At 39.2% G+C, this 260,276-nt stretch overlaps 2 protein-coding genes and 1 long non-coding RNA gene across 3 annotated transcripts; 2 read left to right on the top strand and 1 right to left on the bottom strand.

Annotated features, from left to right (window-relative positions):
• Window positions 1-102,091: 102,091 nt before the first annotated feature.
• On the top strand, window positions 102,092-133,806 carry SALL4 (spalt like transcription factor 4). Its single transcript, XM_087959277.1, has 4 exons — window positions 102,092-102,264; window positions 122,491-124,995; window positions 129,814-130,115; window positions 131,360-133,806. Exons 1-4 carry the CDS (start codon window positions 102,192-102,194, stop codon window positions 131,792-131,794), a joined length of 3,315 nt encoding a protein of 1,104 aa, XP_087815403.1. The 5' UTR covers window positions 102,092-102,191; the 3' UTR covers window positions 131,795-133,806.
• LOC148131095 (uncharacterized) lies at window positions 131,205-136,580 on the bottom strand. Its single transcript, XR_015748441.1, has 2 exons — window positions 136,499-136,580; window positions 131,205-131,760 (listed from the first exon to the last, which is right to left on the bottom strand). It is a non-coding gene; the product is annotated as an uncharacterized LOC148131095 (long non-coding RNA).
• A 4,176-nt stretch (window positions 136,581-140,756) lies between these two features.
• ATP9A (ATPase phospholipid transporting 9A) lies at window positions 140,757-243,132 on the top strand. The gene is made up of 28 exons (XM_026664965.2): window positions 140,757-141,222; window positions 174,825-174,969; window positions 176,096-176,209; window positions 181,681-181,789; window positions 183,477-183,535; window positions 185,420-185,471; window positions 186,670-186,764; window positions 187,159-187,239; window positions 188,847-188,922; window positions 190,865-190,941; window positions 191,083-191,243; window positions 192,842-192,984; window positions 193,447-193,559; window positions 197,293-197,505; window positions 201,357-201,518; window positions 206,170-206,262; window positions 207,665-207,748; window positions 209,887-210,057; window positions 214,038-214,136; window positions 219,160-219,249; window positions 219,852-219,996; window positions 222,563-222,627; window positions 224,592-224,747; window positions 226,661-226,725; window positions 228,985-229,093; window positions 229,202-229,259; window positions 236,138-236,341; window positions 238,324-243,132. Exons 1-28 carry the CDS (start codon window positions 141,155-141,157, stop codon window positions 238,458-238,460), a joined length of 3,144 nt encoding a protein of 1,047 aa, XP_026520750.1. The 5' UTR covers window positions 140,757-141,154; the 3' UTR covers window positions 238,461-243,132.
• The last annotated feature ends 17,144 nt before the right edge of the window (window positions 243,133-260,276 follow it).

A 260,276-nucleotide genomic window follows, 5' to 3' on the forward strand; every position in this document is an offset into this window, starting at 1 on the left:
TAATTTTTTGAGTTTCACCTGATTTACAACCATTGATTTAGTGACTGAAAAAAGTGATTTACAACCAGTCACTTATAATCAATGTAATATAATTACATTATAATTACAATCAATATAATATTATATTGTAATTATAATCAATATAATATAATTAGTAGAATCAAAATCATATGAAATATTAATACTGCTTTATAAATTCTTAGTACCTGGAATACTGCATCCAGTTTTGGTCACCACATTAGAAAAAAGATGTTGAGGCTTTGGAAAAATTGCAGAGAAGAGCAATGAAAACAGTTAAAGGCCTGGAGATTAAAATATATAAAGAACAGTTGCAGGAACTGGATATGGCTAGTCTAGAGAAAAGAAGGACTAGGGCCTGGTGATATTATATGACAGCAGTGTTCCAATATTTGAGGGGCTGCCACAAAAAAGAGGGGGGTCATTTTTCAAAGCACCAGAAGGCAAAACAAAAAACAATGGATAAAAACTAATCAAGGAGAGACCAACCTAGAATTGAGGAGAAACTGTTTTCCTAACAGTGAGGACAACTAAGCAATGAAACAGGTTGCCTTCAGATATTGTGGGTGCTCCATCAGTGGAGGTTTTTAAGAAGAAACTGAACAGCCACTTGTCTGAACAAACTACAGTTTAGTGTCTGAAATGGTACAAGTTTCTTACTTGAGTAGGAGGTAGAAGACCCTTCCAGGCCTATTCTGATCGATTGATCAGTATTCACACAACTGTTGCAACATACCCTATGGCCACATGTTCAAAATCCAGACACTTGGCAATGGTTGCAGCATCCTGGGGTCCAAATCACCATTTGTGACTTTCCCAGCCACCTTTTGAGAAGTGAAGTCAATGGGAGAAGTTGGATTTGTTTCATGACTGTTTGATTCACTTAACTGCAGTGATTTACTTAACAAACATGACAACAAATCTTGTAAAATCAGACACAACACACTTAACAATTACTTTGCTTAGCAGTGAAAATTCTGATCTATGAGGATAAGTTGAGGACTACCTTTATTTTCTAGGCATGGAACTATTTACTAATTGCATTTCCATGAGCTCCACTAAAAGGGGAATACAAAGATATTGAGAGAACAAAGAGAACAAAGATGGATATGGACATAGCCCTGAATGGAGCTGGTGCAACTGTTTTTAAGAAACAACAAGCTCTTATCATCTACGCTGGAGTTTGTTTTTGCAAATCACTGTCATAATGCACAACTCTAGAAATATAAAACTACTGACAAAATATACGTTCTGCTGGAAAAATAATCTTTAAAACAAATATGGCAATTGTCTTCTTTCACTTCCTTGTATGCAGAAGTCAGTTTGTTTAGGGTTATTTATTTTTTTTAAAAAAGATTGCCCTGGCTGAATGCAAATTGTGCTTCAAGTCAACTGATTTCAAAACAGAGTAGAGTAATTGGAATGAAGGGGAAAAGTTTAAAAGAAAAATAATGGTCCTCCTAAGTTATGACAGGGTAAAACAGCTGAAGATGCAAAAGACTAGGCTAAACATGTGATAAAAATAATATAGTGCTCCCAGGGCACATCTGTTATCTATGGCTTATTTAAAATATATAGCTATATGATTTAGCTTTCCACACAAAGCTAATCAGCAGCCACAGCTTGTTTCTTAAGGCTAAAAAAATGTTAGATCTCTTAAAGGCATTAAATAAAACGAGGATGGGGAGATAGAGAAAGAAAGACAGAAGCACAAGATCTTTTCTTGCCCTTTGTAACTCAAAGCCAAAACGGGATAAACTATAGAGTTTATTCAAATCCACAGCATTCAGCCATAAATCTCCCCAAATGATTTTGAGTCAGAGACTGTCTGTCAGCCTTCCCTATACAGATAGTCCTCAAATTACAATCATTTGTTTAGTGACTGTTACAACAGCACTGAAAAAAAAAGGATTTATGACCGTTTTTCACACACATGATCCTTGCAACATTCCCATGGTCATGTGATCAAAACTTGGACACTTGGCAACTGATTCATACTTATGATGGTTGCAGTGTCCGACAATCATGTGGTCACCTTTTGCGACCTGGCAAACACAGTCAGTGAGGGAGCCAGATTCACTTTACAATCGTGTTACTAACAATTGCAGTGATTAGCTTAACAATTGTGACAAAAAAAGTTGTAAAATGGGGCAAAACTCACTTAATCACTGTTCCGCTTAGCAACAGAAATTTTGGGTTCCATTGTGGTGATAAGTCGAGGATACCTGTACCACAAAGTGGCGAGGAAATAGCAATAGCACTTAGACCACTTTATAGTACTTTAGGAAAGGACATGGTGACTTAGTGGCTAAGATGCTGAGCTTGTAGATCAGAAAGGTCGGCAGTTCGATGGTTCAAATCCCTAGCACTATGTAACGGAGTGAGCTCCCATTACTTGTCCCAGCTTCTGCCAACCTAGAAGTTCAAAAGCATGTAAAAATGCAAGTAGAAAAATAGGGACCACTTTGGTGGGAAAGCAACAACATTCCATGTGCCTTCGGTGTTTAGGGTTAGGGTTATACCGGCCACATGACCACAGACATCTTTGGACAGCACTGGCTCTCCGGCTCTGTAATGGAGATGAGCACTGCCCCCTAGAGCTGGACATGACTAGTACACCATCTCTAAGCAGTTTACAGAGTCAGCATATTGCTCCCAACAATTTGGGTCCTCATTTTACCCACCTCGGAAGGATGGAAGGCTGAGTCAACCTTGAGCCTGGTGGGATTCTATCTGCCAAACTGGAGGCAGCTGACTGTCATCAAAAGTAGTTTGTAGTACTGCACTCTAAGCACTGCGCCACTAAGTCTCTTAAAATATTTGGATTTTTGTAGAGAAAAAGGACTTAAAAACCAAGTCATAATATTCCAGCACATATGATGTCAAAGTCAGGACCAGCCTAGTGGGATGGACAGGAGCAACTTAATCCAGACTCTAGAAGTTGGACCATTCTTTTTCAGTTCATCAACTCTCCTTCTTATGTTTATCTACATAAAATAATTCCTCACACAATTAAGGGGCACTATTTCGTCTGCTGTCTAGACTCCATCGCCCATCTTCGTAATTAATGAATGAAAGTCTGAAAAACAAGGAGGGACTTATTCTAAATATGAAGACCTCGTTAGCCATATCTTCCACAGCTAATGCTTTGTTATATAAATTTTGGGAGTTCCATTTCTGATTGGCATTTATGAGGTTAATTGTTCTGTAGCAGTTAGAACTTGTTTCTCTTTTTTCCTCTCTGAGTTCTATAAGAGGCCACTTCAGTAGACAAGTGTGATACTATGTTTAGTTCAAGTGTCAGTCCTGAGAGAGACTGTGCTAGAATACAGTGTACCAGGTGATTATCTTGCATGCATTAGTCTAAAATTAAATCCCAGGGGATTTAAAATCTAAAATGTTTCATCTAAAGAGATATCTCATAAATAGATATTAATCTCTTAGTGTCAGGCCTTTGTTGGAAGGATGAATTAGACTGGGCTTCTTTTCTGTTTGAGATCTGAGTATCTAAGTTTTAAAGTATCCAGAAAATAAATTTTGTTGTCCTTGGCAATTGCTTTGGTCCATTGAAGGAGAAATGAAGCAGGTTATAAACTCTTATAAACTCCAGTCACCAGCTGAAAGATTACATCTCTTGCTTGTAGAGATGTGTGGGGCAGATGACATTAAAGTCTGCTTTCTGCCATGTGAATATGCCCATAATTTATGGTTTTCTTCAAAGGATCTGTTTTATTTCCAACCCATTAGAAGAAGTTAGGTGGGTGGAAACAAGTGTCTTTTTAGTGCCAGACCCCCATGAAACTTTCTCCTCAAAAATATCAAATTGATTTTATTCTTCTTGAGAAAGCCAATGGATTTCATTGGCCTTTCATTCTGCTCTTTGTCATAATTTGTTCTTATCTTATGATTTCTTTGGAACCAATTCCCTTTTTAAAAAAAAGGTTGGCATATCAACTGATAATATTTAATGATGAGTCTGTGAACAGGCACCGTATTGTCCCCAAATATCAGTATTGTCACTTTAAGAAGTTTGATTGCCTTTATAAGAAAGGAGGAGAATAATGATGAATTAACTGAATTGCAACACTTCTTACACTGGAAGATGGTCAAATTTGGCCATAAAATGCCTAGACAAAAGATCAACAAGTAAAGCCAAAATTGCAATCTGAAGTTAAAAATTAACTCACTCCAAACAATAGAACTTAACATATAACCCTGGGCATTTTTTGAAAGTATGTCCCATTGTCAGCTTATGTGTCTAGAGGAATTAGCTATGGCCAGGATTTAAGTTTACATACCTAATACAGTGTAAAATCCTGAGGATGTGAAGTAGATTGTACAATACTTGAGACTGAATGCAGAGAGTATTATATTTGAATATTCCTTATTCTGTCTCCATAAATGGTTCTCACAAAACCAGTCTGCAGCCATCTATTCTATTCCAGATTTTTTTTTAAAAAAAAACACACACTTCTAACTGAATCTACTATAGCATTGGAGACACATTGTTTTTTCACTGTTTCCCCCCAGCTCTGCTGAACTACCAGGTCTAAATGTCAGGATGGTACAGGAGATGAAGAAGGAACAAAGCAGGCTGAGAAAGCTTGTAGTATTAGCTTTCTGTCAGAAGGGAATAAATCAGAATAACACTGGAAGGGACCTTGGAGGTCTTCTAGTCCACCCCCTGCTCAAGCAAGAGACCCTATACCATTTCAGACAAGTGGCTGTCCAGTCTCTTCTTAAAAGCCTCCAGTGATGAAGCACCCATAACTTCTGAAGGCAAACTGTTCAATTGGTCAATTGTCCTCACTGTTAGGAAGTTTCTCCTTAATTCCAGGTTGTATATATAATGCATACCAGAAAACCTTCAGAACTGTGAACCACCATTAGCTGTTGGAAATGGCATGGTTAATTTCATCGCCCTCATGTGTAAATTAGAATAAACTATACCTGTCTTGAGGTCACAGATTTTCAACACAAAAATGCTTCTAACAGAAGGATGGTGGTGATTGTTTCATCTAGCTTCTTAGTTTTGAATATAGACTGAAGCTTGCTTCTTATGTTGGTCTGCCAAGGTTTAATTGTCTTAATTGGCTGAATTGCAGCTGAATGGCAGAGAACACAGTGTTACATTTATGTATTCTCTTATTGACTCACGTTTTTAGATTGTATTGTTCTTCTTTTTAAGGGCAGTCATAAAGTCAGGTGAATAATCACTCTGTTATTCCAAGAGAAGGACACTCTTTTTTAAACACCCTTAAGCTGTTCTTAGTTTTTCATACAATCTGTGGTTAGATTAGCCATCACATGCAAAATTGGCCTACCAAGTATGCCTTCTGTCATGCTCAATTTAAGCATTTGATATGCTGCTAAGGTTGAATATTGGCTGTACTGATTCACCCACGCAATCAGTAATAAAACACCTTTCACGGAGGGACAGCCTCAGTTAAATTTTAAAATTTGAAATGCACCTCATTTAATAGAAATTAAAGAATTGTTTGCTCTTGTCTGTCCAGTGCTTTCAGTCCCAATTTAGAGTGTTTATAACATCTAAGAGGAATGCGGTTTAAGACAGAACAAACAATCATTTTGTTATAGAGCAGAGTTCATTTGATAGGAAAGCCTGGGAAATTTAAAGAGGACTCTGGATCTGTGATTTTTAAATAATCAGCCTCCACACACATTATGATGCCAAGGATCTCTTGGAGAAAGCCATAGTGGTGCAATCTCATTACAGGTAGTCCTCATTTAAAGACCATAATTAGGACCAGCAGCTCTGTCATTAAGTGTCATGTTCATTAAGGGACACATCATGTAATTGTGAAAGGCTTGCAACCTCACTTTGGGATGCACCATTAAGTGAGACTTCATATGACAGTGATTTGCGAGTTTACTGCCAGGTTCTCCATTGATTGCTTGTTGAACGCTGGCTGTGAATTGCACAAATGGTGATCGCATGACCCTGGGAGGCTGTGATGTGCCATCTTCACATCTGCCAGTTGTCAAGCACCCAAATCTCAATCACAGGGCCACCAGGATGCTGCAGTGATCATAACTGTGAAAATGAGTCATAAAGTTATTTTTTTCAATGCCATCATAGCTTGAGCTATCATAGCTTGAGCTAAATAGGGCAGTAATTAAATGAGGGCCACCTGTATAATTATGTAGGGCAGATTTGTCCATTGTCGAGAATCACACATTGAGCTTAGCTGAAACAGCCACTATAATTCATACCATAGCATGATATGTAAATGCAGATCACTCTAGCAATAGCGCTTATATATCACTTCACAGTGCTTTTTCAGCCCTCTCTTTAGCAGTTTACAGAGTCAGCATTAATGCCCCCAACAATCTGGATCCTCATTTTACTGACCTCAGAAAGATGGAAGGCTGAATCAACCTTGAGCTGGTGAAGATCCCTGGCAGTGGGCAGAATTAGCCTGCAATACTGCATTTTAACCACTGTACCACATATAGACTAACTATAGTTATTAAATAAAGTGAAACTAAACAAACCAGGGTATATGGCAGTCCATAAACTCAGCCACGATTTTATCTATTCTAGAAGAGCTGTGGTGGTGCAGTGGTTAGAATGCAGCACTGCAGGCTACTTCTGCTGCCTGTTTGCTGCCTAGAATTTGGCAGATCAAATTTCACCAGGCTCAAAGTTGACTCAGCCTTCCATCCTTCCGAGGTGGGTAAAATGAGGACCCAGATTGTTGGGACCAATATGCTGACTCTGTAAACTGCTCAGAGAGGGCTGTAAAGCACTATGAAGTGGTATAGAAGTCTAAGGGCTATTGCTATTCCTCCCTTCTATTTGGGATTCTATTTGTGGTCTTGCCAAAATAAAATTGTGAGGACAAAATGGCAAACCCTCCACAGATTCAATGAGTGACTTGTTCTTCCACCAATCTGTCACAGAGCTTGATGTTTGGGGTCTCAGAGAAAGCGATTGACTGAAGTCCCCCCAGCAAGCTTCTCTGCCCAGGGGAAGACTAGAACTCAGATCTCCCACTCCAAATCTATTACTTTAACCACTACACTATGCTGGACTTCTTAAAGAAGTAAACAAATGTAGTTAGAAGATAGCTTTATGTTGCAAATAGTTGCACAAACCTTGTTTTACAGAAAACAGATTTTGCAAATGGCTGCAAACACAGATGGACAAGCTATGCACACTGTAAGCATGTGATTAATCAAATAAGTACAATGCAGATGATTGCCCCATAAAGCTGAGGGAAAATGAAGCCACCCTCAATGCATGCAAAATATGTTATTTACCCTTGGGATCAAGCTGCTTCATTAGGTTCTAATCTTAAAGGCAATCTTCAAAGACAAAAGAGTCTTGGAAATCAAATGTGAAGGAGAGAAATAGATTAGGATGGTATTTACATGATGATTAGGGGAAAAGTACATGTACATCAATGTACACAAATATCTTATCTTAGCTATTACTAGTTTCAAGGTCAGTATTAATAAGAAAGAGGGGTGTGGGGAATCTTTCCAGTTGGATCAAAAGCAAATATTGCATGTTAGTCATAAGCGGGGGCGGGGGAAACGACCCATTAAATTATTTTGTATCAGTGCAAAGCATTTATTAACCCAAATGTCCACATTTCTCTCTAAGATCAGATGCCCCTGACAAGGGAGAAAAAGAGCACCCACTCTGGAATGGTGTCCATGAAAGGAAAAAAAATGTAAATGAAAGTGGGAAAGGGGAGGATTTGCCTCATATTGGAAGCCAACTACCAAAGTTCAGTTTGCCCAAGGAGCTGTTGATACAGTTCTGCAGAAAAATTATTGAGTCTGTCATTTGTACCTCAATAACTGTCTGGTTTGGCACAGCAACCAAACAGGACAGATACAGACTTCAATGGATAGTAGGACTCCAGAAAAAAATAATTGCAACCAACCTGCTTTCCATTGAGTATCTCTGTACTGCATGAACCATAAAGAGGACTGAGAAAATATTTACAGAGGCCTTACATCCTGGACATAATCTGTTTCAACTACTCCCCTCAGGATGCCGCTATAGAGCATTGCAAGCCAAAACAACTAGACTCAAAGATAATTGTTTCCCCCAAGCCATTACTCTGCTGAATACTAAATTCTTAAGTCTAAAGATATTTACCCATGCAGTAGGCTGTAACTGCTATTATCATCTTTCTTATCTTCTCATTTTTCCACCTATCTTCTCTGAGTGGTATCTTGTGATTTATCACTTGTATCTTATGATTAATGATTCTAACTATGATTTCTGATTTATGAATGATTGTAACTATGATTTATGATCTATGACCTATCATTTTGTTGTTGTGTGTGTGTACACTAAGAGCTTATGCACTGGAGACAAATTCCTTCTGTGTCCAATCACCCTTGGCCAGTAGAGAATTCTTTTCTTTTCTGTTGACCTCTCTATTCTATTCTGCTATAGACCTTTAATGGTCTAAGATTCAGCATCTTAACTACTGAGCCACCATGTCCTTTAAAGGGTTGAAAGGAAGACTAGAAATGATTGTATAATACATTATGGCCCTGACATCCAGTCATTTTCCCTGATTCTCAGCATATGCTATTTGAGGTAGCTATCTCACTCTGCCTAATAGTAATGCATTTATTGACTGGCAGCTGAACTATATTCAATTCACTGATGTAGTCACTTTTCCTTGCATTGGTGATTGTGAAGGAAGGAAGTTGCTGGTCGCATGTCATAAGTGACAATGCTATTATCAGCTCTATTTTTCCTGTTACATTTTTCTCCCCTGCACTGAGATGTGATGAAGTGATTAATTTGCAACCTGAAGATTTGTAGACTCTTAAAAACAAAATAAAAAAGGCTGACATAATCACTGAACCAGCGTGCTCAGCAATTTGAGTGACTGTAATGCAATCAAAAGTATGACTCTTTTATCTCCATCCAGTTCTAGAAACACAAAAAGAAATTTATGTAATTAAAAGTATGGCTCTGAAATATGCAAGAGAAGCAGATATGATCATCTCCTGCTATATTGTAATAAATTAATTGTTCAGGAGAGGCATAAAGCTGCTCATTTGTAATGCACAACAGCACTTGTAAAACTGTCATAACAAATGGGAGATTTCTCATTGTTAGCAAAAAGGAGGACAGAGAGACCAAGGACTTTCAACAAGTCACTCCTGAAATGGACTCTGAAATACAACATTTGAAACCTTTGTTAGAAATATGCTTAAATCATAAAAATCCCAACAAAGAAATAAGTAGCTTTTGTTCCCATAGAACACGCATTTTGGATGCAGTTCTTGCTCTCTCTAAATGCCCATCCCATGCTATGGAAATAAAAGGATAGAATGTTTGGCTCTTTTTCAGTTAGAAATTTAAAAAGCAGGAACTTTTTTATTTGTGTTATTTGATGGATATACAGATATAGCGCATTAATATTTTTCATAACGCTGGTTCTAATGCCAACATGGGGGAAAATTGGAGACAAATTCCTTGTGTATCTAATCACACTTGACCGAATAAACTATTCTATTCTATTCTATTCTATTCTACTCTATGCTATGCTACGCTGCGCTGCTCTGCTCTGCTCTATTATCATAACCATCCACTATTCAATTGTTTGTGTGGGCAATAGCATGCAAAATGCAGAAAACAAGTAAGAACAAGTAAATCCTAGTCACTAGTTAAAAACAATTAATGGCATGACATAATAAAAAGGCAAAGTAATGTCAGGGTTCTAAGTAATAGATCCATTTCAAGCAGACTCTGAGGCAGGTGACTTCCTCAAAGAATAGCTTTATTGGAAATATCAAATTGGCACATGTCTGATGAAAACCAACTCTGAGGGGCCCTTGGTTTTCACCTAATTAAAAATAAAAGTTTTCCCCTCAAACCTAAACAATCAGTCACATGGCCCAATCAGAGTAGCTTCTGTAGGTCTGGTGACATCACCCCTCCTTCCTCTGGCCAGGTATGAGAATGTCCTTGGTTCCCAGGGGGAAAGTATTTTATTCTGACTACACAACTCCAGCTATCTCTATTCCCCCCGCCCCCCACTATCCCTCGCTCAAGTGTGGCAGCACTGAAGCTCCAAGATGGCTTCGACCAGGCCAGCTTCAGGGTTGACAATTAGTTTACAGCAATACCATTCTTCATCATTCTTTTCTATACTCATAACCTTTCTTCCATATACAGTATGACCTTTCAAACCTACTCATTTCATTTTGATAAAGCAAAAAATATGCAATAAACATTTATTTTCATATTAGTATATTTCTCAGTTACCTGTGCTGCACTTCCCAGATTTTGCTTATATACTATACTGTCCTTTGCAAACACAATTCTGCCAAACACCTTCACAGACAGACTTAACAAACCAATCTCTCCATTGTACAGGGGCACAAGGATGGCATTCTTTCAACCATCAAAGATATAGTTTTCACATACACAGTAAACAAATCATACAGTTATTCCATAAGCTCAATAAATCCATATTTTAACATTTCTCCAATTACACGATCTACATCTGAAACCTTATCCTTTTCTAACATTCACACAACTTTTGTGACTATCTTTCTCTCATTTTTCCTTTTGGACACTGATATGTACAGAATACACTTCAATTCTATTTGTTGATATTTCACTGTAATTCCCACACCAGTCCCTAAAATGCTTCTTCAAGCTTCCTCTGGCTACTAGAAAATAAAAAAATTTAAAAGTATATATCAGAATATAACAAGAACATTTGAGGCTAAGCCAGAGATATAAAATATAGAATATCCTGCTTCACAAAATATGTTTGACCCATTCTGCAAAATTGCTTCAACTCTTTATTACATACTAAATTATGGGCTAGTAAGGCTGCTCAAGTCAGCCAATTCTGAACAGCATATAACTCTGCAAACACTTAATTTGAAGTCATGCATTATAAAACCAGCATATATACAAGCACAATTTGAAACCTACACACACACACATATTACTAGCTCTATACCTGTGCTTTGCTACGAAACTATGTGATTGGGCTTAGTTTTTGGGGAGGAAAATAAGGGGAAAATGTGTCTCTTCCTATCAGCATCCATTGGTATTCATCTGGCTAGCATCCTGTCAGTGTGTGAGAGAGTTGAGGGCTGTTTGGAAACTGAAGCAGTATTTGCTGTGTGAGCAAGAAGGAGACAGCAAGGAGCCTGAGCATGGCTTAGCTCAACTGTTCTGTACAAAAGCTGCTTGGTGCTCTGAAACTGAAACTAAAACTCCTCTGCATGTGTTTTGCATTTGGAACAGATTTCTTTTCAGATGGGGAGGGGAAGTATAACTCCTTAGCATCAGAGCATGTTAATAATAATATATGCAAACCTAATGCTCTGATGGTCATTTAGAAAAATCCTTTCTTAGTGAGCACCTAGAAGCCAAGAAGACCATACATATGTGCCAAATTTCAAGTTTATAGGCTTTACGGTTCTGGAGATTTTGTGATGATATGTGAGTGGTATTTCGCTTTTATATATATATATAGAGAGAGAGAGAGAGATTTATTTTAAATTAAATTAAAAAAATTAAAAATGGCCAAAGGCCACTTCCATTTAGAATTGGAGAAAGTTTCAGAGCTTTTAAAATCTGCACAAAAATCTGTACTATTCCAAGATTTTACATATCCACCTTTTAAAATATGGAATTATATAGGACGATTACAAGATCGGAGCTGTTGTGTAAATCGGCTGAGTACCAACTTCAGCAGAAAGAAAGCAAAGGCCAGAGGCAAGAAAGACTATTATGTACGGGTTGGAGATGAGGTGTCAAATGAGTTAGACAAAGTCAGGCAGAATGGATAGTGAAGCAACTGACAATGAAAATGTCACCTAAGCCTAAATTGAAGGGCTTTATAGAAACTGGTGTCCATCTCTCCCTTGTTTTCATGCTACAAATTCACGTGACCCTGTATTCATATCAGATCTTGGCATTTGTTGGAGTTGGACGGCTAATACACACAAATGAAGTTTGGTTGGGTTGACCCATTCCTTTGGGCTGTACATCCCTGGACTCTCAATTGATGGCTCATGCAAAAACATCACAGTTCCATAGGAATCCTGAGCATCATTTGATTTCTGATTTAATGGTGAATTGATTTTTTTTCCCCATATACTCCAATAAAATCGGGATCCCAAGAAAAAGAACCAGTGCCTTCTCAACCAAGTAATAGCAAGAATTAGAGAGTGATCTTTTCATCGTTTCAGATTACCCTGGAAATACTGAATAAAGTTGCTCCTTAGCAATTCCTCTGCTTTCCCACCGGGAGACAAATTTTCTTTTTTTTATTGTGAATTGTACTGACAGGGATGGATGCCAAGAGGAGTTTATGTGACTGGAGGATCTTCCAAGCCTATCATTTAATCTGAAAATGCACTTAAATTTATTTCTCTGCAGCATAAAGAACCAATGCAGGGTACTCTGCGCCTGCTGTTAGCGAGATTTGCCATAACAAATGATCTTCTCAGCAAAAAGAAAAATAAAGTCAGGACATACTTTACATTCTGGAGCCATTACTCCAAAACGTTGACATGTTGCTGAAAACTCATTGTATTGCACAACTGGCATTGCTCCGGTGGGCTGAAAGCAGGTCGTTAAGATACTGTATCCTTCACAAACCCCCATAAAGACAACATTGTGTAATTCTTGGGAAAATGTGCGTAAACCAGCGATGGGTGACTTTCTACAGTTTGCTTTTGATTCAGATAAGCTTGTTTTTATCCTTACTTCTGAGACTGCTGGGTTTGCAAAAAAAAAAGCAAGTGGAAAATTTCATAAGAACAACATCTTTTATAAATAAATAAATGGATACATATTTTTTTTCTGTCCAACATCCTGCCCTAGAGAAGCCCCAGGTATTTTGATTGCCCTGATCAAAGCATTGTTTCCATGGTAAACTGTTCAGTTAATATTCAGACTTCAAGACAGGACATGAATCTCCTTTAAAACAAAGGCTACATTACAAGACATTGCAAGTCCTTTTCAAATATCCATAGACAAGCAAAGCTTGGACACTTACCTAGAATAATACGTTGTAATAAATAAGAAGATAGCCCAATTTTTTTATGAGTTTTTTTCTGCTCTTTGTATCTATTATTGGCTATCATGTTAAGGAAAAATAGACCCCCAGGGTGTCTCTTAATGATAGTAAACAATATATAGATTTCCATTATTTTCAGAGTAGTATACAAGCTAGATTCAGAAGTAGCGGCAGCTTTTGGTAAGAAACCACTAACCAGGAGCTTAATTTTCTGTCTGCCTCATACACATATCACACCAGTCTGCATCACCATAATACAATTTTGTGTGTTAAACAGCAGATGTCAAACAGAAGAAAGGAGAGAGGCCCATGGCTTTTCATCCAAAGCACCCATTTTTTTTCAGTTGCCATGACAGTGTTAATAGGAGTTTATCATTTTCCCATGCCGACTGCATACTAATGAGGGATCAATTCACAAATGTTATCTGTAAGGGCTGAGAAAAGTCTTTGGCAGCTACAGTCTGATTGGAATCACAATACTGAATGCTTGTCATCCTCCCCCAACCTCCCCCAAGGCAGCCCTTCATAATTTTATGAGAGATGTAAGTTACTAAGGTTTTACATCTGCATTAATAAGGACACCAATATGTTCTTTGGATAATTGATGGCTGAGTTTTAATCACTGAACATCAGAATTGCCATGACCTCATTGCAAATGACAAAACAAAAAAACCAAAAACCACAATAGGACTATTTGTTATTATATATGGTTTTAATGATGCACATCAAAGAAGCTGCCAGAAGAAAGTTGAAGCTTCTGCTACTTCTTTCAAATCCCACCTTTTCTAGAAAGTTCTTCCCTTCATTCCAACTGAAGAATGTTCTCCATAGGAGAACTTTTAATGTGGAATTTCTCAGCTTTGTTCATTTTTACATGGCATTCACTTTATAATATTCACCACATCATCTAGACACTGTTATCCTATATTTATCCTATTTGATTTGCATTTTTGTCCTGAAACTATATAAAAGTTTTATATTATTTCAAAAGAATGGCATAATGCCCTAATATCTATATTTTTGGCTGACTGAAAACCCCTGATATATTTTTTGCATGAAATAGGAAAAATGTACTTATGACGTCTGGTTTTGATGATCCAAACAAATGGATAATATAAGACTATCTGAAGGCTAGATAACAAAATATCCATGGCACCAATGTGAAGGAAATACCTCTCAGTGCCTAGCAAAACTTCAAACTAAAATATCATTATTTAAGCATATGATCATTTAAGTAAAAATAATAATTAATTTAGAAGGTATCATCTAGTTATAGCATAAATGCATAAGGCCTGTAGACATCCTTAGAAGTGGCTATAGTCCAATGCTTTGTTTCAAGGTGTGCCCAGAAACCAGAAATAAGTAGAGATATAAAGAATCTTCTTAAGAAGCAAGAAGAAAACCACTCCAGTTTGTTTTGTCAATTAATGTTTTGTGACTTGCCATGCTCAGATTCAAAGTCTTCCTCCATTGCACCGACCATCTGAGATATCTATGGTAGGCCCTTAAATGCTCTTCTCAGTGCAGTTCTGTATTATGCAAGAGCTACATGGAGATCACTAATGTGCCTATATGACAGTTATTAGAAGCATATCATGTTATAAGGTCAGTTCCCTTATGACTGAAACAAGACACCAAAAGTGTCTCTGTCTACATCCAGTTCAACCCACATAAGTCAACTGGGACTTCCTTTCCCTGCTGATAGCACTATCATTCTCTGATGGACTTTGAAGTACCACTCAGTATACATACACACACACACACACACACACACACACACACACATATATATATAGTGTGTGAGTGTGTGCATGTATAGGTGTGTGAGTATACACATGAGCATATTATGTTTTCAAGGTCAGATCCAGACAGGCACTTCACCCAAAAGCAAAGAGACTTATCAAATATGTTTGCACGTAACTAATAAATACCTCATGTAAAATTTTTGTTTAATAGTTTCAGGACTAGATAAGATTGCAGAATATGATTGCTCTTGGTAGAAATAGATAACAATTGATATACAAAAGACATGTTGTGATTACACAAAACTCTGTTTAATTTGAAGATGTTCTATTTCCTGCTTCATACAGTGCCTGCCATGGTCCTCAAAACTTCTTCATATGATACCTTTGACACCACTCTGCAGAAAAAGGTTGTAAAATATCAAGATATTCATAGAAGAATGATTCCTAATAAACTACATAGCAATTCATGTGAAACTTCTGAACTGTTCTCTTCTCCAAAGACCATTGCTTATTTTCAGCACGGCTGAACAAATGTGTTTGCAGAAAGGGTTAGACATTTGTATGCATGCATGTGTGTGTGTACACACCATTTTATGGCAAAATCTCTTCATTTCTAACAGGTCTAGTAATCTTCTGATTTCATTTAAAGTTTCTATTATTCTCTTCTCAAAGGGAAGAATCTAGCTCTTGTTTGGACAGCTTTGGTTGATCCAAGAGAGGAGGGAAAATTGAGCATTATGAAGAATACAAAAGATTCACTTTCCATGCATTAGGCTTTTCAATTGCTTTCCTAATGCAAAGTTGGATGGGAGAGCAGAGGCAAGAGGCGGAGGGGAGAGTAAAATCTTGGTCAGATGTCAATATTGACAAAAATAAATGGATTTTAACAATGGATTATTGCCCAGATGATACTAGAATTAATGTATCTAACTAGATCTGGGATTGTGAATGACTTTCAGTGGCTGTCTGGAGTTCACAGAGAATTATTATTGATGTTGATATTGACATTATTTGGATGGTTTAAGGAACAAAGGGGGGAACGATAGATACTTCTAACCATAAAGCCATTTTAGACAAAGATAATATAGAAAGCAACCATTAAAATTGCTGCTGAGACACATACTGTACACATCTTTCCCAAAGCCTAACCCTCCTTCATTACAACCTCCTCAAACTTATCAATGAGTAAACCACAACAGAGATTTCACATGAGAATAGGCTACGAAGAACCCACAAAAAATGAGGCAAGATCATATTCACTTCCCCACCATCAAGAAATATAGGATCACAATTGAGCCCAAATTTTCTCTTGCTAAGCAAGACAGTTGTTCATTGAGCTTTTCCTGGTTTTACAATCTTTCTTGCCACAGTCGTTAAGTGAATCACTGCAATTGTTGAGATAGTAACCCTCTTGTTAAGTGAATGGCTTCCCCATTGACTTTTCTTGTTGGAAAGTCGCAACAGGCAATCACATGACCCTGGGATACAGCAACGGTCATAAATCTGAACCCGTTGCTAAGCATTTGAATTTTGATCACACGTTCATGGGAAATGCTGCAAAGGCTGTAACCGTGAAAAACAGTCATAAGTCACTTTTTTCAGTACTGTTGTAAATTTGAATGGTCATTAAATAGCCTGTTATAAGTACAGGATTACCTGTGCTTATCTTTATATTTGGTTGTGATGTCTGGTCACAGCAAATGAGGACTGGGACCACAGGAAGAATAGGAAGTTATTATTTTTTAGAACAAGAAAAGACACTTGTGGCATTTTAAAGATATATTACATAGATAACACATCTGCTTTGCTCGCTGTCAATACTCCCTAAGGGCAAGGTCACCTGCCAAGATTTTTGTTAAAATAATGAAATACGTGTTGTGATGTCCAGATGCAATTTGCACTCCTATGTGCTTAGATGCAATGTTGCCATCTTAAGCAATTTAGAAAACCAGAGTTTGCATTGCTATATCATGATGTATATTTTGTCATTTGCCATCTTGCTTACTCTCCTGCTGGTGCCCTATATAGTAATGGAAGTTTGCAAATAATAGTGGGTCTTTCAAATCTGGTAAGGGCTTCCAACAAGAATACTTTATGTCTGTCTGTCTGTCTGTCTCTGTCTCTGTCTCATGTCTGTCACTGTCTCTGTCTGTCTGTCTGTCTATCCACTTACTTACTTACTTACTTACTTACTTACTTACTTACTTACTTACTTACTTACTTACTTGTCTAGTGACTCTGGGTGGTGTACAATTAAAACATGAAACCCCCAGAACTGTATAAAATACACTGCTCAAAAAAATAAAGGGAACATTTAAACAACACAATGTAACTCCAAGTCAATCACACTTCTGTGAAATCAAACTGTCCACTTAGGTAGCAACACTGATTGACAATCAATTCCACATGCTGTTGTGCAAATGGAATAGACAACAGGTGGAAAGCATAGGCAGTTAGCAAGACATCCCCAATAAAGGAGTGGTTCTGCAGGTGGTGACCACAGACCACTTCTCAGTTCCTATGCTTTCTGGCTGATGGTTTGGTCACTTTTGAATGCTGGTGGTGCTTTCACTCTAGTGGGAGCATGAGACGGAGTCTACAACCCACACAAGTGGCTCAGGTAGTGCAGCTCATCCAGGATGGCACATCAATGCGAGCTGTGGCAAGAAGGTTTGCTGTGTCTGTCAGCATAGTGTCCAGAGCATGGAGGCGGTACCAAGAGACAGACCAGTACATCAGGAGACGTGGAGGAGGCCGTAGGAGGGCAACAACCCAGCATCAGGACCACTACCTCAGCCTTTGTGCAAGGAGGGACAGGAGGAGCACTGCCAGAGCCCTGCAAAATGACCTCCAGGGGGCCACAAATGTGCATGCGGCTGCTCAAACGGTCAGAAACAGACTCCATGAGGGTGGTATGAGGGCCCAACGTCCACAGGTGGGGGCTGTGCTTACAGCCCAACACCATGCAGGACGTTTGGCATTTGACAGAGAACACCAAGATTGGCAAATTCACCACTGGCGCCCTGTGCTCTTCACAGATGAAAGCAGGTTCACACTGAGCACATGTGACAGACGTGACAGGGTCTGGAGAACGTTCTGCTGCCTGCAACATCCTCCAGCATGACCGGTTTGGCAGTGGGTCAGTAATGGTGTGGGGTGGCATTTCTTTAGGGGGCCACACAGCCCTCCATGTGCTTGCCAGAGGTAGCCTGACTGCCATTAGGTACCGAGATGAGATCCTCAGACCCCTTGTGAGACCATATGCTGGTGCGGTTGGCCCTGGGTTCCTCCTAATGCAAGACAATGCTAGACCTCATGTGGCTGGAGTGTGTCAGCAGTTCCTTCAAGATGAAGGCATTGATGCTATGGACTGGCCCGCCCGTTCCCCAGACCTGAATCCAATTGAGCACATCTGGGACATAATGTCTCACTCCATCCACCAATGCCATGTTGCACCACAGACTGTCCAGGATTTGGGGGATGCTTTAGTCCAGGTGTGGGAGGAGATCCCTCAGGAGACCATCTGCCATCTCATCAGGAGCATGTCCAGGCATTGTAGGGAGGTCATACAGGCACATGGAGGCCACACACACTACTGAGCCTCATTTTGACTTGTTTTAAGGACATTACATCAAAGTTGGATCAGCTTGTAGTGTTTTTTTCCACTTTAATTTTGAGTGTAACTCCAAATCCAGACCTCCATGGGTTGCTAAATTTGACTTCCATTGATAATTTTTGTGTGATTTTGTTGTCAGTACATTCAACTGTGTAATGAACAAAGTACTTAATAAGAATATTTCATTCATTCAGATCTAGGATGTCTTATTTTTGTGTTCCCTTTATTTTTGTGAGCAGTGTACAATACCTCAAACGGAGTTAGATAAAACCAAGAATAAATAAGTTAAAACATGTGGGGAAGGCACCAGCCACCCCCAGGGCTGCATGCTGCTCAGTGATTAAATATTATTTGTTCTTTAAATGCTTCATTAAAAGTTCTACTGAAGGTTGCTGTATCTGTTACAGCATTTTGCCCAACCCAACATAATCCAGTCCATCAAGCAGGCCATAGTAACCCATGTTCTCCTCCTCCCAAGTTTTGGCTACTGCAAGGAATTTTACATGGGAGTTCCTTTGAAGAGCATTCAGAAGCTTCACTTGATGCAAAGTACAGTTTACACTGCTTGTAACAGCTTAAGAACTGCTACAAGCACAAAGCAAATGTGCTGCAGCCATTGTCTTGGCTTTCATTAGGTTTCCAGAAATAATTCAAAACTTGGTTTTAACTTACAAACATGAGTTGGCTCCCAGATATCTTCAGAATTGCCCATTTCAAGGGGATTTGACTCAACTAATATATTCCTCATGGAGCAGCTATTAAGTAAATTAATATTATGGAAATGTGTAGGTTAAGAGAAGCAGGGACATGGAATAAATATGTTTGAAATATTACAGTATTCCACACTGCTTATGGAATACTTTTCTATCTGAGGCCATGTTGATACCTACCATGAACTGAATAAGTTGGTTTCAGACAACTTTCAGGGAATGTGGAAAATGGGTATTCCTGGCTTGGAAGATTGGGTTATTGTGGTATTATAGATGACTGCAAATTTCATACAATATATTATTTAATACTGGTTTGGACTGTACATTGATATGTTAAATGTGGTTCACCACCATTATGTCTATTATGAGATTACAACAGTGCATGGGTCTGATAAATATAAAATCCCATAATTTTAGACTAATTATGCAGGCCAACAGAGTTGGAAGTTAGTTGGCATCTGGAAAGGCTAGTATTTAGGGAATTAGGGATCTTCATAATAATAGAATAACAGAGTTGGAAGGAACCTTGGAGGTCTTTTAGTCCAACCCCATGCACAGAAAGGAAACCTTATACCATTTCAGAAAAATGGTTGTCCAATCTCTTCTTAAAAATTTCCAGTGTTGGAGAAACCACAACTTCTGGAGGCAAGTTGTTCCACTATTAATTGTTCTGTCAGGAAATTTCTCCTTAATTCTGGTTTGCTTGTCTCCTTTATTAGTTTCCATCCATTGCTTCTTGCAAAATTCCAAATCTTTGATATTAAAGAAAACAGTCTGTACAAACTACAATATATATCACCCTTTATTCTGATTTCCTTGCCTATTCCGTGCCTATTCAAAACAAAAATATTTTTTAATTATTATACATTTAAATTATTCATTCTTGGTGCTGAACATGCCCTGCTTTTTCAGTGTTTAAGGGCTGCAACTGTGGTTTTCAGCTGACCTGGTCAGGGGTTCTAAGTTCCCTTATTCTGAAAATCAGTTTTTCCCATTTGATTTGTCCAAGCAGCCCCCATTCCTGTTTTCATATAATTACACTATATATTAAACTGGGAACCGCTGGAGAAATGACTTTAGAAATGCCTTCTTTGATGTCATGGGAACACTGCATTTTTTTGCTTTTCTTTTTTCTTTTTGGTAATTTGCAAGTGCAGAAGAATCTGTGTGTCCCCTTTCTCATTATTAACAGGTTTCTTTCTATTTTACAGTTTCTTCTGCAGAGATTTGCACACATATACATCTGCTTTTGGTGGAGTGAACAATGTTTTAAAACTGTTGACCAGGAAGAACAAGATAGTGATTCATTTAGCTAACTTCAACTGATTTCTTTGGGGGGGGCGAGCTACAAAATGTGCACAGAAAATTCATTGTTAAAGCTCAGAACACATAGCCCAACATGTGTATCGAAAGCGAAGTCAAAATACTCTCACTTCTCTTTAATCAACAATTATGTTTCATGGAAATGTACATCTTAAATATGGAACCACACTTAAAGCAAGGCAGGTAGATAGATGAGAGAGAGAGAGATATGGAGGGAGAGGGAGGGAGATGCCTTCAATAGAGATCAATTTGAGAGAGATTAATCTAATCTTAAGCATCTCACATTTGAGCCCAGAGTTCACATTGCTAAGTGAGAAATTTGTTAAGTGAGTTTTGTCCCATTTTTGCGATGACGGGGGGGGGGGGATACAAAATAAACACAGTCACAAAAACCCAGTGAAGCCCCTTTTATTCCTTCACTTTGCTTCCAAGCTCCAAATATCTTTGAGGGAAGACAAAAAAAACTCCCACACAAGCAGTTACAAGAAGCAGAGAAAAAACAACACAAACCAGGCAAGATAAGGGCTGGAGGATGTCCACAGATAACAGAACACACACTGGGAAGGACGCCAAACTCAGAGAGGAATCATAAACTAGAGATATTTCCATGCTTTGTTTCCAGCGTTCACCTGTACGCTTTTCTGTCCTTTTATTCAAGTTGTCACAGCTGCAGCCCATGAAGAGAATCAAGGCCCTCTCATCCCGAGTAGACCACATCTCTCCCTTATCCTCTCCTCTCTGCATGCCCTAGGATGGAGAGGGTATGGGCCTGGGTCCTCCTCTGACTGCCCAGCTGGCCTCTGCCCTCCTCCAGCCTCCTCCACAACCTCCGGAGCCACACTTCCACTCCCTGTCGGCTGTTCCTCCTCTCCTTCAGAGTCAGTCTCCACAGGGGCATGACAACTTTTCTTGCCACCTTTATTAAGTGAATCACTGCAGTTGTTAAATTAGTAACATGCTTGTTAAGTGAATTTGACTTTGCTTGTCAGAAGACCGCAAAATATGATCACATGACCCTGGGACACTGCAACCATCATAAATATGAACCAGTTGTCAAGCATCCAAGTGTAAACCACGTGACCATGGGGATGCAATCAGATTGGTTCCCAGCTCCTGCCTCACTTCACTGGTTACTACATTCAAAGTCTGCCTGCCGATGCACTATGAAACTCCATAAATGACTTGAGATCCAGTGATTCTTTGCTTAGTGACTGCTCAAAGTTACAATGGCACTGAAAAAAGTGACTTATGGACACTTTTTCACAGTTATGACCATTGCAGTTATGACCATGGTCATGTGATCAAAATTCAGCTATTTGGCAACTGGTTCATATTTATGATTGTTATAGTGTCCTGAGTCGTGTGATCCCCTTTTGCGACCTTCTGACAAAGCAAAGTCAATGGGAAAGCCAGATTAACTTAACAGCCGTGTTACTAACTTAACAATTGCAGTGATTCACTTAACAATTGTGGCAAGAAAGGTTGTAAAATGGGACAAAACTCACTTAGCATCTGTTTCACTTAGCAATAGAAATGTTGGGCTCAATTGTAACTTGAGGACTACCTGTAAAATTAAACTGCATTGAATGTGTTTGTGAGTGTGCCTGTGCCTGTGCTAGAAGCATAGCAGGGAGGGATAGATGCAATCTGGGCTCGGGGACTTGGGGTGAGAGGGAGGCTTAATTTTCTCCTGTGCTGATTTTTGTGACACCAAGTATCCCTTGCAGAATAAAGGCAGAATTACTCTCCATTGCGGAAGGCAGATAATGTTTACATCAACTCCTTCCTGAATTATTTGTTCGTTTGATGGAAATTCCATCTCTGAAAGCTTTGCTTCTAACTGTTATATCTCTGGAGATATTGTGTTAGTTTGGGAGGGAAGAGATCATGCTGCAACTATGGAGGGCATAGGATCCCCCAAAATTGAATATGGTCCCAACAATCTTTCCAAGGTTTGGAGTAGGAGTGAGGTTGAAATGGAAGAGGACCAGTTTCCTATTGCAATATTCTATTATTTTTTTAAAATGTTACAAGAGAGGAAAATTATTCATTCTCTTCAAAACCTCTTTGTGGTAGTATCGCCAGTATAGACATGGTCAGTTGTTTGACTAGCTTGTCTGTGAGGGGAAAAAATGCTTTCTTTGATAGTCAGCTTTTTCAGGCCTATCCCTGATGAAAACTGAAGGACCAAGTGGTTTGCTAAAGAAATCCACTTCTAATCAGCCATTCCTAAGGGCTGTTCACTTTCATCACCAAGCTCCCCTCCATGACTGCTGGCCACCCCTTTTTCTCAGCTCTCCAAAGCTCATATCAATGTTATTAAGGTAAGTTTCATATACACTCTCAGGGTTTTTTACTGGTTTAACATGAGGATGTTCTGCTGCCTATAAACATCTTCATTCTGTAAAAGGTGCCCATTGCTTAAACATGAACACTATTGATGGATCTGACACAACAATTTGAGTACTTTATTTACAAAGCAAGATCCAGAATGAAAGGAAACTTCAATTTGGTATGTGATGTGGCTGACACCATACATATTCACTTGTTACAACAACATTTAATTTGGCCAGAGTTATTGATAGCCTACATTTGCAACAGATATTTTTCCCATTCTCTTCCTTACAGTTATTTTTTGCATGAAGCAAAAGGGAATAATAGATTGATGAGGAACGTTTATAACCAGCATTCATAAAAAGCCATCTTGTTACTTTAGTAGCACACCCAGAGTGCAATTGCTAAGCTTTCTTTCCATACCCCCTTGTGTTTCTTTGTATTGACAGATGCCATTTGTTCATTTACGATGTGATAATAAAAACCTTCAGCTTTATTGAATGTTGTTCTTTTCCTTCCCTGACACAGGGGCACCAAATGGTTTGTACTAAACACAGCAGGGATTTTTCATTAAAGATCATAACCAGGGGAATGAATGTGAATTGAAGAAAGGAAAGACCTAAAATTAAATAATTAGTCTTGATGGGGAGAGTGAAAGTATAGTATCAAAAAGCATCATGTTTTCTTCCCTCTCTTTGTCAAGATGTCAAGGTTCTTCAAATCCCAAGTTTACTTCAAATTAATTTTAAAATAAAAATCTGCCTTAGAATTACCCAGCACTTTATGGATAAGAAAATGAGCATATAATAATTTCTACATCTGTGTTCAACTGTTTATTTCTTATCTTTGTAAAGTTGGTTAAACCAGAAAGCAGTTCATTCATCTGGGTTCATTCATTTAAATTGTATAGACTAACTTTAAAATTCTTTTCACAATTCCAGAAAATGAATTCACAAAAAAAGACATTGAGACTATACAAAGCTGGAGTCCCTAGACTCAGTATTACCGTAGGTTATTAGCTTCAAGAAAGCTATTCAAGATCTTCAAATAACTAGAGATAAAACAAATACTCAAGTAAAGCTTTTTGGGTTCAATTATTTTTGTAGGAAAAATGCAGTTCATTTCTATCCAACATAATTCCCCTTAGCCAGTATTCTCCATGATGGATGCACTGTAGGTAGAATGGAGAAAGGCTGAAGAGACGGGGTTGATTTTGTTTGTTTGTTTGTTTGTTAGGCCAATGCAATATACCCAGAACTCTCTCTTCTAGCATGTCCCCACAACAACCCCAAGTCTATGGAGATTCTCAATCATCCAGCTTATGGTTGTCCCAATGATGCTTTTCCAAAGGGCAACTGAACTTTCTTGGATTTTTTTCTTTGAAAACATTTTACTTCTCATGCAAGAACTGAACAACCTTCTTGGATGAGAAGCAAAACATTTTCTTTTCTTTTTTTATAACAAACTTTATTGATTATAGAACTAAAATATCAAACAAACACATACACAACACACAGAAAAAAGAAAAAGGAAAAGGAAAAAAAGAAAATGATTAAAAACTAACAATTCTACTATTGACAGTCTATGGTTCCTTGTTTGTTATCAATATTGATGATATATTTACAAATACATCTTATTGCGAATATATAATTACTACCTCTTTTACATTTTACGTTGTTTACCAATATATTTTCTATTTTTTTCTATCCAGTCATACCAGCATTCCCAGCTTCTATAATATTCTGATGTTTCTTTTTCCTTAAGTGCTAAGTTTAACTTATCCATCTCTGCACAGGCTGTCATCTTCTGAATAACCATCTCCTCTGTTGGAATATCTGCTTTTTTCCAACCCTGTGCAAAGGTTATTCTGGCTGCAGTAAGAATGTGCAGTATTATATATTTGTTTTTTTTTAGAAATTTGTCTATTAAATATCCCCAATAGGAAGAATTCTGGTTTTAATTCAATTTGCTCTGCCGTTATTTCTTCTAACCATTTTTTTATTCTATGCCAGTATCTTTGGGCTTCAGTGCAGGACCACCACATATGAAAGAATGTTCCCTGTTTCTTTTTACATTTCCAACAATTCGGATTCATGTTAGGAGACATTTTCGCTATTCTCGAGGGCAAGAGACGCCATCTGTAAAACATTTTATAGGCATTTTCTTTATATATTGCTGATTTTGTAATTTTATTATTCCTTGTCCAGACCTTTTCCCATTCTAATAATGTAATGCTACATCCTATGTTTCTGCTCCAAGCTATCATGTTGCCTTTGACTACTTCCTCTTCTAATTCCATCTCTAATAAGTAATTATAAAATTTAGTTATATTTTTTTTATCTGGACCTAATAGGATTTTATCTAATTGTTGTGCCTCAGTATAAATTCCAAAAATTTTCTTGTCCTGGCTATATCTATTTTGAATTTGCAAATAAGCCCACCGGTCTACTTGTAGCCCTTGTTCTTGGAGATCTTGCCATGATTTTAAAGTTCCTTGCGCATCAAGAAGGTCTTTGTATTTTATCATTTTATTAAGATCTAGATTATTTGGATGTATCATCGCCTCCATCGTTGAGATCCAGATTGGGATTTTTAAATAATGTTTTTTTTTTATTTTGTTCCAATTAGCCAATAAGGAATCTCTAATTATATCTCTGTGGAAATACTTCTGCTTAATTTTTCCAGTGTCCCATAAAAATGTGTGCAATCCCTTCTGTAAATCATGGCCTTCTAAAAATAAGATCCTTTTATTCAACAGATTTATCCACTCTTTCAACCAAAGTAAGGAGGCTGCACTATAGTATAATTCCCAATTTGGGAGTGCCATACCTCCCCTGCTCTTCATATCTTGCATTGCCTTTAGGTTTATCCTCGGGTTTTTCCCTTGCCAGATAAATTTGGTAATTATTTTGTTAAGTTTCACAAAGTAATTTTTATGTATTTTTATTGGTATTGTTTGGAATAAGTAAATAAATTTGGGCAGAATGTTCATTTTTTTTAGTGGCAATCCTCCCTAATAAGGAGATTTGCAATTTAGCCCATATCTCTAAATCTTTTTTGACTTGCTGTAATAATTTATTATAATTATTTTATTAGAGTTTTGCATTGAGCCATCAACCAAATTCCTAAGTATTTAACTTTTTTTACTATTTGTAATCCCATTACCATTTCCAATTTTAGTTTTTGTTTTTCTGTTAAATTTTTAGTTATTAATTTTGGTTTTTCCCTATTAATTTTAAGTCCTGCAACTTCCCCAAATTGATCTAACTCTTTCAGTAGTTCTTGACCTATTTCAAGTGGTTCCTCTATGAAAAATACCATATCACACGCAAATGACTGGAGTTTATATTCTTCTTTTTTAATTTTTAGTCCTTTTATTCCTGGGTTCTGTCTAATTCGTTTAAGCAATGTTTCCAAAGATAATATGAAGAGCAGGGGAGATAATGGACATCCCTGCCTGACTCCTTTCTCTATTTTTATTGAGCGTGTGTACTCTCCATTAATTATAATATTCACCTTTTGTGAATCATAAATTGTAGTCACGATGTTTTCAAATTTAGTGCCTAAATTCATATTATAAATTTGTTGGATTAGGAATTGCCAATTTAGATTGTCAAAGGCCTTCTGTGCATCCAAGAATACAAGGGCTATTTGTTTTTCTGGATGGGCTTTGTAGTATTCCAAAACATTTAATACTATTCTTAAATTGTTCCTAATTTGTCTATTGGATCTTTATGTATATATTCATTCAATATTTTTAGCAAAACATTTTCAAGGGGAAAAAATAAGAAAGTCCAGATGCCTTTTGGAAAAGCACCTTTGGGATCCCAAGAGTAATGGGGAGCTGGGAAATAGTGACCATCTCAAAGTTACTCAATAAATTTCCATGACGGATTTGGACCTGGATATTCCCAGTCCTAGTCCAATGTCTTAACCATTACTCTACACTGGCTCTCTTTTTGCTGAGAAACAAGCAGTAGGATTTCAGTACCAAATGCCTTTGCAAATGTATGCCCACCAAAGCATAGGAAGGATCAAATTTCTGATGCTCAGAGTAAACCCTCTCAAAGAAAACTTAGCGCACAACTGCTTTCCCACAGAGCAAAGGGTTGCCATTTATCATTCTTTTTTGGCTGAATCCAGTGAAGTCATGCTCATAGCTAAAATCAGTGAGACGATATTTGATTCCATTTATTATGTTTTTGTGCTTACCTAGCCACAGCAGTGGTGGGATTCAAATTTTTTTACTACTGGTTCTGTGGGCGTGGCTTGGTGGGCATGGCAGGGGAAGGATACTGTGAAATCTCTAGTCAGAGCCGGTATTTGCTGGTTCTCTGAACTACCCAAAATTTCTGCCACTGGTTCTCCAGAACTGGTCAGAACCTGCTGAATACCACCTCTGAGCCACGGGTAACCACAGCACAGAACCTCAAGGTGATTGATGGATACCAGAGCAACACGGTTCCCAATCAGGAGTAGCTAGGCATTATAGCTAGTGCTCAACTTGTGACCACAATTGTACCCAAGATTTCTATTGCTAAATAAGACAGTTATTAAGTGAAATTTCCCCCTTTTTATAACCTTTCTTGCCATAGTCGTTAAGTGAATTACTGGGATCTGATTTCCCCATTGACGTTGGTTGTCAGAAGGTCACCAAAGATGATTGCACAACCCTGCAACAATCATAAATGGGAGCCAGTTGCCAAGTGTCAAAATTTTGATCATGTGACTATGGGGATTCTGCAATAGACATAAGTGTGAAAAACGTCACTTTTTTCAGTGCCTTTGAAACTGAACGGTCAGTAAGTGAATGCTTGTAAGTTGAGGACTACCTGTACTACTTAGGATACCATCAAAATAAATGACAGCTATGAGTATCATCAAGAGCTTCTGTATTTATTGCTCTAGTGCTCTCTGGATACATTCCATTTCAGAATAGTTTATTTCTTAAACAGAAACAGTTAATCCACAGCTTTTGTATTATCCTGGAGAGATGAAGGACATGGTTTTGTTTGTTTTGGTTATTAGGACTTAAACAGCAGGGTTATGTTGCTGTTTTCCTGTGAAATGTATGACTTCCCCCCACCCTCTTTTCTGTCTTAGAAATTAGCCAGCATACTATAGAATTGTGTGTTTGTGTATGAGAGAGAGAGGGAAACATACACAGAAACACACACACACAAAGCACATACACTGAGTAGCAAATCAATTAATCTGTTTTTTTAGCTAGTTTATCTTTCTGAGATGTGCTAGATTTCAGCTACAATAACTCTCAATATGTATATTCTAAAAAGAAACTTTCAGATACTTAAATACTATAAAAGGATGCAAATCATTATCTTGTGTCTGCAAGCTAATTGGTCACCAACTAATTAAAAACAAAACAAATAATTACATTACTATTGTTATAAAAACATTCTAGTTTTGCTGCATGTAACTGATAAATAATAATATAGATAAAACACAGACACAGAGTAAATTGCAGCTTTATAGACTGACAGGAAACAAAGAGCTACATTTTAGTAATATGTTGTAGACTTCCTTACCACACTGATCTGATAACTCTTCAATTCAAACTGAGTTACAAATGGTTAAATTTGAACACATGTGAATTCTCATTTCAGTATATTGGCTTATTATGATGGAAATTAATTAATATTGGTAAAACAATTTGGAGGAACTATAATCATTAAACAAATCTTTCTACTGCAGAACACACATTAATTCACACAAGAATCAGTTTCATTTTGCTTGGTTTAGAAAAAGGAATGTAAAAAAGCTCTTAACTTCAAGTTTGATTAGTTCATTAAGTGAATAATTAATTGCGCTAATCACATTTCATCTCAAGAAGAAGTCAACTCAAGCACTTATTTTTAATCCATTGTTTTTAAAATTAATTATAAAATGAACTTGTGAATGAAAGAATAATCAATGACAAACGAATAATGTTACATGTTTTTTTTAAAGGGGAGCAGTCATCAAAATGTTCCTAAATTGCCTGTTTGTGTCTCCTCCAGAGTTTTATATAGGTCTCTGCAACTAGTAACAATAATACCGAATTAATGTACTATGGGCCAACATGCCACAACACAAGCTCCACCTTTTTTGTATTTGCATCCTACCTTCACACCCAAGTACCTACCAGGTGGATTTTGTATCATGATATCACAACAAACATTTTATCACTTGCCCTCCTTTGCCTCCCTGTGGACAACTGTGGTGAAGGAAAGGTGCAATTTCAGATGTCATTGAAGTCCAAGTTCCATCAGGCCTAGCCAGTTTGGCCATTAGTAAGGCATTACAAGAATAGGAGTTCAACAGCATCAGAAGGATTCCATGGTTCTCATCCTTGTTCTGCTTATAGCTTTATGTGCTGGATGCTTCTTTTGTCCACCATTCTCTTTAGAGTGTTGTTGTGTATGTTAAAAGAAATCATTATGCTTCTATGTATGCAAAGAGTATGCTCGGAGAAGAAGTGCTAATCAGAATGTTGTTGTTTATGCTAAGAGGAGTGGAGCCAGAATTGGAGATAATCTGAGAAACACAAAGTAGATGTTGCCAAGTTTAGAAGAAATCTGAGATCGCAGAAATTACAGATGTATGTTCCAACAGCAAAAACAACAATGAGAACAGGAATCTAGGAATTGGAAAGATCCAGCCAATGTATCAATGTAAGATTTGCAAGGCAGGAATAGGAGTTTCTGCCTTGACTTTTCTTGTAGTAATAGTATAATACCAAAACAACAACCACAAGAACCTGTGAGCATTTTTTTCTCTTAATTCTCATTCAATTTGATGGAAAATAATTTTATTTTCATTCTTTTAAAGGAGAAAAGGATTTCAGTGAAATCCTTTTGAACACAAGTTCTTGAGTGAGGTAACCAAAGGATAGATGAAATACTCTTCTATAATTTCACAGTTATCTTACTTGCCAGGACATTAAAAATCTTCAGCCTCTGCCTAGGTAAAAGTTCTGGAATATTTTTTCTCAAGATCATCTCCCTTGCTCTCTAAATTGTAAATGTAAATACATGAGTGTTTAATCATGTCATGCCATTTATTTATTTCTTAGATTTTTATGGCTGCCTATTTCACCAAAGGTGACTGTGAGTATCTTAAAACAATCCAATAAAATAATGCACGTATAATCATATTAATATATAAAATATCAGGATTTAAAAAAATAATATTATTAAAATTAAGAGTAAAAATATGCCAAAAAAATTGCCACGTTAATTTTAGGCTTGTGAAACATGGCATATACAAGATCTCAATTAGCTAAACATTAGACATTGCAAAATGTCTGTCATTATTTTTTAAAAAATGTTTTATAAAACTATATTTAACAAGTTTTTAAAAAGAGGGGAAATCTTTAACGATCAGGCCTTGATCCCTGCAACTTATTTTTAAGTAGCATTCAAAGAATTGCTAGTTGTAACAGATAATATTTATCCTAGTAGAGTTGTATAACAAGGAACGTGAGAAAAACTATTCAAAAGCTATTTTGCCAGTTAGGCAATGAACCAGCTAAAATGCATTTAATTAACCAGTTCAAATTATTGAATCAGTTAACAGTGTTGATTAATTTCCAGATACCACTCAAGATACCCCACCTTTAAAAAAAAAACCAAAAAACTTTAGACCACAGTCTCGACACTAACTTGAATTCTGCAAAGGAACAATTGATGCATTCCTGTTGTCTTATCTCTTCCTCTGCTGTAGAGCTAAGTAATATTGAAAACAAGATAACATCTTCCTCTTAAGCATGGTGCCCACAAGCTTGCTCTGATGATTTCACTGATGCATTTTCCACTTCTAGCTTGCTGTGTGCTGGTTGTTGGGTTGTTGCCTGTTACTGCGGTCATAAACTAACGAAAGTCCAACTACTTTCGAGGCTTTTACTTCAAACAAGGTATAGATAGCAGTGGCGTTTGAGAATCAAGATACAGATAGCCTAATACAAAGAAGATAGGGTTAAAAATAGAGAAATGACTATATTTAAAGGAGGAATAAAGCAGAGGTGATATCTTAGATCAGAAAGAATTTCTAAATATTATTTCTACCATCAAATGAGATTGAGGTAAGGACTTTCCACTCCCCCCCATATTATAATAATTAATTACACTGTATTACAGTGCAATCTTAATAGACTACACTCAGGACCCAGCATTTCATGTAAAACTGAGACAAAGAATCCATTAATGTCTGGCCTCACTAACAATTTTAGAACCACTTGTCATTGATGATGTATCTGATTTGTGGATCAGCAAAAATGCTTTTCTTAATCTTGGCCTCAACTGTTTTTGGAAACATCTGTCTCAAATAACAAAAACCTTTACCTTTTTGTTCGTTGCTTTCAGAAAATTTTTCATCTGTCCAAGCTTTATGTGCAATGGAGGCAAAAATATCTTTGGTCAACAAGTGCTTCATGTGCCATATTTTTCTGTTCTGGAACCACATTCTTTCAGAGTGGCCATTTCTTTTTAATGTAACACAAGTCTCTTGCATGGCTGTCTCATTTGCATATATAACAACAGTACTTGGTATATCTGACCCACATTCCAAGCAGCAGAACTAACTACTATTTGTAGTTCTCCAACTAAAACAACAACTATTACAGTTGTACGTGATGTGCTTCAACAAGAGTTCCATATTTTCATATGTTTCTTTCATATGTGGAATACTGAAGAGTGATCATTGCCACTGTGTAAAAACAGAAGATTTTCTATAAAAAGATACATGATAGATTAAATTACAGGCTATTTTCATCATTAGCAACCAAAAATTTATCAGACATACCCGAAAGTGTTTAGGAAGCAAAATGTTATCCAGTTCCCTGTAAGTTTGTATTTTTGTTTGAAGAGATTGGGAAAATTACTATGTAATCTTTCCCAATGAATCTTGCTGTTTGCTTACTATGCTATGTTCCCTAATGAGTACAAATAGATGCAACATATTTTTTTTTGAATAAGTACTTCCTGTTAGTTGCTAGGTTTGTTATGGCAAATGTACAAGAAAACACAAGTGCATCTTTCATTTCATCAGTATTCCAAACAAACAGTTTTGGCACTGCATTTATTCATTTGCATTGGAATAAAAATCATCAGAAAAAAGAAAATTGTTGAGAAAAATGTATCTCATTTATCCTTAAATGAAGGATAAATGTAATCAAATATTGGGGTATATTCTTAATAATGTGTCTTTTGCTAGACCAATGTCAGTTTAAATTGACAGCTATAAAAGATTCAAATGTTTGTATTTGGACTAATGGCCATGTCTATATCATTCCCAATTTGGTGTTTCATGTATTTAATTACATTAATGTTTCTTTCTTGTTATTGTTTTTACATTCTGTGTTGCATTCTATAGTTTAGTTTATTGTCATCACATCTCATACAATGAAATTAAATGCCATCTTCAGTGTACATTATAACTATAAAATAAAACACAAACACACATCCTTCACATTTTATACAATTGAACTGAAAACCCAATATTGCATTAATATTACACTATACAGTAGAATTCAATATAGTTACTGCCCTGGGATAGAAGCTGCTTTTCAGTCTACTTGTCCTTGCTTTTATTATCCTAATAATACCATCTGGTAGATGGTAATAGTTCAAAAAAAAGAGTCCCCAGGATGAGATGGATCTTTGAGAATGTTTTGAACTTTCTTAAGGCAGCCAGAGCTATAAAGCTCTTCCAAAGCGGGCAGAGGGCAACCAATGATCTTCTGGGCAATGACATTAACCCTCTGGAGTGCTTTCCTATCTGCCACTATGCAATTGGCAAACCATACAGAGGTGTTAAAATATTCTCTATGGTGCAACGGTAGAAGGTCACCAGAAGTTTTTCATTCAGTTGTTGTTTCCTGAGAAGTCTCAGATAGTATAATCTCTGCTGGACTCTTTTGACTGCAATGTGTAGTGCCCCAGGTTTTTTGAAAGGTAGCCACAGCAACAATAAATTGTGTAACACCCTAAAACCTCATCAAAAATTATCATCACAAGTTTCCATAAAAGAGCCTACCGCTTCAATTATGGTCAAAGTGGATCAACTGTACAAGATGGACTAGAAAGAGAAACTCACTCCACATGAAGGTTATTTCTACTGTATACTTTATTGGGTTAGAAATTGCACATGTATGTAGCCCAGTGAACACTAAAAGAGGTGTTCACGGTGCAGTAGGAACCAACATTTCCATACTGGGCATTCAATCCATCTAAAAGTTAAATATTTAGTGTGGTGATCCAAGGCGTGGCACAAAGACAACACAGTCAGATAATCAGTAGGAATCCCTTTATTTGCTCCAACTTTGCCGCCAATGTCCTGGTTACCTTCTGGCTGGAGAAAAACTCTCCCAAGAACAGCATTTGGCTGCAGAGAATCAAGTCCAAAACATGGTCAACAAAAACTTTAACTATAAGTCCAATCAAGGCAAGATGAGGTAATTAGTCCAGCAGGGCAGGAGAAGGAATTCCAGACATGAAAGAACAGTAGTAATTCAACACAGTTGAGAGGATGCCAGGAATACAGATAACCAAAGTCAGCACAAGATAAACTCATCTTTGTTCCCAGTAGATGCCACACTCAGCATGCATCTCTTTTAAACTCTCTTCCCAGGTGTGGCTAATGAAGGGAATCAGGACCCTTTCCTTCCCTGTAAGCCATGCAACCCACATTGCTCTTTTCTCCATTCCTCCCTGCGTGCCCTAGGATGAAGAGGGGGCAGGCCTGGGTCTTCCTCTGAATTACCTCTCCCTTGTTTTACCTGTCCCTGCTCTGCCCAGCTGGACTTTGCCCTTTCCCAGTTTCTTCTACAGCCAATAGAGCCACACTCCCACTCCCTGTCAGCTGTTCATCTTTCTCCTCGGATTCAGACTCTGACAGGGGCATGATGCTTAGTTTATATTTCTCCATTTTGATTAGTGTGGATAAAAGATGCTTATTGAATGGTTTGCTGAGTTCAATTATCATGGCATACCCAAAATCTTATAAATTCAAGGAAAATGGCATCCAGTATCAAAATATGTAGATTCAATTAGAGCAGCAATGGATGCCTCATTAGAAAATCAGAAGCACCAGTTTAGGGACAAACAATTGTGGAGAACATCTATGGGAAACTGAGACTTGACACTGATTTGATGATGACATAATCAATCAATCAATCAGGGTTACAAAAATGTATAAGACTTTGATCCAAATAACGTTTTATGATACAAAATGTCTCAAAATTCTTGCAATGTGTTGTCCAGATTCATTTAAATTGTAAGATTCCATGGTTCATCTCAGTCTAACATATTTTCAAGAAGATTTTTTTCAAAACATAGTCTAGGCATTATGTTACAATTAATCCTGATTATGTGATTGGAAGGTTACAATATAAAGTGATTGATTGCAGACGTAAAGGTTTAAAGAACTTGGCAATCTCAAGGGAACAGATCTATGATATAGATCAGGGGTGTCAAGTTCGCGACCTGTGGGCTGGATGTGTCCATGCTGGCCCCGGCCTCACCCAGTTTAGCGAAGGGGGAAAAAGTCCTGATACGTCACATGATGATGCTGTGACAACGTGAGTTTGACACCCCTGATATAGATAAAGATTATACCTGGAAGGGGCTTTTAGATTGCTTCCAATATTTTCAGAGTCTAAAAGCATCCTTAAGTCATCAATAGGTAGCTCGTGATTGTGAAGTCCAGTAAATCCTTCAAGATCCTACTATTGTGCATTAAGACCAATTATAACCAATTTCTCATGGGATTTGCTTGAGCGGGTGAAGGATAGAAAGTAAAATCACAGATTTGGAATGTGTCTTAGAGATCATTTAGTTATCCCTCTTTGCAGTGCAGGATCTATTAAACTATTTCAGACAGATGGCAGTCCAGCCTCTGTAAATTTCCAATGAGAGAGGAGAACATACTGTTTCATGAGGCAACCTATCCCACTTGTTGACTCAATAAATTGTTCCTAATCTCTAATCTGATTCTACTTCCCTGTCATTTCAACCCATTGGTTCTGCCCTGTTTTCCGAAAAACGGAGAGCAAGTTTATTTCTTGGCTGATATTGGCAATCTTTTAGATATCTGAAGACTTCCCTCAGGCTTTTCTTCTGCAAACTATTCAAAATATTCATGATATTTTGTTTCCAGCCCCTCACCATCTTGAATTTTGTCAATTCCATCTTGAATTTTGTGTCTTTTGCAGAGCTGACACAGAGTCCTTAACTCAGTAATATTCTCTAAGCTAATGTGAAGACATAAACACTCTACGGCAGGGGTCCCCAACTCCTGGTTGGTAGACTAGCATCACTCCATGGCATGCCAGAAACTGGGCTGTGCAAAAAGGCAAAGCCCCATCTAAAGGATGCAGGCAGCACACAAAACCATTCCCCGTCCGGTCCACAGAAAAACCTCTCTCCACAGAACTAGTCCCTGCTACCCAAAAGTTGGGAGTGGCTGTTCTACAGTCATTTGGCTGATTATGAATCCATCTAAAAGTTAAATCATTTCATTTATATTTTTCTACTGTATTAACAAGCATAGAAAACATTTGTTGAATGGTTTTCGTGGGTACTTACATGTATGGCATTCAGCTTTGTTCAGGTATTTTCCCACGTCATAGTAGTGGTGCTTTTAAAGTTGTAGCAACGTTTCAGCAGAATCTCATCTGCCATCATCATCCACCGGCGGCTGCTTCTCTTTTTGCGGACGCCAGGGGGAAAGAGGCTGGCTCCAGGTAACAGACGCACAGGAGAGTTACCTGGAGCCAGCCTCTTTCCCCCTGGCATCCGCAAAAAGAGAAGCAGCCGCCGGCGGAGGAAGATCCACTGGGAAGCGTCTCGAAGGTGGCCCGAGAGGTGGGTGCTTATTCTTCTATTGGTCTATGATAGCCGTCCATTTACCCGAAGCCAAGCTGCACTAAAGGCCTCCAATAAAGTAACACAATGTTGCCAGCCAATCAAGATACAAAAAGAGCCAAAAAAAACAAGAAGATATTAGAAGCAGAACACAGCAAACTCCAAGACCAATAAACACAGACCAAGACTCTCAACCAATCAGGATGAAGAAAAAACCATTCTGGCACAGCAATAGGCTGCCCCAAATTTAAATCTGAAACCACTGTAAAAGTCTAACTCACAGACGAACACTATACAAAAGCCTGATGATGGCAGATGAGATTCTGCTGAAACGTTGCTACAACTTTACTCATTCATCATCTTCAGGCTTCTGTCTTCAGCTCTGTGCTTCTCAGAGTGATGTGAGCTTGCAGCTGCTTCTTCCTTTTAACTGCTAGTGGGGGTGTGACTTGATTGGGTGGGGGCTTGGCTGTGTTCTGATTGGGGGGGGGTGTTCTCATTGGTTGGGGGTTTGGCTGTGTTCTGATTGGTTGGGGGGTTGGCCATGTTCTGATTGGCTGGAGCTGTGTTCTGTTCAGGTGGGGGCTTGGTTGTGCTCAGGTTGGTCTTAGTTACTGGGGGATTTGAGCTGGTGAGCTGTGATCTTGCTGTTTGGCTTCGAGTTCGTGGTCATGCTGCATCTTCATGGTGGGGGTCAGTTCGCTTCATGTATGGCTCAGAGGGGTTTGAAGTGGGTAGTGATGCAGCTGCAGTGCGGCTTCTGGTCTGTGGTCGTGTCTCATCTTCTGTGTGGGTGTGAGTCTGCTTTTTACGTGGAAGTGTGGTGGTGGCATCTCGTGTGGCCCTTGTGGGTGTGGGTCTGGTGTCATTCATCATGTTAGGTACTCGTCTGTTCATGAGGGCGGGTTTCCAAATGGCTGGTAAGCGGGAGGTGTCATCTCTTTTATTCATGCTGTGTGGGCGTTTTTCTATCTCTATGGCTTCTCTGATTATTCTGTTGTTGAAGTGTTCGGTTTTGGCGATAGTTCTGGTATTTTTAAAGTCAATCTCATGTCCTGTGGCTTTGAGGTGTTGGACCAGGGAAGAGGTCGGTTCTTCTTTTTTGATTGAGTTCTTGTGTTCTTCAATGCGTGCACTTATTCTTCTGTTAGTTTGTCCGATGTATGTGGTGGGGCAGGCGGTGCAAGAGATTTCGTATACTCCTTGGCTTTCTAACTCGATTTTGTCTTTAGGGTTTCTTAGGATGGTGGATATTTTTCTGTTTGTGCAGAATGCTGTTTTAATGTTGTGTTTTTGGAGGATCTTGCTGATTTTGTCTGTAGTGCCTTTTATATATGGGAGGAGGGCTTTGCCATTCTCTTGTTCTCTGTCTTGGATTTTGGTTGGGGTTTCTTTTTGGATTAGGTGGGTAATCTTCTTTCTTTGGAATCCATTGGCTGTTAGTACGTTGGTGAGAGTGTTTAGTTCGGTTTTTAGGTGTTGTTCATCAGCTAAGCATTTTGTTCTGGAGATGAGTGTCTCAGCTACGGAATTGATCTGTGCTGGGTGGTGGTGTGAGAGTGCATGTAGATAGCGGTTTGTATGTGTTTTCTTCTGGTAGATGGTGTGTCCTAGGGAGCCACTGGGTTTTTTGTATACCAAGACATCTAGGAAGGGAAGTTGATTGTTAGCTTCTGTTTCCATGGTGAATTGTATTTTGGGGTGTAGGCTGTTGAGGTATGTGAGGAAGTTGTTCAGTTTTTCTTTCCCATGTGGCCAGATTATGAAGGTGTCATCTACGTATCTGAGCCAGAGTTTGGGTTTGTGATCATATTTTTCTAGAGCTTGTGTTTCAAAGTGTTCCATGTAGAGGTTTGCGATGACAGGTGAGAGGGGTGATCCCATGGGTGCTCCTTCTATTTGTTTGTATTTTTGTCCGTTGTAGGTGAAGTATGTATTGGATAGACAGTGGTTGGTCAGATCTAGGATGTGCTGGGGGGCGGGTTGTATTTGTTTTGGATGGCTGTCAAGGCTTCTTTTATTGGCACTTGGGTGAAGAGGGATATGACATCGAAGCTCACTAGTAGGTTGCTGGGTTGTAAGTTTTGTTTCTTTATGATCTCGATGAACTGGAATGAGTTTCTTACATGTGAGTTGATGGATTCTGCATAGGGCTGTAGTTGTTTGGCGAGAAATTTGGCTAGGTTTTGTAGAGGTGAGCCTATGGAGCTGACTATTGGTCTAAGTGGAGTTCCTTCTTTGTGTATCTTGGGGAGACCATAAAGCTTAGGGCATCTGGATGATTTCTCTCTGGGTATGATTCTTTGCTGGATGTGTTTTTGGAGGATCTTGCTGATTTTGTCTGTAGTGCCTTTTATATATGGGAGAAGGGCTTTAGCGTTCTCTTGTTCTCTGTCTTGGATTTTGGTTGGGGTTTCTAGAGAAGCACAAAGCCAAAGACACAAGCCTGAAGATGACGAATGAGATTTTGTCGAAACGTTGCCAGGATACTTCCAATTTTATGCGGGAGAAAACCCGAATAACCAAAGATACACACACACACACACACACACACACACACACACACACACACACACATATATATATATATATATATATATATATATATATATATATATATAATAAACTCAAAGTTAACCGCACCAAACTTGATTGCAGGAAATACGACTTCAGCAATAGAGTGGTCAATGTCTGAAATACTCTACCCGACTCTGTAGTTTCTTCCCCAAACCCCAAAAACTTTAACCTTAGACTGTCTACTATTGACCTCACCCCTTTCCTAAGAGGTCTGTAGGGGGCGTGCATAAGCGCACCAACGTGCCTACCGTCCCTGTCCTATTGTTTCTCTTATTCTTCTTTTATTTTTCTTATATGTACCCATTTCATGTATTCACAACTATGTATACACTTATACTTATTATCTTGTAAACAATTGGCAAATCAAATAAATAAATAAATAAATAAATAAATATGAACGAATGTTCTTGCCAATTGTTACCACCTAACTGTGCAGAATGGAGGAAGGTCATTGCCCCCCCAAATGCTCCTTCCGCAACAGTCAAAGCTGGTCAAAGGAATGTTACAGTTATTCAAGGGCAGCTGAAAGACCAGGGAGAACCAGGAGGGTCACGCTCCCCATACCTGTATCCTTCCAGACAATGGTGGGATTCAAAAAAATTTACTACTGGTTCTGTGGGCGTGGCTTGGTGGACATGGCAGGGGAAGGATACTGCAAAATCTCCATTCCCTCCCCATCCCACTAACCTGCTTAACACCTCTGTTCTCCTGTGCAGGGCAACAAAAGAAGACCCAGCCAATCAGCTGGAACTCGGGAGGCAGCGAATAGATGGGGCCGAGGCCAGTCAGAGGTGGTATTTGCTGGTTCTCCAAACTACTCAAAATTTCCGCTACCGGTTCTCCAGAACTGGTCAGAACCTGCTGAATACCACTTCTGCTTCCAGAAGTCATCTATAAGAGTGGCTAATATGCTTTCATTTCCGTGCTCATGTCTGAAATCAAATCAAAACAAGTCCCCAAGGTTCTCCACCTTTTCTGCAGCTTTTTTCTTGGTCACAGTATGAAAGTGGTTTGTCACTGCCTTCTTTTGGTTTGTTGTTGTTAATTTTCAGCATAGACTTAAGCCCTGATATTTCCTGGTACATCACTTAAAAACTAACTTCTGTTAGACAAAAACTTCTGTTTCTATCATGCATTTTGAAGGTCATAGAATCATAAGTTAACCAAGTTGATAGTTTATACAAACAACTTTATTATGGTTTCTGTAGGCATATGATGGTTTATACAGGCATCTTTTTAAAAAAATCTACAGCATTCTTTCTAAAATTGTTGTTTCTACCTATACATATTAAAATTGTCAGCAGACTCTGCTTATATTTCTTCCACTTAACCCCCCAAAATAGCTTGCATATGTTTATGGGTATGTTGGGAAATTTAGGAGCTTTTATAGAGCTGGCATTAAGGTTTCATTATATTGTCTCAATCTTTTTACTAAAAAAATTAAAGTTTATTCATATGTGAGAAGCTTGTGAAATTGCTAGTTAGCAGCTGTTGCCAGTGCAAGTGACAGTTAAACATGCTAATGAAACTTTCAAATGAATTCTGAATGTGTTTGCTGTAGAAACAAACTTAGTTCATGTTTTTTTTCTTATTTACTTTGAAGAAAGAAACAGAAGGAAATGTTCCCAAACTAAAACCTTAATTATGCAAAACAACAAAACCAATTATGCAAAATTGCAAAATAAATGCATGCTTTCTTTCAGGATTAAGTTTGCCAACAGGCAGGTTTTTAATGTGATCTTAATATTCTAAGTATTGCAACATGCGAATTTGTCTGCGACAGGAAGTAGATTCCTAGTTATTTGAAATTTTGACTTTGTATGGTGGTATGCCTTTGGCATTTTTATTCAAGCTTGAAAATGAGTATGTATAGTAAACATATCTAAATAATTACTAAATATAGATTTAAAATGATGCATTAGAGTTCCTAATTATTTGTAGAAGTATGTACATTTTGGTATTATGGTAAAAGTGAAGGAAAATTATTATATATTTTTTTTCTAATTATAGATTGGATGCAAATAGCATAACTTTAATAGTACCTATGCTCCTGCTTACACGAGACCCGATAAAATTATGTTGTAGAAATCATAACTTTTAAATACATACATACATACATACATACATACATACATACATAATTTTAATGCAATTATAAACCCAACTACCAAAGAATTTTTCTCAGCTATGAGGGAAATCTCATAGGGTTGGGAAAGATAGGAATTCACCAAAGCTCTATTATTGTTCTTTATTATTTCTATTGTTGTTCTTTACTATTGTCAAGACAAGTCACAACTATAAAATTAATTTTTGAGAATTCACTATACAGAAATATAGACAAAAGAATACAATCATTCAAGTACATTGTATTATGCATTTTTTCCTGTCCTGGTAAATCATTAAACCATTCAATATTTGACCAATTGGCCTTAGGGCTGGTGGTGTGCACAGCTAAGAATGAAACTGCCTTGATCCCTCTCCTCTTCCAAAATATACAAAGCTTTAGATTATCAAACTCAATTTGTAAATGCGTGATATGGAACCTTCAAACTTACATGAGAATGGTTACATATTTCTTTTGTGTGGTCTATAATGGAGTTATTTATGGTTGATGGAGGTGAATTGTAGGGAAGATGAAAGGATCTGATAATAAAGGAAAGTAAGAGCTCAGGAATTGGGTGCCTCCTCACTACCACAACTCTCAAGACGGGATAAATCACCCAAGCAACCATTAAAACTTCAAGAAGATTGCTTGTAAACCTTCAAGCCATGCCAATAAAGCATATTCTTTGCCATACAGCAGTCCATATGGTGCAGCTCAGCAATTTCTCCCCCCGCCTCAACCCCCCAGGGCCATTCACAATGTAACCTCCTTATTTTTCCTTTTCTTTTTGAGAGGCAATTTGCCAACCAAGCACTATCAAATCAATCCTGACTTTAAATCTAGGGGATGGCAAACATTGGGTAAAGCAGAAGGGCAGGCAAATGTTAAATGTTTCAGCGGGCAATTCTCTCCAAGGTGCTTCAGGATTCACCATGGCAGAAATATCCTTTTATTTATTTATTTATTTATTTGATTTGCCAATTGTTTACAAGATAATAAGTATAAGTGTATACATAGTTGTGAATACATGAAATGGGTACATATAAGAAAAATAAAAGAAGAATAAGAGAAACAATAGGACAGGGACGGTAGGCACGTTGGCGCGCTTATGCACGCCCCCTACAGACCTCTTAGGAAAGGGGTGAGGTTTTTTTGTCCTTTCCGACTTTTGTCCTTTCCGACTTTTGTCCTTTGTCCTTTCCGACTGAAGCAAAGTTTCTCCTCTCAGAGGGACCTATTATTGGCTTTGTAGAAAGTTAGAAAAATGTTTTCAGAGTTATCAGTTCTGTCCTCACCCCCAGGAAACTTTCTGTGCTTGCATAATAAAATGTCAGACCCAGTTGCTTATACATTCATTTTCATTTAGAAGGAAAAGCCACAATCCTGATGTCAGCCTAAAATGGTGATATAACCTGTTATGAAGCAAAAGGAATTTTCTACTTTAATGCAGACAATATAATCACACACACACACGCGCACACACACACACAAACCACTTCTGAACCTTTCCTTCTTGTCATAGGCCACAATACAAAAAGAGTTCTGAGCAACGTCTCTTTTCTGCTGTGCCCCAATGATGTTGCTTGCATCATATCCCAGCCCACTTGGGCTTCAGTTGTTTGTAGCAGTATAGGCATCGCTGAAATACAGGTAGTCCTTGATTTATGAGTGATTACTTAGTGACTATTGGAAATTACACTCCAAAAGTTACCCACAACCCAGTCCTGAAGTTCTGACAGCTGCCACTTCTCCCAGCAGTCATATGACCACATTTTGGGGGCTCAGCTACCCACCCGTGTTTACAGCCAAATTTACTATTTGAAGCATACCGTGGTCATGTTACCATAGTTTATAGCATATTTATTTATTTATTATTTTACAAATGACTCAAAGCAGCAAACATATACAATATACCTTTCCTCCTCCACAACAACAACCCCATGAAGTGGGTTGGGGTATGGAACAGAATAGAATGACAGAGTTGGAAGGGACCCTTGGAGGTCTTCTAGTCCAACCCCCTACTTAGGCAGAAAACCCTACACCACTTCAGACAAATGGTTATCCAATTTCTTCTTTAAAACTTCCAGTGTTGGAGAATTTACAATTTCTGGAGGCAAGTTGTTCCACTGATTAATTGTTCTAACAATCAGGAATTTTCTCCTTAGTTCTAGGTTGCTTCTCTCCTTGATTAGTTTCCACCCATTGCTTCTTGTCCTGCCCTCAGGAGCTTTGGAAAATAGCTTGACTCCCTCTTCTTTGTGGCAGACCCTGAGATATTGGAACACTGCTATCATGTCATCCCTAGTCCTTCTTTTCATTATATTAGACATACCCAATTCCAGCAACTATTCTTTATATCTAAATGCTTAAATATGCATGCAAGAAGTCATGAGACTTAATACATGTTGATGTAAACATATTAAGTTCATCTGTTCAAGAAAGGATCTTAACTATGTGGGTGGTGGTGGATTAAATGGCATTTACTTTTGAATAGGTGCCTGAGAATTACAACTAGCCAGCAGCTGTAATTCGATATCTTCTCAGAAATATTTACTAATTCAAAAGTATCCACTCTTGGTGTGTAGGATTGACAGCTTTGTCTTAACTAATTTAGTGAACTAAGGTCATAAGCAAGAGGAGGAGAGAGACTTTAATGTCAAGACAGAGAAGGCTGGAGTAAAATGGGACTAGATAAAGGAAAGGTTTTATCTGGAGGCACTGGGAATAATTAATAAATGGGCCCAGCCTTCCTGGGAATGCAGTAGTTAGTTTTTTTTACATAAGAACAAATAAAAGAAAAAATTGGGGAGTTATTTCATTTTAAGCAAAAGATGCCAGTGCTATAATACGCCAAAACAGACAAATGTACCTCTATACCATTTATTTATTTTTAAAGAAAATAATTTACTCATTAAATTTATCTACTGACCATCCCTGAGCTATTTAATAGTCCATAGCAAACTCTAAAATGATTTCAACCTGTGTGTTCAATACAATCCTAATGGGACTCAAAAAGCTACTAACATACTAACTTAAATTTCCGAATCAGTGGTCTCTTTCTGGCACAATCTGTATTGCTTACAGTAAACAAGGACATGCAAGGACACGCTCCATGTAAAACAGGTTGAGCATTAAGATACCTGAATTTCATCTGGTCAAGTAAAAAATTTCAAAGGGAGATTTAATTCTAGTTAGAGAATCTCTGTCTCTTCCCTTGACTGAATGTTCCTGAGAATTAAAATTAACATTAAAAATTGCACAAGTTAATTGCATTCAGATTTCCTAACTAAATTTTCACTTTGTTATACTATCCTTATATTTTGCTGGGCTGCTTTTTTAAAAATTTCTTTTACATTCTTTTAAGAGTCTCTTTTTTATTCCATTTGGACCCAAAAAGGGGGGAAATGTCTTAATGAGCTATTAAGAGCCCCATTTCCCTCCCTCCCTCCCTCCTCCTATTGTGGGAGCTACAACAGAGCTTCTAAAGCCAAAAGACAATTTATGGTCTCTAATGCTATCCCTTCTTGGGACAATCATTAGAAAAGAAGATATTCAACAGGGGCTTAGAAGTTCCCTTCTTTAGATGTTTGTACATCATTTACTGAAGTTATTAGAGCATAAGGACAGCATGCTGGCTTAAACCAATGTTCTATCCAACTCAGCACATTTTGCTTTCTCCCAGACATCTAAAACAAGTCAATTCAGCACAAGGTACAGCTATCTTTGTCTAAATAATTAAAGAATCAGCCTACATATGTGAATTAAGTCCATTTTTAAAAAAAGATATCTATTTTGTAATGACACTGTAAACAGTGTCTCTCTTTCTCAGTCTCTAGATTGGCCTAGACTGCAGCAAGAGTGTCAACCTTGGCAATTTTAAGACTTGTGAACTTCAACTCCCAGAATTCCACTACCAGCATGGTAGCCATTAAACATGAGTCAGTTTAAAGCACCATTGCTCCTTTTCACTCCCCCAACACTTTATTGTTTTTACATTCAGTACTTTATGAAGATATATCCAGGATCCCTCTTAATTTGTTTCCAAGTTCCAGTCAGCACTATCTTTGAATCATCTCAGTTTCTGAGAGCAGCATCCACCAAATTGATAGCACTAAATATTAGCACTTAATATTTATATACTGCTTCACAGTGCTTTACAGCTCTCTCTAAGCAGTTTACAGAGTCAGCATATTGTTCCCAACAATCTGGGTCCTCATTTTACCGACCTCGGAAGGATGGAAAGCTAAGTCAACTTTGAGCTGGTCAGGATCGAACTGGCATTGGGCAGAGTTAGCCTGCAATGCTGCATTCTAACCAATGTGCCACCACTAGCATCCAATTTTATTGGATTACATTTCCCATTAGCTTTAGGCAATGGGAAAACTGATGGAAAGTGTGTCCGGAAAAGCTATGGCAATTTTCCCATCTATTATTTCTCAGATTTATGAAGAAACATCTCTTTAATGTTTCTTTGCACTTTGTTCTATTGAATGTCTGCAATTTGTCTGATATTGCTTTATTGTATTTTTGCACTTTATTAATTCTTCCTCAGCATACTGCATATTCTTAAAATATCCTTTTTATTTCATTGTGTTTCACTGTCTGGAAGAGATCTTTATATATATATTCCATTGTCAGCAGAATGTGGTCTTCTTGTCACATACATATGATTCCCTTGCGATGAAAAATAAGGACAAGCATTGCAAATTAAATGATAACAGAATCTTAATTCTGTAGTCCTTTAAAACCATTCCAATGATTAAGGGGGAAATTTCACCCTGTTGTACCTGAACGTCAACCTCATTGCAACCTAGAACTAAGGAGAAATTTCCTAACAGTGAGAACAATTGAACAGTGGAATGGCTTGTGTTCTGTACAGTCATTTACATACTCGCAAGCCCCGCATTGCGATTGGTTAAAGCGCGCGGCGACCGGATTGGTCGAGCGAGCCGCACTGATTGGCCCGTTACGAATCCCCCGCGATTGGTGGAAACTAATCGCGGGAGATTCAAAGCGGTGCCATTGGCCGCGGCCGCCGTGGCTTGGGAATAAAAAGCTGCAGTTTTTCCTTCCAAGCTTAAGCTGTACCCGGAGCACAATAAAGAGCTGAAACCAGTCACTGACTCCGGGCTTCCTTCCTGCGACGGACATGACACTGGCGATGAGGGTGGGATTCAGGGAATAACCACCGAGCACATGTCCCGAGGAAGACAAAGACCGACTAGATGGCCGGCATCACCCCGCCCGCGCCGTTCAACCCGGCTACTGAGGACTGGGAATCGTACACGGACCGATTCCTAATGTTCCTCGAGAGTAGCAACTTGAAGGATGCGAACGGACAGAAGAAACAAGCCGTCTTCCTGACGCACTGCGGGCCCGCAGTGTTCAAGATGGCCAAAGCCCTCGCAAAACCCGCGGATGTGAAGACGATGGACTGGGGCGACCTCGAACCATTACTTCAAAACCACTACGCCCCCGCCGTGCCCATCCTCATCCGGCGGGACGAATTCTACCGGCGGAACCAGCGGCAGGACGAGAGCATCAGCAATTTCATAGCTGACCTGCGTGACCTAGGGGGCATGTGTGAGTTCCGGGACTTGGACGATGCCCTCCGAGACCGCGTGGTCCTAGGCCTCCGGGACCAGGCACTGAAGAGCCGACTGATGGCAAAGGGCGACATCGACCTCGCCGACACCCTGGCAGAAGCCTCCGCGGCCGAAGCCACCCAAAAGTGAGCCGCCCGAATTCGGAAGGCAGAGAACGGGGACCGCACCGACGAGGCGAGCCGACGAGAGACCACCACCCACCACGGGGACCTGGACTCCGCCTCAGATACCTCAGAAGACGTCCATCGGCTCCAGGCAGGACGGGACCGACGAGATCAGCAAGGTCGTAAGTCGGGGCCCCAGTGTGCCAGGTGCGGGGGCAGCCACCCTCGATCAGAGTGCCGTTTCCTCAACGTGACCTGCTGACATTGCAACAAGAGGGGCCACATCGCCCGAGTCTGCCGACTCAGAAAAATATACAGTCCCCGCCGCCGAGACCAGAGCAACCGGAGGCGAGACGACACACCCCCCAGACCCAGAGACCGCCAAGCCGAAAATCGCTGGAACCGAGACACCCGGGGGCGACGAAACGGGAAAGGCCGCCAGAGGGAGGAAACCCACCAGACGGTCACAGTCGGCCACGCCGAAACCACCGATGCCTGAAAAGTCTACGTAGAAGTGGACATCGAGGGCGAGCCATGCCGGATGGAGGTGGACTCCGGGTCCTACCTCTCCATGGTCGCCTGGAAAGAAATCAAGCGGCTGGTGCCAACCATCCAGAAAGGAGGACTGGAGAACCAGAAGTTGGTGATCAAGGACTACCAGGGGAACCGCATCCCCGTCATCGGGACCGGACAGTTCGAAGTGACCTTCAAGGGCCGCACCGCAAAGCTTCCCTTGACAATCGTGGACTGAAACCGACCCAGCCTCTTAGGACTCCAATGGTTCGCACCACTCGGCATCGAGGTTACGGGCATAAACCATATCGCGGAAGCCGACTGGGAACAGCAACTGGCAAAGGACTTCCAAGAAGTATTCGACGGCACCTTAGGCAAGTACCGAGGGCCCCCTATCTCCTTCAGTCTAGACCCTAGCATCGCCCCCATACGCCTAAAACTGAGGCGGGTGCCTTTTGCACTATGGAAAAAATCAACGAGCAGCTTGACAAGCTCGTTAAACAGGGGGTCTTGCAACCAATCGACCACGCCCGATGGGAGACCCCAATAGTCACCCCAGTTAAGCCAGATGGGTCCGTAAGAATCTGCGGGGACTATAAGGCCACCCTCAATTGCGCCATGCAACAAAGCGCCTACCCCGTCCCAGTAGTGCAACACCTACTACACTCGCTGGGGGCAAGGTCTTTGCGGCTCGACCTGGCGCAAGCCTATCAGCAGCTGCCGGTCGATGAAGAAACCGCCGAAGCGCAAACAATAGTCACCCACCGGGGAGCGTTTCGTTGTAACCGACTCCAGTTTGGAGTCAGCGTGGCCCCGGGAATTTTCCAGAGCCTCATGGAGAGACTGCTGCGAGGGATAAAAGGGGCGGTCCCCTATTTCGACGACGTACTAGTGTCGGCAGCCAACCGGGAAGAACTAGAGGGTCGCCTAAGGGAGGTACTAGAAAAATTCAAGGGGGCCGGGCTAAAAGTGAAGAGAGAGAAATGCCAGCTATGCACAGAGCAAGTCGAGTTCCTAGGGTACCTCCTAGACCGACATGGCATCCACCCAACCGGAGACAAAATCAAAGCCATCAAGGAAGCCCCCACACCTAAGAACAAAACAGAGCTGCAGGCATTTCTGGGACTGCTCAATTTTTACAATGTGTTCTTGCCCCAAAAGGCGACCGCGGCGGAGCCATTGCATAGGCTCCTGGATAAGACGGCCAAATGGACCTGGGGGAAACGTGAGGACACCGCATTCCGGAAGACCAAGGACCTGCTCACCTCGGATGCCGTCCTCATACAATATAATGAGACCCTACCCCTCGCCATCACATGCGACGCCTCACCCTTTGGCATCGGCACCGTCCTCAGCCATACACTCCCGGACGGAAAAGAAGCACCCATCGCCTTCTTTTCAAGGACACTCAGCAAACCAGAAAGGAACTACAGCCAGTTGGACAAGGAGGCCCTGGCCATCGTGGCAGCAGTAAAGAAGTTCCACGAGTACCTCTACGGCCGCCGATTCACCATTATCACAGACCACAAGCCGCTGCTGGGAATCCTGGCTGGGAACAAGGCCACCCCGAACATCCTATCCCCCAGGATGACAAGGTGGTCCGAGTTCCTCGCCGCCTACGACTACCGGCTCACACACCGACCCGGTAAGACGATCACCCATGCAGACGCGCTGAGCCGTTCGCCACTACCAGACCTAGACGCCGACCCAGCCCCCACGACGACCACCCTCAGCATAGAGGCATTGCCCGACCTACCCATAACCGCGTCAGACATTGCCCGAGAGACTAATAAAGACAAACGTCTGGCGCGGGTATTACATTGGGTAGAAAAAGGGTGGCCGGAAAAAGACAACAATGAATCATTCAGGACATTCCGAAACCGGCAAACAGAACTGTCATTACAGAAAGGTTGTTTGTTATGGGGGAACAGGGTGGTCATACCAGAAAAATTGCAAGGGAAAGTATTAAAATTATTGCACCGAAGGGCACCCGGGCATCGTGAGGACAAAAGCCTTGGCCAGAAGTTACGCTTGGTGGCCAGGCATGGACAAGGAGATCGAGGCTTGGGTGGCCAAGTGCTCACGCTGCCAAGAAACCAGACCAAATCCCCCCGCCGCGCCAATCCTAGAATGGGAAACCCCCAGGGGGCCATGGTCCAGGATCCATATAGACTTTGCCGGGCCCACAAAAGGAAACACATTCCTCATCACGGTGGATGCTTACTCCAATTGGCTGGAGGTAAGCAACATGAAAACCACCACAACAGAAGCTGTCACCAAGGTACTCAACAAGCTCTTCGCAACCCACGGCCTCCCTGATGTCATCGTGTCAGACAACGGGCCCCAATTCACCTCGCTAGAATTTGAAAAATTCCTAGCGGAACGGGGCATACGACACGCACTGACAGCGACGGCACATCCGGCGGCCAATGGTATGGCGGAACGGATGGTTCAATTTACAAAGAAAACCCTCCAAAAAATCGAACACGGGGACATACAAGAAAAAATAAATAAAATGCTTCTAATACAACATATAACCCCAAACACAACGACAAACAAAAGCCCGGCAGAATTACTGATGGGGAGGAAACTAAGGTCCCCACTTGACAGACTACACCCCACATACAACCCGGAAAAACCCCCAGACTCATCAAGCAAGCACCGGGTTTTTGCACCAGGCGACGCAGTCTATGCAAAGAACCTTACCGGAGACCCACTATGGGTACCGGCAACCATAACCCAACTGACAGGCCCCCACTCCTACCGGCTGCAGACAACTGACGGACAAACATGGAAACGCCACATCGATCAATTAAGATCAAGGACAAGAAACACAACCGACACGCAATCAAACACAGACAACCCCATTAACACAAACCAAGAGGGGAGGGAATATACAGGGGATCAAGAAAGAATAGAAAATAACCAGCAATACTCACCGGTTAACAGCCAGCTCGAAGCCTCACCAGAAAGAAACAGCCAGGCCAGCTCAACCAGCCCGGAAAGACCAGGCGGGAGTGGCGAGAGTCGTAGCTCGACCAACCCGGGTAGACCGGGAGGGAGCTGCAACGACAGGCCCGGCGACACCTTCCAGGCGGTTCCATCGACGAGACCAAGAGACACAGAGGTCCCGACCGAACCGGCCAAGAGCCAAACAACAACTAACCTGCGCAGGTCCAGTAGGCAAGTACGAAGCCCCGCCTACCTATGGGACTACGTTACGTAGGACCGAACCAAGAGGGGAGGGGTGTTCTGTACAGTCATTTACATACTCGCAAGCCCCGCGTTGCGATTGGCTAAAGCGCGCGGCGACCGGATAGGTCGAGCGAGCCGCACTGATTGGCCCATTGCGAATCCCCCACGATTGGTGGAAACTAATCGCGGGACATTCAAAGCGGTGCCATTGGCCGCGGCCGCCGCGGCTTGGGAATAAAAAGCCGCAGTTTTTCCTTCCAAGCTTAAGCTGTACCCGGAGGACAATAAAGAGCTGAAACCAGTCACTGACTCCGGGCTTCCTTCCTGCGACGGACACGACAGCTTGCCTCCAGAAGTTGTGGGTGCTCCATCACTGGTGGCTTTTAAGAAAAGCCTGAAGAATCACTTGTCTGGAATGTTTGAGTCTCCCGCTTGAGCTAGGGGTTAGACTAGAATACCTCCAAGCTCCCTTCCAAATCTGTTATTGTATTATTCATTTCAAATGCCACTTGGCAAATTCTTCCCAATTTTGGTTTTCATTTCAAAAAGGTAGAATTGGAGATTGGCTGGGGAAGTCCACAGATCTTCAGGCTGCCCAGATTAGACACCTCTATTCTAATATGTCCAGTTTTAGTTCTGCTCCTACTGCTCGTATGTGGTATTTGACATGTTGTTTCTACTGGAGGATTCCCCCAAGTCTAAGTTATAATATTTGGTTGTCAAAAATTTGTCTTCCTTGCTGCTTCCTGATCAGTTTTATTATGCTTAATTTCCATTTTTATACTGGTTTTATAGTGCTATGGAATGCCTTCCCCATATCTCATTTATTGAATTTGATATTGGTATTTTTAAAGCAATATTAAACCTGATTTGTATGAATTTTGGATATGGCTATGTTTTTAGAAAACACAGGTTTTAACAAAGTTGTTTTAACAAGTTTTAACAAAGTTTTAACAATAATAGTTTAAATACAAAATAAACGTCTCTTATTATTTTGATGTGGGCCATCATTGAACATGAAATTAAAATTAAATATATGTACACCTCTTCAAAATATCTTTTGATTTGGGAAACAGTGTTTATGCAGATTGGATGACCGATGACATTATGATTACACTATTATAATGTTGATATTAAGGCTTGAGTATATTTTTTAATTATGATTTTAAGATAAAGTATAAAGTGTCTTGTTCAACCCAAGGATTGCCCCTGCTATTACAGTTCACAGTCAATGAAGCATCTTCTGCTGATATTTCTTAACTTTTTTCAAAGCCAACATCCTTTGCTAACAACTCACACAGATTGATAATGTGTCATGTGAAGAATGGCTTATTTTCTTTGTCTTAATCTCCGGTGGATAGAGTTATTAGATGACCTAGGTTTCTGACTTGCTTTTCTTTTTCTTTTCAGAAACCAAATGACCTTTCTGTCCACTAACTCTTATATACCCATTAATATGAACTTCACTCATAATTTTTCTCCTTCAATTCAATTTCATGGATGTCCAAACTTTGGGTTGCCTGTATCACACTGAGTGAAGAGGAATTATCTCAAACTACAGATAACATATATAATATAGCAGTGGTGGGATTCAATATTTTTTACTACTAGTTCTGTGGGTGTGGCTTGGTGGACATGGCAGGGGAAGGATACTGTAAAATCTCCAGTCAGAGGTGGTATTTGATGGTTCTCTGAACTATTCAAAATTTATGCTACTGGTTCTCCAGAACTGGTCAGAACCTGCTGAATACCACCACTGTAGTACAGTATTAAATGTATATAAATAAAAAGCTTCTTTTATTTTATACAGTCTTCTGGGACTGTATTACTATCTAGCCAGGGCCACATGCAGTCCATGGGTTGAGGGTTGGACACACCTGACCTAAATTTTCCTCCTTGACCCTTTCCTTAGTAAGAATGATGGAAGATCATTAAAGTGAGATCCAACCTAGAACTAAGGTGAAATTGCTGACAGTGACATCAATTAATCAGTTATTTGGCTTGCTTCCAGAAGTTTCAGTGTTCCATCACTGAAGGTTTCCAACAAGAGATTGGACAACCATTTATCTGGAATGATAGGATCTCCTCCTTGAGCAGAGGGTAGAACTAGAAGATCTCCGAAGTCCACTGTTATTCCATGTTATTCTATCTTCTATTCTATGTCATGTCAATTTTTGAGGTTCAGCAGTGTCTGCAAGATTAATTTAAGCAACATGATGCCATGGAATCAGTTTGGGGCAACAGAGAGAAAAGATCAGGGTTTTCACTGACATCATGATGCTGCTTATGTCAGTTTGATAACTGATGGATGCTACAGACAAGCTCAAATTTTGTGTCAATTTCATAGACAAATATGTATGTAATACGTGTGTGTGTGCCACATATGTATACATATACAGACAGACAGGCATAGACACATACAAACAATGATATAAAAGTGTTTTTTTTTCTTTTGGGACAGCTTTTTCATTTTCTAAACAACAGCCCTAAGATCATCTGTTTGTCTCCCAGGTCTTTCCCTGCTTATCTTTTTATAATACATCAAAGTTGGCTAAGTACCATCATCTGACAGACTTCAGTTCTAGTGCAGACAATTTCATGAGGATTTCATCTTGCCACATTTGCAAAACTCAGGCCTGGAGATTTTCTAACTTTACAAACTTGTCATGAGGAAATAGGGTCAATTCAAGATGCATTGTTGGCTTGAGGTGAAGGCAAGATGGATATCTGCATTACCCAAACAGAAGTCAATTAAACTGAGATCTGAATCTTAGCCTGAGATGATGCCTCAGGATGCTGAACAATAGGGCCAGCCCTGTTCCAGGGACAGATTCCACCAACTGAAAAAGGTTCTTCCCTTCACCCACAGTGATCAACATTAAATGTTTATCTCGTTTTTCAGATACTATTTTATACTTCTTAAGCTGCTGATGTAAATTGTGTTTCTATCTATCCTGCCTCAGTTATCTCTGTTCTCATTCCCTCCAAAGTGGCAAAGCAAACATTTTAGCAAAACTTGAAGATGATCTTCAACAATATCAGAAAGATTAGAACTAATTATAACTGATATTTTCCAGATTTCTATCTAAGTGCCTTTTGCCACTAAACCAGTCTTCAGATGTCAGCTTTGCCCCCACATTAGTGCACTGACCTTCTGGTAGCTGTTAAAAACCACATTGTTTTGGAGGGCATATGGTGAGCGAGATGATAATAGAACAATAGAGTTGGAAAAGACTTTGGAGGTCTTCTAATCCAACCCTCTGCTCAAGCCAGAAACTTTCTACCAGTTCAGACAAATGGTTGTCCAATCCCTTCTTAAAGACCCACCAACAATGGAACACTTCTGTCAGGAAATTTCTCCTTAGTTCTAGTTGGCTCTCTCCTTGATTCGTTTCCATCCATTGCTTCTTGTCTTGCCTTCAGGTGCTTTGGAAAATAGATTGAGCAGGGCAGCCCCTTAGATATTATGGCAGCCCCTTAGATATTGGAACACTGTTATCATGTCACCCTTGGTCCTTTTCTTTAAACTAGAATATATCCAATTCTTGCAACTATTTTTCATATGTTTTAGCCTCCAGTCCTCTAATCATTTGATCGATTTTTTTTTATTTCTCATTTTGATTTTATGACCTGCTTTATATATTTTCCATGGATGTTTCATTCTATGAACATTGTATTTATTTGTTGTGCATCACCAACAGTCTTACTGATTGGTCAACATAAGTGGAATACAAATGGAAAGAAAGAATGGCTATTTTAATACTTACGTCTGTATTATACATTAGTTTCTATAGTCCAGATCTTTTTCTCCTAATTGGGAATAACTTATTAGAGACATTTATTTCATCCCGGATACTTCTGAAATGGAGTTATGTATAATTAATTCTCTTTGTGTTAAACATTTATTACAGCCTTTTCCTCAACCAAACAGCTTTCATTTACTTAAAAGTAGTTTCCTGTAATGTTTGGCCATAATTCCACTAGTCTAACCATATCAATGTATAAAAACATCACCTCCCTCCACTACTGATTATTGAAAAAGAATGTTGGTCAATGAGCAAGAATTGTATATTTTGTGGGAGATAATTTTTGAGCTGGTTAAGAAAGTCTTCTTCGAGTTGAGCCCAATTTCTCATGGTTTCATAGACATTTCTTGGCAAAAAAAAAAAAAATGAAGTAGCTTGCCATTACCTTCTTCCAGGATGCTTTAACTTCCCAGTTTAACCAACAGTAACAGAGGCATCTCCTTCACTAATACTTAATTACTTCCTGTTCTTACTACTGTTTTTCATTTGATTGGCTGCTAGTAAAAATTGGGTGGTTCTCTGGAGTCTGTCTCCATGATTTAAATGATTGCCTGTAGCTCTATCAATGTTATCTATCAAGGTTCCTGGAGGAACATTGCCCATGGGATCACGATGGGTCAGACATGACTTCACAACTAACAACAAGAACAAGGTCTATCAACTCCTTGCTTCCCTGTTCTGGTCTCCAAGAAGTGTATTTGCTTTGGAGGAATTGATCCTGCTTTACTGAATATTGTATACCTGCCTGCATGCTTCAGACATGGTGGAGTACTACTTTTTCCTTTGTCTCCTAACACTGATGTAATGTGATGCCAACAAGAATAATTCTGCATTCAGTTCATTGCCTTTATCTAGGGATCGGCCTGAAATCAGAAACCCCATGGTTTTAAACATCCAGCCTTTTGTTTAAAAAAATGCACACACCTTTATTGTTCTGTTTTCTGTTTTTACTACACCAATGAAGATTCTGGAAAACTTGAAAACTAGCTCAATCTTTCATCAGCCATCTATGATCTTGAATCAACTTTGAAAGTGGGGGTGGGTTTTCCGCCTCAATACAGACCAGATTTTATTCATAATTTACCTATAACACATCTGAATAAAGGAGCACACAGAATTATTTAATGTGATATTTTCTTTTTCTCACTTATACAGACTTAAATATAGTTTGTTTAAAAATGTTGGGTGTACATTGTCCCAAATATGTTATTTCAAAAGGCAACATACTAGGCAAACAATTATACTAAAAATGTGCTGGTTTTTCTCTAGAGACAGGGTTTATCAATGCTATCCCCCCCACCCCCCCCAAAAAAAAACCCCCAAAAAACACCTGAAGCAGTGCATCTGGGCTATGGAATAAAAAAGGAGCAACTTCTTTTTTGTGTATTTATTTAAGTCAATAAATGAAGAATTCTTCATTTGTTAACCTAAATGGACATGGCCTCACAGTTAGATGTGCCAAGGCATATTTTGACTGCTTTACAGTGCAAATCACACTATGTCTGAATGCTTCTTTTTAATAGTACTCTTGTAGGCTTAACTTTTTGACTTCAGTTTGGTGAGAAGCAAATTTGCTTAGCTGTATACCTTTATTCATGTACTGAATGACTATAGAATTAGAATTAGAATTATTTATTGGTCAAGTGTGATTGGACACACAAGGAATTTGTCTTGGTGCAAATGCTCTCAGTATACATAAAAGAAAAGATACATTTGTCAAGAGTCAAGAATCATAAGGTACAACACTTAATAATAGTCATAGGCAGGGGTGGGATTCAAATTTTTTAACAACCGGTTCTGTGGGTGTGGCTTAGTTGGTGGGCATGGCCAACTTAATATCACTCACATCGAGGCACACATCTCCTCGTCTGGCCTCTCATGACTATGGGGATGCTGCAACAGTCGTAAGTGTGAAAAATGGTCATAAGTCACTTTTTTCAGTGTCATTGTAACTTTGAATGGTCACTCCACACAAGCAAAGTACCAGCAAAGGAGGGGGAAAAAACTCCAGAGACGTTTCTGAGACAGGAAGTCTAGTCCTTCCAAGAATGTAATAAGGGTTAACGGAGAGGCAGTTTCTGTAAGAAACACCAGAATGTTTCCTTCCTGCCTTCCTTACAGGATTAGGCCAGTAATTTCTTCTAACAACTGGTTCTCTGAACTGCTTAGAATGTTAACAACCGAATCTAGCGAAGAGGTGCGAACTGGTAGAATCCCACCCCTGGTCATAGGGTACAATAAGCAATCAAATCATACTAGGAAACAGTCAATATAAATTGTAAGGATACAAGCGATAAAGTTACAGTCATACAGTCACAAGTGGGAAGGGTTGGGTGATAAGGAGTGATGAGAAGATTAATAGTAATAGTAGTGCAGACTTTGTAAATAGTTGAACAGTGTTGAAGGAATTATTTGTTTAGCACAGTGATGGTGTTCAGGAAAAAACTGTTCTTGAGTCGTTGTTCTGGTGTGTAGTGCTCTACAGTGTCATTTTGAGGGAAGGAGTTGAAACAGTTTATGTCCAGGATGTGAGGAGTCTGTAAATATTTTCACAGCCATCTTTTTGACTCATGTAGTATACAGGTCCTTGATTGAAGGCAGGTTGGTAGTAATTGTTTTTTCTGCAGTCCTAATTATCCTCTGAAGTCCGTGTTTGTCCTGCTGGGTTGCAGAACCAAACCAGACAGTTATAGAGGTGCAGATGATAGACTCAATAATTCCTCTGTAGAACTGTATCAGCAGGTCCTTGGGCAATTTGAGCTTTCTGAGTTGGCGCAGAAAGAACATTCTTTGTTGTGCTTTTTTGATGACGTTTTTGATGTTAGGTGTCCATTTTAGGTCATGTGATATAATAGAACCTAGAAATTTGAAGGTCTCTACTTTTGATACTGTGTTGTCTAGTATTGTAAGAGGTGGTAGTATGGGAGGATTTCTTCTAAAGTCTACCACCATTTCTATGGTTTTAAGTGCATTCAGTTCCAGATTGTTCAGGTTATACCATGAGGCAAGTTGTACAACCTCCTGTCTGTATGCGGATTTGTCGTCTCGAACGAGACCAATCACTGTTGTGTCATCAGCAAACTTCAGTATTTTAACAGATGGATCATTTGAGATGCAGTCATTGGTATATAGGGAGAAGAGAAGTGGAGAAAGCACACAGCCTTGGGGGGGGGGCTGTGCTGATTATACAGGTATCGGATGTGATTCTGCCTAGCTTCACCTGCTGCTTCCTGTCTGTTAGGAAGCTTATGATCCACTTACAAGTATGTTCAGGTACCACTAGTTGGTTTAATTTAGTTAGAAGAAAGTCTGTAATGATGGTATTGAAAGCTGAACTGAAGTCTACAAAGAGGACCCTTGCGTAGGTATTTGGAGATTCAAAGTGTTGTAGGATGTAATGCAGAGCCATATTAATAGCATCATCTGTCAATCTATTTGCTCAGTATGCAAACTGCATGGGATCTAACAGCGGATCCATGATGGTTTTCAAAGATTTTCATAAGTACAGATGTTAGAACAACTGGTCTGTAGTCATTCAGTTCCTTGATGGAGGGCTTCTTTGGCACTAGGATGATAGTAGAGTGTCTGAAGCAAGAAGAAACATAGCGCAGCTCTAGTGATCTATTGAAGATTCGGGTGAAGATGGGACCAATTGGTCAGCACAGACTTTTAAACAAGAAGAAGTTATCTTGTCTGGCCCTGGCGCTTTTCCTGGCTTTTGTTTGTGAAATAGATCTTGCACTTCTTTTTCTGTGATCACCAGAGGTTATGAACCCAATGGGTTGGGGCCAGTTGTAGGAGGCTTGGCTGTTGTTGATGTGTTTGAGATGCGGGTTGTGAAGATAGGTGGCTGTAGTTTCCTTTCAAACCTACAGTAAAACACATTCAGGTCATCTGCTGGTTGTTGATTTCCTTCTGCCTGGGAAGGAGGTTTGCTGTAGCCATATACAAAGCTTAAATAATGTGCCATTATATGTCAGTTTACAAGTTCTTTGCAAGTTAGGAAAATAAACTAGACTTACAATGTTTTTTTTTTTTTTTTTTTTATTAAAACAAGTTTTATTAATTTTTAAAACACACAAATTGTCATTATTCATTACATGTTTAAACCTTTTTTCATTGTCAATTTAACAAGTCAGATAAATTATAATTCTGTTTTAAACCATTTCCATACAACATACCAAAACCTCTTATTCAATTTCTCTTTACTTCTCTTTACTCTTATTCAATATCATTATTATTATTTCATCTGTTTCTTTCTGACTTAGTTACCATTATTCTCAATCTATATTTCTACAATTTTTAACTAATTCTCCCCCAAAAAGACATATACACACAACACACAAAACATAAAAAAAATCTTTTTGGAAAGTAACTTGGACCCAGGTGTCTCTCTCTTCATGGACTTCAATTATATTCATGCTCATCTTACATATCATTACTTATTTTATTTACCATTCTAAGCCTTCTATATTAACTTCCCCACATGTTTCACACTTCTTACTTCTATCTTAATTAATCATCTTAATTTGAATCATTATATTTATATCTTTTGTCCATTTTTATCATCCCTTTGTCTCATTCCTTATAAAAAAAAAAGAAAATAAGTTTCTCCTGAAATCATTAATCAGGGTATGATGCCTTTCTATCTCCCCCCTAAGTTAATCAAATTAATCTTTAAAATAATATCTAATACCCAATCCGATTTTGCTTGGTACATTCTATCTAACTAATACATCCAACATAATTAAGTACATAATTAGACAATAAATCCAAATATTAAAAAAAGATACTATAATAAAAATTTTATAATAACATCAATACCATAGTCTTATTAAACTCTTTAATTAAAACAATATTCTAAACCTCCCCTATTATTAAGTTTTAAAGCCAATCATTTTTAAACATTTTAACATTTTAATCTCTTATCAACTCTTAAATCATTACAATACTACCATCTCATCTTATGTACCTTGCAAAATCTTTTTTTTTTTTTAAATTATACTTTATCCATTATCCAAAAAAAGTTTCTTTTTTTCATTTAATTTCAAGACATTGTAGCTTTTCTCCACCTTTTCCCTTTCTTTCTTCTCCCAACAAACCTTTCTACCCCCCCTTCTTCTAGCCTCTGCCTTGCCAGCTTCCCTTCTCTGTCGTATTCCTTTTCCCTTTTGTTTAAATGTTTTTTTAGATCTTAAGTCCTTAAGTCCTTTAATTTTCTTCTTTTCTCTTCTTTTCTTTTCTTTCTCTCTTCCTTCTTTCTGGATCAAGTTCTGAGATTCATTAAAGATGGCTCCTTTCTTTCTTTCTTGTTCCTCTGCTGTCTTCATCTGTTGTAAAGTTTGTTGATAATTAATAAGCGCCATTTCTAAGAAAAGGAAAGCTTCTTCCACACCATCTTTACCATTTTTTTTTGCTTGTTCATATTCTTTTCTTAGTTCCTCAACAGAAAGAGCCATTATAAATCTTTTCTTTTCTTTTCCCCTTCTTTCTTCTTACAACAACCAGAATATTCAAAAGAAAATAAAATAAAAAAAAAACAGTCCCAAAGTTCAGTCAGTCCAAACCAAGGCAGAGTTCTCACTTTCTCCTTCTGGGGCAATATCAATCCAAGAGAAAGAAAGTCCAAATCTGTTTAAAATCTTATTGCAATATATTCTAGTCTTCAAATCCTTAAGGCATCTGCTCCAACAAATCTTAGCATACAAATGTTTTCTTTTTAATCCTCTCTCTTCCCACTCATCGCTTAAAACCAATTTTCACCTAAAAGAAATAGGTTTCTTAATATCCAGTTATTTATTCCGTAGGAAAAGAGGGAAAGCTATCCTTTCAGCACCTTCACAGCCGCTTTTTTCCTCTTCTGGCAGGTATTATTCAGAAAGTCATACTTTTCAGGAATTTTATTAGATATGTCTTAGAGTCCTAGGAACCAAGAAAAACTTTCTCCTCTCAATCACTTTCTCCACTTCCTCCTGCGCATTCTTACCCGGCTGCCAGCTTCTTTGTGGCGGCCATTACAGACCGCCGCTGCACCGTCCTGGGAAAAGGGAGTTCTGCCGGCCAGGGAGGGAGTCTGCAGCACCCCCAAACCCTTCTCCGGATCCCCTACCTTCAGCTGCCCCTGCAGGGCAGCTAGCTCCGTACCCGGCTGGGTCGGAGCCCCAAAAACGGCTAGCGCGGCAGGGATCGCGCAGCTTCGCAAATCCCTGCCGCTCGCGAAGCCGACAAACCGGAAGTTCCTAGACTTACAATGTTGAGATAACAGTTAAAGAGTTTTGAAGTACAATCAGAAGGAGTCGTTTTGATATGAGATGGGTGGCAATTAAATTTAATAAATAAATAGAGACCCAACTTCATTTTTTTATTCAGTCACTCAATAGTGACTTAAAAACAATCATGTCATTGAGTCCAACCTACTCACATGTGAATTGTCAGAATAAATTGTGGTGTGTGCAACACTTGATAAATACATTAATTATTATTCATTTTTTCAGGATGACATAGTGATCTGGTTTGAATATGATTTTGTCATATTAAATAAATCATAATTGTCAAGGTTTATTTTTTTATAAAAGTTTTAAGTTTTCACAAAACATACAAATACAAATAAAATATCTTTTTTTGAGAACAGTGTGACTCCGGGTTATCACTTCTCCATACAGACATAAACTCAATACATATTTATCTTATACATTCTAATCCATATCTTATAACTATTTTAGCAATTTTTTCAATAGCTTTTCCCTTTCTTTACTTCCTATAGCCTTATTTTGAATTATCTCATTCCTTTTTTAATTCAATTACATATCTTTTTCTAATTTTTAAAATCTTTCTAATCAATGTTTTTATACTTTCATCTGTCCTGTTTACAATTTCATATTATCTTTTTTCATAAAACAAATTTTCCCCTGTAATTACTAGACTGAAGTGTAGCACCTTTGTATCTGATGACTCCCCCTTCTTCATCACTTCTATGAGGTGGCTTCAGCCCTGAATCTGGGCAGCTCGGGATCCTCCAGCGGTGAGCACGGATCAAAACCGCGCACGATCGCAGATTTCAGACTGTCACAGAAGAAGCCTGATGCGCCTCTGTTTTCAAGATGGCATAGTGATCTGGTTTGAATATTATTTTGTCATATTAAATAAATCATAATTGTCTAGGTTTATTTTAAAATATGGTATGTCAGTATGTCAAAAACCATCATGCACAGCACAAGTACACAGAGACTGAATGAAGTCAAATTAATCAGGCTGTGTGAAGCTAACTAGAGTAATGTTGTGGCTATGAATATTACCAATGAGTTAAGAAATGACCATTTCACAAAATCTCTTCCAACAGAAATTTGGGATTAGTATTAATGACCAACTTTGAGCAGGAAACATAAAATCTCTTATGATTACAAAAGCTAAATATAAATCTTTGATTTTAGCTGCTATTCTTAGATTTAAGCCACTGGGAGCTGGTTGGTATACAACTACTATTACTAATAATAACATTCCATTGCAGTTACAAAGACTGTCAGCAGTTCACAAACATAAATCTGTATAATAACAATATAAGAACACAATTAAAACAAAAGCAAAAAATACATAGCATCAGAAAAATTCTGTCTTCAACTTTTTTCTAGAAGACAGATAATGTTGGAGACCTCCAATTGGGATGCCCGGAATGAAAACAAGGAAAAAAATAGAAAGTTGCCCATTGCATTCTGCTTTCTGCAAACTTAAAAAATATCTTCTCCAGAAAATTAGATACTCATCTTGTTGATCAATATCGAATGAATATGAAGGGGAATTTTTGCTAGGTAAGAAAAAAATTCTACAAAATTGAGCAAGGTAGAGGGGAAGTGAAGAAAAGACACTATCTTCTATTATTTCTTCGAATGCTTTTTGTAAGATGCAAACCACCAACAGTGAAATGGTCAAGTCAAAGCTTCCTTTTTTTTTACTTCAAACAAAGCCATAATCATACGATGCACAGCATCTTGGTTTGATAGCTATAACAGTAATAAAAAGAATGACGCAAGTAATACTTCTAAGACGGCTTTCAGGAAGTGGCTGATAGGACCAGGTTATGCAATTGACATAGAAAGGAAGAATTATTAGCACATTTTTATCAATGCTATTCTTTACACCAGTTGAATAACAGGAAGTGGTATGTAACTCTCATCCCAATTTAATGAGTATGTTTAAACTATATATTCTCTTTATAAGGGTCAAAAGAGTATCCATGTTTCTATTCCTTAAATAATCTATATTATATTTAGACTTACATGAAACTTTAGCTGCCTCATAATAATGCATGTTATACTTAAATTTTCATTTTCTTTCTCAATTCAATATGCATTTTAAATTAGTAAATTTATCAATTTAGAATTTATCTGTTTTTAAAAATTGTCTCAAGTGTAATTTATATTAATTTTTCTCTTTAATTTATAAGCTATGTCATTTTAAAACTTTTCTTAGATAATTGAATTCAAGCCATGAAATTAACAGTAACAATGCCAAGGGACCAACAGCAGGTACAATATTTGGGTTATAAATGAAATGCTTATTGTGTATATGATATAAAAATATTACACAAAAAATTAAAAAGCATTTGAAGGGAAGGCAACTGAACAGACAGGAAGAGAAAATCAGAGTACATACAACACAAACTGACTCACTTTCTGAGTTTGCACACTATCTTGACTCATAAAATAACTAACTGTCTAGGTTCACAGAAAATGTATCATACATACTTTTTATTTTAAGAGCCAAAATATATCCTGAAAATTGACTTGGCTTATCCATGGATAGGCTTATCCATGAGTATATATGGTTATACTTTTAAAATGAGTATATATGGTTATACTTTTAAAAAAGTATTTATATATGCCATATATACTGACATATAAGTCATGAATGTTTTTTCAGCAAAATTCCATGAAAAACTATTTATTTACTTTATTTACTTATTTATTATCAAATTTAGATATCACCCACAGAAGATTTCATTTAGATTTCACTCACAGAATGACTCCATGTATTAACCATGAATAAACCAATTGTGAAAATTAAAACACGGTAAAATTTAGAGGGTTGGATAATCTGCAGATGGGTTTATACGTAAGTATATAAGATAAGTCACAAAAAAAGGAAAAAAACATGCTGATTTTAGCATGTTATATGAAGGTGTGAATGTTGCCTCTAATTGCTTAATTAAACCCTAGCAATATAATGGCTGATCAGTGGATAGGAGCAAAATCCTAAACAGAAAGATGGAAAGAGCAGGGAATATTTAGTCTTGAGAAAAATCAACTTAGGGAAGGATACCGTAGTATTTTTCAAATACCTGAAAAGATGTCACGTAGATTTTGGTTATGGGAAAGTAGGTTGTGATTGAATTTTAGAAAAACTTCCTAACAGTAAAATTAGGTCAGCAATGCAGAGGTGGTACTCAGAAGGTTCTGACTAGTTCTGGAGAACCGGTAGCAGAAATTTTGAGTAGTTCAGAGAATTGGCAAATACCACCATCTATTCTCTGCCTCCCATTGAGTCCCAGCTGATCGGCTGGGTCTTCTTTGGTTGCCTTGCACAAGAGAACGGAGCTGGAAATCAGCTTAGTGTGGTGGGGAGGGAATGGAGATTTTGCAGTAACCTTCCCCTGCCATGTCCACCAAGCCACGCCTACAGAACCGGTAGTAACCTTTTTTGAATCCCACCACAGGACCCAACCTAAAACTACAGATAAATTTCCTGAGAGTTAGAATAATTAATCAGTGGAACAATTTGCCCCCAGAAGTTATGGGTGTTTCAACATTGGAGATTTTTTAAGAAGAGATTGGACAACCATTTGTCTAAAATGGTATTGGGTTTCTTGTTTGAGCAGGGGGCTGGACTAGAAGACCTCCAAGATCCCTTCTAACGGGTATTCTGATATTCTGTTAAACATTAACTTACCCACCAATGGAACAGCTTGCCCTCGGAAGTTGTGGGAGCGTCATCACTTGAGACTTTCAAGAAGAGATTGGACTGCCATTTGTCAGGGTCTCCTGCTTGGGTGGGGGGTTGGACTAGATGACCTATAAGGTCCCTTCCAACTCTGATTATCTGTTAAGCCCATTTTTTTCAGGTAATAAGGAATGGGAAATTTTAATTTGATGTTATAGCTCTCATGTCTGTTTGATGTATCTGTAAATCTACATCTGAACATGTTCTTGAAATGCAAGTTGCTTACTGGTAGATACTAAGGTTCTAACCAGGGGTGCGATTCTACCAATTCAAACCTATTCGTTAGAACTGTTTGTTAACATTCTAAGCAGTTCGGAGAACTGGTTGTTAGAAGAAATTACTGGCCTAATCCTGTAAGGAAGGCTGGAAGAAAACATTCTGGTGTTGCTTACAGAAACTGCCTCTCCGTTAACCCTTATTACAGTCTTGGCAGGACTAGACTTCCTGTCTCAGGAACATCTCTGGAGTTTTTTTCCCCTCCTTTGCTGGTACTTTGTTTGTGTGGAGTGACCATTTAAAGTTATAATGGCACTGAAAAAAGTGACTTTGACCATTTTTCACACTTACAACTGTTGCAGCATTCCCACAGTCATGGGAGTCCAGGCGAGGAGATGCCTGCCTCGATGTGAGTGATATTGAGTTGGCCACATCCACCCAGTCACATGACCACCAACTAAGCCACACCCACAGAACCAGTTGTTAAAAAATTTGAATCTCACCCTTGCTTCTAACCAGTTCTGGAGAGCCAGTAGCAGAAATTTTGAGTTGTTCAGAGAACCGGCAGTAACCTTCCCCCAGGAGTGGGGAGGGAATAGAGATTTTACAGCATCCTTCCCCTGCCATCCATCAAGCCATGCCACGCCCACCAGCCACGCCACAGAACTGGTAGTAAAATTTTTTGAATCCCACTACTGTTCCCATCCATGAACAATAGGCATTCTTAACCTAATTATATAATTCATTGGTGCTGCTACTTTAAGTGAACTGATTCTTCTACATAAAAAATATTTATTTTTCTATAGATAGAGACAGGAAAGAAATATGAAAAGAAATAAAACAGGATTTTTCTGTAAAGGGAGACACTAAGGTTAGCCAAGTAAAATTTTAAACTTGCCAACAGCCTCCCCAAACCAGAATTTAGCAATAAATCTTAATCTCCACTGCTTAATTAGGCTGCTTGGCTTAGACTTGGCTGAAGTCTTTCAAATTCTCTCCCTGGGCCAGCTAAATATCTTTATTACGAACTAGAATTAAGTTGCATTAAATAGTTGATATCCCTTTCAGTTTGAGGGTGCAGGTGGCCTCCAGTTTAACTCATTGCTGCTGCTTCCTTTCCAATGATTCCATGGGCTTCTCTCTCACACCTTCTAAATTTTGGCCATCCATTTTATAGTGTGAGAAGATCTGAAATCAATATTTTAAATCTAAATTTTATTTTATTTTTTGAGATCATTGTAGCTTAAGTTTTCTATATACTTCTAGATGGGCCAGTTCTTATTGCTATCAATCAAAAGCACTGTGTACTAACTCTGATTCCCTTAACAGGTTTTTTTTTCTCCTAGTATTTAAAAAGAAAAATGAGCTGGTAGAAAAATACAAAAATCTCACAAAGAGCAGAGAATATTATCTCTTACCTCTTATAAAATTGTACAAAATCCAAGAGTGAAGGCCTAACAATACTGTCTGAAGCCGTTCTTAATTTAATTTAAACTTCTCTGTTGTGATGCTATCCATATCTTATACCTATACCAAGTCAGCGTTATTGGACACTATTATTGAGATGTGCAGCTAGGCAAGGTTGGCCTGGATCCAAACTTATACCTACAGCTTAACCCAGAGAAGAATTGTAGAACTGTCCAGCAATGGAAGAGTATTTAACATTTAATAATAATTTTTATTTTGAAATATATTGTGACATTACAGGCAGTCCTTGACTTATGACCACAATTGAGCCCAAAATTTCTCTTGCTAAATGAGACATTTGTTAAGTGAATTTTGCCCCATTTTACAACATTTATTGCCACAGTTGTTTAGTAAATCTGGCTTTTCCATTGATTTTCCTTGTCTGAAGTTTGCAAATGATCCTAGGACACAACCACTGTCACAAATATGAACCAGTTTGCAAACATCCAAATTTGAATCATGTAACCATGGGGATGCTGCAATGGTCATAAGTATGAAAAACAGTCATGTCATTTCAGTACTGTTGTAACTGAACAGTCACTATATGAACTGTTGTAAGTTGAGGACTAGCTGTATTCAATTAAGTTAGTCAGATTAATTGTTTTATGTTTTTAATTGTTTTAACAATGTGCTACAAAGGCTTTGTAGACCAGCCAGAATATGTTGGAATGGGGGGAGACCATTTCAAATTTAATGAAATAAATTAATAAATACCTATGACTAATTAACCACTAACACATAAAAACTACAAACGGCCTACAATATGCCTACCATTAATTGAATGATAAAGGCATTAAGTGGAAGGGTAATAATAATAAAAGAAGTTCTGCAGCATTATTTTAATGCCATTTCCTAAAAGGCATAAACTTAACCCTGTCAAATGCTTTGAAAAATTGAACAACTGCAGATGCAAGAAATACTACTGCTTTCTTTGTTTCCTTGTTTCCTTTCATGTCTATGGACTTGTCTAATTTAATTTCTCCTTTCCAACCAAACAGAGCTCCTCTCCATTCATGGTGATTCCAAGCGATAAGAGAAGTTCCCTAAAGTGGTTCGCTGTTCGAAATATTCAAAACTTGGTCATCAATAGGCATAGACAGGTAGTTTGGCCTGCAAATGTTGTGAGTTCCCCAACCTACAATAGCATCCAAAACATCTGAAGGAAACACAGATTGTTAATTGCTGTCTAGACAGTTTATTGCAGCAATAAGATCAAAACACAGAATTGTGAGGTTTGGGGGTATGAATCATTCAGACTAAACAATGGTTTTACTGCATTTACAGAGAAGCTGATTTATAATGCTCTTGGTTCAGCAATAAAATCTTTCTATAGGTTATACCAAATAAATTTCGCCTCTTTCACATCCTCTTGTTATAATTCTGTCACCCTGATTTTTAAAGTATGCTTTCACAAACATCTGTGTGGAGGTCTTATCTAAGATTACCTTTCATTCCATATTAAATATATAGTCTATCCATCTAATATTGTTCAAGAAAGCTACTTGTGTTCCTTTTTGTGACTGTAGCCGTCCTGTGCTTTAATTGGTTTTATTATTTCAGTACTGCTAACTTAGCACGCTCATGTGAGATTCAGTTCTGATTTTTTATCTAGGGTAACAACCTAGATTGTGAAACTGAATGTTCCAGGTTCAAATCTCTGCTATTTTTTTTTCTATAAACCACATTTGTGATTACAGTCCTAGAGGTGAAAGCATGACGATAGTGGTAGAAATTATGGGGAACATTATAAAATTTAGATACTGTTATCTCCAGATTTCTTATTATTATCGTTCTTTGCTACTTATTAATTGTATTTTATAGTTTTGCCTTTTTAGTGTTCTCTGAAACTTTTCTTTGTTCAGATTGATAATCAAGCTCAGAGAAGGAACAGATGTAGAAATATAATAAAAATGGTATTTACAACATTTTCTATAATAATGTACACGTTATTCTTAGGTTTGCAGTTTTCACAAACTACTTCATACCATAAAAACTACATTGGATCACAAACATATACATTACCAAGCAAATTATTGTAATGAATTGTAGCAGTACTCCATTAACTTATTAAAAAAACAGCCCAATTAAGATGAAAAGTTTGCAGAATGACAGAGAGAAATTAAAGGCAATAGCTGAATTCAAATACAAAACTGCTAGGATTTTCATGATTTAAAAGCTATGATGCCTGGTTGTCATGTCACTCTCATACCATATACCACAATTTTGCAGACCACAATGGCTGGATATCAAAATATATTAACTATATAATTTATTGGAAGGAAGTTGTGTTTCAAGGATATTAATGTGATCTTACATTATATTGCAACAATTGGGAACTTATGAAGAGCTCCTGTTTGGGCAATCGCAAAAAAAGATGATTTTGTATTCTCAGAAGATTTATGAGTAACAGAATTTTGGTTTAATGATATGTGTCAGCTCTCAACCTTCAGGACAGCCTTCTGTCTAAGGAGAGGCAACACTGAACAATACAATTCCTTTTTTATATATAATGTTTATTAAACATTTTCACAGAAATAAACAATAAGTATGGAATAAGGTAGAATTAAGAAAAAGAAAAAAGATGCATAAACGGATGACTTCGGTTCTTTACAGCAAATTTATTATGTCTCCTCCCCCTTTAAAGTTATATCATAATTCTCTTATTTCCATGTTGAACATTTTTTTAATCAGCAAATTGATAAATCACAGCTCCTTTTTTGCCATTTTCAGCAAAATGTCCATAAGAGGTTAACAAACAATGATTTCATAGGATCCGCACCAAATTCCCTACGTAAAAATGAATATATTATATTATTATTATTCTGAAGGTTTACTATCATTCTTTATTTATTTTTCTGCATCCCACTTTTATTATTTTTACAAATAACCTATGGCAGGTAAATATGTCCAACATGGCTTCCTCCTCCTATTTGTCATACAACAACAACTCTTTGAGGTGGGTTAGGCTGAGAGTATGTGACCGGCCCAAAGTCATCCAGCTGGCTTTCATGGCTAAGGTGAGACTTGAACTTATAGTCTCCTGTTTTCTAGCCCCTCTCCCCCCACCCTCTCTCTCTCTTTCCCCTCTCTTCCTCCCCCCCCCCTCCCTCTCTCTCTCCCTTTCCCCCCCTCTTCCTGTCCTTGTTCTCTTTTTTAATTTTCTTTAACTTCATCTTCTTAATTTTAATTGTTTTATTTAAAGTTCATAATCTAGTTGTTATATAAATATAATTAAAATAAAATGAAATTTATTGTTTTGCATAAATTATTATTTGTACTGTCTGTATTACTGTTTGTACCACTATTAGACTCTTGGGTAAAAAGAGAAAAACCTGCCCATGAAGTTAGGAAGTTATTATCTTTATTATTAAGGAAAGCAGATCAAAATGGGACAGAATCCTCAACTTTCACAGCAGAAACTATCCTATTGATTTTCATTCTACTGTACATATCTTACAGCCTTTCTTCTGTTATTACTGGCCATCCCAATAAATAATGTGACCTACAATAAAGCAAGGATTTCAGCTTAACATTCTTTCACATTCAAACTTGTGTTAACACATGAGTCAATTGCCTACTTTTCTCACTCAACAATGCAGTCAAATTAATTTCATCCATTTGGTCAGAAACCAACCTACATATCCAGAATACATGTTCTGATAAACTGTCCTTACAACCAAAAGACCTTTGCAATGTCCATTTGAATCATAGGAAAAGCTGCTCATAGCTCTCTTTCTCCTTAAGGAGAAAGCATTACCACTCACCCACCTCAAAAACATGTGGGAAAATCAGGTAGCTGATGAAAACAAGATTGAAGAATTCCTTTGAATCTTAAGCAGGAGTATTAGCCTTCCAGATCAGAAAAGTGAAGTGTTTCTCCTTTCTATTAAATCCAACCTAAGTGTTCTCACCTGAATTGGGAACAAAGAAATAGCTTTATTTATGGAAATTTGTACTTGCACTGGGTGTCCCAAAAGTATTTTTTCAAAAGACAACTGGACTTTCATTGTTTTTTCCTTGAAGACATTTCGCTTCTCCTCCAAGAAGTTTCTTTAGTTCTGATGAGAAGCGAAATGTCTTCAAGGAAAAAAACAAAGAAAATCTAGTTGCCTTTTTAAAAAGCACCTTTGGGCCAACCATGACCTGGATGACCAAGAATCTCCATAGATACTTTGCAATGGGTATTTTAATGATATGAATCAGATAAATTTCTTCCCCATATCCTTCCAGAAAACAATAGTGATTAAAATTGCATTCCCTAATCCCATTTCTGAAGAAATAGGCCAGATAGAAAATGTATAGGACTGCATACTGAATGTGAAAACTACAAAGCCACTTCCTCCTTTACATTGCTTTTGTGTTTATTGGTGTTACTTCCTGAGGTAAAAAATGCATGAAGACAAACTGTACAAATCATTTCTCTGCTTATTTGTTAAAGAAATATGTTGTCCTTTCTTATGTAACTCTTAGGATCTCATTACCAGATTTAAAAAACCTAAGTAAATAACAAGTAATGTATAATTTCATACCTGATTCTAAATAGAAAGCATGCATATCCTGAGGCAAAAAAGCCAATTAGGGATCTGCATATTTTTACATTAAGGGTGGCAGCCACTGAAATGTTTTTGATTACTTCAGAAGGTTTGGTGTAAAATCTAATACAGAACAAAGTTTTCAGAAGATCCCTGGGTAATAAATATAATCCATAAACATAGAGAATATTCTGGATAAAAAATCAATCTTGAGAAGACAAAAATAATCACAAGATTTTTAAAGGAAGAAAAAATAATAATGTTCTGGGGGGAAAATGAACTGGTTGTCAGATAGCCCACTCAGCGAAATATTTTGCTGTGCATTTATCAAATCTATTAGAGATCACAAAGTTCTTAGAAGATCTCTGAGTGACCCTTCAGATTGGAACAAATTTTGTAAAAAGATTCCAGGAATGTCTCTCGGTCTCCAGTCCCTTTGTTCTATATTTTTCTGTGGAACCAACCAATTCTTTTTAAATCTTGCTGACTGGAGTTTGTTATCAAGACAGAGAGAAGCATCAAAGCCACAAGTCTCTAGAGATTTTCTGCAAGTCTCTAAGGCCATAAATACACATGAAATCAAAATACAGTCTTGTGAAGTGCTGGAGAACTGTATTAAGAACTTCATCAGCTAAGGAAGCCCCAGATAATCAGGGAAAAATAATTCTGAGGAAGGAGCGGTGAAGGAGAGGAGAGGGGCTTAGTAGTAAGATGGGCACAAGCACTATTCCTGTTTACTTTTAATGGAAATTGACTCTGCTCCTTAGGTGGGAAAGGTCTTGCTTGCTTTAATTGGAGATGCCACAGGAGTGTTATTTAATCAAGAATGCTTTCCACAGCTGTTGTTTCTTTCTCTCTACTTCGGTCAACATTCTCACAGCAATAATTAATTTAGCACCTAGCCACAGACACAAAACACACAGTCCAGCATTGGAGATATCTATTGGGTGCAGAGTCTTGTTTCTTAAAAGCATTTCTCAATACTATTTCTAATGCTAATCCTGTATATGAAGACTATAGCTCCAAATCGATATCAGAATTTCCCAGTTCATCCAAATGCTTCCTAGTTAAGGAAGCTACAATAATCCCCAGATATAAATGCTACAACTGCCTTAATATACTTATACCTTGCAGAGTTTATTAATAAGTTTATATTCTGATTTTTCTTGGGACCCAGTTCGGGAGACAATATTTAAATGATACTGACTAATCTCAAAAGAAAACTAAGCCTAGGAATACTCAAAGTTGTTTGTTAGGCTGGATTGGAAATGTTCTCAGGCATTTCCAATCCAGGCAGCAGGGGAAAACTGTTTCCAGGATCAACTCAATAGAGACACGGTAGTCTTTCCTTATTTCAGTCCTGCACTAACTTTGGCCTAAGAAGTGGTGCCTTGTGTGAATCCAGCCTGAATAGGTTCATGTCCTTACTAGAATGATCTATTTTAAAGTGATGCATTTTACAGTTAGTCCTCAAGTTACGACCACAATTGAACTCAAAATTTATGTTGCTAAGTGAAACATTTATTAAGTTAGTTTGTCCTATTTTACGAGTTTTCTTGCCACGTTAAGCGAATCACTGCATTTGTTAAGTTAATAACATGGTTGTTAAGTGAATCTGGTTTCTCCATTGCCTTTGCTTGTCAAAACCTGATCACATGACCACAGGACAGTGCAACCATCATAAATATGAACCAGATTCCAAGCATCTGAATTTTGATCAGGTGACCATGGGGTTGCTGCAGTGGTCGTAAGTGTGTAAAATATTCATAAGTCACTTTTTTCAGTGCTGTTGTAACTTTAAACAATCACTAATTGAACTGTTGTAAGTTGAGGACTACCTGTACTCCAGGACATGTATAATCTAGTAATAATTAATATGAAGTTTTATAGTTTAATAATAATTAAAGGTTGAGGCATAGGCACCTGCATGATCCATCATTTATCAAAATAACAAAAGCAGCATTGCATCATCTTAATGCAAAATCTTCTCCTGTGAATGTGTAGAGTGTCACAATGCACTTACAAAAGGGGCAAAGTTTGTGCTGCGTTAGCATGGCATTGCTTTCATCATACATACACACACCAAATAGATGTATCTGGAGTGGGGGTAACGGTTGCTTCAAAAGTTTTCCAGATATAACTGACTCAATAAATTGCCTGCAATTCATACAACAAATGATAAACAGCAATGGTAAATGTAGAAAGTCTAGAAAAGGGCATCATGGACTATTAGTCCCTATAACCAACAAGCAGTAAGGAGCCACTGAATGAACAGATATAGATATAGATACATGAGATGGATCAGATGGACGGATGGATGCATGGATGGATAGGTAGATAGGTAGACAGTAGATAGGTAGATAGGACAGACAGACAGACAGACATATGGAAATGGGCAGGTAACATGTTTATTCTTTTGTCCTTCCCAGGTTAAAAAAAAGAGTTTTTATCTTCTCTCTGCTGAACTTTAAGTTTGGTTTCAACAACTGGTTACAGACACTAGATATCTTTCCAAGTTAGAACTGATTTTGTTTCTCTGATTAATTACTATAGTATACCTTAATCGGTATCCAAATGGTGGCAAGACTGGATATTTGTTATTTTTGCTAGCAACTAACACCTCACCATCTAAGAATGGAATGGAGCCAACTTTCAGCATAGTATCCCAAAAGTTCAGCTGCATCAAAAGAGAATCAGTTATAGTTTGCATGTTTAGATATAATGCAACAGTACTTAGGGTGCTATTTCTGAAAGCAAAATTCTGGATCCAGTGCTGAATGAACCTAACATGCTTTTGAACTGGGCAGGATTCCCAACAACTTCATAAATGCTGTGCCATTTTCTTAGCACTGTATATACCTGTGGTTTTCTTTTTTAAAGTTAATTTTTTATTAAACAAGTTTTTACAAAATAAAAACACAAAATTCTATTGTATACAAGGAAAAAGAAAGTAAAAGAAAAGTGATAAGCAAATAGGAAAGAAAAGAAAGAAAAAGATATAAAGAAATGACTTATTTAGAGCAGTTAAAATACATTTATATTTTATCCTCATAATGGCTCTTTTTTCTTCTTATATTTTACCCTTTCTAATAATCAAACCTATAAAAAGCAAGTTCGTTTTTTCCATTCTCATTTTATGGAATGGAATATGCTCATTTCATGTTTCCATTCTTTTTTATGTCCATAAAAAACTTCCAGTCACCAACAAATTTAGTTATTGCCTTTTCTCTAATCAAATAAGCCAGTTTTCCCATCTCATACAGCTGTGGTCTCTAAGCAACTTACAGGATGTATTTTTTGCACTTTCCACTCTAGTTTACAGCCCTGGGATTTCTAGTTTGCCCACCCAAGTGCTAAGCAGATCTAACTTCCCTTAGCTTTTTCAGGTCAGCTAGGTGCTACTGCGTTGTTGAACGTCTGTATATCTTGGAAACACTGAAGTAGAAGCAATAGCCAAAGATGCAGTGGCTATTACTCTAAGTCATTTCTGTGACCGATTTTTGGTCTTTGGGCAAACAACATCTGGACTGGACCAGTTTTTCTCCTCACCTTGCCTGACCACCTGCCTTCCTCCCCAGCAGTGAGAACAATTCTTCTTTTAAACAGAACTGTTCCTGCCGAAGGACCACACTGGCTCTCAATTGCCAGCAGGGCTATATTTATGCAAACAAAATAGTAATTTCTACAAGCAGAAAGGCCAGATCATTTAGTTTCCTATTACAAGCCATTCTTCTGTTTATACCATCCTGTTTAGCTTATGCCTAATGCACCTCCTTGGTCACGCGCCCCCTGTACATCCCCAAGAAATGTTTATGAAAATTCTGTATAAGCAAAATATTTTACTTTGCCTGGGGAAAAGTTCAGATACAGAACAGTTGCTTCCCAATAAAGAAGCGGAACCCACTCTGTGCATCTCTTAAAAGGAAAACATACATGCACAATTCAGCCCACCCACAGGTCCACAGCTTCCTTCTTCTTCTTTTTTCTTTTTTACAGCATGTCAATTCACAGACATTTCTCTTTGGCTTTGCTTTTATTTTATTTTATTATTTTTCAATTGATAAATATGCCTTAGGATATAATTTCATGTTATTTTTTTTTTTCAATCGATAAATATTCTCCCAAATATCCCAATCCTAATAAGACAAATAAAACCAGCTTGATATTGATATGGTGTTTCTTAGAACAATTCTTGGCCATGACTTAAATAGATCTAATCTGAAATACATGATTGTTCACAGGCGTGAAACATCTAAATGCTTAGTAACTACTGTCCCAGGGCATCTACAGAAGGGCTGGAAAAAAAGGCATGATGACAGTTGTCCCTGTGCAATTGAAGCTCTACACCTTTTTTGTAAAGCATTTCATACGTACATAACAAAACTGAGAGGGTACGAGTCCCAGCAATCAGGTTGTGACCAAATTCAGACAGTGTGCTAGCTGCATCTGTTTCTTGGAACAAAGATGGTCATCTAAACTTATGGCCTCATCATTTCATGGATATTGTATATAAGTGGTGGGATTCAAATTTTTTTACTAATGGTTCTGTGGGCGTGGCTTGGTGGGCGTGGCAGGGGAAGGATACAGTAAAATCTCCAGTCAGAGGTGGATTTGCCGGTTCTCTGAACTACTCAAAATGTTTGCTACTGGTTCAGAACTGGTCAGAACCTGCTGAATACCATGTTTGAAGCAGGGCAATAAAGGTTAGGCTAGAAACAACACCAGAATGTTTCCTCCATGCCTTCCTTACAGGATTAGCCCTGTAAAGTGGAAAAAAACAAGATTTATTCCAACAACTGGTTCTCTGAACTGCTTAGAAAGTTAACAACTGGTTCTCATGAATAGGTGCAAACTGTTTGAATCCCACCACTGCTTATACTCATAGACAAGTAGAAAACACTTGAAATGAAAAGTATGTAAACCATCCAAATACTAAACATACAGGCGGTCTGTTCGTTTAGTGACCCTTCAAAGTTACAATGGCACTGTAAAAAAAGTGACTGATGATTGTTTTTTAGACTTAATGATCGTTGCAACATGATCATGCGATCAACATTCAGACATTTGGCAACTGGCTCATATTTATGACGTTTGCAGTGTCCCAGGGTCATGTGATCACCTTCTGACAAGCAAAGTCAATGGGCAAGTCCGATTCATTGAACAGCTCTGCTACTAACTTAACAGCTGCAGTGATTCACTTAACAGTGCAACACAAGAGATTATAAAATGGGGCAAAACTCACTTAAAAACTGTCTCTTTAGACAACATAAATTTTGGGCTCAGATGTGGTCATTAAGTCAAGGTCTACCTCTATTACAAAATGCTATGGTTTGTGTACTAATAAAGACAAGCCATGATTGTCATGTAACACCAACACTGCAGGAGTTGAATTGGTTGATAGGTAAAAGTTATGTGGTTGGTTATTATGAAAGTCCTACATGGCTTGAGGCTTGTTTACTTGCAAGGCCACTTGACACCTTCCTTGCCTAAGAGATGCTCCCAGAGGGGACTTGCTGAGAGTTGCCAGTGTAGCAGGAGGAACTTACAACCAAGCTGTCTAAGCAATCCCCTATGGAATTCCCCAACATTAAAGATGTATGATTATCTTTCTTACTAGGGCTATTAGGACATTTGTAAAATCATTTGGGGACTGAGGCATAGGCAGTGGGAAAATCCTGTGATGGATGTCTACATTCTGAGGATTTACAGTATTTTATGGGCTGGGTGATTATGGTTCATTTTTATATCTAGAAGTTATGGATACAGTTGCTTCTTGTTTAATTTGATGATACTGCCTTTATATACTGCCTTGCTGTGAGCCACTTAGAATTACTGGTACCTGACTGAATTGGCATAGAACATTTGAAAGGAATGAATAAATAAATGATCTAATGTCTTCAGGATATCCTAGGAGCCGATTCTCTGATTTTGCACTTGGAGGCAGTGGGGTAGGAAAGGATAATTTAGCAATGTTTCATTGTCCTAGCTAGATGTTTTGTCCAACCTTAACAGGGCTGATCCTGCCTGAGCAGTTAGTTTTATTTCTCTATTCAGTTCTGATTATCTTTCAAATGGAGGTCATCAGGAAGAGCTAAAAATCAGAATTTTGATGAGACCAGCTTAATACACCATCTTGCTGAGATCACGGTATAAGCTATAGCCTTCCTGGACACAAGTTGAGAACTGCTGTTTTGCTGCCTCCTTTCAAGAAAACCATATTCTTTGACATCCTTTTAAAACTCATAACTGCAATAAATCAAAAGCAATTTGGCAAAGTATTGGGATGGCAAGAGGCCTGATTGGATCTGCCCACTTAGTTAAGCTCAGTCCTGCTGAGACATCTTTCTGTTTATAAAATAGCTGTCACTTTATTGGGATTAATATATCACACTGACATACCATTCTCTTTGGGTGTCACAATAAAAATACATTTTAATGACAGGCTCACCTGTTAACTTTCCTATTTGCATTCTTCCCATCTAAGATTTATGGGGTGGGTTTGTGTTTTTGCTTTTTTCAATTTTTTAAGACCCTTTCTTGCAAAGTAAACTTGCATATGCTCACTGCAGTCTAGTTAAAGTTAGCCATGACTGAATGTTCAGTTTTATACACATTCATTTGGAAGTGTATAAATTGAAACTGGCTTTTGAGTAGACATGCACCAAAGAATATTAGGAATCAATCACTGTTTTCTCTAGCCAATATTCAAGCAAAATATTCTTTGCTAAACTAAACTGCCAGAGGTCTTGCAATAACAACATTTCCTTTATATACATGTTTTTCAGTACATGTATTTTTTTCAGCTCCTTGCGAAAACAAACAAGAGACCTGAAGAGTCGCTACTAGGGAAAGCTACACAATACCAAAAGCACCATTCTGTTTCTATTCTAGTTAGAAGACATTGTGAGCTGTGAAGCTAAAAAGATAGTATGTTCAATCAGATCCTGCTTTTCACAATAGTTTTTGGCAATGTTGTTGTTGCTACAGAAATAAAAGTGGGGAAAAAAATGTGCAGTCAAAATTGATCCTGACTGTTTTGATGGCAAATCTCTGCAAGTTTTTTTGACTGCCTTGAAAGGGAAGTTTTCTGGACGCATGTTCTTAATCAGGGGTGTCAAACTCGATTTCATTGAGGGCCGCATCAATGTTGTGTTTGACCTGGGGGTATGTGGCAGGGAGGGCATGGCCAGCTCGACACACTTGTGTCAGGAGTGCCGGTGGTGGCCTGAGCGCTTTACCAGCAAAAACAGGCTCCTGAGCTCCATTTTTGGCTGCAATGGCCTCATGCAACCCTCTGCCAGTGAAAACAGGGCTCAGGAGGGCTGCACATGGCCCTCCAGAGCTCCATTTTCACTGGCAGAGACACCACAGACCAATCCTTTGCTGTTTCCAGGGCAGCTCCATGGGCCAGATCTAAGCACCCCACAAACGGGATTCGGGCCCCAGGCCTTGAGTTCTAAATAGACATTTGGGGTGTTAGGAAATAAGTTCATCTACCTACCGTAGAGATGGGAAGAGACTAGTTTCCTCATCAGTGTGGAAACTGGAATATTACACTATTTCGATTTCAAATACATCTCAACAGAACCAAAACTGAATTGGATAGGGCTTGTACATTATGAAAAGCTTAGGACCAAGCTGCAGATCCGATTAAAATGCTTTCATATGGATCAACCAGGGGTGGGATGCTACTGGTTCTGCCCAGGTCTCTAGAACCGGTAGCTCTGAAGAGCAGCAGACATCGAACCGGTTCTGTGTTTGCTGCTGTTTGGCCCAACCACCCACCCTTTATTTCCTGCTTTTTCAACCTCAGCTGCTTTGCCCAGCACAGCTGAGGTTGAAAAAGCAGGAAAAAAGTGGCTTTTCAAACACAGTGCTTTTCAGCTGTCCGGGCGGCACAGCTTAAGGTGTTTTTACAAGCGCGCACAAAACGTAGTCACTGAAACGGTAGTAACACCAGTTGAATCCCATCCCTGAGACCAACCATATCAAGGCCACAGATTTTTAAGAACAACAGAGGCCTAACCTAAAGCACTGTAAATATTACATTTTTCATGAGTGTGCAAAGCGGCAGAAGTAGGCTAACTGCATTGACCACACCAAGGTAGTAAGGAACAGCTAAATCTTGGATCACGTGTTTGCCATACAATCTACTGGTCTGCAGAATCAAACTTTTTCATTTGGGGTAATGCTCATTTTTCTCAATTTCTTGAAAATAAAAGAGATCAGCTAAGTTTTTTGCATGTTTCAACCCTTCCCATTGTTCCATGTGTACTTTTAATATACAGAAGGCACAACTTGAAGATTCATAAAATGCTTTGTTCAATAAGTCCTGCCAGAGAAACTATGAAATGTTAAATATTTTTTAAAAATGAAAATTGGGAAGACAGTAAAATGACTGCAAATGGAAATTCTGGTGATTGTAAATCAACCTGTATAAACAATTAATTCCATTTAGGGCTCAGTTCCTTAAATGAAGCACTTTATATTGTCTTTGCATAGTATTAAATGCCCAGAAATACTAATAAATGAAGAGTAACACACAGGATTTAGTCAACCCACTGACTATTATAAGTAGCTTAACTGGTATTAAGAGTCACTGATCACAAAAATTCCAATGCATCAAACTGAACTTTCAGCATTACTTCAAAAATAAAATACTCACCGGTGGAACCAGTCTTGCAAAATCATCATCCTGCCATTTGCATAGAGCCTTCAGTCAAAGGGGTCACTTATATATGGAATCCTGCACTTGGGAGGGCAACTAGCGGTGATTGTTGCCAATCAAATCACACATGACTTATTTATTTATTTTATTTATTTATTTGATTTGCCAATTGTTTACAAGATAATAAGTATAAGTGTATACATAGTTGTGAATACATGAAATGGGTACATATAAGAAAAATAAAAGAATAAGAGAAACAATAGGACAGGGACAGTAGGCACGTTGGTGCGCTTATGCACGCCCCCTACAGACCTCTTAGGAAAGGGGTGAGGTCAATAGTAGACAGTCTAAGGTTAAAGTTTTTGGGGTTTGGGGAAGAAACTACAGAGTCGGGTAGAGTATTCCAGACATTGACCACTCTATTGCTGAAGTCGTATTTCCTGCAATCAAGTTTGGTGCGGTTAACTTTGAGTTTGTATCTATTGTGTGCTCTTGTGTTGTTATGGTTGAAGCTGAAGTATTCATTGACAGGTAGGACATTGCAATGTATGATTTTATATACCATGCTTAAATCAGACCGAAGACGGCGTAATTCAAGGTTTTCTAGTTCTAGAATTTCAAGTCTGGTGGCATAAGGTATTCTTGGTCATCCTTCCTTTTTCCTAGCATGACTTCATAAGCAATTTACCAATAATATAGTTCCTATGCTACACAGTGATAGCTGTGCTTATCTCAAAGGAAAATAGCCTAGAAAAGTCTACACATGTAGACTCAGGGGTGGGACCCGCAGCATTCCTGCCTCCTCGCTCTAATGGGTCGGGTAGATGTCACTGGCAAGAGATGTTTCCTCAGATAACCCAGACCGAAGCCATGAAGGGCTTTTAAAGGTGACAACCAGCACCTTGAATTGCACCCAGAAACAAATTGGCAGCCAATGCAGCTCCTGCAGGAGAGGTGATACATGTGCACACCGGGGTCTGCATAAAACCATGCGGGCCGCTGCATTTTGCACCAACTGGAGCTTCCAGATGCTCTTCAAGGGCAGCCCCATGTAGAGCGTGCTGCAATAATCAAGATAGGAAGTGACCAGGGCATGAGTGACTTTATGCTACTTTATTCTACCGTTATTGTATTTTTATGCCAGTACTCTTGTATTCTTTACTTCATTTGTATTCCTTGTTATGTATCTTACATTTATACTTATTACTTGTAAATTGAATATATACATACTTATATTTTTAGGTTTTATATTGCTGCTTTCTGGCCTTATGGCTGTAATAAGGTGCTTTGAAGATTTGGGAAATGGATATTATTGTTGTTGTTGTTGTTGTTGTTCAATTTGATTCACAAACTGGAAGTGGGAAAAACCTTAACAGTTCAAGTCCTAACCAAGGACCTAAGAGCTTTTAAGCTAACATCTGAATATATAAGCAGTAAGATAGTTTTTTGCAAAGTCAGAAAATTCAGATATCATCATCACCTTCATTATCATTATTGTTATTATTATACCTGAATTTTCTGACTTTGCAAAATACCATCTTATTGTTTATATACTCAAACATTACCTTAACAGCTCTTAGGTCCTTGGTTAGGACTTGAACTGTAAAGTTTTTCCCACTTCCAGATTGTGAATCAAATTGAAAATTAATATTAATAAATAATAGTAATAATAATAATAGAATATTCTGACTTTGCAAAAAAGAATTCTTACTCAGAACTGTTTTCCTCTTTTTCTTGTTTCATGCATTTACATTTCTTCCATACACAAATTTTTTTGTTTCTGTTTCAAAATATGAATAAATCAGAGTTTTTTTCTGCAGCAAGTAATTTAGTTCTTCTTTTTGTGATTGCAGAAGAAAACCACCCCACAAAAATCAACATATAATTTCCAAGCACTAAAAAAGGAGGAATTAAGAGAGCTTGGTAAATATAAGAAATTGCAATTTATCCCCTTCTCTCATCAGTCTAAACAAGGGGTGTCAAATTCATGGTCTGTGGGCTGGATGTGTCATGCGCTGGCCTCACCCACTCCAAGTTTAGGGAAGGACAAAAAAAGTCACAATACTGTGACTTTTGTGATGCTGTGAGTTTGACACTCCTCGTGTTCTGACCCAAACTTTGTTCCAAGGAAACAAACACAAAATAGAGGTAACAGCAAAACCTTTTAATGATTCTTTATGAATTCCGTTCCTTCATGATTAAAAGGCTGCTTCAAACTAATTGTCTCTGATAAGAACAAGCCTTGCCAAGATTGTGCAAGGCTGCCAAGAACATTAGATAAAGTTACTAAGAAATATTTCAAACACAAAGAGTCTCCAAACAACAACCAGGATATTCCGAACGTCCACAAGGCTTGAGTGCAAAAACTTCTTTGCTTCCCACAAAGAACTCCGTTTTCTCAGCTGGCTTTTATCCCTTAAGGGAGGGGCCATTACCTTGCAGCCTTACTCCTGAGTCGCCCGTGCTGCTGCAGCTGCTCTTTCCTTTGAGCAGCCCTGCACGCACGCGCACTGGGCACAGGCTCCTCAGGGACCTCTTCATCACTGCTGCCAGCCTCCACAATCTCCGAAGGCAGCATTCCGTTCCCTGATGGTCCTGGCCCCATCCCTGCATCACACACAGGCCCCTCGTCTAAGTCTTTGCTCTCCTAGACCTCAGCCATCCACACCCTGCTGCTGGCAAACCACAACATCTGGTCTAAACTATATCTGTATATCAAGATGATTACTAGTATTGTCCAGTTTTCTGGAGATGTCGATCAATTTAAATATTGAACCTATGGGTTACCACACTAGCTAAGAAACTTACAGAGGAAAATACAGTGACCAAAGGTGTGATCAGCAGCTCAGTTATGGAATTCTAGACTAGGATGGAACATCTCTGCCGAGTAATTCTGGGAAATAGTGTTCAAACATTATAGGATACCAGTTGAAGAAACTGATTTAGATTACAGACTTAATGGCCTTTTGAGATCCCCTTCTGAAAACTGAACTATCAATTGCATTATTTTTCTTCTCTTTTAATCTATTTTTTATGAAGAGTTTTGCAAAGAAGTTTAAAAACCAGCAAGAACTAACATAAAGCAAAGAAAGGGGAAAAAAAGACAAAAAGGAAGCAGAATTACATTTGGAGATACTATAAGGATCCAGGTGAGCCCTTAGCCTAACCAGCACCTGCAGATTAAAAAAAAAAAAAAATAGGGAAAGCATGCAAAGTGTGACTTCTGGAATTCCTCTTGACCCTTTAATAATAGGCCTGCTCTAAATCACATGGCCAGAAAGAGGGAGGAGCTTAGAATGGCAGGGTCAGCAGGATTCTGAGCCGCCGCTGAACAGATTGTCAACACCTTTGTCGGAATGCTAAAAATGGCATGATTTTAGAAGCCCCACCCCTTTGGGGATAAGCACATAAAAATGGGGTGTGGCTGGCTTCATTATGCAGCGATTCTGCTTTCCTGGGTGAAACCCCTTGCTTCCTGCCTGCAGATGCTGTGGCTTGGATTATTTTTGCCAGGTATTTTTTCGCCACAGCTCCCAGCTGGATCCATTTTCAAACTCAGTATTTTTTGGGGAGCGGGGCTAGCTTCAACCTCCTTACACCAAACTCATTTCTGGTTTTGTGAAGTAATTCTTCAAATCAAACCCTTTTATAAAATGTATTTCCTTTGGGTCGAAAGAAGAGCCATGATCATTTTTTTATAAATATCTTTTAGTCTCAAGCTTTCCAAGATATAGAAAAGACGTGCTAAAATAATGCCACAGTGTTCCCCAACACTATTGATGAATTAGATTATATGTCTCATCAATCCCATCCAGGATGTTGATAAGCATATACTCGTGATGGGAAGAGGATGATAAATGAAGCTCTTTTAAAGTAAGATTTCCTTCAGGTCAGCTTGTTTTGCTCTATTATCTTCTAGGAAGTTGTTTTTTTAACTTTTCAATTCAGCCTTTTCAAGCAGCAATATTTTAAAAGGGGCATCTAAAGTGGAAATTGTTTTCTTTTCCCCTCTGCTTATTCCTGTGACACAAGAGGTGGGGGGAAGCATTCTTTGATTTTTCTCTACTGTCATCCCTGGACAGAGAGAATTAGCACAAATAAATAAATCAGGAAGTCGGTCCAAGTTTTGAGAGCTCAAGTTACCTTTAGATGCAGGTAACATTAAGCTCCAAATGATAAACAAAGGGATGAGGGTGAGGGGTTAAAGACATGCAGTTTCCCTGCTCATCTACAATTAATTAGAAGTCAAACAAGAGCTACATTCTGTGCATTGGTGAAAAGATATGCTGTAGAAGGGGATATGTCATCAAACCCCAGAACCAATGATCAATGCACTTCAAATACTTGCCTTAATACTGGATAAAATTCTCACTGAAAAAGGAGAATGTTAGGGAAATCTGTCCACTGCTCTCTTTTCTTATCTGTTAGCTGTTGTATCACATGCATATACCATCCTATTTTCTGCACCAAGATTGCTAGTGGTGCTTTGCTTTTTCAATGGACAGACTCCAAAACATTGGTTAATTTTGATATAAAACGTGGTTAATTACAAAAACTACATCCCTAATAATGAGGGTCTTCAAGTTGCATTTCCTTATTATTTTTTCTATGGAATTCTTAAATGTTCTCAGAGCTTGGTTATGTGCTTATAGATGTTTTATTACCAAGCTGAATAACATCATCAATGGAGTGATGATGTTATCTAGATTGGCAATGAAACGTCCGCAAGGAAATAACCAAGTTCAAAAAGCACCAAGGACCCCACAATTCAACACTGATCTACAAATATTATTTTCTATTGGTACAATATGTTTTCCTCTATTAAGCCTATTGTCTATATATGATTTATTTCCAGGGGTGGGATCCAAATTGGTTTATCACCAGTTCAGTGGGCATGGTTTGGTGGGCATGATTTGCGCATGCACGTGTGCTTTACACACATGCGTGGCAAACACACGGTTTACACGCACGCAGAGGTGTTCCTATTGACCTTCTCCTGCGCACTCTCCCTGTCTCTTCAACAGCTGATGGTGGCAATCTACTGTGCTGCGCGATGCAGCTGAGCATCAAAAGCAGGAAATAAAGGTCATTATGGAGCTGGGGTGGGCAGGCGGGCCCAGCAGCTGATCATCAGAGCAAACTGGTTCGCTTCCAGATGATCTTTGGAGCTACCGGTTTGGCCAAACCAGGCCAAACCGGTAGAATCCCACCTGTTTATTTCTGGTTAGCCATTCACAGGCTTCAGCAACAAGGGTTATAACTTCCTGTCATTGATGAATGAAGTGAAAAAGATATGTGTCTTTCAACATCACCTGAATAAATTCACTTATCAAAACATACTGTATGCAATTGTAATTTTAAAGAAAAACATAGCTATACATATCTTAATTGCACATAATATTTCCTCAATCTTTTTGTCCATCTAAAACATAAAAGAATATAATATAAAATTTTTGAAACTTGGGAAAGTTTCTATGAAAATCTCTCTTTCCCCCTCCCCAAAGCATTATGTTTTATTTTAATTAAAATTATTCTGACTAAAAATAGTTGCTTAATTAAACCCCTTATGGAATAAGCCATAAAACAAAACATCAAAGATGATGACTCACAAAATAATTGCTAGCTTGTTGATGAAAAGTATACAAAATTTATTTCTTATTCTGTGCATCACTTTTGACTAAAAAATCTCTGAACAAGTCTCCAAAAGATGCTTTGGTAGCTGTAATTAAATACATTTATGTAGGAGCAAAGCTAGGTCTTACAAACTCTAAAACACATTTAATCATTTGCAGTGAAGATCTAGCAAAGGCTTAGCTTGGTTAGCTGAACCTTCGTTTGTATTCTGGTGGTTTAGCATGCAAGTTCATTCTTTTTTGTTAGTTTATGGTTAAATACAGGGGTGAGATTCTACCAGTTTGCACCTATTCGCTAGAACCAGTTGTTAACATTCTAAGCAGTTGGGAGAACCAGTTGTTAGAAGAAATTACTGGCCTAATCCTGTAAGGAAAGCAGGAAGGAAACATTCTGATGTTGCTTACAGAAACTGCCTCTCTGTAACCCTTATTACAGTCTTGGCAGGACTAGACTTCCTGTCTCAGGAACTTCTCTGGAATTTTTTTTCTCTCCTTTGCTGGTACTTTGCTTGTGTGGAGTGACCATTCAACGTTACAATGGCACTGAAAAAAGTGACTTATAAACATTTTTCACACTTACAACTATTGCAGCATCCCCACAGTCACGAGAGGCCAGGCGAGGAGATGTATGCCTCGATGTGAATGATGTTGAGTTGGCCATGCCCAGCCAGTCACATTACCACCAAGCCACACCCACCAACTAAGCCACACCCACAGAACTGGTTGTTAAAAAAATTGTATCCCACCCCTGGTTAAATATACTCTGTATATCCGAAAAATGGGATAATTCAAAACCAGACTTTAAGTCTTAGGTGACATAGCTAGTTTTACATGGTTCTGAGTTGACATGTTGCATGGTTCTGAGTTGACATGTTACTATCCATCTAGATGTTACTTTAGAATATTCTATTCACTCATGATGAATATTTGATTGCATGAGTAATATTTCATAACTTGAACACTTAATTCCCAATGATCTCAAAGGTATAATTAAGAGATTTTGAATGGTAAGAAATTATAGGCTGGTTTATTCACATTAAGAGTGAAAGCCAGCTGGATGACCTTGGGAAAGTCACTCTTTCTCAGCCCAGCCCACCTCACAGATTTGGAAGGGACATTGGAGATCTTCTAGTCCAATTTCCTGTCCAAGTAGGAGACCCTACACCATTCCAGTCAAATCTCCAGTGATGGAGCACCCACAACTTCTGAAGGCAAGCCATTCCACTAATTGATTGTTCTCACTGTCTGGCAATTTCTCCTTAATTCTAGATTGGATCTCTCTTTGATAAGCTTTCATCCATAACTTCTTGTCCTGCCTTCAGGTGCTTTGAAGAATTAGGTTGTCCTACTCTTCTTTGTGACAGCCCCTCAGATATTGGAAGATTGATCTCATGTCACCCTTAGTCCTTCTCTTCGGTAGACTAGACATAGCCAGTTCCTGCAACCATTCATTATACGTTTTAGACTTCAGCCCTCTAATGATCTTTGTTGCTTTTTTGTTCACTCTTTCCAGACTAACAATTAGTTAATTATTGATTTAAATAATCACATTAAGTAATTATAGATTATAAATATTGTATTTTTGTAGCCAGGAGTGAAATCTTATGAGCTGTTGTACCTTCAGTGCTAAAATAATTTGACCTGCCTTCAGTGCTAAGTCTTTCCTATAGAGATGGGCTCATTCTTTTTTAGTTATTCATGTATTTATTTTCAAGATTTATAAGGCCACTCAACTGAGACAGTAAGACTCTGGGTGTCATATAAGGTAAACAACAATAAATCAAACAGAAGTAAAAACAAAGAAAATAATCTAACAACCAGCAACAATATATAAATCCAAAATATAAAATGAAAATTGGAGATCAAGCATACAACAGAACAACCAAGAAATGGGAGTGGGAGTATTTTACTAAATTGGACATTTGCATCTGAGGAATTGCTCGTTCATTCACATGCTTTTTCATTATTTTATATTTATTACAAATGCATCATAGATACAGGTAGTCCTTTATATTTTTTAAATTATTAAATGGGTCCCACATGCCTGATTTTACAACATTTTTTTTGCAGTGGTTGTTAATGAATCTCTTTTTTTCTAATGTGTCAGTTTTGACACAAACTGTCACAATAAATACTGGAAACTGGCAAAAAGTGACAAAAATTGCAGTTATGTGACTGTGGGACACTGCAAACAGCCATAAAGTTTTGCTGGTTGCCAAGCACCCAAAATGTAATAATGTGTCTGCGGAGGGTCTGTGGGTCTGTTGGAACTTCAAAATCTGGTCATATCTTTTGGGGATCCATTATAACTTTGAACAGTTGCTAGCAACCAATTGTAAGCTTAGCATTATATGTATGTATGTATGTATGTATGTATGTATGTATGTATGTATGTATGTATGTATGTATGGCTTTGTTCAGGTATTTTCCCACGTCTTTATAGTTGTGCTTTTAAAGTTGTAGTGACGTTTCGGCAGAATCTCATCTGCCATCATCAGGCTTGTGTATTAGGTTCATCTTCGTCGTGTGTGTCAGGCTTTCGCAGCCGTTTCTGTTTTAAATTTGGTGCTAGCCTTATGCTTTGTTAGAATGGTTCTTTCTTCATCCTGATTGGTTGGGAGTCTTGGTCTGTGTTTATTGGTCTTGGAGTTTGCTGTGTTCTGCTTGATTGGTGTTTCTAATATCTTCTGCCTGTTTTGTAGTGTTTTTTTGTCTTGATTAGCTGACAACATTGTGTTTTGTGTATTGGAGGCTTTCAGCACTGCTTGGCTTCAGGTGAATGGCTGGCTATCGTTTATTAGGAAGCTAGGTTTCATCTGGGTGGCTGGCTGGGGTGTGTTTGGGCTGGAGGTATCAGTGGGGGTCTGTTTGTGCCCAGGTGTTTGCTTGGCTTGTGGTGTGGAGATTCTTTTTCCTTGTGAGTGCAGGCTTCCAGATAATTGACAGTCTGGTGGAGTCATCTCTTCTATTCATGCTTTCAGGTCGTTTTTCAATCTCTATGGCTTCTCTGATAATTCCGTAGCTGGGGTTTTCTATAGTGGCTAGGGTTTTGGTGCCTTGAAGTCGATGTTATGACCTGTGGCTTTCATGTGTTGGACTAGTGAGGAAATGTGTTCCAGGTTTTTTACTGTATTTTTGTGTTCCAGCTTTTTTACTGCATTTTTGTGTTCATCAAGGCGGGTACTTATTCTTCTATTGGTCTGTCTGATGTATGTGGCAGGGCATGATGCGCAGGGGACTTCATACATACCTTGGTTTTCCAGGACAATTTTATCTTTGGGGTTTCTTAGAATGGCTGCTATTTTTCTGTCTGTTTTGAAGGCAGTCTTGATGTGATTCCTGTGTAGTATCTTACTGATTTTGTCTGTTGTACCTCTTATGTAAGACAGGACAGCTGTTCCATAGGTCTGTTCATCTTCTAGGTCTCTATTATGTCTAGTGTGTTTTTGTGGATCAGGCCTGTGATTTTGCTTTTGTGGAAGCCATTGGCTGTCAGTACTTTGGTCAGGGTGCATAGTTCAGTCTTTATGTGTGTCTTGTCTGCCAGGCGTTTGGTTCTGGCGATTAGTGTTTTGGCCACGGAGTTTATCTGTGCTGGGTGGTGGTGGGATTGGGCATTGAGGTAGAGGTTGGTGTGTGTTTTCTTCTGGTATATGGTGTGTCCTAGTGTGCCATCTGATTTTTTGTACCATTCCTAGATGTACTAATCTACAATATATATAAAATTATATAATATTGTAATGTGTGTGTGTGTGTGTGTATTTTAAATTGTTTCATTGAAGCCTGTATGTACATCAGTCTTCATTTGGGAAAGGCTACACATTATTTCATGTGCATGCTACAAGCATCTTGGAAGAAATCCTTGAAATATATCTGACTCAGAAGTGTTTCTTTCTTTGCCTAGGATTGTTCCAATACAATAAAAATAAGCTTTTCTCCAGGGAGCTAAAAGCAATGGATATGAGTGTCCCTCTTCTCTATTTTATCTACCCTTTTATCAAGGGTAAAGGTTTCCCTTATCCAGTTATTTCTGACTGTAGGAGGCAGTGCTCATCTCCATTTCTTAGCCAAGGGAGCCAACATTGTCTGAAGACATTTCTGTGGTCATGTGACCAGCATGACTATACACCGAAGCACAATGGAATGCTGTTACCTTCCCACCAAAGTGGTACATATTTATCTACTTGCATTTATATGCTTTTGAACTTCTCAGCGGGTAGGAGGGGGCCTAGTAGCGGGAGCTCACTCCATTGCAAAGTGCTAGAAGCTTGAACCCAGGCTGTCAGCTTCAGCTGACAAACTAGCCTCTTTAACTGAGACATTCCTTTAACTCTTTATCTACTGATACACTAAGCTATCAGATGGGGTTTTTTCTGTTTTTGCTTAATTTTCTCTTACAATATATTGTGAGAATGTAGCCAATTATGATTTATTCTATAAACCATGATTTAATAAAAATACATTTAATGATATGCTAACTTGGGCAGTGGAAACAGCCTAAGGGCACTCAACAAACTTCACTGTTCTACAGGGATTCGAACCTGTTCATGCCTATTCAGAACTGGAATAGACAAGTTAGTGCTTTCCAGTTGTTTGGACTCTTAATTCCCATAACCTGTGATAATTTGACAAAGTGCAATCCAGAACATAACCTCATGGGAAGGATATACCAATTGACATCTTCCAGATATCAATTCCAGATATCCCTAGAGGTGGAACTCTTGCCTCACAATCAGGAAGCTGTGAGTTCGATCCTAGCAGAGGTGGTATTCAGCAGGTTCTGACCAGTTCTGGAGAACTGGTAGCGGAAATTTTGAGTAGTTCGGAGAACCGGCAAATACCACCTCTGACTGGAGATTTTACAGTATCCTTCCCCTGCCACATCCACCAAGCCACACCCACAGAACTGGTATTAAAAAAAATTGAATCCTACCACTGGATCCTGGTAGAGGCTATTATTTGGAATAGATTCTCATGTTCAAGCAGGGAGTTGGACTAGATGACCTCCAAGGTACCTTCCAATTCTGTTATTCTATGATTATATTTTCCACTTCATTAGCTCTAGATAGGAGCCCTGGTAGTGCAGTGGTTAGAAGGCAGCATTGCAGGCTAATTTCTGCTGTCTGCCGATTGCCATCAGTTCAGCAGTTCGATTCTCAAGAATCACTGGCTCAAGATTGACTCAGCTTTCCATCCTTCCGCGGTTCGTAAAATGAGGTCCCAGATTATTGGGGACAATACGCTGATTCTGTAAACCACTCAGAGAGTTCTGTAAAGCACTGTGAAGTGGTATATAAGTCTAAGTGCTATTGCAATTGCAGGCAAACTCTGCTCACAGCCTGGAGTTCAAACCTGACGGGGCTCAAGGTTGACTCAGCCTTCCATTCTTCCAATGTCGGTGAAGATTGTTGGGGGCAATATGCTGACATTGTAAAACACTCAGAGGGTACTGTATAGCACTGTCAGGCAGTATATAAGCTTAAGTGCTATCGCTATCGCTAAAGGCAAGAGATTATGGGACTTGCAGTATAACACTCTCTGGAGGCACATGCATTTGGCCTGTTGTCCTATGACACAAGCAAGCTACATTTATCAAAAGAACTCCATAGTAGCTAAGTAACTATTTGATCATAGGCTTTGGTGCAAATCTAAGTTGGTGTCTCTTGAAAATGTGGGTCTGTTTGCTCAGAACTTGTCTACCAATATGCCACACTGATAATCAAATATTGCCTGCCTTCCTGAAATGCCTTTCTAAAAAAAATTGAACCACAAGTAGTCCTTGGCTTACAACAGTTCCTTTAGTGACCATTCAAAGATACAAAAGGGACTTATGACTGTTTTTCACACTTACAACTGTTGCAGCATGAACCATGTCACGTGATCAAAATTCAGACACTTGGCAACTGGTTCATACTTACGACAGTTGCTGTGTCCCAAGATCATGTATTCATCGTTTGTAACCTTCTGACAAGCAAAGTCAATGGGGAAGCCAGATTCATTTAACAACCAGGTTATTAATTTATCAACTGCAGTGATTCACTTAGTAACTGTGGCAAGAAAATTTGTAAAATGGATGGGGGCGTGAACTTAACCTTACTTAACAACAGACATTTTGGGGTCAATTAGTACAAATGTTGTGGTCAGTTGTGGTCGTAAGTCAAGAACTACCTGTAATTCCGTGCAATTATGCCACAGATCACTCTATTCCTATGCTTATATGTATCAGATTTCAGACCAGAAGTGGCCCTTTCCCCTCATCCACATTTAAAAGACAGTTCACTCTACGTTATCTTCCAGCCTTTGAGGGTCAGAGGAAACACAGTCCTGACTCAAATATGTCACTAGAGCAGGGAAAGTAACGTCAGAGGTGGTATTCAGCCGGTTCGGACTGGTTCTGGCGTACCAGTAGTGGAAATTTTGAGTAGTTCAGAGAACTGGCAAATATCACCTCTGGCTGGCTCCGCCCACTCACCCCCACTGTTCCGTCCTATATTCCCTTGTTTTTTACCTCAGCTGAGCTAAAAAACACTCCGCTCACCAGCTGAGTTTTTAAGTGGTCTTTGAGGCAGTCTTTGAGTGCTACTTGTACACAAAGTGCAAGTGCACGCGCAAAGCACGCTCTCATAGAACTAGTAGGAAAAGATTTGGAATCCCAACACTGATTAACATGTTCAGCTCTTTTTTGTTTGGGGAACAGGGAGGGATTCCACTCAAAATAAGTATTAAATTTACCCGAGTCTTCATGTATCTATTTTCAGAGTTATTTACTAGTCCACAACTTACCACAGTTCATTCCGCGAATGTTTGAAGTTACAACAGCACTGAAAAAAGTGACTGATAACTGTTTTTCACACTTATGACCATGGGTCATGTGATCAAAATTTGGATGCTTGGCAACTGATTCATATTTATGACGGTTGCAGTGTCCCAGGATCATGCAGTCCTCTTTTGCAAACTTCTGACAAACAAAATCAATGGGGAAAGTAGTAGTCACGCCGGTTGAATCCCATCCCTGGACTGCGGTGATTCTAACTTAACGACTGCAGTTACTGTTACTAACTTAATGACTGCTAACTTAATGACTGCAGTGATTCGCTTAACAACTGTGGCAAGAAAGGTTGTAGAACGGGGGAAAATTCACTTGTCAAATGTCTCACTTAGCAACAAACATTCTGGGGTCAATTTTCTTAAATCGATGACTGCCTCTATTTAAAAAAAATAAGGGGAGAGGCTAAAAGGCTACTCCAAAATAATAAATTGCTGATAATCTTTGGGATTTTGAAACTAGGAAGAATGGGCCAATTTCCCAATCCAGTTCTATATGGCCTGAATGAGAAGTATGAACTAAAATGCCACTCTTTTCACCCGGTGAATCATTCAATTCAAGCCTTATGTATACGTGAGTTTTACATAGCAGAAATTTGCAAATCGGTCTGGTTGGACGATCCATGCCTGGATTCATCACAGTCTAAACCTTAATGGTGGATGAAATTAATCCCTGCTTTCCCCCAATCCCTCCTTCCCCCTAGAGCAGGGGCTGTTGTTTCATACTGTGAAAAAATACATCTGATGCTGTTTACCTTGGATGAGATGAAAAGCTTAGGCGTTTTAACAAACATCCCGGCATTTGTTTGTTTCTCTGCCTAGCCCACATACTTGTCATTCTTCCAGGCAGTGGAGCCAGTTCATGTCTCTTTCAAAATATTACAGTTCCTATAAACCTTTTTCAGCTTTCTTTTACACTGACAGAAGTTTTGCTCAAAGTTGCCTGTTCCAGATATCTGTTCCTTTCTTATTATGACTGTGCCGATTCCTCCTTCCATAAGTTGAGCATAATTGTAATTTTAGTATACTTAGATCACGTATAATTGAGAGACTGGATTTTATCATAGATTTTAGTTGTTATTTATTATTTTATACTAGAATTTTTAATTATATATTTACTGAGTGTTTTTATTTGTTCTGGTCTCTGGTCTATAACTATTATAAACTGATTATTGTATTATATCGTAAGTTGAGCGACGTGCATTCCCAAATACAGAGAAATAGTTATTGGAGTCTTGTTAGCAGAAATTATGGTAGTGAAAACAAGGAAAGCAAACAAACACAAATGGGAATTTCCTGTGCCCCCCCTCCCTCCAATTTTTCTCCTCACAAAGGAGCTCTTCCATATTGTGCATTTTTGTGAATCAAATCTCATGAACCTAACTGGATAATCGTGCTCTTTCTCTCCCAGTTCATATTTTGCACTAAGCCAAAGCCTGCTTAACCATCCTTTAATCAACTACATTTTAGTTTAGCCATCATATTAAAACACTAGTCATGACCACAGTTGTTAAGTTCATACAACATGCTAAAATCACAAGTAAACAAAAACTATCTTAAAAGTTTAGAATCCAGACTTTGTAAATAATACACAGGCAGTCCTCAACTTACAAACACAATTGGGGCCCAAAATTTCTGTTGCTAAGCAAGACAACTATTAAATGAGTTTTCCCACCCATTTTACAACCTTTCTTATCACAGTTGTTAAGCAAATCACTGACGTTGTTAAATTGGTAACACGGCTGTTAAATGAATCTGGCTTCCTCACTGACTCTGCTTGTTAGGTCGCAAAAGGGGATCACATGACCCTCGGGACACCGCAAGGGTCATATGTACATGCCAATTGCCAAGCGGTTGAATTTTGATCACGTGCCTGTGGTGATTCTGCAACGGTTGGGAGTGTGGAAAAACAGTCGTAAGTGACTTCTTCGGTGCTGTTGTAACTTTGAATTCCCTCCGTGGAATTGCAGGGCTACAGGTTAAACTTGGAAGCTTGAAGACACATCCCTAGAAAACCACTTTTGTATTGCTGCTGAGAAAATGGTATAAATGCGTTTATGAAGCCATCAGGGCTTAAGGTAGAAAACCATTTTCCCCCCCGGGGCTCTATATCTGAAGACTGGAAAAACTGACGACTGAATAACCACACTCTAGACCTGTGTTGGCGAACCTATGGCATGTGTCACAGAAGTGGCACGCTGAGCTTCTTCTGCCGGCACGTGAGAGCTCGCCCGGAAGAGCCTTACTGCGCAAGCGCGCATGCTGCCACTGCCCAACAGCTAACTGTCGGGTATCTGGCGCACATGCATGGGGGGGCGCGGGAGACAAACGCGCATGCGCAGAGATGTGCGATGTCCACGGGGGGGCGCGTGCGCATGTGCAGAGGCGTGCAGCACACGGAGGGGTCACACGTGTATGCGCAGATGGATGGCACATGGGGGTCATTGCGCATGCATGCGCAGAGACACAGTGCGTGGGGGTGCGATCGCATGCACATGTGCAGAAGCACGTGGTGTGCGGTGGGGGAATTGCACACGCAGGTGCAGGTGCGTGGTGCGCAGTGGAGGGATCGCGTGCGCATGCACAGGTGCGCAGCACACTGTGGGGGGATCACGCGTGCAAGTGCAGGGGGTGTGGGATGGCAGCACGCATTGCATTCTGGGTGCTGGCACGTGAGCACGAGCGCATGTACAATTATTGGCATGGAAGCCGAAAAAGGTTTGCCACCACTGCTCTAGACCAAAATACTACAGGAAGTCCTCGGCTTACAACAGGTCATTTAGTGACTGTTCAAAGTTACAATGGCACTGAAAAAGATTGACTTAATGACCATTTTTCACAGTTACCACCTTTACAGCATCCCCATGCTCATGTGATCAAAATTGGCAACTGGTTGGCAACTGGTTCATACTTATGACTTTTACTGTCCCAGGATCATGTGATCACCTTTTGTGACCTTCTGATAAGCAAAGTCAATGGGGAAGCCAGATTCACTTAGCAGCTGCTTTATTAACTTCACAACTACAGTGATTCACTTAACAATTGTGGCAAGGAAGATTGTAAAATGGGTCAAAACTTAACAAGTGGCTCATTTATGAGCCACAGGGGTGCAGTGGTTAGTACGTAGTATTGCAGGCTACTTCTGCTAACTGCCGACTGACTGCAATTGGCAGATCGAATCTCACCAGGCTCAAGGTTGATTCAGCCTTCCATTCTTCAGGGGTGGGTAAAATGAGGACCCAAATTGTTGGGGGTAAGAGGCTGACTCTGTAAACCACTTAGAGAGGGCTGTAAAGCACTGTCTAAGTGCTATTGCTAGCAAAATTGCAATTGCTATTTAACAACAGAAATTTTGGGCTCAATTGCCGTCATAAGTGGAGGACATACCTGTACTCAAAGTATGCCAAGGCTTCGGGCAGAGGTAGACAACTTATAATCAGGGCCATTGGGGTAGGACCGTTGTCAAAATCTGCAAGATCTCAAGTGTGGCACCATGATGCAGGCTGCAATTCTTGTATTCATGTATGTGACATCAACACATCTACTGAAGGGGTGTGGCTTGTATCACAACAACCCACCATCTTTTAGAAATTAATACACATCTGTATGTGCCACTGTCTGTACCATACCAGATGTTGCTGAATTGCACCTTAATCTTGTTCCTGGAATTGTAGTTCAGCAACCTTTGACATGCTATAGCCATGTTGGCAAACCTATGGCACGCGTGTCACAGGTGGCACGCAGATCCATTTGTGCCAGCACGCGAGCCACAGGCAAACTTACCTCACTGCGCATGTGCGCCCCTCGCAGCTGGCACCAATTTTCGGCCTGTTTGAGGCCTTTTTCAGCCCCAGAGGTTCGAGGAAAGCCTCTGCAGCCCAAAAAATAGGCCCGTTTCATCACTTCCTGTAAATATGAAACGGGCCTATTTTGGGGGCTGCAGAAGCTTTCATCAAGCCTCTGGGAGGCTGAAAATCAGCTGGGAGGCGCGGTGCAGGTAAGGGGGTGGTGGTGGGGATTGCGTGTGCATGCACAGGGGGTAGCCTCTGGGTGCTGGCACCCAAGCGCATGCACAATTTTTGGCACAGCAGCCCAAAAAGGTTAGCCACCACTGTGCTATAGGCTACCTACCCCTATGTGTCAATCTAAAAACAGCATTTAATAATAATTCCTGAAGTTCAGATGTATGGGTATGAAACGGGTTCATCCTATTTGCTTATTTTAAAATTAAATAATTGTTTATTTATCAATTAAAAATAGACATCTATGGAGATTTTCAGTCATCCAGGTCATGGTTTTGCCAAAGATGCTTTTTCAAGAGGCAACTGGACTGTCTGGTTTTTTTCTTTGAAGACCTTCACTTCTCATCCAAGAAACTTCTTGAGCTCCAGTTGCCTCTTGAAAAAGCACCTTTGGGACAATTAAAAATAAAATTTAAAAAACACCTAACTTCAACTAACTTGACATATAAAATGCCACATTAAAAAAACAAATATGTTCTGGGAGAGGAGAAGCATGCAAATAGAAAAATATCGTACAAGACAAAATCTTACAGGGGTTCACCAATCAAAGTTGGAGAGAATAAGCTAAGTTTTCTATGTCTTTCAAAACATCATCAGGATGGGGGGCTTTAGAACTCAATCACTCTTTTAATTGCATAATCCCTCTCTATCATGTTAACTGTAATATTTAGAATAGAATAGAATAGAATAGAATAGAATAGAATAGAATAGAATAGAATAGAATAGAATAGAATAGCTTTATTGTCATTGCATTCCATAAATACAATGAAATTTGAAAGCGGCTCCAGCACAGTGTCCCAAACACCACATCACAATCACACTACAGAGGATTTAAAAACTAAAATAATTATAATAATAATAATAGAACTAAATCACAAATGTACTGTTTGATTCAGGACAATTACTGCCTTGGAAAAGAAACTGTTTCTCAACCTATTAGTCCTCATTTTAAGACACCTATAACGCCTTCCTGATGGTAACGGATCAAAATATGAATGTCCAGGATGATGGAGATTTTTTAGTGTTCTAGAGAGGAGTCTGGTCTTTGCAATCTCTTCCAGAGAAGAAAGAGAGCAACCGATGATTCTTTGTGCTGTGTTTATAACTCTCTGGAGCATCTTCTTATCCACTGCAAAGCATCCAGCATACTACACCATTACACAGTATGCCAAAATGCTCTCAATGGTAGAACGGTAAAAAGTAACCAGCAACTTCTCACCCAGATATGGTTACTTTAGCTGAGCGTAACCAGGCAGCAATTTACAAATCTTGTTTTATTGATTTATCTTGATGTGTGCATTCAATGGACAGTGGTTTTATTCAAAATCCTTTGCTTAAAATAAACTATGATTTAGCTTCAATGGTCTTTTAGACATCAAATTTCCAAATAAATAAATGATGGCATGATCACATGAGGTTCATCCGATCCAATGGGATGACGGCATTCCTGCCCCTAAAATTCTACAAGAGTTGGGGTAAGCTCCCTGAAAAACAATAAGCTTTCACAATCTGTGTGATTTTGGAATATTCATATACAGTATATGGAGTCCCACAAATGTCACTGGAGTAGTATGCATGTTGTTGCTTTGCGCACAACCATTTGTCTGAAGTAGTATAGTGTTTCCTGTTTGAGCAGTGGGTTGGACTAGATCTCCAAGGTCTTTTCCAACTCTTGTTATTCTGTAATTTCAGAATCCTATTTATTTGTTTAAGGACAGTCAACACTTTCATTTGTAATAAGGACACACGACACATTCCTGGAGATGTTTTAATTACTGTGCTTTTTCCCGCAAAATAGATTCCCCCGCCCCCCGTTAATAACCCAAGTCAGATTTCTCAAACCCATTATTAGGAGTTTCAGCTGTGAGATTATTAACAAACGTTTGGTGGTTAGAAGCCTAGTCAACAATAGAACAGCTCAGTTTTAACACACAATTATTAGCAACTGATGTTGCTAGCTCATTCAGTTCAGAGTGGCGGGCATAACATCTTACAAAAATGAATTCCATTAATTGATTTCTTGCTTACAATGTGTCTTTTCTGTTTTCCCCTTAAAATAGCCTGCTATTTGTTTGACAGGTTTTTTTTTTAGAGTGTGTACATGTTTCTCTAAAATCATACTGAGTTCCATGAAAATTCTTCCTAGCAATAATCATAGAATTGAATTACTCGAGTGGTCAGGTAGAAACATGATTCTAATAAATAAAGAACTAAACCAGTTGTTGTTGTTTTTTTTTAAAAAAAAACTAATTTGCAGTCTCCTACTCCAGGGATCCCCAACCTTTTCGACGCCGCGGCCCGGTTCCGGCGTCAGCTGGGCGCCGCGGCCCGGTTCCGGCGTCAGCTGGGCGCCGCCATCTTTTTGACGAAAATCACTTCCGGTGGCGTCACGGAAGTGATTTTTCGTCAAAAGCGGCGCCAGCGCTTCTGGTGAGCTTTTCGGGTAGAAATGGCTTTCTACCCGAAAAGCTCACCAACGCTAGCGCCGCCATCTTTTTGACGAAAAATTGCTTTTTTACCAAAAAAGATGGCGGCGCCCAGCAACCAGCGGCCCGGTAAGGCTTGTTCCGCGGCCCGGTACCGGTCCGCGGACCGGCGGTTGGGGACCCCTGTCCTACTCAATGTAAATATTATACAACCTGTTTAAGCATCTGCTTGAAAATAGAAAGACTAAACCCATCTTCTCAAAATAACTGGCTGCATTCTCTGTTGGTTCTCACCAAAAAGAGTGAGAATCATAATCACAATCTTCCTTTGAACTATATAGCCTTCTATAAATTTAACCCATTATTAGATCTAGGTTTCCCTCAGATAAGGAGCCAAGAAGAAGTCTTTGCCTTACTCTATGCAGTAGCCCTTCCTATTTTGAAGGATATTATCTGCCCCTATACAGGCTTGCTTTTCCTAAACTCCCTGTGATCACTTTCTTTCAGGGACTCCGAAACAGGGTTAAGAACCTCACCCTATATACAGTATTTTAAATTCTCCTATTGGGGCACCATCCAGGCTTCAGAATTACCAAAAACTTTCTTCAGATATGCTCCTCTTATAAACTCCCCTCAGAGGACGGAAATGTTTGACATTACTTCTTTTATTTACTACTTGTATTACAAATTTCTGTCTAAATTTGTAAGCCTCTTTACCACAAAGTATTACCTGAAGTTGCAAACTTAATTTGGCTTACTCAAAATAAAGTGATATAGCTGTTTTCTATGTTCATTATGAAGTGAACCTATTAAATATGTGAACATGTTTCTATATAAATATTTCTAAAATATTTTAACTGAATGTAAATTTTGACTGCATCTCTAAGGAAAATAAACTTTCTGGGAGGTATGGAATATAATTCTTTACATTGACACAACTATAGAGGTAGTCATAGACTTATGATTGTAATTGAGCCCAAAATTATGATAATAAATCATGCTAGTCATTAAGTGGGACCTCATATGAGCAATCCAATTTTATGTCTTTTTTTGCCATAGTTATTAAGTAAATACCGTGGTCATAAAGCAAATTGTTAAGCAAATCCATTTTAGCCAATGCATATTTTTTGCTGGAAAATGGAAGTCAATGCCGGTTTCTGGTTAAAAAAACCCAACAAATTGCAAATGGATGCAAACATGAATGCAATCAAATGACCATGGGAGGGGTGGACATCAGAACTTCAAATAAAGGCCATAAGTACCTTTGGAGGGGTCTGTTGTAACATCAAAAGGCCACTAAATGACAAGTCATTAAGTGAGGACTACCTGTATTACTCATTATCAAACTAGTAGTCTTGTAATTTATGTTGTGTTTTTGCCCATTCTAAGTTCAGCCATTTTATGGGCAATGTCTTGCACACAACCACAAAATGAGTTATTGGCACTGATTAAACCCATACCTAAAGTTGTTTTTTTTATTATTAACCATTGGACAAAATTTGCCCTACTTTCTAGCTGAAGCCCCACTTTTTCTGTCACTGTTTGCTGGATGAACTCTCCTTAGACCCATAAAATGGAGGGAGCTAGTTAAGCTATTGACTCCAATTCTTTGCTCAATGCAGACCCAAATTAAAGCATCCTCAACAAATGAATCTCCAGTCCCAGCCAGACAGATTCCTATTTCTGTACGTGCTGTAGTAAGAAATTCAACAAGGCTTTCTTTTTATCTGATTGGAAAATGGAAATTTTCAGGCATAGAATTGGTTGGGAGAGGTCATTTCATCCACTGAGTCCAATTTTCATTGCAGGGCAGACAGTTGCCTGGTTTCTCTTGAGCTCATTGACTGAGAAGGTTCATTATCTCCCTTGGAGATTGATTCCTTTGTTGGGTTGTGCTTATGATTGACTGGCTTTTTCTAACATTCGACCAGAATCTGTCTTACTGTAACTTAAAACCAACACTCCATCTTCTGCACTCTGGAATGATAGACATCAAATGTTAACCTTCTATGTTATAGAAGATCCTTTTAGGGTCTTTACAGTGTTCGCTCCCTCCAGTCATCTTTTTCTCAAGATTTAACATACTCAGTCCCTTGTATAAATCTTTTGTTTTCTTTGTACACGGTTCAATTATTCTGAGCTTTTCTTAGTATGTTAGGCAGAATCTGCACCATACTTGAGATACAGAAATACTTGAATTTGTAAGTCATTGACAATTAATTTCAATGTTTCAAACAGCATTGAAATTACAAATAAGTTACATAAATGAAACAGTGAATAAATGAACTCTGCATTAACAATTATTCACTCTTTTCTAATCTACCATAATTATCTTGAATTTTACTTATATTATGTATTAAACTATCAGTTCTCTCAGCTGTGTTTTATTTGCAACTTTTTAAACAAAATCTTTTAGCCCTTAATCAACTAGGAGAAAAATCTTGCTAGAGTGGGAATTTTAAAACATGAGAATTACTCTCCTTACTCTAGAAGAGGAGTAAAAACATGATTAAAAGTGCTATGTGGATTTGCTAGATGGTCTTATATAGGTTATCAAAACCAGCTTTAGTTCTCCTATGTCTGCCACTTTTCAGAATGATTAGGTTCTCACATTGCAGCAAACCAGTTTTTTTAAATTGTCACCTACTGAATATAAGAACCAGTTAAGATAGTAGTTGAGGCATCAGGCTAGAAACCAGGAGATGCTGCCCAAGTCTTGCCTTAGGCACAAAACCAGATGGGTGACTTCAGCCAGTCCCTCTCTCAGCCCTACCGAGCAAGCAATGTCAAATCACCTCCAAAATCTTGTTCAAAAATTGCAAGGACTCATCCAGGCAATTCTCAGAAGTTAGGTCTGACTTGAAAGTGCACACACACTGAATACACACCACAGGATCTTAAGCCAGACTCAAACCACTTTAAGGCTTAGTGGAAAGTATGAATTAGGTTAGAGAAGGACAGTAGCAACTAGTGAGCCAAAACCAGGGCATGGATTAAATCTTTGTCTAACCAAAACATTGTGCAGCTTGTTTGCTTGGGCTTAGATGTGTGAACTACTTAAACATAAATTAATGTTGCCCATTGTGAACACTGTGTCTGCAAAACAACTTGTCATTCAAGATGAGTGTATCTGTGCTTCCTATTTTATCCTTCATTGAAGCAAACTGAACCAGAAACTTGTCAAATATCTATTTGATATTTAGTGTGTTGTGTGAGCCCAACTAGGAGGCTGGTTTAGGATTTCATGTCTGAGTTTATACCCCACACTTAAGCCAATGAGTTATAAATTTAACATACCCACACCCAGTTAAGTTTTGGTTGTTAACTGTTTATGGTTTTTGTGATTTTCTGTGTTGGATGTCCTATTTGATTCCAGAAAGCAATTCAAGAATTAACTTTGGTGAACTCAATTCAGGCTGTCACACAAACTAAGAATAGTGGGTTAACTCAATAAAGCACAGTTCAGTTAACTTTGGGTGAGCCCATTGTGGAAATTCAGCCCATTTAAAGGCTGTATATTCTGTGTCATGAGGGAGAATTGTATTTGCAACCTTTTACAAGGTAATCCATTCACAGTTTGGAAATCTTAAGAAGCTTGTCCTTTATCCCCCAAGGACCATCTTATCTTGAACATTTGCTTGAAACCGGATTGTCAGATTCATGCAGGCTTCAGCTCCTCTATACATCCCCCCCCTTTCTTCCTCAAAGTGGAAATCCCACCCACCCTTTCAAGGCAAATAAGCTAAAGAACCTGCAAACCTAGAACCAACCCCATCTGGGCTGCGCACATCTGGACAAGCACCAGGTGGCAGCCAAGCCAGATTTCACCGTCTCTCTTCTGCCATCTCGTGGCCCTTCGGATTTTTGCCAGTCCAAATGTAAGTTTTCCCCATACACGCTTTGGAAATACATTTCAAGGAAGACATTTTGACTGAAATAAATAATAATAAATAATAAATAATAATAATAATAATAATAATAATAATAATAATAATAATAATAATAATAATAATAATAATAATAATAATAATAATAATAATAATAATAATAATAATAATAGTAAACATTCGCTCAATGGCCGATCGCGATTTGACCATTTCCCCTTTTCCTTCTTTTTCTCTCGAACTCGACGGCTCTGATTGCCAAATAAATCTTTGAAGCCAGCCTTTTCTCTCCCCCCCCCCCTTTTTTAAGAGTAAAGGATAAAGTTTGCACGAAAGCTTCCTCCGGAGGAGGACGACGGGGGCAGTGGTTTTCTTCAGTGTAACGGGGGCGGGTGGGGATGCTTTCCACGCGCGCACGGACAAGCCCTAACTTGGAGGCAGAAGACAATGCGAGGGGAAGATAAGGGAGGCAGGGGCGGCTTGTCCAGCCTGCTTACAAAAACCAGTTCTGCCCCGGCTCTTTATTTACTTTCAAAGATGGACTCGAGAGCTGCTGCTCGGCTCTTTCCCCTCTCTCTTCCCTTCAGGGAAATACCACCCAATCGGGCCGGCGGGCCTCTTGCGCGAAACCCCTCGCCTGCGCGGCGTCCGCGGCGGCGTCCGGCGTCCACCCTTCAATCATCCGGACGAGCCGGGCGGACAGGAGCGGGCGAGGGAGACTACAGTGCCCAGCGTCCCCTTCTGCTCCCTGATCAATGGACCTTATTTGAATAATCTGTGAGCTCTTGGACTCAGGCCAATCAGCTGTCAGGGACCCATGATAAATCGCAATGCATTATTGATAATCATAATTACTCTGACATGCGCATTCCGCTCTTCGGGAGTAATTTCCCAACTCCAGGAATTTGTTGTGAAGAAGAAGAAAATAATTGCTACTATTTTGCTCCCGATGCGTGTTGTGCACCATGTCGAGGCGCAAGCAAGCGAAGCCCCAGCACATCCATTCGGACGAGCGGCAGTTCCCGGATGTAGCAAATGGTAAGGGGGGGGGGCGCGTAAAAAAACGCGAAGGAGCGCCGGTCAATTATCAACTTTAATTGATGGGGAAAAGAAATCAGGCAGGGGGATCGGTTGGGGGCTGGGGTGTTTTTTTTTGCTTGCTTTTGTGCGCGTGTGAGTGGCTCCTTCTCCCACCTACCCCATGGCGCATCGGGGTTTCTTGACCGGGATCCTGAGCCAAACTCTCGATATCTGGACCACTTCTGTTTCATCCTGATTTCCCACGACTGCGGGGGCAGATCGGAAAGTGTGCATATAGATATATCTTTATTCATCATGTGTGCCACCCCATATTTTCCCCCTGTTCCTTCATCAATCCGTGATTGAATCTAAGTTCGGATAATTTTTTTTAATTTAAGGGGGGAATTGAACTCTGAACTCAAGACTATTTTTCCCTTTCTGGGAAAAAGAAAAATCCAGGTTTTTCCTAATGGGTGATTCTTTCCTCCCTGCCCCCCAAAGCCCCTCTCCGGTTGGGAAAAAAAAGTTTTTCTACCTCCTAAATGTAGGTTGTCTTTAGCATCTCCCACTCACCCCCCAGGATTGATTTGGAGCCATCGTAGCCGAAAGCCGCGGCCAGAAGGTAACTCCCTAAATATTTCTGGAAGGGGGGGGGGCGCCGAAAGGAACACTGCGAAATACCTTTTGTGATACCCCCCTCCGTTTGTGCCTCTATTGGGATGAACTGCTGCTTCTGCCATTTAGTAACTAAAAACTCGCCGAGAGAGAGATTACAATCGCTTGGGACCTTTTGTAGCCTGACCTCCAGCCATCTTTGATTTCCGACTTCCTAAAATAACTCCCGTGAGCTAATATGGTGGGGGGGAGAGAGAGAGAGAGGGAGGGAGGGAGGGCAAGAGAGCTTTTAAAATCTTCCCGAAGTAGCTGCATGGAACCACCACCTTCTCTCTCCCTCCTCTCTCTCTCGGATCTCCTATAAATGATAGCATGGCTTGATCATCTCGCAGATTTAATTGATTTTGATATGGGGAGGGGGGGGGGAGCCGGCGCTGGAAGAGAAGCGCTTTGGTGTTAAAAGCGGAGAACTGGACGAAGCGTAAAAGGGAAGGGGGTACAATTTCGGAATGGTGCGCTGAATTGGAGAACGAGGACTTTGAAATCTCCCAAGGTTTTGGAAAACGGGATTTCAAATCTATGATCCATCCTTTTCTTTTCTTTTTTCCGGGGAGGGGGGAGGGGTCGCATGGGAGATGAAGAGATTCCCCCAGGAAGGGGAAAGACACTATAGAAATAATCAGTTTAGTTCTGAGTCTTGTAGTTTCGGACGTGCGTGGATGGGTGGGAACCTGATACTTTAAAATATTGGAAACTATGCCTAATCGATACGTCTCCCTATCTTTTTTTAAAAAAAAATCTCTTTTCCCAGCTCCAGAGGCAGAAAATGCAAACTTTGGGTGAAATCTTTAGGTCCACTTTTAATGTTAAGCAAGCGAGGAGTGGGTGGAGAAGAAGATCTCCCTGAAGCCCAGATCCGCCATCCCAATTGATAGGCATGCATATTTTTGGGGAAAGGGTGGCTGAGAGCTGCAGAAGGTTTGAGTCTCTTGCCCCCCCCCCTCCTCCCCCTTTCTTTTGAGTCCAAAATGTGCAATTGTTGAGTCCGGTTAATGGTGATTTAAGAAAACGAGCGAGCCAGAAGGCTATAAATCCCATGTTTAATGCATGACTGTTTTTCCTTTGTGCATCTGGTTAGGATGGAGCTGGCGCGGGAGGGGGGCACTTTGGAGGTGATGTTTCCACATGTAAATCTCGCTGCCGGCAGCTGGAAACCCACCCCGGAGACTGTCTTGAAACAAAAGGGTTAATAATTTCTTTGGAGTTGAGTGATGGAGGGGGGGAGCGAGGGTAATCAGAAGATTAGGTAGATGTTCCTGCTTAAAAGCGTGTTTGTGCTCCCGCTGCAGGGCACCCGAGCTTCCAAGTAATACTTTTTGAATCAATTTTATCTTATAACACACACACACAATAATTTGCAGCCAAGGCTTCAGCGTTGTGGGGTTGTCACTTTAGTGTTGCGGAACCCTTTAACATGGGAAGCAATGGGGATTTGGGGGGAGGGAGAGAAAAGGCGACGTCTTGATAAATCTTTGAGTATGTTGTCAATCTGGGGAAAAGCATCCGCGCTTTTAAAATCGCGCTGAAATGTTTGTTTATCGTAGGGATCCGGGATGTTTCGCTTGCTCTGCTGTGCCACCTCGAGGATGCGGCTGGCATCGCATGGCCCATCAGATTAAAAATGGGGATTTAGTTTCCCTGCCTTGGGGTTTTTAATGCTTAGGGTCTGAAGGATCGGATGAAATGGACAGCGACACCCAGACGCCTATCTTCCCAGAATGCTGTTCTGAGGTTCACTGAATGGGATTTTTCCAAACAGGGTGTAAACCAATGATGCTACAGTCACATTAAAAACAATATTGCATTTGATGCCCTTCAACGAATTTGGGCCAATTCCCAGGTAACAATTGCAGAAGATCCAGTTCTGCTTATCCAACTTATTAAATCAGGTCACTGAGCAAGGTGCTTGATCTCTCAAGTTTCTTTAAACTCTCTTGCTGAATTTGCATGCAACAAAGCCAAAAACATGCTTTACTCGCCTTTTTATATAAACTCAGCTAGTGTGGCTTCATTTATTCAAGAAAATAAGCAAATTAAAGTTTAACACACTGTCTGAAACCCCACTGTGGTTCTCAGTTCATTCCAATTCTGAAAGGAATGTGTTCAAAAAGAAAAATCCAGATATTTTGGACATGAGCTTTAACGAATATGGCCAGTAGTCCGAGATTATGGAAAACCTCCTGCAAAAAATAAATAAAAAAATAGCTAATACTCCTATAAGTAATCAAGCATCTTGTGTTCTTAAAAGATTGCAGCACTTAAGGTGGCAGGGTTACAGTATCAGAAAATTCTTTGGCTGTGTTCCCACAGCATGTTGCTAAGCCTTAATGTGGTTAGTTTGCATGTTCCTTTGCAAACTGACACTCCTCACTATTCTGGCTAATAAATGGTTGAGGGTTCTGTGTGCTGTATGAATGCAGCCTTTGCTTCTCCTTCAGTCTGTAACCTTGGGATAAGCCTGAGAGATAGATGTAGCCAAATACCATAAGGAATTGAACTTGGGTGTTTCACATCAGCCTCAGGGGCTGGATAAGAGAGTCAATCTGGTGCAATGTTTAAGGTGCTGGCTAGACACCAAGAGACCATGCATTCTAGTCCTGCCTTAGGGATGAAAGCAGTCTGGGTCACTTTGGAGTAATCATTCTCTCTTGGTCCATCCTACCTCTCAGAGTTGTTGTTGTAGGAAAAATAGGAGGGAGGACCACTAGGGTATGGACGCTGCCTTGAGTTAACAAAAATAAATGCAGGATAAAATTTTAACAATAGAATGGAAATTGTGTTGCATTAACGTACTGTCAATCTCTTGCCCTCTATTTTTGTAGTGGGATGTATTTACATGGTAAGGAGAATATTTTTAAAGGTGGGAAATTGACAGGATATCTGTTAACAATTTGTGCGTGGAACGAGTCTCACAACTGAGCTCTATCCAGCTTAGGCATTTGAAGGTATGATGATAATTTAAAAAAAATTAATTTAAGAATTCCCAAAGATTTGTTGGGTCCATTTTCCTACATCTTGGTTGGGGTTTATAATGAAATCAAGTTCTTTTATCTTTTGCCTTGAAATCCAGATACTACAGAAATTTTCAAAAAAGAATTAAGTGGATTTTAGGGAGAGCCAGAGTGGGAAGGATGATTAATTTGATTGGTCAAAATAATAACAGGTAATTGTCTTAAAAGCAACCATTTCATACTGACAATTAGCACTTCCCACTGTCCAAAGGATTTAATTGCTCTTTGCAGCTGCTAATTGTCCTTGAGGCAAGTTTCTTTTTCTTAATATGTCAGGTATATCTGATAAGATTCTTCCATATGAATAACTGCAGGGTCTTCAGGTATTTCTAAACTATTACATTTGAAAGGTTAAAACAAATATGAAACGGCGTGTGGAGAGCTCTTCCTGATTGCATCAGTTGCTTTCTGACATACACTGGTGTGAAAAAGATCTCCAAAAATTCCACCTGAAACATGCACAAACACGGTCCTTTTATTTCAGAAAGAAAGAAAAAGATTAAGCAGTACAAACCGTCCTTAGGACAAGAAAGTTTCTTTTAGCAAGCAGTAATTTTAATGCTTATAAGAGAAGGTAAAGTGGGGGGAGGTGCCTTCGTGATGATTTTCTTTCTGTCCCCACCTTTTTAAAAAAAATGTAAGTGAAACACTATATTGGCTGCAGTGATTGGGCCTTTTCTCCGAAGCCTCACGCAGTTTATGATGCTTTTTTGACAAGCTGCTGCTCTAACCTTTGCCTCCTCCTGCCTTCTGTGGGTGGTAAGTTGATGTCAAGCTTACAATTAGGACTTTCCCGCAATTGACCTTGGCAGCAGGATTTGGGGCTGTTTTGGTTAAAACACTGCCCTAGTGTTAAGTGTGGTCTGGAGTTGCCTTGTTTATAATTGGAGGACTTGGTGGTACGTAGAAGCTTACATAGCTTACTAGTCGGTGCAGAGGGAGAAATGATTCTTGGATAAGATAGAACAACTTGTTCCCCTCTTCTCTTCCTTCCTTTCTTTCTGTCTCTTCCCTGGTGATGCAGTGCAAAATTGAATGAGGTACTCTCTATTATTACTTAAATACATGGGTTTCTGGCTCGTCATGTCTACATTTGAAGTCTATATTTCCCCCAGCTTTGATCTTTAAATTCAAACCCAGTCCAGATCACTAGTTAAGAATTCTTTTATAGTTCTTGCAGTATTTTACATAGATAGTGTTATGTTTTATCAATGCTTTTTTGATATGTTTATCATAATGCTTTTTAATGCTTATCGAATGCTCCTGGCAGGAATGCAGAATTACCCAATAAGGATGAAGTCATTACTCTTTCATGCATAGATAACCCATCAGTTGTGATCCTGTTTTTCTGAAATTCCATCAGGTCAAATTTTATTTTAAATCTCTTTTGTTTCCTGTATCTATTTGCTTGTTTGCCTTTCTTAGAAGGCCATTTGTTGTGATATAAACATGGGGATTATTTAATTTAATCCATCCAAATGTCTGAGAATTTGAACAGTTCCCTCTCTCTTTAAAATCATGTTTAGTGACGTTGGTAGACTTTTTTTTTGCTAAAGCTTAATTTTCTTAAGAAAATTTGTTACTTGGGTAGGGGTGGTAGTATTACATTCCTTCAAATGGTTAATGTTATGTGCTGTTCCAAGGCAGCATATTGAAGTCTGTTTCAAGTGGGTGAATTCCTTTCACTTCTGTGTGGCTTATTTGCAACTACAGTAAACACATTTAGCCTTCTCCAATCTCTTAACAAATGTGTTGAGTATTTTGCATTTTTCCTAATTTGGTGCAAGACTTTTAATTCCGTGAGAGTTTTATCATCTGCTTGACATGTGGTGTGATATTCACAAACTGCTGTGACAGTTTGATTTGTGTTTTAACTTTTAAATGGCTGAAAGCAAAATCAAAAACCTCATGCATTTTAATTTTTGTTACAGTGGCACACAAAAGCTTCTTAGTGACCCACATGTGTAACTAATTAATATTGATTTAACTCTTAGGCTATCTAATGGTGTTATCTGCATGCTTGGAATATTGGAAATGTTTAACCAAATAAAGCAATACCCTCCCACCCCCACCCCACCAGTCAAATATCTACCCAAGAAACAATTTGGAAATAGTTGTTCTTCGTATTAGCTCTGTGCTTAATGCGACTACTCTTTTGCAGAACAAGTAAAAATCTTGTTTTGTGAGAGACGCTGACTTTTAACATGATCTGTTCATAATATCCCCAATGCTATAATTTTAATAGGAGCAAAACCATCCATATTCTGCCAACAAAAAAAAAAGATCTCAAAGTGCTTTGTCTTGACTGAATTATGCCCTATTTGGGAATGACAATCTCTGCTTTGGTGGACAACTTTTGAAAACAAATTTTTAAAAACCAATCCTCATAATGGAAGTGGGATGAATATAATAATTCTCTGAAGCATGAGAATTCTTTTGGAACAAATTGGATCCTATCAGCAGTTGTAAGCACTTGAGTAAATTAAATCAGATTATGAAAGGGCACCAGGGAAAACTTCGTGGACTTGTGTTAAATACTGATGCCCAATATCGCATGATCTCATCTACACTTTAAGATCTGCTTCCTGTTTGTTCTCGGCTGAGTTTGGTGCATTTGCGTTATTCAATAAATTTACAAGAGCTTTAAGACATAAAATGCCTATGCATTTTTTGAAGAGGCACAGAACCTGATATTCACACACTGGATCTGGGGTTATAATACCTTAAACTACCCTTTCCCTATGTGATTTTTCTACATGCATTGGTATTCTAACTCCCATCATCCCCAGACAATATGCTCAGTTTAAATTTGAATTTTAGCCTACACCTGGACCCGATCCGTATTCTACAGTTTTTTCTCACATTTAAGAGAATGGAAGGTGGATATGCTATTCTTATCTAAGTAATACATAGATTTACACTGTGACAAATAATAAAACAGCTCTTCTCAACTCAATGTTCCTCAGGTATGTTGGACATCGACTTCTTTAATTCTCAACCAACATGGGATTATGGAATTTGAAATTCATTGTTACCTGCAAAGGAACCAGATTATATTTGTCCAAAAGGCTAGGTAGCGGTCCATTTGTTTTATTTATTTATGAGTGGAGATCGTAAGTTCTAGTCCCAGAGCCAGCTGAATCATTTTGGGCCAGCCCGCCCACTTCACAGGGTTGTTGTTGTGGGGAAAATAGGAGGAGGAAGGTGTGTTGCAGTGGTGGTATTCTACCAGTTCGGCCTCATTCTGGCGTACTGGTAGCGTCGAAGATTAGCTGCCAGAGAACCGGTTCGCTCTAAGTCTCTCCGACACGCTACAGTTGGGCCCACCCGCCCGCCCCTGCTCCTAGGTCCTTTTTAACTTCTCAGCTGTTTGGCATGGCAGAGCGGATTGCTGTGCTAAATAGCTGAGAGGCACAGTAACTTAGTTTTTACTGTTTTAACGCTTGCGCAAAGCATGTGTTTGGCGCACAAGTCTTGCGATGCCACCCCTGCAGCCCGCCCACCAAGCCATGCCCACAGAAACAGTGGTGGGAACTTTTGAATCTCACCACTGGTGTTTTGGATATGTTTGCCACCTTGAGTTGTTTATAAAAAATAAGGCAGGTTGTAAATAAATAAAAATGATGATACAGTTTGGGCAAAAGAAGAGGGGGAAATAGGTATGCTAAATTCTATTAAACTTCATTTTTAATGGTGATTGCTGCTCACATGCACTCCAGTGACTAAAAGAAAAAAAAAGCATGATTAGCTAGCATTACATTGTGCTAAGCTATTGGCCATGACTAGATTCGCACTGCGTTCTAAGGCAAAGCAAAGTAGGCTATGGCTGCCTTAGCCTAATGCATGAACTTGTCTGGGTATTTCAACCAAGAATCAGAATTATTGCCTTCAAAACCCCGCTTGAGGTTTCTGAGCACGCCTAGCTGACCATGGTGAGAAAAGAAGATGCTGGGATAAAAAGGCTTTTGTTGTGATTCAGAAGTGTTGTTTCTTTTTGGATCGTGAAAGACACTCTGAATGCATGAGGTGGTTTTGATTACTTCTGTTCAGGTCTGAGTCTTGGAAGTGAAATGTGCCCGAATTGGTACTAGGATCACAAAGGATTTGAGAAAAGTTGCATGTTGCCATCCAATCCCAAAGGTGCTTTTTCAAAAGGCAACTGGACTTCGTTTTTCCTAGAAGTTGCTCTCTTCTCACCCAAGAAGCTTTTTCAGAGGGAAAAAAAACACCTTTGGAGCAACCATGACTTGGATGACTGAGAATCTCCATAGTCTTTGCCATCCAATCTCTCCTCATACGGGCTTTCTCCAAAGCAGGAAGCAGTCTACTTCACAACTACAGGTAGCTCTTGACTTACGACCACAACTGAGCTCAACATAAGAGAGACATTTGTCGAGTGAGTTTTGTCCCATTTTGCAACCTTTCTTGCCACGGTTGTTAAGTGAATCCTTGCAGTTGATAAGCGGGTAACCCTTAAAACTTGATCGTTGAGTGAATCTGGCTTCCCCATTGACTTTGCTTGTCACAAAAAGGGATCACATGACTTTGGGACACCGCAACCGTCATAAATATGAACCAGTTTCCCAAGCATCCAAATTTTGATCACATGGTCATAGGGATGCTGCGAATGTCATAACTTTGAAAAACATTTTTCAGTGCCATTGTAACTTTAAACGGTCTCTAAATGAATTGTTGCAAAATATTTACAGACCCCTCACACCCCGGACATAAACTGTTTCAACTCCTTCCCTCAAAACGACGCTATAGAACACTGCACACCAGAACAACTAGACACAAGAACAGTTTTTTCCTGAAAGCCATCACTCTGCCAAACAAATGATTCCCTCAACACTGTTCAACTATTTACAAAGTCTGCACTACTATTACTGTTAATCTTCTCGTCACTCCTTATCACCCATCCCCTCCCACTTGTGACTGCATGACTGTAACTTTGTCGCTTATGTCTGCTTATACGATTTATATTGACTATTTCCTAGTATTTTGATTGTTGATTGTACCCTATGACTATCATTAAGTGTTGCACGTTATGATTCTTGATTCTTAACGAATGTATCTTTTCTTTATGTATACTGAGAGTATTTACACCAAGACAAATTCCTTGTGTGTCCAATCACACTTGGCCAATAAAGTATTCTATTCTATTCAAGTTAAGGACTAGCTGTACTGTTAAGATTTAAAACCAGGTCTGTATGATCTGTGGTTTATCAAGCTCAGCCCCACCTTCCCTCCCTCTGAACTATTCCTCTATATACCCATCTCCTGCTGCAAAATAGAAAGTGTCTCATCTCTTCTGCAGGGCTGCAAGTTAATGGGTGTAGGAACAATGTGACACAATTTGGTGAGTCACTGTTGTGCTGCTCTAATTTTACATTTGCTAGCTCATTTGTTTCCTTATTGCCTGAATTTTAGTCTTATCTGGTTGAATCATGGTTGACAGATAGCCATTACTCAATAACATAATCTAATATTAGGTACACTGGATGGAAAATTATAAAATGGTGGTTGAAGAGCTGAAGATCTATTCCTCTTGTTCCCTCCTCAAAGCTGCTGGGTCTTTCTCTCAGATAATCAAAGTCTGTCTGACTTTTTCTTTGCTGATTCTCTTTGCCCAAAATTCATACTTTACTGCCCTGGTATTAGGAGGCTCCTTGATTGCTTCTTTGGCAATCATTCTTTGTATGGAGCAGATAACAGGTGACTCCTATGTTAAAAAAGTACTGAGCATCTTGCTTCCCTAGACCTTAAGATCACTTACTAGATCTTGGTTCTTCATAGTTGGGGGATTGGTAATTGATTTCTTTCGTTAAGTTTGACCTTAGTCAGCATGAATCATCTAGAGTTAATACAAACTGAAAGTGTTCTTCTACGCTGTACCTAAAACTCAATGCCATCACCTTTCTGCATTATTTATTTTATTTCAGGTTTTTCACATTTCTGAACCATCCATTTCCCTCACAAATACATTATACATTGTGTTTGGTCTTCGAGCTTTTGCATCACAACTAACCCTGTGCAGGTGTTAGAAAGCTCAAACTAGTTTAAAAATTGGGCAGACAAAATGCCCTACTCCTTTCTTTCACTTTTCACCAAGTAATCACCATGCATGTCTACCGGAATACTGTATATATGTTTGCTTGAATACAAGAATAACTGTTTGCATGGTTTGGAAGCCTGCTCAACATTTTGGATCATGTAGAGAACTGCATGCATGTTCAAACCAACATGAAAAGACGTTCCTTTCAGACCCCTACTTACTGTTGGAAGTTGTGAAATGGAGAGGGAAGGGCTTTGTTTATTTATTATTTACTATTTTATTTAACTTCTATGCCACCCATCTCACTGAACTCCATTCTTCGTATTCATGTCTTTCAACCAAAGAGGGCTAATCTCTCCAGTATTTCTGAATTTTGTCAGCATCTACTTACCCAATAGTCCAAGAAAATAAGCTATGCTTCTCGTATCAGAGCTGGAAATTCATATTGGGACGGGGAGGTTAGTTCTTTCAAGCTTTTAATGAAAGTGGCTAATTCCTGGCTGTCGTGCAAAGCTCTCATGCCAGCATTTTCTTTCTTTCATCACTGAGGGCTGCTGATGCATCCATTCCAACTGCTAGTTTCTGATCATAGTTCCATCTCCACATGAAGGAACATATGAGTGTCATAAGAATGTATGAGAGAAATATGAGAGAAATTAAAACTTGAATTGCACTGTTCCAGCCATTGACCTAGTTTGACTTTTACTAGCAACTAATCTAATTGAACATTATGAATCTTCCGAAGAAACTTTAGACTAAGGGAGGTTAGATATACATGATGCAAATTGATGGCATCTACATAACGTCCATAGGTTAAATGTAGGATATTTCTTCCAAACGGATCCATTTGGAAGTTGAGTCATGGCCACTGGACTTCTTTTCTTTTTGGTTGCAACATCTCACTGCTTATCCATGTATGGTAGCTTTTCACATCTTTCTATTTTGAAGAATACCAAACATTTTGCTAGAATAGATAGATGTGCTGCTGTGGTACATGGATTTGTGGTACATTTGTTTCTCAAGTCAATCATTTAATTTAAAAGCGAAGGGAGTTTGGCTCTTCTTCAAAAGGATCACAACTCACTGGGAAAGAGTTGATGAGCTGAGGATCTGTCTGTCATACAGCTTTAAAGAGTCAAGTTGGTGGCCATGACAGCACAATCAAATGAAATATCTGTTGAATAGGAAACAAAGCTTGGGGCTGTCCTGTTGCCTTTTTTGGCAACCTCCCTATGATGGCATTTGGTAGTAGGTTATAGTTAGTCTTATTTCTAAACCCAGCCCGTTGTATATTCAACAAATCATAGTTAAAATAAACCTGGAAGGGAGAAATAATTGACTTTTCCGTGTTGAGATCTCTAACATTTGCCCAAGCAATATAATCAACATCCAGAAGCTTAAAAGACATGCCAGAGCTTATATCTTGTGCTTAACTAAATTTCAAGTTTTAACCATCACCAAGTCTGGCAATTATGGTCATAAGCCATGACAGTCGTATACAGAATTTATGACCTTTTATCAGAGCAGTCATTAAATAAATGCCATGGTCGTTAAGCAAACACTGTAGTTGCTAGGTGAACCCATTGTGTCCCAGGGGACGATTTTTGCCAGCACAACTATTGTACATTTCCAGCAGAAACTAAATCATGGTCATGTGACCATAGGACTTTGCAAATGGCTGTAAATGCTTGCCAATTGCTGTGTGCCCAAAAGCAGTCACTTGATTAGAGGGGAAATGATACCAGAACTTCAAAACCATGTTAGAAGTAGTTTTTGTGGAGGGGGGATATCTGTCATAATTTCATATTCCTCGTTTTCGGTGAAAACTCAGAACAGCTTTCCCGAGGTTCTTCCTTAATTTTATTCCCATCAAAACTAACTTATGAGTGAATTAGGCTCAGAGACTGGTCCCAGGGTCTACCATAAATTCATTAGTCAGTTGCCGCATTGGAATGGGGAAAACTCTCTAAAATTACAGTTCACTAATTTGCTAGTAATTAAGGAGACTATTGAAGGAGAATAGTTGCCTCCTTCAATCCTCCAAGCTGGTTAAATTTCTATGGATTATTAGGGGGAAAGGCAAAGTTACAGTTATGTAATTGCTAGCAGGTGATTGAAATGTATGAATTGGGATGATTTCTAAAAATGCCTTATCTTATTCTAGATTTTAAAAAGGGTGGCTCAGTGGCTAAGACGCTGAGTTTGTTGATCAGAAAGGTTGGCAGTTCAGCAGTTCGAATCCCTAGCGCCGCGTAACGTTACTTGTCCCAGCTTATGCCAACCTAGCAGTTCGAAAGCACGTAAAAATGAAAGTAGAAAAATAGGGGCCACTTTGGTGGGAAGGTAACAGCATTCTGTGCGCCTTTGGCATTTAGTCATGCTGGCCACATGACCACGGAGACGTCTTCGGACAGCGCTGCTCTTCGGCTTTGTAACGGAGATGAGCACTGCCACTGCCCCCTAGGTCCGGAAACGACTATCATATATGTGCGAGGTGAACCTTTACCTTTATTCTAGATTAAATCCACCTTCTAGTTTAACCACCTCATTTTGTTCAGGCTAAAACCTCTTTGTTTTCAATAAATTGTGTTGCCTGGGAAATATGCTTATTCTTTCAGGTTTGTTGATTTGCTAGTGATTACACATTCATTTTGCAAGCATCTATCTCCTTGTGCCAGAAAATACTGTCTGCCTTCTAGATGATGCATGAAATATTATCAAACATCAGGCTGATGATTGTTTAGATCAGGGGTGTCCAAACTTGGCAACTTTAAGACTTGTGGACTTCAACTCCCAGAATTCCTCAGCCGGAAGTCCACAAGTCTTAAAGTTGCCAAGGTTGGACACCCCTGGTTTAGATACTTTGTGTGCTGCACATCTTCAGGTTAATGAGGGGCTGTTAAATCTCCACATCTGCATTCTGGAACTGAAAGCAAATTACTCTCAGTTTTGATTTAATTTTGAAAAACAGGACTGTCAAAACAGAACTGGAAAAATATAGTACAGGTAGTCCTCGACTTACAACAGTTCATTTAGTGACCGTTCAAAGTTACAACAGCACTGACAAAAGGGACTTATGATTGTTTTTCACACTTACAACCGTTGCAACATCCCCATGGTCACATGATCAAATCTGAATACTTAGCAACTGGTTCATATTTATGACCGTTGCTGTATCCCAAGGTCATGTGGCTTTTGCAACAAGTAAAGTCAATGGGGAAGCCAGATTCACTTAACAACCACAATGATTTACTTAACAACTGTGGCAAGAAAAGTCGTAAAGTGGGGCACAGCTCACTTAACAAAATTTCTCACTTAGCAACAGAAATGTGGGGATCGTTTATGGTCGTAAGTCAAGGAGTACCTGTAGTTAGTAGAGCTGTTCATCTTTAACAGATATGAGGAAAAATACTTTTTCATTGTTTCTTCTTCAGCTTCTCCTTCCTTAGAACTGTTCCAGATATAGAAGGTACTCCCAGAACAGATTTCATATAATAAGGGAAGACCAGAAGCGTTAATAGTTTAGCATAAAGTAAGACCAAGGCAATTGGACCTGTGTTTGTTTGTTTTTTGCTTTCTTTGACAAAGACATTTATTATTTCACCCATTGCAACTAGCTGGGTGAAAATGGGTTGGCAAAATGTTTCTTTTCTATCTGAGTTTTAAAGGAGGCACCCTTTTGGTTAGGATTCTTCTGTCCAAGTTTCACAGATAAAACCAGCTGTTGATAGTCAGTCACTCTGGTTGGCAGTTTGGCATCGGTGTACCTGCAACTGTGGTAATTGACAGCCATGAGTTTGTGGCCCATCTGTCATTTCAAGTTTTTTCTCGGTAAAATAAAAGTGACCTTGGGATACTATAAAGCCCAGCATCACACCTTACGCTCAAGAGTTTAGCCGAGCCCAATAAATCCTGGAGACTAGGGGTGTCAAACTTGCCCAAACCCCCGGTTTAGCAAAGGGGAAAAAAGTTGCGATATGTCACATGACAATGTGACGATGCGAGTTTGAAACCCCGGCTGCAGACATACTTTGAAAATTAAAACAGTGGGTGGCTGCAGTTCTGGATTTTGTTGTCATATATACCCATGAAGTGGTTAAGCTGCTGCGGTGAAACTTACACTGGAGGAAGCTAGAGAATATCTCATGACTTGGCCTTCTAAGAAATAGATAGTTTGTCATTGGCTATGTGACTCCATTTTGCCATCCACACTATTGAAAGAGAAATTCTCTGTAGCTATTTGGTAAGGGCAACGATGGCACACTCTCAAAAACTGAAATATGAGTATTGGCCCCCAAAGCTTTGCATGCCTCTGGTCTTCTCCTTCCCTGGAGGTGCAAAAACCTACGATATTGCTAAGTTAAAAGATGACTCCATCTGCACTTTTTCTTTCTTTCTCCCCCCACCCTCCGCTTCTCATCTTTTGCTCTCCCCGCTGGCATTTCCAGTCAGCCCTGGGTCCAGGAGAAGGAGGGAGCTGGATTGGAAGTTAAACCCACAAGAAATGGACTCTGCAGTGAACACCGTAAGGCTTATTTAGGCAGCAGTCTGCTACTTGAATCTTAGCATTAAGTTTTGAACTCTAGTTAAGAAAGAAATTTAAGAGACTTTGCAAATCACACTAAAAACTGGGGTCATATTCCTCTGGAGTTTTTAGGTGGGTGAGTTCAAAGAAATGTTTCAAAACCACTTTTTCCACTGCTGAGTGTGATAAGCCATTTTTGTGTGTCTTGGCATTAAAACATGCAAACAGCTTTCTTTTGGGCTAGGGGGAAGATTCTGTCTGAACTCGGCAGTTTCTTCTGCATCTTCCATAAAACTTTTATTGGTATAAATGATTCAGTGTGTGTCTGCTCAACTGTGGGTGGAGGAACACGGTAGCTATCTGTACAACATGTTTGTAATTGTTAATAGTGAAGCTGACATTTACTCTTATAATAAGTGAATTATTAAAAAAAAAAATTAGGCCGCCTTGCTTTTCTCTGTAAAATTGCCATTTACTTTTATAAAGTTTTTGTTTAAAACCTGATGAGTGATCTTCAAAGCAATCATAATTAATAGATTAACTACTAGCTACAAATATCTCAAAATACTGCTTTTCAAAGACTGTTCCTTCGTATAGTTCACGTTTGGAAGTTTTGCTGAGGCAGTATTTCCTGCAGTCACGGGCCACTGAATAACTATTCAGAAAATAGGTGAATTACCCGATTAAGCACTTTATTCCCTCTGTTTTAACAGCACACTTTTTTTTTTTTTAGCAATCGAGACAATGATTGTGGTTATTTTCGTGTGTTTCTTTCCCACCAGCTTCGTCATTTGGCTTTTCAAATTAAACGATGAATCGAAATGTATTGCAAAATTAAGAATACTCCTGTGTACCATTTGGATCATTTTATGCACCCTGTGCAATAACAACAGAGTCTTTGCATAAACATGCTAGTCAGGAAGGTTTCTCCAGTAGAACTCTCTTGAATAATAACAGACTAGAGGCAAATTAGTCTTAAAGTCAAATCTGCTTTCAGTGATCCAGTGTTCAGCTGCTGATCCATTATCATGATTGAACTGACTGTCAGTGCATTTGGGGTGGGGGAGGGGAGCAGGACTGAGTGCTGTGGCCCAGTAACATCAGGAACCTATGGCAGACCATCTGATGGACTTCCACAAGCTATACTTTCAGCTGCATTGCATTAAGTTAAAAGTAAAGTCTCCTTTTATTGAATTCATTTCATGATCACTGCATGGATATGTCCATATAGTTTTCTTGACAGCATTTCAGAGGTGATTTGACATTGTCACCTTCTGGAACATTTTTTAAAAATTGTTCTTTGTTCTTTCTATGTACTTTCTTGGGATTTGTTGGTGGCCTCCTTTCCAAGAACTGATCGGGTCCAACTATTCCAACATCAGCCAAAATAAAAGCAAAAACGCTGATGATTCAAAAAAGATTAAAAGGTGGGAAAGTAGGTAGGACCATAGAAAGAACGTGGTGATCATTTACCTGAAGAAGCAAGGAAATATTTTTAAATGTTTTCTCTTTCAGGGTTACACAAGTCATGGTTATGTAGTGACATTAAAATTTCAATCCATTTAGGTAGAAGTATTGGGGTTTTGGAAAGGAATTGCTTGTTTTAAAATACTTTTTGTCCCTTGTTTTGCCATCAGGAATGCAAAAAAACAAGTAAAAAAACAAGTAAACCATACATTATGGAGTTATACATGCTATGGCATAGTGTTTTTCAACCTTGGCATGTTGGTTAAGCATAACTGGCTGGGGAATTCTGGGAGATGAAGTCCTGACAAGTTGCCATGGTTGAGAAACACTGTCTCTGGAGATTCCCAGTCATCCAGGTCATGGTTGTCCCAAAGGTGCTTTTTCAAAAGGCAACTGGACTTCCTGGTTTTTCTTTGAAGACATTTCACTTCTCATCAAAGAAGCTTCTTCAGCTCTGACTGGATGGTGGGGAATGGAAGGATTTATATTCCTTGCAGACAGCTGGTCATTTGTATCCTTTTGGAGACAGTGGAATCTCAGTTTGCTTGAATACAAGCAAGAGTATAAGCAATTCTTCCAAGGCTGAAGGCAACATTCTCATTTACCAAAATAATGGTGCTGCTCCACATTTTGCAAGATTAAAGAACAAATTCACACAGTCTACACCTCAACCAACTTACTTTGGTTTCTCAGTTTCATCTTACACACACACACACACACACACACACACACACACACACACACCTGAGAATGAGAAAAGGAACCTGTATCTAGATAAGATCTTCTGAGAAAGACCTGGATAAGGTTCTGGGGAGGTTCTGCTGTGGTTAGCATTGCATAGCGCATTGTCTTGCATTATTTACTACTAGTCATTACAGTTCTGGTATCAGGAAGAAAATAGTGCTGCACAAAGTGTTGCATTTAAGGTGTAAAACACTGTGTTTCATTTGCCTTCCCCACATCTTAAGGTGCCCTCCCTGAGTTTTCCCCCCACTAAAAATACTGCATTTTATTCCTCTAATAGCTTACAAAACAGGGAAAGATGCCTATCCAGTGATTCCTTGTAAATTCATTGATTGTGAATTTTGATGTAAAGAAGAGATTTTATTGCCACAGCATTTCTGCTAAGAATGACACATCTTTTTTTTAATTTTCTGTTTAATTTTCAATGTCAATCTGTCGATTTCTGCCAATCTAGTATCTTCTTAATTATTTCTTCATCTCATGGTGTTTCTTCATTTTTCCAGTGTTGTGCGAAGACAACACAAGAATGACACATCTTCATTATACAATAGGTAGTCCTCAACTTACGATGACAATTGGGAATATCCAGAATTCCCATTGTGCAACAAGACAGTTGTTGAGTGAGTTGCACCCAATTTTATGAGCTTTTTTTTTGTCACGGTCGTTAAGCAAATCACTGCATTTAAAAGAATCATTCAGCCATTAAGCAAACCATCTTCCCACATTCCCCTTGTTTGTCGGAAGCCAGCTGGGGAGGTCACAAACGGCATGTATTTATTATGGGATGCTGGAACCATAACAAATACATGTGTTGTGGTTAGCCGGCAGCAGGTGCGGACGGCTGAGGAGAGCAAGGACTCAGATAAGGAGCCAGGACCATTAGGGAGTGGACTGCTGCCTTCAGAGATTGTGGGGGCTGGCAGCAGCGATGAGGAGGTTCCCAAGGAGCCTGTGCCAAGTGTGGATTGCTTGTAGGAAAGAGCAGCTGCAACAGCACGGGCGACTCGGGAGTAAGGCTCCAAGGTAATGGCCCCTCCTTCAAGAAGATAAAAGCCAGCTGTGAATTGGACGTTCTTTGCAGGAAGCAAAGATGTTTTGAAAGTCGAGCCTTGTGGACATTACAGTATCTTCAGTTGGACTCTTGTGTTGTGAAATATTTCTTATCTGTGATTCTTGGCAGTCTCGCACAGTTTTGGTGAGGTTTGTGCTTATCAAAGTTAATTAGTTTGCAGCAGCCTTTTAACCCAGGATTCGTAAGACTCATTAAAAGGTTTCTGTTCCCTTTAGTTATTGTTTGTCTTATTGGAAAAGGGTTTTGGTCAGAACAACATGCCAGTTGACAAGCACCTGAGCACCTAACTGTGGGGATGCTGCAACAGTTCTAAGTGGGAGGACTGATTGTAAGTCACTTTTTCAGTGCAGTTTTAACTTCGAGCAATCACTAAACAAACAGCTGTAAGTTGAGCACCATCTGTGTCGTGCTTTTTCAGCCCTTCCAGTGTCAACCCAGCTCAAGATATTAGACTATTTACAGTTTCACACAGCCATCCTTTCTTATGATCATTTCCCCCTGCGGTAAACATTGATAGTTGTTTCTATCAGTTTGAGGACAGATTTTTCAGCCTTCTCCTGATAATGAAAATATTAATTTTGCCACACGGGGGAGCCTTCAAAGAAAAATTAACTCGGTGAAATTATTGCAGAGTCTTATTATGCTTTCTTAGCATATATAACACGACAAAGCCATATGGTTTCCAGGATCTGTGATGTGGATACATGTCCCTCTCTTCTTACAGAGGTAAAAAAATTCACCTACCTCTCTCCCTCTGGAAGCGCTTCCCACGATATTGTTTCATTTGTATACCACATAATTGAAATACATAATAGTGTCAACCCTGAAGTGAACCTGGCTGAGGCCATCTTGGAGGTTTCAGGGTTGCCACAAAGCAGAAGAAGGAACAGGGAGGTGGGGGGATATAGCTAGATGGGGTTTTGTAGCCAAAACAAAAACGTTTTCCTGTGGGAACCAAGGACATTCTCACAGGTGGCTGGCCAGAGGAGGAGTGAAGTAACCAAGCAACCGGCCAGCACCTGGATTGGACAGTGGGACCAATGACTTGGGGGAAAGGGGAAAGTTTAACTTTTTAATTGGGTGAAAGCCGTGGGAATGTTCAGAGTCGGCTTTCATGAGTTGTGCCACTATCCAATAAATTGTTCTTTGAGGAATTTGCCTGCCTCAGAGTTCTGCTTTCTATGGGTGCATTACTTGGAACTCTGACATAATAGATTCTCTCCGTTTCTTACTATCTTCCTAAGTTCCGTAGACAGGTAGTGATACCAACAAAAGAATTTGGGGAAGCTTGAGTGATTTGGGATTTTTTCCACTTAACATCTGGATTTAAATCCATTCAAGGTTAGAAAATGGTGATGACATCTATAGGGCTACTTGCAAGGATTTTCCAAATTATTTCTGCAGAGTCACAAGTTAGGTTTCCTAAAACTAATACTATTTTAGCAGTTGCTGCTGTTGCTCAAAAATCACCCTTCCTCCACCTGATCTTAACAGAAGCAATGGACGGCATGCTCCAGAATTCCTAGCTGGAGGAGCCTATCCAGGCTAATGGGAATTTCTACAATCCCAATAAATCTGGAAATGTTCAAATTGGTAAAGACCATCATAGTTGTTCTCCTGAGCACGTAGCTACCTGAAAAGCAGAACCGTAGTTAGTCCTCAGCTTACAACCACAATTGAGCCTAAAATTTTGGTTACTAAGCGAGATAGTTGTTAAGTGAGTTGCTCCTCATTTTATGACCTTTTTGCCACAATTGTTAAGCAGATCACTACAGTTGTTAAATGAAATGTGTTTGTTATATGAATCTAGTTTTCCCTATTGACTACTTGTTAGAAACCAACCAAGAAGAATGGTAATCACATGACTCTAGGACAAGGCAACTGTCATAAATATATGCCAGTTTCTGAGTATCCAAATTTTGATCATGTGACTATGAGAATGCAACAATGCTCTTAAGTGTGAAAACTGGTCATAGTCACTTTTTTAGTCACGGTCGTAAGTGTGAAAAACAGCCATAGTCCCTTTTTTCAGTGCTGTTGTAACTTCACTGAACAAATGGTTGCAAGTCAAGAACCACCTGTAGATCCAATCACTGGGAAATCAAAATGGTGGACAGCCAATTCTGCCAATGCCACTAAGACTACCTAGTCCTTATCAAGGAGGTTTGCCAGGAGAAATTGCGACCTGGAAAGCAAGGTCACAAAAATTGTAACCCAACTTTGATTCATCAACTTTGTCTTTGTCCTAGGACAGGGGTTTCCAAACTTGGCAATTTTAAAACTTGTGGACTTCAACTCCCAGAATTCCTCAGCCAGCCCTGAAGAATTGGAGTCCACAAGTCTTTAAAATGGCCAAATTTGGAGACCCCCGTCCTAGGATAACTCACAAATTTTTTAAACTATACCAGTAGCAGATATAGAGACTGCACAAAAACCGTCCCCATTCCTATGTATTTCAATCCTGCAAGCCAGGGGTTTCCAACCGTGGCAACTTTAAGACTTGTGGACTTCAACTCCCAGAATTCCTCAGCCAGTCATGGCTGGCTGAGGAATTCTGGGAGTTGAAGTCCACAAGTCTTAAAGTTACCAGGGTTGGAGACTCCTACTGCAAACTCATCCCATGAGGGCCTCTTCCTTTTCTGGTCCATGGTATCATTTCACTCAGATCTTTTCTCTCTTTCTGATGTCTTTCCAGGAAGTCCACAGGATACCCCAGGTGACAGAGGTGAAATGAATGCCAAAAGATGTCGGACTGAAGAAACCCATGTCTGTGAGAAATGCTGCGCTGAGTTCTTTGACTTCACTGAACTCCTCGAGCATAAGAAAAATTGCACTAAAACACAACCTGTCCTCATCATGAATGACAGTGAAGGGGCGGTGCCCTTAGAAGCCTTCCCTGACAGCTCTGTGAAGACTTTTCCAACCAGCCAAATGGATGGTAGGCTGGCTGAGGAGAGTCATGTAAAGAGCTGCCCAGCTTCGGCAGAAAAGAGAGAAGTGAAAGCTGGATTGGAACCTTCAGGAATGACATATCTAAAAACAGAGTCCTCCGTTGCCTCCGCAACTCAAGGGCTAAGCTTTCTCCCCAAACCCAAAGTACCAAACACTAACGTGACTTTGCAAACTATACATGGCACTAAAGTGGCTGTCAACCAGTGTACCTCAGAGTCTCTCCCTCCCTCCGTGGCTGGTCTCAGTGCCATCCCAATGATCCTGGAGCAGTTGATGTGCCTACAGCAGCAGCAACTCCAACAACTCCAGCTGACGGAGCAGATCCGCATCCAAATTGCCATGATGGCCCCCCATGTCCTTCATCCCTCCATTGCTGCTGCAGAACCCTTCAAAGCTTTGGGGGCTCATATGTCCCAGCAGCTGTCAGCTGCTGTTGCTTTAATTGGACAGAAAGCTGGGAATCAAAGCCTATCCCTCGAATCCTTGAAGCAAGGCAAACTACCTCATCCAAATCTCGCTATTCCGACAGCCGTCTCGGTGGCCGGTGGGCTTGTTCCTGCCCTGTCCTTGAAGCCTGAGGCAGGTCAAAGCTTGCCGGGTTCCATGTCTCGCTTCCTGAGCCCTTTGCTACCTCAATCCTCCAGCTCGGCTATCTTCCAGAATCCCCTTCCCACTGTCTCCCCAGCCGGCGACCCCTCAAAGAAGGTGAAAGGGAAAGTAGCAAACATGAGCATCCCTGAAAGTAAACCAAACCAAGAGGAGTCCTTTTTCAAACACAAGTGCAAGTTTTGCGGCAAAGTCTTTGGCAACGATAGCGCTCTGCAAATCCACCTCCGATCCCACACTGGGGAGAGGCCCTACAAGTGCAACATTTGTGGCAATCGTTTCACCACCAAAGGCAATCTGAAAGTGCATTTCCAGCGGCATAAAGACAAGTACCCTCACATCAAAATGAATCCTTATCCTGTGCCTGAACACCTAGATAATGTGCCCACCAGCACTGGCATACCGTATGGCATGTCTGTCCCACTAGATGAATCTAATCTCATTGTAGATTCCAAACCTATTTTGACCACCTTGCCTGGCTCCGTTGGCTCGGCCTTGCCACCACCAAACACTTCCAACCCTACAAGTAGCAAGGATCCTTTTACCAACATACCTCTAAGTGATGCCCAGCCTAGGCCTTCTCCAGAAAGTGAAGGAGATTCTTCATCGGGTCCAGCCAGTCATGAATCGGGAGCTGAGCAGAACCAGAGCTCTCCGCAGGCTGGCTGCAGTGGGAACACTTTCCACGGGTGCCAGGTTGGTGAGCAAGGCTCTGAAACAACAAAGCTCCAGCAGCTGGTAGAGAACATTGACAAAGCCACCACTGACCCCAATGAGTGCTTGATCTGCCATAGAGTTCTCAGTTGCCAGAGTTCCCTCAAAATGCATTACCGCACTCACACGGGGGAGAGGCCCTTCAAGTGCAAGATTTGCGGCCGTGCTTTTTCCACCAAAGGTAACCTCAAAACACACTACGGTGTGCACCGGGCAAATACTCCCTTGAAGATGCAGCACTCCTGTCCCATTTGCCAAAAGAAATTTACAAACGCAGTGGTGCTACAGCAGCACATTCGTATGCATATGGGAGGGCAGATCCCCAATATCCCAGTGGCGGAAAACACCCATGATAATAATGACATGGAGGCTACTTCTGCTGAGAACAATGGAGATCCCTGTTGCTTAGAGATCAATGAAAGCATGGAAATGGATGAAGACTTGGAATCACCCAACGGCCCAAACCATTCTTCTAAATCTTGCAATGCCCAAGCTGATCCATCAACATCTGTTTCTTCCAGTATTTCAGTGCTAGAAGACCATATGAAAATGGTGAATTCGGCTTTGACTTTGCAGCGACAAAGCAGTTTGAAGTCGAGTGATAATGGGTCTGTGGAGAGCGACGGCATGACCAATGATTCTTCCTCAGTGGCAGGTGATCTGGACTATCAAAACGGTAGCCGTAGCCCCATCACCTCTGAATCGACTTCCTTCCTGGCCATGTCTCCAACCAACAGTCAAGCAGAGAGCATCAGATCAAAGTCACCATGTTTTAGTATCCAAGAAGATGGAATAGTGGGAAGTAAGGCCGAAGGCCCTGAAGTCACACCTACAGAGAGAGAACGGGCTTTGGATCTAACGTATGGCAACATTGGTCGAAAAGTGATCAAGGAAGAACCTGGATTATACTTCCAAAATGGAGAATATGGTGAGTCACTTTAAAGGGAAGCAAAAACCCTAGCAGTTACTGTGAAATCGATTCTCTTTTTTAATACATGGGTGGAGTTAAATGTTTGTAGTCTATGCTAGCACAGCCAAGCTCCCAATTTTACTTCATAAATCTGAGTTCCATTCATGACCCCATCGGCCATATTTTTCTCTAGTACCTAATATTTGAGGAATATTTAATGTGAAAAATGACACCTGCCAATTGCTCTTGAAAGCTAGGAACAATTCCATAGCTCTCACCAAAGAGGTGAAATCATAATCGGTAGCTATCTTGTTTGCATGGCTATATTGTTCCCTTCTTTCCCTTGTGTTCTCTGCCATGATTATTAAATCTGAAGTCAGCATTGCTAGACAAAGTATAATACAGAATTAACTTTATGAATGACAGGTAAATGTGAATTTGTTTCCTAGGCAAGAACACTATTTATTTCTAGTTTTCTATTACTTAAAATCACTTAAAATAAAACTCATGGCTTTGGAACAAATGGGAAAGTACTGCTACTCAACTTGGCATCATATCGGCTGTTTTGAATGATTTAACTCTTTATTTTTTTCTTGATGTGATGGGAGCTGTGATCACATTACCCAAAAACATTCTGTTGAAGGATGGCTTCTCGCACTAAATGACACAGAATTATAAATCAAAGTAGGAATCTTGTCTTATTTCTGAAGGAGAGCCTTTTATGAATCACCCAAAAAAGGAAATGCACCCACCCCAAAAGAGCAAAAGCGGAACAGATTATGGGCTCTAATTTATACACCATGTTCTAATGTTTCATGCCAGGTTGAAGAAGTTGTTGATCTGTTCACCAGTTGCATCTGGCTGCTAAATGTTGATGGTGAATTGCAGGAGTCTTGCTCTTCACTCCAACTAGACTTAGCTGGCAGGCAGCCCTTCACATAAAGAATAACAGCCCTGCCAACAGAAATTATCCTCTGTAAAATAGGATATATAGCTATTCTTCTTTCCTCTAACTTGTACAGTTTTCTTGGTAGCTAATACTCATATCTGGAAAACATATGTTCTTAAGTGTAAACAGTGACTGGCTTCATATAACATGTTAAGCCATGATGAGGTTTGTTTGGTTTTGGTTTAGACCAAAGTGCGAACTTAACTATTATGGATTGTAAGATGTGGTTTATAACTTATTGTTAGTGAATCTAGTCAAAAGTATTTAACCAACTATAATCAAGCAAATTGTGACTTAGCATGATGTGTGAACTAGAGTTGTGTTAAGATTTGATTCAAAGTTAGAATTTCCATTAGAACTGATTTTTCTGAGAAAAAATCATTGATTCAGATCAAATGGTCTGATTCAATTTGGTGTTTCCAAGTAAGTTCAATTATTATTATTCAGATCTGTTCAGAAAATGAATTTGCAGTGAAGTTTTGAACCCATTTGATTTTTCAATTGAACTGAATCTTGGGGGCACTCCAGTGTTACCCAACCAGACCCTCTAGTGTGAACCCAGTAATTAATTGCCTGTTGAAACATGAGAGAGGAATGGGCATGAGAGTAGATCCACTAATTTAAAAATGAACACATTGATTCAGATTATTATCTCAGTTTACTTTCTCCTGCCAACCCCTTTCCCACTCCCATCTTTCACAAGCTTTTTTTGAACTGCTGAAATGGTTCAGAATTCCAGTCAGGGGGAAAAAGTATTTGGCCAAAATTATAGTTGTAAAAGGTAAAATAGGGATGCAGTGGCTCAGTGGCTAAGACGCTGAGCTTGTCAATCACAAAGGTCGGCAGTTCAATGGTACGAATCCCTACTGCCGCATAATGGAGTGAGCTCTCATTACTTGTCCCAGCTTCTGGCAACCTAGCAGTTCGAAAGCAGGTAAAAATGGAAGTAGAAAAATAGGGACCACTTTGGTGGGGAGGTAACAGCGTTCCGTGCACCTTCGGCGTTTAGTCATGCCAGTCACATGACCATGAAGACGTCTTCGGACAGCGGTGCCTCTTCGGCTTTGAAACGGAGGTGAGAACTGCCCCCTAGAGTCAGAAAGGACCAGCACGTATGTGTAGGGGGACCTTTACCTTTACTTTTTATAGTTGTAAAATTGAGCAGATTCAGTTTACCATGTATTATGCTGAGGTCATGGAACTTCATGGCTGGCTGGCTGGCTGGGGCCTCCCTAGTCTTTGCCCAAGTTCTGGCTAGCATTCAGATGACTGAGTTAAGTGTCCTGTACTGAACCCAGCCGTGTGAAACGTGAATTAATGGCTTTCTTGGTTTGGAGGAAAAATGGGTTTAGAAAAAAAAAAAAACAGGCTATTGTGGTATATTCAGAAACATTGTTCAACTTTTAAAAAACCTGCATGATTGATATTTGTGGGTATCATCAGTTATGACCTACATTTGGTGGGTCTCTGGGAAAGCTACCTTCTCTGCTGGGACACCCACCTTAAGGAAAATTAGATTAAATTAGATTACTCCCATTGCTTTTGATTTTTTTTTTTTAAAGCCTCAAGATCTGGTTGTGCTGCCAGGCCTGAAGCTCCAGGAAAACTAGAGATTTGCCTCAGTGGCTCTATTGCCAGGAAGGCATTTTTACCCTCCCCAGCTTTAAGACTTGTGGACTTCAACTCCCAGAATTCCTCCTCCAGTCATCCTAGCTCAGGAATTCTGGGGAGTTGAAGTCCACAAGTCTTAAACGTACCAAGTTGGAAGACTCTTGACCTATGGTTAAATGATATTTTTGCCTTTTTATGCTTATTACTGTGACTTTTTACATCTTCATCTGTTTTTATATTGGCTGTTTTATTGTTGCGTATTGCCCAGAGTCAGCTTTGGTGAGATGGAACAGCTGTATAAACTTGATAAATAAATAAATACTTAACTGGAATAAAATGGAAGGGCAAACCTGCCAGCATACTATGTCCTTTAGCACAGTGTATTTAATTCAGCTTGGACACTGGCCAACTCCTATTGACTCACAAAGTAAAATAAAAATGAATACGACACCCAAACAAGACGACACCAAGGCAAAATATGCAAATAGACACAGAAATAACAAACCTGGGACTCCATCTATCTTCACCCAAGGTCCGGGAGAAGAGCCCAGTCTTCGGGGCTTTATGGAGAAGGTGGGAGCCACATGGATTTCAGGAGCGGGGAGATCTCCTTCCGAAAAGGCTTCTTGAGTTCTGATAAGATGACATTATTTAATTGAAAGCCAACCCACAGTATGCCAACTCTGGTGGCATATGCCAACTGGCTAGAACCCATGGGAGAGAGGCAACCCCTCAAGTGCAAGTAGTCCACAGTTCATTTAGTGACCGTTCAAAGTTATGCCACTGAAAAAAGTGACTCATGACCATTTTTCGCAATTGCAACCTTTGTAGCCATCCCCCTGATCATGTGATCAAAATTCAGATGCTTGGCAATTGGTTCATACTTATGACCGTTGCTGGGTCCCAAGGTCACGTGATCCCCTTTGGCAACCTTTTGACAAGAAGCAAAGTCAACGGGGAAGCCAGATTCACTCAACAAGTGTGTTCCTGATTTATCAACTGCAGTGATTCACTTTAACAACTGTGGCAAGAACGTTCGTAAAATGGGGTAAAACTCACTTAAACAAATGTCTCACTTAACAACAGAAATTTGGGGCTCAGTTGTGGTCATAAGTCGAGGACTACCTGTAACCTGTTCCTATGCCACATAGACTGTCAACTCTGAAGCTGGCCTGACTTGAGGCCATATTTGGAGAGATCATATTGGCACAGACTGGTGAAAGCCAACTCTGAGAGTCCCCACGGTTTTCACCTAATTAAAAAGTGAAAAGGTTCCCTTTTCCCCAAACAATAAGTCACATTGTCCAATCTAGGTGCTAGCCAGTTGCTAGGTAACATCACTCCTCCTCTCTTCAGCCACCTGTGTTGGAATGTCCTTGGTTCCCAGGAAAAACTATGCCACACTGGAGCTGAGGGGTAAGGGAGAGATAGATGGGGTTTTGTAGCCAAAACAAAATAGTTCCTCCTTTTTTAGCAAAGATATCAGATGGGCATGTCCATCACCGCCTTGTGCTTCTCTATTATGAGCCAACTGAGGCTCTTGAGTGGTTTTCAAGGGAAGCCCCATCTAAAGTGCATTGAGGTGACTTAGGGATGAGAGTAGTGGAATGTCTGGATGTCCTTGGGGAAAGGAGAAGAGATGCCAGCCTTTCAGGGTCTGATATCTTATCAACAACCTGTTCCACCAAAGGGCTTTGCTAGGATAAGTGCATATCCTGAACTGTCAAATTATACAGGGAGTCCTCAACTTACAACCATTCATTTAACAACTGTTCAAAGTAACGATGACCCTGAAAAAAAGGGACTTATGATGAGCCTTTGCACTTTTGCATCTGATCAAACTCTTTGAGTATTTGGCAACTGGCATATATTTGCATCGTCCTGGGATCTCGCCTTGGCCATTTGCAACTTTCCCAGGGACTTTTGACAAGCAAAGTCAATGGAGGAAGCAAGATTCACTTTAATAACCATGTGATTTGTTTAACAACTGCAGCAAAACAGGTGGTAAACTGGGTGTGATTCATTGAACAACCACATGGCTTAGCGATGGAAGTTCTGGTTCCAGTTGTGGTCGTGCATCCAGGTTTATCTATATACACCTGAAGTCTTCACCCCACAAATTCATCTCCATCAGGTCTTTTCTATTCTCAGTATGACTTGTTCATATTCACTCAATTATTTGCTTTGAATAATAAAATTGGGCTTGGAGAACTTTTAGGAAACTTTGCCATATAAGCAATACATCAACATGCCTTTTTATCTTTTTTGTTCTTCAGGCCGTAGCAGTATCCACCCATCGTTTATCAGAGCACCACCAGCTCTCATAAAAATGGAGATGTCTAGCGATCGACCCATTAGCACCAGCCATTTTATTGCCCCTCCTGCATTATCCCCCAGTGTGCCTCCCCTTCTGGTGCCACCCCATCGCCGTACAGCTAAGCAGCATATCTGCACTACGTGTGGTAAGAACTTCTCTTCGGCAAGTGCTCTTCAGATCCATGAGCGGACACACACAGGGGAAAAGCCATTTGCGTGCACCATCTGTGGAAGAGCTTTCACCACAAAGGGGAATCTCAAGGTGAGCAATTTGAAGGCAAACAATATGTGTGTTCAGCTCCTCCTTCACTATTGGCCTTAGGATTTAGAGCAGGGGTGTCAAACTCAAGGCCTGTGGGCTGGATCCGGCCCAAGGGGTGCTTAAATCTGGCCAGTGGGGTCAGCCTGGAAATAGAAAAGGACCAGCCTATGGCGCCTCTAGCAGCAAAATGGGGCACTGGGGGGTTGCATGGCCTCTACACATCCCATTTTCTGCCTGAACGGCCTCTTGCAGTACTCTGCCGACCAAAATGGGGCATGGGGGCACATGAGGGCCCCCCGGTTTTGGCCAGTAGGGTGCTGCAGGAGACGTCCATCCCATCTTCCCCCGACAGCCAGCCCGTGGAGAAGAACTACAATGCTGATCCAACCCTCGAAGAAATCAAGTTTTACACCCCTGATTTAGACCAAGACGGTTTGGTTGTTGTAGATGTTACGGGACGATATCCCATATTCGTGAGATGTTCTCATCTCTTGTTTCTCTTCCTTGTGATCCCGAAGATGCTTTTTTCAAGAGGAATCTGGTTCTGGTTTTCTGGTTTTTCTTTGAAGACGTTTCGCTTCTCATCCAAGAAACCTCTTCAGCTCTTCTTGGATGAGAAGCAAAACTGTCTTCAAAGAAAAACCAGAAAGTCCAGTTGCCTCTTGAAAAAGCACCTTTGGGACAACCATGAGCTGTATGACTGAGAATCTCCATAGGCATCTTCCTTATGATGGACTCATGGCCAGCGCTCCTTTCTCTTTAATTACATACCTGCAATTAAAGGGAATATGGGACAAGTTACATGTCAGGAATGGGCAACTTTTTCCCCCATGGAGATTACATGTTACACATCCTTGGATAATGGATAAGAAGTATGTGATAATAGGGCTACAAGCTACCAAGGGATTGAGGCCAAACAGAGGCAGAAGTAGGTGGGTATACTCCTTTTCTCTCTGTGTCAATTATGTAAGAGGCAGTTAGCTATCACCAGAGGTCTGAACTGCAGAAGAACCTTCAAACCAACCTCAGGGCCATTAGTTGCTTAACAGAAACACTTTTCTCCAGAATAAAACTCTGGAATGGTAGAAATTGAGAGAGGGTTTTTTAGTCAAGATGTCGTGGTAGCTGTTGTCCCTGAACAGGGATTTGAATCTTGCATATCCATTCATTTTAGTTTTTAGTTCTTCCAGTTTTGCCCAGATTCCTACCCACAGAAGTCTAATGTTGGCATTCTTTTCCATAAGGTCCATGTTGGGACTCACATGTGGAACAATTCTGCCAGACGTGGAAGAAGACTGTCCATTGATAACCCAATGGCTTTGCTTGGCAATGATTCAAAGAAGGTATCAGAAATGTTCCCTAAAGATGCAGTGACCACTTCGGTGAGCCTTGATCCATCAGCATGGAACCAGTACGCTGCAGTGCTCAGTAATGGCTTAGCCATGAAAACCAATGAGATCTCTGTGATCCAAAGTGGGGGCATCCGTTCTCTTCCAAACACCGTGGGAGGAAGTCCAGCAATCAATGTAGCAATGAATTCTGCCACCGTTTCCAAGGCGAATAGTTCCCAGGCTGTGATTGGCTCAGAGATGGAGAAGCCAAACAGCACCGCTGAAGACAATGTGCCAAAACACCAATTCCCTCACTTCATAGAAGAGAACAAAATTGCCGTTAATTAAAAACCAGAAAGCTTGAAAGGTGGCAGGATGGATTTTTTTAAAAAAATCACTAACGGAATATATCTATATATATATATCTATATATTTTTAAGAGATGACACCTCAAGTATCCTTATTTTCTTATTGACGTGCAAATGATTCTAAGGCTGTCTATGGAAGAGTTGCCCAGAGTACAATCATGCCCATGTTTTGCGCAAAACAAAAGTGAAGCCAGTTTAGGATCCTCCTTTTTCTATGCGGGTCTTGCAAGATTCTTCTTACGTGGGAAACATAAACCTGTAAAAACCTTCGATGTTTTACAATGTGAAATTCCAAAGGTTATAACATTTACCTCTATTTTTTTTTTGCTTATTTGTTTTTTTTTGAGATGGCTTAAGTAGAAACCATTTAAGGGATCTGAGCAGAATAGTGCAAATCTCCCTTTGATATTTGGAGCGAAGAGGGGAAATGGCACTCATGGAATTCGTGACTGATAAGGTGGAAAGTAATTATGCGGGTAAATATCCTAGAATGCCATCCTTTGGAGGCGTTCCCTTTTTCGTTTGTTTTTTCATTTGATGCGGTTTTGAATGTAATAGTGTTACGATGCCTGTTGGACATGAGGATCTGATATACACACAGAACCCTGTTTAAAAAACCAAAACTGAATGTTTAAACAGGCATAATGTTGGCCATTGTACACCTTAAATGCTCTGTATCTGATTACTGCTGCTTATTTAAAGACTACAATTGTACGTGCACCACCTACAGTGCCAAAAAGCTGAGTCTTCGTGGCTGTGTCTTGCTTTCCTCCTACCCATCTCAAATACCCAGACGGAGGCATACGGCTGAAGGGAAATCAAATCCTAGCAAGACTGAGTTTTTGCTGTTTCTGCCGTTTGTGTTCAGATTCTCAGGTGATGACTTTGAAAGCAGATTACTTATTGAATGGAAATCTTCCTCCACAAGTTTGCTCTTTCTCTGCCACTGTCCCTCACCTCCACTTTATGGAAGGGAGTCTGCCTAAATCTATATTTAAAATGAAGTAGGTGTTTCCATCTGTGTGTGTGAGACATTTCCACTTTAGCAATTCAGGGCTGCAATCCAGCAAAGACCTATACCTGTGTGAGTTTCGACTTCTCATACAGGAAGACTGAATCATTTCTATTTTTCCAGACTTTGGGCAGCCCTACATTTTCTTTGGACTTTTATCTATTTGTAGTTCTTAGGGGAGAAAGCCTGGAATAAAATCCCAATGTGGCATTTGTACTGTATGAAGGTTACTGGAATGGTCTTCTGGATTCTAAGTTATCTACCTCATTATTATTTTTATTATTAATTTGTTTATGGTAGTGTTAAGTTCTATTTTTCTAGACAATAACCACTGTGTCAAACTTGAGATCCAAACAGAAACTACTGTGCACTATTTCAAACCAAAATAAGATATGCTTGTAGAGATAGTTGAAGATGTTTAGAAGTGTATTTCATGGAGTGGATGTGGGAGTTGTGTTTAGTCCTCCCACTTCCCTTCTCTTTTCATCAGCAGGATCTGCCTGTGTATTAGCTGCATTGGAAAACTGAACAAAGATTTGGTATTAAGAGGACTTGAATGCAAATGTGGCTTTTTCCAACTTCAAAGTCCAGCTTCGCTCATGCAGAAGGTTTATGAAACAAAGTGGATGTATAATAATATTTTTAAAAGAAAAACCAATGTGGTTGCACCTGAACTATTGTATGTGTGTATGTCTCCAGTTATATATTTTTTTAATTATTATAATTTGCTTAGGATCAGTTTTTGCCAAGTTGTGCCTTTCCATCTGGACTTTGTAAAGTAAGAACACACACTGTTTACACTGTAAAATGGATCTTGTTACGTGGAGCATGCCAAAGGTGCATCCCGAGAATAATCTCTCTTTCTGCATTGTGAATGTTTGGACGATTTAAGCAATTCTGTGTAGGATTATATTTTATTTGTTTATTTGGACTATCTACTGATGCATTTCTGTTGATATGAGAATAAATCTCTGATAATTTTTTCACATGATGCATCCAAACCTTCATTTTCACTACATGACTATCCAGTTCACTAAAGAAACTTCTATTGTATTTTTTAAAAAATCTTAAAATGTACATACGTTCTCTCTCTCTTTTTTTTTTGCTTTATGTAGTTTACAAATATTTATACCCAATATAAACAGGGGTGGGATACAACAGAGTTAACTGCCGGTTCGGGATTTACAAACTGTGGCACCTGTAAATCGTCATTAGCTGCGTGGGGAGAAGCAGCCTTTGAAGCAGCCCTCTTTTCCTGCTTTTTTAACTGCAGCTGTGCCTCGTTCGGCAGCTGCAGTTGAAAAATCAGGAAATAAAGATCAGGTAAGAGCCCGGGTGGGTGGGCAGGCAAAAACATCAGCAGACATAGAACCAGTTCTATGTCTGCTGCTCTTCAGAGATACCTGTTCAACAGAGGTGGACAGAACCGGCAGAACCCCACCCCTGAATACAAATACAATCAAAACTCCAAACATGTAAAGGCATTACAAATGTTCTGAGCTTCCTCTTAAAATGTAACAAGGAGAGGGAAGGCTCAAAACACAGTCTGGGTCCCACCATGAGAAGGCACAATTAGCTGTTGATGTTCAATGAATCCCTGGCAGGGAACTGCAAAGATAATTCACTAAGGTTTAGCAACATGGGAGGGACTTTCCAGGCATAGACAGTCTTGGAAAGAGTTTGGTCCCAAGCTAGTAAAGCTTTATCCATCATAATGAGGGTCTTGAATTTTGTTTGAAGGTTTCAGCAGAGGAATGGTAACAAAATGCACGACTACATTGTTATGCAAATACCACAATTTACATACTTGGGACACAAGTATGGCAGGGTGACATTTAGGCCAGGATGCGATTGTGCATGCATCTTCAAGCTTTGTGGTATGATGCTATTGCAAAGCATTACAAAGAATGGTGGTGTGAGATCCTACTTATCAATACAGCTTCTCCATTCTAGGTCAGGTTGTCAACAAGGCCACCCTATAAAGAAGGATTAAGAAAACCAGCTTGTATCACACTGATGCCGATCAGCCAACATTGATAAAAGCCACTATTAACACATTAATGCCATCAGATTGCCCAGCATCAGTGCTGGATTCAAGAGGGCTCCCAAACTGCAGAGCAGGCATTTCTACAAAATCATAAATCCAAGCCCTGAAACCAGCAATAGTTCTCTCTTAAAGAAATTCAACTTCAGATTGTCCTCTCACCTTCAGTCTTTCTAACCCAGACACATAAAAATATAAATGTCCATTTTAAATGAAAGAAGGAACTCCTTTCCCCCAGAATTATTCACCTCTGCCAAAAACAAGTTTTGCAAAGCCTCCTAGTCCCATTTGTAGGATGTTTTTGGAAAGAGTCAGTGAAAAAGGAAGATTGCCTTGGAGAAACTTGGTGTAGTCTTTAATAAAATGTAAATAAACTTCTGTGCCTTGATAAATAGAGAACAAACTACTACCAAATGACTGGATGTGGAACAATATGTGGAATTAATAGAATAAACTCTAGCATTGACCAGAAATGAATATCCTAAAACACTTCTTTGTGCTGTGACAGCTGGAAGCAGAAACTTCCAACCTTTCTTTTTAGAAGACATTTGACTTGAATGCTTACTATACCAAAACAAAACAAAACAAAATGTTACCCGAGTCTAGGGAAAAATGTTGTGCCCTCAATCTTCTCCCACAACTTCTATTGGGGTGAATGTGTCCTCCCAAATTCCTGCTAGTTTTGGGGTTATTTTCCCAAGTCCATACAACACAGTAATGTATCATTATCAAGATGCCTTATGGCCTTTTTTTACAAAAGCCAGTGACTAAGTTTTGTTATAGTTTGTTTGCAAATATTGACAGTTTTTTGAAGGGTTTTATTAAATGTTTAAAGGATGTCTGCTAACACCTTGTACTGGAAAGGGGAGTGATGAGGAAAAATAACAAAGCCATCCCAGCATATGACAGCACAGGTGCTTACAGTTTATTACAGTCTTCATGTGATTAATTAAACAATTATTTGCAGTACATTTGCCTGGGTTTGGGTACAGAGATGACATAAATGTGCCATGTATGGATTAAAAGCATGCACGACACTGTTGTACTGCTAATAATTCCAATCTGGATACCCAAAAATTCTACTTGCATTTCAATTTATTTAATGCACATGCTGTCCAACAATTTAATGTTTTTGTTTAAAGTGGGCAAACAACTGGCTCTTACATGTCTTCATAGCTGCTCTATTTTAGGAGGAGATGAGCAAAATAAGGCTGTGGATTAAGGACATGATTGAGATGTAGTTTGTTTCTCAGAAATGACAGAATTGCAAGCAGTTTGTGAATTAGCCTGCTCAGGACTGAGGGATTGAGAAAACTTAGTAGTAATGAAAATGAGGGCCAGTCAAATCCTTTGGAATGTGCATGTAAAGTATCTCTTAATGGATCATTGGAATACTCATGCCTTCTTTCAGGCTGCATCCAATTTTGGTCACCACAGTATAAAAAAGATGTTGAGACTCTAGAAAGAGAGCAGAGCAACAAAGATGGTTGGGTGGAAGAAGGTTTTTAAAGGATAAAACATACAAAGAACAGTTGCAGGAATTGGAATCTAGTGAAAAGAAGAACTAGGGGTGACATGATAGCAGGGGGCTTCCGGAGCCCCCCCCCCCCAAGCCCCTTTTGTCTCACCTTCCGTCTTTGCTGATTCTTCATACTGATCCATTCCTGGAATCAATCCTGGGGTTCATATTTGAGAGGCTGCCACAAAGAAACACAATCTGTTTTTCAAAGCACCAGAAAGCAAGACAAGAAGTGATCGGTGAACAAAGACAGAAGCAACCTAGAACTAAGAAATTTCTTGAGAATAAGAACAATCAATCAGTGGAACAGTTTGCCTTCAGAAATTGTGAGTGCTCCAACTTTGGAGGCTTTTAGGAAGAGACTAGACAGCCATTTGTCTAAAATAGTCCCCTGCTTGAGCTGGGGTTTGGATTGGAAAACCTCCAAGATCCCTTCCAACTCTGTTATTCTGTTAAGAGCAATTTGTAACTTCTTGCCAGTTTCCACATTGAGTTTCCTTGTGGGAATTTGGCAAGGAGAACCAGGAACCTTCCATTCCCTGTGTGCTCTCATCCACACATCAGAAGGTAAACGGCCATTGCTATGTGGGTTGAGAGCATGAGGGATTTTGAGACTGGATGTTGAAAATAAAGGTGATAAAATAAAGAAAATAAAATATGACCACAGTAGCAGTGGAGCAGCCAGTAGCACTGAAGCATCTACAATTTTGCCAAATTTCATTCCCTTGGGAGTCATGGGTTCCGGATTTTGGACACATTCTGTAAATTAGCCTATTGGACGTGCCTTGGTTTAAAAAGTGTTGCCCAACAATGGGCCATTTTGTCCAGTTAAAAGTTATGACAATGAGATGTTCATTTACAAGCAGTAAATGATGCATGTACATGATAAAATGGCCATCCAAAGCTTGAGTTTACCTTATATGTATTCACACTGTCTCAGATCAGGCTGGGCCTGCCTGCTTCCTTTATATGGGATCATTTCAAGAACTAAGCCAGCAATTTTCTGGCTCTATATTAATAAAACTACTGAATATCAGCTTTAAACTGGTTTCTGACAGGTTGCAGAATGGAAACAGATTCAAAACTTTGTTGTGTAAGAAACTCTGCCTTTCTGTAACAAAATGAAATGCAAAGTTCCAGAGAGGGCTTTTGTTTTGAATCACTGCTTCATTATTAGGCAAAAGTTACGGAGCATCAAGACACAATTGTCTCCCATCTGGAATCCTTCCATATTTTCCCACACCTTTTTTATTTACCAGAACAAAATGTATAATGGAGAAAAAGAGGGACTAGTCCCCGGGTGCCTTTGCATTGCTAATAATGAAATACTTCCATTTGAAATCATCTTCAGGGCTACAAATGAGAAGTTCCATTTTAATGGTTCTTTGCATAAAAGAATAAAATTTGTGTAAGACAGAAGTTAGATGTCAATCAGGCCAAACTTTTTCTCAAGGAGGTATTTTTCCCCCTTTGCATTTCTAACATGCAAGCACAGTTTTACATTAATTGTATTAACTTCCAGGAATTAAAAATGGGACTGTCGGTTCTGCTGTTGCAACATTCTATGTCTTAATTTCATGCATGCATCAACTGACTTTTTACCAACAGGTTATATCCTCACTGATATTGGGAAAGCAACTTCCCAAATTCCAAACTGGTATTGCTAAACACATCCTGCATTGCTATATTTTATGGTGATTCTTGGACCTAAGACTTCTCAACCCCATTTCCCTAAGATTATGCAACCAAGGCAGAGAAATTGGGAAGGGGGGAATAATAGGTATTGTCTAATTGTGCCTTCTGGATGTTTTAGACTTCATGTTAGTCCTATGTAGCACAGACAATGAGGAAATATGGCAGTTGCAGCCCAGAAGTCTCCGGAGGACACAAGGTTTCTGTAGAGGCAGACTTTCTGCCACATTTTTGAAATGTTACTATTGGCCATGAAGAAAAACATTGGATCATGTTTCTTGGAGGGCAGGAGTTGAATTTGTTTTCTATGTATTACAGTTTGATTCCCATAAACCCCAACCAGCATGATCAAAAGGGAGGGATGGCATAATTTGTTGTGTAGTACAGTATACTTTGTACTGCACATGTATGGAAGGAACATTCTTCTGAGATAAACCTACTCTTACGCTTGAGAAATATTGGGAATGGGAAGATCAGAAAGAAATGTAGTGTAGGAAGTAGGGAGAACACAAAGCCAAAAAGTATGCTAAATAATAGAGAAAACCAAAGAACACCTGAAATAAATCTATATGTTGATTATAGAAGGGCCTTTGAAGAACAAACCAAGCTTTAAAATGTCTCAGGAAGAATGGAAATCCTACAACATCTTATTGTCCTGATACAAAACATATATACAGGATAGGAAGTTACAACCCAGACCAAACCTAGCCAAAGAGACTGGCTCCAGACTTCTAGTGAGACGAGGCTCTATAATCTCACTTTATTTATTTAACAGAATATACAGTATATTGAAACAGGCTGGATTGGAATAAAATGGAAGAAAATTATAGGAAGAAAATTGCTGGAAAATTGCTGACAGTACCCTGAAATTGTAAATGATCTATATCCTCTAGTAATGAAAGTCAAAAGGTACCATGAAAAAAAAAAAATATAAAGAAAACCAAACTAATGACGACAGATTCAGCAGTCAATCTAGAATTGACAATGAAGATACTGAAGTGGTGGATATTGCCTGCCTTTTTGGTTTACTCAATTAGTGTTGATGGACTCACCTTTGGAAATCTTGAAGAAAACCAGTTAGATACAGATCATTTGACAGAAGGCCTATCTATATGAACTTAATGGCAAATAGTCAACAATCTTGCTGCATGACCACTTTTGTTTCAGCACATGGGCAAGATTGCCTTTATATTCTGCTTCTTCAAGGATGGTAAATTATCCAGGTCCCATGTAGGCAAGTGTTCTCAAATCATCATACCTCTATCTCCATGCTTGATATTTGGAATGAGGTTCTTATTGTGAATATTGGTTTTGGCAAACATAGCATCAATGTACTCTCACAAGTTCTACTTTTGATTGACCTCCCCATAGACCATTGTTCCAGATATCTGGAAGCTCATCCAAGTGCTTAATGGCAAGTCTGAGATGAGCATCAATATTTTTGGTGAACCATTGTTTCTATCTTGCTACTTTTCTATGAATTTTAACCCAGTACTTTTCTAATAGTGAAGCTATGGCAAGACAGGCTTAGACGTTCTGAGATTCTCCATCAGGATCCTCTTTACCTTCTTCCTGGATGCTTTTTTAAAAAATGATTTCCTAGTTTATCCCAAAATTTTTGGAGCCTTTCTGCAAAGCCTTTGATGACTGAACAATGCAGGGCATTAATTATGAAGTTCTTGTTCCTGATAAGTCAGGGGAGATGGCTGGATTACAAATGGTGGGTTATTGGATATTTATTGAAGTATTGATTTGGCAATTATATTGTTACATGTTGTTATGTTTACTGGATGAGAACTAAGCCCCTTAGAACCGTTATGACTGAAACAGTATCCAAATCTTGTTGTTAGTTGTGAAGTCGTGTCTGACCCATCGCGGCCCCATGGACAATGTTCCTCCAGGCCTTCCTGTCCTCTACCATCTTCTGGAGTCCATTTAAGCTCACATGTACTGCTTCAGTGACTCCATCCAGCCACCTCATTCTCTGTCATCCCCTTCTTCAATTGCCCTCAATCTTCCCCAGCATTAGGCTCTTCTCCAGTGAGTCCTTCCTTCTCATTAGGTGGCCAAAGTATTTGAGTTTCATCTTCAGAATCTGGCCTTCTAAGGAGCGAGCAGTCAGGATTGATCTCCTTTAGGAATGACCGATTTGATCACCTTGCAGTCTCGCAGGAGTCTTCTCCAGCACCATAGTTCAAAGGCCTCAATTCTTTGGCAAATCTTACAAATTACAAATCTTAGTAATAAATACAGGTACAGTGCTGGGATTTATTGGTGGTTTCCTATCTGAATATAATCAATCCCAACTCTGATTAGATTATTCACTCATTCAGCAAGGTTATCTCAATGCTATCCCTTATGATTTAGCTTCGAAACGAATGGTTTGGGATTTGCAAACTAAAAAATAAATAAATCAGTGCGTGGGAACGGAATTGTTCAAAGAAACATCTTGGGCTGTACATTAAGCTTTCTCCAGGGATGATTTGAATGTTTGATGGTAAGGAGAGCCGAGGAGAGCAGGTTAAAAGCTCTCTGAGAGGGTAGGTTGTTGAAGAGAAGCTACGTTTCCTTTGAAAGCCCCAGGAAGCTCACCGAAAGGAAGGCGGGAGAGGGATTTAGCAAGGAGGAATGAAGTCCACGGAGTCCGCAGTCTTGAAAGGCCACTCTAAATTCCTGGACCAGAGCCGCCGCAGCCGTAAGAGCAGAGTGGCGAAGAGGGAGGGAATAAAACCGGCAAGAAACGCAGCCGGGGAGGTGTCATCCTCGGCGGGGAACGAGGAAAAGCACCATTGCCTGAGGCGACCAGCCAACGGCCCTCGCCTACTTCGCACACCCTGCTCGGTGGGCTCCGAGATGAGGGGGAGATGAGGGGACGACGCGAGCCGGCGTGAGAGTCCACGTTACCTGCGCGACGCCGCCCAGCCCCCAGCCCGGGTTTCGGCAGGCAGAGGCGCGCTCTCCTTCCAGCGCGGAGAGGCTGGGTGTGGGCCGGGCGAGGCGAAAGCTGCGACGAGTCGAGCCTGCTTTGCGCTCCTCCCCCGCCGACACGGCTCCTCGCACGACTGCCGCGGTCATGACCGATAACATCCCCTTGCAGCCGGTCAGGCAGAAGAAGCGAATGGACAACAAGCACCGCGGCGGGTAAGTTCGGCGCCGGTCCTCCTTCTCCTCCTCTCTCCGAGGGTCTCGGTAAGGCGAGGGCTCGGCCTCCCCGTCCCCATTCAAGCCTCGCTTTTTCCGCGCCGAGACGGCGAGCTTCAGCCATAGCTGCGAGCGCGCCGCCCCGGCTTTGGTTCCCGGCCCCCAACAGAGGGGCAGCCTCGGCTCCTTCACTCCTACCCGTGGCTGCTACTTCTGCGGCTGCTTTAGTGGGAAATGCCGCTGGGTCTGTGCCGGCCCTGCCGTTTCGGCTGCAGAAACGGCGACTCCCGAGCTTCCGAACCGGCCAAAACCCTCAGATAGCGACTGAGGGTATTTCCGTGGCCGGATTCCCTAAATGCTGTACGGTGCAGCGCCTTCCCCTCGCCCGAGGCGGGTTCCGTGGATCGTTTTCCCCACCTTTCCTCCACCCCCACCCCCGCCAACCCGCTTGTTGTAAACACCCGTTTCGATACTGCCTCAGTAACCATCGCGTTTCCTTCGCGTTGGGAAAAGCCCGGTGGGCTTAGCAGGAGAAATCAACCGGGGAAAGGGTTGTGAGGGATCTGGGCCGGAACGGGCGGCGGGAGGAAGGGTGGGCAGCAGGAACTGACAGGTTGATTCTGACGCCATTTGTAGGTGGCACGCCCAGGCAGAGGCTGCCATTCCAGTCTCAAGAACCTGGATGAGGAAGGGAAGGGAGAGAAGGACACGGCTCTAGCCGGCAGTGGCCTTCTCTCGAGCCAAGTTGGAAAGGGGGGGGGGAAGCATTTCTTTGTAGATAGTGTCTCTACAACCAGGACAAAACAATAGGGACCTACACCAAATATGAATTTGGGAGGGGCTCCACCCCTTTTCTTTATTAGGCAGCTCAGCATGTGAACTTTGGGCTGGTTCTCTTTAATCACAGGTATAAGTCTAGTGCATCTTCTGGAATAATCCTGCCAGAGGTATCTGCATGAACGCTAAACTTGTTCCATCTTAGCAATTAAAATGCTTTCCAGCCCCTCCCAGAAATGACTTCCTTAATGGCTGACTCTGTTACTGTATAACATTATACCTGTCGGTCTAGAGTTGTTGTTTTTTAACCTGGGCTACTGGATATTTTGTGCCTTTAAAATTCCTTTTGAAGCTGTCAAATGAAATAGCATATTCCTTTCTTAGTGGGTTTCTCTGATTTCTTTGTGTAGCAGGCCTGAATTTCAAATCATCATAGCGTTGGGCTTCAAGAATAATTTATACTTCCTAGGAGACGCCTCTTTTGTTTCCAAGTCGAATGTGTACCATTTGTTGTCAGGCGCATTTTATAAGCCCATATTTGCATCACGAGGAAAAGAGAGACATAGAGAGTGAAATGTAAAACAGAAGAATGTTGAATGCTGCCTACAAATTCAATCTATAAATGTTAGAACACCAGGTTTCATATGCAGAAAAATGTCTGTTTCATTCATTAATTATTCTGCTTCTCGTGGGGGAAAAAGTACTTAAAGCCAAGTTACTACTTCTTGCATGGAATTAAAAGATACAAATCATTCACAGTAAACAGGTGTGTCATATATGTTCAAATATGGAGGACTGTGTTAAATAAGTGCACTATGTACTTTGATTTATAAGATGAATGTTTATGAGATGAAAGTTCTAAGCTGTTCAGTTTTTGCACATAAAAGTCATCAACAAGATTTAGTCCAAAAAAGCAAAGGGCAAATCTGTGCAAAAGGTGTAAGCTCCCCTTCAAGTCAAGCTCAACTGATAGTGGGTATTTTATCATCTGTCAGTGTTTTTCTTGGCTGGCTTACAAAAGTAGTTTGGCATTTCCTATTGCCAGTATGTATAAATGAGGTAGAAATGGAAAAAGATGTGGCTGCTTGGTTTGTGCTTCACTGTGCTCTAATACTTTTTTGAAATAAAGTTCAAAGCATTGTACAATTAGAAATTAAGGCATCCCTGTTTTATTAGTTTTTGGAGAGGCATGAATAAACTTTATATATATATTCTTAAAACCTTCCCTGCCTCACTTCAAATAATCACTATTGAAATGAGGGGTGAGAAATGAAGGGTGGCCTATACAAGAAATACAGAATGTAATTTAATTGAAAGAATCATTGTGGGAGAAATGATTACTCTCTCTATTCAGAAATGCAAGAGCCATTTCTTAAATATATACTGCACATACCAGTATATATACTATAAGTACTTTGATCTAAAAGAGGTAAGAAACACCACTGAATCTAGTAGTGTGGTTGGACTCCAATTCTTCTTGCTTCAGTTCTCATAGCCAATGATAAGGAGTGATTTGAGCAATGTCTGGAGGATCATCCATTCTTTATATAAAAATGGTTAGCAGATTAGATCACAGGTATCACTGATCATCAAGTTAAGTGAGGTAACATTTCAAATAGCAAGTACTATGGAGGGAACAATAGCTACATCCTTTTGGCTAATACTCCTAAATTGCCCTGAGCTTTCATGCTTTATTATAGTGTTTCTCACTCTTTGCAACTACCTTTCTGTGACTATGGAGATTCTCAGTCATCCAGGTCATGATTGTCCCAAAGGTGCTTTTTCAAGAGGCAACTGGACTTTCTGGTTTTTCTTTGAAGTAGTTTCTCTTCAGAGCTGAAGAAGCTTCTTGGATGAGAAGCAAAACTTCTTCAGAGAAAAACCAGAAAGTCCAGTTGCCTCTTGAAAAATTATGTTGAGAAAATACTGTTATTATATGATTACCACTAATGAACATTATGATGATGATGACTATTGCTCAAATTAACTGCAACCAGACAACACACTGTTTATATAGACATTGAAACTGTTGCTCTTTCTTTACATAGTAAAAATAAAATAAAAAATTTAAAAAAAGAAAAGAAAAGAAAAAGCACCTTTAGAACTGTCTTTGTGTGGTTTTTCAATTCCCAGAATTCTTAGCATTGGCCATATCTGTTGGGGAATTCTGGGAACTGAAGTTTATACAACTGAAAATTACAAGGGTAGGAAATACTGCTCTACTGGATATTGATTAATTATGTGCCATTAGATCAGTTTTGAATCTTTGCAACCACTAGATATACTTTCTCCATCATGATCTGTCCCTAACCTGGTCCTTCCAATAATGAACCCATCACCACTGCAACTGAATCCATCCCTTTTGTTTGCTGGTCATCCTCTTCTCTTTCGTTCCACCTTCCCAGCATCAGAGTCTTCTCCAGAGCGCTAGATTTTGCATAATTGTCTAGCATAATTTGAGCCTAGTCATTCATGACTTGACTAAACTCTGATTTGTTTGATGATACATTTGTTTGTTTTCTTGCCTGACCACAATATTCCAGTTCTACTGGAAAACTAAGTTCAACATACCATGCAACATCCCCTGTGTCCATGACCATCTCTACTTGTTGAAGCATTTCTTTCTCATAGATGCTGTGGAGTAGCCAGTATTGAAATGATCATCTATGGTAAAAGAACTCTACCTTAAGAGTTGAATGGGGTAAATGGGAGTTAGATTGAATGGGAGTCAATGACACCTTGTTGTCTTTTGATCCAAGATACAAAGTTTCTTGGTTTTTTCCTTCAAAGGCTGACTCATAAACCATCACAGCAGCACATACTGCAGCTTCCTGGGATACCTAAAAGACTAAAGAGCACATTGAAGCATAGCAAACATATTACAGATAATAGCTGATCATAAGGATGGATATTTTGTTAGGGATAATATCAAGCGTTAGAAAATAACATAGCTGAGTGAAGTGGATTCATCTGGTGATTCTGTTGACATGAATAGCAGACCTCAAGTAGGCCAATTAGCACTCCATTGTTGCAGTTCTTCTCTTTCTGAGGATTATACAACTTCCACTGAAGTTTTCACTAACTCAGTTGTGTATCTTGCCTTGTTAGTAATGCTTGCAGTACTTATATCGATGTAAGCTTAGCTCCAAAGCTAAGGTTAGTTATAGGCTGGAGAGTCTGGTTGTTCCAGCTGGGTTACAGAAGTGACCTTTCCTATAACCATCAAGAGCTGTTGAAAGCACAGAATTGTGATGCTACATTAATGTAGTGTTATTTTTTTTCTCAACTGTCTACCTTTCCAGCTTCTTGGTTTTTTTTTTTTTTTGTATTAGCTAGTTGGATTTCAGAAGACCAGCTTAATTTATTTCCAGTAAAGATGTAAGCATCATTAGTTTGATAACATTTTAGTGAACTGAAAAAGCGTCAAAGTCAACAAGCAAGCCAGATATTATTTCTAAGGAAAAGGAATTTTTAAAGGTTACTTAAATTACAAAGGACACATATTCCTTCAGAGAAGTTACTTCCACCTGTGTTTGAAGGATAGGAAAGGCTTCTTATAAGACAAAACCTGTAGTATCTATAACCCATAAATACATAATTCCAAATTCCCGGTTATGGCTTGATCGTTCTTCCTCCTTGTTCCATCAAGCAGTCTCAAAAGTATTGATCCAATCTAAAATGTTGGTCTGAGTCCGGATTTCCTAATGTGTTTTCTAATATATTTATTTATTATAAATTGCTAAATATTTCTCATTTGTAGAACTGAGAAAAACCAGGAAAATGTATCCTTTTCATTTTTTAAAAAATAGCAGTTACACTACCACTACTTACCAAGTTTTGATGCTATCAGTTCAGGTTGATATGCTAATTGCCCTATTTATGGTAACTTTTTTAAAAAATACGGTTTATCACACAGTCAGCCAGATTTCCAAACTGGATTTGGCATTTTTTATCTGCCTATGAGACCTAAACTAGGCAGATGTAGATGTTTAATGGTGTTGCAGATATTTAACATCATTTCTGTTGCAGGGTGTAAGGTAAAGCTGCCCTATATCACCTTATACATGTGATATTGGGCTGCTTTAGAAGATAGGACTGAACCCTAACTAGTCCCTGATTGGACAATGAGAGTAGTCTGACCCAGCTCAAAATGATGGTATTTAAAGTCTTAAAGGGTTGAGATCAGATTACTTGAAGGATTATTTCCTGCCTAGACTTCAAGATCATATTTGGAGATAGGTAGTTACTAAAAGCAAGAGCTTTTCAATGATGAAACATGTTTTGCTAATCATTAGGCATAATCCAATGCCTTTTAACTGTTTTCAATGTTGTGGTTTTAATATAATATGTACTATAATATATGTTTGGTGCTTTGGTGTTCTGATTTACTGTTCTGACCCAACTGGGTTCCCAAAGAACAAACACAGACAAAGGCACTAGCCCCCACCTTTTAAGGTTTAATAACAAATTCTGTTCTGAAGGCTGCTTTCCACTAATTAGCTCGGACAAGAAAGAGCCTTGCCAAGTTGTTTTATCCTCTTGAGGGAGGGGCCATTACCTTGCAGCCTTACTCTCGAGTTGCCTGTGCTGCCGTAATTGTTCTTTCCTCCAAGTAATCCTTCGTTCACGTGCACTTGGCACAGGCTCCTCGGGAACCTCCTCGTCACTACTGCAATCTGAAGGCAGCAGTCCACTCCCTGATGGTCCTGGCCCCTCATCAGAGTCATCGCTCTCCTCAGCCATCTGCACCTGCTGCCAGCTAACCACAACATTTACATCCTTGAAGATATATTGATTGTTTGTTTTACTTTAAATGATAAGTTCATTTTATATCTTTAAATACATTCTGTAGTTTTATTGATTCTTTTATAGATGCCATCATTGACTATCAATACTATAGTTGACCTTAGCCAAAAATGGAAAAACACTACCTATTGTTTACAAAATGTTGGAAGTAACTATATAAATTGGGTTAGGAAGGCATTTCCCCTCAAAAATTAAGATATTAATATTTAAATTAATAATTTTTTATATTTTATAAACACGATATGCAAATGATACATTGTGAATTCCAATCCTGAACCTGGCTGTCAAGGCACTATCACTGAAACCAGTCATTTACTTCTGCATATTTACTTCTGCATTTAAATTCTATGGGATTACACTCTTAACTGATTAATCAACATATTCATTGACTAACTGCCACATGTGATTGTTTAAAGATGCAATCTGTACCTACTCCTTGGATACACTGTAAATAATCAATCTCTGTGGGACTCAGTAGAATAGGCCAATGCTACAATTGTCCTCAATTTCAGATTAATTCCAGATTAAAATAAAGTTTTCCTTAAAACAAGTCCATTATCTTGGTGATATTATGGATGTGTCCATGTAGTACTGACAGCAATATTGAAATGGTTCGCTCTTGTTTTCTGGGATATTTTTTCAGTTTCCTAGTTTGATTTAAATCATAAGATAATTTTGCATTCTAACAAGCTTATATTTGAATGATTAGGAAATAATCCTAATCACTGGAACATCAAGAACTGGAAAACATAATAGAAAGATGGGCTACTGTTCCCAAAATACTCAGTGAAAAACATCTATTTCTTATTAAAACAAAACATAAAGCAAAGAGGGGACATTTTCAGTAATCTTTGGGGAATAAACAACTTTCTTCATCAAGATATTCCTATAATAATATTTGTTCAATGTAGAATTTTCAAGAACCTTTGGAAAACCTATGGAATAACAATTCCTTATCTCTCTCCAGTCTCTGGTTTATTTAATTAAATGAACAGGACACTTAAAGAGGACTTGCAGAGAACCTTAAAAAGTTCAATAGATTTTGGCTGAAGGCTTTATATTGTTTTGCTTCATCCAGAATAAATGAAACAGAAGTAGGCAGGCTCCTGTCTTTTGAATAGAAATTTTCATTTCTTAGAGATATAGATGTAAATGTTTCTAAGCCAAACAGGTATGCCTCAGTACTGGTTGAATAAAATTAGAATTATGTGAGAATAAGGCATTGTATTAACTTGTACATTTTAAGAGCAATTGTATATAATTTCCTTTCCTTTGTAGTCTGATGGAGACCTTTGCTGTGTGCTTTGCTTCCAGCTATGATACATGAGGTCTTGTGCAGAATTTGCATTAAAAATTAAAGATTTTTCATGAATCTGAGTGAAACGCTTGAGCATCTTGGATGAAATCCATTTAGCAGGTTTCATCTACAATTTTGAAGCTGATTATGGAGTAAATTTAATTTAATTTAGTGAGACTTCAAAGAAAACATGGTTTTGGAATGGTGATACCAAGCCCTATTTTTTTTCTGGCCCCTCAGAATTAGGCTCATGTTTCCTTATTGGAAATATACTTTAGCCAAAAGAAGTGTTACACATAGAGCGTCTCTGCCAGGAGCTCCCTTTTGGCTTCTATTAGCCAGGGAAGATATGTTGATGGAAATGGTAGTGTCTGCCCTTTGAGGTAGTCCAGATCAGGAAATGGACAAGGCATGGGTTCCAGAAATGGTACTTTATTATTGTAGGGTATGACAAAATCTTGAAAGCCTGCTAGAGGTTCTCCCTGCCCTCTTTTATATCAAAGAGACTCAGACAAGGTTGTTTTGCCTTCTCCTACCCCAGCATTGAGATGTCTTTTAATTTGTCTTAACTGTTCCGGCTTATATTTTCCATGTCTTTCATGTCATGTCTTCATTTCTATATATAAGGTAGGATTATTTATCATTCTCCACCAAGATAATTGAGAGTGGTGGCAGTTTAACTGGGTTATAGCTTTTATCATCTACCATGATGGAAGCTCTGCTGAGAGGGCATAGTAGGGGTAACACAACCTTGCTCATGTTTCTAGATCTTTCAACAGCTTTTGATGCTATCAACCATGGCACCTGTTGGTTATCTCTTGGTAGACTAGACTGGAACAAATTAAACAGACACAGAATCCGGCAGGAAAAGTAGATAAGGTCGTTTCATTATAGAAAGGTAAGAGGTCCTTATGAAAAGAATTCCAGTGAATGCTGCTTATTAAATTCAAGCTCTACTTATGAATCACAGTTCACATTTCTTATGACACTCTCCCATTTACATAAAAGTTTAAATGTGATTCGCTTTTGGGCAGATATACAGTCTTCACCTGTTCCTTATTTTTGTAAGGATGCTTACCTGGACAATATGAAAAGTATCTTTCACACTGTCCTCCTAGACCAAGGGTCTGCAACCTTAAATACGAAGAGCCATTTGGACCCGTTTCCCACAGAAAACAAAACACTGGGGGCCACAAAACCTGGGTGGGCATGGTCAACTCATTGTCACTCCCACCCAGTCACATGACACCCCTCCCCCACCATGCCTACCCAGGTTTTGTGGCTCCCAGTGTTTTCTCTGGGAAATGGGTCTCTCTCCCTCCCTCCCTCCCTCTCATTTCTGTTTTTTTGTGTTTTACCTTCATAAGCCAGGAGAGGAGTTACTGGGAGAGGAGGGTGAGGGGCGGGGCCAACCAGTGGTAGGATCACCCAGCAGGGAGCCACAGCAGAGGGCCCAAAGAGCCGCATGTGGCTCCAGAGCTGCAGGTTGCTGAAACCCATCCTAAATTAATTTAGGAGATTGGGGGCTGGGGGAATGATTCTGATCCTAAAACATATAAAGAATTGTTGCCTGAATTGGGTATGTCTAATCTAGTGAAAAGAAATAAGGGTGACATGATAGCCCTGTTCCAATATTTGAAGGGCTGCCACAAAGAAGGGTGGTGTCACCCTATATTCCAAAGCACCAGAAGACAAGAAGCAATGGGTGGAAACTGAACATAGAAGCAACCTAGAACTAAGGAGAAATTTCCTGACAGTAAGAACAATCAATCAGTGGAACAACTTGCTTCCAGAAGTTGTGAATGCTCCAACAACTGCAGGTTTTTAAGAAGAGACTGGACAGACACTTGTCTGGAATGGTAAAGGATCTGCTGCTTGAGCAGAGAGCTGGACTAGATAGAAGGCCTCCGAGGTCCCTTCCAACTCTCTTATTCTGTTATTCTGTTTCAAAGGGTAGCTGATGCGTTGCCGGTCCCACTGCGGGGATGAGGGGTCAGCTGGCGGCCTGCGCCCGGACCGACTGCCCGGGCGGGCTTCTCTCGCGGCGGCAATGATGACAACGACACAAAGGCTTGTTCTTGGGAGAGGAAGCCCAGAGCAAACTGTGCCCCCTTCTTTTATTGTGCCAGTTTAGGGTGGGATTTGTGATGTGTGTGGAAATAGTACATTTGACCATATAAGGCTATGTTTGGCATAGTTTGACCATATAAGGTTACATTTGGTATAGTTGACCATATAAGGTTACATTTGGTATAGTTGACCATATAAGGTTATATTTGGCATGGTTGACCATATAAGGTTACATTTGGCATCGTTGACCATACAAGGTTACATTATATTGACCAATCACATCTTTACACATGTTGTTGGCTGTTTTGTTACCTGGCAGGTATAGTGTCATTGGGTCATTGGGTGATATCGCAACATCTCCTCTGTTTTAATTTTATTTTAAGGGCTATTTACTCACTATCCTCACTATTATGTCCAGTCTAGGTCCTCCGACTCATCCTGACATAGGTTCATGAGAATTCGTGGTTCCCCTTTACCAGCACTTTTGGTGAACTCATTATCCGAGTTATCGGAATCCGAGGAGAATTGCAAGAGGGCCTTTTTCTCTATTAACGCATTAATTTGCTTTTGTTTTGAGGTTAGATCCGAATCGATTTGGCCAAGTTTTCTTTTAAGGAATCCTAAGAGTTGACCTAGCACATATGGTCCAATGGTACATGCCAACAAGAGAAGGATAAGTGGACCAGCTATAGCAGATAACAATGTTGTTAACCATGGGGAAAGGTTAAATAATCCTTGATACCAGGTATGTTGTGAAGCTCGTTCCCTCTCTATTTTAATCTGGTGTCTAGTTCTTTCATGGAATCTAGGACAACTCCTGAGCTATCAGCATAGAAACAACATTCTTCTTTAAGAGCAGCACATAGTCCCCCCTGTTTCAAAAACAAGAGATCTAGGCCTCTGCGGTTTTGCAAGACCACCTCAGATAAAGAAGTAAGAGAAGTTTGCAAGGCAAGAATGGATTTTTCGATTCCTCTAAGATCTTCATCTATGGTGGCACTTAACTGTCTTAAGCTGTTATCATTTACAACCAAAGCTGATATGCCTGTTGCTGCACCTGTAGCACCTAAACCCAGCAGCACAGATAAGGTAAGAGCTGTAACAACTTCTCGTTTGGCTTGTAGATGGTATTGTTGAGGTTCTAAAATGGAAATAAAATCTTCAGAATCATATACATCAATTTTTGGCAGTAGCTGAACCTGAATACAGAATGATTTTTTTGCCAATAATACATCTCCGTGGACACATGCAGTTAAACCTGTAGAGCAAGCCCAAACAGAGTTATTTCCAGGAATAAAAAATTGGCCTTGGAGGCGTTTTATGATATTGCCACCGGATGTGGTGAATACCTGGTTGTAACCTCCGACCAAAAGGCCGGTTCTTTCCTCAGGTAGATAAAGTTCACATTTGTGTTTGTGGGTGGCATTAAGGCAGTATTGTGAATAATTAGTAGGTATGTGGCCAAGACAGCAGCCTTGACCAGTGATGGCCATGATAGTGAGAGAGCTATTCCTCCATCGGCAGTTTTTATCAGAAGTGGAGTTGGAGATAGGTTGGGAAGAGCCGATGGCTTCATAAAAAGGGGGGGTTGAGGACAAGCAAAGCCAGCAGTGCTGGGAAATGGAGGAATCCTGGGAGCTATTCAATAATGCATAAGAGGAAGCAATAAGGGATACCAGTGGGTTCTGGGCATTTGTTAAGGGTTTCAAAAATTCGGATTGGATTTGGTTAGTATTGGGTCCCACAGGTGGGGATGGGGAAAGATGAACATGGCGTTGTATATAGAAAACGTTCCCATAATGATATCCAGGCCACTTGGCATAAATGCGACCGCCCCACTTTGCTCCAGTGTCCCAAATGTTACTTTGTTTCCCTTTGGCCGTAAAGGAGACAGTTACTGGATTACATCTGGACCATTTGTTTTTTCCTGCCATACATTGTATAGCCTGGGTGGTTCTGGTAAGTGTGATGAGATCGTTCTTCAAGGGAGGTGTCCAGGAAATGTGACCAGTTGAGACACAAGACCAGGATTTGCAATAGTAATCAGAAATTCCTCCGCAGGTGTGGATATGGTCTGCATCAGTAATATGTCCTGGGCAGACATACAGGTGATGTCTCTTAACAATACTATGGCTCGGGGAAGGGGCATCAGCGGGATGAGAGTAGGCAGTTTTACCTAAAATCATTTCAGCAAAGTCAAAATATAATTCAGGGAAATAGGAAGAAATCATGGTGTAATTAATTGTGGAGTTGAGTATTTGTCCATAAGCGTCCTTGATTGTCCATGTGATGTTGTAGGGGCGATGAGCGTTGTCATGAGATGATGAAAGTGTGGCTTCAGGAAGGAAGCAGCAGCAAAGAAGTAAAAGGATCTTCATCCTGGTCAGTGGAGGCGCCCGTTGGAGAGGGAGTGGAGGGCGAGGAGTCACGGTGGTACGGGTGAACACACCTGGCAGGGACCCAGAGTACTCGTTCAGGAAGTTGGATAGCGGCGTAGCCTCATCCCCAGGTGATCAGCTCAGCGGGTCCCTTCCACTCAGGATCAGGCAACTGTCTATAATAAACAAGTGGTCTCGAAGTGGGAACAGGTGGTTTAGTAAAATGTCGTGACGCAGCAGACAAGGGAGGGGTGCCATTTAGATTCAAAAAATTAAGCGTATACAGACAAACATTTAACACATTTTGCAGTGTCGGGAGGCTAGGGGGGCCACTGAGGCCTTTGGACCCCATGTATCGTTGCAAGGCCAATTTCAGGGTTTGGTGAGTCCGTTCAACTATAGCCTGCCCTTGGCTGTTGAAGGGGATCCCAAACTTATGGACAATGGACCATTGATGGCAAAATTGAGAAAAGTAAGAACTAATGTATGCAGGTCCATTGTCTGTTTTTAGAATTTTTGGGCATCCCAATACTGTGAAAGTCCGAATACAATGATTTATTACTTGTTTTGCCGTCTCCCCTCTTTGGGGAGTCGCCATAATAAATCCTGAGAAAGTATCGATGGAAACATGAAGATATTTCCAAGGTGCAAATGGCTGAAATTGAGTGACGTCCATTTGCCATGCCTCACATGCTTGTGTACCCCTGGGATTGATTCCTTGGGGGCTGTTTTTTGCTTGCAAACTGCATGTTGGGCATTGCTGTATAATGGCAGTTGCTTCAGCCAATGTGATGCCAAATTGCTTTACTAGGGCCTTTTTGTTTTGATGGAAGTAACTATGGCTTTCCCCTGCAGTCAAGGGGGCGGGTTGAGGTGTTTTAACAGTGATGGGAAGTAATTTGCAGGCGGCATCTGCTACCTGGTTTCCTTCAGAAAGAATTCCTGGAAGATGTTGGTGGCTACGTATGTGAGCTACAAACAAGGGGTGTGCCCTAGATTGAATGAGTGTTTGCAGCTGAAGTAGCAATGTCATTAACGATGGTTGTATGGAAGGTGACAGGTATGCCTCAAAGATATGTAAAACTAATTGAGAAACATACAAACTATCTGTGATGATATTAACTGGTTGTGCAGGGAATAATTCCAAGGCTAGGTTAAAGGCAGACAGTTCAGCTTGCTGGGCCGATGCCTGTGGTGTTGTGAGTTTTTTATGCCATGCGGATTGAGTAAACCACACGCAGGCACCATGTACCTTTGACCCATCAGTAAAAATAGTGAGGGATTCCTTAAGAGGAGCAGAAGTAATAGGAGAGGAAAAGGTGACCGGAATGGTCTTGATAAGTTGCAAACGATGGTCAGATGGAAGATGGCAAGAAATAGAGCCGAACCAATTTTCCAGAGCATCCTGCAATACATCGGATACCTGAAAAAGGGGTTCCCATTGAGATAATTTGAAGGGGACATGAATAGCGTGAAGGTCATGGCCAATCAAAGCCTTGGCTCGGTGTCTGCCCTTTTGGAGGAGTTGGGCAATTTGTAAAGGGCGAGGAGTAAGAGTTGCCCGGGGTGTGTGAGGGAGATGTAGCCATTCAATGATCATCAAGCGCTTTGGTGAATCGGGGGAAATTTGAAAAAGAATAGCAGTAAACAAGGACGGGGTGGGTAGAATTGCCAGAGAGAGGGGATTATTTGGAAGGAAGCGGTCGACCCATACAGTCTGCAGCGCGTTGTTAACTTCAGTTAGGGCTTGAAAATGAGCTTGAGAGAGGTGAACTACATCAGAAGGGTGCTTTAAGCCGGTGAGTGCGTGGAAAAGTGGAGATAGAGTTGCCGTGGTGACAGATAGATAAGGTCGCGCCCAGTTGAGTGTGCCTAGATATTGCTGGAGCTGTACGAGAGTGGGGGAGGGAGGAAGATTTAGAGAGGGTAAAGCTGGGGTAGCAGCAGATAACAAGAGTTTATGGCCGAGGTATTGGAAAGGGTAATGGGATTGTATTTTTTCAGGAGCTATGTGGAGACCTGCTGCAGTCAAAAGTTTAGTAAGAGTGGGAAGAGTTTTTGCGACTGTGCCTTTTGGGCCTTCAGCTGCAATGAGAATGTCATCCATGTAATGATACACGAGGAAGGAAGGATGTAGATTGCGGTATGGTTGGAGGGCTGCATCTACATAATATTGGCACATAGTGGGAGAATTTAACATACCCTGGGGAAGGACCTTCCATTGGTATCGTTTAGTAGGCTTCGAGTTGTTAAATTCAGGGACAGTGAAAGCAAAAAGGAGTCTATCTTGGGGTTGCAGAGGAATGGAGAAGAAGCAATCTTTCAGGTTTATAACTATCAGATCAAAATGTTGAGGAATGAGGTTAGGATTTGGAAGACCGCATTGTAAGGCGCCCATCGGTTGAATAATGGTGTTAATGGCTCGAAGGTCCTGTAGGAGACGCCATTTTCCGGATTTCTTTTTGATTACAAAGACAGGAGTATTGTAAGGACTAGTGGAAGGTTCGATATGTGCAGCAGCCAATTGTTCAGAAACCAGTTCTTTGAGAGCTGTCAATTTCTCTTGGGTAAGGGGCCATTGATCCACCCACACCGGAATGGTGGATTTGAGGGATAGAGGGAGGGAAAGAGTCATGATCAAGGAAAGTGGAGAGTGGCGTGAAATTGGGAAAGGAGATCACGGCCCCACAGATTGAAGGAAATGGGAAGGATATAAGGTTTAATAAAGGCAGAAGAGGAGACTCCAGCGGTGGAAGCAGATAACCATCGAGAGCTGACCTGGGCAGCTTGAGCACCGCCGACGCCGTGGACAGAAGGCGAAGGGTCAAGGGGCCAGGTAGTTGGCCACTCAGAAGAAGAGATGACAGAAGTGTCCGTGCCCGTGTCGACAAGTCCTATAACAGGATGACCATTCAGTGAGACAGTCAACAGGGGTTTGGAAGCTTCAACAGGGCAATCAAGTGCCATGAGTGAGGGAGAGGGAGAAGGAAGAATAATAAGAGTAGCCACAATGGTATGTTTTTGTAGGGTGAAAGGACGATCCCCAATTGCGGCTAGAGAGAGGTTGTTAAGAGCGGAGGAGTCGTATAAGAATGGAGAAGCAACGACTCCTTCGATAATCAGTGAGGAATTAGGCATTAATAAGATCGGAGTAGAGGGAGGAAGGGGTTTGAGCATTGTGACCGTAAGAGGAAGAGTAAATACAGAGCCAGGATCCTCATAGACAATAGTTTCAGATAGGGTAACAGGGTAGGAGGAGGGCGAGAAAGAGGTGGAATCAGAGGGCAGAGAATGCGCGGCCTTGGGGGTGGGGCTAGCTGCCGGCCCCGAAATTAGTTTTCCGAAGGTTTGGGTTGATTGGGGGGTGGATTAGAGCGGCATTGACTAGCCCAGTGGAATCCTTTGCGACAGCGAGGACAAATAGTTTTAGGTTTAACAGAAGGGGAAGAGGGGAGCGGCGCGTGGAGCGCCGCCCCACCTGGCGCTCGGCACTGGGATTTGAAATGACCGGGCTTACCGCAATTAAAGCAGTTGCCAGAGCGTGGGGCAGCCATAACAAAAGAAGAGGAAAGAGCAGAGGCAAGAGCTGAGGCAGTGGACTGAGCACGATGAGACTCTGTGCCCACATCCTGACAAGCACGGATATAGTCAGCAATAGTTTGATGGGGGACAGATTGAAGCGGTTTGAGTATTTTTTGACAATCAGCGTTAGCGTTAGTAATCGCAAGCTTTGAAAGAAGCTCCGCCTGGGCTTGAGGATTATCAATTTGGTGGTTAATTGCCTCAGAAAGGCGATCGATAAAGGTAGTGTAGGGTTCGGAAGGTCCCTGAAGAATTTTAGTGAAGGAAAGAGAAGGTTGCGAGGGATCAGGGACACGGCGAAAAGCATTGAGAGCAGCATTGCGCATGATATCATATCCAAGGGCGCCAATTGTGATTTCCTGGCGCGGTTGTTGGACCGTATTTTGACACAGGAGATGATCAAGGGTGACATTTTGAGGCAAACCATTGGCGGCAGCAGTAGTAACAGCCAAGCGATAGTCGTTATGCCATGCAGCAAGTTGGGAGGAAGTTAAAAGCATATTAGCCATCATCTGCCACTCAGAGAAAATGATATTATGATTACTGGAGATATTTTCCAAAAGCGTACGGATGTAGGGTGACTTGAGACCGTACTTAACAGTGGCAGATTTGAGTTCTTTCATGAGATCCCAGTCCATAGGAGTATAGTGCGGAATGGGCGCGGCGCCGGCAGCGGCACCTTGAGGAATTTGAAGAACCATGGGGAAGCAGGAGAAGTCTTCCCCGGTGAGTTGGCCAGTGGCGAGAGCATGTTGAAAGGTATTATGGACAGGGGAAGGAAGACGGGGGGAAGGCAGCGAAGGCAGGGTAGGCGGGGGATGGGGTGGGGGAGGAGTAGACGGCAGAGGAGTTGAGGGAGGATCATAAGGTGGTGGAGGCAAGGAAGGATATAGGGATTTGGTAGGTTCGTAAGGAAGGGGGGCGGAGGGAGGACAGGGATCGGAAGAGGTAGGATCAGGGGGAGGATTAGGTGTGATGGAACGGGTAGGGACAGGATCGGAAGGTGGGTAAAGGGTATTGAGTGCAGCCATAACGGCGCGCTAAGCACACATAATGTCAGGTGGAGCACGAGGAGGTTCATGAATCCATTTCCCGATGCGCTCCCAAGTAGAACGTAGGAGAGTACCCTCCTCAGGATAAGCAGGACAGTGTTTTTGGAGATAAAGGAGAAAGGAGGTAATATTTTTGCGAGAGAGAGGATAGATAGTAGTGCCGTTAATTTTCTGTACAGAATTAGCCTTCCTGACTAAAGAGTGAAGCTCATCCACATGCTTGGACAGAGCTTTGGAAAGTGAGGAGCCCATACTTACGATGCGCGTGCCGATACCCGGTGCGTAAGATGAGAGTCAGGGCAACGTATTCCTAGATAAGAATCACGTCGTGGAGGATCACGTCGGGGTCACCAGTTGATGCATTGCCGGTCCCACTGCGGGGATGAGGGGTCAGCTGGCGGCCTGCGCCCGGACCGACTGCCCGGGCGGGCTTCTCTCGCGGCGGCAATGATGACAACGACACAAAGGCTTGTTCTTGGGAGAGGAAGCCCAGAGCAAACTGTGCCCCCTTCTTTTATTGTGCCAGTTTAGGGTGGGATTTGTGATGTGTGTGGAAATAGTACATTTGACCATATAAGGCTATGTTTGGCATAGTTTGACCATATAAGGTTACATTTGGTATAGTTGACCATATAAGGTTACATTTGGTATAGTTGACCATATAAGGTTACATTTGGCATGGTTGACCATATAAGGTTACATTATGTTGACCAATCACATCTTTACACATGTTGTTGGCTGTTTTGTTACCTGGCAGGTATAGTGTCATTGGGTCATTGGGTGATATCGCAACAGGTAGCATTGGGGAATAATGCTCCATCCTATAGCCACTGTTCTGTGGGGTGATACCAGTCCTATTTTATCCTCCATGCTTGAGAGAATATTAGGAACTGCAGGGATGAATGTTATCATAATGTGGATGGTACTCTGGTTTTCTTTATCTTTTTGGGAGCCTCTGATCTAGTTATTGTTATATACAATTATTGATCTCCTGCTTAGATTATTGTAATGGTAGTATTATAGATTGCATGACACTGGAACCTTTCTATGCATTTTAATTGGCACTTTGGTAAGGCTTTTAGTGTGGTTAATAAAATAATATGAATTGTTCTATGCACTGTATGCGAGATGCTGCTGCTCAGGAAATGCTCGTCCTAATTGAGATGAAACTTACTTTGACTAATAATCAATTTCACTTCAGAGTTCATAATGCTTTACTTCTTTTTGTTTCTGTCCTGAATTCACCTTTAATTGCACAAATAATTTCAGCCTCCAGCAAAACTGCATTTTCTTTATTGAGAGATGGAATGTGTTTGGAAAGTATGGGGGGAAAAGCCTACAACTGTAAAGGAAACTGGTAACTTTACTAGAAGTAAAGCAAACAATCCAATCTGTATGAAACCGATTGAATGAAAACGTCAGTGTGTGTGTGTGTGTGTGTGTGTGTGTGTGTGTAGATTTTGTATGTAACCCAAGAAGGATCCATGATAAGATTCCTTATGCTAGAGCTGGATCTAGCTAGTCATATTTCATCAGTGCAATGATCAGCTCACTGAGGGACATACAGGTGAAACTCAAAAAATTAGAATATTGTGCAAAAGTTCATTTATTTCCGTAATGCAATTTAAAAGGTGAAACTAATATATGAGATAGACTCATTACATGCAAAGCAAGATAGTTCAAGCTGTGATTTGTCATAATTGAGATGATTATGGCTTACAGCACATGAAAATCCCAATTCTACAATCTCAGAAAATTAGAATATTGTGAAAAGGATCAATATTCTAGGCTCAAAGTGTCCCACTCTAATCAGCTAATAAAGCCATAACACCTGTAAAGGGTTCCTGAGCCTTTAAATGGTCTCTCAGTCCAGTTCAGTAGGAAGCACAATCATGGGAAAGACTGCTGACCTGACAGTTGTGCAGAAAACCATCATTGACACCCTCCATAAGGAGGGAAAGCCTCAAATGGTAATTGCAAAAGAAGTTGGATGTTCCCAAAGTGCTGTATCAAAGCACATTAATAAAAAGTTATGTGGAAGGGAAAAGTGTGGAAGAAAAAGGTGCACAAGCAGCAGGGATGACCACAGCCTGGAAAGGATTGTCAGGTAAAGGCCATTCAAAAGTGTTGGGGACTTTCACAAGGAGTGAACTGAGGCTGGAGTCAGTGCATCAAGAGCCACCACACACAGACGGATCCTGGACATGGGCTTCAAATGTTGTATTCCTCTTGTCAAGCCGCTCCTGAACAACAAACAACATCAGAAGAGTCTTATCTGGGCTAAAGAAAAACACACCTGGTCTGTTGCTCAGTGGTCCAAAGTCCTCTTTTCTGATGAGAGCAACTTTTGCATATCATTTGGAAACCAAGGACCCAGAGTCTGGAGGAAGAATGGAGAGGCACACACTGCAAGATGAAGTCCAGTGTGAAGTTTCCACAGTCTGTGTTGATTTGGGGAGCCATGTCATCTGCTGGTGTTGGTCCACTGTGCTTCATTAAGTTCAGGGTCAACGCCGCCGTCTACCAGGAGATTTTGGAGCACTTCATGCTTCCTTCTGCAGTCGAGCTTTATGGGGATGCTGACTTCATTTTCCAGCAGGACTTGGCACCTGCCCACACTGCCAAAAGCACCAAAACCTGGTTCAATGACCGTGGGATTACTGTGCTTGATTGGCCAGCAAACTCGCCTGACCTGAACCCCACAGAGAATCTATGGGGCATTGCCAAGAGAAAGATGAGAGACATGAGACCGAACAATGCAGAAGAGCTGAAGGCCGCTATTGAAGCATCCTGGTCTTCCATAAGACCTCAGCAGTGCCACAGGCTGATAGCTTCCATGCCACACCACATTGAGGCAGTAATTGGTGCAAAAGGGGCCCAAACCAAGTACTGAGTACATATGCATGGTTATACTTTTCAAAGGTCCAATATTGTTCTATGTACAATCCTTGTTTTATTGATTGCATGTAATATTCTAATTTTCTGAGGTTGTGGATTTGGGGTTTTCATGAGCTGTAAGCCATAATCATCTCAATTATGACACATCACAGCTTGAACTATCTTGCTTGGCATGTAATGGGTCTATCTCATATATTAGTTTCACCTTTTAAGTTGCATTACTGAAATAAATGAACTTTTGCACGATATTCTAATTTTTCGAGTTTCACCTGTATGATATGTACCCTACCCCGACCCCTGTGTTCCCTCAAAAAAGCCATTATATACCCTGATGAATGAGAGTTAAGAAAAGCTTCCTAACAGAAAAGTTCTTGCCTAGAAAATGATGAGCTTGCCTTTTTAAAACTGAGGATGGACAGAAAAAATGTGGTAGAAGCTTTATCTTGATTTCAGCTTTGACTGAGCAAAGGGTTGGATTTTCTCTAGTTCAGTAGCCTAAACATCTGCTTTCCCCTCTAGAATTCTGTTTTCAAAATTGAGTAATTTGGCAACCATTCTACTGAATACAATCCATTTCAAACTGTGCTGCCTTTGTAACTGAGCTACTGTAACCCATCACACTGTTCCATTTTGGAATATCCAAAGTTGTACTGAGTGTAAAAGAGGAATAACTATAATAACCCCCCCCAAAAAAACCTAGTGTGTGGAATATGGAAGGCATGGGATAAATAAAAGAGAAGAAATTATAACCAATACCGTTCATGGTAGCTCTCCATTTCTTGTAACCCATCCTTGTTTCACCCATGTCCATATACTAATTCTGTATATCCACTTTTTTCTTCAGATTTCTTACTTTTTGAGAATGTCATCATCTTCATATAGCCACAACTTTCTTCTCCTTCCTCTGCACCAATGCAGTGCTTTTTCATACATGTTTCTTTATTTTACCAATCCATTTCGCTAGACTTCTTTTATGATATTCAATCACTTATGTATTCATATTCCATTAACACCCATTTTTCTTGCTAAATCCCATCTCTTATTTAACAACGTGTTAATTCTCACTTTCATTCAACCCTTATGGTTTTTTTCTGACATACCCAACCTTACTTCCATATAACAAGGTAGGTTCAAGCATACTCTTATACACAGCCATTTTCACTTCTTTCAACAAATGTAATTACGCTGACATATCATCTCTCTTTCTGTCAGCATATGCACATCTTAAAATTTCATTATCCATGTTTCATCTTAGTAAACAGTCCATCGAGATATGGACTTGACTTGCTCCTTTTAGTTTTTTTTTTTTTTACCCATTTTGGTATAATTTACAATAATTCATTGTTATAGGCTTTTTATATGTTAGATTACACTGATTGAGGGTATTTGAATATTGTGTTTTCAAATACTAGTTATTAATATTTTAAAAGTGTTTAGGTGTTGATATTATTAAACTCAGAGGTTTTATAATTTTCTCTGCACTGAAAAGAGTCAGAAGTCACTTTTTGTATGTTTTAGTGTTTGGGTGTGTTACTTTTTAAGTTTTCGCTTTTATCCCTCCCCCTTTTCCCCTTTATGTTACTTTGTATTTTATTGTTTCTTTGAAACCTGTTATCGCTAATTTCTTTGTGTTAGAGATTTTATAGCAGACATAGCAGGCTAGTTAAAGATGACTTGTTGGCAGTAGGGGACAATAGCCAGTTAATTCTTCTAAGGATGTTGTTTACTAGCATTTCCTAAAATCTTCAAGGCAGATAACATTAATGGCAAATAGCCTTAGATGTATTGTTTGTATCAAGATGTGACATCTTTTTGACCTAAGGGGAAGTACTTTTTTTCAGTATTTTCAGCAGTTGCAAGCTGTATTATAAGTTTTGAAGCCTGGCATATGAATATTTAAAATACATTATTTGCTAAGCTCATTTGAAAGCTAAAAGAGTATCTCGTTTTTTGCAATGTTCAATTTGTCCAACAGCAAATGTTTCCTGGGAGAGTGAGAAGGAAGGGTAAAAAGTAAAAACACAAAATGTGACAGCCTTTTAAGTATTTGAAGAGAGCTTTCATGTTGCTTTTTATCCTCTTGAGGTTAAACATAATTCAATGCCTTCATTTTTTCCTTGTTTCTTCTTTTTTTTAAAAAAAAATTATTCTAGAAAAAAACATTTATTTGACATACATTTAAAACAGATATATATATATATATATTTGTTTTCTTAAGTTTTCGCGGGTACTTACATGTATGGCATTCAGCTTTGTTCGGGTATTTTCCCACGTCATTGTAGTTGTGCTTTTAAAGTTGTAGCAACATTTCGGCAGAATCTCATCTGAATCTCACTTCCCCCTCCTACAAACAGACATTAGAGGAGGAAAGTGTGTGTGTGTGTGATGATATCATCGTCATGCAATGACATGGCTTATGTATGGGCAACAGACATCATCTCGCCATTTTGTAATCTGTGCAATGACATCATGACTCACGTTGATGTCATTGTGACTTTTTACCAACACTATTGTATCTCGGCTAATGTTCTACATATGTTTCTGCTGTTAAAGCTGTAGGAACATAGTGTTATCAGTATCAATCTTTCCATGGTTTATATTCAGGCTAAATTTCACTTGTAAGGAAAGAAAGCATCTGCTTCAATTAGAGAAGATAAATCAACCCTCCATCAATGATTTTAAAAAAGAAAATATGAAATATATATCACAGCATATAGAAAGGCATACAAAATCTTTTCCCTGAGGAAAAGGGAATCAGACATATTTAAACAGACTTGTCTTTTTGTAAAACACTTATGAAAACTTGATTCATACCTGTTGGAAATATTTAAATATATGTTCATCATTTTTGGCTCTGATCTCCAGATCTTATCTCCAGTTCTGCTGCATTTCTCCATTTTCCTGGGAATTATATAAGGAATCTCTTCTCTGTCTGTGCATATGAAAGTGTCTGTGTTTGAATAATCAAATTCTGGTTCAGTAAACCAAAAGAGCATTAGCACTGTGACCTGTGCAAGGTCTTCTTCACATATTCAAGAGGTAAAATAAATCAGGAAGCTGCCTGGAAGCATGATCTTTATAATCTAAGATGCAGAAGTCAACTTTAAAACAAGGCAGTATGTCAAGTAGTCCCACCCTAGTTATTAACAGGAAGCTGTGGTAAACATCAACTTTTTTTCTTCCTGCTCAAAGAGGTTTCTTAGAGGTGCATGAAAGTAATGCATATTCTGACTTGCTAAATTAATACTTGATTATCTGAGCAACACCCTTGTCAAGGAGAGTTACTTTTAAATTTCCATATAATGATAAGTAAGCAAGCCTGGGAATAAGTGCTGAATGATTGGTAGAAACAAGTAGACAGTTTATGTCCATGATGGCGAACAGGTGGCACGCAGGGCATTTGTATGGGCATGTGAGAGCCAGGCAAACTTACCTCACTGTACATGTGCGTGCCTCCCAGCTGATTTTCAGGCCTTTTTCAGTCTCCCAGAGGCTCGAGGGAAGCCTCTGCAGCCTTTGGAGGCTGAAAAACAGGCCTGTTTTGTCACTTCCTGTATTTCCAGAAATACCAGAAGTGACCGGCCTCCAAAAGCTGCAGCGACTTCCCTCGAGCCTCTGGGAGGCCGAAAAAGGCCCAAAAATCAGTTGGGAGGTGCACGCAAGCGCAGTGGCAAGCGGGGTAGGAATCATATGTGCATGCACAGGGGGCGTGGAGGGGCCGTGTGCATTGCCTACTCGGTGCTGGCATGTGCAATTTTCATCACAGGAGCCCTAAAACATTAGCCACCATTGGTTTATGTCAATCTTAAACCTCATACACAAGAAATAATGTGGCTCAGGCTTCCCCTTCAACACACAAATCGGGGTAGCATAGGGGTCATTGATGTAGCTTAGGTTTAAGTGTAGATAATACACCTGTATATGAATTCACCAGAGGACATAGCTGTTCAATGGACAGCAGCAATTTGTTCTCCATATTAGTTTGTATTCCAGTCATCCATGTGGTAGCTCACTGGGCAACATTTATTATCTTCTATTGAAATGGGGAGGTCAAAATTGTTTAGTAAGCATGATTTTTAAAAGATTTGCTGTTGGAGCCACAAAAGATTTACTATTTGCTATTGGAGCCACTGTGAATGGTAGAAAGACTGAGCTTCTTCCTCTCCAGCAAGTACTTAAGATATCCTGGTACCCTGGTTATGCCATTGTAGTTATGTTGTATCCCATAATAACAATAGCACTTAGACTTATATACCGCTTTATAGTGCTTTACATCTCTCTCTAAGCTGTTTACAGAGTCAGCTTATTGTCCCCAACAGTTTGGGTCCTCAATTTACCCACCTTGGAAGGATGGAAGACTGAGTCAACCTTGAGCCTGGTGAGATTTGAACTGCCAAATTGCAGACAGCCAGTAGTTAGCAGAGGTGGCCTGCAGTACTGCATTCTAACCACTGTGCCACCAAATTCCCTAATCTAAGACCTGGGGGGGAAATCAGGTTTTTTTTTAGGGCATGCTTGAAGATGGGTAGTATTGTTAGAGCCATCTGAATCTCTGAGGAAATGCTACTCCAATAGACAGGTACTGCTCCATGTTGTTTGGGCACTAATATTCCAGAAACGTACAGATTCATTGTCCTTTAAACTTATGCTACCCATTATTGTTTTAATGCTTTTTCTTTGACACCCATAGTGTACCATTCCAGCAATAATGGAAATGTCATTAAATTTAAATCATATTGGCAGGAGTCTGAAGACAGATTATTCTTCACAGTTCAGCTTCTATTATTACATGCATGATGTTAAAGGAACACAGTTGAGCAAGAATTAATTGCTACTCTGTAATTGTGTATTTAGCCTTTCCTGTTCATGGTGAATACTGTGGCTTATTTGGGAGAAATTTCTCTGATTTTTTCCTTAACTGAAGAATTGGGCCTTATAGTGGCCTCCAAATATTTTTGGAGTCTAAATCCCACATGCCTTTGATAAGGGGCTAATGGGAATTGAAATCTGGATATATAATATTGGGGAATGGTAGCTAATATTTTAGAAGAAAAAAACTAAAAATCAGTCTTGATGGAATTAGAGAAGTGGGTTGAGGAAAAAAAGAATGACATTTAATAGATGCAAAGTTCTTCATTTAGGGAGAAACTAGATCAAATCAGCATGATAAAACGGTTTGTGCCTCCATAACAGTATGTGTGATAAGGAACCTCAAATTGATCAACAGGTGAATATGTTTCAGCCATGAGAACAGTAGCAGACACAAGCAGATAATGTTCAGTCACATCAATAGAAGAATAATTTCCAAATAATGAGAAGTAATATGTCTGCTCTGCAGCATTCTTCATTAAGCATTCATGGGTCTCTTCTTAAGTTCATGTCAAGTACAAGGAAGGGCAACCAAGATGACCACAAACTAGATAGATCAGTGGTGTAAAACTCGATTTCATTGAGGGCCAAATCAGGGTTGTGTTTGACTTTGGGGAAGGGGGCTGGGATGGGTGTGGTGGGGTGGGCGTGGGCATAACCAGCTCAACATCACTCATGTTGGGGACACCTGTGGTGGCTAAGTGCTAAGGCAAACCTCCCTGAGACCCTCCCTCCCTCTCATTATAATCTTCCTTCCTTCCTTCCTTCCTTCCTTCCTTCCTTCCTTCCTTCCTTCCTTCCTTCCTTCCTTCCTTCCTTCCTTCCCTTCCTTTCCCTTCTTTTTCCTTCCCTCTTCATTCTCCTTTCTTCTTCCATCCCCTCTTTCCTTCTTTTTCCTTCATTGCTTTCTTCCCATTTTTTTCCTTTTTTCTTCTTCTTTGTCTGTCCTCTTTCCCTTTCTCGATTCCTGTCCCTTCTTGGATTCTCAAATGCAAAAGGGGAAACATTTCTCTTTTTGTTTTGTTTTGCTTTTAGTTTATTCTGCCAGCAAAAACAGAGCGGGGCGGGGGTGTCATTTGCTGTTTCCAGGGCAGCCTCATGGGCCTTGAGTTTGACACCCCTAGGATAAATGAAAATAATTGTGTTTAGCCTCAAGAAAAGATGAATGAAGCAAGATAGGATATCTGTCTTTAAATGTCTGATTATTACATTGATTGAATAGAAAGTTGGACTCGGTGCCCTATATTGTTTTTTTTTTTTTTGTTTCAAAACACAGTAATGGAGCTAAACCCATCTTTAATTGGATCATAGTGTTTGGCTTTATATTAACTACTGTTGTTAGTGTATACAATTTTTATCTTTTATGATTATAAGCCACCTAGAGTTACCTTGTGGTAAGATGGATGGCAAAAGAAAGAAAAAAAGAAAGAAGGAAGGAAGGAAGGAAGGAAGGAAGGAAGGAAGGAAGGAAGGAAGAAAGAAAGAAAGAAAGAAAGAAAGAAAGAAAGAAAGAAAGAAAGAAAGAAGAAAGAAAGAAAGAAAGAAAGAAAGAAAGAAAGAAAGAAAGAAAGAAAGAAAGAAAAAATATTTTAGGATTGTAGCCGGTGAGATGGGAAAGGAGTTCTCAGACTAGAGAAAACCATATATAAACAGTTACTAGAGTCTCAAGATGAGGAAGACATTAGCCAAGAATTCATTGACATGAAAAAACAAGAGAAGGCCTAGAATTTAAACCTGAAAGTAGACAGTATATACCTACAGTATATATAGATCTTGCCTCCTATGTAGGAGGCAGATCTGCTTATTCATAGACATAATAAAGTGTGTCTTCTCATCTGCATAAAAAAGCCACTCTAACAGTGACCCATTTATAAGACTTCTGTCAAGAAGCAGGTTCCTGAATATGGGGTTAAGTGTTTGTAAAATTAAGATTTATTGTTATAACAGGTACTGTGAAATGTTCCTCTCCTTCAATGTATTGACCTTCTATCCAGGTATCTCTTTCAGTCTTGTCATTGTTTTCTTTTTTTTTTCTCCTTGTAAACACTTACTTGACAGTGCAAACTGTCAGTGGTATTTTGTACACCTCTTCCATATCATTGTCTGGTGGCAAGTTGTACTGTTGAAGAGGATGAGTAGATTCAGGGAGCTCTTAGAAGGAGCCCAGCCTCTTTGAACTGTGTTACTATCATATTTAAAAATCTAGAATTCTGATGAGCTGAATTAGTTCATCTGGGATCTTCTGGCAATTCTGACAAAGTTTAGTGCTCATTTAATAAATACAGTTTGTTGGTGTTTTAACAATAGAGTCATCTTTGCTAAGCATAGATAAAACAAAGAATGCAGGCAAACAGCACATTAAGTGTCAAAGCAGAAGTTATATTCTAACATTACTGCTGACGTTATTGATCTTCCATTAATTCCTAAAATGGAGAATGTAGATTAGTGGAAAGGAGAAGGACAATGTACCAGTATTTGCATCTTGTCATATAAACACTTGAAAAAAAAATGAGTTTTAAGTTTTTCCAAAAGGTAGTATTAAGTATTAGAGCCATCACACAAAAGTCATGTTCAAGGACAGAATATTCAGTTATGAAAATCGATACATTCTCTGTGTTAGTGGCTGAATAATAGCAACTTAGACTCATATACCACTTTATAGTGCTTTACAGCCCTCTCTATGCGGTTTTACAGAGTCAGCATGTTGCCCTCAAGAATCTGGGTCTTCATTTTACCCACCTCGGAAGGATGGAAGCAAGGGTGGGATTCATATTTTTAACAACTGGTTCTGTGGGCATGGCTTAGGTGGTGGGCGTGGCTTGGTAGTCATGTGACTGGGTGGACATGGCTTGGTGGTCATGTTATTGGCTGGGTGTGGCCAACTCAATATCACTCACATCGAGGCACGCATCTCCTCACCTGGCCTCTCATGACTGTGGGGATGCTGCAACAGTCGTAAGTGTGAAAAATGGTCATGTCACTTTCTTCAGTGCCACTGTAACTTTGAATGGTCTCTCCACACAAGCAAAGTATCACCAAAGGAGGGGGGAAAAACTCCAGAGACGTTCCTGAGACAGGAAGTCTAGTCCTGCCAAGAATGTAATAAGGGTTAACAGAGAGGCAGTTTCTGTAAGCAACACCAGAATGTTTCCTTCCAGCCTTCCTTACAGGATTAGGCCAGTAATTTCTTTTAACAACCGGTTCTCTGAACTGCTTAGAATGTTAACAACTGGTTCTAGAAAATAGGCGCGAACTGGTAGAATCCCACCCTTGGATGGAAGGCTGAGTTAACCTTGAGCCTGGTGAGATTTGAACTGCCAAATTGCAGTCAGTCAGCAGTCAGCAGAAGTAGTCTGCACTCTAACCACTGCACCACCGTGGCTCAATAACTTCCTTTCAGGGGTCTTGTAATTCTTTCCTGTATTGTAGATCCAGCTTTCAGGACTAGACAGCCAATTTGGCATAGTGGTTAAAGCATCAGGATAGAAACCAGGAGACGATGAGTTCTAGTCCCAATTTAAGCACAATGCCAGCTGGGTGACTTTGGGAGTATCTCTCTCTCTCTCTCTCTGTCTCTTTGTGGAAATCTGGGGTAGAAGAATGGCTCTTCATGAGACCTGTGGATCAGATGCACCAACACTAGAGATTCATTGTCCCTATTCTAAAAGCAGCCACCCCATTCTGTCTTATTTCCTCTTTTATTATTGCCTGAAGCAGCCTTAACTTTTTTAAAACTGAAAATTCAAATCCGCTGGTTTATCCCATATAAAAATATTACAAATGGGATCGTGGAAGAAGGAAACAGCGGTATTTAATCTCTTGCCTTTCATTGACAATTTCCTGTTAAAATATTTAGTTTAGAAAGTATTGACCTTACATGGAAATCAAGTTGGATTTGTTCTCAACAGGATGTCTGAAAATGTCTCTTGTGTCAGTTAATCTTTCTGCTACTGGATGAAATAGTTCTTATTTAAACTAAGCTAACATTTCCTAGCTTATTCCTTACAACCCGGTAGATTTTTACAGCTGCTGCTTCTCTGGGGGAAAGGGGGAACCCTTTAGATTTTTTTTTAATGAGATAAGATTTCTTTTATACTTATTTGCAAGCGGTGAAATAGAAATCAAGAAATGTGACGTTTAATTTAAAAGGGAAAACAAGAACAAAACTACCTTGCTGGTTGATTGACACTCCTCAACCAATTTCCTGTTCTGCAGCTTGCAATTTCATAGGGAAAACTTACAGTTGAAAGTGTTAAATAATTCCTTAAGGAGAAATAATTTTTCTTCTAAGTATTGAGGTATTTAAGTATTGACTTTAGTATTGAGTAAATGTTAAAGGTTTAGTGGAGAATATTTAATTGATGAGTGGGAGCCTCTACACGTGAGGGCTTTGTTCATTTTTTGCTTTCAGCAGAATTGCCTCAGATAGAGATAGAGATAGTGATAAATGGACAGATGGACGGACAGACAGACAGAGATGTGATATAAATATAGATCTTTAAGCTTTTGCTTCTTTCGAATGCTTCCTAATTAAAATTACCTATCCCACTATTTTCTTTTAAGGCAAGTTAATACTGACTGCAGAAACTGAGGAATACTAAAGAAATTCAAAAAGAAAATAAAACATAGCTAAGATGAGAACAGTCTGTCCTCATTTAGCAACCATAATTGGGACCAGCAACTCAGAAGCTAAATGAAATCAGGACTGTGCTTACAATCTTACTTCAGTTCTCCTTTGTTTTACAGACTTGTGAAGGTTATAAATGCAAGAATCAATCACAAAGTTTACTCTTCCATCAGCATTGTAACTGCAAATGGTCACTAAAAAAGGCAATCATTAAATGAGGAGAGAAATAAATTAAAAAATAATAAGTTGAAGGAACATGAAATGTCAGGTTAGACCTGATGTTTCAGCCCCCCAGTATTGCAGTTTGGCTTCATACGCTCTGCTGCATTTACATATTTAAACTGTCAGGGCTCCAACAAATCCCTAAGCAGCTAAAAAGACCAAAGGAGTATCTTTTTAGTTGACATAAACATTCTCTCTCTCTCTCTCTCTCTCTCTCTCTCTCTCTGTGTGTGTGTGTGTGTGTGTGTGTGTGTGTGTGTATGTTGAGTTAAACACATATTTATTTAACACAATATACATACAAATACATAATTGTTATCGCCGCTGATTTTGGAAGAGATCTGTGGATCAACTAAGAATTTGGGAATTGGTGTGTGCCTAAGATTTGTATTATTTGTTTCATTCTACTGTAAAGTATGAACAGGAAAAAATCATGGTAAGTTATGATACAATATTTGATTAACGGAACCCGTTAATTTAGAATTATAAAACCCTTAGAACCTTTAAGTTTACTATTAAGGAAAGTCCTTGTGTGAATTCTAAATATTGCCAGATTAATTTTAAAAAATTCCATTAATAAGTGGACCACTCATAGATTAAATCCACCCATCCCAAATGAGATTTGTATTGAACCTGTATTGAAGAATATTCACTCTTAAATTTCTTAAAGCAGAGGTGGGAATGATGGCCCCTTTTATGACTTGTGGACTTCAACTCCCAGAATTCCTGAGCCAGTCATGCAGCTGGTAGCATGGCTGGCACAGGAATTCTGGGAGTTGAAGTCCTCAGATCATAAAAGGGCTACTATCGTTCCCTACCCATATCTTAAAGTGTGGTTTGAAGGCACTGCTCCAACTGGTTTCTACAGTTTTATCAGTACAAGCAGAGCAACAAAGTACACTCACTTTTGTATTCCTTTGAAATTATATCCATCTATAAACATTTTAGTCAAATAAACAAATAAAATGAGAGCCATGGTTACTCCGTAGCAACTCTATTATTCATTATAAAACTCTTTGAATCATTGCCCTCAGTTTGAGCAAATACCAGAGTGATTCAGGCATGTTAGTTTATGGGAAGAAAATTCAGAAGAAATTTAATAGAAAAAAAAAATATCAATAGAATTGCCTTGACATAGTAGCAAATGGAATTTACTCCAGCTCATCTTAATCTAATTTATGTTATTGAGTATCATGCAGAATTTTGAATTACACAGAATTTTTCTTCAGAAAAATAAAGAGGGAGGAGGGATGCTTCAAGGACAACATGGGATTCTGTGCAGGATAGTATGCTGGTCCTTATAATTTAGAATAAACTGTTTATGTAAGATATTCTTGCTTTGAAATTCCTATGTGGTTTTTAACTGCTGACTCACTCAGATGTATAAGAGACACTTAAAACTGTACTTATGAAGCAGCATACTTCGTTCTTCTGTTGCAATATCGCTTGTATACTATTTCAGAAAAAAATATTAAAAATAAAAGTGGAAGCAAGTTAGGTTTTTTGCTGAAAAAAAAACGTATGAGGTTGTGAAACCCTTAGATTTGAAAAGGAGCAGTTGTCAACACTGCAGAAGTCACAGCATGCAATAAGAGAACAAATATCCAATTTCACAATTTTCCCTGCAATCATCAAGAGAAAAGATAGCTTTAGGCACTAGGAAAAATCACTGGCCAGGAAAGTAACAGGCAAGTGTGAAAGTCACTGAATGCAGCACAGAGGCATTAACAAATCAACAGCTTGAAATTGGCTTGAAAAAAAATGTTTCCAGTATGGATATTAATTTGAATTCCTTTTGTTTGCAGATAGCTTTGTTAAATGCATAGCTGCAAAGGCAAAGTGAAAAGTTGGGTATTCTAATAAGACTGTGAATAATATCAATAGCACTTAGACTTATATACCACTTTATAGTGCTTTACAGCCCTCTCTAAGCGGTTTACAGAGTCAGCATATTGTCCCCAACAATCTGGGTCCTCATTTTACCCACCTTGGAAGGATGGAAGGATGAGTCAACCTTGAGCCTGGCGGGATTTGAACTGCCAAATTGTAGGCAGCTGGCTGCAGAAGTAGCTTGCAGTACTGCACTCTAACCACAGCGCCATAATGTGAGGGTTTTATGAGTCCATTTTAATTTATGTTAGTTTTTATTTATTTACTTCTGATTGTACTAGTAACTTACATGATTATTCTGTTGAGTAAAAACTAAGGAAATGGAAATAAATGAATACAGCATAAATTTGTGCATTCCTAACTTTATTAGGTTTACTTTCATCTAATCTGCCTATCCAAAGCAGAACAGAATACCAGAGATGGAAGGGAACTTGGAGATCTTCTAATCTAGTTCAAGCCCTGCTCAAGCAGGAGACCTATACCAAGTGGTTGTCCAGTTTTTTCTTAAAAGTCTCCAGTAATGGAGCACCCACACCTTCTAAAAGCAAGCTGTTCCACTGGTTTAATTGCTCTCACAACCAGGAAATTACTCCTTCTAGGTTGCTTCTCTTCTTGATTAGTTTCCACCCGTTGTTTCTTTCTTTCATTGTTTCTGGGGCTTTGGAAAGTCGGTTGCCCCCTTTATTTGTGGCAACCCCTTTAATATTGGAATACTGCAATCATGTTACCCCCTTAGGGCATGGGGCTTCTTGCCTGAGCAGGGGATTGGACTAGAAGACCACCACGGTCCTTCCCAACTCTTGTTATTCTGTCATTATGTTTTGTAATTCTTTGGTTGAAACAGATGGTTTCTGTCAGTGGGATGTTCATCCAAAATTGTACCAGGATTCTTTTTTAAAAAATCTCTTATTAGTGGGGGAGAGCACATTTCTTTATCTTTCTTAAAAAATAAAGTTAAGCCTATTTTAAGTACTTGCTTAAGTTTTTAATACATTCCCTGCCTTACATTTTTAAAGTGTCCTTCAATTCATTGAATAGACTTCTGCCACCTTCTCCAAATATGTTTTTCAAATTCCAGTCTTAGCAAGCTGCCCTGGGATTTCCCATCCAAGTACTAAACCAGTGTGACTGTTCAGCTTGAATTGAAATTCAGTGGCATAATTAAGAGGGAATTCCAAGGGCTGGAGAAATAGGTCTTGGAGATTGTAGAGTATTTGTGCCTCTTTAACACATTTGTCTGACATCTCAAGTACATCTGCAACTTTTTTGCTAAGAACAGCAGCTACATATTTAAACATGGAATGAGGAGGGCCGGCTCCAAATTAAACAAAAGAAAGGTTGAAAGATTAAAAAGGTAATGGATCTTACTTCCTGGTGGCCTCATGGAGTCAGTAAGATTGATTGATTGACAATAGAATGGAATAAGTTTGGTATGCTTTCTTTCAGAGTATTTTTTTTTTTACGTTTCTAATAAAGAATCATTAAGCAGTCATAACAAAGTGAAAAGTCATCCCAGGAGTTTCAAGGCATGCATATATTCCATTCTCACAAATGCAACCAAATCCAAATAAGCCCTACGATGGCTAAGTGTGTTGTTTTACTTCAGATTTTATGGTTTGTAAATTGTGGTCTTTTGCTTACTTTGAATCTAGTGTCTAATGATTAATTACTTACTGGATTACAATAGCCTTAGATGACATGGTGTTAAAGCTGCTCCCATGATTGTTTCCATGAACTAGACAGCCTGTGTATGATTGCTTACTCATGGTTAATGTAAACCTTATTTACTCAGTAAACACAACTGGCTGGTTCACATGACATTAAACCAGAAGCAACCAAGATTGGTTTTGCACAGTAAAAAGGGCTAAAAAATGTATTTGGCTAGTTGGTGTTTCAGAATGTTGTATAAACATTACAGTACATTTCATTGAAGAAATCCATAATTTATTGCATTTTTCTTTCAAAAGTTCAGTCAAGAACTGAACATCCTGGATTCAATTGTTTTGCTCAATTTTTAATGAAGAGGCATTTCAAAATCTCTCTTCAGGGTGTTTTAAACAATGAAAAGCAGATTAACATTTTATAAATAAAAATAAAACAAAAGGTTTCAGAAATCTGATGCACTAGAAGTGAAGTGATCAGTATGGCGAGGAATGGACTTGGGCTCCATCCTGATAAAATTCCACTGCTATGGTTATTTGAGCCCCTGAGGTCTGAGACATTTTCACCTTTGATCCTGATGGGATTGCTGTTTGAGACCAGCGCACACTTCTGGGGAACATCCTGGACTCACAGAGGCTGCTTAAAACGCAGGTGACTGTTGCGTCCAGGAGGGCTTTTGCATAATTTGATTTTGTGCAACAATTGCATCCCTTTCTGGATTTGGAAGCACTATTCACAGTCACTCATGCATTGATTCAGTATATTAATGGTATCATGTGATACTCACTTTCTTCATTTCTGACTCACTCAAGATTTTCCAATCGATTTATGAAAAAGCGGCAGTGTGTCAGCCCTTGGGTTGATGAGCTGGTACTCATGCATCTCTTGTGCCAATTGGAGTTAGAGTTCTCTGCTTTAAAAGATGCATCTAAAAAATTACACAAATAGATTCAGTTTGTTCTAACTCAGTGCTAAAGAGCTGAAAAAAACTGCCGTGGCTGAACTTTATTCTGCTGATCAGCTAAATATAAGATACAACATGGATCTTATATTAGTTGATATAATGTAGAGCAGGGGTGTCAAACTCATGTTGTCACGGTGGCATCACGTGATGTATCGGGACTTTTTTCCCCCTTCGCTAAACCAGGCGAGGGCATGGCCAGCGTGCGATGCATCTGGCCTGTGGGCCAGGAGTTTGACAGCCCTGATATAGAGAAACAATTTGTTCTGAGAACTAAAAGAGAAAAATATGATTAGGGAAGGGAATCCCAAATTACAATTTGAAACCATTGTTTGTTGTTGGCTTAGAAAGCCTAGCTTAATTGTCATTTGTTCTTAATGCTTGCATCTAGAATCCTGGCTTATTGTTTTGTCAGGAACAATGGAGGAAAAGTGCAACCTTTGGTTGAACAAGCTGGCATTGTTTTGCTTTTCTTGAAGGAGTAAGGTTTTAAATTTTGTTTTTTCTACAGATGCTGTGAATGCCTAAGATGTTGTGGAAGAAGAGACCCCAGGCCTCGAACCGTCTGGCTTGGCCATCCCGAAAAGAGGGATCAGAGATATCCACGCAATGTCATCAACAACCAGAAGTACAACTTCTTTACTTTTCTACCAGGAGTAAGTATGATTATAAGGCATTGCTTAGAATCTACAACAAAAACCAGAACAGCACATGTGGCATGTTGTATTGTGCAAATGACACCATTATGTAATTGGCACCAGTCACATGACACCTCTGATGCAAATCAATAATCATGCTATTTGCATGATGACATCATGACTTATGTGATATCATTTCCCCCCGCAGATATCTCTGTGTATGATATCCAACAAACCAAAATAGAAGTGGTTTTCTTTAAAAAAAAATCTTCATTTTTTTTTAGGAGAGGAATTATTTAGTCATTTCTTATGAACAGGAATTCTCCTGCCCCAGTTGTTATAATAGCACCATCATTGCAAAGGTTTTATGAAAAAAGTTCCCTCATGGGATTTCCCTCAGGATTTAATGGGGAAAAGGGAGGCCATATTATAGCCACCCAGGTTTCCATTAAATCTTGCTAAATGAAGGCAAGAATGCCTCACCCAATGAACAATTATCTTAAATCATCTACTTTGGAATACATTTCTAAAGTAAATTAACTCTCATCTAATGTGTCTTCCCAATACTACTGCAAAAGTATGTTGGATTGAGGATTAAAGATTACTGAACTGATTCAAACTGCTACAAGCAGTCCTTGGTTTATATAAACATTCACTTAGTGACTGTTCAAAGTTATAAAAGCACTGAATAAAGAAAGTATAACCAGTCCTCATAGTTCTGACCATTGCACTATGGTCATGTGATCGAAATGCATATGCCTGGCAGCTGGCATATATTCATGACAGTTGCAGCCCCTCAGGGTCACATGATCGCCATTTGCGTTCTTTCCAGCTGATTTCCAACAAGTGAAAGTCTGATTCACTTAATAACTGCATGGTTCACTTAACAACTGCAGTACAAAAGAAATTTTGGTTCCAATTATGGTTGTAAATTGATTGCTACCTATATTCTGCCAGATGAAAATATTTGGTATATTTGCATGTGTGTTTTTATAAATCAGTAAATTTTTACCGTCTAACCTTTTCCTTTTTAGAATCCTCTCAGATTAACCATGTTTTTGTGGATTGCTGCTCTTTATGTTGGATGAGTTCCTTCCAATATTTCCTTGTCACTTACTTAGTCTTCTCCCCGCTCTGCTTCTAGGTCCTGTTCAACCAATTCAAATATTTCTTCAATCTCTACTTTTTATTTCTTGCCTGTTCTCAATTTGTTCCTGAAATGAGGCTTGGTGCACTTTACACGTATTGGGTTCCACTGGTAGGTAATATCAGATTTATTTACCCAAGAAAAGTTTCAGTGTTTGAATACAAAATGTCCTTTGTTAACCTTATCTCTGAGATCCAAGTAATGCTGAAACTTAAAATGGTTTTTGTTAGCTTATTTTATGAAGCCTGCCCTTTATGTCTTTGGGAATTGTAGATGCTTGGTCTAACTTTTTAAATTGATTTAATAAAGGTTCACCATTCAGAAATAAAACCTTGAGTGGTACAGGAAAATAAAATACACAGGGAGACATTTGATCAGGGGAGTAATTTATCCCATAACTTAATCATTCCAAGAGTTCAGTTAAAGAGATTATCCTGGGTTAACTCCCTTTAAAAGTAGGTTGTCATAGAAGCATTTTTGTAATTGTCTTTGGAACAATGGACTAAACGTTGAACAAATACTCACAAAATAGATAGTCCTTGGGTTTGTTTTTATTTTTCCAGATCCTTCCAAAGGTTAAACCATATAAACTATATATTGACCAATTTAAAAAATTAAGGAGGAACATGCTGACTTTCACAGTTCTAACTGGTTTTACTTGTTCTTCTCACTAGCAGTCTGTGTCTAAGAAACCACAGATAGTTTAATAGTTTATTTAGTACAATGAAATGCTATTTTTTTCATCAACAGTCACACTTGGGTTTTGAACAGTGTGTTAATGACTGGTTTCAAAAGACAAAATTGGTAGGGCCAGGAGTAAAGCTAAATTTCATTTCATTAGATTTAAATATATGTCACAGTAAATTAAATCTGGTTCAGATGTGTTTTCTTAATGGCTTAACTAATTGTCAGAAGGGAACTATAGTTAGAGCTGGATGAAGAGAAGGACAAAACCAAAAATGTAATAACATTCATAAAATGATAAATAATAATCCAGTTATGTGTTTAACTGGTTGCGTCACATTAAAAATAATAATAGCTAATGCTTTTTAGACAGCTCTGGAAGCCACACAAGATTATCAATTGGGTAGCTGTGATTTCGTATGTCTTTAGGGATTTTAACTTCTTTCAATTATAGCTCTCTCAACAAACAACAATTTAGCAAATCAGGGCTTAGGATGTAATTGGATAATTCAAAGCTGTTATTTTTTACTTTAAGATAGTGAATGGAACACCAAATTTTCCTTCCCCCCACCAAAGCAAATCTATATTTCTTTCCATGGGGCAAAAACCACTTTCAGGGTTGCTGGGGGGACTTGAGATGTAGAAAGAAAGAAAAAAGGAATAGGTTAAATTTCCCCTTCTCTTCTCCCCCATTCCCAGTTGTACTTATTCTGATTAAGCCTTTGTTTGCTTTTGAAAAAAAAAAGTATTGAGAGATAGCAATCTCCAATGACTAGGCTTAAATTTAGAATTTAACAAAGCAAGCCATTTTGTAATGTAGCATAAGAGCTAGAAACTTTTCCCTTTTTAATGGTAGCTTGCATTCTTAGTATGCCTTTATTTTATATAGTATGGAATACACATCTGGTTGCACTACTGTATGGTGTTTGCTGTAGAAATTAGTTTGTATTTTTAACAAGGCTTGCTTCAAACCTGTAGCTCATTGTAATTTGTTCAGATCACACAAATCATTAGAATTCAGCATGTGAGCTGCCAGAGTTATAAATAATAGACTTTTTGTTCATTGTAGATTGCTGAAACAGCCATTTGGGAGTCAAATAACAACTTGAGAGGAATCAGTGAGGCAGAATAAATGGGATAGTTTTCATGATTGTTTGGAACCCCAATCTTTAAATGCACCAGTTTCTTTTTCCTATATAATATATATAAACCTTATAAACTGGGTTTTGAGATAGCATTTTAGAGTAATGATTGATCTATATTTTAAGCACCAAATTAAAATGCTGTCATAATGAGAGTAATGTAGTACGATAATTGAATGCTACTTATCTACTTAGAAGAAAGCCTCATTAGCTATTGGGACTTGCTGTCAGTAAGTATTTACTCAGGCTTATTTTTAATTGAAGGAACAACAATATAGCAAATCAGGGCTTGTGATACGATTGGATAATTCAAGGCTGTTATTTTTTTTTTACTTTAAAACAGCGAATGGAACACCAAATTTTTCCCGTCCTCCCAAAGTAGATCTATGTTTCTTCCCATGGGGCTAAAACCAGCTTTGGGGAAGAGAAACTTTGAGAGAATTAAAAGTACAATAAATAAAATACAGGATTTGAGGTTAGGTAAATGTAAAAAGGTTTGTTTTATTTCTCCAAAGGATATTGCCATTCTTTCAAATAAGACTTAATAATACTGAATTCCTTTGGACAAACAATATACTAATGTTTTCCAAATTTGGGAGAGCTGGAATCAGTCCCCTGTATCATTTGCATCTCTTTGTAATGACAAGCCTTGAAGGCATATAGTAATGTAATTCTGACTTAATGTTCATGGAAGCTATGCAAAGGAGTGGAAGATTCCTAGAAATTAGTATAGCAGATTGATTTCCTTTGGGCAGCTTAATTACATTTACAAACAAATTATTTCGTTTCCATGATTCAGGAAAGAAGAATCTACATTGAGAATGTTCTTACACAGATATATAATCCCAGGATGGAATCATATTTTTTAAATATTTAAAATATGTCTTCAAAAGAAAGAAAAAAACTATGAAAGAAAATGCTTTCAGACTGAGAACCTGAATTTTAGTCAAGGATATTTCTGCCCTCCTCCCCTTCAAAAGGATGAAACCTGTTGTTGTTATTGCAAAGTCATGTGCAACCCATCGCAACTCCATGGACTACATTCTTCTAGGCCTTCCTGTCCTCTACCACAGGGATCTCCACCTTAGCCACTTTAAGACTTGTGGCCAGCTTTGCTTTGCTGGTTGAGGAATTCTGGGAGTTGAAGTCCACAAGTCTTAAAGTGGCCAAGGTTGGATACCCTTGCTCTACCATCTTCTACATTTAAGCTCACACCTACTGCTTCAGTGACTCCATCCAGCCACCTCATTTCTCTGTCATCCCCTTCTTCTATTGCCCTCAATCTTCCCCAGCATTAGGCTCTTCTCCAGTGAGTCCTTCCTTCTCATTAGGGAGCCAAAGTATTTGAGTTTCATATTCAGGATCTGGCCTTCTAAGGAGCAGTCAGGGTTGAAACCTGTAATCTTACTCATTTAGAAGAAAGTTCTGTGTGTTCAGTGGGGAATATTTATAAAATCAGTGCTATAGAATAGTTGGTTGCATGGAATGGAGGCTCATTAGCTTTCAGCTTTTTGCTCAGGAATGCACATGTATAAATTGCTATGAATGTGTCTTGGCTCTTTAAAAAAATCAAAACAAAAGCATCACCAATAACAAGAATCTAAAACACTGTTTTGATTAGCAGGATTGTGATAGTTTGCAAGCACTAAGCAAGGTGATGATGATATAGGTTATCAGAATTAGATACGGCTGATTATGTAGACACCTAAAGCAGCTTTGGGTAGTGAGATGGATACCATAAAAATTTAATAAATAAATGTATTTCTTCCTATAAATATCAGTTGTTAGGATCACAAATGAAAAGGTATTTCCTTCTTATTGAATGAGTTTTATTTGTCTTGTTTTGTTTAAATTGTTCATTATTGAATATTTTTAAAATAAATATGATAAAAATATTTAAAATACAGTAAATACAATATCAGTGCGGCATTGCACAGGCATTGGTTTGACCATTGGCAGGAACAGAATGGAGAAATGGATACAAGCTTGGTTTGATCCAGGGGTGGGATGCTACCAGTTCGGTCCGGTTCTGTGGAACCAGTAGCTGCGAAGAGCAGCTGACACTGAACCGGTTCAGTGTTTGGCCCACCCACCTGCCCGGGCTCTAGGCTATCCTTTATTCCCTGCCTTTCCCTCCCTTGCACAGCACAGCTGATGTTGAAAAAGCAGAAAACAAGAGGATTTTCAAATGTGCACCCACGCGCAGCGCTTATCAGCTGTCCAGGCAGCACAGCTGATGATTTCTTATAAATGCTGCACACATGTGTTATGATTGTCCACAGTTTGGAGAACCGGCAAATTGCTCCACTGGCTGGACCCACCCCTCCCCGCCCACTCACTCCTTGCTTGGCATGTGAGCCATCCAACTTGCCTGGTTTGGTAAGTTGCTATTTTTCCTCCCCCCCTCCAACCATCAGATGGTCTGCTCTGCCGGGAGATTTAGATTAGCTAGAAAGCAGGAAATCCTTGGATTTCTTGCTTTCTAGCTAATCTAAAAGCAGAGCCAAACCTTCCTTAGGACTGAAACTTCTACTTTTCAGTGCAGACTCAGGTAGCCAATTGCAGATAGATAGATCTCTAAGTGAATCTGTGATTCTGTGAGCAACTCAATCTGCCTGCCTGCTTTGCCTGCTTTTGAGTAAAAGTTGCTCTTTTTTAATAAAAAAATCAATATTTACATACATGGTGTATTGTGAATTAATTTTGTGAGTTTGCTTGCTAGCAAATTTTATGTGACAGACTCAGGTAGCCGATTGCAAATAGATAAGTGAATCTGTAATTCTGTGAGCAACTCAATCTCCTGCCTGCTTTACCTGCTTTTGGGTAAAAGGTGCTCTTTTTTATTAAAAAAAATAAATATTTACATAAATATTTATAATATTTACATACAATCCATGCCTACCCAGTCACATGACCATGAAGCCATGCCCACAAATTAGGCCACATCCACAAACCAGTTGTTAAGAAACTTGAATCCCACCCCTGGTTTGATCCAAAAGTATTTGTGTTATCTAGAAAGAAAAAGAAAAGAAAAAGGCCATATCAGAAATATTGTAGCAACATAGAAGTTGAATATTTGCAGCTTGAACATTGTAGCAATGTGGCTTTTGTAGTGTTTTGTACTACCAGTGCTTATTTCTTCTACTTGTTATATCTAGTCATGTAATATAGAATACAAAATAACAGAATGGGAAGGGATCTTGGGGGCCTTCTAGTCCAACCCCCTGCTCAAGCAGGACACCGTTTCAGACAAAGGGTTGACCAACCTCTTCTTGAAAACCTCCAATGATTGAACACATTTGTGTCTTTTGGAGGCAAGTCATTCCACTGATTAATTGTTCTTGCTGACAGGAAATTTTCTACTTAATTCTAAGTTGGATCTCTCTTTGAGAAGCTTCCATCCATTACTTCTTGTCCTGCCCTCAGGTGTTTTGGAGAATAGGTGACCCCTTCTTCTCTGTGACAGCCCCTCAAATATTGGAAGATTGCTATCATGTCACTCCTAGTCCCCCTACCAAATACCTAATCCCCTCAATCATCCATCATAATGGTTCTATATTATATTATATAACATCATAAAATGTTAGCCTCTTCCAACTAAGTGGTTTCATCTGAAATGGAAAATTTAAGTAAATATTTCACCTTGACTCCATGTTTTGATCATCCACTAACTTCCCAGGTCTTCAGACAAGTTCTTTGGATTTAATCTATTTTCTTTTGACTAATCCTCCACCATTTCTCTTTCTGCCTCTTTAGGGCTTTGTGCTTACTGTTACCATCATCCGTGAGGCTGTAGAAGAGATCCGATGTTACATGCGTGACAAGGAAGTCAACTCTCAGATTTACAGCAAGCTCACAGCAAGAGGTCAGGAAATTGGCTCCAGCTTTCTGTCTGTTTGCAACTCTATCAAAAGATGATGATAATCAGAACAGCAATTTTGAGAAGGAGGGGTTGGAGGGGAAGATGTCAAATATTTGGACGGAGCTTTTAATTGTCCTTTTGGTGACTTGGGCCAAATCAGAACTTTGCAGTATCCTATCGAAAGAGTGCATTCTCTAGCAAAACCTTCCTACTAATGATTATTTTTTTACAAGGCAAATTTATAACATATATAAAGGTTGTAATTATTTTAAGATCTGTTAAGAAAAAAAAAAAACATGCTGCCATTTGTACATAATGGTAGACCATGGTTTAATAGCCTGAAATTTAAGCTGCTAAATTTTGGGAAGCAGAAACTCCCTAAACAAAAGTTATGGTTTAATTCAGTTTGTGAATCATAAATCATGGTTCTTGGCTTTCTTTCTTGTACAAATTCATACAACTGGAGTTGAGCAATTAAACATAATTATAAACTACAAACATAACTATGGCATAGGGTTCCACTTGTTAACTGGTATTCAGAAACTAAGTAAATTTTCTAAACAGTAAACAATATTACGGCTCAAACTACATGTAGTGTAAGCCCTAATATTGTGGTTCACTAGCCAGCATGAATGTCATAGTGTATAATAATTAGCCAACAAATCATGGATGAATATGTTTATTATGAAGCTATCAACTATCTCTTTATTTTTATTTGTTTGGAGGATAAAGTGGAGAGGCAGGCATCCATATGTAAAATAATGTAGACAAAGGTAATAAATGGAAAAGGGATAAGAAAATATGCATATGAAAAGGCACTCTTAATTAACACAGGATTTCCTTCTCTTTGATAAGAACCAGGAAGAGACAATAACAAGGCAGAAATAATCTTTGCTGTGAAAACTTTTGCTCTACATTTAAATTTCATAGTGGACATTCAAATTTGCTATTTTTTAAATTGCATCTGCTTTCTGGGATACTGAAAAATATTTTAGGGGACAAAGAGATAAATCTATATTTATCAGATGCAAGTTTGTTGAACATGTATCCTTCGCCCGTTTGGCCTTAAATTTGCAAATGCTGGATTTGATACCTTTTCTAAACATTTTGTTTAAGAGTTTTGTTTTGTTTTTGCTTTCCTCTCTACAATTCATGAATACAAAGCATAGTAAACCAGACCAGCATTAAAAAAAAAAGTCCTATGAAATGCAGAGGGACCCCCTACCAAGGGAACACTGCTTTGATATAGATCATTGGCATTTACCAGCTGTATCAAAAAACAATATTTTCTCAAACCTTTTGTGCTTTGTTTCGCAAGTCATGATGCATAAGGTCTCCTAAAAGCCAAATGTTTCTTGGAAGAGTGGGGAGGCTGTTTTTAATTCCCATCTACATTTTGTTGATCTTTTGCTTTGTCTCCCTGCTTCAAATTTAAATGCATGCTGGTCATTTGTACTCTTCACAGCTGCATAAAGCTATTCTAGAGTGTTTGCAAAAGGAGTCATCGCTCTTTGCTAATACTTGTTGAGTTTTTAGCATCAAGCAGCATATCAACCGTGGACCATATTTGACAATAAAAAGGTGTCAAATAATTCCCTCTGAATAGAAGTGTGTGTGGGAGGGTTGTCATTGAGAATGCTCTGTGCATACTTTTGGAGAATTTTAAAGCGGTATTTTGTTTTATCTTCAGGCACAGTGAAGGTGAAAAGTTCTAATATTCAAGTGGGGGACCTTATCATTGTGGAAAAGGTATGACTGGATTTTTAAAAATGGTAATATTTTCCTCAATACAAATATCAGAGGAATTAGGATTTAGCAATTAATGATGTTGTCATTGTTATCCATTTAGTTGTGTTTGACTCTTGCTGATTCTATGGGCCAAATCTCTTCCAATCATGTACTACTTCTTTGAATTATTCTGTATTCTGGCTGGTGTCAGTTTTGATGGTGTAGCAATTAATAGTTAAAGCATATTGAACAGCAGGTTTCTTCCATTTCATGCCTCTCGATATGTTGGATTTCAGTAATCAGAATTCCAAACCATCAAATCTGATGGGCACCAAATTGGGAAGACCGCTTCATAATTGTACCCAAAGTCAAATACCGTATATTGCTAGAACTTCCAGACTGGGACTGCAAACATCCAGATGACCAGTACAGCACAGTGTTATATGTACTTCTATTCCTTTACCGGCCTCTAGCAGTTAACTGGATTTTGCCACCCAAATCTTGTGGTCTTAATTCTTGTTTAGAAGTTCATTAGAATTTCAGGTAGGAAGCTCCATTATTTGATTAGATTTGGACAGAAAGTTGAAAGCCTGCTTTGGTTTTCCGAACTCTTTAGATGCTTTTCCTATTCAGAAATGCTAGCGCTGACATTAATGCAAAAGGAAACTTTCTGAGGATATTACTGGAGCCACTTTCAAAGTAGAGAAGTATGAAGAGAAGAGAGCCTCGCAGCACAAAGATGAATTTGGTGGGAAGGCCTTCTCCACAAGGAGCATTCTATTATCATTAAACTTCTTGGCAAGTTGAAGGGAACATATTTGGTGGCAATCTCCTTTTTTTTCCTCTGTGCAAATTAATAGAGACACAGCAGATTATATGGGGAAAAAGAAGGGCAGCTGCTCTGAAACCAGATATAAAAGGAAAAGGAAAACCACATCCCTGATAAGGACATTTGGGGGCAGCAGAATCATTGCAATGGAAGGAAACTTCCCCAGATTAGCTATTTTCAAAAGACACGGATTTTTCTTTCTTTATTTGATAACTGCTCAAACAGATGTTTTCAAAGCAGTAGTTCCTGCTTATATTATTAACTTAAGTGGGAACCTTTGGAAGTGCATACATCAGGACAGCTGTCAAAGCCCCATAGCCTACGAAGTCTCCAAATGAGCATCACTTCAGCATAGGCCTGAAACCTTGCTAGTGTTCTGCTCCAGCTAGGATTTGGGTTTTGTCTTTAGGAAATCCATCCACCTCTACTTCACAAGTCTTAAGAGCTTGCTCTTTCCTGGTCTTTGGCAGTCATTCAGGGTTTAATGATTTGAATTTTATACTTTTGCTTTCATTGAATGGTGGCTGTATACAAATATATAATAACCATTTTGATTAAGAGAATAAATGGATATGTTATGATGGCAAAAATGTTCTGTTTATTCCCATATCACTTAAATATCAAATAACAGAATAACAGAGTTGGAAGGAACCTTAGAGGTCATCTAGTTCAAACTCCTGCTCCAGCAGGAGACCCTATACCATTTTGACTTCATTTTTGTAAATTGCCTCTTTCTATTGTGGGTGACCTAGAAGAGATTGGAATTTGAAGTTATGAAGCTGCTTGTGTAATATAGCTCTATGAATTTAGTTTGGATGGAATTGGACAATAATCTCTATATAATACACAATAATCAGCCTATCTCAATGAGCTCCTTCACTTAATAATTATATTGTTCCTGTTAAATGTTTTAATTGTAGTATATTGTAAAACCCCCACCACAACGCACAGAGTCATTGATTGAGATGGGCAGCTATAGAAATTGAATGAATGAAAAATAAACCTTCCTAGTCATATATTTCCAGTCAAAATTATGGACTGAATATTCATTGACTGCCTTTCTTTTCCCAATGAAGAACCAACGAGTCCCTGCTGACATGATTTTCTTGAGGACATCAGAAAAGAACGGTAAACATCTGGAACCCATTGTGAAAATAACCATTAACCTTTTGCCAGTTATAGGAGACATCATAATCATTTTGAACATGTAACCTAAGTAGGTACAATTTTAAACTTGGTGAGTCTGACCAACTCAAACACTCATTTTCAATAGCTCAAGTTTCCTTCTTATTTTATAATTGGTGATTTTTTTAAAAAAAACATAGAGCTTGTTTATCTTGCAGGACGTCCTGTTGTGTAAGGTCAAGCAGTGTGAAGGAAAGGGAGATTGATGTGGCATGCTGGCGGTAGCTTGGGATTCATTGAGCTTCAGATTAACTTCTGTTCTGAGATGTCCCACCATTTGTTCAGGCAGCTTGCAAACTCTAGGCTACTGAGGCTTTATGTTTATGTAATCACCAATTCTGAGGCTTCTTCATAATATTTATTTACTTCTACCTAAATTGAACTGTGGGGAAAGAAAAGCATGATTTTAAAACTACTTCATAAAGTAAAGACAGTGGGATCCTGCCTGGATGTGATAATATTTATCAAGGGAATAGCTGCCAGTAGCACTGTTGACTCAAGTGCAATCATATTATAGTCATGGTGGCCACAGTCAAATTGTTTGTAGGTCACACAGAGACTGTGACCCACATCAAAAGATGGTTTGGGGGCACACATGGAGCTGCTCTCAACACTGAGGTTTTAGGGTTATTATTTGGCATAATGTTAGTGCCCCCCCCAAAAGAATGATGTATAAAAGTAAATGGTAAAACCTCTATATTTTCAGCTTATAGAAATTTGTGATAATTCTGATTTGTGCAAAGTACCAATATTTTGTGTCTGGTACAAACTAAAGCTGAGTGTTTAGAGACTGCTGCATGGATGATAATCTTTCTGACATGAAAGTGATTAGATCTTCACCACCATCTTACATGGAGTCCAACATGCAAGGAAGGGACTGCATTGAGGAAGGCAGGTCTACTCTACATTTTCCTCAGCATGCTGTTTGCTGTGTTGTTTTTTTAATAAGGGAAGTCCCTCAGATCAACCCCACAATTAATTATAGGTAAAACACATCTCTCTTCACTGAGTTAAGATTCTTCCCCTGCTGTACCATGTAGGTTACACTTTTCTATAAAGAATTAGTTTTAAATAATGAGGTATCATATTTCCTATGTATAGCATGTGGGGAGGGAATTAATTCAAATGAATATTTCCATAGGGTCCTGCTTTCTCCGAACGGATCAGCTGGATGGTGAAACAGATTGGAAACTGCGACTGCCTGTCAGCTGTACTCAGAGGTTACCAACTGCTTCTGTACGTAACACAAACGTTATTTTAATTACACAACTTAACATGTGTCATTAAAAAAAAATCTCCCACTGATGTATTTTTCAAACCAATTTGTAGCCTACGTGCTGAATTAAATCTTAGTGGTTTATTTGGGCATATCTTGGCCTATGGTTCCTATAGGGGAGCTGGATAATTATGCCAGGGGTTCAGTCCTGACCAGCTCAAGGCTGACTTAGCCTTCCATCCTTCCGAGTTGGGTAAAATGAGGACCCAGATTGTTGGAGGCAATATGCTGACTTTGTAAACCACTTAGAGAGGACTGTAAAGCACTGTGAAGTGGTATATAAGTCTAAGTGCTATTGCTATTATAATGAATTGTGCCCCTTTTCTGTCTTCATACTCTCGTCTTCTTTTGTAGGACCTTCTTCAGATCAGGTCATATGTGTATGCAGAGGAGCCAAATATTGACATCCATAACTTTGTTGGGACATTCACAAGAGTAAGTACTGACTTTGTTGTTTAATAAAAGAGAAAAGTAAAACTGTTTCTTAAAAAATTCAGGAGAGCATTGGGCTTAAAGGCCTTTAAAACAATATTTTGAGATGTTCTACATGTTCCATATAGATTTTAGACCAAGGTAACACTTTCTGTAATGAGCTCTGTTGGGACATGTGCTGGATGAATGATCTTTTCATTTGGAGAGATTTTGTTTTCTGAAAGTGATGTATAACAGAGAGATTTACCATGTAACCTCCCAGCTTTGTCCCAATCAACAATTGCATTTTACAGCTTGGAGCTTTGGGGAAAATGTTCAGATTGGTAGATAACAATTCCTTTCACAAAGCTTCAAGTTTCCTTGGAAATCACAATTTTTATACTTGGGGAGTACACAGCTTTCAAGATAAAAATTATACCGTTCCATGGGTAATTGTAATTAATCTAAACAAATATGTTTGGAGATGAACAACATAAAATGTAGTTTGTTCTTGTACTACAATCTTGTAAGAGGAAATAATAGAATTGGCACTGACTTTTTTCTTTTTTAACAACACATCATCAAATATAATTGCCTAATTTTCTAATCAACATAAAGCATGGGAAATGATTTAGACACCACATCGTTGTTTGTCTTAACTGTTCATTAACAAGTGATAATGGTTAGTACATCTGTAGCATTAAACAGTTATGGTAAACTGTATCATCCTGGTAAATCAAAAGCTTGGTTTGTTATTTTATTGTCTGGGAAACCAGCCATTGTAACTTAATCACCATTTAAAACAATCCAGAAGGATATTTAAAAAGGAGACATACATTTGCTCCATATAAGAAGGTTGTTCAATTAAGAAATGATTTAGTATTTAAAGTGCCCAGGTAGATCACTAGTTTTCATTCAAGGCAGTAAGATTATGTTCCATAATGATAATTATTTTAATATTTTGAGTTTCCCCAAGCACATGTTTATTCATTTCAATTGGCAAAAGACATATAATTTTGGATGGAGGGATGAAGAGAAAAGCTAGAAGGAAGAGGACAGATGTCAGTAAATAGTTTCCCCTGTATGTTAAAAGGGTACTTACTTAATATAATGTGTGAACTTAACCCTGGAGTTAAAAATGTTGGTTTACATAGTGCAAACCTACCTTTTGTAACTGGAAAAGGCTACCTGCAGGTTCAAGCTAACATCACTGTTTTCCTTTGTTGCATAATTTATTTAAAATGAGATGCTCAGAAACAGCTACAGACAACCACACAGCATTTCCTGAACCTTTCAGATTTGAATGATAATATATGATGTAACCAGCAGGCTGTTGAACGTACATTACCATAATCTGTCAGGGTTTTGTGTTATCGGGAGCTGCAGTTCAACCGTTGGTTCTTGTAGCCTGCATCACTGAATGTCTTGACACATATCACACTCCAGCATTGGCTTCACACCTGGGGTGACAGGCAAAGAACCCTGTGGTCTTTCAGCATCTGAGGATTGGAGCAACAGTGCTGAAAAATTTAAACATCTCTGATCATTTATGAGATTCTAGAAATGGTGTGTGAACCTTTAAAAAAAATATGCACAAGGCATTTTTGTTTTTTTTTCCTTGACTCTTTCAGGAGGACAGTGACCCTCCTGTGAATGAGAGCTTGAGTATTGAAAATACCCTCTGGGCTAGCACAGTAATTGCTTCAGGTAAGGCCTGATGTGTGAATTTCCCAGGGAATATGTTAGCAATTTTTTAAGTCTCTTTGTAATTGAAAATAATCATCTCTTGTCAATGGAAATTAGGGGTTGGAATGAAGTTTTCCACTTGTGCTAACACTACCAAGGGTTTGATTTGACATCTAATTACCCCTTTGGACATTTATAGATGATAAGACCTTTGGAATTCCAATAAATAACCTTTGGAGAAAGCATCCACTGCTAGAATAGCACTTAATTGCTCCCTATATTGACATTTTAAATCAGTTACAGAAAGGGTGTCAGGGAGACTTTTAAAGGGAAGCTGGGATAAAAGATCTGCAAATAAATGGGGTTCCCCATTTGTGACTCCAAAGGAGAACATCTGATAAAAGCAAGAGCAGATGTATCAGGCTATAGTTGGGAGAAATCAAAGGCTTTTCTCTGAAGCGTATTTCAAGAAACAATTCGACTGTCACTCCCCTGAGATGGCTAAATATACTCACCTCTTTCTCTATAAGCTTTCCATCTTGTTGAGCATTTAAGGCATGGATGTGCTGCTTTCAGGGAGGGAAGTTCATGGTAGTTAGCTGACTGAGAGGCATGTCAAAGGCAGAACCTTCAAAAGAGATGAGACCAGAACCATGAATTAGGTAGTGCCAGGATCGTTTCTGTGATTTGTTTGCTCTGTGATTTAATCAGACAACTTTTGTGCCATGTGTTGCCTGCATTCTTTGCTGAAGCTTCCCTGAAACCTGGCATTCTCTGATGTGTTGTCCTTGCAGCTAGCAAAATTGTCAGCCAGCCGAACAATTGGCTATGATTCCTGAGAGCTGCTATTTCAACAGATCTGAAGGCAACAGTTTGAGGGATGCTAATTTCTATATATGATTTTTGGGTTTGATTGTTATAGTATATGCATGGAGTTTTAAAAAAAACAACATAATTTACTGGAGTAAAAACTCTTAAATTCTCCCAAAAGGATTTTATAGCATAAGATGCCACTGGATGTTTAATGTCAAAGAAAGGAACCATAATTTATAGTATTGGGGTTAATCATGATACCTGTTCTTAGACATATTTTAAATTAAAATTCTATCTTTAGTTTTGGTCTCATCTGTGCATATTTTCTCTTGACACTTTTCATGTCCTGTCCTCTAAGCATCAAAAAAAGATTGCTGTGCTGTTTTAATAACAGAATGTATGTTTATTGTTTCATTTTTAAGTTCTATCAGTATTTTCAAATTATTGTGCCTATGCATGTAAATTGTATTGGTTAAGACCTGTTTATAAATTAATTAAAACTCATGAATAAATTGATTACCAGTGTAAATTATCATCCTAGGTTCCTTGGTGGCACTTTTGTGTCTTTTTTGTGGAGCCCAAATATATCTAGACCATCTTTCTCCAATTTAGCATACTTAGGTTATTTTAAATTGCACTTTCCATCAGCCTCAGGCATCTTCATCAACATTGACTTGGAGAGATTGGCATTGTAACCCAGCATAATTGGAAGGTTTCAAATTGAAGGATATAAGCCTGAAGACCAAAGCATACATCTACTATACATCACAGTCTAGAATATTGTTTTATTCTTTGGCATGGTTGTATTCTTGCCAAAAAGATTAGTCAACATTATTGGATTCTGTGAATCAGATATCTTGCAAAAGGAAAAACAAAGCTTAAGTATTAATGATATACAGTATACCTCACTGATGTTTTCATAGAATTTATGAACTGGTTAAATGGTTCAACTACTTGTTCAAGGTACACAATTGCACTGAATCATCACTGATAAGTGACCATCAATGTCATTTGAAACCTCTACTGAGAAAAAGTCCAGCTCTTTCCCTAGAAGGCTGTTCTAGTGCACTATATATAGGAGAACAATAATAATGTAGTAATAATTTATATGAATAGAATGTATGAATGGTGTTCTTGCTTCAATTCTCAGGGACAGTTGTGGGAGTTGTTCTCTATACAGGCCAGGAGCTACGCAGTGTCATGAATACCTCAAATCCACGCAGTAAGGTAAAAGAAATAATTTCCTCATTTATTAATTATTTATTTATTAAACAAATTGATATGGCCACCCTATTTGCATACAGGTGACTCTGAGCTGCTTATAATTGCAATAATTGTTAATGCAAACAATCTTTTTCTCTTTTTAAGATCGGTCTCTTTGACTTGGAAGTTAACTGTCTAACCAAGATACTTTTTACGGCCTTGGTTGTGGTCTCCCTTGTCATGGTCTCCCTCCAACACTTTGCTGGCCGCTGGTACCTTCAGATCATCAGATTTCTTCTTCTGTTCTCAAATATCATTCCTATCAGGTATAAATGTATTTATTGTACTCCTTAAAAATACTGCCGTATTTTTGATATTCTTCTTCATTTGAGCCATAAATGATTTGCTCCATGTCCTTAGCATAAGCCATAAGGCTACTCTTCTTATTTTCTAATGAAAAGTGCTTCCTTGAAGGCTAAAGCAAGCATGCTAGAAGTTCTTGCATTGATAGGTTTTACAGTTTCAGGCCATGGTGAATTCTACATGAATGGGCTAGCTGAGCTTTAGGATTATGCAACCTCTTTGGGATATGTGGGTAGGAAGTATCAGTCTTTCATTCCTCATTAGGAGCAAACCAAATCCTGTGCTTTAAATAAATCAATATTGCCCAAATCTGTGTGTAACAAGTAAATAATAACCTCCCTATGCTTACAGAGTGGAGGGAGCAGCATTGCAAGAACTGATTACTTTATGTGTATAATTCATCTATACAAATTATAGTTTGCAGCCTGGAAAAGGCCTGTAGAGCTGCAAATATTTAGAGCAGTGCTGAGGAACTTGGAACCCTCTGTTACTCAGCTAACATTCCCACTAGTCTCATCATTGCCTGGGCTGACTGGCTTGGTTGAATGATAGAATTCATTAGCATTTGGCCTACTATGATTTCCCAGCTCCAGTTTGGGGAATCATCACAAGTATCCCTTATTTTTAAGAAATTCATTTAGAATTTTTGGCTTGATGTAGGTCATATTGATAAGGAGCATTTTAAATATAGGAAGTAGAAATATTAAACATAGAAAACAAGTGACAATTCTCCATGTGAGAAACTCTAAAATTTCTCCCTATACTAAACTGTTGCACTTTAAAAAAGGCTGAATCCATTTCTTCACACTAAGCCATAATATGCAAAGTCATCCATTCTTCATCATTTTGACACCAGATTATAAAAAAATGTCATGATGCAAACTTTGTTTTTTTGTACTTGTGTCACAGCGTTCAGAAGAGTCTGAATAGTGATATCACTAGATGTCACTCGCCTTCCCTTGTTCCTTACAGTGAATGCCAATGATAATGTGATTTATTTTGAGCTTAGTGCAATGGTGAACCAATTACTATGCCTTATCCAACATACCTTATTTAAAACCCACTAAGTGTTATGTTTGAAAACAGCTAGAGATCCAGGTCACGAATTTCCCATATATTACGTAGCTTAACTATGAGTTTTGAACTGGATTACAACATACTCCCTATTACATAGTTTGCTAATAATGGCCAGATTTTAAATGATTGCTTCACACCACATCTTACCTTCAAGTGATTTTTATTTGATATGATCCTAAGTACTGGGTTACAAATGTCATCTGGGGCAACACTGCTCTCTGGCTTTAGAAACGAGACAATGTGTTTCTATAAATCCTGTGTAAGAAAGCAGCATCTGATTCAGATTCTTATCTAATTTTTATCCTGGTGTTATCCATGGATAGTTGCAATCCCACATATATAGATGGAGCCAAATTGGGGTAAATTGCAAGGGACCAAACCTCTTCAAATATTCTTCATACCAGTTTTTAAGGCATGTTTTTGAGTAAAATCCTAATTACAACCTATTGTTGCTTCTTCCTTATCCCCTCTTCCTTTTATGTAGTTTACGGGTGAATCTTGACATGGGAAAAATTGTCTACAGCTGGATGATCCGGAGGGATTCTAAAATTCCTGGCACAGTAGTTCGATCTAGCACAATCCCAGAGCAGCTAGGCAGAATATCCTATTTGCTTACTGATAAGACAGGTATTTTCATATATATAGATACATTTTTTGCAGGACATAGAATCAAGGTTCTGTTGCAATTGTTTTGTTGTGTTGTGAAAGATCTTAGTGCATTTTTCTGAATGTACAAAGTGAATATGAGATACATGACAACCTGACAATACTTTCAGTTTTGAATGGTATGCTGGGCACTGTGCTTTAAAAAGCAGTGGCTGGATGAAGCAGAAAAAGCAAATTTAATTCTAGTTATACTTAATTAATATTTTAAAAATGGCTAATACTTTAACATATTTAATAATTTTCTGATTTATTTTAACTTTAAAGATTACAATCCTGTAACAATATTTTGATACCTTTTGGGATGTTTTTCTTTGCAATGCATGGTCTTTAGTTTAAGGCAGCACTGGTGCTAGAGACTTAGAAATGTTTCTTGGTGTTTAATTTCCTCTTTCTGTGCCATAATATGTAATTTTCCTATTCTAGGGACTCTAACACAGAATGAGATGGTTTTCAAACGTGTCCATCTTGGAACAATGGCTTATGGGTTTGACTCCATAGATGAAGTTCAGAGCCATATTTTTAGCATATATACACTGGTAAGCAAAATTATGAGACTATGTCAGAGTTAAGGAATGATGGGATTAAAAGATGTTGCTGAACCATAATTCTGGAATCAGGAAATTACGTTTTCTTACTGTTTCTGTATGAAAGATGAAAAATCAGCTAAGCCAGAAGTTCCAGCAACCTCTGGAGGGTCATGAATCTGCCACTCATGACATATGCTATGATAAATCCTGAAAAATCAAACTTTTTGTTAAACACAGCATTCAGTATTACATGGCACACTTTTTTGAAACTGACTAGCATTTCCTTCATTTGTAAAACCCATTCCTAGTTTTCTCTCCATATTAGTTTTTCCAGTTTTCATTTCCATAGAAAATTTGTTGAGAAGGAAAAAAATTGGAATGATTGCACAATGTCTTATAACAGGGCTTTCTTTCTTTCTTTCTTTCTTTCTTTCTTTCTTTCTTTCTTTCTTTCTTTCTTTCTTTCTTTCTTTCTTTCTTTCTTTCTTTCTTTCTTTCTTTCTTTGCCTTCAAATCATTTTTGACTCCTGCCAACTGCCTGGACAAATTCCTTTAGTTTTCTTGTCAGAGTTTTTTGGAAGTGATTTTCCATTATATAAGTTAAACAAACAAACAAACACCTTCCAAGGACTGAGAGAAAAGAACTGGCCCAAGATGGGACTAGAACACAGTCTCCTGGTTTCTTAAGCACTAGACAAACTGACTTTTTAATTGACATATTTTCTCCATGATGCATATAGTCTTGTAATAACAAAAATTTAATACTAGAGAAATAATGAAATTAACCCAGACCTTTAGCTGACCTTTATTCATTCCTTTCTCCAATAAAGACAGAAATAGGAGATTTATCTTTTCTGGCTAGAGACATTTTAGCTCCTGTTTTTAAATAGGTGTAGAAGAAGGGAAGCAAACAACACTTAATGCTAGCTTTGTTTTTATACATCTTCTTTCCACAAATCAGAGTAATAGGAGAGATACAACTGGGGCAGGAAAAACTTGTGTGTTTTTTTTTTTAAATTGAGATTTTAAAGCTCTTCACATTCTATAAGAAATTTGCTTCAAGGGTGGAACGGGAACATAAGTTCTGGTCTTGCCCTCCTTCTCCCTCCACCCCAGAACCTGCCTTCAGCACAACCCAGAGGTTGGCACACCTGCAGCAATACCACAAAACAACTTTGGAAACCCCAAACTTAAACTAACAAAAATAGATGTCCAAGAGTTTACAAAATTTGTTGGTCTTGTGAGGTTTCAGCCCATGAAAAAGTTCCTCAGCATAATCTGACAATGACCTTGTATGTGTAAATTATATTACTCCAGGTTCTGTATACACAATCAAGGACCCTTAAATAGGCTGCCTCCTAGATAATTTGTCCTCATCTCAAGTTAACTGGAAGCAGGAATAGTGGATCTGCAGATCACTGTTCTATTTCCTGGCTCCAACCTGTAGCCAAGATCAACTTTAATAAACATAGTTTCATGTAATAAGATGAAAGAAGCAGCTGACAGTGGTAAGGGTTTTCTCAATGAGTGCAAGCTTAAATGTAATTGAAAGGTTAGAATCTCTGGTAATTGAAAGCATTTGCAGGCCATGATTCATTTAAACTGTAGTTCTGATTCATTGCTCTAATTATTGGTACCATGCTATGCCCTTTGACCTGGAAGTGAAACTTTTGTCCTCTTGACACGAAAGGTTAACAGAACAGGAAACTCAATGGTTATATATTCCCCCGTGACCAGCATAATTTAGTAATTGTGAAATTAACTGGAAGGTTTGGTGCAGACTCTGAAAACAGTAATAAAGATTAAAATTTTCTACCTCATATCTGTCCATTTTTTTTTCTTTTCTATGTTTATAATATTATATCCTATACATTTCATTAAACATCTTTTGCTATTTTTTCCCTGTAAATTTATATTTTTATGGAGCTTAATGCTACCAATGAAAAGTAATCTGTCCTCTCTTGATCAATGAAGAACATAGAATAGAATAGGATAGAATAGGATAGAATAGGATAGGATAGAATAGAATAGAATAGAATAGAATAGAATAGAATAGAATAGAATAGAGAATGCTATATTGGCCAAGTGTGATTGGACACACAGGGAATTTGTTGTGGTGCAAATGCTCTCGGTGTACATAAAAAGAAAAAAAAATACATTCGTCAAGAATCATAGGTATAACACTTAGTAGTCAAAGAAAACATTCCTGTACAGTTGTCCTTTTGTTGTTGTTGTTTGTCTAAATTGAACCATGCAATGGATAGACCAGGAACTACACATAGATGATGATGTTGTTGGTTTGTTCTCTGAACTTGTTGTTTTGATTATGAACATTTTGTCACCAGGTAACATCATTAGGGAAACCGCAGTTGAAGTGTCTTGTTTCAGTTCTCTTCTGCTTTTATAGGTCTTATCTGATCAGTTGGTCATGTGATTGACTAGCCATGCTAACTAAGGGTCAGGTGTCTGGTGTGGCCAAGACACTTAGATGTCTTGGCAACGTACATTGATTAGCATCTGACACCCACTTCTGTAAAATTAGCAACAAGGAAAAGCTTTTCCCCTCCCCTCTAAATTTTGATTGCTTAAATTCATAGGACATGATAATGATCTTAGTCGTGTTATTGATAACAAATTCCCAGCTGAAGCATGTCCTTAGGGGTAGAGAATTATAGGAACTACTCCTTAAAATAATCTTGAGATAGGAGAACAATTGATGCAAGCTCCTATGTAACAGTAATTAACAGCAACAAGTAATTCTACAAGGAGTTATTTGGGAGAAATGTTATTTTTATTTTCTACCTCTTCCTCAGATTTCTTTACTGTACTGCTATAACATTGCCAACTCCTTTGCTTCCTTCATTATAATGTTATCCAACAGGGTGGATCTTTGGTGTTTGAGAGAACAATTTATCTCACCAGACATTCCCCATATAATAAATCCTATTATTAACAGTAAGATTAGGCATGGATCCCTAACTGTTCTGTCTCAGGCACCCATTTTTATAAGATTATTTCGGTCCAGTCACCAAATGCACAGGCCCCTTCTCCCAATTCCAAATATTCAGTATTCAAATATTCATATTGATTACTATGGTCAAAATATTTTAGGGTTATGAAGACAGCAATGCTGAGAGAGAGATTATACTTGCTAAAAGTATCTTCCAGATGCACAATATTTCAAGGGCCATTTGTCTCTTGAACACAATTTTAAAAGTGAATGCATTTCATTTGGAGGAGTATAGGGCTGTTTCCAGCACTGAGCATACGCCAGTCTGGCCACAGTCAGTATATGTAATATTATATATTTTACATTTTTAGCATATTTTTCCCTAAATAATCCTAATAAGAACAATTCTGGTTTTAATTCAATTTGTTCCTTTGTAATTTCTTCCAACCATTTTTTTTATTCTCAACCAATATTTTTGAGATTCTGAGCAGGACCACCACATGTGGTAGAATGTACCTTCCTTTTTTTTACACTTCCAACATGTTGGACTCATATTGGGGTACATCTTCGGCAATCTCGAAAGGGGTAAGAAACAGGACATTTTGAGGAAATGCTACACTAGATAAATTATTTCTAGTTGCCTTTGTGGGCTAGGCTAATAAATTATTTACTTTTTCTGTTCTACAAGGTACTTTTATCATAACTTTTGATTTTCAGAATGATCAGACTCACAAGAAGGGTATTAGTTGCAGGATATTAATTTCAATCAACCTATTTTTCCCTCTCCTTTAGCAGTCGCAGGAACCACCTGCTTTAAAAGCACCCAACCTGGCCACCAAAGTACGAAAAACCCTGAGCAGCCGTGTCCATGAGGCAGTGAAAGCAATTGCTCTCTGCCACAATGTGACTCCTGTCTATGAATCAAATGGTGTGACAGATCAGGCTGAAGCTGAGAAGCATTATGAAGATTCTTGCAGGGTGTACCAAGCTGCTAGTCCTGATGAGGTAAAATGATCCTCAAAAGAATGTTATTGTATTTTTATTTCTTCTTAAGATGCCTGTTTTTTTCCTTTTGTTTTCCAAATATGGTTAATGGTATTCTGATGGATAATATAAGTACAGCTATTAAATTTCATATGACATTAATGTTTGGAATTTATCCATGGCAATGTAATTGGTTTATATAAATAAGATTTCTCAAATCCTACAATTTTCTTTTATTTCCATTCAATCATGTCTAGTTTTCATAGACTGCTAGGATAAGTCCCTGCAGGTTTCTTGGCAAGATTTTACAAAAGTACCTTCCTAGAGCTGAGAAGAAACTAGTGTCCCCAGGTCACCCAGCCAGCTTTATGTCCAGGAGGGACTAGAACTCACAGTCGCCCAGTTTTTAACCTGATGCCTTAATCAGTGTTCCAACTGACTCTCATAAGCAAATATACCAGAATTTTATTTTGTTTTAAAAGTTACATATTTCATGATAAAATCCTGCCCTGGAATATAATTTCTTGGCAATATAAGTCTTCCCATTGTCTTCACCCCTTAAAAAGCTGGCTTCTTTTTTTAAAAAAAAAGAAGGGTAGGGTTCTTTTCTGAATTTTGATATTGCTGAGCCATTCCCTGTAGGAAATCAGTGAAATATTGCTTTAACAGACTTCTAAAAAATCTACCTTTGAAACTCTATAGTAATAAAATATTGCTAAGTCAGGAAGATCAGTTAATGTTGAAATTCGAACAAAACCTTGAAGGTCCATCTCCCTACCCCCCTTTTTCTGAACAGAAAGGATAATTTCTACCAGTTGGCACAGCATTCATTTCCTGAAACACAAAGCAGAGCTTCCTACATTTGTTTCCGGTGTGCATTCCTGGGCCAAGGCTCCTGAAAGCATCTTTATGGAGAGATCAATTACAGCCTCTGGGGCTCCGTCATTCTGTCTGATTGAGGCCTTACAGTAAGCAAGGGGGAAATGTAAGAGGTAGAATCTGATCAGATAACTTGCCCAGGAGAAGACTTGACCAAATGGCCTTTAACCCCCAAAACACCTCACCACTTTCCAGAATGTGAAAAAAATGTGTCCATCAACTACATTACAAGCAGCTGTTCACAGAGATCCTGCCATGGAAATGAGACTTTGAAGTATGGGGGGAAAAGTAAGAAGGGGTCTCTTTATATCTCTGCAGGTCTGAAGCGGCATTAATCAATAGCCTTGTTGGCCAATAAATTCAGATGAGTTCGTGAGCATGGAGTGTTCAATTGCTAGAAAGTTACATGAACACTAGCCAATAATTAGAGGGCTATAGCAAGACTATTATCTTACGTATTGATATAGAATTTCATGATTGGCATCAAAGTAGTGATGAGCTTTTGGGATGAACAGCCATGATCTAGTTTGCTTTTGTTCTGATGTTTCACCAAAAGCTGTGGTTGACATCTTCAGAGGTGGAGTGTGTTGCTTTGTGGTATGTGCTTCTGAAGATGCCAGCCACAACATCGGCTGAAACGTCAGAACAAAATCAAACTAAACCATGGCCATTCAGCCCAAAAACATATCACTGCTCCATTGCCATCTTATGCTGTGGTAATAGGCAGAATTAGCCTGCGGTAATCCTAGGAATTGCCCTTATGAAGGAGATCTTTTGTGTTTTTAAGAGAAGTGCTTATAGGTGCATAGATTAAATAAGAAGTAAGCAAGCAAGCAAGCACTTTCAGAGAGGCAGTTTTTGGTTTAATACAGGCTGTGGTTTACACAAACAAATGCCAGATTGTTAATTCCTAAAAGCCATGTGCCTTTCCCTTTTGTTAGATCTAGATTCACTAATCCATCATCTAAGAACAGCATTTTAACAACACTTATTGCATGGAATAACATATGTAAATTTAACATAATCACATTAAACTGCATACCAGCTGTGCAACGTAAGATAGCCCTCTTTTTTTCAGTTTGAGGACAAAGGAGGAGAGAGATTGGTCAACCCAAACCATTTGACCTCAAGGACTGGATTTTTGACTTACCACTTTTTCTTGCATGTGGTAGAAATCCCTGCATAAAAGTCCTTTATTTGAAAAGGTTAATCTCATCTTCCTCAAATAATGATTTTATGAAGTTCCTCCTCACTCAGCAGCACACTATGTGATGATTGTCACGTACTCAGAGAAAACTCATATTTTGAATATAGATATTTTGAATATAGATAGGCAGCCAAAGCAATACTACTGACAGAAAAGAACCTAGATACCATCAGGGGAAATTCTTAAATGCGCCCAATTTCTTAAAAGGTGAGACATTCCCCCACCCCCAGTTCAATGAGAACTATGCTCCCACTAGTGGAAAAATGCTGATTAAAAAGTATGAGAGGAGGAGAAAAAAGAGTAGAAATTAATGAGAAATTATTGAGCATCTTGAAAACTGGCATCCCTGAGGAAGAAGCAATCCATGCTGCATTTTTTAGTTGCAGCTCCTTTGTGCAAGTTACATAGAGGAAGTCCTCCACTTACGACCAAAATTGAGCCCAAAATTTCCATTGCTAAGCCAGACAGTTGTTTACATAAGTTTTTTGTCATAAATGCATGCCAGTTGCCAAGTGTCCAAATTTTGATCACACGACCGTGGAATGTTGCGACAGTCTTAAGTGTGAAAAACAATCATAAGTCACTTTTTTCAATGTTCATTTAACTTCAAATGGTCAGTAAATGAATGGTTGTAAGTTAAGGACTACCTGTATGTCAAATATGATTGCTAAAGCACAAGAAGCAAAAAAAAGTTTGCTATATGGCAGAGGTGTCAAACTGGCGGCTCGCGGACCGGATGTGTCATGTGTAGGCCACGCCCACCCCAGTTCCACACATGGGAAAACGTCATGAAATATCACATGACAGTAACGTGACGTGGCGAATTTGACACCCGTGCTACATGGGAAGTTAATAATGGCTGCAGCCTAGGAACCTTCATTGATGGGAGTATATCCTGAAATTAATCTTCTATTCCATATCTTATTACATAATATTTGGGCAAAGAGATGCAGAGGAAATATTTGGGTGTGTTAGTTTCAGAGTAATTCATTGGAACTCACAGTGAAAGATAAATTGATCCTCACACTCAATAATCATGGTATTTATAAATTGTTATTTTCTGAATATTTTCTACATTTTCTCCTGACCTAGCAACATGGTTGACATTAAGTCAGCATGTTTTCCTTTTCCTTTCTTCATCACAGGGGAAAAAGATTTAAAAAAAAAAAAAAAGTTTAGCAACAAAAAAACAATGTTGGTAGTGAAAAAACATGCATTAAGAACTTTTTAAAATTTATCCAGAGAAAAATTATTAATGGGACAAAAGTTACGTTATTCACTGTTATTTTATTCTTATTTTAGTATACCTTTCAGGGTGCTGAAATTGCTCAGTCATTTACCTTTGAGATTCTTGAGTAGTGTTTCTCAACCTTGACCACTTCAAGATACGTGGACTTCAACTCCCAGAATTCCCCAGCCAGCATGCCTGGCTTTTACACGTCTTGAGGTGGCCAAGATTGAAAAACACTGTTCTAGAGGGATGGGATGAAAGGAGGGCAAGATTGGGAACCTCAGCCTCAGGGACAGGTCATTCTCTCAATTGCTGTCCCATCCCAACCCCAACCATACAAACCACGCCTGCTAGTCCCAGGTGTTATCAAACTAAAAAGTCACTTCTAGCCAAGGCAAAGGCTGAGGAATCCAGGAGAAGAAATGGTACAGTTAACAATCAAATCACTTTCTTATTCGCTTTGCCTGTTTCCCTCCTCCCTCCTGTTGCATTCGGTTGACCTCTGAACCCACTAGCTCAGCAGTCTATCTGACCTATGACTTCTCTTGTACTTAGGTGGCCCTGGTGCAATGGACAGAAAGTGTTGGCTTGACACTGGTTGGAAGAGACCAGGCTTCTGTGCAGCTGAGGACTCCTGGTGGCCACATTCTAAACTATACCATCCTCCAGATTTTCCCCTTCACATACGAAAGTAAACGAATGGGGATTATTGTTCGGGTAAGATGGATAAGCACATGGGGAGAAGCATTCTCTGTAAATTGGGGTGAGATTTCAGGGTTTTAGGAATCCATTTATTATTGTGGGTTGGTTGATTATACAGTCAGCCAAATATTTAGACTGGGTTTGGCATTTTTAACCACCTAAAAGTCCTTCCTAAGGATCTGGGATAGGCAGATGTTGTTGTTTAATTATGTTAATTATATTGTCACCGGATATAAACTGTTCCTAGTAAAGATGCCTTTTGCAATTGACACATGGAGATTTTGTCAATGCCAGTGGTATTCAAGTGCTGCTCCAGATGTATTGTTATTATTTCTTTATTAAGATATTTTATAAAGCAGAGCCTGGTGCAGAATATATAATTACCTGTAAATGATTCATATCTCTCTTTTTTTGTTTTAAATTTAGGATTAACATATGGATGTGTGTGTTATACATTGCCATAATATGTAGAGACATCCTTTTCCTAATCCCTGGTTTATATATTGCTCTTCAGAAACTGTTGATGGAATTGTGGTCTGCATAATGGGAATAGTTAGGAATGATTGCTAAAACACTCCTCTAGAATCTTAATACTAAAATGTTTTGAACAGAATGGAGCTCATAGTCATTCTATACAAAGAATAGTAATATCTGCCTGTTTTTCCAAGCTGCTTTCATTTCCTCAGATTAAAACTCTGTTCTTAATAATCAATTAGGGGTCAAAAAATTATCTCCAAAAGTACTGCAAATTATCTAGAGACCCATTGGAAGAATCTGATCTACCTTCTAACTCCATCCTCTTGAATTGATTACCAAGTTAATCAATTCTTATTGGGTCTTCCAGCAGTGGAGAAAATGCCCAATGAAATTTTTTTTCTGTCATAAGAAAACTCCCAGCTTATAGAGAAGGTTCAGAGAGGCTGATATTTCTGAATCTTCATTTTCCTACATTTCTATTCCTAATTTCCAAATCACAACTACGATGTATTTCCTACATATGCATGCATAAATTGGGACAGGTTTTTTTTGTTTAAGTGGATGAAAATATTGAGAGATAACGTGTTGATGTATGTGATATGGAAAAATAGAAAGGGGAAAGGATAGGCAAGTCTCACATACAAGAACACTGTTAGGAATAAGATGTTGGATCGTGTTTGTTTTGCTTATAACTTTGTGGCTGAGTTTTAAAAAGGCCAAATGCCTTTTCTAGATTCTCTAGCTGCCTTGCAAATAGTAAAACAATTAGCAATCTCCCTCTCCCTGAGTTTTGTAGCATCTTCTTCTTAAGAGGGGTCTGTTAAAGATTTATCCACTTTCATAGTATCTGATTCCAGAGATCCTCTTATAGCCAACAGGCAAATAAGACAGTTGCTGCCTCTTATTGGTAGGGTGGTAGCTGTTTGTTCAACCACAAAAACTTTCCAGTCTCTCTTCTTCTGAGCTGTTGGAATGGAGAATGGTGTTTTTTTTTTTTTTTTTGGTTGCAACTCAGAAACTGCTATTGTCATGTATCAAGTGGGAGTTGGGGGAGGGAGGGAAAGGCCTTTGAACCTTGGCCCAAAATCAGACTATGGTGGAAAAAGATGTGGTTGAGAAACAATACAACTGGCAAATCTTTCTGCAGATTTATACTTGTAATCGTGCCATATCATGGGAATGTGCTAACCTCCTACTGAACTTGTTGAGAGGAAATGACTAATGCAAGGAGATAGTTGATATGATATTTATATTGGACAAAAGATCTAAATGCTCATAAAAGTAGTTCTGCGCTGCAGGAAGTGGACTTTCTTGTTAGTTTCCTATCAAAAAGTTATTAAAACATATCTCAACGGTTTCAACATGTAATGCACAAACATTGATCTTAATTTGTGTTGGAAATATTTTAAGGTGTTTTTTTTCCCCCTGGCACCCTTGGATTTGAAATTGGAAGTTTGCATTGACACATGACTTCATTGTCATGTATCCTTTTGTCAAAGATGACAATAATATGCCACTGCCATATGTAAAAGCCACTGGCATAAATAAGGCTATGGTGTTTATCTTTGTGTTGGTTTCCAGCCTCAAGATATTACAGTACTAAAGAAGATCGTTGGTCAAGTTCATATAAATGTTTTAAAAAATAAAAAGCCAGGCAGGATAAGGGAGGGAAGTCCCCTTAATTCTTTCTTCATCTGAAGAAGGAAATCATCCTCGTTCTTTAATAGGTCTACTCTACAGTAGAGGAGTGGAGGAGAGAGATGTTATGTTTGGTGTCAGTGTTAAATCACATACTATTGAGATGTCAGCCATGCTCATCTCTACAGAAGACATGTCTACAAGCGCAAGTCTCAACACCAAATTTAGTTTCTTTTCTTTCCAACAGACAAAGAGAACCTAGAGTCTGCATCTACCATTTGGAAGGAATAATGGGCAGGGCAATAATGCAAAGTAGATGGGTCCTATCAGACATTTGATCACGACCAGGATTTTCTCTCCCCCCCCCCCTTGGTTCTGGCTTTTGATTAAGCCTAAAATCTTACACTGTGTGCCTCCTGCATTTTGTCAAAGTTATGGAACTGTGATCACAATATTAGTTAATTGTGAGCAGAGGTTTTTGAGGTTGTAAAAAAATGAGATTTGTGGCACTTTGTCCCATTCCAGCTTCTATAAACTTTTAGGGATTTCCAGAACTTTTTTGGCTGGCTATCCTCTTTTCACTCTGTTTATGTTATTGAGATACTATAATCTTCCTGGATTTGCATCAAGTCTTTTCTATTAACTTCACTGGGTTTGTTTTTTCATCTGGCTGACTGACAATCAGCTTCCATGGATAAGGATGGATTTGAACTGGGTTCTTCAGTTCTTATCTAACATCTTAATCACTGCTCCACAATGGCTCTGGGGGAATCCCGAAGATTTTAGAAGGAAAATGTGTTCAGATTTTAGAAGGAAAATGTGTTCGTGGCTGAAAATCATTTGTGGGGAGGGAGAAGGAAAACAAGATCAGTCCAGCTGTAGAACTTGTGCTCAAAAGCTGAGCCTACAGATCTGAACAGTATACATATTCTTTATTTATAGACCAACTAATAAATCTCTCTCTCTCTCAATATTCCATTTGGATTCAGTTAATTCCAGATAGGTGAGTATAGGATTACAGCCTTAATCCTGCGATTTAATACTCACCAATTTCAAATGGATTATTTTTTGAAAAAAAGATAATGTACATGTATGTATCTTAAACCTAAATGTGAATTAGTGTAATATTTTATCCTTTGCAAGAGAATGGCTGGAATGAGGAAAAAGCAGTGGCCTTTCTCCCTGCAGAACAGTGGGAACCTGACCTCAGCCTGGGACTTCAGCCAGTAACACCTATCGTTAAATAGAACAGAAACAGAAGATGAGAAAATCAACCCATTCTCTTTTCTTGGTGGAACTTACATCATCAAATTCTGTTTATTTTGTCAGACACATAGAAAATTAACAGGTCAAGCAAAAAGCTAGGGTAGAACTGTTTTCCTTGATATGCTAATTTTATATGTGGAGAATTTGGAGTTTGTTTTATAGTGGAACATTCAGTCATTGGAGCACTTGCTTCAAGTATAAATTATTAGTGGACATACACAGATTTATTACTTCATTTGATTTGTTAGTATTAGTGGTTAGACACACTGAATTAGAAAGGAGTTCAGAGGCTATTTAGTCCATCCCCCCAATGATATTAGAAGTTCATAGCTATTCCGTTCTTCATAAGTGACCACACAGCTGCTAATCTTCAATGATCTTCAATAAAAGCTTTTCTACTTCCAAAATTATCTTTTCTATTGCCAGACACCTTATATAAACAGAAAATTCCAGCCCTTAGAACAAGGCTTATGTCCTGTAATCTTAACCTGTTACTGTAGAATATATTCTTTGGAGAAACAGAAAATTTATTTCATTTTCTATATGACAGCCTTGCAAATAATGGAAGAAAGTTGCAATTTAATTAATTGTTTTTCAGGATAAATGTATCTTAGAAACTGATAATACCTAGACCAAATAGATGTAGATATTAAGGAACAAACAAAATAGTACATAAATGACATATGCACAGCTATTTAAAAAAAAATAGTTGCATGAGGATGATCTGATCAAAAGAAGGACCATTATATACTTTGTGGGCAGGGAAGAATAAGAACCTTTCCTGAATGTCCCCTCTTTTTAAAAATAGAATGATAGTACAGTAGTCTTTTTATAAAAGAGACTCCCTGTATCAAACTGACTCCTTCGCATTGTGCAAATTGGGGAGGGAAGAAGATAGCAATTCATAGTAGAAAGCTGTTGTACATTCTTTTAACTTTTGCTTGCTAAGATTCCATGTTGTTCTTCTTGCAATGACACAGAATGTTTCACTGGTGCTCTGACCCTTTTAAAGCCATGTTTTGAACATTACCATTTTTTCCATGTTTTGAACATTACCGTTTTTTGAATTGTGCTACCTTATATTATTTGGAGACAGCAATTTTCTCTTTGTTGATTTATGGTTCTTCAAGTTAGGCATTTTTAGTATAACACAAAATGACATTAAATTGATGCATTATATATTTTATGAATAGATATCTGTATCTGTACTAAAACAGGGCGCCTGAGATTTTTTCCCCTTTGTCAAATAATTTCTTTCCTCTTCCCTGTTTTCTCTCTCTTTCAGGATGAATCTACAGGAGAAATAACATTCTACATGAAAGGGGCGGATGTGGTTATGGCAGGCATTGTTCAGTACAATGACTGGCTAGAGGAAGAGGTACAGAACAGCATTCTCAATGCTGTGACTTATTTTACATTTGCAAGTATGAAATTCTCATTAGAAGTATGAAATTGAATTCAGAGAATGCTTTGAATGCTCCTGGTGATATAACTCTGCCTTTCCTAACCTGGCAACCTTCCTATCTGTTGTACTGAAACTTCCATCATTTGCCTGGCTGGCCACTGTGGGGTAGTGGGAATAGTAACCAAATCATTTGAAGGCAAGAAAAGACCATCTGCAAACAGGAGAGGAGAGATAGGATGTATGTTCTACTTATAGATAGAAAGGCAAAAGTAGGGCAATGTGTGTGCATAATGGTGAGATGCATATACACATCTTGAATCTGCAAATATATTTCATGCAACTTGCTTATGTAGACTGTCTGTCAGGGTTCCAGTTAACATACCCAATGGAATCAAAACTCCAAGGCAGGCATATTCCTCAAAGTACAGATTTATTTGGCATGTCATATTGGCACATCTGGAGAAAACTAGACTCTGAAGGACTCAAGGTTTTCCCCACCCAAATCAAAAGCCCAAAGTTCTTTTCCCCAGGTCACACATCCATCACATGGTCCAATCAGGTTGCAGCCCCAATCCTGGCTGGCTTCGGTCCATGCCTCTCCAACAGCTGGTAGAACGTCCTTGGCTCCCACAGGAAAGAATGTTATTTTGGCTACACATCCCCAGCTATCTCTACCTCCCCTATCACATTCCCACAGCTCCAACCGGCCTTGCTGTGGCAGCCCTGAAGATGCTCCCAAAATGGCTTCAGGACGAACGCTGTCCTTATTAGAATGGTCTTTGCAACTTACCCCATCATTTAGCTGTCCCAGCAAAAAATGAAGAAAAATATTTTACGTGGTCCTACATGGGAGAAACCTAAGATTGAAACACTATGCAAAACATGTGGGCATCCATGGGCGTCAGTACATCTGTTAATAGTGTGATTATTCTCCAAAATTAAGCTGGAATTTAATTATATTTTTGGTAAAATTTAGAAGGTTGTTAGATCACATGAGATTCTAGCAAGCTCAGCCAAGTTTTTACATTTAAAAAAAAAAATCCAGATCTCATGTGAGATTTCACCTTAGTTTAGCATTCTCACCAAAAATCAAATAACTTTTTAAGGTAAAATAGTCAAAGTCTTGAGAGATTTTGGGGTTGAAATGATTGTTAGCCTTTGATATAAAACTGTAACCATTATTTTGAAGCTGACTTTTAAACTACAGTAGAATTTTATTACTTGGTCAACAAAACTATAATAATATTATGGTGCTATTCCATAATTTTGGAATTTTTAAATTCTGCTCTCTGAAAAGAACAGGGACAATTATTATGCTAATGTTTATTTCCAATGGCAGATTAGCTTATAAGAATGTATCTGTATTCCTTTATAGTGTGGTAACATGGCAAGAGAAGGATTAAGAGTTCTTGTAGTTGCAAAGAAATCCCTGTCTGAGGAGCAATATCAAGATTTTGAGGTAAGTAAATTAAATATGAAATAAAGCTCAAAACGAATGTCCCATTTACATCTGGAATAAGCAGAGAAGTGCTTAAATACTGTAAACTACTATGCTTGCTGTTTCCTTTTCTTGGCAAAGATGGAATTGGCCATAGTCCATCATGCATTGGCAACTTCCATTCTTTGAACATTTTGGAAAATGAATGAGTGAGTTGGCTGGATAAAAAATATACCACTTGTATCTTATCATTTTCATTGGATAACCTCATGAACTATTTCTTACCTTTAAAAATTGTAAGTCTTTTCTATATTTAATGCCCAAGCCTTTATCTTCTATAATTCCCCTATCAATATAGCCATTGCCAAGAATTCTGTGAGGAAGTCCATCCACATGGAAGGCATCCAGTATAGAATAGCTAAGATGGCTTACATTGACACAATGTGCTTAATTTGGTTGCAATGCTAACCTATATTCTAGGCACACCTAATATGGATAAACTAATCCAGTGGGCTGTAATTGCAACACACACTCGCTAAACCACCAAAACAGAGGTGGTATTCAGTAGGTTCTGACCAGTTCTGGAGAACCGGTAGCAGAAATTTTGAGTAGTTTGGAGAATCCGTAAATACCTCCTCTGACTGGAGATTTTACAGTATCCTTCCCCTGTCACGCCCACCAAGCCACACCCACAGAACCAGTAGTAAAAACATTTGAATCCCACCACTGCACCAAAACACCTAATCAAAGTTAATAGTCTATCTAGGCATGCTGTGCAAGTGCAGTCCCTAGATCTTTAACTAGCCTGGTTAAGTGAGTAGTGCAAAATACTTTATAACACATATATCAAAGAAGGATATAGGCCAAACAGGAGGCATAAATATTTCATAAGAATATTTAAGGATATTTGCTCATGTTGTTTGGCTGTATTACTATTATCTTTCTCATCTTTTCTACTATCTTTTCCTCTAGGTATGTTATGATTACATTACTGTGTTGTTTGAACACTGAGAGCTTAAGCACCAGAGAAAAATTCCTTGTGTGTCCAATCACACTTGGCTAATAAACCTATTCTGCTTTGCTTTGTTTTGCTCTGCTCTGCTCTGCTGTACTCTACTCAAGCTTGCATGACAAGGGGAAAGGAATCCATATAATTCCAACCAATTCTAGCTAGCACAGCTAGGGTATGAGTTGTTTCCCAGCATGGAGGACACCTGTTGAGGAAGAACATCTTGCATTGTCTTCTGCTCCACTACCCTTGATGATACTATATAATTTATTCCAGGATGTTGAAGGACAAAGGTTAAAATAAAAATGACTTATGACATGAGGGCTGCTCTGGATGTGCTTCTAGTGTATCTGTGGTAGCCAGCTGGCAGCTCAAGGGCCACATCAAACTTGTGGATGGCAGCCAGTTGACTCACTATTCTCCCATGTTCTTCTCACAGATAAAGATTCTTGAAATGTGGGCCAGTCTCTTCCCATCTGGCTTTAGGAGGGAGGGGAATACACACACACACACACACACACACACACACACACACACATGCTACCCAACCCATATGTTTCCTGCTCTTTTCCTCCTCTTCCCTACCCTATAAACGTGCTGGCAACTGCAAGTGAAGGAATCTATTTGATTCCACACCTAGTTGGTTTTTTTAAGTAGTAATTGCCCAGTTTTTTAAATGAGGGGGATACTTTTTTTTCCTGCTGGAGCTGCATTTTATTTAATTCTTCTCTGTCTTCTCTGAGCCACCAGGGGGCACAGTTGTGATATAGTAACCTCATGGGAAGGAATGGGGCCAAATTGATTGATCCAAAATTTTCATGTGTCTGTATGCATGCTTTTATTTCATTTAGTTTTGTTGGACACATGAAGAAAGAAAAGATAACTCCTAAAACCCTGAAAAGGCTTAATGCACCTGATTTTTATATTTTGGGGGTTTAAAAAGGAGATCAAAAATTATGCTGCTGAATTTTAGCTTTTTGCTGCCAAAACTGAGTAGTACAATCTGGCTTCTTTAAAAATAGAGGTTGGGGCATTGCTGCTGGGAAATTTTGCCTGCTTTTCCTTATCCAGGTACTTTGTTCTGATGTGAGCTAAGCACTTAATGAATGAACAAATAATAAAGGGATGTATCTCTCGTGATCTTCCTTAGGCCCGCTACGTCCAAGCAAAATTAAGTGTCCACGATCGCTCCCTGAAGGTAGCCACAGTGATTGAGAGTCTGGAGATGGAGATGGAGCTTCTCTGCCTGACTGGAGTAGAAGATCAACTACAGGTGGATGTCAGGCCAACTTTGGAAACTCTGAAAAATGCTGGCATTAAGGTATGATTGAATCAAAACCCAAAAGTGTAAGATTCACTGTTTTTTCCTCCAGTCTACTAGTCTATGGCTGAATAAACACGAGATAATTATAATAAGTAAAAACAGATGATTTCCACATCAATAGGAGCACCTTAATAATACTGTCAGTATATAAAGCACTACAGGTAGTCCTTGACTTACGACCAGTCACTTAGCAATCATTCAATGTTACAACAGAACCCCAAAAAGACACAAACCATATTCAGCGTTTGGACAGCTGACACTACTTTCACAGTCACATGGATTGCATTTTGGGCATTCAGCAATTGGCCCCCATTTATGGCTGTTTACCGCATCCCATAGTCATATGACCACAATTTACTCCCCCGAAACAGAGGTGGTATTCAGCAGGTTCTGACCAGTTCTGAAGAACCGGTAACAGAAATTTTGAGTAGTTCGGAGAACTGGTAGCAGAAATTATTATTATTTTTGGGTGGGAACGGAGATTTTGTAGTATCCTTCCCCTGCCATACCCACCAAGCCACACCCACACCCACCTGTAGTAAAAAAATTTGAATCCCACCACTGCCCAGAAAGCAGCGTTTACATTTAGTTTCCAACAAAAAATGGCCATTGCAGACAATGCCTTTGTTTAACATCCATATAAAGACTCACAACCATAATTTTGGACTGAGTTGTGGTTGTAAGTCGAGGACTACCTGTATCAATTAAGTACCTACATTTTTTTACAGAGCCACATCTCAGAATTCTGGTTTGATGTTGCTATGATCTTTGGTAGCATTTCCCCTTCAATTAATGAAATAATTTATCTGAGCAGAACATTCCACTGAAATAGGAACTGTATTCTATTTTGCTTGTAAGCAGCACAATTCAGGGATTGGACAAAGGTGGAATTACAAAGACTTCCCACCACTCTGGATGCTGTTGCTTATCTGACTTTCCTGTTGCACACTTTTCCAGGGTAGTCAGACAAGAGTCAGGATTGCTGTCAGGCAAATACAAATAAAAACAATATAAAGAAATAAACCTGTTTAAAATAACCAAACAGCAGCTGAAATTGTTATCAGTCCCATTAAGAATGTGATTTCTAAAGGCAGAGAGATTGACAGCCCAATACAACTTCCAAGGGAATGGATTTTATTTTATTTATCCCATTGATTAAAAAAAAATCCTTTATATCACCAGCAGTATCTAGCTGGTAGCATCTAGCTGACCTTGCTGATTTTTAAAAACTGGCCTTGGTCAGATCTGATTAGTATCTGAATGGGAGACTTCCAGGAAAGATTGGCTGAAAAGTAGATTGGGAGGTAGAAGAAGAAGAATACCTCAGAAGAAAGCAATAACAAGCCAAGAAAAATACAAGGATGTTTCATGAAGTTTAAAAAGAATCAAGCTCAAACTGAAAGATGTTTACCTTCTGTATAATTTTATAGTGAGCATTATTAATATACGAGTACCCTCCTGTTGTGTAGATTCCCAGAATGACTGAGAGTTGGGAGTCTGTCTATTCAGAAAGCACTTGTATTGGAGAGAAAAAATTGTGCCTTAGGAACCACACCATAGCTAGCATTTCCCCATGTCAGGAAAGCAAGCTTTTTAAATTAGTTTATAACTAAGATACCTGTCTCATCCCAAGTAACATGTAGTTCGGCTGCATGCCATGATTTCATGTTTGTCAGCATTACCAAGCAAACTGGACTATCTTGTACAAATTTCAATGTGCATATAGTATAAAGAAAGTCCTGAATTATGTTTCCTGTTGGCTAACATGAAGCCATGTATGATATATAGAGTGCTTGTCTGAAACCATGAGACTTTGAATTCCTTCTGAAGGAACAACTTTGGAAAGAATGGCAGCATGAAATTTATTCTTATTTTACAATTTTCCATGAAGGCCAAGATCTGAACTTTTGTAAAAAAAAAAAAAAAAAGGGAGAATGGATATGATATCCAAGATGTAGAGAAATACCCAAGGCCATGCTTGTGCTACTTAGAAATGCTCCCCAAACTCTTGGCTTTGTCTGTTGAAAGTGTTCACTTCCTTCCCATATCAATTATAACTCTTCCCTGTGTGAATTCTCATATCCCATAATAGACTAGACATCTCAGGAAAAGGCATGGCTGCTTTAAAGACTCGGCATCAGGTGGTGCATGAGTGCTCCTTCAAGTTGGCTGGTGAATTCTGGAAGTTGAAGTCCACACTTCAAGCAGCCAAGGTTGAAAAACATTGCCCTATACTACAGAATCATCATAAATTTGCAATTTACAACTGGCAATACAAAACAAAATGTCTAGTAGAATTTATGGCAGGTTACATGATCATATACCATATCACTAGTGCCCATTCCATAAGATGCATTTTCCAACAACAGCAACAATGTCACATTGTGCAATATGCAAAGCAGCCCAATTTTGTTTGATTCCACTGACTATTAAAAAGTTTAATTAGAGACTTATTTTGGTTGCTATGTGAAAATCTCTCTGAAGTTGTCCATGTGGTTATTGTCTTCTCATGATGTACAATGACTCATTGTGTGGATGTGGCAATTTTCTCCATGTCACCACAGACCATTCTGGTTGCATCTTCTTCACACAAACAATTTGTTGCACTAAGACAACTGCCACATGGAGCAGTTTAAAGCTGCCTTTATAGAACATCCATTACTGCATTATTGGCGCCATTTGTCTTAGCTGAAGCTTCCATCTCCAAAAATGGTCAATACTGACTCATGTTTTTGCGAAATATATCTCTTAGATCCCAGCATGATATAAAAAGGTTTTTTAACAGTTACTTCAAAATTCCATGTAATGTATTTGAAATATGCAATTGTTCAAATTGCTTTTGTCAATTGCATTTAAATAAAACTTCAAAGAATTATAGGATTTGAAAAGACTATTGAGGCCACCATGCCCAAATATCTGCTCAGTGCAGGATTTCAATTATATTTTAATTAAAATCCTGTCCATACTCAGCTTGACCATACCTAATGAATGCTGGGAGATCCTTATGGATAGTATTTCACCACTTAATCCCTCCACCCTACTGGTTCCTAACCCAATGCTCTTACCTTGCAAAGTGTGGTGAAGCCATTGAGGTAGTAGAAGCTGCATACTTTTATTATGGGACTTACTTTCAGATTTGTACTTGTCCTTAGTTTGTCCAACTCTCATATCCGGAAGATAGAGGCTCAAGTTGTAATCTACTTGGTATAAAGGTGCAAGTTCCTTCCATTTATTTTTACAGTGCCTAGATGTCAGATAGTTGGAAAAAACAAGGATACGTCAGGGAGGATGGGTCTTCTCCAATTTTTCTAATGGTCTCCTACCCTACTGCCAAGAAAAACACATGGGCATGTCTGTGAAATCAGAGGAAGTCATCAATCTTTTGACACAAGGGAGATTTTTGTATTTTTACCTGGTCATCTTTATTAATTTGATCGTTTGATGTGTTAGATTTATATAGCTTTTCTCCAGGACCCCAAGGCAGCATAATTAGTATTTCCTCTTCTATATTTTCCCCACAACAATAATGCTGTGGGGTAGGTTGATCTGAGAGAGAATGATTTCACCCCATGATTTTCCATAGCTGAAAATACAAACCTGAGTCTCAAGGATCCTGCCTTAACCACTATTGGCTTCTAAATATCTAAAATATAGTACATATATTAATTTTCCTACAAGCTAAACATTTATTAAGTGCCTTTTTATTATTTACCATTATTAATTTACTACATTTGATGCAACCTGCTTTCCTTTCAGAGTTGAATGCGATTTAAATATGAGCTTCTTCTAATATTATCCCCAGAATATCAGTCTTGTAAGCTGACTTGAGAAAAAGTGATCCACATAGTGAGCTCTGTGGTTGAGTGGGATCTTGAATCTGAGTCTCCAGGGAGTCTGGTCCAAAGCAAACCATTGCATTATACTGGCTCTTTGTTTCTATTCATGTGAGGTTTTGAATTTTTTTTTTTTAATTCTAGGTATGGATGCTCACAGGGGATAAACTGGAAACAGCCACGTGTACAGCTAAGAATGCACATCTGGTAACCAGGTCTCAGGACATTCATATATTTAGACTGGTGAGTAATACAAATAAAACTTAATTTACTTAGCACTTGTCCACAGAGCTTTATTTTGAATCGGGGGAAATAACATCCAGCTTCACTGTGCATGTAGACTACAGCTGAGCATATGATATAAGCCTAACCTTACTGCAAACATCATTGCATATGATGGGTCCTAGTAGCTGGAACTTCAACATGGAAAAAGAGCTCTTGTTTCCTCCAATTTCTTGCAGGCTCAATTTTATCCGGGTGCTTGGATTTCTGCTGAAATAAGTTCTTTAACAAGGCAAAATGCTGGGCAGCAATGCATTTTATGAACTAATCAAGAATGTTAAAACGGTTAATTCCTGTTCTGACGGGTTCACCCCCCCTCCCCCCAAGATGTTACATTTTGGCTTATTTTCCAAATCCGCCCTTCAATGGAGATTTGAAACCAGTGTGAATGTTGTTTTCTTCTGCCTTGTCTTGCAGAACTAATTTATTGCTCATCCTTATTATTCTGTAAAGGGAACTCTGCATCTCTTTGAAAATGCTTTTCTGAGACCTCTTTGCAAAATTTCAGGCTCCAAGATTTCTTTGGGTGAAGCAAGAAAGGCCACTTGCATTTCTGTACCATGACTGTGCAATAAATGTGAGGTGGAGTATGACAAACTCTTCGTTCATTTAAGCTAAATTGTCTCAGCCAAAAGGACTGTCCTGAATCATTAAAATAGAGATACAGATCTTTATGCATGCAAAGCCTGTCCTTTAGCCCTGTGTTTAACAGTCACTTTCATTTATGAACCGTATTTTTCCTTATGCTATTGACTTTAACTCTTTTAATACAGCAGCATTACATTTCTTAAAGAGCACTTGAAATTACTGATCTTTGTCTTATAGAGTTCTTTCAATGAACCCTCTCTTAAAATTGCCACAAGTTCATAGTGTTGACCGGGATGGAGCAATCTCTTGACAAAGTGTGACCATGGGTTTAAGAATAAAAAGAGTAGGCTATGCAGAAGTATCCCTAGATATGGGTTCCATTCAAAAACCAGATTTGGTGATATATATATATATATATTGCTGTAGAGATATGTGGCATACAGCCCACTCCCAAACAAGCAAGAAGTGAGGTTGTTTTGGATCTGCTGTGCACAAACACACCCTCTGCTTGATGCAGATATACCACATATTCCTCTGCCAAATCTGAAATATTCTTATCTTCTTTGCATTTGAATACTTTATTACTTCCTTTACCAAGTAAGAATGCACTGAATTATGTCAGAAAACTGTTTAGGTGAGAGTAGTGTCATATTCATAACTCAAATCTCTTCCTAGCATTATATATACTTTCCCCCCCAAATTGATCAGTGCTTTTTTTTCTTTCTTTTTTTTTTTGTAAATTTTATTTGAGTTTTCACATTAAAAAATACAAATAAAACATCTTTTTTGAAAGTAGCGTAATCCCGGGTTACATTTCTTCTTACAGACACAAATTCAATTTCATGCTCATTTTTATGTTCTATTCCATATCTTATTACTGTTTTACATTTTCTACATAGCTTCTCCCCTCTTTTAATTTTCTCAATTTTATTTTAATTATCTCATCTCAATTCAAATCATTATATTTATACTTTTTGTCTGTCCTGTTTCAATTTCATATTATCTTTTCTCATTAAACAAAGTTTCTCCTGTAGTTGCTGATTGGAGTATAACACCTTTATATCTTTTAATTTTATCCATTTAACTCTTATTTAAGCTTCAATATATACCTTAAAGTTATAACATTCAATATAATACATAACTTCCATTCGGATTCTGCTTGGTACATTCTTAAAATACACACTATATTCTTTTTAAAAAAAAGATTATAAATATATGTAATTAAAACAACACATTCCATTCCAATTCAATTCTATCATTAATATTAATATTCATTAAAATCTTAACTTCTTTAATATTACTTTTTAATTAAATATCATACTTCTATGGGAACAGTTATAAGCTTTCCATAATCCCCCCCCCACTTATATTTTATAAAACAATAACTAATTAAAATGTTCCCATCCCTTCCTAATTCAATTTTCTCATTTATTTTATTTCATTTATTTTATTAACAAACATTTCACTAGATTACAGTAACTATTTTATCCCTCATTTTAATCATACATTGTTTCCAATTTTCTAAAATTATTTCTATTACTAATATAACAATACAATCTTATGTACTTTTACAGAATCCCTTTTTCAGTTAAATTTTCACCCATTATCTCTAAATAGGCCCTGTTTTTCTATATCTTGTTTCTGTCCTTTGTAACTTCTTTTCCTTTCCTTCTTCCCTCTCTTCTTCTCTCTCCCCTTTTTATCCCCTTGTCTCTCTACCTCTATTTCTCTCTTCTGTATTCCCCTCTTCTGTTGCTTTCCAATATTATACTCATTTTTCGAACTATTTTTCTTTTCTTTGGTTGTTTTTTAAGTCTTAAATTCTCCATTCTCTTTCCCCCCTTTCCTTTTTCTTCCCCACATAGAATTACTTGTTCATTAAAGATGGCTTCTTCTTTGTCTTCTTGTTTTGCAGACGTTTCTTGTTGTTTCTCATAGTTCCAAATCTCCATTTCTAAGAATTGAAAAACAAAGCCAAAAGAACCCCTCCCTTCTTGTGCATCTTCTTTATACTTTTTAAGTTCCATTTTCAATTCATCCAGAAGTAGTGCCATTGTATAAATTTTTAAACAACCACCCGATTAATTTTAGTCATTCAAATGCAATAACCAAGAATCCAAAGATCACCAAGTAATCCAAATACACGCAAGCTGTTTCTTTTTGCTTTTTTTTCACTTTCTCTTCCTGGGGTTCTACTATTTAGTTGCCAAGTTTCAGTTGAAATGTATCTTTTAGAAGTCTTGTTGAAGTTTTACTGTAGATTCCTTTTAATTCCAGGCAGTCTCCTCCCTTTTTTCTGGATCCTGCCCTTTTATTCTTTTTCTCTCCTTTCCTGCTTATAAATTTTTTTTTTAGTGTCCAGAAATCTTTATTATCCCTTTGACATTTTGTTTTATTTTCAGATTAATTGCCTATTGATGTCAAAGTGGATTTTCCCCCCCGATTTCTTATTTAAGTCTCTTAGTTGTCAGTATAGGGAAAGGGACAGAAGAAAAAAAACCCAAACCTTTCCCTTTTCACTTTCCTTGGCTGCTTCAGAATCTTCTTTGGGAACGATGCTATTTTTTTTTTTAGTTTAAATTCCAGGGTACCTTAGTTGTTGCTTTTGCAATTTAACCCAGTCAGCCAAAACTTTCACTTCTTATCTTCCTCCTACACATTCTTTTCCGGTCGAGTTCTTCTTTGAGGTGGCCATTTGTGACCACCGCTGCAACCGCCTTCGGGAAAGGGAGTAATGGCCAGCTGAGGAGGAGAGATGCGGCCCTCCTCCACCCTGCTGGCAGTCTCCCCCCTCTTCACCACCTCTACAGGGTGGCTTAGCCCCAAAACCAGGCGGCTCGGGGTGCTCCAGCGGCGAGCCCAGACCGAAACCGTGCACGATCGCAGATTTCTGTCTGTCGTCGAAGAAGCTCAAACCGGAACTCCTCAGTGCTTTTTTTTTTTTCTTCTTCAAGCCATTAATCATTCTTCCACGTTCTGGATAAGATCCACACTAATGTAAGTTGTAGGCATTCAAAATCTGGAACACTTGAGTCACTTGTTGCTGCCTACTATCCTTGGATCAAAATGCTGCTTGTGGCCTTTCCCTGTGCAACGATCCTAATGAGTTCCTTGATTTTCTGAGGAACTCCAGGAGACAAAGTGCCAGAAAAAGGCCTAGAGTGCTGTTGGAAGAAGACAAAGGGTGAATCTAATTGAGAATGAATAAGAGCCTAGGGATTACATGGTGGCCATAAGAACGGTGAAATGAAATTATTTCTCCAGCTCAACATCCTCAACTACCTGCCCAGTGGGTGGTTGTTGTTGTTGTTGTTTGCTGTGACTCATTCCTTGCTGGGGAAGAGCAAAATGCAAGATTTGTCATTTTTTGGGACAGCAGCTGTTGTCAGGAAGACTTTCACCCAAATTAATTTAGTGTGTCAGTTGTGCTTGAAATTGAAGGTCCTTAAGACAGTCATTCATGCTTTGGTTACCTTATGCCTGGACAATTGCAGTGTACTCTTGAAAATCACTTGAAATGAGAAGTTATGAGCATGCTGTGATAAATTCAGGTAATATTTCTGCATCATAACTGCAATAATTACCATAAGGTCCTAGATCAAGGGTCTTCAAACTTGGCAAGTTTAAAGCTTGTGGACTTCAACTCCCAGAATTCCTGAGCTAACATGATGGGAGGAGGAATTCTGGAAGTTGAGGTCCACAGGTCTTAAAGCTGTCAAGTGGGTGAGGTGGTGGGTCCTAGATGCAATTCAAGGTCCTGGATATTACTTATAAAGCCCTTCATGGGATAGGACTTTGCTATCTGAGTGTCAACTTATTTCCAGCAGTTTCTGCTGATCTCATGCATTCTGATGTAAGTTGACATCCTCTAGGTCCAACAGGCTATGTGATGGGAACCAGAAAGCAGGCTTTTTTTTGTCATGGTGCCTGCTTTCTGAAACACAATCCCTCATCCCCCAAGATTCATATATTCTTGGCCTCACTTAAATGAACTTTTAAAACCTGGGCCAAGGCAATGAATTAGAATGGACAGTGGTCCCTTGCATTGCCCTGTTAAGTTTCTCCTAATCTTAACTTTTTTTTCCTTTTGGGATTGTGTATATTCTTGTTTCTATTGTTTTATTTTCTCACCTACACAGAATTATGACAGACTGGGGCAGCCTACATATGAAATAAATGAATGAATGAATGAATGAATGAATAAATGAATAAATAAATAAATAAACAAATAAACAAATTAATTAATTAATTAATTAATTAATTAAAAAAAACTGCAAGTACAGAAGTGGCAGGGCTTGGATCAGGACACCATACCCACCATCTGGCAGATTTGACACCCATCTGACATATAATGAATTCTCTGCTGACACTAAGCTACCCATTCTCTCCTGTCCAGGTGACCAACCGTGGAGAAGCACATTTGGAACTAAATGCTTTCCGCCGCAAACATGACTGTGCCCTGGTGATTTCTGGGGATTCCTTGGAGGTGAGAGGTGGGCTGGGTATTGAGAGTTTTGCCGCATAAATTCAGTGCCAGAAAAATAAACACAGATGGCTGATGCTTCATTTAATGTCTTTGTAAACTTATTAAGAAAATTTTACAATACCAGTTGTAGATTTCTCCAACATGGAGCAAACTCAAACAGAGGCAGACATGTTACAAGCAACTCAACTTCAGCACACAAGCAAGCAACTTAGTTTCTCTTTCACTTTAGAGCTGAGCACAGAACAGAGATAAACCACGCCCAGATTCTCTCTTTAAGTTTCAGCCCTCAACTCAGCTCTCATTGGCTGACCTTGTTACTAAGCTCTATTCCAATTCATGAATATATTCTGATACTGGGCTCCCAGCTTTTGCATCAGCAGCTTTGGCCAGAAACACACAAATTCCTCCAGTGAACTGTTTCTCACATTGACAACTTTGAGAAGTTGTCCTAGAATTCTTAGCTTTTACCTTAAAGTTGCCAAGACTGAAAAAAACACTGATCTAGAAGGTCAGGCTCTTACAAGGAACAGGGGTCAGCAAAAGAAAAAATCTCTGCATCCCATTAACTTTGTTTCTTTCTTTGTTTTTTTCTCATGGAATAGGTATGCTTGAAATACTATGAGTATGAGTTCATGGAACTGGCTTGCCAGTGTCCGGCAGTCATCTGCTGTAGATGTGCCCCAACACAAAAGGCTCAAATTGTACGCTTACTCAAGGAGAGAACTGGGAAGTTGACCTGCGCAGTAGGTAGGTGTTAAACCTCACATAGATGACAACAAGGAACCAAAGATTACACATACTTCATGTAGTATCTTTTAGGCTATTCTTGGGGTATCTATAGATCGGGGTCCCCAACCCTCAGGCCATGGCCCACCACTGGGCCATGGGCTATTCAGAATTGGGCCACGTGAGGGGCTGACCAGAACACACTGGTGCAGCTCTGGTGCAGCTTTTCTGAGCATCTGGCCAGCAGGCGCTCACACATGCCAACCCACCACTTGTGCAAGTTGAGCTGCACACATGTGCATCAGCCCACCGCCTGCGCAACCCATTCCTCCCCCCCACCCGTCAGGCCACCAAGTCACAAAGGTTGGGGACCGCTGCTATAGTTTATTGTTAATTACACTTTTCAAGACTTCAAGAAGAATGTCTAGTTCTCATTTACAATGACCTCATTAAAGAGTCATTTTCTTTCTAGTTTCTGGCCACCAGGGCTGAAGTATCCAATTCATAGGATAAGCTATCAATGGATTGTCCTTCAGTCTTTCAGTTATTTCTTCTTACTTTTACTTTCCCAGCCTCCCTGCAATCTTTCATAGTAGGGATTCTCCAGCTGGATTCTCTAGTTTAGCGTCTTTTTTGTATATTGGTTCATCATCACAGAGAAAAAGCTGTGATTTAAACATTGCACACCTATGGGTTTTCCATTTCTCTGAGGTTTTTTAATAAAGGTTAGAGTTTCTGAAGGAAAGCAAATCCATGGATGTAGCTATGAGGCAGCCCTTTCCATGCAAGTGTAATAAGCTGGCACAAAATAGAGAATTGGAAGGGATCATTGAGTCTAAGCTCCTGATCACTTGCAGAAGAGTAATTAAACCATTCCATCATAACTACAGACATTTTGGTGTTATTGAAAGAGATCATCATGGAGAAAATCTGTGAGATTGCTAAGAGTTGATAGTAATTTGATGGCTCTTAATCAATTGAGTTTACAGGTAGTCCTCAACTTACAATCACAGTTGGGATCAGAATTTCTGTTGGTAAGCAAGGCAGCTGTTAAGTGGGTAATGCCTTATTTTATGAAGTTTTTCCCCCCACAGTTGTTAAGCAAATCACTGCAATTGTTAAGTGAATCACACATTTATTAAGATAATCCAGTTTCCCCCATTGACTTTGCTTCTTGGAAGCAGGCTAGGAAGATCACAAATGATGATCACATGACCCTGGGATTCTGTAACCATTGTAAATTGAGAAGGGCTTGAATTTTGATCACGTAACCACAGTCAAAACAGTTGTAAGTACAAGGACCAGTTGTAAAGCACTGTTTTCAGTGCCATTGTAACTTTGAACAGTTATTAAACCAATGCTGCTGTTCTTGCAGCAAGGCATTATTATTGTCCTAAATCTCCTTAGTTTTTTTTTTTTTGTTTTTTTTTTGCATTTTCTACAACTGCAGCTCCAGCTCCTTCCCCCAGAATTTGTGGGTTTGAATTTTAGCCACCATGTTTTATTACCTCTGCTTTTCTTGAAAACAGGCACCGTGAAACATGTTCTGCTCTTTCATTTAGTTATTCCGCTTGCTTACTTTACACCTCATGATACTGAGAGGAAAAAAAACATAGCATAGTTAAAACGTGAAAAGAGACAGTAAAACTTATATTGAATGACCTGGAATAATTGTCCAAAGAAATGCTAAACTGCTAGTGATATTAGAATATCCCTCTTGCTGTTGTTGTTTTTTTTTTTCATTTTATGTTGCATGTATAATGAAGCTCTGGAATCCATTATTGTAACCATTCAAAAGGATGTCACTGCCAGCTAGGAACTCTACAGCTAAAATGATTTGTCTCTTTATGGTTAGCTATAGCAGACCAAGTAAAACCTAAGCAGATCCAGCCTTGGCTAAGCAAGGAGAACTGGAACTGGCTTTCAACCATAAAGAAAATGGCAAAAATGGGATGTTTTTATGATTCAGTGCTTCCACCATTTGCCCTGTGTGGTTTCCAGATAACTTGTGAACTTAAGCCAGATGTGTTTCAGATGTCTCCATCTCATCCCATGGGGAAAATTTTGTGTTTCTTTGTCTCTCTGAGGGTGTGTGTATGCTTTGTTTCGTTTTGAAGTTCACCTGCTAGTTGAAATTCATTGGCTTGTGGTAATGAGCTGTTTCATTCACTAGATGCATCCAGATAAACTTGAATGTTCATACACCCAACTTGACTCTATGCCCATCACTTGGGCTTGCCCTTGAGGTTATACAAAAGTACTACAACAGTCCTGGAAGCATTCCCATGTTGGAACTGTCCCTTTGCAGCAACACAGTGTACTTTATGCCCAATTAGACTGAAAGTGTTGGTTTTAATACCAGGAGCGGTTCCAAACAGAGCTCATTTTACAGCTGTCTCACATAAATTTACAATGTTGACTCGGGAACAGTTTTCCATTTATAATTCCCCAAGTTTCTCATCATGGCTTCTTTTTACCTTGATAAGTCCTGTAAAATGGAAACATACTGCAGAATAGCTAGGAATCGTATTTCATTGCTAGCATTCTAAGCCACTCAACTGAACTTCCTTGATTTTGTGTGTTACAGGTGACGGGGGAAATGATGTCAGTATGATTCAGGAGGCAGACTGTGGTGTTGGTGTTGAAGGAAAGGTAAGCCAAAGCATGATGTTTAGTTTGAATGAAACAGTCATAATGATAATGATTTCAGGAGAGAGAGCTTTAGTTCAGTGGATAGACATAAACTCACAATCAGAGTATCACTAGAGCTGTGGTGGCACAGTGGTTAGAATACAGCACTGCAAGCTACTTCTGCTAGCGGCTGGCTGCAGTTTGGCTGGCTCACCAGGCTCAAGGTTGACTCAGCTTTCCATCCTTTCCAAGGTGGGTAAAATGAGGACCCAGATTGTTGGGGGCAATATGCTGACTCTATAAACCACTTACAGTGTAAAGCACTGTGAAGTGGTATATAAGACTAAGTGCTATTGCTGTCATCTGATTTATGAAACACAACCTTGGAAGCTCTCTGGACCAATTGTTTCTTTATTCATCAAAGACCCCTCTCCTTCTTTGACCATAGTTGCTTATTCCAATTTTGAGATGAGAAAACCATAAAAATGTAAGTATAATCCTTAAAATAGACATGATGCAGTGGAAAAGTAAATATATATATATATATATATATATATATATATATATATATATATATATATATATATATATATATATATATATATATATATATATATAATTTCCCTGAGCCTACAGATGTGATGTGGTCCCACTCACAGATTTGGTGGCTGTCAAGCTTTTATGCTTTTAGCTCCAATTTAAGACATATGCTTTTGATTAAATTGTCATCCTGTACCTTTCTGGTCTGATTTTATTCCTAACTGGGGCATTATTTTCCCTCTTATCCAAAAGTATTATGAATGATTTTGAGATAGTCACGGCATCCTTAACATACAGTGAGAGCTGTGATGACATCACATGGGTCATTATATCAAACTGGACTGACTTTAATGCCCACTTGATTCACTAACAACTGCAATGATTCCCTTAAGGATCATGACCAAATAAGATCGTGAAAATCAGGCACAACTTCACTTAACTGCCATCTTGCTTAACAACAGAAATTCTGGTCCCAATTGTGATCATAAGTCAAAGACTACCTGCAAAGAAAAAGATGTTATGTTATAAATAAATAACGATAAATAGAAGTACTGTGTTTCCCCGAAAATATGACCTACCCCAGAAGTAAGTCCTAGCTTAATTTTTACAAGTGTGCCCAAGATAAGCTCTACCCCCAAAATAATCCCTAATTAAGACCCCACCCACTCCATGGGGTCTTAATTAAGCTAGGGTGGGGATGGGGGGTGCTGCCCTACTACTTACCTTCGGACAGTTGCATCCAGGCCTCACACACCCCAACGCCTGCCTTGCTGGCCCATTTCTTCTGCAGCTGACGAGGCTGGCAAGGCTTTCCTGAAGGCCTCTGCAGCCAATAACAGAGCTCCGGATCTATCTGTAGCTCTGTTATCAGTTGCAGGAGCCTTTAGGAAAGCCTTGCAGCCACAAAAGGAATTCCTGAAGGTCTCTGACAGCAAAAAAGAGGCCAGGGGCAACGCACGCAAGTGAGGTGAGTCAGTTGACACACACAAACACACACAGCCCGAAAATAAGACCTAGTGCCTTTTTGAGTGGCAAAAAATATAAGACAGGGTGTTGTTTTGGGAGAAACATGGGTAGAAAACTGAAAATTATTTTGTAGATGCCTCAGATTTCCTAAGGCTACATTCTGCATGTGGATTACCTGGCAGTAAACTCTACTAAACACAGACTCTGAATAAGCTGCATAGAACAGTACAATAAGTCAATCAGACACTGGTTTAAAAAAAACCTTGCTCTTTTGACCTCCTCACTTCTCAATTTTAAAGGTGAGGGAGCCACATACCATGTTCCCAGCAGTAAATGCCTGATTTAAGGGACCTTATGTGCTGATCAAAGGAGAACAGGCTACTGTATACAACTAGAATGATGCTTACTTTTGTGGCAGGAGAATTCTGGGTTTTGTAATGATGGAGGGCCTTGATATTTTTGTTTCATGGTATTCCTAGGAAGGAAAACAAGCTTCTCTTGCAGCAGATTTCTCCATCACTCAGTTTAAGCACCTGGGCCGATTACTGATGGTGCATGGAAGAAACAGCTACAAAAGATCTGCTGCTCTCAGCCAGTTTGTGATCCATAGAAGTTTGTGCATTAGTACCATGCAGGTCAGTGATGTTCCTGTACCTTGTTTAGTGCCCTTTGGTCATTTGACTCCAGACAGGATCAGGGTGTGAAAGCAGGGGTGGAAGCAGGGATTCAAATTTTTTAACAACCGGTTCTGTGGGCATGGCTTAGGTGGTGGGTGTGGCTTGCTGATCATGTGACTGGGTGGACATGGCTTGGTGGTCATGTTATTGGCTGGGTGTGGCCAACTCAATATCACTCACATCAAGGCACGCATCTCCTTACCTGGCCTCTCATGACTGTGGGGATGCTGCAACAGTCGTAAGTGTGAAAAATTGTCATAAGTCACTTTTTTCAGTGCCATTGAATGGTCACTCCACACAAGCAAAGTACTAGCAAAGGAGGGGGAAAAATCCAGAGATGTTCCTGAGACAGGAAGTCTAGTCCTGCCAAGAATGTAATAAGGGTTAACAGAGAGGCAGTTTCTGTAAGCAACACCAGAATGTTTCCTTCCTGCCTTCCTTACAGGATTAGGCCAGTAATTTCTTCTAACAACCGGTTCTCAGAACTGCTTAGAATGTTAACAACCGGTTCTAGTGAACAGGTGCGAACTGGTAGAATCCCACCCCTGTGTGAAAGTTTATTTTATTTTTTTAAAAGCCCACATAGGATTTTTACTTTGTTCTGTCCAAATGGCAGAGAAAATAGGAGAAATCAATTAAACAAGAATTGAGCATTGTTTCTGCTTGATCAGTAAGTTCCTACTTTCTCACCTTCAACTGATAGGGTTTCTCTTCTATGTGTGGAAGCAGATAGTAGTTTGTCAGTGAGTTACATTGATTTGGGATCATTTACCTTTTCATTTTATATCTTGCACATGTATGATCTCTACATCACTTATAATCCTTTTTTAATACAATAATTTTATTAAATTTTAAAGTAGAAAGATAAAACTAATAAGAACTAATAAGAAAAGATGAAAAAGAAGAAAAAGTAAAAATATAGGAAGAAGCAGAAATGCAAAAAAAAGAAAGAATAATTTTACAGCAGATATAAATAAAAAATAATTCAACTTTTGCTCTATGGTTAGAACCATAGAGCTCATTCATTTTTCAATAATCTATGAACATTAATAGTCCCCAAACCAATATATTATAATTTCATTTTTTTTTCTGTTTGTACAAAAAGTCCAAAAGGGGCTTCCAGTTAGCATAAAAGTTAGTCAATGTCTCTCCTCTAATGAGACCCTCAGTTTCAATATCTCAACCAACACCATCAGCTTTACCAACCATTCTTGCATTGTAAATGATATCAACTCTTCCCACTATTGGCCATATAAAAGTCTTACTGTCATTATCATATATAGTTTGGGTCCCCAACCTTTTTGGCACCAGGGGAATTGTCATGGAAGACAATTATTTCACAGACCGATTGTGTGTGTGTGTGTGTGTGTGTGTGTGTGTGCGTGCGTATTGTAAGAGGAGCATGCAACCTAGATCCTGTGCATGCCCAGTTTTGCTCACCCACCACTCACCTCCAGCTGTGCAACCGGGGATTGAGGACCTCTGAAATATAGGAACAAAATATCATGCAGTTTTTCCTAATTTTTATCCATCCGCCCTAGCAGAAATATCTCTGGTCTTGACTGTATATTGACCTTCAAAAATATTGAGTTATTGAGTAGCATCGTATATTTTGGAACCTATATTTAAAAAAAAACCTCTTTCATTAGGATTTAATTTGCCATGAACAGCCTTTTCTAAATTGCCAAATCTTTCTGGGTAGAGAAGCCACCTGTGGTTTCTCCTAAGTATTAATCTTCACTACTTGCCTTAGTTGACCAATGCGGGACCACCAACTCTTTCCATTAAGAGACAGCTGAAGAGATAGTTGTCATTGACTCTATTTTCTTTTTGCTTTGAAGCCTAATAATTCCTTGTATTTTATTCCATAGGCAGTTTTCTCTTCAGTGTTTTACTTTGCTTCTGTTCCGCTCTATCAAGGCTTTCTCATCATTGGGTAAGAGCCAATCCATTCCCTGTGGTATCTTTAAAATGTATAATGAGATTTGTTTGAAGCCTTCCTGAGTTTGGAAACGGTCACGGCAATGAGTGGCACAGGCTAAAATGTCGCACTCTTTCCTTCCTGCCTCTACTGCTCTTATCGGAATGAAGCAGGACACTTTGAAGATGCCCAGTTTCAAAGCAACTTTAATCCAGCAACCATTAAAAACACATGGATCCCATTTAGGACCAATTTTAGCTGTTAAAGCAACTTTTGTATCCCAGAAGCAATGTTATAACATGTTGGAGAGGAGGCGGGGAGGGAGGTGTCTTTTCTGAAAACAAAAAGCAGGGCGTTTTTTTTAAAGTAAACAAAATCCTGCAGCCATGTTTTTATAATATGACTCTTTTGCAGAAAGGAAATAAAATGAATGCCAGTGCCACATATCACCATTTTTTTGGGTGAAAGCCCAGCAGCTTAGGGAAGGTTGGAGGCTGAGTCCTGTTGCGTTTGGGATAAAATTAAGTTCTGGATCTTTGGACCATTTCACACATCATATAGCAGCATACTTTGAGGTTTGGTTCAAAATATAATCTGGCCAAGAAAATGCAAGCAGTTCCAACTCTTGATGTGTACATGTGCACTTTTTTGCATATCTGGTTACCACATTTATGCAGCACATAAAACTTATTACGTCTTTCTTTACAAATGTATATTTTAGAAGTCAAGCAGCTCTTAGACACTAACAATGAGGAAAAGTTAGTAGCTGAGTAGTAGAGTATCTAATTTGTACTCAGACAGTTCCAGGAATTGATCTTTTCCAATTCAAAGTATCCGGTAACACAAGCTGAGAAAGATAACCAGTCTGCAGAGTATCCTGACCTCGTTGAATTAAGACACTGATTGTATTCAATAGCTTCTTAGGACCTGCAGTCTTTCACCTCTTCAATTTTTTATATTCAGGGTTGTCCCAAAGGTGTTTTTTCAAGAGGCAACTGGACTTTCTTGTTTTTTCTTTGAAGATGTTTCGCTTCTCATCCAAGAAGCTTCTTCAGCTCTGATTGAATGGTGGGGAATGGAAAGATTTATATTCCTTGAAGGCAATTGGTCATTTGTATTCTTTTTTGGAAAGTCGTTGAGGCCACTTAATGCAAATAGGTGTGGAGCCCTTTCGGCAGATCCAAGAAGCTCCACAACCATTTGCACTACTCAGGTGATCCTGAGGACGCAGATAAACCCCCAAGGGGCCTCAATGACTCTGTAAAAGAATGCAAATGACCAGCTGTCTGCAAGGAATATAAATCCTTCCATTCCCCACCATCCAGTCAGAGCTGAAGAAGCTTCTTGATGAGAAGCAAAATATCTTCAAAGAAAAACCAGAAAGTCCAGTTGCCTCTTGAAAAAACACCTTTGGGACAACCATGACCTGGAGGACTGAGAATCTCCGTAGACAATATTCAGGGTTATTTTGCAGAATTAGTAGTGAAACACTCATGTACTTTTAACGTAGACACCCTAGAGTTAACCTGGGTTTCTGGTTGCCATAGAAATTCATCCGTATAGTTTTTGTAGTGACACCACATAAATGATTTCCCACTGACTTCTAAGATTTTCTTTACCTCCCTTCTAGCCTGCAGTCCTCAATTCCCTGGGAATCTCCCATTCACAAGCTAGTCAGGCCCAACCCTGCTAAGTTTCTGAACCCAGCAGCCACCTACTGAGACAACACAGCTTTAGCCATGCACTTTATATATAAACTATGAGCATCAACAATCCTAGTGCATTACTGTTGCCCAGTATTTTGAAATAGGAAACAGTAGTTTTAATACAAATCCAGAGGGAGGGAGAGAAGGAGTGAGTCAGTGAGTGAGAGAGCGGGGGAGGGAGGGAGGGAGGGAAGGGAAAGAAAGAAAGAAAGAAAGAAAGAAAGAAAGAAAGAAAGAAAGAGAGAGAGAAAGAGAGAAAGAAAGGAAGGAAGGAAAGAAATCTTCTAAAATAAACCCAAGTGGGAGAAAAAAATGGGTTCTACCTTTGTATATACCCCATTCTATCTTCCTCCTTTGCACCATTACTCCTTAGTCCTCTGCAAAAGTGTTGAATTCGGCCCCTTGCCAATGACAACCTCTGGCACAGATAAATTTTTAAGTTGAAATCATTGTCCTTGCTTTTTGTCTACATGTCCTACCTTTTTGTAAATGAAGAGAGCATTTGCCAAGAAAACTGAAATGGTAGATTGTAACCTTCAGCTGGTATTTCTTGTGTTCCTGCTTTTAGGTATTCTACCCTCTACACCATGTTTCCAGTTTTCTCTCTAGTGCTGGACAAAGATGTCAAAGCGGTAGTGGCCATGTTGTATCCAGAGCTCTACAAAGATCTCCTGAAGGTTCAAAGTTTCATTCATTCATATTCCTTTCAAATTTCTGCATGTGACTTTGAGGTTAACATATATGAGACGGATTTCATTTTCATCTTTCTGCCCTTTCATTTTTAGGGAAGGCCGTTATCTTATAAGACGTTTTTGATCTGGGTTTTAATAAGTATCTATCAAGGTAAGAGGTTTCCTTTATTCATCAGGGTCTTTCTGAAAATTTGAAATAAATTGTTCTCCAGATTTGGCTTGGTATAATTCTCTGTCAAAAAAGAAATTCAGCCATTTTTCTTTAGTTTCACTAGTTATAAAGAGAGCTGGCAAATTGTGGAGAGCTCTGAATTTGTTCTCATTGACCACTGTTTAGCTTCTGCCGAGTGATCATATTTCTTTAGACTTTGGCTGCAGTCTTGTTTTCCTTCTCAGCAGAAAGCCTGTAGAGTGGCTGATAAACTAGTGGCCTGGAAGTAAGCCAGAGGTATGCAGATCAAGAGCAGATTTATTTCTAGCATCAGTGTGAACACAGAGCAAGGATCAACAATTTCATAGGAAATTGGTCTATGTCATCTGAGGTCTACCATTGGCAGAACTATGATTCCCTTTTCTGCAGTGATGGAATTAGATGCAGCAGAGACGAACCCATCAAGCTGTCATCGATAGTAGGGTTCTTGATTCTGTTGCTACATTTCCATTTTGAAAGTGCTGGTATGTTAAAGTGGTTCTGGTGAAGACCATTGCAGTCTCTTCTCCCACATGCTCCACAGGCAAATCATTGTTACTTGTCGTAGGCTCTTCCAATCCGTAAGTCAAGTGCTGCATACCAAAACCGTTTTGTCCAGTTTACATGCTCCAGTCATATCAGTCTTCCTCCATTTTTCTACTAAGTACTGCAGCTTCACAGTGCTATAGTCCCTAGAGCTTTGCTACATGCTTACTATTTATATTAAGTCACATCTTGCAGCTGTACCTTCTGGGGATTTTCCTTTTATCAGTGGCATTTCCACTGATCACCAGAAGAAAAAGGAATGACATGGCCCAGAACCCAAGAAATAACTGAATTCAGTGAAGGAATTGAAATATTTTTGTCTTGAAATAAGTTTTCTGGCTACAAGATACTGTACTAATGACTTAGACTCAGGAAGTAAAGTACTTGTACTTTGAATGCAAAGCAAAAGAAGATTGTGACCCATTATCCACTCATTTTCAAATATATCTTCTCATTCACTAGGGCAACTACTTGTCTCATCTTTCATACTTTAGAGCAGTGGTCCCCAACCTTTTTTGTACCAGGGACCGGTTTCAAGCAGAAAATTTTTGCAAGGACCGGGGGGGGGGAGAGAGAAGGAGGGGGGCTTTTCCTGTCGCCGCAGCTATTCCGAAACGCTCGTTTCACCCCCACCCCCACCCCGCCCGCCCGCTTCAATCCACAGTGTCCCGTTCTGCCTGCCTGCCTGCCTGCCTTAGTTTCTGGTTGTTTGGGAGCAGCTTCGGCTGAGAATAATAACTATTCGCCTCTTTTACTCAGCCGAAGCTGTTCCGATTCAACCATTAACGAAGGCAGGCAGGCAGGCAGAACGGAGCACTGGTTGAACCCCGCAAGCGCAGAGGCGGGCGGGCGAGCGAGCGGGCGGGCGGACGGGGTGGGGGTGGGGGAGAAACGGGCGCTTCGGCGACAGGAAAAGCCCCCCCCCGCTTCTTTGAAGCAGTTTCTTCCTGTGCTGGTGGAGGAGCGAGAGAGCGACTGAGAGAGCTGACCCAGAGAGAAGGACAGGCTTCGGTTGCTTCCTCCCTCCCCTTCTTTCATTTGTGTCCTTGATCCCCGATCCCAGCAGCATTCACCGAAGGTGAAGAAAGCCGCCATTTTTTAAAAAAAAAAATTCTTTGCGGCCCGGTAGAGAGTGCTCCACGGCCCGGTACCGGTCCGCGGCCCGGTGGTTGGGGACCCCTGCTTTAGAGAAGCAAAATCAGGAAGATAAACATGTTGGGATGGTAATAGAGATGTTTGAGAGAATGTTCCAGCTGAAATTATTTTCAAGGGCTATATCAATGCTGGAAACAATATCAAAGCCTTCATCTAGAACACACAGCTTCTGGTCAGTCAGAAAAAATGAGACATCGTGGGAAAGATTTCTAAGCCAAGACTCTTCTCCTATTACGTTCTGTGGGTCGAATGACTTCACCCCCTTGATGGATCACACCATGCAATTTGGCTAGTAGCTTTTGCCCAAGAATGCCCCCAAACCAAGCTCTTCCCAGATGGTGGAAAGGTTATTCTCTGAATCTGTATTTTATGGCTTAATCTTGAGTCACTGGTCAAATTGCTTTTCAAATTAGGCTGTGGATTACTCATCAGCGTAGATTACTCATGCTGGGGTTCATGACTTTATGTTTGTGGCTGAATCTCTAGGATGTGAAGCCATTCTCTGATCAGCCAGAAGCAGAATGCAAAGTCACTCTTATCTTCCCATCCTATCTCCTTACATGCTCAGCTGCCTTCTCTCTCTCTCTCTCTCTCTCCCCCCTCCCTCTCCCTCTCCCTCCCTCCTTCTCTCCCTCTCTCCTTCTCTCTGTGTGTGTCAGTAAATATAAGTTCCTGCTGAATTTAATGGATCTAGTTGCTTATATATGCTTTGGATTATAGCTAAGAATCAATTCCAAGTCCCTCTGAGACTTAAGCTAGAAAGTTTCATCTATACTACAGATGTGCATAAAATTATGAATGATAACATATGAAGTTGGATAGGAAGGAATGTTTCCATTTCTTTCATGAGAAAAGGTGTAGAGCATAGGAAAGATGAACTGGATTGAGATATGCAGAAACCAACCTAGGCAAAAGGAACGGTAACATTTTTTTCTAAATCTAGAACAAGAGATTCAGAATTCAGAAGTGGCTCAGGCAGATGCCTCCCTCATTCAGTGAACTATAAGAAGAAGAAAGAGGCACAGCACAATTAGACTTGCAAGATTCTGTGATTTTAAAGCCAGTATCAATAAAAATGATATTAGCCATTTGAGGAAGTTGATTTTCTGGTCTTTTCTACATAATGCAGCTGACAGAATCATAGACTTGGAAAGAGGTTTTTAGGCCATAGAGCCTAATGCCCTTGCTTTGAAGCAGCACTCATTGAAGTAGGAGGGATTAGTGTTGGAAGAAAACAACAATCATACATACAAAAGCACTGATTCCTGAAACCATATTTTCCTTGGATTCAAATCCAGTAGTCTTTTTTCCATCCTTTCCTGTGATAAACTGGTTTCTTGTTTCTTACTCTTCCTTATGCTTGTTACCTGTTTCCATTTTTTTTCTTTAATAAAAGTTTTATTTAAGTTTTCACAAAACATACAAATACAAATACAATATCTTTTTTTGAGAACAGTGTGGCCCCGGGTTATCACTTCTCCATACAGACATAAACTCAATACATATTTATCTTATACATTCTAATCCATATCTTATAACTATTTTAGCAATTTTTTCAATAGCTTTCCCCTTTCTTTACTTCCTATAGCCTTATTTTAAATTATCTCATTCCTTTCTTAATTCAACTGCATATCTTTTTCTAATTTTTAAAATCTTTCTAATCAATGTTTTTATACTTTTGTCTGTCCTGTTTACAATTTCATATTATCTATTCTCATAAAACAAATTTTCCCCTGTAATTACTAGACTGTAGTGTAACACCTTTGTATCTTTTTTCAGATCTTGTTTAAAAAATTAAGTTATACCTTTACAGTTATAACATTCATTCTCTAACCTCTATTTTATAACACATACCTTTTTTCAATTTAATTCTGCTTGGTACATTCCCTTAAAAATACACACTAAATTCTTAAAAGAAAAAACTATATATGTAGATATATATATATATATATCTGTGTATATATGTATAACAATAATAAATGGAGTAATTATTCATTAATATTAATAACAATCTTTTACATTTCTATTTCTTTTAACAACTTTACCTAGTAATATCAGTTGTCTTCCACTTTAATCATATTTCTTATTTTACTTATTACTGTCTTTAAATAAAAAACCAAACAATAGTTATTAACAGTAGTCAATAAAGTTATTATTCTTATTCAAGTTCATCTTGTCAACTGATAAAAATATTCCATGTTTCTTTTCAGTTTTTTTAAACTTTCTTTTTAAATCATTGAGAGCCTTATTCTCTTTACAAACAAATATTCCACTACACATCAATAAAAAAAATTTCTATCACTTTAGTCATCTAACCTATTTTCTAACCCTTTTCTATTTCTAATATAACAATGCTATCCCATGCACCCTTGTAGAATCCTCTCAAGTTAAATTTTAACCATAATCTCTGTGTCTTTTAAATAGGTTTATACCTTTAATTCTTCTACGCTTTTCCTGTACCTCTATAACTTGTTTCTGTCCTTTGTAGCTTCTTTTCCTTTCCCTCTTCCCTCTCTTCTTATCCCTCCCCTTTTTATTCCCTTTTCTATCTGATTCTCCCTTCTGTGATCCTCCCTTCTGCTTCTTCCTGATATTATGATTACTTTTCAAATTACTCTTTTTTTTGGTTGTTGCTTCAGTGCTTAAGTTTTTAAATCCCTTTCCCCACTTTCCCTTTTTTACCCCGCTTAAAATTGCTTGGTCATTAAAGATGGCTTCTTCGTTGTCCCATCCTTCTTGTTCTGCCAGTGTTTCTTGTTGTTTTTCATAGTTCAAAATCTCAATTTCTAAAAATTGAAATACGAAGCCAAAAGATCCTCTTCCGTCTTGTGCTTCTTCTTTTTGTTCTTTAAGTCTCATTTTTAACTCTTCAAGGAGTGATGCCATTTTAAAAAATTTTAAACAACCCCCAATTGATTTTATTTTGTTTCATTAGGATCCTCCACCCAAAGTTCCAGGAATCATCCAATAAGCCAAAACTGTTTCTTGCTTCTTTTCTCACTTTCTCTTTCCAGGGGTTTTGTTATCTTGTAACAAAGTTTCAGCTTCAATGTATCTTTTGCAAGCCTTGTTAAAATTCCACTATCTTTTTTTTTTTTTAAGTTCCAGGTGGTCTCCTCCATTTCCCAGATTCCACCCTCTTTTTTCCTTTTTCCCTCCTCTGCTTTCTTTCTTTTTTTAAAGAAAATTTTTAAATTATCCAAGAATCTTTATCCCTTTGACACTTTATTTTCAGCTAGAAATAGCCTATTAATGTCAAAGTGAATTAGTATCAATTTCTTATTCAAATCTCTTCTTCTTAACGTTCCAAGTCAATTAAAACTGTCAATGTGAGAGGAAAAAAAGCCAATTCCGTTTCCTTTCCCTTTCTCTTTCGTCACTTAAAATCTTTTTTAGGAATAGTATTAGTCTTTAAAATTCAGGTTCCAGGTACCTTAAATAGATGTTCTCCATTCAACCCGATCAGTCAAACTTTCTCCTTTAAACTTCCTCCTGCACAATCTTGTCCAGTCGGGTTCTTCTTTGAGGTGGCCATTTCTGACCACCGCTGCAATCACCTTTGGGAAAGGGAGTAATGGCCAGCCGAGGAGGAGAGATGCGGCTCTCCTCAACACCACTGACGGCTTCCCCTTCTTCACCACCTCTATGGGGTGGCTTCAGCCCTGAATCCGGGTGGCTCGGGATGCTCCATCAGCGAGCATGGATCAAAACTACGCACGATTGCGATTTTGGTCCATCGCCGAAGAAGCCCAAATCGGAAGTCACATGTTTCCATTTTTATGTTCCTATACCAGCTACTAATAAAACCAGGCCCCCACCAATTCCAGCTCCCAATTCTATTTGGGATTTCAAATTAGAACATCCTTGATAAATGAATGTTTTGCCTCAGTTTTAGCACATCTAACGATGGAGAACCCACCAATTCTCTTGTGCAACTTGTTCCAATAAAACTTTTACAAGAGAATCAGAGTTTTCTAGCATTTCTTTGCCAAACAGGCCAGTAAACATGTTTTCAAGATAGGCTTCATTGTTTTGCTGGCTTATTTGCAAACGTAGAATGAATCATGAATAAACAGATTCACTAGATAAAAATAATATCTCTCCATACACACTAATCATTTCTCTTTAGGAAACTACTTTAGTAGTTAGGCATCCAGAATAGGCCAGGCTGGGAAAAAGCAAGGATTATTGGAACCCTATTTTATGGGGGTTGTGTATAATAACAGAACTGTGGAAGCCAGCTTCTCCTGAATTGATCAGTACTAAAGACATTTCCAGCAGCGAGATGCAGTTCTCCAAGTTTTAGATTAAAATTATCATTTGACCCTCCCCATCATGTGGGGGATCAGCTGGCTGGCAATTACAGATTTATTCCATCAGTAGGTGGGTTCACAGGAGGGAGGGCGTACATTCTAGAGGAGTAGCAGGCAACTCAGTCCAAAGATTGGTAAGAGAAAGAAGATAGCCCCTCCCTTATAGTTCACAGAGTAAATTGTAGATACAGATAGTAGACTGTTCAGTTTAGCAAGATGTTGTCTGTAGGTGTGAAATAATAAAGAACTCATTTGGAAGAATCACATGTCATTCTTGGTGTTGGGTCCAACAGGAAGGGTAACAAGTGTCATTGTACACACATTGAATGAGATGTATATAATTTTATACTCCATAACTATTCACTAGACACTTCTGCCAATGATGAACAAATTCTGAAAGCTTTTACAAATGAACTCCACTCTGTCTCTTGAGTCAGGGGTTGGTAGTCCTTCCCACCTCTTCAACAAATGCCTAGTCCAACAAATGCCCACAAAGATATTCCATTAATTTGGCAAAAATGTGGAGGTTGCCTGATGTCAGCTCTGGGTTATAGGATGGATAAGGTAAAATGATGTGATCCAATTTCACAACTGCTTCATTGGCAGCTCATGAAGTACAAGTCCTAGCATTACATTGTCACCAAAAAAATCCATGTTATGTGTCTGAACTGTGCAATTTTCAAAGCTTTGGATTATTTCAAAATAGTTCAGCTCAAGGATCATTTGGAAACATTACTTTCCATTCAACCATGCACATTATAGAAAGTCAACAACAAATGTCATTTTGGTTGATGCTATAACTCCTTTCATTTCCTCTCATTTCAGGCAGCATAATTATGTATGGTGCACTTCTGCTTTTTGAGTCTGAATTTGTCCACATTGTGGCAATTTCCTTCACATCCTTGATCCTCACTGAACTGCTGATGGTGGCACTGACCATCCAAACGTGGCATTGGCTCATGATAGTGGCAGAATTACTCAGTCTGTCATGCTACATTGCCTCACTGGTCTTCTTACATGAATTTATTGGTAACTATCTTTTGTCTTGTCTTCCTTCAAACTTCCTCAATTATTTGCAAAATGGAAGGATACCAACCTTGTGCTAAATAATGAAACTGTAAATTGATGATCATTTTATCTGTTACATTTTTATTGAAATTGTAAAGTGTAGGCAGTTAGGTATGAATTATTTTGCAAGGCACCCAAAGAACTGAAATGGTTTTTGATCAAGCTTTATATCAACACCAGGAATGATTATATCTCATGAGTGGAATGTCAAGATTAACAGAGGCAGATCTTGGTTTCAAACCAGTGTGTGTCTAGGCTACTTGCTTAGAAATTGGGGAGGGGGAGCATAAAAGCTGGATTGAGAAGCCTTCTGGAAAATAAAAGCTTCACAGCTGTGCTGAAATTACAGAGATGGGAAATCACTCAACTATCCCCCCCCCCCCAGTTTCCTTAATTGATGCTCTTTCTATCAAGTAATATGTGTTTACTAGGGGCTTATTTTCCATCTGTTGTTAGTCGGGTCATGTAGTGAAAATGGAATAAATCAGGTAATTGAAGGGTTTGATAGGAGAGAAAGAATATTTAGAACACTACAGCTCCTTTGCAAAGCAGTCTTGAATTTACAGTGAGACAATATGACATCCTTGATTGACGGTTGGAATGGCCCCAAACCTGAAACTGTCAATGCTGAATTTTAAGTTAAAATTCCCAAATTTCTATTTGTACCCTCCACTTCTGTGCAAAACTTGACAAGCAGGTTTATTAAAAATATATTCCTTAGCCCAAAACATCCCACTGGATGCCAAGTTTCATGTGCAAGTTTGTACTTCAAAATATAACTCTCTTTTATTTTAAAAACTCGAGAGATTTATTTTACAGTTATAATTTAAAATCAGTTTCACCTATTCTACCTTTTAAAATGTCCAGAAATTATTTGCCAAGAGAATATTTTATGGAATAATGCTGTGCAAAAAAAGCTATGAGAAATGGTTAAGATTTTTGCAATCATCACATCTTCCCCTAGAATTGCCCCTTGGGGAGGGGGGAAGGAAAAGGGGGAAGGGCAGTGACTCAGCTGTTAAAGATGCTGAGCTTGTCAACAGGAAATCTGACAGCCCAGGTTCGAAACCCAAGTGCCATGTGACAGGATGAGCTCCCGTTACTTGCCCCATCTCCTGCCCTCCTAGCAGTTTGAAAGGAGGCAAATGTTAGTAGATACATAGGTACCACTTCAGTGGGAAGGTAACAGCATTCCATGTACCTCGGCGTATAGACATATTGGCCACATGACCACAGAAAAGTCTTCAGACAGTGCCGATTCCCTCAGCTAAGAAACAGAGATGAGCACCGGCCCTTACAGTTGGGCTGGACAGGGGAAACCTTTTACCTTTTAATGTAAAACAAAAAACAAAAAACCACCCACTGCCCCTAAAAGTTTGCTGGCAGAATTCTACTAACATTTACACAGGGCTATCAGAGCTGTGCTACAAAAATCCAGGAAGCCACTAAAATGCAACAAAAAGACCATGCTTTGTTTTGTTTATTTTACTTTAACTAACATTACTTTACTTTTTCTTTTCTGTTCTTTTTACCATCTAATCATAATCTGGATTTTTGTAGCTCAGAGCTGGTAGCCTTCACTGAGGATTAATACGAGGCCTGTTGGATCCATGTGAATTGCTATGCTTAATATTTTTTCCCTTTGTACTCAGCAGGCTGGAAATAGGAAAACAAATAGGCCCCAAAGGTAAAACTAAAACTCATTGCTATGGGATTGCCACGAACCAGCAGGAGTTTTGCTAAGCAACAAACTGGTATCATTAACAGTTTCCTGTTAACATTTCTGATTCAGAGTTCATGATTCTATTATAGTTGCTACTGAAATAGATGTACTGCAATTGGATTCTTAATCTGTGTTTTTATTAAATGCAAACAAAATTAGCCATGAAAACATGTCCTTTTTAGTTACAGGGACTGACAGAAAAATATCTTCTTTCTTGCAGATGTTTACTTCATAACAACTTTATCGTTCTTATGGAAGGTGACTGTGATCACCTTAGTCAGCTGTCTTCCTCTCTATGTCCTAAAATACCTGAGACGAAGGTTTTCTCCCCCAAGTTATTCAAAACTCACCTCATAGGAGCAAGGACTCGCTTATCTTCTTTGCACAGTGCTTACAGACTCAATAAATGTGTATTCACCATTGAATGATGTCCGACGGTTGGATAAGCAATCTGCACTGGTTGGAGAACACTGCTGGAAGACTGAATAATTCAGTTAAAACAAAATGCTCACAGTCAAACGAAGCAGAGAAAAGTTATATAAGCGATCCAGTTTTGTCACTTTATATTTATCAAAACTGAAAACAAATGCATGTAACTGGGAAGGAAAAAACTGTGCCTGGGAAGGGTCTGTTTACCTGGAAAGTGCTGAGTCAGCTGTTGAGATGACGAATTTTTTTCAAACGTATTTTCCTTTTTTTCTGGGGGTCGACTTATTTCATTTCCTCATTTTTATTGCTACTTATCTTTTGAGTTCAGGTCTTCATGGTGAACATTTTCATGGTGCCTTGGGAAATGCTTTCAACTGAGCAACGCAACAGTATAGTTAACAGGCCACTGTACATACCTCAAGCCGGGCTGACCTCTTTGATGTGGTCCAACGCAAATCAGAATTACTGATTTCTATTGGCTCTATTTTCTTGAATTTTCTGCAAAAAAAGGAATTCACAGATGAGTCTTTCCAGTTAAAACATGTTGCGATGGTTTTTTAAAGGGAATGTGTCTTTTTCCTAAAGAGAAAATTATTCAAAAGGGTTTTTTTGGAGTGTGGGTGGGAGAGAAGAAAATTGTAATCCCATATTCTGGTTCTGCAAGGACAAACTGCCCATTTATTAACACGGATTTCCAGGACAAGAAGAACAGTCAAAAGCTTAGGTTTCACCCTACAATTTACCACCCTTCCCCTCTGCAATCTCCAGCTCTCTTTTCTAAGATTTTCTGCAAAACAGCTAAAACAAGCTTGGCTGCCAGAACCAAAGAGAACAAAGGGAATGAGATAATTGACAGGTAAGAAAAAGGATCAGAAGTTAGGGATGGGCAAGACTTTGGGAGTTATTGAAGAACGTTTGTGCAAAGCGCAGCTCTGAACAACAGACCTTTAATCACATTGTCATTTTGGAAGAAGTTTTGTACAATGCCTGGATGCAGCAGCATTTTCTGGCCAATGGAACTTCCACATTTGGACTGATGCACAATACTTGAGGGAGGTGTTATCTGTATGGCTTGATCTGTTCTGTCCAGGTGTAAGTCCCCTTACCACTGCCTTTTTGGATATCCCCATTAAGAATAAATTCTTAATGCTAATTGTCCCATGCACATTCCCCAATTCACATGATGTTATTTTCTGCCAGAATGCAAGTTTCATTAGACTTTTCCCCAGGTATTTGGTGGTGGTTACAAATGTGCAGTTGTGTCCTCACTCTGAACAAGAAAAAGTGGTAAAAACACTCCCACCAACATTGACCAGGCAAGCCACTAGAATAAAAATGAGAGCAAACCCTACTCCTTACTAGCACTGATGATGTTTACGTAGTTTGGTAATGAAACGTCTGCAAAAAAAACAATCCAGCTCAGAAAGCACCAAGGACTCCTCATCTTCCTTTCCATTTTCTTCACTGTCCTGTAACAAGGGAAAAATTCTTGAACATTGTGGCACTCAAGAGTTTAGATTTAAGGTGGAAATGTGGTCTAGAATATTATACTCAGCTAAAATGTACTCAGTTGAGTTGAGCAAAACTCTGGTGCTTCAAATTGGACAGAGTATTTCAAGTGGAATACCAGGTAAAGTAGAATGGAAAAATTACTGTCATGACCTGGACTCTGAATACATGTTAATGCACCCCAAGATAAGATTTGCCTTTGTAGCAGCTGCATCACACAGTTGTCTCATGTTTAATTTCTGGTCAATAAGGACATACAGATCTTATCACATTCACTGCTGTCCAGCCAAGTCTTCCCCATCCAATACATGCACCTTTCACTTTATTTTTCCAAATGCAGAATTTAAATCTGTGTTAAATCGATCCTCTTCCGATCAACTCATTGCTTAAACCTGGTCAGCTATTTTGAAGCTTATTTTGTTCCTAAAGAGTATTAGCTGATAAAAATACTGAACAGCACAGGGCGTTGTGATAGCACACCATTTGAAACTTTCCTTCAAGCTGAAATGAGCCCATATTGAGCATGGTCATTGACCCAATTTTGAGTCCAATAGTAATATCATCTAACCCAGATGGCAGGCACAAAATAGGAATTAAGAATTTCTGCTTTCTCATCATTAACAATTTCTCACTTTCCTGCTATACTGTGTTCTTTTGCACTTCTGAATCTTCCCAGATAAATTAGAGTGTATTCCCAGATAAATTAGAGTTGAAATTCTGGGTACACTTGGGAGTAACTCTTTTTAAACTTGTGTGTAAACACACTGTATGCATTAGACTGGGCTGTAAAGGACACTTTCCTTTATACGACTGAAGGATCCAAGAGTAGAATGCTGTTATCCTAATGCTGTATAATGAAAAAGACTACAAATGGGTGGCTGATTGATACAAATGAGATAGCTTCTCTTTTATTTTTTCACCTGCTGGAGATGGGGATAGACATGGATATATGTAAGGAAAGGGTACAAAACTTGCATTTCTTTGACCTAGGGTAACCACTTCCTTACAGTAACTTTTACTTTTTATATAAAACTTTGGTGCTTGTCCAGAACAATTTCCCCCAATTAGCTACCTTTCATTTCTGTAGGAAATCTAATCAGCTTGGAATAGCGTGAGTTGAAGTTTGGCATCTCTAGAGACCACGGAATAGGGGAAAGTAATGAATTATGAGGTCAATTCTGAGTGGTATCAGCCATTATCCATTGGATGATTAGATAGCCCCACTGCACAAAGGGCCTCCAAGAATAGAAATAAAGTTAACAAAGAAGCAAGACTTCTACTATAACTGTTTAAACACTTGGACATTTTGATTAACAGCACACATTCTGTAACGGTTTTGATTTCACATTGGGAATAAAACTATGTGGCTGTTATGTTGATCCAGAATAATTGGTGATAAACCCATGGTGGAATGCATCAGGTTGAGTAAACTGTTCTCCCTTCAGACATGGTTGAACTATAGTTTTCAGTATCCCAGATGGCATGTATAGGTTGCCCTGGTGGTGCAGTGGTTAGAATGCAGTATTGCCCACAGTCTTGAATTCAATTCTGACGGGGCTCAAGGTTGACTCAGCCTTCCATCCTCTGAGGTCAGTAAAATGAGGATCCAGAATTTTGAGGGTGTCTCGAGTTGCCAGGAAGCAATACGTTCATTCTATAAACCACTTGAGACTGCTATAAAGGATCATGGAGTGGCATTTAAGTCTAAAAGCTACTTCTATTGCCAGGCATGATAATTTGTTCATGACTTGAGGATGTCCCACTCTCAACTTGCTGATGCTAACGCAATGCTTTCAGATCATGTTTTTTCAGGCTGGGCCTGGTTAGAAAACTTATGGATGACATGAAGACAGAAATGTTCTCTGGGCCCTTAAGGTGTGGAAGGCTTTTCATTTGTAGGTCATTCTTTCATTTGGTTCTTTGTGGGGACTACCTTTTTCCACTTGCCTTGTCCTCTTGACAAATGATGCCATCATCTCCAGTGCCAAATGTCCTTTGGACTCAGATACATAACCTCTGCCTTAGGGCCACACAATGCTTTATGCAATGTGTCAAGGGCCATGCTCCAAAATATGAAAATAAAATCCATTTGAACTCTTCCCCATTCCAAAAAGTAAATAAAATACCAAAAATCCTGGGTTGGGCTCTATGACCACAGATGGGAAATGCCACATCAGTCTCCCAGTCAATGATTTTTATACTTCTACTTTGCAATGTGCATATCATGCATGAGTAATACAGTAAGGAAATATCCCAGACGTAGATGCTTACACAGGTGGCCCTCATTTAGTGACCATTTGCAATTATGACAATGATGGAAAAGTAACTTTACAACCAATCCTGACATTCAAGATTTTCACAGGTCTGTAAAGTATAAGGAAAGCTGAAGTAAAATCATACACACAGTAGCAGTTACACTTAGCAACCGCTTCACTTAACTGAGTTGTTCCCATTTGTAGTTACTAAACAAGGACCACCTGTATATTAGATACTAAAGCCAATAATAACTAATGTAAATCCAAGGGGAGGAAATTGTCTGCCCAATAATTCCATTTCTGGGGCAGATTAGGAAGGGTATTAAATAAGCCTCCAAACACTATGTCAGATTAGAGTACAGCAAGAGTAATACATCCGGCATAGCTTAATTACGTACAGAAAACTAAAACTGAGGATTAGGGTTGGATTAAAACTCATGCCTCAGCATTTAAAATGGAACAGTCCAAGGGGGATTGCATTTTCCTTGGAACATTTAAACTTGTGTTTGAGAGTATTCCAAAACTTTATGTTAATTGTGATCAGATTGGTTGCCATCACATAATTAAATATGTATTTCTAAGCTTTTCAAATGTAGAGCAGAAAACCCTTCCCCTCTCTCCTGTGTTGGAGATATGAATCCCCATGTCAAATTATTTGTGATGCTAATGTTTTGTACTTGTCCTCTTGTCAATTGAGATGTGCATATTCTTGATCAAAGAGAAATATACATGCAAATTGAGTAATTGTCATGTGCAGTTCCATGTTGCAGATGTGTAAGAACTTTTAAAAAGGGAATGATTGAAAACAAGTTAACAATAAATTTTATGGAACTTCATATCTATTTCACAGTGTGACTTGTTGTCTTGGTAAAAACTTGAAACTTCTTTATCTCTGTTTCTTTTGCTGCATTCAGAAGTGATCATGAACTTAGCACAACCATCACACTGGTTGTCCCAAAGGTGCAAGAGGCAGTTGGATTTTATGGTTTTTCTTCAAAGTTTTCAGCTGAAGAAGCTTCTTGGATGAGAAGTGAAACTGTCTTCAAAGAAAAACCAGAAAGTCCAGTTGCATCTTTAAAAATCACCTTTGGTCATTTGTGACCTTTGGGACAACGTGACCTGGATGATTGAGAATCTCCATAGACATCACATTAGTTGATTATAGTCATGAAGAAGAATCTCCTTCTAAAAAGATTTACAACCAGTATTAGATAAGTGGACATGTGGGTGGATAAAATAACAATAGGCACATAATAGTAAGGCTGGAAGAGGCTCAAAGGTAAGCTTTAATCAGGCAGAAACAAGGGTAGTTAGGAGAAATTCACTTGGGGAAATGTGTCCCAAGAAAAGAGCTGAATGAAACTAGGCAATTGGACTGAAAACTAGCCAATTCTTCCACTGTGTAGTACTCTAGGCACCTGCCATGTTTAATCGGGAATTTTCAGCCTATTTTAAAATTTGTATGAAATCATTTTTAAAACTGAAATTATTTTACACAGCTGCTTTAGAAACATAATTTAAAAGAATTTAAAAATATCAACCTATATAGAAGGGGGGCGGGAATCTCCCATTCAATTGTATCCCATTCTCAAGACTGCCTGAACAAATCCCTGCAGTTTTGTTGGTAAGGTTTTTCAGAAATTGTTTGCCATTGCTTCCTTACTAGAATTGAGAGAAAGTGGCTGGCTTTGTGCCTTAAGTGGGATTAGAGCTCTCAATCTCCTGGTTCCTATCACGTTGCCTTAAGCACTACAGCAAACTGGCTCTCCCTAGGAAACTAACTCAGGTGTAGCTAATGGGCAGGTGTAGCTAATCAAGCCAATGACTGAATTTGGAAAAACTAAGCAAGATCAGATCTAGTTAATACCTGGACAACCAGGAACATCTTGTTGCCAACAAAACACAAAATCATCAGGAATCAAGTTTGATGTGAAAGAGACTTCACTTTAAAATGGCAAAGGAACAAATGATGCTTTCTTCATCAGTTTTTGACTACACCATCATCATGTACAATTATTTACTTCCTTTTGCATCACTTTAAATACCATTTTAAATATGATGATAAAATGAAGCCTTTGGAATAGGTTGATAATGCTATGTTAAAATGGCAATAGAGGTCACTTGCTCAAGACATGTGTCAAGTCTAATTCTTGAGAAAGAAGCCCAATGCTAAATGTTAAATCATAGGAAAGAGAGAATCTGCAGAATTTAATTAGAAATAGTGTACAGTGAGAAACCTTAGCTTGCACAGCACCTGTCTCCACATGAAAACAATCCCAACCCATTCTCAGCTGTATTCATGTTTATGCTGAGAGAGAGAGAGAGAGAGAGAGAGAGGATTACACACAATAGTGTGAGCCAGAATATTTTGTGTGAAATAAAATACAAACATTCTCATAATAGAGTCTGCGTTGAATCTATGTACAGACATACTTTTAAAACCAAGACATGTGAAACACCTTTTTTAAAAACAAATATTCTAAAACTAAAATTTTCAAGTCATGGTTTTCTGTTAAAAAGGAATGAAAACAGTTGTTCAGGATCAATCCTCTAGACAGCAGCAATTACAAAAGAAAAGAAAAAAACCAGTTGAATTGGAATTATGTTCCAAAGCCATCAATTCCAAAGCCACCAAACCCCAAAATTCCAAAGCCACCAAACCCCAAAAACTTTAACCTTAGACTGTCTACTATTGACCTCACCCCTTTCCTAAGAGGTCTGTAGGGGGCGTGCATAAGCGCACCAACGTGCCTACCGTCCCTGTCCTATTGTTTCTCTTATTCTTCTTTTATTTTTCTTATATGTACCCATTTCATGTATTCACAACTATGTATACACTTATACTTACTATCTTGTAAACAATTGGCAAATCAAATAAATAAATAAATTATCACTTCCATACCGGTATGGATTGGTCTTAATGCTAGCGGGTACGCTTGCTTCCTAAATTTCTCTAGAGTCCAAAGCTTACACAATTTGCCCACTAGGTGGAACCTGAACATTATGGGAATCTTCTCAAATGTATGTTTTCTAGAACCAGTTAGTCCCAGAGTACCTAACTGTCCTTCAGTCAAAATTATAAATGCAGCTATATTTTGTTCGAGGGCTGCTACAATGTTTTAGATCTAGCACAGATGTGTTTTTCCAAATTTAATATTTTTTTCCAGAATAGGCAGTCCTCAACCTAAAGCCATTTGCTTACTGACTGCTCAAAGTTACAGCAGCATTGAAAAAGTTACTTCCAACCAGTCTTCACCCTTAACAACCAATGAAGCATTCCCATGATCAAAATTTGGGTGTTTGGCAACCAGCTTATATTTGCACAGTTGCAGCATCCTAGCCAGCTTCCAAAACCAAAGTCAGTGGTGGGGAAAGCTGGATTTGCTTAACTATCATGTATTTCAGTTAAAACTGCAGTGATTCACTTAACAGTTATGCCAGACAAGGTCATAAAATTAGGCACAATTCACTTAACTGCCTTGCTTAGCAGTGGAATTTCTAGTCCTAATTGTGGCCACAAGTCACAATGGTTTACCTGTAGTGAAAAGGTTTCTGCTAGCAAAAATGAAACACTTCCATCAAACTGGAAAAACCTGTTTCCAAAGAACAGTGGGAATTCTGGGAGTTGAAGTTGTACACCACCTCTTAAAGTTGCTGAGGTCAAGATCTATACTAATATGTCTGGCATCATATTACATGTGAAAACTGTTGTGTTTTAGCTTGATATGTGAATGTAGCCCAGGGGTGGGTTTCTACCGGTTCTGTCCACCTCTGTAGAACCGGTAGCTCTGAAGAGCAGCAGACATAAAACCGACTCCATGTCTACTGATGTTTTTGGCCACCCGCCCACCCAGGCTCTTACCTGATCTTTATTTCCTGCGTTTTCAACTTCAGCTGCCGTGCGAGGCACAGCTGCAGTTAAAAAAGCAGGAAAAAAGGGCTTTTTCAAAGGCCGCTTCACTGCACACAGCACTGCTCAGCTGTCCAGGCACCAGGCTGATGACGATTTACAGGTGTGCGCAGTGTGCAGGGAAGCACATTGTAAATCACCGAACCTTATAAATCACTGAACCGGTAGTTAACCCTGTCGGATCCCACCCTTGATGTAGCCTCCTTCTCAATGTTATCTCCTTCACAAGGTGTAAGTAAAGATTTGAAGAAAGACATACACCCCACCAGGATCTATTTGAAGAAAAAATGAACTGTAAACGTGAGTAGCTTGGTATAGTTGTCAGAACTGGGTTGTAAAGAATTTGGGGGGGGAGGGGTCCACCGAAGCTTTGAAAGTGGTTACTAAGCAATTGTCTACCAAACTGGCTCTCAAAACCTAGGTATGTGGTGGGAAAAGGGTTCTAGACTTAGGATACCTGATAAAAATGTTTTAAAAGATGCAAGAGAATTCATAAGTCTCTGCAGTCATAAAAGGATTTTCACAAGTACTAAAACTTGGCAATCAGTGCAATAGATAAGCATTTATTTTGGTTTTGCTATTCTTTACAATACCAATAGCACATAGACTTATATACCGCTTTATAGTGCTTTACAGCCCCTCTCTAAGCGGTTTACAGAGTCAGCATATTGCCCCCAACAATTTGGGTCCTCATTTTACCCACCTCGGAAGGATGAGTCAATCTTGAGCCTGGTGGGATTTGAACTGCCAAAATTGTAAGCAGCTGGCTACAGCAGACATAGCTTGTAGTACTGCACTCTAACCACTGCACCACAGAGGCTCCTTAATAATGAACCTCATTCATTTAAGAGGTTAGTTATTAAAGTCATATTTGTTTTATTAGTCATCAATACAATTAGTTTTGTTATGTTACATTCAGGAGTGGTTCTTTTTTTTTTTTCCTGAGGAAAAGAAGGATGCACTAGGTGTGGTAGACAAGGTTGATTAAATTGATTTCCCACAACATTCAGGACACCAAGGCCCTGTTTATTCAGACATTTTTGTTGCAGAATTGGAGAGAAATGGCGGCACTATCCCCTAAAACAGAGGTGTCAAACTCACGGCATCATGGCGTCATCACGTGACATATTAGGACTTTTCCCCCTTCACTGCAACAATGAGCAAGGAGGAAAAACCAGCAAGAAATGTCCATCTCCCATGCTACAGTCAGGGCTGCCAAGAGGATTATTAAGTGCTGGAACAAGACTATTATGGGCCCCTCACAAGAGGGCGTCCCCAGCCTGGAGCACCCACCTGAGGGCGGCAGCGCGGCAGCCTCCTCAGCTGGGATCTTCATGGAGTTGGTGGGGCCAGGGCTGGCCTGGGTGAGGCATCGCACACATGCGCATGGGGCAGGCTGGGAGCACCGCTCCTCTCTCCCACAGAGAGCGGCATGCCATAGAGGTGCCGAGGCAGATCGGTGTTCATGTGGGGCAGGAGCGCAGTTTCTCTCCCCTGGAGGGGCATGACATAAAAATGAAATTAAAATTCAATAAATTACATAAGTAACTGTTCACTGAGTTTCAGATTAATAAAGGTTATGTCAAACAAGGCTGCAAGACGGTTTTACTATACACACAAAGTATAGAGTATGAAATATATATCCAATATTGTTTTTTTTAAAATTTCCCCTTCATGGCTCCATGGGCCCCGGAAAAATGTACCGGCTACATTCCCCTCTCCTCAGGCCTGGCTACAATATTTGTTTCAGAACAAACGGGTCCAAATTTAGTTCCTTAGTTCAGTTTTGTTTGTTTGTTCCAAAGCAAGGGGACACCTCCAGAGCTAACATTAGAAATCTATCTGTCTGTATATAGGTCCGACCCAATTAGTGCTGTCTGCTCTGGCAGCAAGATAGGCAGCTCTTCAGCCAAAACCCTGAATGTATCATGGGCTGAACATGAAACCATTTTCATGTAATCCATATGTTGTGCCACTGATCAGCCATCCCTTCCTTATAACAAATGTTTGCAGTTTTTCGACATTTCATCAGTCCTTCCAGTGCAGGATCAATTCCCAAATTTTCTCGTTGCTTATCGCCAGCCATCAAATACCTGTAACTGTTGCAATTATTGTCTGAGGAGAAGATTGGAGAATTGAATGTGTTGAGAGCAAAGGCATACATTTCATAATTACAGTAAGTCCTTTTCCTCCAAATGTTCCTAATTTCCCATTTGTAAATGAGTTACATAAGTTTTGTGCAGTGAACCATTATTATAAAAAGCTGCCCCGAATTAATGGTGAAATGTAATTAAAAGCTAGAAATAGTTTTTGGAGAGACTTGGGGAATTTCTACAATAGTTTTTCACACAAATATTGCTTAATGTTAAAAATGTCATAGATTTCCGTTGGATTACAGTTCATTTTTCATGTGGCTGTGGGTTGTAGAAAACATTTTTTTAAAGAAAAAAAAAGCTTTGCAGAGTTGTCAGTGCTTTTGGAGCTCACCCCTGGTGGGCTAAGATTCCAGATTTGAATTTGAATTTGAATTACACCTTAAATCTTTATTACTCCTCATAATAAATTAAGGCTGTTCTGTGGGAAACACCATATTTGAATGATTGCGAGTGGAGTTGTAGAGACAGAACCACTAGAGGACTACGATCATGAAGAAGCTGATACCCGAATTTATTTCCACGTAGAGAAGTTGACAAGACTGACATCTGAAACTAATTTCACTTAAGGACTCATCCACATGCTCTGCTTGCTGTGTCACAAAGACATTCATCTACCCTTTATAGATGTTGTGTCTTTGTGACCTTGCTTCCATCTCATTGTAACCCAACTTAAGACGTCCCATGAGGACAATCTATGATGCATGGTGACAGAGAAGCCTTGTGATGATGTGGTCTGGCTTGGTGACCTCTAATTGACCTAGTACAGGGGTGTCAAACTCACATCCCACAGGCCAGATGTGTCATGCACTGGCCACGCCTACCCCCAGTTTACCAAAGAGGGGAAATCGTCACGTGACGACAACATGACGCCACGGGTTTGATATCTCTGACCTAGTAGGTCAGCTCTGGGAATGCCCCCTGTCTTCCAATCACTAGCCAATAAACCTCTTCTTCAATGTTTCTTCAGATGCAAGGGTAGGGGCCAGTTTCAATATCTACTTAATCACACTTTATGTGTGTACATATTACCAGTGTTGCTTCAGCATTAAACCTCTTGTGCAATGTGAGGAGAATGGAGGTGCACTACTAAATACAGTTGTAAAAGATGATGACAATCTCATAGATACCCTATAGAAGTGTTTCTCAAACTTGTGAACTTTAAGTGGTGTAGACTTCAACTCCCAGAGTTCCCCAGTCAGCTATGCTGGCAGGGGAACTCTGAGAGTTGAAGCCCACACATCTTAAAGTTCACAAGGTTGAGAAACACTGTGTCAAGGCTCCGACTAGCATCAGAACTCTGAGGCTTGATTCTTTCTCAGAGGTCTTCTTTAATGAGTACAACATATCGGCATAGCTTCAATGAAAAACCAAATATAAATCTTTCCTGCGGTTTCAGTATAATTAAACTAGGAAATAACCCCATCCCCAAGTGTCACAGGTCACATTGGCCAATTGGGTTAATTGGCGGGCTCTTCAGGCACTCCTTCCCTGACCTTATCTGCTGCCAGTAGAGATGACCTTGGTTCTCATGACAAAAGTCCTTTGTTGTGTCTGGTAATCAGAGGTGATATTCAGTAGGTTCTGACCAGTTCTGGAGAACGGGTAGCAGAAATTTTGATTAGTTCGGAGAACTGGCAAATATCACCTCTGACTGGAGATTTTACAGTATCCTTCCCCTGCCATGCCCACCAAGCCATGCCCACAGAACCGGTAGTAAAAAATTTTGAATCCCACCACTGCTGGTAATGCATTCCAACCTCCTTCCCTCCTTCCCTCCTTCCCCCTATGAGTGGCAACTGAGGAACAGAAAGATGGCTGCGACCAGGTTCAGTTTGAAGTTGACACACTGCTCTATTCAATCAGAGATACCCTATACAGTCCTTTCCTCCATAATGTGGCTTGTATACAGAACAAGCAACATGGGTATGACAGGAAGGTCAGTAATTACGTCTCCAGTCTGCCATCATGAGATTGTCATTGTATAATGGATTTACTATGAACACAGACCATATCTTAATTTTTACTCATTTACTGTGCTACTGTGTGCCTCCTGCATCAAAGCTTCTAGGCAGCTTAAACTCAAGCAATACAACCATTAAACCATGAAAACAAGTCAAACCAGAAATTCCAAGCTTTAAGTTCCCAGACTAATCATATCTGCTATGTGTAACTGCCTTCAGTAAAGTAACTTTTCTTTTTACCAAGGTCTTCTTGAAAAAAAAACAATATTGGTTGCCAATAAAGAAGAATATTTGTAGTTCAGGGCTGAAACAGTTTGATGATGTTACCTAGTTTGGGTAATGAAATGCCTGCAAGAAAACAGCCAAGCTCAGAGAGCACCAAGGACCCCTCCATCTTGCTTTTTGGAATGTTAGTAAGGAAGAAATAACTGAGAGGGGAGGCAGAGCAAAAGAGCTATGACTCAGAAGGCTGGTCTCTGAACCTCACATCTTAACATCTCAAAGTGTGGGATTTTTTTTGGCCTGGGAGAGCAAAATGGATGGGTGTGTTCTACCTGAATCAGATGGTCCTAACAGTAGTAAGGATCGGAGCTGTAAAGGTTTTATAAATGACAACTAGAACTTTGAATTGCCCTTAGAAGACAACTGGTAGGCAGTCCAATTCCTGCAAAATGCTCTTATTCTACTACTTACCAGCAGTGAGCAAACATTAGGAGTGATTAAGGCTTTTGACTGCTTTCAAGGGCAGTCCCATACAGAGCAAACAGGTGTAGTCAAGATGCAGGTGCAAAATGATAACCTGACTTGTATTTCTACCATCAGCTTATTTCAGAAAGGATTCTAAAGGCCAATCATTCTAAAAGCACCCAACCCTGAAGAACTTGGATGCTCTTTGGAGCATGACAGTTTCCAAGTACTCAGAATATTCCAATTAAAAATTAAACCGCTTTAATTTCCAAATAAGTGGCAGTAAACATTTGAATTTACCTGATATCTGATTTACCAGATATATCCTGGCCATTGGGCAACACAAAGTAAATGAGGGAGAAAACAGAACTATGTTATATAATTGTGAGCCAACTACAGTCTTGAGGAGGCAATGCTATTTTTCAGTATAAAAGAATGTTCAAATAGACTTGGCAATTTTGGATACACAAGGATAATTAGGACACAAAAGTAATATGGTTTCGTGGAAGGGTATTCTATCTGAGGCCTAAAGGATACAATCCTGTTCAACCTCAAAGCTGAGTTTCACTTCTATAAGCCTTCTAAATTTATATGTGGTGAGACAGGGAATAGTCAATATATGATGACTAATTATGAATGGTATTTAAATAATTTTACTTTCAATTTCAGTTAAATTTTCCTTTATAGGCTGCTACAGGGAGCAAGAAACAGGTCAACCAAAATATGTTGCCATTGCAACAATCCTGATGAAGGTTTAAATTAAAATATTAGTTAATGTTAGCCTTTACTTCTCCATTAATCTAGGTTTATGGATTTATAGGGAATTTTGTTATTAGGGCCCACAAAACCTCAGTGGACATGATAACCATATGATTAAAGTTGGGATAGGTACAAGAGTTTTCCTGGAATTAAATTATAAATCCAAATTGTTCCTCAATTCTCTCATCTTTTTTAAAGCTTTGCCTATACCACATATGTACAGAAAGGAGTTTTATCCTGTATAGATATTTTCAAAGCAGTAGTAACAAGAACAATCTGTGCAAAGGAATTTAGTGCATTGAAGACGATGGTAACAGCCATTCTCATTTGTCCTTCTATGTGAAACAGATTTTTCATATAAATGTATTCTCAAAATAGGTTGAGTTATATCCAGAAATTTATTTTCCATGAAGAAAGCAAAATTATCTATGCTATAAATTAAACTGTGGCAACAAATCAGATGACCGACCCACAAATGCTTTTTTTATTCATTTATGCATTAGGTATGAACCACCACAATCTAAAGGACTCTGTCTTGGCGCTTCACCAACACCTATAAAATACAATAAGACATTCACGGTAAAAGAATATAAATAATCACACAATAACCAGACAGTCTGATGGCATCAGCTCATCCCTAAAGGTCTTCCAAAATAATTTAGTTTTTTAATAGCTTGCAGAAAGAATTGGGGGCATATCAAATGTCTTGTTTCCCTCACTAAAGGCATGTGTCAGCCTCAAGAGATAATCATCCCTACGTATCAAGATATCTTCGGCCCCTAATTATGACTTATTTGTTGCTATGCTCTTTACTCTCTTTCGGCTGTCATAAAATGGGGGAGGGGGGAATCTTGGAGGGGAAGAAGGCAGGAGGTGTTTTGCATTCCTTTGCTGGGTAAAGAAAGGGAGGGGGGACTCTTTGTGGTAACTTTCCATTTCTTACTAACCTCTGTCCTTTTTTCTGCGCAACTGCAAACTTTTATCAAAATATGTCAAGGTCACTGACAGTAGCCTCATCATCACCTAGAGATGACCACATGATCCTATTCAGAAGTTTTAATTGGAAGAATCATTTGATCTCTGGAGGGGGGGGAGCAATTCTATCCCTTTGTATATGCATTTTACCCGCCAATATTTTAGTTTCGGAATTGATTCTGTTTGCTACCATTCATTTCCCAGTAAAAGATAAATTCTGCTCTACATCATGGAGTCTGAGTATTTCTTTCTTGGGATTTAGAAGGAGCACAGTCTGACATTATTCCGAAACTAAAATATGTCCAATCCGAAACTGTCCAATCGTTGGACGACTGGATATGTAAACTCCAACAAAATTGGCCGGTCGTTCGCAAAGCTCTGGACGAGGCACACCAATCTCATAAGAAATTTGCTGACAGAAAGCGAGCCCCGCAGATGATGTATAAGGTGGGCGATAAAGTTTTCCTCTCAACTAGATATTTGCAGACTACTCAGAAGTCGAAGAAGTTGGGTCCTAAGTACGTGGGACCTTTTCCCATTGAGAGGATTGTAAATCCGGTGACTGTTCAACTGACTTTACCAAAGACTCTTCGTCGTATTCATCCAGTTTTCCACGTCAGTTTGTTGAAACCAGAACATACCAGTACTTTGCGGCCGACCCAGTCTGATCCACCCGTACCCCTGTTGATCGAGGGGGAGCAACATTTCGAGATTAAAGAGATTCTAGATTCTAGGAAATGGAGGGGTCGTGTCCAATATCTTGTAGCGTGGAAACATTTTCCTCCTTCCCAGGCTGAATGGGTTAATGAGAAAGACATTAGGGCCCCTGCCTTGCTTAAGGAGTTTTATGCCAAATATCCTGATAAACCATAGAAATCTATGCCAATGTTAATACATGATTGTTTTCTCTTACAGGGACAAATGTCCTTTTTCTAGGGGGTCCGAATGTCAGCCTCAAGAGATAATCATCCCTACGTATCAAGATATCTTCGGCCCCTAATTATGACTTATTTGTTGCTATGCTCTTTACTCTCTTTCGGCTGTCATAAAATGGGGGAGGGGGGAATCTTGGAGGGGAAGAAGGCAGGAGGTGTTTTGCATTCCTTTGCTGGGTAAAGAAAGGGAGGGGGGACTCTTTGTGGTAACTTTCCATTTCTTACTAACCTCTGTCCTTTTTCTGCGCAACTGCAAACTTTTATCAAAATATGTCAAGGTCACTGACAGTAGCCTCATCATCACCTAGAGATGACCACATGATCCTATTCAGAAGTTTTAATTGGAAGAATCATTTGATCTCTGGAGGGGGGGGGAGCAATTCTATCCCTTTGTATATGCATTTTACCCGCCAATATTTTAGTTTCGGAATTGATTCTGTTTGCTACCATTCATTTCCCAGTAAAAGATAAATTCTGCTCTACATCATGGAGTCTGAGTATTTCTTTCTTGGGATTTAGAAGGAGCACAGTCTGACATTATTCCGAAACTAAAATATGTCCAATCCGAAACTGTCCAATCGTTGGACGACTGGATATGTAAACTCCAACAAAATTGGCCGGTCGTCGCAAAGCTCTGGACGAGGCACACCAATCTCATAAGAAATTTGCTGACAGAAAGCGAGCCCCGCAGATGATGTATAAGGTGGGCGATAAAGTTTTCCTCTCAACTAGATATTTGCAGACTACTCAGAAGTCGAAGAAGTTGGGTCCTAAGTACGTGGGACCTTTTCCCATTGAGAGGATTGTAAATCCGGTGACTGTTCAACTGACTTTACCAAAGACTCTTCGTCGTATTCATCCAGTTTTCCACGTCAGTTTGTTGAAACCAGAACATACCAGTACTTTGCGGCCGACCCAGTCTGATCCACCCGTACCCCTGTTGATCGAGGGGGAGCAACATTTCGAGATTAAAGAGATTCTAGATTCTAGGAAATGGAGGGGTCGTGTCCAATATCTTGTAGCGTGGAAACATTTTCCTCCTTCCCAGGCTGAATGGGTTAATGAGAAAGACATTAGGGCCCCTGCCTTGCTTAAGGAGTTTTATGCCAAATATCCTGATAAACCATAGAAATCTATGCCAATGTTAATACATGATTGTTTTCTCTTACAGGGACAAATGTCCTTTTTCTAGGGGGTCCGAATGTCAGCCTCAAGAGATAATCATCCCTACGTATCAAGATATCTTCGGCCCCTAATTATGACTTATTTGTTGCTATGCTCTTTACTCTCTTTCGGCTGTCATAAAATGGGGGAGGGGGAATCTTGGAGGGGAAGAAGGCAGGAGGTGTTTTGCATTCCTTTGCTGGGTAAAGAAAGGGAGGGGGACTCTTTGTGGTAACTTTCCATTTCTTACTAACCTCTGTCCTTTTTTCTGCGCAACTGCAAACTTTTATCAAAATATGTCAAGGTCACTGACAGTAGCCTCATCATCACCTAGAGATGACCACATGATCCTATTCAGAAGTTTTAATTGGAAGAATCATTTGATCTCTGGAGGGGGGGGAGCAATTCTATCCCTTTGTATATGCATTTTACCCGCCAATATTTTAGTTTCGGAATTGATTCTGTTTGCTACCATTCATTTCCCAGTAAAAGATAAATTCTGCTCTACATCATGGAGTCTGAGTATTTCTTTCTTGGGATTTAGAAGGAGCACAGTCTGACAGCATGCCTACAAGTCTCACAAAAGTAAGGGACTGTCAGCAGGTTCTCCCAGGATGTCCAAGTCAGGAAGTCTGAAATTAAATAGGATAGACTTATAGAGTTTGAAGAGATCCTAGAAGTCTTCTAGTCCATCCCCCTCCTCAAGCAGGAGAGCTTATACTTATAGCATTATCTCAAGGTGAACAAGCCAAACATGCACCAAAAAAATACCATCGTCCTTCTTTCCCTCTGCCTACTTTTTCCTTGGCTATGCTTTCCTTTTCTTCTTTCCTTTCATTATCCATCATACAGAAAGCATCACACAGCACTTTTTCATCCATTTGGGTTAGGCAACGTAGTGCTTTCAACTGCAACTCTCATCTGCCTCAACCCAACTAGCTGATGGTCATGGGTTTGCTGCCCACCCATAAATTAACCATTCATGTTTTCTTGTCTGTCCTTGCCATCATTTTCATTCTCACTTTCTTTCCTGTCCGTCTCGTTGGTGATATGGTTTATGACCCCGAGGCCTTCCTTACAGGTTGCTTCAAACAACCTTTTAGATTTTAGATGTTTTAGAATTGCTTGACCTTCTGGATCCTTCTGTTCCTTCCTACTTGCCTCTTGCTGATGGTATGGAAACTAAAGATGCATAAATTAGACCAGTGTTCTGCCTGTTTTAGTTGGGTGGGTGTTGAAGAAAGAATATATAGGGAAAGGATACCCAGTTTAATTTAGCATGCAGTGCTGATGCTCTATTAATCATTTATACTTATTTTTTGAGAAAGGTAATGTCTTACAGTCCCGTCCCGTCCCCCCCCCCAAAATAAAAAATAAAAAATTGAGCCGTAACTCTCAAATGCCGAAAGCTGAAGCAAATCTTCCATGAATTACTGGTGATATTATTCCCCAAATATGCCACCTTTTCTCCAGTTGAATAATGTCACTGAAATGCTGTCATCCAAGGCTCAGTCCATTATGAAGCAAAGTACTTCATGCACAGAGCAGTTCAATTTTTTACATCATCGGTAAACTTGAAACTTGTGGATGAAAAGGCCACTTTTAGAAGGACCTCTGTTCTCTTCAACAACACTTCCTTTCTGACCGAGAGGAGCCTAAAGAATTGGTGCATTCTGGAGCTGTGCTTGCTGGATGACTAACACTTTTGGATCTTTTTACATACTGGGACATCCATGGAATTCTTGACACAGCGAACATGAATCAGCTTCCCTGTGTGTTGGATTTTAAAACATTAAAGGGTCACCAAAATTCATAACGCAGAAGGTTGCAGCTGTAGATCTGTGTGTCGCAAAGTCAAGCAAACTCAAAGGAAAACAAAACAGGAGTTTTGTACCTTGAAGAGTTTTAAGGGCACTTTAATAATTTCAACCTTTCTTGTCCTTGGGCAACATGTCGCATGTCCCAAATTTCTTTCCTCTTAAAAGTGGTGGCCTTCCTTTGCATCTAAGCACAAGTTCATTTTCAGGATCTATCAATGAAAAAGCAGCCATAATTGAAAAAAAAGGAAAAGATGTAACTTTATTTTTTTCTAAGTTTTTCTCCCTTCTTATCACTCCCCACCTAAGTGTTTGATTGGTTATCTCAATGTCTCAGGGTTTAAGCTTGGGATTAGGTCCCAAAGATCCTAAGGATTGGCCACTCTTTCTCTCCAATTTTAGTTTAAAGCCCTTCTGATAAGTTGAGTCACTCCTTCTCGGTGAGGTGCAGCCCTCCCTTGCTAGACACCCTGCATGTAGGTCATGCAGACCATGGTCTAGAAATCCAAAGTTCTCTTGGTGGCAGAGGTGGTATTCAGCAGGTTCTGACCAGTTCTGGAGCACCGGTAGCGGAAATTTTGAGTAGTTTGGAGAACCGGCAAATACCACCTCTGACTGGCCCCATTCCCATCTATTCTCTGCTTCCCGAGTCCCAGCTGATTGGCTGGGTCTTCTTTTGTTGCCCTGCACAGGAGAACGGAGCTGGAAAGCAGGTTAGCGGGGTGGGGAGGGAATGGGGATTTTGCAGTATCCTTCCCCTGCCATGTCCACCAAGCCACACCCACAGAACCGGGAGTGAAAAATTTTTTGAATCCCACCACTGCTTGGTGGCACCAACTCTTAAACCAGTGGTTCATTTCTGAAATTCTTTACTTGCTCATTGAAAGTTGATCTATCATTGGGAATACAGATGAAAACACCACTTGTGCTCCTAACTCCTTAACTTTCTTGCCTCATCCCATACAGCACTGGTGACTAACCCTTTTGGGCTCCTGTGTTAAAAATTGTGTGCCCGCTCTAGCTTGCATGCTCACGTGCCAGTACCCAGAAGGCAATGTGTGTGCCCCCCCCATGCCCCCTGTGCATGCGCGCACAATCCCCCCCACTGCCCCCTTACCTGCTCTGCGCCTCTCATCTGATTTTTGGGATGGTTTGAGGCCTTCTTTGGCCTCCCTCACAAGCAAACTTATCTCATTGCACATACACGCATCTCACAGCTGATTTTTGGCCTCCCAGAGGCTTGAGGAAAGCTTCTGCAGCCTGAAAAATAGGCCCATTTCGTCACTTCCTGTATTTCCAGAAATACCAGAAGTGACGAAATGGGCCTATTTTTCAGGCTGCAGAGGCTTTCCTCAAGCCTCTGGGAGGCCGAAAATCAGCTGTGAGATGCGCGCATGCGCAGTGAGATAACTTTGCTTGCGGTTCACATGCCGGCACAAATGACTCTGCGTTCCACCCGCAGCATGTGTGCCATAGGTTTGCCATCACAGCCACTGCTTCACAGTGTTTTACAGCCCTCTCTAAGCGGTTTATAGCAACAGCATATTGCCCCTAACATAGTTTCTATATGCGAGTTTCACTTCCCAATTGAGACTCTGACCATATCAACTATCACTAATTTAATTTAAAGACTTATAGCTTACAATATTTTTGAAAAGAAAACTCAAAGGAAATTTACCTTAACGGTAATTATTATGCTTCTATTTTAACCACATGCAGCAACCAAAAAGCTTGTGATTCTTAATATTTAACAAGAAATATAAATGTAATCCCAATTCAAAGGGAAATAATTAGATGGTGGATTTGACTAGGGAAATTACAGAGATGATAACCAGTCCAAAGTGTAATAGCCATATAAAGGAGCATGAAATAGGAAAGACATAAAAGCTACTTGGATAAAAGGTAATTCTCCCAAGTGAAGCTTGATTTCTGATAACTACTTCCATGCAGTTTTCTTGGCAGTATTACAGAGGTGATTCCTATTGCCTTTTCCAGAGTGTTTTCCCCCTACTTTTCAATCTAGCCAATACATCTGGAACTTCCAGACATTTTTCTATCCAATATGAACCAGGGGTGACCCTCCTTAGCTTCCAAGATCAGTTAAGGTCAGCCAGAAACTATTGTCTTTATGTGGATGATGTAGACAACTATTTAAAAGAAGTATTAAAAAGAAATACAGGTAGTCCAGTCATTTTTTAGCAACTATTCCAAATGACAACGGCACTGGGGGAAAAAAGACTTACAACTGGACCTTGCAACTTACAAATATTGCCGCATCCCCAGGGTCATGTGATCAAAATTTGGGCACTTGAGATTCTAGCATGTATGTCCATTATTGTCATTTACAGGGCTTTCAACAAGTAAAGTGAATAGTCAGATTCGCTTAATGACTGTGTGTAATTAATGTAACTGCAATGATTTGCTTAATAACCATGGCAAAAAGGTCATAAAATCAAGCACAACTCACCTAACTGTCTTGCTTAGCAATGGAGAAATTCTGCTCCCAGTTGTGGTTGTAAGTCAAGGAATACTTGTAGTTTGGTGGAGGAAAGATTGTGGTTTAGAATTAGAACGTACACTTTGCATCTAAAACCTATCTTTCCTAAAAATAAAAATAAAAAAGACTGAGAAAACCCCTGCCTGGTTGGATTTAAGTGTAGCACACAAAATTATCTGCTACAATGTCCTACCAGTCAATGACTACTTCAGCTTCAACCGCAACAATACAAGAGCACACAACAGATACAAACTCAATGTAAACTGTTCCAAACTTGATTGCAGAAAGTACAACTTCAGCAACTGAGTGGTCAATGCCTGGAATGCACTACCTGACTCTGTTGTTAGATCCTCTAACCCCCACTCCTTTAACCTCTCCCCATTCATAAGAGGTCTGTAAGGGGCACGCATAAGTGCACCATCGTGCCTCCCGTCCCTGTCCTATTGTCCCCATTTATTCATACCTATTTCCTGTATTCTTACTCATGTTTATTCTTTTACCTATTATCTTGTAAGCGATTGACAAATCAAATAAATAAATACATAAAATAAATTTGTACATCATTCGCCCCAACCAGGTGCCCTCCAGATGAGATGGACCACAGCTTCTAAGACTGTAGGAATAAGAGCAGGGGGTCAAAACTGTAGCCAATATTCTTGAATGGCATCAGACTGGAAAAAAAGTTGATTAGAAAAGAAGTTAAATTAAACACTCATTAAACTCATTGCCTTGGTTCATATTACCATGATAAACCATACTGCTTGGATTTGTTTGTGGGCTTTGAGTCCTTTGTTTTGAGGATGGCTTTAGTACAGGGGTTCCCAACCAAAACTGCTCGTACCCCTTTGGGGTGCAAGACGATATTCCAGGGGGTACGAAATGTTGGGTTTAGATATTTCAAAATTACACTGTATATGCATAATTCAAACCAGGTATTTTATTGTTGTAAGGGGTGTGAGAATATATCAGAAGCGTTCTAGGGGTGCAGGGTATAGAAAAGGTTGGGAACCCTTGGCTTAATATGATGTGAAGTGGCTACTTAAGAAACCATGACAAGCAAACCATGGCTTAATATAATAGGGAAATCAAACAATTTTAATTTTTCTACCTCTCTCCAGA

Source organism: Notechis scutatus, chromosome 3 (assembly GCF_049901735.1).
Source record: "Notechis scutatus isolate UNSWTSFEM ecotype Mainland chromosome 3, rNotScu1.2, whole genome shotgun sequence".
In the NCBI taxonomy this organism is placed as follows: Eukaryota; Metazoa; Chordata; class Lepidosauria; order Squamata; family Elapidae; genus Notechis; species Notechis scutatus.

Bases quoted from the DNA above. Each gene is read 5' to 3' on its own strand.
- SALL4 (XM_087959277.1), top strand. From the start codon at position 102,192: ATGTCGAGGCGCAAGCAAGCGAAGCCCCAGCACATCCATTCGGACGAG. The intron at 124,996-129,813 runs GTGAGTCACTTT...TTTGTTCTTCAG, and splicing joins CTTCCAAAATGGAGAATATG to GCCGTAGCAGTATCCACCCA. The intron at 130,116-131,359 runs GTGAGCAATTTG...CTTTTCCATAAG, and splicing joins CCACAAAGGGGAATCTCAAG to GTCCATGTTGGGACTCACAT.
- ATP9A (XM_026664965.2), top strand. From the start codon at position 141,155: ATGACCGATAACATCCCCTTGCAGCCGGTCAGGCAGAAGAAGCGAATG. The intron at 185,472-186,669 runs GTAAACATCTGG...ATATTTCCATAG, and splicing joins GAGGACATCAGAAAAGAACG to GGTCCTGCTTTCTCCGAACG. The intron at 229,260-236,137 runs GTAAGAGGTTTC...CTCTCATTTCAG, and splicing joins TTTAATAAGTATCTATCAAG to GCAGCATAATTATGTATGGT.